Raw genomic sequence first — 288,358 nt, 5'->3', positions numbered from 1 at the left:
TTTGAACCGGGGCTTGTGTTTGGTCACAGCTATGGCCGATGGCAGGAGGCTGTTGGTCTGGCTGTGGGAGGATAAAATTGGAAATGAACTACCTGAATTCTGCTCTGCTTCTCCCCAGACTCCAATGCTTTGGGGGCAATGAATGCCTGCCCTGGGCCTGCCTATTGTAGCTAGTACAGGTGTCCTTGAGATAAAACAGGTCATGCAGAAGCTCTGCGCAGGTGAGGAGGCCAGGAGGCCAGGAAGACCACCTCCAAGGCCCCGTCCCGTCCCTCCCAACCCCTTTGATGCTGCTAAATCAAAATTTATGGCATGAGATGAAAGCAGTGCTTGGAGGAAAATTTGCAGCCTGAAATACTTACATTAGGAAAGAAGAAAGGCTGAAAATTAATGAGCTGAATATCCAAATTAAAATGTTAAAACGTCACAATGAATAAACACAAAGACATTAGGAAGCCAGCATTACCCTAATACCAAAGCCAGATAAAACATCACAAGAAAGTTAGGCTAATATCCCTCATGAATATAGACGCAAAAACCTTCAATACTAGCAAGCTGAATCCCACAGCATATTAAAAGGATCATACACAATGAACCAATGGGATTTATCCCAAGCATGCAAGGGTGATTCCACACAAGAAAATCAATCAGTGTAATACACCACATCAATAGAATAAAGGGGAATATATCGTATGATCATCTCAGTTGATGCAGAAAAGATCTTTGACAAAATCCAATACTTTTTCATGATGAAAGCACTCAGAAAAGTGGAAATAGAAGGGAACTTTGTTAACATGGTAAAGGGCATCTTTGAAAAGCTCACAGGTAACATTCAATGGTGAAGAGGTGACAGCTTTTCCCCTAAGATCAAGAACAAGACAGGGATACCTGCTTTCACCACTGCTATGCAACGTTCTGGGAGTTCTAGATAGAGCAATTAAACAAGGGGGAAAAAAAGCATCCAAATTGCAAAGCAAGAAGTAAGACTATATTTGCAGATCATACGATCCTGTATATAGAAAATTCCAAAGAATCCACGAAAAAGTAAGTCAATCTAATAAACTCGGGAAAGTAGCAGGGTACAAGATCAACACAAAAGACAATTGCATCTCTTTACACACACACCTGCAATAAATAATCTAAAAGGAAAATTAAGAAAGCAGTTCATTTACAATAGCATCTAAAAGAATAAAATACATAGGAATAAATTTAACCAAAGAGGTGAAAGACTTCTACACTGAAAAGAATAAAACATCTCTAAAAGAAGATAAAGATGACCTAAGTAAATAGACATCCTATGTTCATGGGGAAGAAGACATTATTGTTAAAATGTCAGTGTTACTCAAAGTGATTTACAGATTCAGAGCAATCCTGATCAAAATTCCAGTAGCCTTTTTTGCAGAAATGGAAAAGCCAATCCTCCAATTTATATTTAATTTCAAGGAGTCTCAAATAGTCAAAACAATCTTGAAAAAGAACAAAGTCAGAGGACTCCCAATTCCCAATTTCAAAACTTACTACAAAGCTGAAGGAATCAAAACAATATATAACAGACATATAGAACAATGGAATAGAATTGAGAGTCCAGAAAAAACCTCATACATCTATGGCAGATTGATTTTTGACAGAGTATCAAGTCTATTTGATGGGGGAAAGAATAGTCTCTTCAGCACTTGGTGCTGAGACAACTGGATATCCACATACAGAAGAAGGAAGTTGAACTGCTGCCTCACACTATATACGAAAATTAACTAAAAGTGGATCGTGACCTAAATGTGAGCTAATACCATAAAACTCTTGAGAGAAAACATAGAGGTAAATTTTCATGATGATGTTTTTTAGATATGACACCAAAATCATAAGTGACAAGAGAGAAATAAATTGAACTTCATCAAAATTAAAAATTATTGTTCATCAAAGGACATTATGAAGAAAATGAGAAGGCAGCCTACCAAATAGTAGAAGATATTTGCAAACCACGTCTGATAAGGATTAATATCCAGAATATATAAAGAACTTCTAAAACCCAACAACAAAAGGACAGACAACCCAGTTTTAAAATGGTCAAAGGACTTGAATAGACATTTCTTCAAAGCACAAATGGTCCATAATCACATAGTAAAGTGCTCAGCATCGTTAGTCATTAGGGAAATGCAAATAAAACCACAATAAGAAACCACTTCATCGTACCTACTAGGATGGCTATAATTTAAAAAATGGAAAATAACAAGTGTTGGTGAGGATGTGAAGATATCAGAACTCTCAGACGTTGCTGGTGGAAATGTAAAACGGTGCAGCTGCTATGGAAAACAGTTCGGTGATTCCTCAAAAAGCTAAACATGGAATTACAACATGAGCCAGCAATTTAACTTTTAGACATGTACCCAAAAGAAATGAAAGCAGGGACTCAAACAGATATTTGTACACCCTTGTTTATAGCAACACTGTTCACAGGCGTGAAACCACCCAAGCCAAAAGGTCGAAGCAACCCCAGTGTTCATCAATAGATGGATAGATAAAATGTGGTACATACATACAATGGAAGATTATTTAACCAGTAAAAATGAGGTTCTGACACGTGCTAAAACATGAATAAACCTCGGAAACATTATGCTAAGTGAAATAAGCCAGAAACCAAAGGACAAACATGTATGATTCCACGTATATGAAATATCTAGAATAAGCAAATTCACAGAGACAGAAAGTAGAATAGAGTTTACCAGGGGCTGGGGGCAGGGGAGTGGGGAGCTATTGTTTAATGGGCACGGAGTTGAGGCAGTGAAAAAGTTTTGGAAATAAATACTGGTGATGGCTGCACAATATTGTGAATGTACTTAATGCCACTGAATTGTACACTTAAAAATGGTTCAAACAAAATTTTGTTATATATATTTGATCACAGTAAAGAATTCAAAGAAAAAGAAATGAGGAAGAAAGAAATAATAAACAACAATAGCAGAATTCAGTGAAGTAGATAACAAAGATACAATACAGACAATAACGGAGGTCGGTTTTTTGAAAAATCTAACAAAATAAACAAACCTCTGGCAAGAGTAGTCAAGAAAACAAGAAATGACCAATAATATTAAGAATGAAAAAGGAAATGTAATTGGATCTAAAACAGGAAGAGCTGTTAAGAAAATATTATTATGTACCAACAATTTTGAAAACTTCAAGTGGACAAGGATATTGAAAATATAACAATAAAATGGATTAAAAATGAATAGCCTGAATTTTATAACTATTATATACCTCGAAAAGTAGCTTAAAATCATCCTACAAAGAAAACAACAGGCTCAGATGGTTTTCCAGGCAAGAGCTACCAAACGTTCAAGAACAGATCCTCTCAACCTTGTGCAAACTCTCCTAGAGCATAGAAAGATCTTCATTCTGTGAAGCCGGTAGCACATCCCTGATACCAAAGCAGAACAAGGACATTACAAGAAAGAAAAAATATAGCCATGTCCCTCATGAATCTATCAGAAAAATTAGAAAATTAGAATTTAAGTGTATAAAAAGTAGTTCACCTGGAGTATGCAAGGACAGTTTATTTATTTATTTATTTTTTAAATTTTTCAGCGACTGGCTGGTACATGGGGATCCAAACCCTTGACCTTGGTGTTCTAAGGCTGCACTCTAACCGTCTGAGCTAACGGGCCAGCCACAGACAGTTTAATAATGGAAAATCTGTACACATACTTTACTTCTTCATTAACTGATGTGGAAAAGGAACCTGAAAAGTTCAATGTTAAACCATTATAGAAACTCTTTTAAGACTAGAAAAGAATTTCCTTAACCTGGCAAAGAATATCTATTTAAAAAAAAGAAAAATATCTACTGTATTTATCATCCTAAATGGAGAAACACTAGATTTCCTTTAAAATCAAGAATGAAATAAAGATGTCTTTTATCACTTTTCAACATTGTACTGGAAGTCCTAGCCAATGAAATAAAAGAGGGGGAAAAAAGTAAGAGGGTAGGATTCAAAAGAAGGAAATAAAACTGTCATCAATATTTGCAGACGAGCATGAATGTTTACATAGAAAACCCAGAAGAATCTAGGGACAAAATACTAGAAATAATGAGAGAGCTTACCACATTGGCTGAATATAAAATTAATATTTAAAAGTCTATTGTGTTTTCATACGTGAGCAACAAGCAACTAGAAATTATAATGAAAAACAAGACAACATTTACAAAGGTATCAGAGACTATCAAGTGCCTAAGAATAAATATAATAAATGATATATAAAAATTCTCCATAGAGGAAATTATAAAACCACATGAAGGAACATTCAAGAAGACCTAAATAAGTGGAGCACTGCATGATGTTCACAGATAGGAAGACAGTGTCATAAAGTTGTCACTTCTCTGCAGATTGATCTATAGATTTGATGCAATTGAAATCAAAATCTAGAACTTCATATATTGATTCTAAAATTTATATGCTAATAGCAAAACAGCAAGAATAGTAAACATACTTCTGAATGAGGGGCATGTCTTACCAGTTATCAGAATTTCTAATAAAACAATTCTAATTTAGAAAACATGGTATTTAAAAAAAAAAAAAGAATAAGAAAGCATGGTACAAATGCAAAGATAAACAAATTGACCTGTGAATCAGAATGGAGAGCCCAGAAACAGATCCTTGTCTATATGGAACTTTGGAAAATGACAGAGGTGGTATGCCAGATCACTGTTAATGAAGGAAAAGGGGAAGCATTAAAGCCAGAAAAAAAAATATATCTATATCTGTAAGGAAAAAAGTGAATCCCTACTCCATGCCAGCTTAAAAATATATCAACTTCAGACAGATCAGGGATGTCAATGTAAAAAACAAAATTGTGAGACTCTTAATAAAGAATGAAGGTAAATATTTTTCAATTTTTTAGGTAGAGAAGGATTTCATAAATGAGAACCAGAAAGGAAAACTATTTAAAAATTGATACATTTAACTGTATTATGTTCAACAAAAGGCAAGTCAAAGAAAGTTAAAAAGTCAAGTTAAAGACTGAATGAAAATATTTGCAATATATATAACTGACAAAAGATTAAAGTCAAGATTTAAAAAGTTATAAGTAAACGCTGTCCAGTTAGCTCATTTTGTTAAGAGCATGGTACTGAAAACACCAAGGTCACAGGTTCAGATCTCTGAACCGGCCAGCCACCAAAAAAAAAAAAAAAAAAGAGTTATAAAGGAAGTTCCATGTCTAGTAACAGGGAAATATTAATGGCAGACTAGGTAATTCAAAACAACTGCCTTGTTGAGAATAATTAGAAAAGCTGAAAAAATAATTTTTAAAAAACATTGTTTTCTGAAAGTTGCAGAGAACTACCAAGGCAATGAGGAATTATGCTGTCAAGATCTAGTAGAAGGGAAAAGTCCTGAAGGGTGAGCCAAGCATTTGGGGCTACTTTTACTTTAGGGGGGTCTGCTAAGTGAGGACAGGCAGCTGAGAGGCTAAGAAACTAAGCAGAACTATTGATGTATTTATAGGAGCAGAGGGAAAGCTTGGAGTTCAGGACTCGCCAAAGGAGAGGTGCTTTGGTTAACCCCCAGGCTTTTTGTCAGGACCCTGAAGATCATACCACTGGACTAAGAGTAAAGAAAAAAGGACGAGCCCTGATTAGGACTAAGGCTCTATTTTGAGTCACCTCAATCCCTGACAAGGTAAAGGTGATCTGAAGTTACGAGTGCCCCTGGGAGCTTTCCAGAAGCAAAAGTAGATCCTCTATGAAGGAAGATGATATCACAGGCAGTTTTAAATTATCTCTAGAAATTTTACTATATAATGCCCAGAACTTAATAAAAAATAGCTAGACCTATCCGGAGACAGAGTAACTTGTCCAAACTGGAGAGAAATAATAGATAAAGAAACAGAGACACAGGACATCCAGATAATGGAGTTATTAGACATGGAATTCCAAACGGCTCTATCAATATGTTTAAAGAAATGGAAGATAAGACTGAAAATTCAACAAAGAGCTAAAAACTATTTTTTAGAAGATTCAAAGGGAAATTCTAGAATGGAAAACTAAAATTAATAACTCAATGGATGGATTTAAAGCTGAAGAAAAAATTGGTAGAGTGGAAAAAATCCAATCTGAAGCACGAACAGACAAAAGATGGAAAATACAGAAAAAAGCACGAGTCATTTGAGATAGAGGGCGAAAGTCTAACCTATGTCTGCTCCTAACAAATTACCTCGGACCTAGTGGCTTAAAACAACCAAAATTTGTCCTCTCACAGTTCTGGAGACCAGAAGTTGACCTGAGTTCACCGCAGGACCACACTCCCTCCAGAGGCCCCAGACGGGCATCTGCTCCCCGCCTCCTCTGCCTTCCGGGGGCAGCTGCTGTTTCTTTACTTACAGCTGCGTTACTGGAACCTTCTCTGTGTGTGTAATCCCCCTCTGCCTCTTTCTTAGAAGGACACTTGTGATTGGATTTAGGACCCACTTGGGTAATACAGGATCATATTCCTTAATGTAATCATATCTCCAAAGACCCTTTTTCCTTATGAGGTAGATCTACAGGTCCCAGCGATGACGATGTGATCTCTTTGGGCAGCCATTATTTAACCTATTTGAGTAAGCATTACTAAAGATCCTTAAGAGAGAAGAGAGAGAATGGGGCAAAAGCAATATTTGGAGAGACCATGGCTGAGAAACTTCCCAAACAAGATTTTTTTTTTTAAAGCCTGTTATTTTGATCCACCATTTCAAGAATCTCTGTGCACTCCAAGCAGGATAAGTAGAAAGGAAATCAAACATCCTGGTAAAACTGATGAAAACCAAAGATAAAGTCTTAAAAGCATCCAAAGAAAAACCATTAAAAAAATTTCGAAAAAGCAACAAGACTCACCACTGAGTTCTCAATGAAACAGTGGAAACCAGAAGACAATAAAATAATATCTTCAAAGTCCAAACACATATGTATGTACGTACACACATGCATATATACATACATGCCATGGCAAAAATGTCCTTCAAAATTATCGGTGACTTTTTAAAAATTAGAATGAATAAAGATTTTCAGACAATCGAAAAAAGAAAATCTTCTTCAACAAGTTTTTCACCAAATTAAAGGAAAAACTAAAAGGCAGAGATCTGGAAATGATCTTAGATGAAAGCAGGGGACATCTTGTCATACTGGGTAGCAAGGAAGTAAAGACTACTTGAATGGGCTGGCCTGTTTGCTGACTTGGGAGAACATGATATTGATAACACCAAGGTCCAGGGTTTGGATCCCCTTACCTGCTGGCTGCCAAAAACAAAAAACAAAAAACACAAATACTTGGACCATATCAAAACATCTCAGAAGCCAACTTGAAGAAGCTCCCACTGGTCAAAGGTGGGACTATTTGAGCTTTAATAAGGATAAAAATTCAATGGATGAAAATTCTCAAATATGGTTAAACTACAAGTTCATGATGATTTTGCAAAACAAAAAAACAAATTGGGTCACCTTTGGAGGACAATAGAAAACAAATTCTTTATCTTAAAAATTGGTAAAGGGGCTGGCTGGTTAGCTCAGCTGGTTAGAGTGCAGTCTTACAACACAGGCCAGCTGCCCCCCAAAGAAAAACAAAACCGAAAATTGGTGAAGGAAAAAAAATGCAAAAAATAGAATTGATGAAGGAGAAAAAAGTTAATATTTACCCTGCATGTTCTGCATGAACAGTATTACTGGGTATGATAGATGGGGAGGAATCTCTGAGGAAGTATTCCAGGGAATAAATGAGAAAGGAATGTTAAAATTGAGGTGCCACTATCTCAACCCCCCGAAGTATTGTGGCTGCCGCGTTGTCTGTTAATCCGCTGACCTCACAGCAAGAGCGGCAGCGCCGGTCCTGATGCCTCCTCAGGAGAAGACCAGCTCCACCTACAGCCCGACCAAAAGGATTGGAGCTGAATGCGATCAAGCCTCTGGATCTTTCTGCTGAAGCACAGAAAATACAGAGCACAAGAAGTGGGTGAGAGCGTGGGAGCTGAAAGGACAGATGCCAACGTCCAGTGCTAGGTTGAAGACTTCCAAGCTATGTGGTTTAGCTGGTGTATGGCGTGTGCGGGGCCTGGAGGCTGGAGCAGGAAGCGGGGTATTTGGATGCCTGTTCGGAGCACAGAGTGTGGGGGGAAGAGGCAGAGAACTGTGGCTGGAGCATATGGCTAAGCACTCCTCTCGGCCTTCACTGGGCCTGGGCAAGCGGTGCCATAATGGTGGTGCAGAGTCCATGGGGAAGTTGCCATAGGCGCTGGGCCAGTGTGGCCAGCTTCAGCAGGGTGACATCGTGGCAGATGGCACGCTGGTTCCACAGGGGTGCTCGGAAACCTGTGGGACCAGAGCGAGGGCTGGGCAGACCTGAGTGGAGGACATGGGACTAGTGAGGGGAGACTCGGAGCATCAGGGCCGGGTGTTGACAGGCGGGCAGGGATGGGGCGCGACAGACGGAATCTGGCAAGTGGGAAAACAGCCCTTGACATGTGATTAATTTCGATACCTCCCGTCCGCCTACAGTGAGCAAACCTGCTTTATAGTCAGGAGCGTGTTCAGAGCCAGGGTGTGCAGAGGCGCTGTGTCGCTTGGGAAGAAGAACAAGCTCGGAAGAGGGCTCCTGAGCACTGCAGGCCCGAGCCAGCGGGGCCGGGCTCTCCCCTGGGGGTCGCGGTCCCCCCTCACCCCAGAGCCCAGCGCTGGCCCTGCTGTGGCCACACAAGCCCACCTCCTCTGCCTGTGGCCTGACTTGACCTCGCGATCCTCAGCAGCTGGACGGCCTCCAGGTCACAGCCAAGGACAGACGGCCCGGCCAACGCCTGGAGAGGGAGGAGGTGACAGACGGTGCTCAGGCTCAGGGCCACTCCTCGGAGGGACACCTGAGAGTGTGCCCGGCAGGGTGGGCCCCAGCTCAGCCACTGATTCTCATGCTGACCTCAGGGCACCCCGTTCTCACCCTGGGCCTTGGTCTCCTGTACAGTGAAGGCGGAGGCTGCGCAGGGTTGTTCATGCTGGGGTCTGAGAGGCTTGAGGGTCTGAGGGAGTGGAGTGGGGTGGCTGCAGATTGGGGTGGCTGCAGATTGGGGTGTCTGCAGACTGGGGCGCTGCCTGCAGCTGGGGGATAGCAGGAGCCTGCAGTTTCTCTCAGACCCTTTTCTTTCTGGATGTGGCCCAGGGTTGGGGTTGGGAGAGGGCAAGGGTCGTTCCCTGACTCCTCAGAGGGCAGCGGTGACCACCCAGTCCTCGCTGATGAGGGAGTTTGTCAGAAGTGAAAGCTGATGCTGTCCTGGGGAGGAAGACGGGAGGGTCAGCAACTCCCACCTGGGTGTGCCCCCAGCCTGGCCAACACCCCATTGTGCCCCCCAGGTGCCCACAATCCCCCCCTCACCTGTAGGGACACCTGCCAGGGCCACGAGCCAGGGACAGTGTCCACCCCATTGATGATCCTGGACAGGCCACCACTCAGCACAGGGTGGATGGTGGGGACTCACAGTTGATAGTGTCTTGAGGGGCCAGGGGTGAAGACCTGGCACTTCAGTCCTCATGGCACCCTGGCATTGAAAACTTTGGCCACTGCAGGGCACTCAGCCCCTCCTGCCACCCAGGCAGCTGCCCTCAGGTACCTTGTGGTGGTGTCGACCTGTACCCCGAGGGGAGACGGGGGGAAATGAAGAAAGACACGATTTCTTTTATGGGATCAGGAGGACTTTTGCAGGCTGCTGACCTGCAAGGCATCTTAGTTTATTTTAGGTTCCTTTTCATAAGCCAGTGAAAATAACAAGTCGTATTGATTAAATCAATTCTATCTGCTACCAAGCTATTTATAGAACATTGTCAGCTGCCAGGGCGCTTGAAGATTCATAGCTAACTACTTATCAACAAAATAAGAACATGAGTTTCCATTTACAAAGCTTCTGGGGTCCTGGGTTCAATCAAAGGTCAGACCTCACAGGGAGGGGGAAGGGGAGAAGTAGGCAGAAGGGATGCCGCCCTGCTGGCTTCCCCAGAAAAGCAAGGACTTTGTCAGCTTACTTATTCAGTACCCCACATTGTGGAGGGACCTGAGGCTCAGGACACCTGGACTTGGGGCCAAGGACGAGGAAGCTGGGTCCAGGACACCCACGGTGGGCGGCTCCACTCACTGCTGTGAGCCCTGACGGAAGTGTCCATCACCCTCTGAGCTCAGGGTCCTGGGACATGGGGGCCAAGAGATCCTGCTCCTGAGGTCCTTGGTGCACTCGTGGCCTCTGAGTCTCTGGCTGACGTGGATTGAGGCACCTGGGAGGACACAAGCCCGACTGTGGCCAGTCCTGTGGGTGAAGGGCTGGGGGTGAGGGGTGGGGGGTGGGCAGGAGGGATGGATGGGGTGACACACGGGAGGCAGAACCACAGGCCTGGAGGCGGGTGTGGAGGGGGAGGTGCCCGGATGTCCCCGGCTTCTGGGGTGGGTGGCAGAGTGCATGGAGGAGACTGAGACAAGAAAGGGGACCAGAGTACGTCCACTTGCGCTTCAGGTTCCCATGGGACCTGCAGGGGGTGGAGGCCGGCCAAGGGGTGGGAGACGTGAGCCGAAGTGCCCAGGGTGGCTGAGAAGGAGCGGCCAGCAGGGTGGAGGAGGAGGAGGAGACGGAGGACGTGGCCAGCAGGCGCTGGGGTCCCACCAGCGTGTGGCAGGGCTTAGAGGCAGGAGGACACGGACCCCACCCCGTTGCCACCTCTGGGCATTTGGGTGGTGGATGGGCAATTTGACATGGGGCTCCCAGGCCTGACTGAGCCTCACATGGACCAAAGCTGCTGCCAAGGACAGGAGGCTGAGGAGGAGCCAGAGAAAGGTCATGGCACGTGGCCGGGGAGGCGGGCGGGGGGTCTGCCTGAGGGACCCCATTATGTTTACAGAGCCCACCGATCACAGCCTGCCTGGCCATACCCTCCCTATCACGAGTCCTGGAGAAGCAGCCTGAATGGGCTGACGCCGGGAAGAGCCCCGTGTGTGGGGCCAGCAGTGGACTCGCCCCCGGCCACCCACCCCTGGTGGCAGATCCCTGAGCACGCTGAGCAGGGCTGGATGGCGGGGCCCCTGCTGCCTGGGGTGGGAGCACGGGGTGAGGGTGGAGGCCAAGGTCAACCTGGGCCCTGCCCCCTTTGCATCCCATGTCATCTGCCTGTGCCTTCTTGGTCACTCTCTGGGGAGCTAGAGCCCAAGTGGTCAGGAAGGGGAGTAAGGAGGTGATGGAGTTTGGACGTGTTGTCCCCTCCAGAACTCATGTGGAAATTTGATCCCCAATGTGGCAGTGTTGGAAACTGATTGAGTCATGGGGGCGGATCCCTCATGAATGGATTAATGCTCTCCCTGGGGGAGGGGGAGTAATCAGTGAGTTCTCGCTCGATTGGTTACTGCGAGAGCTCCTTGTATGTAGGACCCTGGCACCTCTCCTCTGTCTCTCTTGCTTTCTCTCACCATGTGATCGGCTTGTCCCCACCAGCTGCCTGCCACTTTCCACCATGAGTAGAAGCAGCCTGAGGCCCGTGCCAGATGCAGCTGTCCCAGAATCGTAAGCCACATAAAACTCTTTTCCTTATAAATTACCCAGTTTCAGGTATTCTGTTATAGCAACACAAAACAGACTAACACAGGAGGGGGCCTCCAGAGGCAGCCACCCTCCACCGCCTAGACCGGCACTATCCAACCCATAGAAGGCCCAAGTTCAGGAGCAGAGTGAGGCCTTGGAGACCCCCAAACAGGAGACAGACAGCACTGACGTGTGTTCCACGGGTTTATTGAGGCTCTGTGGGGCGCAGGTGAGAGGGAGGCCAGGGTGGGGCCGTGGGCTCAGTTGGCCGCCAGGATCTGCTGCACCCAGGACACGAGCTCGGTGACGCGGGCGTAGACAGCTGGGGTGGAGGTGGAGCAGGAGCTGCTGCCCCAGGACACGATGCCCACCAGGTTCCAGGCTCCATCCTTCTGGCAGACAAGGGGGCCGCCAGAGTCGCCCTGCAGGAGAGAGAGAGAGAGGGCTTGGACCTGGCAGCCCAGGGGGCTTTGGCCCCGGGGACTGTGGCCATTGTTCCCAGAGCCCAGTTTGGGGCCTGAACCCAGGAGCTGCTCCGCACATGCTCACTGGATGGATTACGAACGACCTCAGCAGTTCCGTTTGTGGTTCGTGCCCCTGGAAGTCTGGACCCCCCTGGGTAGGGACCTGTAACAGGAGCTCAACAAGGCTGGTTCGACCAGCAGGAGGAAGAGCGAGGGTGGGGCTGGCCATTGGGCCACCGTGAGGGCGAAAGGGCGGCCTGAGCCCTGCTGGAGCCCTCTGGGCCACCACGTTCCACTGTTCAGGCTGAGCTCTGCATGGCACCCAGAGGTGCCACTGCTCAGACGTTGATATCTATGGAACACTGCACCGTGGTGGCTCTGGGGACCAGGCGGAGAGCGAGGTTATGTCGATGAGGGAGGAGAGGAGAGGGGAGCCCAGGCCACCAGGGCAGGCGTATGGCCCTCCCGGCCTGTGCAGGGGCTGGGCGCGGTCAGCCAGGTGGGCAGGGCAGCCTGAATGCCGTACACTGCAGGAGGAGACGCCATTGGCCCCGGCGCAGATCATCTTGCTGGTAACAGATGAGCCCCAGGACTTCTTGCACTGGGTGCTGGACACGATGGGCAGGGCCGCCTGCTGCAGCCTGTCAGGAGTGTTGCTGTCTGCAGGGACAGGAGGAGGCGGGTCAGGGCCCTGTGGCCCACCCTGCATGTAAAAGACCGGGGCCCGCCTGGACATGCCTGCGTGCCCCTGTGCCATCTGCCTCTCCACCATTGAGACCACTATGGAAACTTCCCCTGGATCCTTGGGGTCACAGCTGCTCTCAGATTACACACTAGGTGGTCGGGACTTTGCTTCAAGCAAAGGTGTTCAAATGGACCCTGCTCTGCCCAGCGCAGCCTTGGCCCTGGCACTGCCAGCCACTGCGTGGTGGGTGGCAGGGGCCATCTCTTCCTTTCCAGGGAAGGGGTCCAGTTCCTTCTGATGGACCTGCCTCTCTCAGCACCTCCCTGCTCCTCCCCCCTTGGTGGCTTCTGTCCTGTAAAAGGAGAGAACGAGGGATCCAGCCGGGGTGTGCTGGGCTTGGGTAGCAGAACTCAGGACACTGGAGGAAGAAAATCAGCCAGAGCGAGCAGCCGACAGGAGAGCTCCTGGGCCTCATCCGCAGGTCCCTGATCAGACCTGGGAATGTGACTCCCGGCCAAGACTCCTGGCGAGCTTGACACAGCCATGTGGCTCAAGTCTGGACAGAAGTCCAGGCTAGAAAGCCAGTGCTGCCCCTCACTGCAGGCCAGGGGCCCGTGCTGGCTTGTAATCAGAGTTCCTTCAGAAACCTCCTTTCTGAGGACATCATTGTCAGCCCTTGTTTTTATAATGTCTTGTGGATTTTTAAGGCAGGGACTTTAATTATACAAATGGAAAGATTTAAGACTGTGTTGAAATTTAGATCCAAAGAAAAAGCCATATGGGTCACATCCTGCACCTCCCGCTGCTTGGGGCAGCCCCAAGCCCAGCAACAGCGCCTGCCCCTGCCAGGCTGGGTCCTGCTCACTTTTGGGGTTGGTCAAGCCCCAGCCTGTGGTGACACACAGCTTCCCAGCGGGGAAGTCATCACTGGCGCTGGGCAGGCACACAGCGGACACTTTTTCGTTGAAGGTTGCGGACGTGGACAGCTTCACCAGGGTGATGTCGTTGTTGATGGAAACACTGTTGTAACTGGGGTTCTTGAAAACCTGTGAGTGAGACCAGAACCCCAGGTGAGCCCCGGGAGGAGCCGCGATGTGCAGGTTTCCGGACTCAAACTCCTTTCCTGGTGACCGGTTCAGGAAAAATAGACCCACGGGAGCCCAGAATGAGAATTCTCTTGCCAGCCCCACTCTGCTCCTGTCCCTCAAGCAGCCGAGGACTCTTCTCCCACGTGTCCCCCTCATCCCCAACCCCTCATCTGTCGTCTGAACCTCCTGGATCATCCGGCAGGGTCTGGGCATACCTGAGAGATCTTCAGGACCTGGGCATCCTTGTCGTTAGTAGCGCTCTTGTCAAAAACCCCAGCCACAACGCGGTCCGATGTCCTGGTCAAAGCATTCAGGGCTTGAGGGCTCGGCACGTCCCCTGCTCCCCTACCCTTCCCGACCAGAGCTGGAGGCAGAGCCCACAGCTGCCCGGCACTCACGTGACCCCGCAGTGGGCAGCGGTGACCACCCAGCGTTCACTGATGAGGGAGCCCCCGCAGAAGTGGAAGCCGGTCTTGTCCTGGGGAGGAAGATGGGAGGGTCAGCAGCTCCCACGTGGGTGGCACCCCCAGCCTGGCCAACACCCCCAGCGTGCCTCCCAGGTGCCCAGAATGCCCCTCTCACCTGCAGGGACACCTGCCAGGGCCAGGAGCCAGGGACAGCTTCCTCCCCATTGACGATCCTGGACAGGCCGCTCACCACGGGGGTAATGGCAGGGACCCCGCAGCCTGGGGGATGGGAGTGGGGTGAGGGGTGGCGGTCCAGGTTGACTCTGGGCCCCCTCACTCACGTCCCAGCGCCCCAGCCTCCTGTCATCGCCAACCCTCTCCCGAAGCCTCTGGGGTTCAGCCTGGCCCTGCCCCTCCCGCCCCAGCCCAGGAGTCCTGCAGGGACAGCTTGGTCTGCCCTGCTCTGGGCACTTGGACGCACAGGAGTCAGACTCAGGCCCCTCCTCAGCCCAGGTGAGCCAACCTGGTAGAAATGAGGTGGCGGCAGGGCCATAGCAAGGGCTGAGGGGCCCTGTCCTGCCTGGCTAATCCACTGTGCGTGTCTGTGCCCCGTCATTCTGTGCTCCTCGCACAGCTGTGGCCTCACCGGGGAGGCGTAACGATGCAGGACAAGCCAGCAGGGGACGCGCCCTCTCTGTTCCTGGCACACAGCAAGCGCTCAGTGAACAGGACTTTAAAAGGACAGGGTTCCAGGTCCAGAGAGGTCTGGGTTCGAAGAGGCCCAGCCACAAGTGCCACACGTTCACTCTCTGAGCCTGCGTGGGAGTCACTGACCATTCAGGGTATATTCTGTGCCCCGAGATGTGTCCTCCCTGTGCACTGCACAGGGTGCAAGCCCTCGAGGCAGCCCCAGGGACGTCCACCTCCTCCCCTGGGAACCTCAGACTGGCGGGTGGTGGGGAAGGGGAGCGGGGCTCCCCAGCTGCTAGGGTCTGAGGTGGCATCTGAGATGGCCACGGAGCCCGTGGTCTGGTCCAGTCGTCCCAGCGTCCCCACTGTGGCGGTGGGGTCGGGGAGGCTCGCAGGGGGGACAGTGACTGGTTGGGCTCCAGCCGCTGTGCGCAGCTGAACTGGGAGCAGGCCCTCGGGGTTGGGGGTGAAGGGAGACAGCCTTCCCACCTCCACCAGGCTGGCACTTACTGAGAGCAGTGCCCAAGAGGGCCCAGCAGGAGAGGAGCCAGAGGAAGGCCATGGTGCTGTGGTCAAGGTAACGGAGGTGTCGGGCACCTGCCTGGGGCTCCCTGTTATATCCCTGTGTGCCAGGCTGTTATCTGGAGACCTTGAGGTGATAATCCCTTCCCTGGGAGTGTACCTGAGAGGCAGGGCTGGCACAGGGGCCTGGGATGGCAGCAGCTGCGGCCACAGCCGAGCCTGGGGCTGGGGCCAAGGGGGAAGGTGAGGATGGAAAAAGTGGCCCTTTTTTTTTTTTTTTCCATTTTTAGTTCCTCGTCTTAATGAGGTGGCCTTTGACCCGCAGCCTTCCTCCTCCAGGCCCTGCCTTGTTAGGGGTCCTCCATGGCTTGAGTCCGGAAGCCCCAGATCTGAGCCCCAGCCTAGTGTCTCGTGGTCTGGAGAATCTCGGACAGATAATTTAGTTGATCTGTAAGTTGTTCAAAGACCTCTGGGGCAGTGTGGTCAAGGAGGGGAGAGGCTGGGGGACCAGGCTCGCACCCCGCAGTGCGGGACACAGGCTTGAGTGAGGGAACGGGTGGCCAGGGGCTGAGGACGCTCCACCTGTTCTCAGGGCCGGCCAAGAAGGCTCAGTGGAGGCTCAGTTCAATGTCTTTGGCCATCTCTTGGGCTGTGTGCAGAGCGGCTGACAGGGACAAGCCGCCCACTGCCCATTCACGCTGAGCTGGGCCCCTTCGCACAGGGGCCAGAGTGCATGGGCCCCTGGATGTGAGTGTGTGGCTTCCTGGGGTAACACTGGGCTTAGGGACAAGCCAGGGGACCCTGCTGTCACTCTGATGAGAGCCAGTGGAGGCAGGACCTCAAGGTTTAATGGGGGGCAAGGAAATGTGGTTCCTGGTTTGGGTGACAGGGTGTAACGTCGGGCCCTTTCCCAGCAATTGGGAAACTGGGGAGGAAGAAATCTGGGGTTGAGGTTGGCAGACTCCGGGCAAGAGCCCCCCCCCCAAATAAACAGGAAAATATCTCATGGCTGTTTGTAATTTCCATTGCACGAATGACGGTGACAGGTTTGTTTACGCCACAGGTTTTAGTCCCAGAATGCTGTGGAGCCTTGGGCAAGTTACTTATCCTCTCTGATCCTGCTTCTATGTATGTAAATGGGGATACTTATAGAATGGGTCCCACATGACAAAAGGACACAACCCCTCTTGAGAGCACTAGGACCAGGCCTAACACCTAGTCCGTGTCGGTCAGTCCTGTGCATTGCTTTTTCTTGAATTGGTTGCCTGGTCGTGCCCTTTGCTCATTCTAGAACATGACTAATGACCTAGAGGGGCGGCCACAACGTGTGGCTGGAGGTAGAGTGGCCCGGTGCGCGTGGCAGGGTCTCTGCGTGCAGCGCGTCCGTGACGGGTGTTGACACCTGCTCGTCTATCAAGCTCCGCCCACCAGCCCCTCCTGGAACAGACCGAGCTAAAGAAACACGCACATTCCTGTCCTTAGCAGGCGCACCGGGACGGGGCGGGGAGCTCAGGGAAAGGAGTCATAAGACATCAGTAAAACGCACGTCCCCACCAGCGACGGAGATGTCATGTTCATCATGGTTATCGATGCCACGGCCAGGAGGGCCTCACTCTGTAGGGACATGGAAGGGAACAACCTGAGTTAGCGGGAGTGGCCAAGCGCCCCTGTGGGGGAGGAGACGGCGTGCAGGCCGAGGGGACAGCCAGGGCAGGTGTCCGGGGTGGCAGGAAGCTCGGGAGGCCCGCGTGGCCCGAGGGGAGTGAGGGGCCGAGACACCGGAGGCAGGGCGGGGCGGTCCAGGGGGCGACGGAGAAGCGCCTGGTGACCCGGTGAAGACAGGACGCTGATGCCAGCTGGCAGCCACTGGGCACGTGGGGCAGGGGCGCGGCGGCCACACCCCGGCAGCCCCCGGCCTGACCCGTGCGGCCCGTGGCGATGGCCGTGGCGGGGGCCGTGGGAGCCGACAGATGCCCAGGCCCTGCCCCCTCCCACCGCGCCCTCCCGCGCAGGCGCCGACGCGAGGGAAGCGCCGCAGCTGCCGTGGGGGCGGGGCGGGCGGCGCGCAGGTGTCCCCTCTCCTACTGGGGGATCGGCTGTGGGTCCCCTCCCCCTGCAGCGCACCCTGCTGCCCCGGCCCAGATCCAGACCCCCAGGAGACAGAGGACGGAGCCCGAAGGGCTCCTGGACCAGCTCTGTCTGTAGTTTTTAAATGGACGTACACTTGACTTAGGGCAAGTGCACCCATCTACAGTGTGTATAGGTCGATGACTTTTGACGAATGCATATGCCCCTGTAACCAGGGCCCATCAAGATAGGTACAGAACATTTCCTTCACCCCAGACAGGTCCATGGTGCCCCTCGGCAGTCGATCTATCTCCAAAATCAACCACTGTTCTAGTTTCTTTCCTTATAGATTAGTTTTTGTTTTGTTTTGTTTTGTTTTTTCAATTAAAAATATTTTAGGGCTGGTCAGTTAGCTCAGTTGGTTAGAGCACGACGGTGTTATAACATCAAGGTCAAGAGTTTGGATCCCTGCACAGGCCAGCCACCAAAAAATAAACAAACACATTTAAATGTGGCAAAATACACATAGAATTTACCATCTTAACTGTACACACAGGTGTCCAGTTTGGTAATGTTAAGCACTTTCACAGTGTTGTGCATCCAGTCTCCAGAACTGTTTTCATCCTGCAAAGCAAACTCTACCCCCTCCCCATAGATTCGTTTCACCTGTTCTGGAATTTCATGCGAACAGAATCACACAGTGTGTACTCTTTCTCTGTGGCTTCGTTCACTCAGCATCAGATTTTTGAAGTTCATCCATGTTGTTGCATGTACCAGCAGTTTCTTGCTTTTAATCGCCAAATGGTGATTCCTTGTATGAATGCACTGCAGTTCTCCAGGTTTGAGCTATTCCGTTCTCTAGTTTTGAGCTATCAGGAATAGAGCTGCTATGAACATACGTACCTCACTGTAAGTGTGTGGCATCTAGTACTTGTAACGGGAAATGCCGAAGCAAGCCTAGGAGAAGTTATAACTCAAAGAAATGTATTCAGGAGACCTGTGTGGGCACAGGGAACGGCATGCTGGGGACAGGTCTCTCCCAGGCAGCTTGGGTTTGGAGGAAGAGCTTTGCTGGGGATAGGAAGCCCTGACCCACATCCCTGCTCAGCTACTTCTTGGGGTGTGGCCTTGGGTGAGCGTTGTGCCAGAGCTCCAGGTCCTGCCCCACATTGAGGCGTTAGAGCGACATTAGACTGTGGGACATTAGACTGTGGGTCCCTACAAGACTGGCACCTCTAACACTGTGACATCTTCTGAGAGGTCGTAACCCCTATGTCTACAGTCCAGTCTCCTTAGATAAAAGAACCACTCCCCTCAAGTTCTGCCATGAAGGGGGTCAAATCTCAACCCTCTTTTTTATTAAAAATGAAATATGTTGAAGTATAATTTACATACGACAAAATGTGCAGATCTTAAGTGCAATAAACACTGCAATCAAATTATACAAATCTATACAAATCTGGTCATTATTCAAACTCAACCTCTCCATGTTTCAAACCATGGATTACCACAGAACCATTTGAGGAAGATAAGCCCGATCGATGTCTTCAGTACCCTGGAGACCCCTTGCTGTAAGGTCCAGATGGCACCACATCCATATAGAAACAAGGGCAACACATGGAGAACTTCGCAAAGAAACCATTGAGAAAGGAGAGGGCAGCGTTTGGGGAAACCATAGGATAATGCAGTAAGTAGCTCAGGGTGATATGCTGTCAACAGAGGGGTGACAGACTGTGGCACTGGACCTGGGAAGGGTAGCACGTGTAGGAAGAGACCGCCCAGCAGGAGCTTGGCCTTTGTGGCAATAAACAAAGGCCACCCAAATGAGAACAAGCATTGGCTATTTATTCAGAGCTTGCTGTAGCAAGGGAGTCGGCCCCCATCACTGGCATTTGGCAGAGACTCAAAGACAGGCAATGGAGAGGCAAAGCTTCATAGTGGAAAAAGGGAAGGTGGCAGGTGTGTCCTGGCTGGTGGCGGGCTGCTATGACTGAAACTCACGTTGAAATGTAACTGCTATTTTAACAGTATTAAGAGGTGGAACTTCTAAGAGGTGATTAGGCCATAAGGGCTCTGCCCTCATGGGTGGGACTAATGCCCTTCTAAAAGGGCAAGTTCGGCCCCCTTTTGTCTTGCTTTGCTATTCCACCTTCCGTCAGGTGAAAGCCAAGCGAGGACATGGCATTCAAGGCACCGTCTTGGAATCAGAACCGCCAAACCTGCCAGCGCCTTGATCTTGACCTTCCAGCCTCCAGAACTATAAGAAAATTAATTTCTGTTCATTATAAACTACCCAGTCTGTGGTCTGTTCCAGCAGCACAAAACAGACTCGGACACAAGCTGACCACAAGTGGGGCATCTTATGTGATTGGTTCCAGGTGCATACTTGGCTTTCTCCCGTTGGTCCCAAGTTGGAAGCAGGGCAACAATTAGGGAAGTTGTCAATTATTAATCTAGTGTTGGCCATTTGGGGCTGATGGTTATTGTTTGGGTTACTATTATGGTTTGGCTTCCTGGGCTGCTTGCGGCACAGAGTGGGTCAGAGTTCTATTTTTAGTTATAATCTGGCCATTGTTCCTTCGTGTATCCAGTCTCTCACCTTCCATGCAAAGTTTCGTGGCAAAAGGTATGATACAGAGAGATGTAAAGAACTGAGGCTATTTTTCAATGGATCTACTCTGGGCGGCAATGAGGACTGGTGGCGGTGGGTTCTGAGGAGAACTGACATCCTCTTGTGAGGTGACCGCCCCAGGTGTCACTGGAGGCTTTTATGCAGAGGAAAGCTGGCTCCCTCAGACAGGGGCAAGGGAATGCCTGTGTCGGCAAGTGGGGTTCAGGGAGATTAGAGGGCTTGAAGTTCTTTAACCTTGCTGTGTCTGCCCAAAAGATTGCGTCCCATGTCTCTAGGTCCCCACGCCTTCCCCAACCGTTCCTTAGTTTAGAAACCTGGTGGGGCTGAGTAATGAGTTATTTAGCAGGTTCTGCAACTCTCCAGCCCTTACAATCAGGCTCCGGGCTTGTCCTCAGCCACACCTGTCCTGCGACTGCCTAGATGGGGGCCTTCTCCCACATGTACACAAGAAGGGGGGATGGCTGTAGGCAAGTCACAATGGCTGTCGCTCTTTGTAAAAAAAATTAACACCTGCTTCCAGGAGCTGCTGGCTCACTGTCCGGTTTGAATGGAGGAATGGGCTGGGGATCGGAAGGAACTGCTTGAGGTGAAAAACACAAAGTTTTCCAGTTGCCCTCAGCCCCACCAGGGCTCGGATCTTTGGAGACGGGAGGCTGCCCCGCTTTCCTGTAGCCTCCTGCCTGCTATGCTCAAGTCTACGAATTTAGCTTTCATTATGGACCTGAAGAGCCAGTGACTTCTGGCTGCTTCTGTTTTCTGCTCTGGAAAAATCCCTGAGGCAAGGAAATTACAAACAGCTGGCTACCTGCTTGGAAATGGTGTGGGGTCGGGGGTCGGGGGTCAGAGGTTGGGGGAGAGGGTGGGACTGCCCCAGCCTGGCACTTAAATATGAATACCTTATGCTCAAAGCCGGGGGGTGACACTCAGCCAGGACACCCCTGGGTGGACACACAGGCTGTTAAAATATCAGAAATCTTCAGTACCAGTTAGGAAACAGCCACAGGCCCAGACCCCTATGTCCCCTGAGGTTTGTCTGCCTTGGCCCTTCCTTGGTACTGCGGGACCTCCCTACAGTGGCATGGCCGGCCACTGTTCCCACCAGTCAGAGCTCTTGCTCAGGCAGGGGCTAAGCATTTTAACCCCCCCCCCACCCCCCTGCTGGAGAACACACAACTCTAAACAAAACAAAATTTACAAATTAAAGACAAACAAAAGTTCTAAATGACACTGTCCTGGCCCTGGAGGGGACACACTTGTCTTTCTCATTGTCCTGTGACAATGAAGACTGCCTTCTGTGTAATTTTGTGGTGTGGAATCAAACACTTATTTTATTTTATCTTTTAAAGTTTATTTTATTTATTGAATCAAAATCGATTATCCGTAATTTTGGGATTGAACATTGAGATATGTTGATCAAATCAATATTACTAGCATAGATATTGTTACAAATCGTAATTATTCTTTGTGCCCCTTGTCTAATCTCTCCCCATCCCCCATTTCCTCCCCCTCCCCCCTCTAATTACCCTAGATTTCTTCTCTCCTTCTGAAAGAGTAATGGTTACTCTGTTAACTTGTTGCCTAGATGATCTGTCCAATGCTGAGAGATGTGATCAGGTCCCCCAATATTATCATAGAACAGATGCTTCTTCTGTCACTCTGACATGGGCTTTGTGGAGAGAGACATCCTCTTCTTTTCTTTGTCTCTGCTGGTGACTCTTCTTGTGTCAATGCACTCCAGTGGCTGGCGGACCATCTGCGTGGTGGTTGTGGCGTCTAGCCGCTTTTGCAGCAGCCATGGTTATTGTGGTGGCTGTGGTGGGCCATCCACATGGAGGTGCTGTTTTGGGCATGCTCCTTGGTGCTGGTGGTGCGCCTGGTTGTGGGAGGGAATTCTGGTCCCTTCTCCATACCCCAGGTCCCTAGGTGGGCTCTGAGGTGTGGGCATGGTGTGCCTGGTTGTGGGAGAGAGGTCCAGTCTCCTTCTTCATGCCTCAGGTCCTCGGGCGGGCCCTGAGGTGCTAGCGTGGTGTGCCTGGAAGTGGGAGTGGGGTCCAGTCTGTGGATCCAAGCCTCTGGTTCCCAGGCAGGCCTCAAGGTGCTGGTGGTGTGCCTGGACCGGAACTAATTTTTTGTCCTTTGCTTCTAACACTGGGGAACTTCCTCTGGGAACCAGTACTGAGCTGTGTGGTTGTTTAAATTGCTACTTTGCTGCTGTTTCCCTAGGGAAGGGTTTTTGTGCAGCTCAGGGTTTAATGGTTGACCTTACTGGTACTTCTGGCTCTCCAGATACTTGGTGCACCTGTGTTGTGTAGAAACTCTGGTCTGGGCCTGACTCTTTCAGCAAACTGCACCCCATGCAATTCTGCATTCCTGACCAGTCTCCTCTGAGTGGTCCTGTGCTGATTGGGGGGCAGATCAGCTGTCCTTGCTATGTCCCAGTGTTCCCCTGGTGGGCTCGTCTCCCCCACCGCCCATGCTGCAAACACTTCCCATGTGATGGGCCCTGCGCCGGTCCCTTGCAATGACTCACTGGTCTCTGAACGGCTCCCTTTTTTCAGCTGTTCTGACTCCTCGCTCCTGTGTGGGTCCACGGGAACCCTATTAGTGGTCTTGCTGTCCGGGGACCACCAAGGCCCTCTTCTCTCCTGCTGCCTCCAAATAACTCCATCTGAAGGGCACAGCTGCGGCTTCTGCCAGCTCCTGCTCCATGCCCTCAGCAGCTCCAGCATTAAAGCGGCCATGGCCCGAAACGTTCAGAGCAGGTTTTTCTTTCTCTCATCATGGTTTCTCCCCCTTCATGAACTCCATAGGTCTCTCCTCCTCTTCCCCTGAGCTCCAGCGGCCCCAGCTTGGCTGATGTTACATTTTTATAGTCGTAAATTTGGTTGATTTGTGAGAGACAGTGACGCTGGGGACCATCTATTCCACCATCTTGACCAGAACTCTCCGAACACTTATTTTATAAGAGATTAAAGCTTTATACAATGACTAGTTCCTTGAATTGTGAATCATCACAGAAAGGGAATTCCATTTAGCATGGTGGCAGGCAGGAGTTGGGATGGCCTGTCAGGGGGTTGCCCTCCTGCTAGGCAATACTGGCCACAGTGGGTGGGGGATCCCTTCTCACCCACCCTCCCTCACCATGCCCAGAAACTGCGTAGCTGGGCTGATGATGAGGTGACCCCTGGATGATCCAGAATACAGTGCAGCCCTTCCTTTCAGGTGACACACCCTTTGCTGAGAGCCTGCAGCCTGTGTCGTGGTCCTGGGGACCCAGCACCACGGGAAATTCTGAGCGCCTCCCTGCAACAACCAGCTGGGCTTCTCTGGACCCTGTGGTGGTATTGCTCTTAATTAGGAGCTGAGAAGCCTCTCAGTTGCACTGGGAGTGACAGAGTCCCCTGCCCCTGCCTCCTGGCAAAGGCTGCACGTGCTGGGCTCTGTGGGGCTTGGGCCCCCACCTTGCCCTCAGTGCCCCAGAGATGCTGGGTGTTGCCAAGGCTTACGGGTGGTATTGGGACAGGGCAGTTGCCCTTTTCCCAGGGGCTGGGGTGTCCCAGGCTGACAGGCTGGCTGTGAGAGGGGCATGGCCCACATTTATCACCACAGGTCCCAGATAACAAAAGGGTGGCTCTCAGGTCTCCCCGGCTGGGGAGGGACAGAAGGGCTGTTCAGGGTTTGGGGGCTCCCAGGGGATGTAAAAAAAACCCCGTGGCAGGCAGGCCCCACACCTCCCTGACGCAGCACCATGGCCTTTCTTTGGCTCCTTTCCTGCGTTGCCCTCATGGGGGACACCTTTGGTGAGTGCTGGGGCCCGGGTGGGCAGCCAGGCCTGGGAGGAGCCTGGGGAAGAGGTCCTGGAGCCCTCAGTGGCCCCCAAAGGCAGGTCACATCAGAGGAGCTCTGTCCTGAGGTGGTAGCAGTGGGGCCTGGCCAAGAGGGAGATCTGAGCTCCCTTCTCTGCCCGCTTGGGCCTCACACCCAGCATAGCCATCTGAGGCTACTGGGAGCAGAGGGTCCTTCTGGGACTTTCTAAGCCTATGCATGTGCTCCAGTGGTGGAAAGACAATTCTAGGTGCTGCTGTGGTATGAGGTGTCAGAAGTGGCTCAGGTGGGGGTGCTGTGGACAGGGTAAGGGGTGGCTGCCCAAGACCCCTTATGCATCCTCTGGGGTTTTTATTTATTATGCTGGGCACTTGCTAACCATTTTGCTTTCTATTAAAAAAAAAAAAAAGAAATAGTAAAAAATATAGGAAAAATAAGAAATCCATGTATCTACCATCAGGAGTTAGCAAATCTCTTCTTAAAACATGAAATTCAGGTGAGGCTCCCGTTCTCTCCCTTCCCCTGCCTGGAATGTAATCCTTATTCTGAATTTGCATGCATCACTTCTATGCAGGTTTATACAAAGGCATTACATATTTATTTATTTTATTTTTATTTTTATTTTTTTCCCAATTTTAGTTAGTTTTAATTATTTTTTTTTTTAATTTTATTATGTCGATATACATTGTGCCTAATTATTGTTGCCCGTCACCAAAACCTCCCTCCCTCCTCCCTCCCCCCTCCCCCCCAACAATGTCCTTTCTGTTTGCTTGTCGTATCAACTTCAAGTAATTGTGGTTGTTATATCTTCTCCCCCCCCCCGGTTTTTTTTTTTGTGTGTGTGTGTGTGTGTGTGTGAATTATATATTAATTTTTAGCTCCCACCAATAAGTGAGAACATGTGGTATTTTTTTTTCTGTGCCTGATTTGTTTCACTTAATATAATTCTCTCAAGGTCCATTCATGTTGTTGCAAATGGCAGTATTTCATTCGTTTTTATAGCTGAGTAGTATTCCATTGTGTAGATGTACCACATTTTCTGTATCCACTCATCCGATGATGGACATTTGGGCTGGTTCCAACTCTTGACTATTGTAAAGAGTGCTGCGATGAACATTGGGGAACAGGTATACCTTCGACTTGATGATTTCCATTCCTCTGGGTATATTCCCAACAGTGGGATGGCTGGGTCGTATGGTAGATCTATCTGCAATTGTTTGAGGAACCTCCATACCATTTTCCGTAGAGGCTGCACCATTTTGCAGTCCCACCAACAATGTATGAGAGTTCCTTTTTCTCCGCAGCCTCGCCAGCATTTATCATTCAGAGTCTTTTGGATTTTAGCCATCCTAACTGGGGTGAGATGGTATCTCAGTATGGTTTTGATTTGCATTTCCCGGATGCTGAGTGATGTGGAGCATTTTTTCATATGTCTCTTGGCCATTTGTATATCTTCCTTAGAGAAATGCCTATTTAGCTCTTTTGCCCATTTTTTAATTGGGTTGCTTGTTTTTTCCTTGTAAAGTTGTTTGAGTTCCTTATATATTCTGGATATTAATCCTTTGTCAGATGTATATTTTGTAAATATTTTCTCCCACTCTGTTGGTTGTCTTTTAACCTGTTAATTGTTTCTTTTGCTGTGCAGAAGCTTTTTAGTTTGATATAATCCCATTTGTTTATTTTTCCTTTAGTTGCCCGTGCTTTTGGGGTCATATTCATGAAGTCTGTGCCCAGTCCTATTTCCTGAAGTGTTTCTCCTATGTTTTCTTTAAGAAGTTTTATTGTTTCAGGGTGTATATTTAAATCCTTAATCTAGTTGGATCTAGTTTTATTCTCCTGCATATGGATATCCAGTTATCCCAGCACCATTTGCTGAAGAGGCAGTCCCTTCCCCAGGGAATAGGCTTGGTGTCTTTGTCAAAGATCAGATGGCAGTACATGTGTGGGTTGATTTCTGGATTCTCTATTCTATTCCATTGGTCAGTGTGTCTGTTTCTATGCCAGTACCATACTGTTTTGGTTATTATAGCTTTGTAGTATAGCTTAAAGTCAGGTAGTGTTATGCCTCCAGCTTTATTTTTTTTGTTCAGTGTTGCTTTGGCTATGCGTGGTCTTTTATTATTCCATATAAATGTCTGGATAGTTTCTTCCATTTCTGAGAAAAATGTCTTTGGAATTTTGGTGGGGATTGCATTGAATTTGTATATCACTTTGGGTAGTATGGACATTTTCACTATGTTGATTCTTCCAATCCAAGAGCATAGGATATCTTTCCATCTTCTTGTATCCTGTCTAATTTCTCTCCGCAGTGGTTTGTAGTTCTCATTATAGAGATTTTTCACATCCTTGGTTAACTCAGTATTTTATTTTTTTGGTGGCTATTGTAAATGGGAAGGCTTTCTTGATTTCTCGTTCTGCATGTTCACTATTGGAGAAAAGAAATGCTACTGATTTTTGTGTGTTGATTTTGTATCCTGCTACTGTGCTGAAATCATTTATCAATTCCAACAGTTTTTTTGTAGAGGTTTTAGGCTGTTTGATATATAGGATCATGTCATCTGCAAACAGGGACAGTTTGACTTCACCAATCTGGATGCTCTTTATTTCCTTCTCTTCTCTGATTGATCTGGCTAATACTTCCAACACTATGTTGGATAGGAGTGGTGAGAGTGGGCATCCTTGTCTAGTTCCTGTTCTTAAAGGAAAAGCTTTCAGCTTTTCCCCATTCAGGATGATATTGGCAGTGGGTTTGTCATATATCGCTTTAATTATGTTGAGATACTTTCCCTCTATACCTAACTTATAGAGGGTCTTTGTCATGAATGAGTGCTGAACTTTATCAAATGCTTTTTCAGCATCTATAGATATGATCATATGGTCCTTGTGTTTGAGTTTATTAATATGGTGTATCACATTTATTGATTTGCGTATGTTGAACCAACCTTGCATCCCTGGGATGAATCCCACTTGATCGTGGTGAATAATTTTACATACGTGTTGCTGTATTCTGTTTGCTAGTATTTTAGTGAGGATTTTTGCATCTATATTCATCAAGGATATCGGCCTGTAGTTTTCTTTTTTGGTTATATCTTTACCTGGTTTTGGTATCAGGATGATGTCTGCTTCATAGAATGAGTTTGGGAGATTTGCGTCTGTTTCAATCTTTTGGAATAGTTTGTAAAGAATCGGTGTCAATTCCTCTTTGAATGTTTGGTAAAATTCTGCTGTGAATCCATCTGGTCCTGGGCTTTTCTTTGTTGGGAGCCTTCTGATAACAGCTTCAATCTCCTTTATTGTTATTGGACTGTTCAAATTTTCTACATCTTCATGGTTCTGTTTTGGGAGCTTGTGTGTGTCCAGAAATTTATCCATTTCCTCCAGTTTTTCAAATTTATTGGCGTATAGTTGTTTATAGTAGTCTTGAATGATTCCTTGTATTTCAGATGAATCAGTTGTAATATCGCCTTTTTCATTTCTAATTTTTGTTATTTGAATCTTCTCTCTTCTTCTTTTTGTTAGCCATGCTAACGGTTTGTCAATTTTATTTATCTTTTCAAAAAACCAACTTTTTGATTCAGTGAACTTTTGTATTGTTTTTTGGGTTTCAATTTCATTAAGTTCTGCTCTGATCTTAATGATTTCTTTCCGTCTGCTAACTTTAGGTTTGGATTGATCTTGTTTTTCTAGTTCTTTAAGGTGAAGTGTTAGGTTGTTCACTTGCCATCTTTCCATTCTTCTGAGGTGAGCATTTAATGCAATAAATTTCCCCCTTAATACTGCTTTTGCAGTATCCCACAGGTTTTGATATGATGTATCATTATTTTCAATAAATTTTTTGATTTCCTGCTTGATTTCTTCTTGGACCCATATGTCATTAAGTAGAATGCTATTTAATTTCCATGTGTTTGTATAGTTTCCAGAGTTTTGTTTGTTATTAATTTCTAGTTTTAATCCATTGTGGTCTGAGAAGATACACGGGATAATTCCAATTTTTTGAATTTATTGAGACTTGATTTGTGACCTAATATGTGATCTATCCTGGAGAATGATCCATGTGCTGATGAGAAGAATGAATATTCTGTAGATATCTGATGGAATGTTCTGTAGATATCTGCCAATTCCAATTGTTCTAGAGTATTGTTTAGATCTTGTGTTTCTCTGCTGATTCTTTGCCTAGATGATCTGTCTAATATTGACAGTGGGGTGTTCAGGTCCTCTGCTATTATGGTATTAGTGTCTATTTCCTTCTTTAGGTCTAATAGAGTTTGTTTTATAAATCTGGCTGCTCCAACATTGGGTGCGTACATATTTATGATTGTTATGTCTTCTTGATGGATCAGTCCTTTTATCATTAAGTAGTGTCCCTCATTGTCTCTTTTTATGGTTTTTAGTTTAAAGTCTATTTGGTCAGATATAAGAATAGCTACTCCAGCTCGTTTTTCTTTTCTGTTTGCATGGTAAATCTTTTTCCATCCTTTCACTCTTATTCTATGTGAATCTTTATGGGTGAGGTTTGTCTCTTGAAGGCAGCATATAGTTGGGTCCTCCTTTTTAATCCAGTCAGCCAGTCTGTGTCTTTTGATTGGGGAATTTAAGCCTTTTATATTAAGAGTTGTTATTGAAAGGTGTTGATTTATTCCTAGCATTTTATTGGTTGTTTGGTTGTCTTAGGTGTCTTTTGTTCCTTGCTTTCTGATTTACTGTTTGGTTTCTGTGTTTGTTGGTTCCTTAGGTTGTAGATAGCATTTTTGTTTGATTGTTTTCTCTTCATGAATGCCATTTTTATTATACTAGTGAGTTTTGATTTTTCTTGGGTTTTTACGGCAATGGTAGTTATTTTTCAGGAACCAAACCCAGTACTCCCTTGAGGATTTCTTGTAAGGGTGGTCATGTGGTAGTGAACTCCCGCAGTTTTTGTTTGTCTGAGAAATATACTATTTGCCCTTCATTTCAGAAGGATAGCCTTGCAGGGTAGAGTATTCTTGGCTGGCAATCTTTGTCTTTTAGTATTTTGAATATATCATCCCATTCCTTTCTAGCTTTTATGGTTTGTGATGAGAAGTCTGATGTTAGCCTGGTTGGGGCTCCCTTATAGGTGATTTGACGCTTCTCTCTTGCAGCTTTTAAGATTCTTTCTTTGTCTCTGAGTTTTGCCAATTTGACTATAACATGTCTTGGAGAAGGTCTTTTTGGGTTGAATACGTTTGGAGATTGTTGAGCTGCCTGGATCTGAAGATCTGTGATTTTTCATATACCTGGGAAGTTTTCTGCCACTATTTTGTTGAATATGTTTTCAATGGAATCTCCGTTTTCCTCCCCTTCTGGAATACCCATGACTCGGAAATTTGAGTGCTTAAGGTTGTCTAATATCTCTCTCAGATTTTCTTCCATGTCCTTGATTCTTTTTTCTTTCTTTTTGTCTGCTTGTGTTATTTCAAACAGCCCATCTTCAAGTTCAGAGGTTCTCTCTTCAACTTTGACAAGCCTGCTGGTTAAACTCTCCATTGTGTTTTTTATTTCGCTGAATAACTTCTTCAGTTCAGCAAGTTCTGCTACATTTTTTTTTCAGGACATCAATTTCCTTGTACATTTCCTCTTTCAGGTCCTGTATACTTTTCCTCATTTCATCATAACGTCTAGCTGAGTTTTCTTGTATCTCATTCAATTTCCTTAGAATTATCACTCGAAATTCCTTGTCAGTCATTTCAAGGGTTCTTGTTCTATAGGATCTAGAGTTTGAGATTTATTAACTTTTGGTGGTGTACTTTCTTGATTTTCTGTATCATTACATATTTATAAATCCTTAAACAATGTATACAATTGTTATTTGTTTATTTATTTATTTTGAAATTTACATAAACTGTCCTACTCTGTGTCTGTTGTTGGCTTTTCCCGCTCCCATAATGTTCTAGATTTATCCATCCAGCTCATTCACTAGAATCGCTATAATTTACTCCCTGTTGTGTGAATACACTATTTTTCTCCTAGTTTTTTTGCTATTACAAAAAATAAATTATTATTATGACTTCTGTTGGTGATGCCAATCCTCGGTGAACAGCTTCCCCATCTCCTGCTCCAGTGACAGGAGAGGCAGATGCTGGGTCTGTAGCCGTGACAAGGGCTCTGGAAGTGGCATGGCTGGTTGTGGGGTCTGTACCTGCTCAAATGTGAAGCCACATTGCCACACCCATACCCAGGTGCTGAGAATTTGTCCCAGATAAGGATCTACACATGAGCACACCTGCCTTTTCTCACTGTTCTGTTTTCTGCTCCCTCTCCACCTTTTATGGTGTGGAGTCAAGTCCCATTTTATTTAATAACTAAGCAACCAGAACTTTACACAATGAATAGTTCCTGAAATGGTAAAGAATCATATAAATAGGAAATTCACTGTGAGCACAGCAGTGTGGAATTTCCCATCAGCAAGGTGTCTGAGCTCCAGATTCCGCACTAACGCAGAGTTAGATTTTAATTCCACACCACCTGCCCCCAAGCTCTGCTCCCCACTGGACAGCTGAGGACGCAGGATCGGAGCGCTACCGCCACTGGTCTAAGGCAAAACAGCCGGGAAGGATGGGGGCCCAGGCAGTCTGATGGCCCGGCTAGCTTTCTGCTCCTTCAGGCAGGATGGGCCCTGGGTGGGGGCAGCCACGTCACTTTGCAGCCCTGGAAGGATGATTGCGGCCAAAAGGCTGTGTTTGGAGGACCCTTGAGCCTAGAGTTTGGGGGGTCAGGGGGAGTCTCCAGAGGAGATGGCACAGTTGGGTCCTAGGCTGGCCTGGGAGGACTGAGGAAGAAACTGGGAGCTCTGCAACACCAACACGTGAGGCCTACATAGGCTCTGGGCCTCCGTCCTTCCTCAGCCCACTCCCATCCTCCAGGCTGTGGGGTCCCCGCCATCCACCCTGTGCTGAGTGGCCTGTCCAGGATCGTCAATGGGGAGGAAGCTGTCCCTGGCTCCTGGCCCTGGCAGGTGTCCCTGCAGGTGAGAGGGGGATTCTGGACACCTGGGGGGCACGCTGGGGTGTTGGCCAGGCTGGGGGTGCCACCCACGTGGGAGCTGCTGACCCTCCCATCTTCCTCCCCAGGACAAGACCCGCTTCCACTTCTGCAGGGGCTCCCTCATCAGTGAACGCTGGGTGGTCACTGCTGCCCACTGCAGAGTCACGTGAGTGCCGGGCAGCTGTGGGCTCTGTCCCTAGCTCTAGTTGGGCAGAGGAGAGGGGAGCAGGGGACATGCCTAGCCCTCAAGCCCTAAATGCTTTGTCTAGGAGGTTTGACAGGGTTGTAGCTGGAGAGGTTGACCAGAACTCTAGGAGGAGGACACCCAGGTCCTGAAGATTGCAGAAGATCCAGGAGGCTGAGACGATGGATGAGACGTGGGAGAATGAGGGGGACAGGTGGGAGACATCTGCTCTGCTGTTTGAGGGAAGGAGTCGAGTAATGCTGGCCTCAGAATTCTCATTCTGGGCTCCTGTGGGTCTACTTACTCTGAATGGGCCACCAGGACAGGACTTTGTCTTGTGAAACACCTGGTCTCACTCACAGGTTTTCAAGAACCCCATTACAACAGTCTTACCATCAACAATGACATCACCCTGCTGAAGCTGTCCACGTCCACCCGCTTCTCCAACGAAGTACCTCCATGTGCCTGCCCAGCGCCTACTGGAAAGCTGTGTGTCACCACATGCTGGGGCTTCACCAACCCAGGAGGTACAGGATGTGACCCATATGGCTTTATTTTTCGGTCTAAATATCAACACAGTCTTAGATCTTTCCATTTCTTCATTTTAAGTCCCCTGCCTTAAAAATCTACAAGACACTATAAAAATAAGGGCTGACAATGATGTCCTCGGACAGGAGGTTTCTGAAGGAACTCTGATTACAAGCCAGCATGGCCCCGCTGGCCTGCAGTGAGGGGCAGCACCAGCTTTCCAACCTGGATTTCTCTCCAGACTTGAGCCGCGTGGCTGTGTCAAGCTTGCCAGGACTCTTGGCCAGGAATCACATTCCAATGTCTAGTCGGGGAACTGCAGATGAGACCCTGGAGCTCTCCTGCCGGCTGCTTGCTCTGGCTGATTTTCTTACTCCAGTGCCCCGAGTTCTGCTACCCAAGCCCAGCACACCATGGCTGGGCCCCTAGTTCCAACAGACACCAAGACTCTTGACAGGCTGCAGCAGGCGGCCCTGCCCATGGTGTCCAGCACCCAGTGCAAGAAGTCCTGGGGCTCGTCTGTTACCAGCAAGATGATCTGCGCCGGGGCCAATGGTGTCTCTCCTCCTGCAGTGTACGGCATTCAGGCTGCCCTGCCCACCTGGCTGACCGCGCCCAGCCCCTGCACAGGCTGGGAGGGCCACAAGCCCGCCCTGGAGGCCTGGGCTCCCCTCCACTCTCCTCCCTCATCAACTTAACCTCATTCCCCGCCTGGGCTCCCCTCTCCTCTCCTCCCTCATCGACTTAACCTCGTTCTCCGCCTGGTCCCCAGAGCCACCACGGTGCAGTGTTCCATAGATATCAATGTCTGAGCAGTGGCATCTCCGGATGCCATGCAGAGCTCAGCCTGAACAGTGGAACGTGGTGGCCCAGAGGGCTCCAGCAGGGCTCAGGCAGCCCTTCCGCCCTCATGGTGGCCCAATGGCCAGCCCAAACCTTGCTCTTCCTCCTGCTGGTCGAACCAGCCTTGTTGAGCTCCTGTTACAGGTCCCAACCCAGGCGGGGTCCAGACTTCCAGGGGCATGAACCACACACGGAACTGCTGAGGTCGTTCGTAATCCATCCAGTGAGCATGTGCGGAGCAGCGCCTGGGTTCAGGCCCCGGACTGGGATCTGGGAACAATGGCCACAGTCCCTGGGGCCAAGCCCCCTGGGCTGCCAGGTCCAAGCCCTCTCTCTCTCTCTCCTGCAGGGCGACTCTGGCAGCCCCCTCGTCTGCCAGAAGGATGGAGCCTGGACCATGGTGAGCATCGTGTCCTGGGGCAGCAGCTCCTGCTCCACCTCCACTCCAGCCGTCTACGCCCGCGTCACCGAGCTCGTGTCCTGGGTGCAGCAGATCCTGGCGGCCAACTGAGCCCACGGCCCCACCCTGGCCTCCCTCTCACCTGCGCCCCACAGAGCCTCAATAAACCCGTGGAACACACGTCAGTGCTGTCTGTCTCCTGTTTGGGGGTCTCCAAGGCCTCACTCTGCTCCTGAACTTGGGCCTTCTATGGGTTGGATTGTGCCGGTCTAGGCGGTGGAGGGTGGCTGCCTCTGGAGGTCCCCTCCTGTGTTAGTCTGTTTTGTGTTGCTATAACAGAATACCTGAAACTGGGTAATTTATAAGGAAAAGAGTTTTATTTGGCTTACGATTCTGGGACAGCTGCATCTGGCATGGGCCTCAGGCTGCTTCCACTCATGGTGGAAAGTGGCAGGCAGCTGGTGGGGACAAGCCGATCACATGGTGAGAGAAAGCAAGAGAGACAGAGGAGAGGTGCCAGGGTCCTACATACAAGGAGCTCTCGCAGTAACCAATCGAGCGAGAACTCACTGATTACTTCCCCTCCCCCAGGGAGAGCATTAATCCATTCATGAGGGATCCGCCCCCATGACTCAATCAGTTTCCAACACTGCCACATTGGGGATCAAATTTCCACATGAGTTCTGGAGGGGACAACACGTCCAAACTCCATCACCTCCTTACTCCCCTTCCTGACCACTTGGGCTCTAGCTCCCCAGAGAGTGACCAAGAAGGCACAGGCAGATGACATGGGATGCAAAGGGGGCAGGGCCCAGGTTGACCTTGGCCTCCACCCTCACCCCGTGCTCCCACCCCAGGCAGCAGGGGCCCCGCCATCCAGCCCTGCTCAGCGTGCTCAGGGATCTGCCACCAGGGGTGGGTGGCCGGGGGTGAGTCCACTGCTGGCCCCACACACGGGGCTCTTCCCGGCGTCAGCCCATTCAGGCTGCTTCTCCAGGACTCGTGATAGGGAGGGTATGGCCAGGCAGGCTGTGATCGGTGGGCTCTGTAAACATAATGGGGTCCCTCAGGCAGATCCCCCGCCTGCCTCCCCGGCCACGTGCCATGACTTTTCTCTGGCTCCTCCTCAGCCTCCTGCCCTTGGCAGCAGCTTTGGTCCATGTGAGGCTCAGTCAGGCCTGGGAGCCCCACGTCAAATTTCCCATCCACCACCCAAATGCCCAGAGGTGGCAACGGGGTGGGGTCCGTGTCCTCCTGCCTCTAAGCCCTGCCACACGCTGGTGGGACCCCAGCGCCTGCTGGCCACGTCCTCCGTCTCCTCCTCCTCCTCCACCCTGCTGGCCGCTCCTTCTCAGCCACCCTGGGCACTTCGGCTCACGTCTCCCACCCCTTGGCCGGCCTTGAGGACACCTCCAACCCCTGCAGGTCCCATGGGAACCTGAAGCACAAGTGGACATACTCTGGTCCCCTTTCTTGTCTCAGTCTCCTCCATGCACTCTGCCACCCACCCCAGAAGCCGGGGACATCCGGGCACCTCCCCCTCCACACCCGCCTCCAGGCCTGTGGTTCTGCCTCCCGCGTGTCACCCCATCCATCCCTCCTGCCCACCCCCCGCCCCTCACCCCCAGCGCTTCACCCACAGGACTGGCCACAGTCGGGCTTGTGTCCTCCCAGGTGCCCCAATCCACGCAGGCCATGGCCATGGTCACAGTCAGCTCAGGCCAAGCCGGGGCTGCCGGGGTGTGGCCGCCGCGCCCCTGCCCCACGTGCCCAGTGGCTGCCAGCGGGCATCAGCGCCCTGTCTTCACCGGGTCACCAGGCTCTTCTCCGTCGCCCCCTGGAGTGCCCCGCCCTGCCTCCGGTGTCTCGGCCCCTCACTCCCCTCGGGCCACGCGGGCCTCCCGAGCTTCCTGCCACCCCGGACACCTGCCCTGGCTGTCCCCTCGGCCTGCACGCCGTCTCCTCCCCCACAGGGGCGCTTGGCCACTCCCGCTAACTCAGGTTGTTCCCTTCCATGTCCCTACAGAGTGAGGCCCTCCTGGCCGTGGCATCGATAACCATGATGAACATGACATCTCCGTCGCTGGTGGGGACGTGCGTTTTACTGATGTCTTATGACTCCTTTCCCTGAGCTCCCCGCCCCGTCCCGGTGCGCCTGCTAAGGACAGGAATGTGCGTGTTTCTTTAGCTCGGTCTGTTCCAGGAGGGGCTGGTGGGCGGAGCTTGATAGACGAGCAGGTGTCAACACCCGTCACGGACGCGCTGCACGCAGAGACCCTGCCACGCGCACCGGGCCACTCTACCTCCAGCCACACGTTGTGGCCGCCCCTCTCGGTCATTAGTCATGTTCTAGAATGAGCAAAGGGCACGACCAGGCAACCAATTCAAGAAAAAGCAATGCACAGGACTGACCGACACGGACTAGGTGTTAGGCCTGGTCCTAGTGCTCTCAAGAGGGGTTGTGTCCTTTTGTCATGTGGGACCCATTCTATAAGTATCCCCATTTACATACATAGAAGCAGGATCAGAGAGGGTAAGTAACTTGCCCAAGGCTCCACAGCATTGTGGGACTAAAACCTGTGGCGTAAACAAACCTGTCACGGTCATTCGTGCAATGGAAATTACAAACAGCCATGAGATATTTTCCTGTTTATTTGGGGGGGGGGGGGGTTGCCCGGAGTCTGCCAACCTCAACCCCAGATTTCTTCCTCCCCAGTTTCCCAATTGCTGGGAAAGGGCCCGACGTTACACCCTGTCACCCAAACCAGGAACCACATTTCCTTGCCCCCCATTAAACCTTGAGGTCCTGCCTCCACTGGCTCTCGTCAGAGTGACAGCAGGGTCCCCTGGCTTGTCCCTAAGCCCAGTGTTGCCCCAGGAAGCCACACACTCACATCCAGGGGCCCATGCACTCTGGCCCCTGTGCGAAGGGGCCCAGCTCAGCGTGAATGGGCAGTGGGCGGCTTGTCCCTGTCAGCCGCTCTGCACACAGCCCAAGAGATGGCCAAAGACATTGAACTGAGCCTCCACTGAGCCTTCTTGGCCGGCCCTGAGAACAGGTGGAGCGTCCTCAGCCCCTGGCCACCCGTTCCCTCACTCAAGCCTGTGTCCCGCACTGCGGGGTGCGAGCCTGGTCCCCCAGCCTCTCCCCTCCTTGACCACACTGCCCCAGAGGTCTTTGAACAACTTACAGATCAACTAAATTATCTGTCCGAGGTTCTCCAGACCACGAGACACTAGGCTGGCGCTCAGATCTGGGGCTTCCGGACTCAAGCCATGGAGGACCCCTAACAAGGCAGGGCCTGGAGGAGGAAGGCTGCGGGTCAAAGGCCACCTCATTAAGATGAGGAACTAAAAATGGAAAAAAAAAAAAAAGGGCCACTTTTTCCATCCTCACCTTCCCCCTTGGCCCCAGCCCCAGGCTCGGCTGTGGCCGCAGCTGCTGCCATCCCAGGCCCCTGTGCCAGCCCTGCCTCTCAGGTACACTCCCAGGGAAGGGATTATCACCTCAAGGTCTCCAGATAACAGCCTGGCACACAGGGATATAACAGGGAGCCCCAGGCAGGTGCCCGACACCTCCGTTACCTTGACCACAGCACCATGGCCTTCCTCTGGCTCCTCTCCTGCTGGGCCCTCTTGGGCACTGCTCTCAGTAAGTGCCAGCCTGGTGGAGGTGGGAAGGCTGTCTCCCTTCACCCCCAACCCCGAGGGCCTGCTCCCAGTTCAGCTGCGCACAGCGGCTGGAGCCCAACCAGTCACTGTCCCCCCTGCGAGCCTCCCTGACCCCACCGCCACAGTGGGGACGCTGGGACGACTGGACCAGACCACGGGCTCCGTGGCCATCTCAGATGTCACCTCAGACCCTAGCAGCTGGGGAGCCCCGCTCCCCTTCCCCACCACCCGCCAGTCTGAGGTTCCCAGGGGAGGAGGTGGACGTCCCTGGGGCTGCCTCGAGGGCTTGCACCCTGTGCAGGGCACAGGGAGGACACATCTCGGGGCACAGAATATACCCTGAATGGTCAGTGACTCCCACGCAGGCTCAGAGAGTGAACGTGTGGCACTTGTGGCTGGGCCTCTTCGAACCCAGACCTCTCTGGACCTGGAACCCTGTCCTTTTAAAGTCCTGTTCACTGAGCGCTTGCTGTGTGCCAGGAACAGAGAGGGCGCGTCCCCTGCTGGCTTGTCCTGCATCGTTACGCCTCCCCGGTGAGGCCACAGCTGTGCGAGGAGCACAGAATGACGGGGCACAGACACGCACAGTGGATTAGCCAGGCAGGACAGGGCCCCTCAGCCCTTGCTATGGCCCTGCCGCCACCTCAGTTCCACCAGGTTGGCTCACCTGGGCTGAGGAGGGGCCTGAGTCTGACTCCTGTGCGTCCAAGTGCCCAGAGCAGGGCAGACCAAGCTGTCCCTGCAGGACTCCTGGGCTGGGGCGGGAGGGGCAGTGCCAGGCTGAACCCCAGAGGCTTCGGGAGAGGGTTGGCGATGACAGGAGGCTGGGGCGCTGGGACGTGAGTGAGGGGGCCCAGAGTCAACCTGGACCGCCACCCCTCACCCCACTCCCATCCCCCAGGCTGCGGGGTCCCTGCCATTACCCCCGTGGTGAGCGGCCTGTCCAGGATCGTCAATGGGGAGGAAGCTGTCCCTGGCTCCTGGCCCTGGCAGGTGTCCCTGCAGGTGAGAGGGGCATTCTGGGTACCTGGGAGGCACGCTGGGGGTGTTGGCCAGGCTGGGGGTGCCACCCACGTGGGAGCTGCTGACCCTCCCATCTTCCTCCCCAGGACAAGACCGGCTTCCACTTCTGCGGGGGCTCCCTCATCAGTGAACGCTGGGTGGTCACCGCTGCCCACTGCGGGGTCACGTGAGTGCCTGGCAGCTGTGGGCTCTGCCTCCAGCTCTGGTCGGGAAGGGTAGGGGAGCAGGGGACGTGCCGAGCCCTCAAGCCCTGAATGCTTTGTCCAGGACATCGGACCGCGTTGTGGCTGGGGTTTTTGACAAGAGCGCTACTAACGACAAGGATGCCCAGGTCCTGAAGATCTCTCAGGTATGCCCAGACCCTGCCGGATGATCCAGGAGGTTCAGACGACTGATGAGGGGTTGGGGATGAGGGGGACACGTGGGAGAAGAGTCCTCGGCTGCTTGAGGGACAGGAGCAGAGTGGGGCTGGCAAGAGAATTCTCATTCTGGGCTCCCGTGGGTCCATTTTTCCTGAACCGGTCACCAGGAAAGGAGTTTGAGTCCGGAAACCTGCACATCGCGGCTCCTCCCGGGGCTCACCTGGGGTTCTGGTCTCACTCACAGGTTTTCAAGAACCCCAGTTACAACAGTGTTTCCATCAACAACGACATCACCCTGGTGAAGCTGTCCACGTCCGCAACCTTCAACGAAAAAGTGTCCGCTGTGTGCCTGCCCAGCGCCAGTGATGACTTCCCCGCTGGGAAGCTGTGTGTCACCACAGGCTGGGGCTTGACCAACCCCAAAAGTGAGCAGGACCCAGCCTGGCAGGGGCAGGCGCTGTTGCTGGGCTTGGGGCTGCCCCGAGCAGCAGGAGGTGCAGGATGTGACCCATATGGCTTTTTCTTTGGATCTAAATTTCAACACAGTCTTAAATCTTTCCATTTGTATAATTAAAGTCCCTGCCTTAAAAATCCACAAGACATTATAAAAACAAGGGCTGACAATGATGTCCTCAGAAAGGAGGTTTCTGAAGGAACTCTGATTACAAGCCAGCATGGGCCCCTGGCCTGCAGTGAGGGGCAGCACTGGCTTTCTAGCCTGGACTTCTGTCCAGACTTGAGCCACATGGCTGTGTCAAGCTCACCAGGAGTCTTGGCCGGGAGTCACATTCCCAGGTCTGATCAGGGACCTGCGGATGAGGCCCAGGAGCTCTCCTGTCGGCTGCTCGCTCTGGCTGATTTTCTTCCTCCAGTGTCCCGAGTTCTGCTACCCAAGCCCAGCACACCCCGGCTGGATCCCTCCTTCTCTCCTTTTACAGGACAGAAGCCACCAAGGGGGGAGGAGCAGGGAGGTGCTGAGAGAGGCAGGTCCATCAGAAGGAACTGGACCCCTTCCCTGGAAAGGAAGAGATGGCCCCTGCCACCCACCACGCAGTGGCTGGCAGTGCCAGGGCCAAGGCTGCGCTGGGCAGAGCAGGGTCCATTTGAACACCTTTGCTTGAAGCAAAGTCCCGACCACTTAGTGTGTAATCTGAGAGCAGCTGTACCCCAAGGATCCAGGGGAAGTTTCCATAGTGGTCTCAATGGTGGAGAGGCAGATGGCACAGGGGCACGCAGGCGTGTCCAGGCGGGCCCCGGTCTTTTACATGCAAGGTGGGCTGGGTGGGCTGGGTGGGCCACAGGGCCCTGACCCGCCTCCTCCTGTCCCTGCAGACAGCAACACTCCTGACAGGCTGCAGCAGGCGGCCCTTCCCATCGTGTCCAGCACCCAGTGCAAGAAGTCCTGGGGCTCGTCTGTTACCAGCAAGATGATCTGCGCCGGGGCCAACGGCGTCTCCTCCTGCAGTGTACGGCATTCAGGCTGCCCTGCCCACCTGGCTGACCGCGCCCAGCCCCTGCACAGGCCAGGAGGGCCACACGCCCGCCCTGGTGGCCTGGGCTCCCCTCTCCCCTCCTCCCTCATCGACATAACCTCGCTCCCCGCCTGGTCCCCAGAGCCACCACGGTGCAGTGTTCCATAGATATCAACGTCTGAGCAGTGGCACCTCTGGGTTCCATGCAGAGCTCAGCCTGAACAGTGGAAGGTGGTGGCCCAGAGGGCTCCAGCAGGGCTCAGGCCGCCCTTTCGCCCTCACGGTGGCCCAATGGCCAGCCCCCCCCTCGCTCTTCCTCCTGCTGGTCGAACCAGCCTTGTTGAGCTCCTGTTACAGGTCCCTACCCAGGGGGGTCCAGACTTCCAGGGGCACGAACCACACACGGAACTGCTGAGGTCGTTCGTAATCCATCCAGTGAGCATGTGCGGAGCAGCTCCTGGGTTCAGGCCCCAAACTGGGCTCTGGGAACAATGGCCACAGTCCCCGGGGCCAAAGCCCCCTGGGCTGCCAGGTCCAAGCCCTCTCTCTCTCTCTCCTGCAGGGCGACTCTGGCGGCCCCCTTGTCTGCCAGAAGGATGGAGCCTGGAACCTGGTGGGCATCGTGTCCTGGGGCAGCAGCTCCTGCTCCACCTCCACCCCAGCTGTCTACGCCCGCGTCACCGAGCTCGTGTCCTGGGTGCAGCAGATCCTGGCAGCCAACTGAGCCCACGGCCCCACCCTGGCCTCCCTCTCACCTGCGCCCCACAGAGCCTCAATAAACCCGTGGAACACACGTCAGTGCTGTCTGTCTCCTGTTTGGGGGTCTCCAAGGCCTCACTCTGCTCCTGAACTTGGGCCTTCTATGGGTTGGATTGTGCCGGTCTAGGCGGTGGAGGGTGGCTGCCTCTGGAGGTCCCCTCCTGTGTTAGTCTGTTTTGTGTTGCTATAACAGAATACCTGAAACTGGGTAATTTATAAGGAAAAGAGTTTTATTTGGCTTACGATTCTGGGACAGCTGCATCTGGCATGGGCCTCAGGCTGCTTCCACTCATGGTGGAAAGTGGCAGGCAGCTGGTGGGGACAAGCCGATCACATGGTGAGAGAAAGCAAGAGAGACAGAGGAGAGGTGCCAGGGTCCTACATACAAGGAGCTCTCGCAGTAACCAATCGAGCGAGAACTCACTGATTACTTCCCCTCCCCCAGGGAGAGCATTAATCCATTCATGAGGGATCCGCCCCCATGACTCAATCAGTTTCCAACACTGCCACATTGGGGATCAAATTTCCACGAGTTTTGGAGGGGACAACACATCCAAACTCCATCACCTCCTTAGTCCCCTTCCTGACCACTTGGGCTCTAGCTCCCCAGAGAGTGACCAAGAAGGCACAGGCAGATGACATGGGATGCAAAGGGGGCAGGGCCCAGGTTGACCTTGGCCTCCACCCTCACCCCGTGCTCCCACCCCAGGCAGCAGGGGCCCCGCCATCCAGCCCTGCTCAGCGTGCTCAGGGATCTGCCACCAGGGGTGGGTGGCCGGGGGCGAGTCCACTGCTGGCCCCACACACGGGGCTCTTCCCGGCGTCAGCCCATTCAGGCTGCTTCTCCAGGACTCGTGATAGGGAGGGTATGGCCAGGCAGGCTGTGATCGGTGGGCTCTGTAAACATAATGGGGTCCCTCAGGCAGACCCCCCGCCCGCCTCCCCGGCCACGTGCCATGACCTTTCTCTGGCTCCTCCTCAGCCTCCTGTCCTTGGCAGCAGCTTTGGTCCATGTGAGGCTCAGTCAGGCCTGGGAGCCCCACGTCCAATTGCCCATCCACCACCCAAATGCCCAGAGGTGGCAACGGGGTGGGGTCCGTGTCCTCCTGCCTCTAAGCCCTGCCACACGCTGGTGGGACCCCAGCGCCTGCTGGCCACGTCCTCCGTCTCCTCCTCCTCCTCCACCCTGCTGGCCGCTCCTTCTCAGCCACCCTGGGCACTTCGGCTCACGTCTCCCACCCCTTGGCCGGCCTTGGGGACACCTCCACCCCCTGCAGGTCCCATAGGAACCTGAAGCGCAAGTGGACGTACTCTGGTCCCCTTTCTTGTCTCAGTCTCCTCCATGCACTCTGCCACCCACCCCAGAAGCCGGGGACATCCGGGCACCTCCCCCTCCACACCCGCCTCCAGGCCTGTGGTTCTGCCTCCCGCGTGTCACCCCATCCATCCCTCCTGCCCACCCCCCACCCCTCACCCCCAGCCCTTCACCCACAGGACTGGCCACAGTCGGGCTTGTGTCCTCCCAGGTGCCTCAATCCACGTCAGCCAGAGACTCAGAGGCCACGATAGCACCAAGGACCTCAGGAGCAGGATCTCTTGGCCCCCATGTCCCAGGACCCTGAGCTCAGAGGGTGATGGACACTTCCGTCAGGGCTCACAGCAGTGAGTGGAGCCGCCCACCGTGGGTGTCCTGGACCCAGCTTCCTCGTCCTTGGCCCCAAGTCCAGGTGTCCTGAGCCTCAGGTCCCTCCACAATGTGGGGTACTGAATAAGTAAGCTGACAAAGTCCTTGCTTTTCTGGGGAAGCCAGCAGGGCGGCATCCCTTCTGCCTACTTCTCCCCTTCCCCCTCCCTGTGAGGTCTGACCTTTGATTGAACCCAGGACCCCAGAAGCTTTGTAAATGGAAACTCATGTTCTTATTTTGTTGATAAGTAGTTAGCTATGAATCTTCAAGCGCCCTGGCAGCTGACAATGTTCTATAAATAGCTTGGTAGCAGATAGAATTGATTTAATCAATACGACTTGTTATTTTCACTGGCTTATGAAAAGGAACCTAAAATAAACTAAGATGCCTTGCAGGTCAGCAGCCTGCAAAAGTCCTCCTGATCCCATAAAAGAAATCGTGTCTTTCTTCATTTCCCCCCGTCTCCCCTCGGGGTACAGGTCGACACCACCACAAGGTACCTGAGGGCAGCTGCCTGGGTGGCAGGAGGGGCTGAGTGCCCTGCAGTGGCCAAAGTTTTCAATGCCAGGGTGCCACGAGGACTGAAGTGCCAGGTCTTCACCCCTGGCCCCTCAAGACACTATCAACTGTGAGTCCCCACCATCCACCCTGTGCTGAGTGGTGGCCTGTCCAGGATCATCAATGGGGTGGACACTGTCCCTGGCTCGTGGCCCTGGCAGGTGTCCCTACAGGTGAGGGGGGGATTGTGGGCACCTGGGGGGCACAATGGGGTGTTGGCCAGGCTGGGGGCACACCCAGGTGGGAGTTGCTGACCCTCCCGTCTTCCTCCCCAGGACAGCATCAGCTTTCACTTCTGACAAACTCCCTCATCAGCGAGGACTGGGTGGTCACCGCTGCCCTCTGAGGAGTCAGGGAACGACCCTCGCCCTCTCCCAACCCCAACCCTGGACCACATCCAGAAAGAAAAGGGTCTGAGAGAAACTGCAGGCTCCTGCTATCCCCCAGCTGCAGGCAGTGCCCCAATCTGCAGACACCCCAATCTGCAGCCACCCCACTCCACTCCCTCAGACCCTCAGGCCTCTCAGACCCCAGCGTGAACAACCCTGCGCAGCCTCCGCCTTCACTGTGCAGGAGACCAAGGCCCAGGGTGAGAACGGGGTGCCCTGAGGTCAGCATGAGAATCAGTGGCTGAGCTGGGGCCCACCCTGCCGGGCACACTCCCAGGTGTCCCTCCGAGGAGCGGCCCTGAGCCTGAGCACCGTCTGCCACCTCCTCCCTCTCCAGGCGGTGGCCGGGGCGTCTGTCCTTGGCTGTGACCTGGAGGCCGTCCAGCTGCTGAGGATCGCGAGGTCAAGTCAGGCCACAGGCAGAGGAGGTGGGTTTGTGTGGCCACAGCAGGGCCAGCGCTGGGCTCTGGGGTGAGGGGGGACCGCGACCCCCAGGGGAGAGCCTGGCCCCGCTGGCTCGGGCCTGCAGTGCTCAGGAGCCCTCTTCCAAGCTTGTTCTTCTTCCCAAGCGACACAGCGCCTCTGCACACCCTGGCTCTGCACACGCTCCTGACTATAAAGCAGGTTTGCTCACTGTAGGCGGACGGGAGGTATCGAAATTAATCACATGTCAAGGGCCGTTTTCCCGTTTGCCAGATTCCATCTGTCGCGCCCCATCCCTGCCCGCCTGTCAAAACCCGGCCCTGATGCTCAGAGTCTCCCCTCACTAGTCCCATGTCCTCCACTCAGGTCTGCCCAGCCCTCGCCCTGGTCCCACAGGTTTCCGAGCACCCCTGTGGAACCAGCGTGCCATCTGCCACGATGTCACCCTGCTGAAGCTGGCCACACTGGCCCAGTGCCAATGCCACCTTCTCCATGGACTCTGTTCCACCACATGATGGGGTAGACTCGGTACCATGGAGAGTGTCCCTGTGTTTGCCTTTTAGGAGCATGCGACTCATTTTGTTTCTTGGTCAAAATCCCAGGCACAGTTGTAAATTCCAACAGTCACAAATCTTTCCATGTCTTTAAAATCTTCTGAGGACTCGCTGTTTACCTCACTTGGTTAGAACACAGTGCTCACAACACCAAGGTAAAGGGTTTAGATCCCCATATAGGCTCGCCACCAAAACAAAACAAAAATCTACCAGAAATTTATATGCCCAGGACACTGAGTTCCTGCCCTGGGTCCAGAAGGTTCTGAAGGCTGAGTCCCCACCCCCCATCTGTGTAAAACTCAAAACCATGGAGAGCAAGTGTTTGCACCTTCACCTGTGACTCTCCACCAGGGGCTGGGTAAGGATCATGCAGCTGAAGGGTGGGAGAATGGATGCTGTCACGGGGGCCCCCTGTGGAGTTCAGAGCAAGAGGGCTGGCACATCACCCAGCCCTACCTCCTTTGTACAGACAGGGAAACTGAGGTCCAAGTTCACATACATAAGTAAAGCTGGGAGCAGTCCCAGGGGATCCACACCCCTGTAGCCCCCTGTCTGGGTCACAGGCTGCTGGGGGAAGTCCAGGGAGGGCACACACTGGCCAAGAGCAAGGGCCATCTCTGGGCTCCACCTCCCAACTTGGAGGCCAAGTGCACGTATAATTCAAATCACACACCCTGGTTCCACAGCTGAAATGACAAGCTCGTAAGAGTAAAGCTCTGGATGAAGTCTGTGAAAGCGAATTTATGCACAATCACTCGTCCCCCAGTTGTCCTCTCAGCCCGTGGGTTTTCTCCTTGGAGTATGGGGAGGACCCAGCAGGGCTCGTCCCCCTCTGGAGTTGCTCCTGGGCCCAAGTCTGCACACACCCCAGACACTTGCTGTGGGCATGTCGCTGGGGTTGCTGCTGTGGCCTCTCCACAGGACTATCCTAGGGGACCGTGGCTATTGCTCTCAAAGGACTACACTCAGGCAGAGCCTTCTTGGCCTCAAACCCTGCCTCTGACCACTGCTCTCCACCAGGCTCTGGCCAGCCCTCCCTGCCGTGCTCTAGCTCCCGAGGCCCTGAGGCCATTTACAGAGCTCACCCCCACCTTGAAGAAGACACCCCAGCCACATGCCCCTGGCCCAGCCCTGCTTCCTAGGGCCTTGGCTTCCTCCTGAAGGGACCCACTTTTTCTTCACCCTTCCCGGAGAGGCCACCCAGTCTTCAGCGCCTTACATCTGTCATTCCCACTCTGTGGCACATGAGGGCCAGGGCTACTCTTGCCTTCCCGCCCAGTGGCCCTCCTCTCATCTCACACACTTCAGGTGGCTGCTTTTCATTTTAAAAATTTTATTTAAATGTAGACTATTAGTCAAATGATTGGAAAATCAATAATGAAAAATAGGTTTTTAGGGTTTTCTCCTGGTGTAGAGAAGGAACACCACAGCTACATTTGCCCTGTCATGGGGACAGGGCACCTTCATGGGGCTGGGGTCAGCCCAAGAGGTCCCACAAGGCCGTGGGGGTTGAGGGCCCTATGTGGCCCCACCCCCAGTGTGGTGACCCTCCCTGGGCCCGCAGTGCACTCAGGGAAGACCACCAGCTGGCTCCTCGGTTTTGGCTCCTCTGAGGCAGCACTGTCCCACATCCTGCCCTGCCTGCCATAAATATGTACAAATCCCTGGACAGTCTGGGGCACCAGGCCCTAGGCAGAGCTGGGGCTTCCTGTCCCCATGCCTGCAGCATGTGGACTCTCAAGACAGACACCGGGGGCAGCTGGACCGTGGCCACCCCCTCCCCCTGCCTCCATTCTTCAGGTCATTTGCCCTCAGGCAGCTGCCAGCTGGCCTAGGACCCGGCGGAACTGCTGAGTGCTGTGGCCCAGTTCCTTGACCCTGTCCACCATGTCCTGGGCAGCAGAGGGCGATGGGTACTGCAGAGCAGCAGCCTTGGTGGTGGCCACGATGCCACGCAGGAGGTCACACAGCAGGTTGCTGTAGTGGGTCACTTGGCTGCGCACGTCTGCCGCCTTGGCCTGCCGTGACAGTGTGTCCCCAATGAACACCAGCTTGTGGGCGCTGAGGATGACGAACTTGCTGTGTGCCACAAAGATCTTGGGCGGCTGGTTGGTGGCCACAGCAGTGAAGAAGGCATCCACTGCGTTGGTCAGCGTCGTCAGGTTGGCCTCGCACTGCTCCAGGTAGAAGAGCAGCAGCTGCCGGTCTGAGGGCCCCAGGCTGCCCGTTCGCCCTGGGGTCAGGGACTGGGCCTGTGACCAGTTTGCCAGGTCATGGTCAATGGGCCGCGACACCTCCTGCTCCAGTCGCTCAAACTGCTTCAGCTGCGGAAGCAGGAACAAGGTTAGGCTCTTGGGCAACAGACTGGAAACCACAGCCAGAGAGCTGGGCGCACTGCCCCGGGCAAACTGGTAGAGCTTCTTCTAAGCAGGGATGATCACTGGAGAAGGCAGCAATCCCCTATCCTAGTGTGGGGACTATGTGTGGTCACTGGCCTTGGAGAGGTTCTCTAAATTACTTTCCCACCAATCTCAAAAGGTATGACTGCACTCATTTAATGTTTCTGAAATGACAAAATTATAGAGGTGGGGAACAGATCAGGGGATGCTAGGGGTGTCAAGGCCCTAGGGTAGGTACTGCACTATAGTTACCTAGGATATAGCACCGGGGGAAACTGGGTGAAGGGCACTTGGGAGCTCTCTGCACTATCTTTGCAACTTTCTGTGAATCTATAAATATTTTAAGATGAAAAGTTAAAAAATAATAAAAAAACCGAAACATTTTCTCCTTACTTCAAAAGTAACATACACATTGTAAAAAGATTCAAATATACCAAGAAGAAAAAAGGCAGACATCACCTGTGATCCCATGTCCCAGGAAATAACCTCTGTTAAAATTCTGGTAAATTACCTTCTAGAACTACACATTAAAGTATTTGTAGATGAAATGATACAATGTTTTCAGAATAATTCTGTGGTAGGGAAGGGGCCAGCTGAAACAGGATTAGTGGTGGCTGTGATAATAGTTGAGCTGGATGACAGGTACCTGGGGGACTATTTTCCTCAATTTTATAAATGTATTAAATTCTCCATAGTAAAAATTTTAAACAAAGGAAAAAGGAATATGGTGTTTGTAAAATATTCAGAAAGCACAACTTCATACATGCACAAAAATTGGTGAATATTCTTTAAGACAGTTTCTTTTAAATATGAACACTCCCATTTCCTTTGTAACTAAAAAAATGGAAACACACTATATGAGGGAGGGTATGCCAAAAATGTTTATGGAGGGCTGGCCGGTGGCTCACTTGGGAGAGTGTGTTACTGAAAACACCAAGGTCAAGGGTTTGAATCCCGTTACCGGCCAGCCACCACAAAAAACCAAAAACCACAAAAAAACAAAAACAAAAAACCACAAGTTCATGTAAGGATTCATATCACCTTTTAAATCTACTTTTCCACATGTTTTTTGTTTTTGCTTTTTTGGCAGCTCGCTGGTATGGGGATCCAAACCCTTGACCTTTGTGTTATGAGCACTGCACTCCAACTAACTGGCCAGCTCTCCACAAACTTTTTGACGTACCTTCATATATAATATTTTGCAGGCTACTTGTATCACCTAATGATGTCATTCCTTTCTTTCACATCAGTGAGTTATGCATAAAAGCATTTAGTAAAAGGAAACATTTCCACTGACAGCAGCCCTTGCATAAAGTTATCAGAAGGGGACGATGTGTCCTCACCAGTTGGTTCTGACCAGGGCACTGACTGGCTGTGACCAGCCGTGCCCAGAACTCAGGGATGGACAAGTTCTGTTCTACCCAAGCTGCCAGGTTTCAAGCCTTAACTAGCAAAACCAACATGAAGCCCCTTCCTAACACTTAAAACCCTTAGTTTTTCCCCCACAGGCAGCTACTTGGTGAAATTCTTCAACTCTTGGTTTTCTTGTCTAGTGAGAGAATACACTTTTTTTTTTTTAAACCTGTTGGGTCTTTTTATTTTTTGGTAATTCTTAATAGCTACATAATATTCTACACTAATACTAGTGTTCATTCTTTATTCAAACAACATTCTACTATTAGAAATTTAGGGGATTTTCAAATTTTTCGCTGATGTGGAAATGGAGCAAGAAATGTGCTTGTCTATGCTTATGTACTTGTATTTTTTTGTTTTTTTTTTTTGTCCTTTTCGTGACCGGCACTCGGCCAGTCCTATATAGGATCCGAACCCGCGGCGGGAGCGTCGCAGCGCTCCCAGCGCCGCACTCTACCAAGTGTGCCACGGGCTCGGCGCATGTACTTGTATTTTAATTGTATTTTACATCCCTGGCCTAGGAATTCTACATTTCAGAGTTCTTCGTACATATCCTTGTCCTTTAATCTAGCTTCTAGCAATCTAAGCAGTTGATCAGATTATGTGCAAAGATTTGTATTCATTACAACATCATTCACAAATGTAAAATTCTGGGAACAACCTAAATATCCAGTAATGGGATTGACTGGTTAAATAAATGCAGAAAGAGTACAGAGGATGGATAAAGCACATGTCCATTTCTTAAATCAATGGAGATTCCACATACTCAAATATATACATATAGTTTTTGTTTCTTAATTGTTAATTTATTCTTTTCCTGAGTATTTTCTGCATGTCAGGCACTTCCTAAGCATTTTACACTCTTTACATTGAATTCTCACATTATTCCTACGTCCCCTCTGTGGTGGGGGAGAGGCCTGTATGACCTGGGTCACAGGCTGGAGCAGCCTGTCCTCTGCCTTTCTCTTCCAAGCCCGGGGGTAGGTAGGGGAAGGTGGGGGAGGGATATGGGTTATTTTAACATTTTTTAAATCTTCATGATCAGAATAAAACACCCTTAGTAATTTTTTTTTTAAAATACCCCTTTCCTACCCTCAGGAAATGATTCAAACTATGAAGAAAACTCTAGGTCTGCATATCAACACAGCAGTATTACTTATAATAAGGAAAATCTGGTTCAATGTAAACTCAACAACAGACATTATGTGGCTTTTAAAAAGAATGTATGGAATGATTCTGTTTTGTAATAATGAATATGCCAACTATCCTGATTTGATCATCACATATTATAAACAAATACTGATAGTCAACTCTGTACCTCACAAATATGTATAATCAATTATGTTTCAATTAAAAAATAGAAAATAAAAAGAATGAATGAAGAATGTTTAATGCCAGGGAAAAGCGCTTGAGACAGAAGCAGAGTGTCACTGTTCACAAAGTACCACCTCGAGCGGGAGCCACCCAGAGGGAGGGAGCGGGGAGGGAACCAGCCCAGCTTCCCCGACTTCCTCTGGGAGTCAGTGTTGCTGTTTTCTGCTCTTTATACTTTTCTGTATGTTCTAAAATGTCTACATGATTACTCTGTTAACTTTCAAATAAACCAAACAAAAAGATGGAGACGGTCGTGAGGCTGAAAGTGACTGGCGGAGGGGTGGCCGGAGGGCTCAGTGCTGGAGCAGGGCTGAGGGCTGACTGGGTCTCACCTGCTGCAGCTCCAGCTGTCCCTTCCCCTGCCGCGTGATGTTGCCCTTTTCCAGCAGCTCCTTCTGGGTCTTCTCAAACTCTTCCTTCCCCTGGAGAGTAGAGACAAGGACTAGCTGAGGCGAGTCCCTCCTCTGAACCTGAAGCACCAGCAGGCCCTGTGGGGCACAGTGAGGGCTGAGCAGCCACCAGGTGGCGCTGCACATGTGCCCAGGCTAGCACTTGTGGCCTGCGGGAGGCGGACTCTGAAGGAAGCGACCTTCCGTGCCTCCTTTACCTCCTGCCAGCCCACAAAGGGGCTGGGCCCCAGGGAGGTCCCCACAGGGAGGACGCACACTCCACGTGGCCATGGCCACCCTCCTTGCCCTGATGCCCACACCAGAAATCAAATCCAAATCCCTCTCCTCAGCCTGCAAGGCCTAGCCACCTCACCTAGTCCCTGCCCACTGAGCCCATTGCTGGGACCTGCCAGCTCTCAGCCTGGAATGTTCCCCACTGGGATTTCTACTCAGCGGACACCCAGGTCTCTGCTCAAGCGTCCCAGCCTCACAGGCTCACCCCACCTTCCCATCGCCTTGTTCTACTTCCTCACGCCTCAAAGTATCTTTGTCTATGTTTTTATTTCTTCAGATTCTGTCTTCCCAAATAGATCGGAGCCACCTCTGCTGTGGTCACCAGAGAAGCCCAGCCCAAGGTGCTTGGGGAGCCATTCCTGGGGGGCACTGCAGGACCCAAGAACCTGGCCACGCTGGCCCACGTGGCCTGAGCTGGGGTGAGAAATGGGCTTTCGGGGGGGGGACTGCGGGGGGCAGATGGCCTGGAAAATCAAAGTGAGAGGAGGGCACAGGGACTCACCAGTGACTGAGTCCCTACTGGGGACTCCCTCTGATCACAAGAGCCCTGTGTGTGTGTTGGGGGGTGATCAGAGCTCCCGCGACAATGTTTGCAGAGTCAGAGCCCGGGGAGCCAGGGCAGGGCAGACACCCACCTGCAGGTGGACGTAGTCATAATCCTCCATCCAGCCCCCCTCGCTGTTCTCATACTGCCCGTCCGGTGAGTCCTGGGAGGTGAACTTGGGGGGTGAGGGCAGGGGCCGCGACTGAATGCTGCTGGCTTTGTCAGTGGGATTGGGGTGGAGGGAGCCACCCCCTTCAGGCCCTGGGGCAGGGGCCTTTGTCCGTCTGAAGAGCAGCGAGGCATTGCCATGCAAGAAGGAGGCCAGCTGCTTGGCATCCTCGGGCACGGCCCGTGAGCAAGCTACCAGGCGGTCCAAGTCTTCAAGGCTGGTCCCTGGGCCTCCCCGGCCACAGTCGAGGACCTGACCATGGGCCACCAGTGTCTGGTACACGTCCTCCATTTTCTGCAGTTGCCGGCTAAGCTTGGCATGTAGAGCACGGTCAGAAGTATGGGCAGCATTGCCTACGGCACTGCGGGCAAAGTCCAGCAGCTCATGGACAGCCCCCTGGACGGCAGCCACAGCAGCCCGCAAGTCCTGCGTGGACAGCTCCTGAGGCTCTGGGGTGCTGTGCCAACCCCCAGCCCCACCAGCACTGCCTGCCAGGTCCAGGAGGTGAGTGACAGTGGAGCTCACTCCTTGTTGCAGCCGAGCCAGGGACTCCACGGCCACCTCCAGCTCCAGGGGCTCCCGACCCAGCCCCGCTGCCTCCAGGGAGGATGCAGACTGGCTGCTGCGCGTGCTGCCCGTGCTCGAGGCCGAAAGACGCTTGGCATCGGCTGCAGCCTCTCGCTCGGCTGGTGGGGGCACAGCATACACACCGTCGTCGACCACACTGCTGTCAGCCACTTCAGCAGGAGGCACCAGTTCCCGGGGCACGTCATAGAGGGTGCCAGGGCCAGGCCGCCGCAAGCCAGGGGGCACGTCGTAGAGGTCGGGGGCAGGGGGCGGTACGTCATACACATCCTCAGCTGGCGCTGAGTCCGGAGGAGGTGCGGCATGGACCAGCGGGTGGCGGGCTGGGTCAAAGGGCTTGGCCTTGGCGAAGGCGGGAGGTACATCATAGGTCTCCTCCCGCAGCAGAGGGCCATCGGACACGTCCTTGCTCACTGACGGAGGAACATCATACACCTGGGGGGCCAAGTGGTGGTCAGGCTATCCACCCATCAGCCTACCCCACGAGCCAGGGGCAGTACCCAGCCACACACACAGACAGCCTGGTGCACACATTTGTCACGACTTTTATCCCAGCTCTAGAGCCAGACAACTCCACCCGTCTTTCCCTGTCTGCTCATCTGTAAAATGGGAGAATTCCCTCACAAGTTTGTTGTGAGGACTACACATGTTAATTCATGTAACCGCGTAACTAACTGCAAACACTAGTGAGAGGTTAGCTATCACACTGTCACTGCCACCACTTACCACCACCATCCACCACTGCCATTGCCACTGCCACCACCACAATCATCATCGCCACCACCATCATCATCACTACCATCCCCACCACCACCATCATCACTCATGGACTTTCTAGTCTGTAGCAGCACCTGGCTGAGCTGTATGTTTTATATTCGGGGTGACCATGCCCCGGGTTGAACAGAATAGTCTTAGTTTGTGACTGATATCGCTACATAATTATCAGTACCCCTTCCACTCACACAAGTGTCCCAGTTTGGATGACAAATTTTGTGGTCACCTTCCTGATATCCTCTTATGATATCAAGATATCTGCTAAGAAGGCCCTACAATGGCCATTTTACAGATGAAGCAGCTGAGGCTCAGAAAAGAATTTGGGTTCCACATCTGTCCAGGGTAAGTGAGGGGCAGAGCCAGGGTCTGGAGTTGGTCTTCATGCCCCAGCCCTACAGACATCGGTCCCCACCCAGTGCGTGCACCCAGTAACACCCACAACCACCCACACAGGTAAGGCCTCACTCTCTGAGGCCCCCACATTTGCTGAATGCTCACCGCATGGTGGGTGGATGGTGGCAGGCCCTTCTCCACGCTGGGGGGCACATCATACACATCCAACAACGGGTCTCGGCCACTGGGACCCTTGACAGCCATGGGGGGTGTGTCATATACCTGGGGGCAGAAAAATATAGTGATCCAGGTGCCAGGGCCACCTGGGTGGAATGGGAAGAGCAGAAACCCTGCAGCACCTGCCCCAGGACCCGGGGCTGTGGACACTGGGCCACCCAGGCCCTGGCTAGAGCTACGAAACACCAGCTCCGTGAGTGAGGGTCAAGCAGAGGCATAGACATGCCGTCCCTGCCCTGTCCCACCACACTTACCCCCAAACACCTACCTCCTGGCCATACTGGCTGGGAAGCAGTCCCCGAACAGGGGGCACATCGTAGATATCCTGGGGCCCTGGGGCCAGCAGGTGCCGCGGGATGTCGTACTCGTCCTGCTCCGGCTGGGAGGCCTCATAGACATAGCCCTGTCCCACTCGGGTGGGCACCACCACCTGGGGGGAAGACAGCTGATTTCACCACTGGAAGCCAGACTTCAGGATCCACCCACGGGTCCTCGGGGCGACCCCACTCACAGCGGCAGGACACTTCCCTCTGTGAGGTGGGCGTGGCACACAGAGGTCATGGGGAGGGGCTCCCCAAGGGTGGGCTCAGAGGCTCTGCTTCTCACCCCTTTGCATTCTCTGACCTTTCTTTCATGAAATGCAGTATTTGGGTTTTCATAAGACCCCCTAAATTTTGTTTACAGCTGTCCGGTTCTGGGCCAGAAAATGGGAGGTTTCTACAGCCGGATGACTAGAAGGTTCCACAGAGGAGTGTGCATGTGGCCTAACAAGGAGGGATGACAACAGGGTGAAGGCCGAGGCCCTGGCTCTGGAGGGCACTGCCAGTGGGCAAAGGGCCACCCTTGACTGGGGGGCCTGGCCCCACAGGACAAGGTGACGGACGAGACCTCCTGAGCCTAGTCTCTCAACACCTCCCAGCTGCTCCCCACTCAGAATGGCCTGTCCGGCAAGGTACCCCCCACCACAGGACCCAGCAGCCGCCTCCCACCCAGCAGCCGCCTCCCAGCTCTGAGGACAGATGTAGCTACAGGTACCAGGCTGGGCCCAGAGGACATCCCTGACAGGGCCTGGGGCCTCTGAGGAGGTGGGACCTGGCAGAACAGCAAGTAGCCCTCCCCTGTCCCTTGCAGCACATCTCAGGGAGACTCCTGAGGACAGGACCACCAAGGACTCTCAGACTTCAGGGCCAATCTCGGGCAGATGGATGGAGCTGGTTCGGAAGGTCTGGTACACAGCAGGGGCTACAAATGAAACCTAGACCCCCACTCCCCTCTGCACCTGCACCTCCAGAGCCAGGCAAGACCCCCCAAAAGGATACTCTTTAGTGGGGGGACACTGGTCCAGAGAAGGCCAGCCCCTTCCTTCCCCTAGTACTGGGTCCAGGGTCCTGGGCAGTGAGCTGAGACGGGCGCAGGTGTGGGGGGCCCTGCCCCAGGATGCTCACAGCTCCCCAGCCAAGACCACGCTGAACCCTCACACCAGCACCCAGGCTGGCAGCCTCCTTCCCTGCGGGCATCCCTGTCCTGTGGGGATGGGGAGGCCCAGCAGGACTCTTTAGCCCGGCTCAGGACACGCCACCCCCACATGCCTCCTTCACAGGCTCCTTCTTTGGCTCTCTCCACAGAAAGGCCTTTTGTTCCCTAATCAAAGGGGACATCTGGGACAAGGTTGACTCAGACCCTCCCCATGCACATCCCTGGGAGCAGCAGGGCCGAAGCAGGTTGCTCCCTTGGGCTCAACGCCCCCAGAACCCTGCCCCTCCACCAATACGCAGCCAGCTCTGCTCGCCTTGGGGACGCAGACTGAATGGGCACACGCTGGGCATCCCTGGAGCAGGAGGTACTCAGTTTCCCCCAGGAAGCACAGGCACTGGCATCCCTGGGCCTGGCAAAGCCCCCTGCTGATGCTCCCTGCCCACCCCCAGGCAGCACAGCAGAGCTGGGCGGTGACACCGGGGCCAGACTGGCCACAGGCCTCTGGCAGGAGGGCCGAGCAGGCTGTGCTGTGCTGGTGAGGCCCCTGTGGGGTGTTCCTGCCCCAGCCAAGCGTGTCTGGGAGCAGAGTCGTGGCTGCCTCTCCAGACTCTTCTCCCTCCTTGCGCCCCAGACTTGAGTCTCCTCCAGAGCTATTTTTAGACACTGGAACCTGCCAACAGCAGGGCAGGCGGGGCTGGCGGGGGCTGCAGAGACGTGGCAGGTTGGCTGGGCCTTGAGGCAAGGTCTGAGGCTTCTCCAGGCTGCACGGCCTCCCCCGAAGGCAGGTGGGGACCAAGCCCCAAGTTCACACAGGGCACCCCTCCCCAGGTGGCAAGTCAGCCAGGACCCAGCACAAGGAAGAGGGCTGAACACCTGGACCCTGGATCCCAAACAGCCAGCAGCAGCTGAGTTGGTGACAGAAGCAGCCACACTGGCCAGCAATGTTCTGTTAGAATATAGTAAGCTGGCCGCCAGTGGGGAAACGCTAATTAGGAAACAGCCTCTCCAGAGAGAGAGCTACTGAGCCCACTAATTACAGGCCACCCTGCTCCACACCTGAGCCCCCATTAGCAGAAACTGGAGGCCCCAAGGGTAGTCTGATTAGCCAGAGCCAGAGAGGAGGTGACAGAAACAGATGCTGACACACCACTCTTGGACACATACAACACGTCACACAATGCAGAGAAAGCACACAGCACAGGACACACTGCCAGACCCACATGCAGAAACCAGGCAGGGCAGGGATCCATCAGGGCCAGGGCTACTGTCCTTCCACCCCGCTTGTCCCCCATAATCAGATGTCTAGAGAACAGGTTCAGAAACATGCCCCAGTTTCCAGGTCAGTACTGAATGGGGATTAAACCACCAGAGAGCCCTGGCCTTGTAGGGGCTAAGGCAGGGCCCCATAGGGCAGGTGTCAGGTGGGAGAGTGGGGACAAGGTGGGCCTCCTCCCTGCCTCGAGGCTCTGCATTCTGCCCTGGGGGCCCTGACCACCTCCAGGCAGCACAGCTGCTGTTCTTGCCCTTCTGCAAAATGGACATCACCCCACTGACCTGGGCCAGCTCCCTGCTCTGGTGCCCCCCATTTTCTTTCCCCCCAAGGAGTCTTGTTTTCCAACTCCAGGAAATGGAGCACCACAGGAGCGCCATAGGGTCAGGCCAGGTCACCACGTGATCTCTCCTCCGGACCAGGACACACTTGAGAGTGCCTGACCCAGTCATGGGCCAGTGCTCAGTGGCCTGAGGGATCAGCATGGTAGCCGCCCCCCCCTTCAAAGCTCCAGGGAACTAGCACAGGGGAGGAGCCTGGGAGGAGATGAAACCTCCCAGGGTAAGGAGGGCAGGATCCAGGCAGAACAGGACTGAGCTCCTGCCATGTCCCCCATGCCTGACCTAGCACCACAGCTGTCGCCCCTGACCCAGTGTGCTCCCCCAAGAGGGACTTCGCACAGATGTGAAGGTCCCACCTGCACAAGAAGAGCCTCTGCCCTCAGCTTCCAAAAGCCCAGGCCTCCTCTCCCTAGCCTCACAGGTCACTGGCTTCCACACTGGCACCCAGGGGTTTGACCCCTACTATCCATCAGCCTTGCTATTCACCCTCTTGGCTTCCTGGGTGCCCAGGCCCCTCCCACCACCTGCAGTCCTAGCAAGAGCTCCTCAGCCCAGCAACCTTGACCCTGGAACCAGGAGTCTCAGTTTCCCAGAAATCTGAAGGGGAGGACCTGAGGCTTATGAAGGCAGGACCCTGAAATGCAGGCACAGATGTACACACGACCAGGTTTATCACCCTGCTGTTTGTAACAGACTCGAGCAATCAGAGACTGCCTAGTGCCCACCCCCAAGGGAGGGGGTGGCCATCACAGTCAGGCTTAGGGAGAAGTTTTAATAACCCAAGAAAATGCCTTTGATATCTAACGCTGAATTTACATCTTCAGAATGCAAAAGTATGTGTACAAATTTGTGAAAGATAGAGAGTATACTAGATGAAATATGCCAAAATTTCCTAGTGATTACTTCTTGATTGGCGAATTTCATCTCTAGATTTTTCCACATATTATGCATTTTCTATGGCAAACCACCACACGTTCATTATCATAGAACACGAGCAGATGCAATCAAGGCTGCCTAGGCCAGGAGCTATGAGGCTTCTCGGGGGAGGGTGACCAGGCCTGGACACTAAGTTCTCCCTCACAGGCCACCAGCCAGGCCAGGGCTTCCAGGACAAAGGCCTGGGCAGCTCACTAGTGGGCCCAGGCATAGAAGGGCCCAGCCAGGTGAGCCCTGGAAGCACTCTGAGAGCAGGCCTCTGGCCCAGGAAGGAAACAGAACAACAGCCAAAACACGGGCTCCTGCTGCCTGCCCCAGCTTCCCAGCTGCTCCAGGACAAGCTTCACTGCAAAGCAGAGGGGAGGGGACAGGGGGTACACTGGCCAGGTACTATTCCCTGCCGCCTCTCACAAGATAGCTCCAGCTGCAGGGCCCTGCTCCTCTCCCTAAAGCTGGCTGGATGAAACCCCACTCTGGGCTGTAGACCAGCATGTCATGCTTCTGCTACAGCCTGTCTCTGGCCAAATGGCTGAGGAAGCAGGTAGGGAAGGAAGCAGGCCAGTAACCCAGGGTCCCCTGGTGGCCAGGCTTGGGGGCCAGTATCCACGGAGTCCCACCTGCCAATGACCTCCAGCCAGGTCTCCTGGGTTCCAGGCCACCCTGTGACCAAGGGTGGGGTGACACTGCCTGTTAACTAAATGTCCAGCTGGCACCAGTGATGTACCCACCTCTGCCCTGAGCCAACTCTAAGGACACAGGCTCAGTTCTGTGGGCTTAGTATTCACTTGGCCACTCTCTCCAGACACAGGTGGCTCTGGGCTGGACATGGCAACAGCATGAAGCTGGGCCTGGTCCCCGGGAAGCTGACCCAGCAGAGCCTGGTCTCCTTCTCCTAAGGGCCGGCTGCTATGCCACTGCCAGGTGGCCTCCCCCACCAGAGCTTTCAGGTCCTCAGCCCTGCCGTGGTCTCCCGGAGGAGTGAAGAGCCAGCAGCTGGGCAGCGCTGATTGTCAGGGCTCTCCCAGGTGGTGTGGGCTGGGATTCTCAGGGTTCTTATGGGTCAGCTGTAAGGGAGAAGCAGGGAGAGTCGGGTGTGGCAACTCTCTCCTCAAAGTCCCAGGGACACCTCCTCTACTTCCAGGCCTAAGAAACTCCACTCCCATGCCCTTGAGTGGCTTTGGCACAGGAAGACACAGGCTAATCAAAGGTGAGGGAAAGCTGCTCCCGACTTGGCCCCAAGCAGCCAGTGGGGTTTTGTCTCCCTCCTCAGTCCTGCCTCCTTCCTGAAGGCGGATGGACTTGGGGTGACATGGGGCACGCAGGTAGGCCTGTGCAGAGCTGAGGGGGTTGGCCTCAGAGCCTGGAGGCCACAGGTCTTGCTCCAGGGCCCAGCATCCTGTTGGCAACAGGCCATGAGGGGTTGAACCCAAGCCTCTCTCAGGTGACCCCACCCTAGTAATCCCCTGGCAGCATCCTCCCATGTTCTAGGGGTCACAAACAGGTCGCTCTGCAGGCACCCACTAACCAACCAACATGCCCCAGAAGTAGAGAAGGGCTGACACACAGACCCACAGGACTCAGGGGAGCCCCTGAGCACGAGGTGGTTGGCCTCTCCCCACAGGGCCCAGTGACTGCTGAAGGTCCTCCAGGAGACCTCTGCCCCTTCTTCCTTAGGACAGAGTCCCCATTAGTGAGACATGTGGCCACCAGAAAAAGGCTCCATTTCACAGCTAGGTGCACCATGGGCTCAAGTTCTGGCCAGTGAGAGGTGAGAAGCATCGTATGGAGCCTCTAGAAAGAATAGTTAAAGAGAGGCTGCATCCTCCTTTGTCCACTCCTCCTTTCCCTGCTGGCCAGGAAGCAGATCTGATGGCTGAACTTAAGCAGCAACCGTCTTGCACCACAAGGTACAAGCCCACGCTGAGGACGGCAGAGCAGCAGGACAGAGGGGCGGTGGCTCCTGACAGTCTGGAGGGGCCATTCCAGTGCCAGCCTGCTCACCTCTACCCATGGCTTATGTGAGAGAGCAGCATCTCTGTTGTTCCACCCACCTTCACCTAGCTGATACGTTGCTCTCCATATTTCAAGTGCCACCCCAAATGTCACACCCTCCTTTCCCTGGGCTCCTACCCCTCTCTCAGCCCTCTCTGCTCTGCTGCATCTTCCACTCTGTGGTCAGAATGGTTTTGCTAAGACATAGATTTGGGCAGGTCACTCCCACTCAAAACCCTCCACCCTCAGCACAGCATCCAGCTACTCGGTGGGCCCAAGGTCCCTCGAGGGTCTGTCCCCAGCCTGCTGCTCTGGGCTTATCTGCCAAGTCCCACCTGCCCACACGGAATGCCCTTTCCCACACCTCCAGGCCTTTGACAGGCTGCATCCTCTGCAGTAACACCCTCCCACTCGAGTTGGCTTACTGAGGGCCGTGCCATCCTCCAGGGCCAGCTCAATGTCTCCCCTCTGGGCCTCCACAGCCTGCTCACGCCCATCCTCACCAAATGAATGAACAAATTCCTCAAATACTCACATCCCACCCTGACCCCAGACAAAATGTGAAGCCACTGCTGGAGCACCAGGGACCCTAAAAGTGGCTGGGCCCTGCCGTACCCAGAAACCAAGGCCTGGGCTAAACTATGGGTGCTAAGCAGCCATGCCAGGGTGACCTTACCTTTGCTGATGGCTTTGTCCCCTCCCAGCTCCGTGTGTCCATGGACGGGGGGACCTGGTAGATGTCATGTCCTATTCCAGCGGAAGGTGGCACCTGGTAAATGTCCTGGGCAGGACTTCCAGGTCCTGGGGGAACCTGGTAAAGGTCTGTGGCCGGGCTGGGAAATGGGTGATGGGGTGTCTGCTTCGAGAACGTGGACGTCTGCTTGGCCGGGGGTGACTGGAACTGAGGGCTGGGCCCAGGGGCTTGGTAGAGGCCTTGCTGAGCCTTGCTGGGAGTGGGCACCAGGTAGACGCTGTCGGGCTGTGGTGGGTATGCAGCAGGGAGCATGGGTGTATACTGGGAGGCCGGGGGCACCGCAGTGTGGAGGCCCTGTAGGAGGCTGGGCTGGGCTGGGGCGGTGGGTGGGCCAGGGCCAGGCCCTGCCAGCTTCTTGTCATACATGCCCACCAAGATCTTGAGGCGGTTCCCAGGCACGATGCCTTGGCGCCCGTGCAGTGAGCAGAGCCACCAGCCGTCCAGGCCCTGTGTGTCCCGCTCCAGCACCGTCATGATGTCGCCCTTGCGGAAGGAGAGCTCATCTGGGGACTCGGCTACATTGTCGTAGAGGGCTTTGGCCAGCACGTTCTGGGAAGAGAGGACACAAGGATGATGGTTAGGGCAGAAGGACTAACACGGGGTTGGGGAGGCCTCAGGTGACTTGCCCAGGCCCCACCCCCCTCCAGGACTGAAGAGGCAACTGGCTTTGTTACCAGGAAAGGAACTCAGTTGGGTTTGGCAAAATTGTGGTGCCTTTGCCTCCACTGTCCCTGCCTGTCCCCAGTAGAAATGCCCAGCTTATCCTGGCATTTCTTCAGCTGAGCCTGGATAGCACCTCAAAATCCTCTCTACCGCAGCCACCACCAACACTCCAGGGGCGGCACTCATGACGCTCCTAAAAACTACTTCTGAAGTCACACTACAGCCTGGACCAGTGCCAGAAACAGCAGTGGTAATGACAATAATGGCCATTGGGTTAAAAGAAATAACAAATGATTATCACATGAACAAGAAAATAATTTAACAAAAATCCCAGCTTCTTAGGATAAAAACACTGAAAAAAGATGAGAGGGAACTTCCTAACTTAAGTCCATTTACCAAAAATCTACCAAAATATCAATAATTAATGGAGAAACTTCAAACACCTTCCCTTAAGGCTGGGAAGAAAATGGGATGCATACTCTCTCTGCTCCAGCCCAGCTGGGGGGGAAGCGGGGAAGAAAGGGGAGAGAGAGGAGGGGGAGGGGGACAGAGAGGGAGGGGAAGGGGAGGGGAGGGGAGAGAGATGCATTCATGCACGGGCAAAACGGTCATCTTCACATAAAAAACACAAACTATAAAAACCGTTAACTGATGAGAAACATCACAGAGAAGACGGCACACAATAACAACAAAACCTAGAAGTTAACCAAGAATCAACCAAGCAATGAGATCTCTGAAGAGAAAATTCTGTCAAAGCACTCAAGGAAAAATTTGAATAAAGGGAAAAATGTACCGAGTTCATGGTAGGACAACTTAACACTGTTAAAAGTCCATTTGCCCAAGCTTACTTAGTAAATTCACTACAATTATAATAAAAATGCCAGCAGTATTTTTTTTTTTTTGAGTAATTTGGCCAAAGGAAAAAAAAGTCCTTCTAGAATTAAATGGAGGAACAGAGGTCCATGAATAAGAAGGTCAATTCTGAGAACAAAATGCAAAGGGGCACCCGTCTCCCAGCCATGAGGATATGCCACATCTCCCAGCAGGCACAGAAGCAGGCACAGGGACCAGAGCACAGGAAGGGCCCCACTGTGTGGGAACTTGGCAGGTGGGACAACAAAGCAATGGAGAAAGGATAAGACTACCTCACACACAGTCCTGGGAAAACTCACTCCTTGTAGTGAAGAATTCTTAATTCAATTTGGACACTTACCTCACATTATAAACAAAGGACAATTAAAGACCTAAATTCGAAAGGTCCAACTCTAGAGAGAATAAAAGAAAAAAACTGTGGGAGAATAGCTTCATGATGTTGAGGTGGAAAAAAATTATGAAACAAAACCCCAAAAGCAAAGACCATAAGGTAACAAAAACCAAAAACAAATGAAGGATTTGACTTTATCAATCAATGTGACAGATTTCTGTTGGATGAGGGTTGACACAGAGCTGACAGAAGGTGGCAAGTCACCAAATGACCAGAGAGAGAGAGTAATCTAGAATTGGGAGGAGCTCCTACAAATCAACAAGAAAATGACAAAGATACCAACAGAAAAATCCACAAAATATGAAGAGTTCCCCAAAGGGGAAATTGACAGGCTAAGCCCTACCTGAAGGATGCTCAGAGTTCCAGCAAGCAGACGCAATTAGAACACATCTAAGACCCCACTATGTGGTACATCAAGTGTCCTTGTATTTGGGGAAGTGGCCCCCTTGGGGTGGTGTTGGCAGTAGCATTCATAGTCCCCACCGACCTTAGCAGCACTGAGCATCACTATGGTTGCCCATCATTGCATAGGGCCACCTGCAGTGATGGGTGACCCATGGGTATGTCACCAGGTAAAAGTGGCAAATGTCAGCCACATCCTCCTGAGTTAGAGTGAAAAACAGGAGATCGACGACCCAGGACCTTTCTTGTAAATAAGTATCTACAAAACAACTCTCTATATATTTCAAACACACTTATCTAAGGACAGATTCCAGACACATTACATTTGCATGGGTGCTTCTGGGAGAGGGAGGAGGGGAATGAGACAAGCATCAGGAATAAGCAGTTGGGGAGAGGGGGAGAGGGCAAAATGAAAAGGGGCCTCATACAGACTGAAGACAGCCAAAGAGGGCAGCAGCACCCCCTTCCCTGGCTCTCGCCCTTTACTTGAGCTCTTGTTAATTTTCACAACCACCCCAGAAGTGGGCACTGCTATGATCCCTTCACAGTCAGCAAATCCTCCCCAGCAGGGACATGAGCTCCACATGGCCCCAGAGCCAAGCAGCCTGTGCAGAGGCTTGGAGGGGGCGGCCATGTAATTACAGCAGGAGGACCACAACATGGCAGACACAGTGAGGGGCAGGCCCAGATCCTCACTGGGGATACGAGAGCCAGGTGGGGAAGCCCCGCAGTTTTCCATCACTGCTCATGTAACCCTCACCCCCGCTGCCGCTGCTCCCCTTGTCCAGGTGCCAGGCTCAGGCTGGGTCCAGAGATACCACAGAGGGCCCCCAGCTGGAAGGCTACAGTCAGTTCCAGCAAAAGGCAGGAGCAAGGGAGGCTCCTGGGCGAGAAAAGGCCAGGCCTTCTATGGCCCTTCCTAGGGCAACAGAGGGCTGAACAGAGGGCTGTCTGTGCTCAGGAGGGGCCCCAGGGCCTCACACACAGAGAAGCCAGATCCAAGGGGACAGTGCCAGGCCAGTTGGGCTGGTGGCTCTCTCTGGGCTGCCTACAAGGTCCCATCTCTGAGTCTCCTGGGGTCTGAAGATGCACAGCCTGGTCTAGACCCTGACTGAGAAATGTGCATACACTAACACTGGTTGTGTGACCTTCCCCACTTTTGGCCTCCATCTCCAAGGAGTCAAATGGGAGCTGGAATTCCAGGCAGAAGAAGGGGCCACACCTCCTTGAGCAGAAACAGGAAGTGGGAGCCTGGGCCCTCAGGGCAGACAGACAGGAGTGGGAGTGACACATGGAAAGTGCCCCTCCATCTCCCTGGCCCCCCATCCTGAGCATTATGGAAGAGAATCAAGCATCAAACATCCAAAGAGGATGATGGAACCCTGGGGAGAGGTCAGGCAGATGGCAAGCACGAGGGCAGTGGGTGAGACCCTGCCACTCCTTTGCCCTGGAGTCATCAGCCGGAGCCTATTTCTCCGGAGAAGCTCAGAGCATCCAGCCCCAGAAAAGGCCAGTGGCCAGAGACTTGGGAGCCAAGAGGGGCAAGGCCCAAGGGAAGAGCCAGTCCAGGCAGGCAGCTCAAGGAAGGCAGAGCCCAAGTGGACTAATTTCAGTGCTAAGGTGCACACCACCAAGGGCAAAGGCCCTCGAATCACTATGGGTGCTGCAACATCATCCACTCCACTATTGTGACAGAACTAAAAATGCACTGAAGTGTAAATTATGCCTCAGTAAGAAGTCATTTGAAATTTAAAAGTGGGGAGAGGGTCAAAATAGCATTGGTAATGTTTGAGACAATGGGGATACTTTCTCTTCCTCGTTTTCAGAATTTTTTAATTTGTATTTAATGTGCATTTCGTACTTTGGGGTTGAAAAAATACACATCCTGAAAAAGAAAACAGTGGACTACCTCCTAGGCTCTGAGGCAGCAGCTGCAGCAGGCCCAGAGGCTAGAACCCTGGGGAGGAGCAGGCAGGGGTAGGGGCTGCCCTGCAGCCCACCGGGGCTCACAGCTCCCATCGCCATGCTGCCAGCAAGAAAAGTGAATTTTCCAAATATGGTCTGTAGCCTGCCTTGGGGAATCACATCCCGTCAAGGGGCGGGACGCCCGGCCCACCCTCCCCCAGTGACCCCAGAATGCAGAGCCACCCTGCCGAGTCCCCCCTGCCCCTGCTCTGGTGACCACAGGAAGTGCCAGCAGAGTGAGTCACAGGAAAATTCCCCTCCAGCCGAGTCAGAGGGGTGTGGGGGTGCAGACAGAAGAGATTGCTCCTAGAAGGTCCCTTACCTCTTAGGGCAACCCAAGGAAGACTGGCAGAGAGGCCCCACCAGGCAGGCCAGGAGGCTTGGAAGGGAGCAAAGCAGAAAAGCCTGAGGGCGCTGCTGAGGACAAGTTCTAGTGGGGGAGGGGACAGGAGAGAGGGTACCCCTGGCCCAGGTGAGCAACTGGGGCCTCTGGCCTCCTGGGGCAGCCATATGAGCTCACTGAGCTGGCAAAGGCAGCCAAGTGTGGCTGTAACTCAGTTTGGGGCAGCCAGCGGCAGCTGGAGCCAGTCTGGGAAGCATCTCGCAGTCTGAGCACGGAGCACTGGATGCCTGGCACCATGAGCACCTCCCACTGCGTCAGTTGGAATGCCCCCACCCAGAGCCCCCACAGCAGCCTCTCTACAGCCAGGCACTGCTGGTGCCCAATGAACAGCTCCAGTTGACCAAGCACCCGCCCTTTTGGGCCTGTCTTCCCAGCTGCTCCCCAAGGGCACGTTACTCCTGGAGTCACTAAGCAGCAGTTCAGACCCAGACCTCAGTCCAGCTCTCCCTCCCACTGCTGTGTGACCTTGGGCAAGTCCCTAAGCCTCTCTGAGCATCCAGATCCTCTCTGCTAAGATGTCAATCAACCCTGGCTTCACAGGACTGCTCTTTTGTTTTACGATTTTGTTTTGCTCTCAGCCAGGCACTAGGCCAGACTCCAAGAAGACAGCATAGGCCTAACTTAACAAGGCCCCTGTCTGCATGGAGCTTACATTACAGTGGGGAAGAAAGACACGAAACAAAAATGTGCTTTGATGGGGAAAAAGTGGGGTGCCAAAAATAATGTGGAGAAAGGCTTCTGTATATAGTGTCAGAGATGATCTACCCAAGGTGACATTTCAGGTGACTCATGCCAGGGAAAGAATGGAGGGGAGACAGGTCACGACCCTGGAGTGGCAGGTAGGCTGGTCATGCTGTAGGATTCCATGGGATGACACATGGATGGCTCAATAAATGTCACCTGAACAGTGGCTTCCCATGGCCAGATAAACCCACACCACCACACCATTCCTGCTCTGGACACACTCCCTGCTCCCCCAGAACACTGTCATGCCCCAACTTGGAGGATGGGCCAGTCTCCCTAAACCTACTTTCCCAGACTCCCGCACTGCTGGACTTGGGGCACGTGACCCAAGCTGGGCCAATCAGGTGCTCCCACCCCAAGCTCTCGAGGAACATAACTGTGAGTGGCCTCAGAGGTGGGCACAGCCAGGGAACTACAACCAGTCCAGGCAGACACCATAGGCTGTCTGTGCCCAAAGCACCTCAGAGACTGCTGCCTGACTTGCCCAGTCTCTGGCCTCCTCTCCTGCCTCCAGGAACTCTCCCACTGCATCCCACTCCTCCAGGACATGCACCAGAGGAACTCAGGTAGGCTCTCTGGGGCTGGCTTATCCCTTATGCCAGGACTGCATCCTTGACTACCCACTGCTCTCCTTTCCTGGCCCTGAGACCCTGCTGGGAAAACTCACAGGTTTCTGAGTGTGAGGCAGAGAAGGAGAACTCACAGCCTCATGCCAGCACCCCACAGCCAGGCCCATTCAGAACAACAACCTGGCTGCTGCACATGGAGCTGACAGGGCTGCCCCACAGGCCCTGCCTGGCTCTGAGAAAAGCCCTCATTGTGTCTCCAGGGCCTGTCTGGGCGCCAGACCCACCCAGCCCAGGCAGGTCCTCAGACACAGAGCAGCTGGGGCCTTGGCCACGGGTGGGCACACATCAGGGAGAACTGTAGCCTTCTGACCTGGATTCAGGTCTCTTCCCCAGCTTTGCCAGCTGCCTCGGGGATCCCTGGACATGCCTATGGTTATCCCCAAATTCTGACTCTGGGGGAGGAGTCAAGCTGGTGGCTGAGAGTAGTGAGGGGAGAAGACACTGCAAGGCTTCCTCACCAGGGAGCCTTCCCTGGTTGCCTAAAGGGAACCCTCGGGAGTTCCTTACAAGCGAGGCCAGCTTGGGCCAACTGTGGAGGACACTGCAGGTGTCATGGCAGACCAAAGGCCCCATCTACCAGGAGTGGCTCCACATCTGGCCTGCACTGATTCACCCAGCAAACATGTTCTCAGCACCCACAAGCCAGCCCAAGGTAGGAGCTGGGGACAAAGGGGCACTCAAGGAAATGGGCCATAGTGACATGATCGATAGGTTCATAATAACAAGAAAAGCCCATTTACTCCATGCCAGAGGCAGAAATCTTTTATGCACAGCAAGCATCTCATTTAACCTCAAAATGACCCCATGAGACACTATGATTACTTCCATCTTACAGATGGGAAACTGAGGCTCAGAACAGTACCTGACTTGCCCAGGGCCACAGAATCAGGATGCACCAGAGGCAGATCTACGGCTATGAGAAACAGCGGAGCTGATGGCTCCTTAGGTTCATGGAAGTCAGGAGTGGAAATTTCATAGGCCTTTTCCACCCCTTTGTCCCCACCCCCAACACGCACACACGTGCACCCACCCTAAGCACAGAGTCTCACACACAGCAGGCACTCGGGAAACACTAGCTCCCTTCATACCCAGAACCATCACAAACGTGGGCCAAGTTTATTTCTGGGGTATTCTGTTTTTTTGTCCCAAAGAGCCCCTAGTGGCCAATGGACACAGGCCCAATGAGTGTGTGCTCAACTGGCAGTCTGTACCCACAGCCTCTCCTCACGCATGTCCAGGGATCCACCTGCAGGGGCAAGCAGCCACAGGCCTGCTGGCTGGTTCCTGACCATCCCACCTTTCCCTGCCCGCCCGCCAGGCTCCAATGGCATCCAATGGAATAGCACCTCTTCCCTCATCTGAGCTGATGTCCCCTATGCTCCCATCCTGAGTGGAACTCTGAGACCAGCCACCTTAGCAGCATCCTCCTCTAATACTCCCATAGACAACTGAGTGGCCAGGGTCTGGGCTCAAGTCCTTGGTGCTCAGCTGGCAGAGAACAAGAGCATGGGTGTCGAGAGCCATCCAAAGGGGAGATGGCTCCCACCTTCCTGCCTCAGGAGCCCATGACACCTCAGAGAAAACAAAGCATGGGTAGTGTGCAGGTCCTCAGCCTCATGCTTAACAATCAGCAGCCAGAGGAAAGGTCTGCAGAATGAAGGAATAAAAAGCCACTTGTGGGGTGGCCATTGCCAGGGACTCCCCCGCACAAGTGCAGAGCCACAGCTTGGCCTTTGCTGCAGCAGCAATAGCAGATACCTTTGAGTCCAAGGCCAGCTATGGACCAGAAGCACCCCCCCCCGCCCCCACTCCTGCCATGGCATCCCAGGCACTGTCCCCTGGGAGGTTGGGCAGAGGAGAAGGGGCACGGGGAGGGCCCTCCTGCTATATAGAACATGGCATCTGCATCCCCCAACACACCATGGACCGTGGGGACAAGTTGGCAGATGCCAGGACTGCATCCTTGACTACCCACTGCTCCTTTCCTGGCCCTGAGACCCTGCTGGGAAAACTCACAGGTTTCTGAGTGTACTGGCTTCAATTCACTCTTGTGATTTGGTGTCTTGGCAGAGAGCTTAATGTGAGGTTGACCCTTTACTTCAGGGACAGCATCAGGACCAATATAGGGGTAAATCCCCAGCCCCAGGCTTTGTCATCATGGAGGGGTCCAGGGGCCAGTAGCAGAAGGGACAGTAGCAACTTCACTTCATGTCCTTAGTTTCTTCACCTTGACATCTAAAGTCCCCTGCAGCTCTGCTACTCTCCAGAACCAAATAACTTTCAGCAGCCCTTAATGCAACACCATCTGCCTGAGCAGGAACAGAAAGGGACACAATGTCACAAAAAGTGAGGTTCTCCAGCTTAAAAAAAAAAGTACCAAACCACTGATTTATGGGATACACCAGTGGAGCCGCTTAAGCCCTGCCCCCCCGCCACCCTCTGAACTCCTTCCACCCCAGGCCTGGACCCTTCACCCCACTCCTCACCTAGAGGTGGATGGGACTTAGGACAGCAAGACAAAGGTGGAGCCAGGGCCTCTCCCCAGTGCTCAGAGGCCAAAAAGGGCCTGACCAAGGGCAGAGTCTCACCCCCTTGGAGGGAGACCATCCTGTAGCCCCTTATTAGGGAGAGGCTTGGATCCCTATCACCCAACGCCACTCCCCACACTCAGGACTGACTTCAATACTGCCTCTTCCAAGAAGCCTCCCTGGGAGCACACCTCCCCTGCTGGTAGGTTCTGGCTGCCCCTGCTGGCTGTGGGCTCCTGTGGGCAGAAGAAGTTGTCCAGGCTCAAGAGAAAAGGGTGGTGGGACCTCCTAAAAGAACAATGGATGCTAGAAAGGGGCCACAAAGGCACAACCTTGGAGCCAGAAGGGTCCCACCAAGTTAGCAGTCTAGTAGAGCACAGCAGCCCCCCAAAGACTAGAGCTCCCCCAGTCCCAGACAGGAGATGGGCAAGGGGTACACATGGTGCAGCACACAGGGTCATGCTAGGATACTAGGCTCTAGATCCAGTTCGGTGAGGACAACAGACTGTCCCTCTCTGTGCCTCAGTCTCTCCATCTGTACCATTCATATAACTAGAGTGCAGTGCAGCTGTTTCAGCAGCTATTCCTGTGCAGATGGGATGCCCTAGTAACGCTGCCCTTACTTCAATCCTTTGCCCAAACCGGGGGAGATGGTACCAGCCCACAGCACTGACGCTCCTGCTCAGCACAAACAGTAATGGCCAGAAGCTGCATGCAATCCTCCTCCCCACAACCGAAGGTGACTTTCTTGGCAGAACCCGGAGGTGCCCCGCCCCACCTCCACCCAGCTCTCACTGGGCTCCTTCCTTGCCCAGGGCAAGCGGGCAGTGTGTGCTGGTGCCAGGAGGGTGAGCCAACAGCTCCTCCCCAGGGCTCCTTTCCCTATAAGATCCACCTGCGCCTAAGCCCTGGTCCTGCAGGCATCCTCCACACCTGCTCCTCTAGCTCTGCCAGCCTCAGCCTCCCACCATCCAGCTCTCCACTGGGGGAAAGGAAATGGGCACAGGAAGGAGTGTCTCACAGCCCAGGGTGAAGGGAAACATCTCTTCACTTGGTTGAAATCGGCAAGGAAGAGACTGACCCATGGTCATTCTGCAAAGATGACCAAAGCCACAGAAAACCCCAGGAGTGCCTCCCAGCCTAGACCCTTCCTCACGGTGGGGTGTGGGGAAAGAAAACCAAGTGTTCTCAAGACCAGTACGGGAGCTTTGTGGTTGGGAAAAGAAGTTGCCAACCCCAGTCAGATTCGCGACCCACACATCCCCCTAGGCCCTAACCTGCCCTCGCTCCCCGCCTGCCCACAGCCTTCAGCAAATCTTCGCTTCCCCAACTCCCTCAGCATGGTCCTGGGCTCATCCTGGCACAGCTGCGACAAGCTGGGAGCTCGGGCTGTCGGAGCAGGGGCTACCCCAACAGTGGACCCCAAAGTCCCCAAGTCCACGCCGCAGAACCGGAGCCCGGACCCCTCCTGCGACTCTCCGTGGGGTCGTGGTGCGGCCCTGGACTCCCGCCGCCAGGATCCAAATCCAACAGCCGTTTAGCAACCAGGGCAGGTAAAGGCCGAGGAGCACCCCTCCCGCTCCCGGAATCCAGCGCCGGCGGGCCGGGGTGAATCATTAACTTGCCGCGGACTGGCGCTCCGGACGCTCCGACTTCCCGGCCGACACCACGCACTTGCTCGCCCGGCCCTCGACCCCTAGCCTGGGCGCGGTGGGCAGCCTCCACTCCCAGACAGACAGATGGACCACCACTCCGCTTGGAAGCTCCCGGTCAAGACGTCAACGGACCTCAGACCCCTCCGTCGTAGCCGAGGAAACTGAGGCTCGGGGTCAGAGCACAGAGGCCAAGGTCATGCAGCAGGCGGCGGCCGGCAGGGGGAGAGCGGGCCTCCCGCCAGCAACTTTCCCGGATCCAGGAACTTTCCTGCCGGCAGCGGCCCCTGCTCCGAGCCCTTGCAACCGCCCCCGAGGCGCGCCGCTCTGGGAGCCTCCGCAGCCCTTCATCCCGGCTCCCGGGCCAGGGCCGGAGGCGGTCCCACGACCGCGGACCCCGGCCCGGCCGCGCCCCCGCGGAGCCTCCCGTGGCCGGAGGTTCCCAGGACCCGCAGGTCCGGCAGGAAATGCCACTCGCTTAACTCCTTCCCGCCCGGGTCCGCCCCGGCGCCGGCAGGGCCGTCGCCTCGAAGCCCGTACGCCGAGTCCAGCCGGGCGTCCCCGGGCGCGCCGACCCCGGCCGGCCGCCGGGAGCGGACGCCGGGCCGCGCCTGCCGCACTCACCAGGTACTTCATGGCGTCCGGCCGGCCGGGCCCCGGCTCCCCGCGGGGGCGCACACCGAGCTGCCCGGGCCGCGCGCTCTCGGCGCTCCGAGCGCGCCTCAGCCGCCCGGGTCTCGGTCCCGGCCCGGCCGCCTCAGCCACCGCCGCCGCCCAGAGCCGGTCCCACTTCGCCCCGCCCGGCCGCCGCCGCCCGGCCGCCCAGCCCGGCTCCCGGCATGCCCGGCCGCGCGCACCCATTGGCCGCGGCGGCTCCCCATGCAAATGAGCCGCCTGCCCAGGCGCCCGCCCAGTGGGACCGCCCCCCTCCGCGATGCCGGGCGTCAAGGCTACTGCACCAGATACCCCTTTTCCTGCAAAGGCACGTCCTGCCTTCCACCGCGGGCGAGTACGCGCCCCTCCTCGAAGGCCTATGCAAACGCCTCCTCTTCTGGGAAAACTCACCTCCTCCTCCTCTAGCGCACCGGGCAGCTGCAGCCCCCATCTCCCCAGACACCGGCCTCAAGTCGACTTCGCCTTCCCCACCCACCGACCCCCGGGCATTCCACGCGTGTCCATCGGGCCGTCTGACTCATCTGAATCTAAAAGCAAAGGGGATGGGGCGTGCCGAGAGGAAAATAATAATAAACACCGCAGCACCTACTGGAACAGGCCTACTATGTAGGGTCCCCAGGAAATGAAGACTCAAAGCATGGAGGTTGGTGAGCTCCCGTAACCTTTGAGGACTCCAGCTGGTCCCCTGTAGCCCAAGAGAAGCAGAGCCAAGGCTCATCCTGTCGTACTCCACATGTGACCCTGGCCCCAGCCGACCCAGGACAAGAGGCTTGCCATCTGTCTCCCTTCTCCACTGAATTGAATCCAGCCCCCCTGATGCACCCCCACCCCCACCCCAATAAACACACCATCTCAGTTCTGCCTTAGGAAACCTGCCCCACCCCCTTTTCTGAGTCAACTGTGTCCAGGCCTAAAACCTGTGCCCAGTACCCTCTTGAGTCCTGCTCCAACTCGTCTGTTTCAGCAACATGAAGTGGGTGTGTATGCTGGGAATGAGGCAGGAGGAAGAACCACCGCATGGAAACTTAGTGGACAGCCTCGGCTATCCTGAGTCCCCTCTTGTTAGGCTGCAGGTCAGTGACTGTCATCCCATGCAGCATAAGCTGGTGCCAAAGTCCCAGAGCACAGTTCAGGGATGCACAGTGGTCCGCAGTGAGATCGAGGATGGAACCTGCACCAGACAAGGCAGGATACTCAGTCAACAATCCTGGACTACTCGCTGGGCATGTGAATACCGTCAGGCAGCTCATGGTGCCAAGGAAGCAGTGAGGTAGACCCAGCTTCACCCAGCAGAGAAATCTCAGGCATGGCTTATAAAATCCACACAAGCCCAAAGTGGACCTCAGACAGGCATCTGACATGTGGGCTCAGCCCCTGGCCAGACGTGCCACCTTGGGCAGGCCCTTTCCCTCTCTGGACTCTTTTCTCATCTGTAAAATGAAGGGGCTGGGCTAAGGTGGCCCAAGCCTGGCTGTTCATAGGTGCTCTGGAGAACTTGTTAAAAAACAGATTCCTGGGTCCCACCCCTCCAGAACAACTGGACATCTGCATTTCCCCTAAGCTTCTGGCTTGGGAACCACTGGCCAGAATGCACAGCATGAGGGGTGGGTAAGAAGCAGTGGGAAAGGATGCAGTGTGAGCCAGAGTGCCCCAGAGGAACAGCACAACTAGCCAACACCATGTGCCCTTCCCAAGACTGACCCCCTTGTCACCCTGGGAACAGCCCCCTTCCCCACAGAAGAGGAGCCAGCTCTCAGGGAAGCACTGTCTGAAGCACCCCCTCCTGCTTGCTCCCCAGAGCTGTGCCCCAGCTCCTCCTACACCCTGACTCTGTCCAGCCACCAACTCCTCGGCCTGGCTGGCACCCCAGGCCCCCAGGGAGCAGGTCTGAACCAGACAGACCATGCACGAGTGTCTGTCTGTGCTGGGGACTGAAGGGAGTCCTCAGATTGTCCGTAGGTCTCTACTTCTGTAGGGAGGGGTGTACCCTGCTGGCAGGGCTCCAGGCAGGAGGTCTCTGCAGGGATGAGTGGGGACACAAAAGGCCTGGACCTCAAGAGGGTTGGCCCCTACTCTGTCCTAGCCGGCCAAGGTGGGGGGCGGGGGATGCGGAGAGGAGGAGGCTGGCTGGGACCTTGGGGAAAGGCAGACCCCCCTCTCTCTGTGGAGCTGGATTACAGTGGCACTGGGGGTGGGGCTCTGGTGTGGGCGGGGAGGCAGGGGAGGGGAACTGGTCTCAGGCACAGGCATTTCAAAAATTTGCTCCTTTTCCACTTAAACTCCCCCCGCCCTCCAGCCTGTGCCTCCCAGAATGGCATTTCCGCTTTGGAAACAAGGCCCCAGGGTCTACTCCCCACTGTGTTGGGGAAGGGGGAGTAGCTGTGGTGGGGAGGACGGGGGTGGGGGGGTGAGGTGAACCACTAGGTAAGCTCTGGCTGGAGTTTATAGGGTGCAGAACCTCACCCCACTCTCAATCCAGCCTCCTGCGCCCTCCAACTGCCAGTGAGCACTGACAAGGGTGCCGTCCCACGTAGCCAGCACTGCCTCTGTGCCCACCGTGCCTGGACTCCATGACCACGTGCTCATTTCCTGCCCACAGCAATCCTGCAAAACAGGCTTCACCATGAGCCCCATTTTACAGATAAGAGACTGATACCAAGTTTACCAGCCCTTGTCTCATCCCACACGTTCCCAGTCACAGAAGGGACTGAGCTGGCAGCCAGGCAAGGGATGGTGAGGCTGCTAGACCTCATCCCACCCTGACTACTCTGTGACAGGAAGGGAATGTAGAGACAGTGGCACTCCAGCCTCAGAAAGCAAAGACTTATGTCACAATCAGACTCCAAGAGGACAGGAGGCTGAGATCTAAGCACCCACCACGCCCCAGCTCAGCACTGGGGGCCCAGCACACCCCACCCGCTGAAGTTTAGTCCTGTTGGAGTGGAGGGGGTGCGGTATATATGTGCTGATTGGGATGGATCTCAGAGGTGGCCGTGGTGGGAAGGGCTGGACTGGGTGAGGAAACCTGAGGTTGCCCCAGTCTCAGGAATAGAGGTGGTCATGCACAAGTACACATGGATGAGGAGCTGGGACAGGGTGTTGCTGGGTGGAGGGAAACATCAGGAGTGCGGCGGGTGCCAGCAGGCACTGTCTGGACAGCTGTCAGTCATCCCAGGAGTGGCCTGGCACCTTCCTCCAGGCTGAAGATGAGCTCACAGGCTGAAGGGGATGTCACCAACACCCCATGACCTGGAATAGCTGTTGTGCAGGGAATATGGTGGGCCCAGCACATGGGAACAGTGGTTCTCATTTGTCCACTAAAGTGTCAAGGGAGGTGGGGGAGGTCCTGCTTATTCTGGATTCTAAGTGGCGAGAAAAGCCTGGGATAGCGCTCCTGTTCTCTGAGCTTTCTAAGGTCTTAGCCTTCAGTACAGACCCACTGCACAAAAGGACTATTCTTGCCTGATGCCCAACAATGTCCACTGCAGCATTTATATAACAGCAAGAACGGGGAGGGTGCATAATGTAAATGCCCAACTCTAGGGGGCTGGTAAGACAAACCACAGCCCCTCAGTGTAATATTGCGCAGCTGTTAAGATGGCCACTTTCAGGGCTGGCCAGTTAGCTCGTTTGTTAGAGCATGGTGTTACAACACCAAGGTAAAGGGTTCGAATCCCCTTACCAGCTAGCTGCCAAAAAAAAATAAAAAAGATAGCCACTTTCAAAGACCAAAATAATGCAGGAAAATGCTTATGACAAAGCGAAGTGAGAAGAGCAGGCTAAAAATGGCTCGCTTGATGTGGTGGCAAGAAGCCCCTTCCCCTCCTGAAGCCTTGGCTTTCCCAGCAGCATGAGAGAGTAGGCTGGACAGGTCAGCTGATGGCTCTGGGAGCAGCAGGAGAGGATTTCCTGAGGCTGGAGGTGAGTGCTACCAGCCTCAAGGACAGGAAGAAACGATGTCTCTGGAGGGCAACAGGGAGTTGACACCTTCCCCATGGGCCAGCCACTCACAGAGGCAAGTTCAAAACGTGGGCAAGTGTACAGGGACCCTTGCAAATGGCACAGAAAAGAGGTGAGCCCAGCTATCACACACCTGACATTAGTCTGTTCTTGTTACTGCCCTGGGGACCAGGATGGAACTACCACTACCCACAGGCTCAGAGAGGGGCCTCGCCCAGGTCACACAGCCAGGAAGTGGCAGAGCTCACAACCCCCCACCCAGCAACACAAGTGCGTCCCCACGGAAAAGCACCCCAGGCAGAGCAGGGTGTACACTCTGAGGGTGGGTGTTGGAGCTGTCAGCCATAAAGAGCTTTCCCGTCCTCCCTGCTCTCTGAGAGTATGGTGACCAATGGGGCAGTTCATCTGTCATTATAGTGGTGACTCTGACTGTGGGAAGGTGTGTGGCCCTACAGCTTGGAACCAAATCCCTTCTCAGCTGGTCATCTCCTCCCACATCCCCCTTGGACCAGTCTCCAGAGACGTGGATGCAAGGGCAGTCCCCAAGGTATCAGGTGGAGCCCCCAGGTGCACAGACACAGCCCAGGGGTGGGGTGGGGTGGGGTGGGGTGGGGTGGGTGGGAGCTGCTTGATGCAGACAGACTCAGCCTCCCTACACTCCAGATCCAGGCCTGGATCCCAGCAAACCCAGTGCCCGCCCGCCCCCAGTTGCTCCCGAACAGAACTGGAAGGGGCAGCACAACTCTGATGCTTTTCTAATTTGAAAACTAAAGACAGCAGAGGCACTTGCAGGGAGGTGCCTGCCTCAGCGAGGGGCTCTGCCCGCAACTAACCCAAGGCCAGGCGCTGGAGCCCTGCCCAGAGGCTCACTGCCCCACCCAAGGGCACTGACCGTGGTGGCCCAAGTCCCCCTTTCTCTTCTGCATCCTCTTCTCCCACCTCCCATCTCCCTCTGAGAACTACTCGCCCCCCCCCAGGCAGGGCCCTCCATGGATGCTGGCAGGTAGGTGGGGCTTGAACCACCAACCAGCTGTCCACATGTAATGAGGAGGTCGGGGCCGTGTACACTGTAACCTCCCGGTGGACTCTGGGATACCACTTGAGCATTCTCACCCCATGGCAGAGGCGGCTCTTGCATACTGCTCTAAGGAGGGATCAGGCTGGTGGAAGGAAGGTGCTCAGTCCTGGTGGAGAAGAGGGGGACAGGGCAAGCTTCTGTCCTCAGAAAGAAAGCCCAGCTGGCTGCCCAGCCTGGGTGAGGAGGGACAGGGTGTGGTCAAGAGGCCTCCCCAGCTGGCCATCTGCTCTCGACTCTCCCATGGCAACCAGCTCCAGCATATCAGGCAAGGGGCCGGGGAGGGGGACTTCACATGCCATCTGCTGCTGCCCATGGCCACTTTCAACAAACACAGGCGCCCACACCCACAGATATTCACAGAGGGGGAGAAGGGTGTTGCCTGGCCACTCGGGCAGGGTCACAGGAGTGCCTCTGGGAGGCCTGGGCTGGGAGTACAGGAAGAGTGGACAGAGAGAAGGTAGAGCTATGGCAGCTCCTGGGAAAGCAGTGCTTTCTCTCCCTCTTTGGGCAGTACCATAGAGCGGGACTGGGGTTGGCAATCCACCCGAGCCTGCTCCAGCCTACAGAGAAAGGCTCCATTTGCCCAGGAGATCCAGGCCCACGCCCTCACCCAGGTTTAGCCTACAAGGACAGCAGCAAGCCACATCAATGATTCCACCTGGCCATGGGGCCTTCAACCAGACACTGCACCTCTCAGAGCCTCAGTTTGTGCATCTGTTGGACGTCACCAACGCCAGCAACCCTGCCCATCCTCAGGGCTGTGGGCCCCAGTGTGCACTGCCAGCAGCACATCCGTGTCCTGTACCCTCACACACCCGGTCCCACCTTGTTAGGCTCCAGGCCCACACCATGTGCACAAGTACAACCCAGTAAGCCCACCCCCCAACCAAGCCCTCCCAGCTTTCCCACCTCCTGCACAGACATCCCCACCTCAGATGCCCTGAGCATCCCTCACTTTCCCCCAATCCTTATCTGTGATTCTGGGGCTAAATCTTCCCTTGAAGTTCTGTTGCCTCTATATCCACCAGCCAAGACTGGGAGGATGGGCAGGGGGTGGGGTGAGTGGCTGTGTATGGGGTCTATCTCTGCGTGTACTGTAATGTATTGCTTGTTCATTCATATCTCCTGACTAATACTGCCTTGAGACATTCCCTGTCCTCAGGGAACTTACACTCAGGGTATGTGGCAGCGGGGCGGGGACACAAACAGGTATTTGTGGTGATAAGGACAGAGAAGGAGAATAAAGGAGACAGCAGAGTGATCAGGAAGGGCTTACACAAGGTGCTGGGGGGTCTCTCTGAGGAGGTGGCATCTGAACGGGTGTGTGAATCTTTTGCTAAGGTTCGTTATATAGAAAAAAATAACAGTAAAGATTTGTAAAAATAGCACAGGCAAGCCAGGTCCTTCCCCCAGTGTGAAGAGCAGCAGAGAGACATCAGGGGCTAGGGACACAAGGAGCAGCTCTCAGACAATCCCCACCCCTCCCAGCCCCAGCTTCTTGAGTGGTGGGGCGTCCGCTGGGCTTGGGGGTCCCAGAATTGAAGCAGGGGCAACCAGGAGTGCCTGCCTGGCATGGTGTTTTGGCAGGTGGCCAGGGAGAAAGAGGAAGGAGCCCAGAAATCCACCTGGGCTGGGGAGGGAGGACAAATGCAGTCTGCTCTGGGGATAGGCCCCATCCCCTCCTACCTCCTGCTTTCCTTAAAGCCCTCCCAGCCAGGATCTCTGGAGTGGACAGGGGCCCTGGGAGAAATCCAGGTGACCCAAAAGCCTAAAACACTAAACCTCCCAGGTAACCTGGGGAAAGGAATTCAAACTCTTAAGATACCCAGGGAGAGCTGTGAACAGGGAGGACTGTGGTCATACCCACTTTCTGAGCATGTGACTTTGGTAGGTCCAGGATTGGGGGTACAGATAACTCTGGGCATGCTTCAAGGTATACATGATTGGAGATCAGGTTTTATAAAATACTGAAACAGGGTATATAACACCAGTGTTTGGGTACTTACAAATACATAGTCACAAAAACTAGAGACAGATCTCCATCAGCAAGAGAGTGGAGAGATACATTGTAGTATATTCATAAATGGAACACTACTCAGCAACAAAAAATAAACAAACTATTGATACATACCACATGGATGAAAATCTCAAAACCACTGGCCAGTAAGGTCACTTGGTTAGAGCTTAGTGTTGGTAACACCAAGATCAAGGGTTCAGATTCCTGGACCGGCCAGCCACCAAAAAAAAAAAAAAGAAAATCTCAAAACCGTTCTGCTGAATGAAAGAAGCCAGATCCAAAAGAGTACCTACTACACGTTTCCAGTTATGCAAAGTTCAAGAACAGGCACATCTAAGACGGGGGTGGAGGCACTCAACTGTGAAGGGGCTTTTCAGAATTTTCTGAGGTGATGGAGACATGCATGATCCTGATTTCACTGATGGTTACATGGGGGTCTATATTAGTCAAAACTCACCCAACTATACATTTAATATCTGTATAGGTGGACAGTTAGCTCAGTTGATTAGAGCTCTCTGCCTTGTAACACCAAGGTCAAGAGTTTGGATTCCCGTACCCACCAGTACACCCCCCCAAAACACCCCAACATTTAATATCTGAACATTTCACAACATGTAAAATCTACCTCAATAAAAGAGTCTCAACCGGTAAAAATAAAATAAAACAAAACACAGAAGAAAAAAGTATATGGCACTAGGAATACCAAAAACAGGAATTATAATCTTAAATCCACCATGTCACCCTTTTTGCCTTGGCTGTCAGAGAGCTTAAAGTTAAATAAATTAAGCCTACTCAGCCTAGGCTTTCTGGAATAATTTTTCCTCCTTCCCCATACATTACAGAGTTTTGGAGCTTTTGATGATCCTAAACTACTTGTGTCTCCCACTTACAATCTGCTTCAAATTCTTCTTGGAACTTGGCAGGGTTTAAGTAATAAATTAAAATTATTGAAAAGCCCCCTCAGCCTCTAATCCCCCTTAGAAAAGAGATTAACTTTAGAGCTGCAACTTGTGACCATCTCTCCTGCCAGAGCGGGCATCCTTTGTCACCTCTACCAAGGTCCCCAAGCTGTCCCCAGCTTTTTCTCTTTTTCTTGAAGAGAGGGCGACAATGCCCCAGCAAACAGTGACCAAGAATAAGCCTCAGAAACAATGGGGTTTGGCCAAGATGCAATAAAAGCAAGCCGTTACAAATAAAGCCAATTCAAAATCTGGGGAGGTGAAGGTGAGTGGAGAGGGAAGGAGGCAGGGAAGGGGGTACAGCCTCGGCCAGCAGTGTTAAGTGGGCAGGACTGCAAGTGCCACTCACAGCCCCGTGCTCACCCTCACAGCCTTGAGGCCACCTGCCTTACTTAAAGGCTTGTGCTCCCTTCCTGACGGTGCCGGTGCCGTGATCTATAAGGTAGGGGGTAGGGGCCGTCCTTACATCTAAGGGCCCTGCCTGCCCCTTGCTGAACCAGCTTGCTGCAGACCATATCCGAGGGCAGGTCTGTACCACCCCAGTGGCTTCCACTCCTGGGGGCACTCCTGGTGGCCCCACTAGAGGCCACTCTGTCGGTGGGGTGAGGACAAGGACCTGCCCATCCAAGGCTCAAAGGGCAGGGGAGAGGCCAGGGCTATCCCAGCACAAAGGCCTTGCAGGGAACCACGCTGACTCTAAAGAAAGAGCTAGTGGAGGCAAAGTGGGCAGGCCATGGAGAATCATGGGGGCAGGGGATTGATAAACTTGGCCCAGTTTACCCCTCTCACCAAGCTGGTTGTCCGGGAGTCAGGAGTGGGTCTTGGGACACTGCACCAGCCAACCATGGCAGGTTAAAGATAATAATCTCAACGACAGTAGCTGCCATGACTTCTTAGCTTCTGTTTTAGTCCGTTTTGTGTTGCTATAACAGAATACACGAAACTGGGTAATTTATAAAGAAGAGAGGTTTATTTGGCTTACGATTCTGGGACAGCTGCATCTGGCATGGGCCTCAGGCTGCTTCTACTCATGGTGGAAAGTGGCAGGCAGCCAGCAGGTACAAGCAGATCACATGGCGAGAGGGAGCAAGAGAGAGAGAGAGGTGCCAGGGTCCTTTAAACAATCAGTTCTTTCGCAGGAACTAGCAGAGCAAGAACTCACTCACTACCCCGCCTCCCCCACGGAGAGCATTAATCCATTCATGAGGGATCCGCCCCCATGACTCAATCAGTTTCCAACACTGCCACATTGGAGATCAAATTTCCACATGAGTTTTGGAGGGGACAACACATCCAAACTCCATCAGCCTCTTACTAACAGCTTTACACAACCCCCACGAAGTTCTCACAAAGCCCCAAGATCTCTGTGCTGTTAACATCCCCATCATACAGGTAAACAAACTGAGGTTCAGCGAGGTTCGGTAACTCGCACAAGGCATAGAGCCAGCACTGTTTGTTCTAGATCCCTTGCCTTTGATCCACCAAAACACTACCCACCCTGAAGCAGCCTGTCTGGGAACCCCTCTCAGGCCGCAGCAAGGCTCCCAGGAGGGTGGCAGCGACGCCACGGTGTGCACGGGGATGCAGCCACCTGTCTGTGGGGCTCCATGGTAGTCCTGGGCCATATCCTCAGCAGACAGCCAGGGGCAAGCTGCAGCAATGCAGCAGAGAGAGAGAGGAGCCAGGCAGCCCAGGTACTGCCCCAATGGAGCCCAGTCTGGCGAGGGAGCCTGGCAGCAACCAAATCACCCCACCAATAAATGAACAGTCACAAACGGGGCTGGGAGGGCTTCCCAGAGGTGGTGAGAAGGAATGACGCGGAGATCACTTCCTGCAGAGGTAGGGACAGGCAGGGCCAAGGCCCTGTGGCAGGAGAAGGCATGGCAGAGGCTTTGGAGACTCAGCTGAGGACTTTGGACTTGGACCTTGCCACTTCCCACTGGCTCCTCTAGAGCCCATTCTACCAGTTCTATCAGGCCCAGGCCAGCTGTGAGCCCCAGTAGCTCGTTGGCCAGCTCTTCCACTCAGAGCACCATCTGGCAGGCAGCCAGGCACTGAGGGGATCCAGGATCACAGGAGGTCAACCAGGTGCCAAACCCAGTTCACCGATTTCCATCAACCACTGCTGGAGCCAGACAGGGCTACGCTGACCCTGCTGCCCAGCCCTGAGCAAGTTGCCTGGCCTCTCTGAGTCCGAGCTACCTCATCTCCCAGGGGCATCAAAGGAGTTACACAAACTCACGCTAGGAAACCCACAGGCTGAGGGTCAGTCTCTCAGCAGCCTTGGCCTCTGTCAACGGCTCAACAGGCTGCAGCCCCCACAAATTAGAGAGGCCACGTAGGATGATGGTCACTTTATGGCTTTGGATCCTGCCAGACTTGGTTCCCACCCTGGCTCTTCCTCTCATTGGCCCTGCAATCCTGGCAGGACACACTTCCTCCCAGAGCCTGTGATGTCCTGAACCCAGATCCTGGCACACAGAACTGACTCCCTGAAAGTACCCCTCCCTCAATAAAGGAGCACAGGAGGGGCTGGAATGGCCACACCATTTCACAGACAGGAAACAAGAGGCAGAAACATACAAGAGGGTGAATTCTCTGCAAGCTAGAAGCCCGCCTCTCACCTGACAGTACCAGAGGGCATAGCATCTCGCCACTCCTAAACATGGATCCCATGCCAACACTGGCCAGTGGTCTGCGGTAAGTGGCACAGCCACTTTCCTTTCTAATGTGTCCCACCTGCGCAGGGGGAGGAGACAAGCCCAGGGTCTCCAGCAGGAGGGCAGGTGTCAGAGAACAAGCAGGAAGTGCATGTCCAGGCACCACCTAAGCTCTGCTCTTAGCTCTGAGCAGAGGGAGCCAGGGACACCCTGGTGCCTTCCCTTCCCTGGGCCACGAACCCCATGGGAGACAAATGCCGATCCCTGGTACATCCCCTTCTGGAACACTCAGGGAGTCACTCCCAGCTCAACCTGGCCTGTCCCTGCTCTGAAGCATCTTGTAATTTCTGTGGGCCAAAGTGCCTGCGTCAGCCCCATCCAAGAAAAGACTGACCAAATGAATGGGTGTGCTAAAAACCCAAATGTGTCCCTGAGTACCACATGGGCAGTGACCACTCTGGGTTCCAAGAACAGGGATTGAGCAGGCAGCTCAGTCTGGAAGCCCCCAGGGGGCCTCCCCAGCACAAGAAAGCAATTTTCTAAACATTTCACAGTTGCTCCAAAAATGAACCTATCCTCCTGGTCCCACCACCTCACACACTGCCCAAGGCCCTAGGAGAGAGCGCGGCAATCTGACAGCCCTGCCACGTAGGGGGCAGATGGTGAGACTCCCACCTACCCCCTGCAAAATTCCCATGGGCTGTGGTTATAATTGAGAAGGTGGGGGCCGAGCCTATGGCACACTCGGGAGAGTGTGGCGCTGGGAGCGCAGCGACGCTCCCGCCGTGGGTTCGGATCCTATATGGGAATGGCTGGTGCACTCACTGGCTGTAGTGCCGGTCACGAAACAGACAAAAATAAAAATAAAGAAAAGAAAATCATTGAAAAATTCAGTTTAAAAAAAAAAAAAAAAAAAAGAAGGTGGGAAGTGACTTGGAGCTGGCGATGGTGTGGACAGACCAAGCAGACCTCGGCTACAAGTCTCCATGAAGGTGCCTGTCTGTCCAAGTCCCACCCAGCCTGCCATCCCTGTCTTGTTACAGGTGGGGCCATTGAGGCGCAAGGCTGAGAAAAGCTGTCTGTAAGGCAAGGGGTCTGGGTGCCATCCCAGACTCTGTGTCCAGAGCTCTGTTCTGTGGACAACCAAACCAAATCAAATGGGGACCTCCCAAATAGAGGCCTATCCAGGCTCTGATTAGGCCAGAGTGTCATTCCTTGTGCACTACTGCCTTGGAAACCCTGGCCCTCCAGCAAGCTCAGGTGATCCACTTCATCCCTCAGACCAGTGCCCACAGGAACATGGCTGGTCTGTGCCCTTATGCCCTGGGCCAGAGAAGATCCAGAGCTTTGTAGGAAAGCAGAGCAGAAGACAAGCGCTTGGCAGGCATTTTCTGTCGTCTTTCTTTTTAAACATGAGGCAATTATGCTCTGAACCAGAACAGATGGGGGAGGGGGGGTTCACATCAGCACAGTCTGGAAGCCCTAATTTTTTCATCTGTAACTCTGCATTACCGCTTCTGCAGGCAGGCAGGAGCTAGGATCTTTAATTCCATAATAACAACGCTTTGCACTTACAAAGCAGCTCTCCTGCGGTAATCTCCACACACTCTATGGCGGTTAATTAAGAGGCTACTTGTCCTGCCAGGAAGCCCCAACTGTCTGCTTCCCAAAAGGATGGGGTTCCTCAGGTGAGAAGCAGTTCCAGAAACAAGGCCAGAGTGGACAGGGGCTCTGGCCACTTCTCTTCAGAGGGAAAAGCCCCTAACTCAGCAGAAAAACAATGGCTGGAGGCCACAGCTCTGCAGCATGCAGATGGTGCCCCTTCCAGGCAGGATGCAGAGTGTCTGCCTCCCAACTCAGTCTGTCCATCTGTAAAGTGGGCTGGGCCTGTGCCTGAGGCCTGGCCACTCAGGTAGCCAGGATCACTTGCCTCCCTCAAGAAGTGAGACCCTGATGCCCACAGATGCCAGGGCCCAGTGTGGAACCATGGCCTCGGGGCTGCCCAAGCCTACCTGCCTGGCCAGGAAAAGGGTGTTTGGCACAGGAGAAGCCCCCACAGCCAGGAAGGAGGAAGCTGCTAGTAACAGGTCCCTGAGGGTTCAGCTGCAGGAGCAGAATTTCCCAGGAAAGTGAACGCATCAGCCTTTCTTGGGTACCAAGCTGTCCAGGGGGAGCGGTGCGGACAGGCACAGACCCCGCCCCAGGCCTGACCATTCTGGTGGGGTTCCTGGAGCACAGCAAGGCAGCTATTCGAGGGGGTTTTCTGGGGGGACAGGACAGACCTTCCCAACCCCTCACTCGGCTTAGCAGTCCTGGAGGGGGGGTTCCTGCGGAGCATCAGAGACCTCTCCCCACTAGGCCTGCCCACCCTGGGGGACAGCACGAACTCCCTCCTGGCACAGCTGTCCCGGGGGTTTCTCAGGGGCCAAGAAAGACCCCTGTGGACTCTCCGTCCTGGGGGGCTCGCCGAGGGGACACAACGGACCCCAGCCCGACCAGGCTCTCCTGGAAGAGGATGGAAAGTCAGGGGCAGAGAGGCCGACTTGGGGGAGCCGCCCCCAACCTGTCCCCGCCGCCGGCCCCAGAAGGCCCAGGTGGGGCGACCCCCAGTCCGGGAGCCCCCGCAGCATCAGGCCCGCAGCGGGCGGCGCGAGCGAGGTCGCAGGCCGGGCCGGGCGCAGCAGACGGTCCCGGCCGGCGGTCGGTACTCACCGGCACGGACATCTTGGCCGCCGCTCCCGGGGCCGGCGGGCAGCGGCACCGGCAGGCTGGGGCCTCGGTCGGCCTGCGCGGCTCAGAGCCCCTGCCGCGGCGTCCCGGCGCTGTCGCGGCTCCCCGCGGGCTCCTGCGCGCTCCCGGAGGCCGGACGGTCCGGCGGCTCCAGCCCGCGCCGCGCATGCGCCGCCCGCGCCGCGCCGCCCCCTCCCGTCCCATGCGCCGGGGGCCGCATTAAAGGCAAGGACCCCGGACCCCGGCGTTTTTCTGTCGGCCCAACGCGGCGAGGAAGCGAAGTCTCCACATCTTGCCCATCAAGGGCCACCTACCGTCGTACCATGTCCTGTTCGCCCACCGGCTTCCCCCCACCCCCGACAATGCACGTCCATGGGTGCAGGGAGCCTGCCCTGTGGTCCTGGCCGGGTTCCCCGTCCCTGTGTCCGGACGCGGACGGGGGAGGGGCTCGGCTCGGCTGAAGGCGGTTGCAGGTCAGCCCAGCAGGGCTTCTAGAAGCCCTCTGCCCTCCCCCAGCTGAGAGGGAGCCCAGAGATCCTCGGTACCCCCATGAGGCACTGCCCAGGGCTTCTCTGCACCCAACCTCAGGGAAGGGGAGCTTCCGACTCCCCAGGAACAGCCGGGCCCATCCTTGGGTCACCTTGACAGCGAGATCTGGACTGGCTTTCAGGGAGAGTCCAGTCTCCTGTAACCCTCACCCGTTGGCCCACCCACAGTCATGCCATCCCTGTGCCACGGGCCAGCGCCTCAGATGCTGGCAGACGGACATTCGGGACCAGAGCCTTCCTTCCCCGGGTTAAACACCCCCAGTTTCTTCAGCTGTCCCACGTCTGTCATGGTGCCCAAACATGGTCCCTGCAAGCAATGGGCATATACATGCTGATCCTCATTCCCTGACCCCTGCCAGGTGGACTTTGCTGCCTCCATGTTCTATTTAATAGCCTGACGCCCTGCCATCCCTCAGCTACTAAGAGGCAGAACCAGGGGTCTGACCACTCTGTCCTGCTTCGCACCACATACAGCCTGTCCCTGCTGCGTGGTGTCCTTTCCTGGGCAAGGCTGGACCCAGGAAAATGGCTGCTGCTGCTTGGGGAGGGTGAGTAAGCACCTAGACCAAGCGGGGAGGGGGCAGGACAGTGTCCAGAGATCAGCTCTGCTGCCCGCCCAGGAGAGGAGAGACAGAGCCGGTTCCATCAGGCTGGTTGGCAACAGCCGTGGCTCATGGGGGGGCCTAGGGGGCAGACAGGGAACTCCAGCCCCTAGGAAATCTCTCTGTGGGTGCGCTGCCCCGGGGACAGGCTCTTTTGTCTGCCAGGTGTGCAGTACCAGGAGGCCCAAGATGATTGGGCAGAGGAAGAAGATACAGGCAGCAGCTGATTTTCCAGGGGCCCTAGGTTGGCTCTAGCTCCTCCGACCTCAAAATCTCCCATGAACAGGTCACCCATTAGGGTGTAGAGGGCTTTCAGCATTCTTCCCCAGAGGGTGGGACAGCCTTGGTCCTCCCCTCAGGACAGTCCTGAGGAAGATCCTTACAGTAGTCCCCTCAATGAGGGGAGTACAAGATGTGTCAGAAAGAGGGGAAATTGAGGCCTGTTATAGGGCTGAGGAGGTGGTCCTTCCCTGCTCCCACTGATTAGGGTTGCCCCCTTCACCGCTTCAGAGGTGAAGGGGGCACCTCAGCGTCCCCAATTGTGCACCTCAGCGTCCCCAGCCCAGTGCTCAGCAAGACATTGCTGGAGGGGGCAGGCAGGGCTGCAGCAAGGGGGTTGGGGGGGCTGGGCAGACAGCTGCCACCTCCTCAAAGGGCGCTCTGTGTGTGTCTGGCATGAAGCCCTGCCCGTGCCCACCCGCCCGCATCCAGCTGGCACGGGGGTTCCTGAGCTGGGAGCAGCAGCTCTGCCTGGCGCCTGGGCTCCCGGCCACACGCGCTGCTGTCTCAGAGCTCCTCCCCACCCCCCAGCCTTCCTCCTGGGTGTCCAGACTCTGCCTCCCTCCTTCTCTCCCACTCAGGCTGCTCTGTCCTATTGCCCATTGTTTCTGTCTCCCCCAACTCCAGGTGCCAGGCCAGAACAGAATGAGCAGCGGGGAAAGACCCCTTCCACACTTATGGGTATGGGAAATAGGAACAGAGTGCAGCGGGGACCAGCCCTCGAAGCTGTCTTGTACTTGCCTCCATCAGGCCCTGGGCAGCTGCTTACTCAGGGAGGGCATCACTAACTCATCCCTGAGCATGGGGAGAGGGGACCCCCTGGCCAGAATCCTCACTTATGCTGAGGCAGGGATCCAGGACCTTGGGTGTAGGTTTGGGGCCAGCCAGAGGAGCCCCATCGGGGCACTGAGTGCCATCCCCTGACACTACCAGGTGTCCGTAAAGGCTGCAAATGATCCCAGGATGACTCACTCAGTACTGCAGAGAACAGCCTCTAGGGTTCTCAAGATGGGCAGCTTACACCTGCAGCAACAGCTGGGCTGCCTGAGCAGGCACCAGTGCCCTGAGAGGGTTCTTGAGGGCTGACCAGGGCCATCACACCTGCAGGCTCTGGCTCACAGCCCCAGGGAGACAGGGGTCATTGTTGTTCCTGGCACTGGGAGGGAGGGGAATTTGGAAATGGCTGTAGAATAAATCTGGGCAGAGTAATGCTTCACATGTGGCTCTCAGGACACAAACCGGGCCTCTGTCCCCTGGGCTTTGCCACAGGTGGGGCTGAGGGCTGGGAGGTGGCTCCTTTTCCCCACTCCCTAGAGTAACTGGGAACTTCAAGGAGCCCCCAGCCCAAGAGAGTGCAGTGAGTCTTTGGATGCACTTCCCAGGCATGTGTAATAATCCTACACTAGCGTGGTACACTTGGCACCATTAACGAACCAATATTGATGCATCCTTGTTAAGCACAGATTATACTCTATTCAGATCTTCTTAGGTTTTCCCTACTGTCCTTTTCCTGTTCTGGGATCCCTTCCAGGAGCCCATGTTACATTTAGTTGTCTTGTCTCCTTAGGTTCCTCTGGGCTGTGACAGTTTCTCAGACTTCCCTTGTTTTTGATGACTTTGACAGTTTTGAAGTGTACTGGTCGGAGAGTTTTTAGAATGCCCCTCAGTTGGGATTTGTCTGATGTTTTTCTCATGATGAGCCTGAGGTTATGGGTTTCGGGGAAGAAAGCCACGGAGGTAAAGTGCTGTTCTCATCGCATCACGTCAAGGATTCGTGCCATCAACATGACTCATCACTGTTGGTGTTGACCTCGATCGCCTAGCTGAGCTAGTTAGTGTTTGTCAGGTTTCCCACTGTAAAGCTACTCTTTTCTCCCCGCTGCTTTCCACACCGTACTCCTGGAAGGAAGTCACTGTGCACGACCCATACTTAAGGAGTGGGGAGTTAATGCTCCGCCTCCTTGAGGGCAGAGCATCTACATAAATTATTCGGAATTCTTCTGTAAGGGAGATGTGCCTCTTCTCCCCCCAATTATTTAGTTAGTTAGTTAGTTTTGATTATTTATTTATTGAATCATTGATTTATATCAGTATATACTCATGGATATTTATTTTATACATTGGAATATAATCCAATACTGTTTTCTGTATTTTGTTGCTCAAATTGTTCCTGCTTTGGCCATTGGGAGCTCTGTCAGTTGGTGAATCAAATTTTTCAAGAGAATCTAGAGATCCAGACTGTTTTATGAAATCTCTGGATTTTGGAGTGTTGTCTGAGTTGGCCAAAGGAAATGCTTCTGCAGGACATCTCTAGGCAGCTCTGGGCTCTGGAGTCAGATTCCCTGGTTTGAATCCTACTCTGTTGCCTTCAGCTAAATGTCTTTGTGCATGTCTGTTTTTAACCTCCCTGGTGCTCAGTTTCCTCATCTGTAAAATGGGAGAATAATACTTCTCTGGGTGTTTGAGGGGATTTGGTTGAATGATGAGGGTAAAGTTTGGGGCACTGAACCTGGTACAGATTCCTTGCTTATTAAATGGCAGGGACAATCACAGCCACAGCTATGAGCCAGGCATGGTTAAACAGCTCCCCCAGGGCAAGAACTGAACTTGTTCTTAGGAGGCCTGGAGGGAGCCTTCAGGGATGAGGGTGGCCAAAGGCACCCAGACTTGGTTTTCAATATTACAGTAGAGCTACTACTGTGTAGTAACACCACATTGACAGGTGGGGGAGTACCCAGAGCCAGATGTCCTCTCTTACTTTCTCTAAAGTGTGAATGACTACCTCTCCCTGGGAAGGTAAGTGAGACTGGCACAGAAAGAGAGGCTCAGCTTAGTGAAATGTATGAGGAACCCACCGGTCAGCCAGGCTGGACCCTGGGGTTCAGTCCTGGCACCACCTTGCACTTACCCAAGACCTTAAGCAGGTCTGTATTCCAAAATCCTTGAGGGTAATTTCACAGTTTGATTAACAGTGGCCCTGGGTGTTGGGGCAGGCCATCTCCCTTGTCTGTCCCCCATGCATAGAACCTTGGGTACTCTCTGCCCGGGGGGGGGCACATTCCAAGGGAGGGGGGTCATGTTCAGGACATTAGGCTGCTGGGGTCAGACGGAGACCATTGTCTCTTAGGCAGTGGGGCTTTCAGGACCTGGGAAAGGGGATGTATTAGTTTCCTATTGCTGCTGTAACAAATTATCACAAAGTTAGAGGCTTAAACTATCACAAATTTATTATAGTTCTGGAGGTCAGGAGTCCAAAATGAGTTGTCAGGGCTGCATTCCTTTTGGAGGCTGTGGAGGAGAATCCCTTTCCTTGCCATTTCCAGTTTTACAAGGCCATCAGCTTTTCTTGGCTTGTGGCCCATGTCACTCCAACCTCTGCTTCTGTCATCACATTTCCTTCTCTGACTCTGACCCTCCTGCCTCTCCTTATAAGGACCCTTATGATTCCATTGGGTCCACCTGGATAATCCAGAAAATTCTCTGTATCGCAAAATCCTTAATTTAATCACATCTGCACCTTTTGCCTTGTAAAGTAACACAGTCATAGATTCCAGAGATTGGCACAATATGTGGCGGACATTATTCAGCCAACCACAGGGAGGCTCATGCCTTGCTGTCAGGGTTCTCTTTGGGGCTGGGACCAAGTCCCAGTTTTTCACCCAGGCCACACTCGAAGACTCATCTCTTGTCCTCTGTTTGCAGACCATGCCCTTGCCATGGCAGTGTGGGTAAGAGGACAGATAAATCCTTGGCAGCCTGAGTGGTACAGGGAGACCCCTGGTCCCCCACAACCGCTTCCCCACTGGGCAGCATGGGAATCCCTTCTGAACTTCCACCATGTCTGGGTTTGGCCAGCACAGGAATCCCTTCATTCAATTTAAGTGGCATCTCTCACTGTTCATGGGAATAGCTGCAAATGATGCATGGCTGCGGCATGCACACTGGCAAGATGAGGCCACAACCCCGCATGTGTACAGACCCTTTTGACCCAGAAATTCCAGGAATTTATCCTAAAAAATGCAGTCACAAGTGTCCAAAGACATGCATGCGAGGATTCTACTTGCAGCTTTCTTATAATCAGGTAAACTTGGAAACAACTTCCATGTTCAGAAAGGGGCACCCATTAAATCACGGAACACTCCTGCAGCAGAATCCCAGATGGCCACCGCAGACGATCATGAATGACATGGAAATATGCTTACAGTGTGCTGTGCAGTGAGGAAAAATAGGCTTCCAAATAATACCCACAGTTGAATCCTACTTTAATAAAAATTCCATATTTATATTTGTCATATATTTGCACAGGGAAAGGTATGGAAGGAGAGACACCAAAATATCAGATATGACTATCTTGGAGGTGGGAGTAGGATATTTTTGTCACCATTGTGTACTGTTTATGGAGGGCCTTTTGGATGCTTAGTACTGTGCTGGTTCATGAGTGAGGCCTTTTCTCAATCTTCATGGATTAGAATTTCCCAGACTAAAATTTTTGTGGGAGGTGTGGGGGGGTGCAGAATGGGTTTTGGTGTAACTAAAATTATTTTTTTTATTTTCTAATTTTTCTCAAATTCATTCATTACTTGTGCAATTTTTTCTTTATTACATTAAACACACTTTTTAAACTGGTAAAATAGACATAATATAAAACGTATCACTTTAACCATTTTTAAGTGTATGATTCAGGGGTGTTAAGTACATTCACAATGCAGTGCAACCATCGCCATTGTTCATTTTCAGAATGTTTTCATCACCTTAAACAAGAACTCTGTACTTATTAAACAGTAACCCCCCTCTCCCCGCAGCCCCTGGCAACCACCATTCCATTCTACTTTCTGTCTCTACCAATTTGCCTATTCTAAGTATCTGGTATAAGCACAATCATACATTATTTGTCCTTTTGTGTCTGGTTTATTTCACTTAGCATCATGTTTCCTAGTGTAATTTTTTTTTAATTTTATTTTTTTTGTCAGCTGATATAGGGATCTGAACCTTTGACCTTGGTGTTATAACACCATGCTCTAACCAACTGAGCTAGCTAATCAACAGGCCAGCCTGTAATTTTTTTAGGAACAATTTTTGAGGGAAACATGCAATTATCACGTTCTGGGAACTGCCAGCCACCCTGGGAAGCTCCCCATGGACCCTTTGGGGCCTGCTTCGAGGGTTCTTCCCAGGGGTAGACACGGAGGCAGGATGTGGAGCTGCCCCTCTCAATCCATGCAGCCCCTCACCCCCCACCAGACGAGAGGCAGAGAAGAAGGGACTTGCCGGGCCCCATCATGGGACAGCTGAACTGGGGCAGATCTCCAGGCTCCCACCTTGGCTCCGAGGGTACTGGCTGCTGGCCCCTGGTCCTCTAGGATGTTTGCAAGCACCCAGTGACCAGAGCCCCTTCCAGGAACTCACTCCCATCCTCTGTGACAGTGACAAGTGGAATTTCACTCTCCTCTGGAAACAATCCCCAGGGCATTGTGTTTCTGATTCCAGAGATGCAGCCGCCTGGCTGAATAGTATACATTCTCTAAATTATTAAAGAGCCCAAAACAGGGACTGCTACATTGGGGTCACCAGTGCGAGTCCCCAGAGCAGCAGTTTCATGTTCTCAGAGAGGCAGGAATGCCAGGCGCCCCCCTCAGCTGCTCTGTGATGTTGCCCAAGGCCAAGAGTCTGCCAGGGGGTGACAGTGGAGGGGGTGGTGACTGGGGAAATCTGCTGCTCCCTGGGAGTCAGACTGATCCTTGTGAAAACAGGAAAGACCTCACTGTAGGGAGTGAGGTCTGCACTTTGCAAGAACCCAGGCTCATTGTCACCTTTGACCTGCAGTGGCAGGGCAGGGTGGTGGGGCTGGCCTGGGTTCCAGTCCTACTGTGTGAACTTCACGTGGTATTTATACTCCCTAAGCATGTTTTCTCCCCATCTGTAAAATGGGGATTGATAAAGCAGTGGGGCATCTCAGCTGCAGAAGCACATCACTATTTCACCCTAGAGTTGTACAGGGCGGTGGCCTCCAGGTCACTTGGTGCTGGAAGGACCTGGACATAGAGCATAGCGAGCTGGTGTGGTAAACAGGAAGCACTCAGTTCAAGGCAGATGCTGTGGGCATCGCAGTTTGACACGGTCTCCCCATCCTCACGCCTGCTGGCCTGCATTTCTTGGCCCGGGGCTGGGCTTTCTGCTTCTGCTGCTCTCCTACAGCAGCAGACGGCCTGCCCCTCCCTGAGGATGCCCCTGTGTTTCCCTATGGGGCTGAGCAGAGAAGAGACTAACGAGGGTGCTGGAGGCAGTACAGAAAGAATGTCTGGCAGAAGGTTTTAGAAAGGGCTGCACATTTTCCAGATGCTAGACCACCTGAATGGGACAGAGTGATGCTCACTGAGAGCATCCTGCCCCACTGGGCAACATCCCCATGAACGCCAGTCTATGGCCCGGATACATTCTGATGGGGAGGTTCACCCCAACAGGGAAGCCGGAGTTACAAGCCCTTCCTTCCCAGCCTACCAAGGATTCGCAGAGGCTTCCTGGAAGAGGCAGCCCTGGAACAGGAACTTGAATGATGAGCGGGAGGTCGGGGGCATCTCTGGGAAGCAAAGCCAGAGTGGACTGTGGCTTCCCTCCCCACAGTCCAGCGGCCTGAGCCCCATCTGCACCTGGGGAGAAATAAAACAAGGTTTCAGGAAGCAGAGTCCAGTGGGGAGGGCTGGTTCAACCCTGGCTCTGCCATACTCCGAGGAACAACCTGGATAAGTCACCCCTCTCTGGAGCCTTGGTTTCCTCTCCTGTGTTCCCTTAGATTGAATGTCCCCCCCCAAAACTTGACCCCCACTGTGACTGTTAAGGGGTTGGGAAATCCTGTTATGGTAATTGAAAGATGGGGCCTTGGGGAGGTAATTAAATTGTAGGACCATGCAGTAGTGAATAGATTAAAAATGGTGGTGGAGGGCATGGTTTGGAGGGCTTTAAAAGGAGAGTGATTGAGGTTAGTGTCTCTCTCTGCTCTCTCTGTTCCACCATTTTTGCAATGTGTTACTCTGCCATCACTGTCGCCACCTGTGTTCCTTGAACTTTGGACTTCCTAGTCTCAGAAACTGTAAGCAATAAATTTCATTTTCTTTATAAATCATCCAGTTCCAAGTATCTTGTTATAAGCAACAGAAATGGACTAATACCTGTGCAGTGGGGTAGTTGTGCAGAGTGCTAAGAAGGCATGGGGGAGAGCTGGGTCCTGCTCCAGCTGTCTTGGGATCCACTTCTGTTTCCTTAGGATGATGTATCTTTTTCTCCCTCATTTAACTAATCTCTCCAGGTATTGTAAGGCATCAGGATCAGACTCCTTCTGGGTACCTGTATCCTGGTGGAAATTTGGGCATGGGGGGAAGGGAGTCTGGGGTGAGCAGACATTATTTTGAGAGTTAACAAATCCCCAAATTCCCAGATACTCAACCCCTTTCCAAGAACCCTAGCTTCCCAGTGGTCCACGGAGAAGTTGGATTTTTTTGTACCCGGTACCCAGTCCATCTGCAAATCCTGCTAATGCTACCTCAAAGTAGATCCAGAATCTGACTGCCCCTCACACCTCTATGGCTACACCCTAGTCCAAGCCACATCAGACCAAGCCAACAGCCTCCAAACCATCCTTCACTTTTGCCCCTAAAACCTCTTCTCTGCAAAGCCCCTGAATAATTAAAAAATACATACATATTAAGTCATGTCCCTCCTCCTGCTGAAACCCTCCAATGGCTTCTCCTTCCACTTAGAATAAAACCCAGACAGAATTCTACAAAACCCTACATCCGTGGTTCTCAATGCCAGGCTGCACATTAAATCACTAGGGGCTGGTAGTTACCTCAGTTGATTAGAGTGCCACCTTTTAACACCAAGGTTAAGCGTTCACATCCCTGCACAGCCAGCGGCACCCCGGCCAAGAAAAAAAAAAAAAAGAAAATCACTGGGGAGTTTCTGAAACACACGGACAGAGATGTTCTGATTGAATCAGTCTGCGGTGGAACTCAGCCATCAATATTTTAAAAAATAATAAGTTTCCCAGGGGGATGCTTCTCTGTGCAGCCAGGTTGAGAACCACAACCCTTCATGACTTATTCCCCACCTGCATTTCAGACCCAACCCGGGACCACTCGGGTACTGGGTTCAAGTTGACACCCTCCTGTCCAGGGCCTTTGCACGGCTCTTCTGCCCTCGACACTCCCCCAAAGTCTTTCCTGGCTCACCCCTACCTTCCTCTGAGGTCTGCTTAAGGTCACCTTCTCAGGCCTTTCCTGCTGAAGGCTCAGTGGACTACCTTGATCATACCCTATCCCCTTACCCTACTTTTCTTTTTGTCACAATGGAAATATTACCTCATTACAGGTCTGCTGTGAGGATTAAATGATATAATAGAGGTAAAACACTTAGAACAGATCTGGTTACCTGGGGAAAACATTGGTAAATGGGATCCATTCTTATTTGTGGTATTTATTGCTTCCTGATATTATATTGTTTATTTACTTGTTTACTCAATAACTCTCTTCCCCACTGGGCTACAAACTCCATGAGGGCAGAAACCATCCTGGCAAATATGAGGGGCTCAATGAATAACTTTTTATTTTATTTATTTATTTACTTATTTATTTGGGTGGCTGGCCAGTACGGGATCTGAACCTTTGACCTGGGTGTTATCAACACCTTGCGCTGGCCAACTGAGCTAATCAGCCAGCCCTCAATGTATAACTTTTAAAAATGAAAACAGGCTAGCCGGTTAGCTCACTTGGTTAGAGCATGGTAAAGCCATGGTCCCCGTCCTAGTCAGCCACTAAAAAATAAACAGAAATGAAAACAGCTCCTGCTAGTTTTATTCACATATCATGAGCATCTTCTCATGTCTTAAATGTTCTTTTAAAGCATATTTTCAAAGGCCGTAAAATAAGTGGTCATTTTACAGAATTTCTGCACCTGATTTAACCATTCTCTGAATGTGGGAGTTTCAGCTGTCTCCATTTTTGGCTAGTACAAATAACACTGAGATGAGTGGTCCCCATAAATGAATCTTTCTCCACAATTTGATGATTTTCTTTTATTTGCTTATTTATTTTTGGTTGCTGGCAGGTCTGGGGATCCGAATCCTCGACCTTGGTGTTACAAGGCCACACTCTAATCCACTGAGCTAACTGGCCGATTCCACAATTTGATTATTTTCTAAGGATAAATTCCTAGACATGGAATTACTGGATCAAAAGTATGAGATTTTTTCAAAGTAGCGATCCATTTAATAAATAACAAAAAGGCCCCAAATTCCTCAAAGTTTAAAACTAGAGTACAAGGGCCAGCCTGTGGCTCACTTGGGAGAGTGTGGTGCTGACAACACCAAGTCAAGGGTTAAGATCTCCTTACCGGTCATCTTTTTTTATAAAACAAAATAAAATAAAACTAGGGTACAACTCAGAAAAATAGGTGGCCACTTTTTTTTATTAGTATATTCATTTTTACAAATCACACTTATTCTTTATGCCCCATATCCAGTGCAGCAACTTTAATCTATCCAAATAGTCAGGTCTCTCCTTTTAGGAAGTTAAAACTCCTTTCTCAAGGAGAATATTTTTTTTTCTCTTTTTGGGATCCCATCACTTTGCAATAACATAGGGTTATATATAACACAGGGTATAAACTTTTTTTGAAGTGCTTTTTCTTAAACTTAAAAAAAAAAAGTTGTTTTTGGCAGCTGGTGGGTACAGGGATCCAAACCCTTGACACTGGTGTTATAACACCATGCTGTAACCAACTGAGCCAACTGGCCAGCCCTTAAAAGGACTTTAATATATGCTGCAAAATTGCTTTCCAGAAAATGTGTACAATTCACACTTCTGTGTCCTCCTCCCCACACACCCAGTATTATTATAGGAAAAAAAAACTTATGTGTTTTTTCCCAATGTGATCACTGGAAAATAGTATCTCATTGTTTTAATCTTCATTGTTTTGATTTTTAGTTAGATTGAATCTTTTAATATATCTATTGGCTGGATTTTAACTTCAGCTAAGCCTCATGGGTATGTAAATTTCAGGCCTTCAGTTTTACCTATAAAAACAAACTTTGTTCAGAAAATATTTGTTGAATGCCTAACATGTGCAAGACATCATAGAGGTTGTCTTAGGTTGGGGTTCCCAGAAAGAGAGCCTGAGATAAGGATTCTTGTGAAAGCACCTTCTGGAGGGAGCATTCTTGTGGCGAAGGGAGTGAGAAAGCCGCAGTGGACTGGGAAGGAGCTGCCTAGGGGCCTGGTGCCCTCAGCTGGAATCCAGCTCCATCCTGGTCCCCAGGGAACTGCAGAGTGTAAACTGCATCAAAGAACTGGTCCCACCTTGGGCAAGGGGGCTGGGCTATTAGATCCAGGGTGAGATTCACATGGACCACTGCCTGGGGTGGGTGTGGGGTGTAACCTCTCAGGACCAGGCAGAGTTCACTCTGCCAAGGGCAGTTTTCCAGAGAAGGGGCAGCTGTGAGTCAGCAGCCAACCCTCCCAGCAGCTGGGGATAGTGTACCTGCTAAAGGGAGTCTGGGCCCATTATCTCCTATATCCTGTTCACAGAGATAAGAGTCTACAGTTCACATTCTTTTGCCCTTAAGGAGCCAAATCCCTGTCAAGGGCTGGCTGGTTAGCTCACCTGGGAGAGCAAGGTGCTGATAACACCAAGGCAAGGGTTCGGATCCTTGTACCAGCTAGCTGCCAAAAACAAATCCCTGCTGACTTCACAAGCCCTTTAGGTGTACCTGGGGTATTTCTTCTGCCTCAGGTTGCTTGCAGAAAGGTCCTAGGTATAGGAAATAGGTGAGGATGGGATTCCAGACTTTTCCTATCGCCTTCCCCCTCCCCCGGGCCCCTAGCATCCCGCAGCAGGGCCCACTCAGTGTTCCCAGACATCCTGGGGAGGTGGCTCGGCCCAAACCCTTCCCTGCTTGGGAAGGAGCCGCAGAGAGAAAGGAAGGGGCTTCGCCAAGGCTCCTGGAGTTGGGGCTAAGACCCAGGTCTTCTGACTTCTCGTTCTTTCCCCTCCAGGGAGAAGGCCCATGACAAACCCTTCCTTTTGGGGGAAAGTGACTTTGGTGAGCAAAGGCAGGCTCACTTCTTTCCTCTTTGGGCCTCCAGACCCCATTGGTTACGGCTGTTGAATAACATAGGTCAGCCACAGTGAGGCAAGGGAACAGGATGCAGCAACCTCCCGGGCCAGCCAGCAGCCCGGAGGGGACAAAACGCCATGACCCAGCAATGGACAGAGACCAGGGCAGCTGCCTGAGGAGCTCTGAATGTCTCAGGTGCTGTTCTGTGACCAGTGTCTCAGGCAACTGAGCAGGATGTGAATTTTCAATGGTTTCCTCCCAGATAATCCCTTCACCCATCTACAGAGAAGGAGTCTTCGCCAGCCTCCAGTGGCCTAAGTCCAGCTCTGGGGTCCTGTGTAGCTGAGAGCAGAGACCAGTTCTCCATCTGCCAGCACAGAAACCCAGGCCAGCACCAGCTCTCACACCATGCCATCCTCCGGGCAGGAGCTCCGTCTCGTCCAAGGATGCAGGGAATGGAAAGGTTGCCACAAGCCCAGTCTCTGCTGCTTCATACTTGTCAAGAGGCACCCCTATTTTATAGAGCAAAAGTGAGCCTGCATGAAGCAGCCAAAATTACAAAACAAAGAGTTGTGACAGAATTGATGTCTGGGGCCTGAGCCGCAAACCTGGAATCCTTTGTGCAGGTCTGACTGCCCCAAGTCAAGGCAGACGTGGTAGAACCAGAGCACAGATAAAGGTGGGCAACTGAAATGAGGAAGGGGCCAGGCACATCATCGGCAGGAAGAGGAGCCTGCGTTTGGAAAGATAATGGCAGAGGGAAGTTGAGATCAGAGGCTGCCTGGTCGTGAACGGTGAACAAGGCAAACGTGGACCTGCTCACCAAACCCCACAACCACTTGGGAAACACGAGAGTGAAGTGAACCCCCACCTCTTAATTGACCACAATGCATTTGCCCTGAGAGGTGACAGGATAAAGGGAACCAGAAAATGTTCAGAGCAACTCACGGATGAATGTGCCACAAAACTGGGATTGTGATCAATCAAGGGTCATTGGGGCGTAGCCCGGCCCTGTCCAAATGCCTCCTTCACAGAGAGAGCCCTGGGCTGATATGGCAGAACGTTCTGGAACTCAGGGACAATTTAGTCCAGACTGCTCCTTGGACGGCCACCCTCCTTCTAGTTCAGTCAGCTCTTGCCCAAAGCACTGGGCTTGCTGCTTCAGAGACAGGCAGATAGGGCTTCCTTGCTGAATCTTTTCTTCTCTGAGAGTTTTCATAAGCGAAGAGGGGCACACCTGTCCTGCTGGAGTGAAAGAAACCTCTCTGAGAGGTAATTGGGCATTCTGTTTCAAGGCCTTGAAAATATGCACCTTCCCTGACACAAAAACTCTGCTTGTAGAAGTGATCTAGAAATAACCAGGGATGCAGATAAAGATCCGAGGGCAAGGGATCACAGCATTATTGATAATAGCAAAAGTGAGTAACCTAAATGGCCAATGGTAAAATAAACTATGATACAACCAGGTAATGGCATGCTATGTGGCCCTTAAAAATCACGTTTTCTTGGCCTGGCCAGTTAGCTTAATTGGTTAGAGTGCAGTGTTAAAACACCGAGGTCAAGCATTTAGATCCCTGTACGGGCCAGCTGCCAAAAACAACAACCAAAAAAACATGTTCTCAAAGAATGTTTGAGTATAGGGGGAAATGCTCAAAGTATAGCTTTAGGTTAAAAAAAAGAGACTACATGGCCAGCTGAAAAAAACAAAAAAAACAAAAAACAAGAACAAAACTGCATATACCAGTGTGGTCTGATAGAATTCTGTGATGATAGAAATGTTCTATACCTGCAGTATCCCATACAGTAGCCACTAAACACATGAAATCTTAAAGCACTTGAAATCTTTGGCTAGTGCAATTGAAGAACTGAATTTTAATTTATTTTGGCAGCTGAATGGTAAGGGGATTGGAACCCTTGACCTTGGTGTTACAAGGCCATGCTTTAACGAACTGAGCTAACTGCCCACCCTAAAAAATTTAAATTTATTTATTTTTTTTTTGTCTTTTTTGTGACCGGTACTCAGCCAGTGAGCGCACGGGCCATTCCTATATAGGATCCGAACCTGCGGCGGGAGCGTCGCTGTGCTCCCAGCGCCACACTCTCCCGAGTGCGCCAAGGGGTCGGCCCTAAAAATTTAAATTTAAATAGCCACACGTGGTTAGTAGCTTCTGTATTGAACTGCACAGGTACAGTATATTATGTTAAGCAAGGATATGAAAAACACATGAAAAAAAATAAGACTGAAAGTATCTCAAAGTGTATATAGTACTTTTCTCTGTTAGTAAGATTACGGGAAATTTAAATTTTCTTTAATTTTTCTGCTTTTAAATTTCCAGACGATGAACAGATTCCTTCTACAATCAGAGGAACAGTAAGGGGTATATCAGAAGGGGGTGAAGAGGGAAGAAAGCCTAGTGCTGGCAGAGCTCAGGTTGGCAAGTAGGCCCCAAGCTGGCTGAGCTGGTGGGAGCAGGGAGAATCCGCCTTGTCCAGGGCTTGTTTTGACAGGAGTGTTGTAGTCTGGTGGTTGGGTCTTCTCCAGGCTGCAGAGCAGCCTAGCTGACTCGCTTCAAACTCGACTTAGCTGGTGTGAGTGTGTCTGTGTGCACCTGGGTCTTACCATCTTTTGCCAACCTGGTAGCAAACTATTGCCTCTTCAGCTGTATTTTTTGGTACTTGAGTGGATTTTGTTTGAATTTCTCGCTTGCTTCCCAAGCCTGATTTCGACTGCTTCTCCAAGTTACCAACAACTTTAAGGAGACTTCAGCCATGCTCTTTCCTGGGGCTCCAAAGACTGAAAAGTAGGAGAAAGTTCTGCAGGTGAGTCTCAGCAGACAGCAGAGAGGGAACAAGCCCATGTTCTGCTTATTCATTATGGTTTTGCTGGTGCGGCAGGAGTTTAAGAATTTGAATTATTTGAAGTGGCAAGGATAAAGGACCATGTAATTTCCCTAAATACACAGCTGGAGGCATTTATATTTTTTTTACAGGTAAGGAGGCTATAAGTGGTTTTCAAAGGAGTGCCTAAGAGTCACCTGGCTGCTTGTTAGAAATGCAGATTCCTAGTGTTAAGTCTCAGGGATTATTTAATGCACCTCCTATTTTACAGAAGCAGAAATGGGGTCGGGGAGGCAGAGGGCCAAGCCATGTGCCCAAGGGCCCCAACTGGTCAGCAGGGCTGGGATTAGAGTCTGGGTGTCTAATGTGGGTGTCTTCCACTACATCACACTCCTGTCAAATTTGCCTGTGGCAGTTGTTTGGCCTTAAGGGCAGTTAGGCAAAGTGGAGTGTGTGGTTTCTCAGAACACCAGACAGTTCTCCAACACCAACTGGATGTCCACCAATTCAATTCAATTCAGACACTAACTACCCAGAATTAGGCCACACATCACAGATTAAGGGCTTGGTTTTACAAGATTACCCTCACTTCTGACACCAGCCACAAATGGGGTGCACAGTCTACCCACACTTCTGTCCAGCTGACTACAAATTTGGGGGTTCTCATGACCTCTTCTCCCTATCAGGTTTAATAATTTACAAGAACCACTGACAGAGTAGTCAGGAAAGTGCTATACTTACTATTAGTTTATTGTATAGGATACAAATGAACAGCCAGATGAAGGAGTCACAGGGTGAGGTGTGGAAGGGTGTTGAGTGTAGGAGCCTCCGTCTCTGTGGACTTGGGGATACAACACCCTCCTGGCATGTGGATGTATTCACCAACCTCCCCGAACCTTGTTGTTCAGGGGGTTTTATGGAGGTTTCATTACATAGGTATGATCGATTAATCATCAGCCATTGGTGATTGAATTCCATCTCTGGCCCCTCCCTTCCCTGGAGGTCAGAGAGGGGCTGCTAAAGTTCTTTTTTCAAAAAAATTTTTGGTGGCTGTCTGTACAGGGATCCAAACCCTTGACCTTGGTGTTATAACACCATGCTATAATCAATTGAGATACCCGGCCAGCCCAGGGCCTGAAAATTCTAACCACCAAATCACATGGTTGGTTTTTCTGGCAACCAGCCTCAATCCTGAAGCTATCTAAGGCTCCCCCATGATATGCCATGATCTTTCATTATAATACAAAAGACAGTAAATTCCGAGGATTTCAGGAGCTCTGTGACAGGAACACAAAAGCCAAATATTTATTTTTATTATCTCACATGAGGTATTTGCAATTCTTTGGGAAACATCACTTGCATTGTAAAGACAAAAGAAGCTTTTACAATGATGCTTATTCTCATAATTTCTAGCCCCTCTGTCTGCAGCTGGCTCAAGGGCACACACAGATACTGTTGGTACAGGAGGGCTGGGGGTGGGGGTGGTGATGATTGGAGGATGGGCAGGTTCCCCTCCCCATGTCTCAGGACCCCCAGCCTCAAATTCAAATATCAATAAAGGAGATCGATGGCAGAGCTGTAACAGAACTGTGAGCCCACTAGAGACAGCAGTGAAAAGGAGGCAATCTAATGGGGTATCTGGGACACAGAGGGTCCACCCTGCCCCAGACAGCATGCTCAGGCACCTAAAGAGCTCAAAAAATGTCTTCCATTTGTCAGCCAGGACACCTTAAGCTCCAGCAGGCCCATGTTATAATGCAAATGTGTTCAGTGGAAGAAGTAAGCCATGAAATCATTTAGAGGTCAGCAGGGCAGGTCAGAGGGTAGCTTCCTGTCCTTCCTGCAGAGGACCTGGGAGAGGAGGGCTTGGTCAAGTGAGGCTCTTCCATACCCTCAGAAGTTTTGGCCACACCTCCCATTGGGAGAGGGCCCCCACAGTAGCCTCAAGTCATAGCTGGGGCACATGGGCCTGGGAGAGCTCGGGATACTGGGCAGAGTTTGCAGATGGGCAGCTCCATAACTTCCACCAGAAAACCCAGACATGGACTCTAATCCATTTTGGTGTCTTTAAATTTCAAGCTCATTTATCCAGGTCAGGAACCATTTATTTTGCATCTAACAAGTTGAGGCCTGCCACAGCTACTTCCTAACATATGGCCTGTTCATGTCCTGTTTCTGTGCATTCATCTGTCAAGGCTGTGGGGTGAGGGGAAGCTGAGTTGGCAGGTTTTGCAACATTGGCTGGCAGGTGCAATCCGACCATGGGGCTGCACTGGGGGGGCATGAGGCGAGGCCCGGCCCTGCCCCCTCAGCCATCCTGAACATGCTTGTCAGAGAAAAGGGAGTAGGGGGCACCTGGCAGGTCACCTATGTGAGTCACTCATCTCCTGGGAAATGTTCCAGTAGCCACTTGGTGGCGCGGGGGGGAGGAGGGAGAATCACTCTGGAATGCCTGCTAGCCCAGAATGCTATGCAAAGAAAGCTCCCTGATGCCCAGCAAGCTCACCACCATGGCAACCCTTCCGTCCTTGAACTGCCTTTTCCTTGGATCTCTGGGAAGGAGACTGACTGAAGTGATGCAAGTTTACATGTTACTTCTCTTCTAAAACAACTTATCTTGGGCTAGCCAGTTAGCTCACTTGGTTAGAGCATGGTGCTGATAACACCGAGGTCAAGGATTCAGATTCCCTTACAGCCAGCTGCCAAAATAAAAATAGAACTTTATTCATTGGAGTTTCTTTTTTTTTAAAGATGACCAGTAAGGGGATCTTAACACTTGACTTGGTGTTGTCAGCACCACACTCACCCAGTGAGCAAACTGGCCATCCCTACATGGGATCCAAACCCGTGGCCTTGGCGTTATCAGCACCACACTCTCCCGAGTGAGCCACAGCCCGGCCCCCATTCATTGGAGTTTCTGCTTAGGTGACAAATAAGAATTTTTATTTGTTTCTGCCCTTGCTATAGAAACTCTTTCTTACACAAAATCAGCTTACTTTTCTGCCTTCATAAATGTTAACAGTGAGAAAAATTAAATTAACTCAATTTTTGATGATTGAAGATTTGCATTACCACGGAATCCTAATTCTAACCAGTAGTTCCTATTAAATAGATATTTGGACAAAGATGTACTACATGCGATGAGCTGAATGTATACAGAAAACAGAACATACTCTAGATATACGATTTAAAAAAAAATACTTTATGTGGGTTTTTGTTATTATTACAATTTCTTCTCCTAAAAGTAGATTACAAATGAACTCAGGCTAATGGGAAAAAAAAAAAAAAAAATAGAACAAAATAATTTATCTTGAAATATTTCAGATAAATAGAAGATAATGAATAATGTAAGAAATATCTGTGTCCCCACCTCCCAATTTAAGATATAAAACCACGCCTGTAAATGAAGCTTTGTTTTTCTTTCTCTGATCATATGGCCTTCCCTCCCTCATAAGAGGTGCCCACTATGCTGAGCTTAGTGTTTGTCACTATATATAGTATCTTTCACGTGTTTAAATTTTTTTATTGAAGTGAGATTCACAGAACATAACACTAACCATTTTGAAGTGTACGATTCAGTGTTTAGTACATTCACAAAGGTGGGCAACCCTCAGCTCTATATTTGCATGTTTTTAAACTTGTACAGCTAGGGCCCTACGTTAGGTCTCTGCAATTTACTTTTTGCGTCAATGCTGCTTTAAGAGGCTCATCTGTGTTGATGCATGTGGCCCTGGCTCGTTTTATTTTGTGGCCAGATCATAAGCCATTCTGTGACTATTTCACATTTGATCTATTCTCCCAGTTGGGGTGGGGGTTGTGAAGGAGTTCAGAACATGCCACCCCAAAATATGCCACTCTGGGCTATGGACTATTTTGTGTTAAAGACACTTGAAAAATAGCAGATGTAAGAAGGACATTCTGACTTTTCTTCTTTTTCTTAAAAGCCGGAGATGAAATTCCCATGGGAAGTGTGTCCTTCCCTATACCAGAAGGAAAGATGTTATCACCAAGGACAGGAAGTCAAGGCTGACACAAATCTATAAAAACAAACCTTGTTAAACTAACCCATATCTTCCTAGTCACTTCTCCGCCCTATTAACTAAACCAGTCCAAGCTCCTTTGCCTTGTCACATTTTCACAGCTTACTACTCTTTGCCCGGCTCGGTATATAAGGGTTCAACTCTGTGTCTTTGGGTCTTCATATTTCTTGTGAGGACACCTATGTACACGTAAAATGAAATAACTAGGGCTTTTCTCCTGTTAATCTGTCATGTGAGTTTAATTCTTAGGACCAGCAGGAGACCCTAGGAGGGTATAGAATTTTGTTCTCTTGTACAATGGTTTGCAGGTTTTTACAATTATCAATACTCCTGCCTCCTTGTGCATGTCCTGCTGCTACCACAGGATGTAAACCCAGTACAGCTGTTCTGTCATGGGCTGGTACAGCTCCAGAGTTATTAGACATGGCCAAAGTGTTCTTCAAAGGGATACTAATGTATACTCCCATAAGTTTGGCTTTCTTGGGGAACGAGGAACCAGGTGCACAATTTAATTATAGTAACAATACCTGTACAGTGTATTTCCTTTAATAAAAGGTTGTGAGGTTGGCAGAGCAAGATTATTAACCATTCTCAGCAGCCATTTGAAGACGAGGGATCTGAGACTCTGGGTGAGGGATTAGCTGGATCACAGAGGTAGGAAGGGTAGAGGCAGGATGTCCATCACAGTGTCTGACCCAATGGTGCTCTCCTCAGATTACATTAGTTTCTCACCCTCAGGATCCCTGGCATGGCCACCCTGTACCTTATAAGAGCATAGACTCAACAGTCTAGCCATCAGCTTTCTGAGATCACAAACGAAGCTTGCTGCAGACCATGGAGAGGAGATCTTGAGGGAGGGCCTCTGGTTTGGGCGCAGTGTACCAGGGAGGACTCTGCTGACTTCCACGTCCCAGTTTCCTTGTTGGGGTTAACTTCAACCTGCCTGTGCACAAAGGTTTCATCTGGTAGTATGTATTTTTGGATCTAAGTTACCCCAGGAGGGTATAAAAAAAAAGCAGCAGAAAAAAAAACTTTGCAGAAAAGGCTGAGGTGGGAACCCTGGGCCTACCTGGGAGTACAGAGAAGGAGGTGCAGTGGGAGCAGAACTTACCCCTCGACCCTCTGAGCCTTCAGCACACCCAGTGGCTGCAGTCACCTGAGCAGTCTGTCCTTCTTCCCCTTACTCCCTAAAACCAGCAGCATCCCAAAGCGGAGAGGGAACAGTCCCTATACCGCTCAGCACAGAAACTGAATCATGGAGCAGAGCTTGCCACCAGGCCCGTATGAACCAAGGCCAAAGGGCATCTGGGTGAGGGCTTCTCAGCAGCACATCTCTGCCACCACAGAGTGCGGCTCAGACACTGCCCCAGTGTGGGAGCTGAGGCCAGTGCGCCCACGTCCTTGGTGTGCTCTTATACACACTTTTGGCCCCAAAGTCTGTCAGCTGCCATTCTCTTCAACTGCAAGCAACTCCTCAACCTTTGGTTCTTCTGTCCCCTTGCACTCATGTCTTCCCTTTCCAACAGGAATCCTCCAACATGGCACTGGAATCCAGAATGGATGACAGGCTCAGTCTTATCTACTCCCAGCTTTTGCCCTCCAGTCATGCCATGTGAGTGTGACCACTGGCTGTTTCACTGGACGACCTCAGGCAAGTTTCCTTCTTTGAAAAGTGTGGAGAGGATCTAATGAGATAACATGTGAAGAAGCACCTGGCCCACGGGACAACCTGATCATTTGTTGATAAAGCTAAGAGCTTCTGATCCTTCCTCAGGAGCCCACCATTCTCATACCAATTCCTGTTTGTTTACATCTAGGTTTGGGTAGTTAAAAAAGTCATGAGTCTTATCCAACATGCCTGAGAGATTCCAGTTCTGCCTAAGGACTGATACCAAAAGGCAGAACACTACACCCTTGACAGCCTGTTCTAGGCCATTACCACCACGCCACGCCATACCACACCAACCACATCACACTGACAACACACCATGCCATGCTAACTATACCACATTACACACTACATCTTGCTACACCAACCACACCCCCGTTCTGCTGATGCCAGGAGGCAGCACAACACCTGGACAGCCTATCAGCTGGCCCTCCTGGTCCCTGCTTGGGCGCCAGAAGTACTGTCACTCCACTCTGCTCCTCGCCCTTCTGTGGTGTCAGACAACAGCTAATCTGCCATACGATACAGTTCTCATGAAGACAGGCATGTGGCCGAGTGTCCTCCAGGGCTCTCAGTCGTCCAGTTCTTCCTCATTAGCTCCAATAGTATGCAGCTCACTCAAGACTTGGTGCTTAATTTGGTCCCTTTATCCCCTAGAGACCTTCTGCAGAGTTCCTAATTAGAGCACTGCACTCCTCAGGAAATAGGTGAGCAGAGCACAGAAAGAGGCTTGTTTTATTTTTTGAACTTATACTGTTTTACGGCAGTTTTTTCAGTAATGAGAAGGTACCAGATACCCTGGAAATCTGACACACCCATCTGGGGACATGGAGAAGACAAAGGACTGATGGCAAGAGCAAGGCCAGGAAACTCAACTCCCAGGGAGTCTCTGGACTCCTCAGGACCAGTTAAGGTGTCCTTCAACATCTTTGTCAGTCATTCCCGCCACAGCAAGGGACAAGCACTGTACCAGAAAAGGGCTGCCAAACTGCCTCTTAGCACTGACTCATTCTCTCCACTTCCTGCAAACATTGTCGTTGATGATTCCCAAATCCTGGACAAAGGGGCATCATTTCCTTTGGGAGTTAGATCAGTTTTCACTAAATGTCGATGTGAAGAGCTACAGAAAATAATATTCACTGTTCTTAAAAACTGTGGGCTAGATAGTGTCTGCCATGGTTTCAACCAAGACTTTAATGGAAAAGGTAATCCTTGATCAAAGATGAACACACTTGAGGAAGCCCCACCACCCAGCCTGGCCTCAGTGGGCTTGCTGAGAAAGGCCAGGCATTGGTTGAGGCAGCTCAGTCCTTTGAGAGTGAGGTAGGAAGTGGTTGGGACAGGTAGCAATGCTGGCTGGGAAGGCAGGTCCCACCAAGGGCATGGATGCACTCAGGCAGGGGCACGGATGCACTCAGGCAGGAGCACAGATAACCAGGAGGAAGGCCCAATGGTGGCCCACACCTGCCCCAAGTACCCTGTGTATGCCCATCTATGCAGTCCTCTGCCTGGGTCACTAGCAGGCGCAGGGCACACACCCCATCCTGCAGACACAGCACTCAGCTCACTGTGGGTAATCAGGCAGGCCTGAGAAGACTTCCATTTCCTGGGGGCTGGTTTACACTTATGAGAAACAGCCACTCATTTAAAGAGACCTGCTGCCAATGCCCAAGGACTGTCTTACTGGTTAGTTCCTCAGACCCTCGAACTGGATGGATCCACAACAGCTAGGAGTGAGCATAAGGGGTGAGAGGAGGCACATCAGAGTCTGGGAAGATGAGATGACACAGAATCTGCAAAGCTTGGTTTCTAAGTTGTTAAAACAGACACAGGATCTAGGAGACAGAGAGGACCTCCTTCTTAGACCAGGGTCCTCTACTACATTCCCGGCCACCATCAGCCCTGCAGGGTAGGGAAGCGGGGTTCAGAAGGCTGCTGCTCTAAGACAGCTTGAAGCACTTCAAAGTCCTTCCTTATACCATGCTCAATTCTCCCTCTCTAGGACAATTTTTATAAATGTTTCATTATGAAAAATTCAAATCTATATAAAAGTAGAGGGGATAGCATAATGAACCTAATATACTCCTCAGCCAGCTTCAACAATTATCAACACATGGCCCATCTTGTTCCATCTCTAACCCTACCCACTCCTCTGGGACAATTTTAAAGAATAAATGGAGAAAAGCCTGTTGGTTTATGACAAAGACTGAGTGTGCCAGGCACACTGGCTGCTGACCTATCAGCTACGCCTAACTTCCTCCCTCCCTGTCCTCCATGACAGAGGCTGGAAATGCGAAACACTCACTTTCCCAGCCTCCCCTGCAGCTAGATAAGGTCCAATGACCCAGCTGTGGCCAGTGAAACATGAATGAAGGTCTGCTTTGAAGCTTAATTTTAAAAGTCTCATTGTAAGATGAGATGTGTGCACATACACGTGCACATGTATCAGCCAGAGGAAGTGCTTCAACAGTGAGATGAAGTGAGTTCAGTACAGGAGGCTTTTAAAGAGGTTCCATGCAGATCAAGAGGGAAACAGCTGAAGCCAAGGCAAATGACACAGCTTAGAATGTGAATGTGGGGCCGGCCCGTGGCTCACTCGGGAGAGTGTGGTGCTGATAACACCAAGGCCACGGGTTCGGATCCCATATAGGGATGGCCAGTTAGCTCATTTGGGAGAGCGTGGTCAAGGGTTAAGATCCCCTTACCGGTCATCTTTAAAAAAAAAAAAAAAAAAAAAAAGAATGTGAATGTGTGGGACAACAAAGCAGACATCTACAAGGTGGGAGGCAGGGCATCTGTAACAGGAATGGTGCAAATAGCTACATGTTCCCTGATAAGTGGCCAGATTTTGTCAAAAAGAGACTAACGGACTAGTCTCATGAATAGGTGAAGAGTCACCGGGTGGAGGTCAAATGTGTGCAGCAAACCTGCTGGGAAAAGATGTACCCAGTCAAGACACAGCAGAAGAAATCGACCTTTCTATAGAACTGTGACATTAATCTAATGCAGGAGACAGAGGCTTATGCAAGGGATGGATCCTGAATGAGACAGGCAGGACCAAGGCACACAGTTATGATTTTCACTGACATATCTGACTTTTCTCTCCATGCCTTGAAGCAAACCAAGAACAGCAAATCCACTTGGGCCATGAACCCAGCATGCTCTTGCAGCTTTTGTTTTAATATCTTAGGCTTTAGGCTAGCCACAAAAACCAAAAAACAAAGCAAAAAAACCCCTCAAAACCAAAAAACAAAACCTTAGGATTCAAAGGTGTGAACATTTGCTAAAAAGAACCCCCCTAACTTACTCTGAATTCAGCACCATTTATTCTATAAAATTCCAGATCTTTTTTTTTTTTCATAGATCTGAACCTGTGGCCTTGGTGTTATCAGTACTGCACTCTCTTGAGTAAGCCACGGGCCAGTCCTCCAGATCATTTTCAAACAGGGAGAGGAGCCAGAGCATGCACTGTTGATCCACTGGCTGCTAAGAGGAACTGTATGAAATGGAATGCTAGAGGCACTCAGAACTCCAGAGAAAAGTCAGGGGAATAGTCATCCATAGGGCAGTGATTAATGGATGATGCACCAGAGAGGGCCACCAGGCAGGACTTCATCTCGAATCTAGGCTGCTACCTCCTGCAGGTCTGGGTGTCCTACCCTGATCAAAATGCTGACTGGTCTTAGGTTAAAGGACTTTCCTCTTTTATTCCTGTGTCCCAGTGCAGGACCATAAATGAGATCTCACAGGCCACCTGTTCTGACACTGGCCTGAAATGCTCTATTACCACTTCTAGAATCCTTTCTCAGAGTGAATGTGAACAGACAATTCTGTTAAAGGAGCCTGTAAACTACCTTTCTAAGTAATAAGATCCATGATGCACAACCATCTAGTGCTGACAATCAGGTCCTGGTTGCCATGAACTCTGACCAAATACTAGAGGCCTGGATGGGGAGACCCGCCGTAAGTGAGAGCTCATACCTCTCAGGTCAGTCTCTAACCCATTTCAACCCTCTGAGGCACTGTTGTTACTCATACCATTTACAGACCAGAAAATGGAGGCTCACAAAAGTGACCTGTAGTCAAGGTCACACACATAGCTGGTAGAGGTCCAAGCAGAGAATGAATCCCAGTCTTTGGAATGCTACCTTCACCTAAACCTGTTCATTTCTTGGGCAACACACACACAGCGCCCCCATCCCCACACATACCTCAGGAGCAGGTTGTGGGGCTCAATGCTTTATTAACATAAATGGTCTCTACCCCCACTTCTCTCTTCACCAAAGGTTTGTTCGTTACTCTCTTGCTTGTTTCTCCGTAGGGAACATCTGACTCTAATCAGGAAGTCTGGAATTTAAATTTTCTCAAGGAATGTAAAAAAGAAAGAGTCCTTTAGAATATTCTTTGACAGACCAAAAATTAAAGAATTATTGAGGTGAGAACACATCTGAAGTTGACTTTTCTTCGGGAAGAGGAAAAATGCTGAAGAGAAAAAAATCCCTAATCAGTAATAATATGTCCTTATTTTCAGCCTTACATAGTATCAGCAGGAATCCCCTCCAGGAGACAGAAGAGGTCAGGAGAGAAGCCCGAGCAGAACTGAGAACAAACTGCCCAGGGACCTGGCATTCCACACATGCTAGTCAGTCTCCTTCCTTAGGTATCCGGGCCAAGGATGACAGGACCTTTGCCAGCCTGGACAGGCCAGGAACATGTCGGCCTGGCCTGGGCAGGACTCTGCAGCAGAATAAAGGGAAGGTTTGGGAACCCATCATCTCCACCAGCCTCTCATAGGACCAACTTTTATTTTACTTATTTATTTAAGGACAAACTTTTAAAAGTAAAATGAATGAAACCATGTGAAATCAAGATACACAGAACTTCGTTGTAGGAAAAGAGACCTTGCTGGGAAACAGTTGGTGAGAAACACTGAAAATACTTCACAGATGCACAAAAAGGTCACAATGTAAACAGGATTAAGCTGCTATTGACATTCCCCATAATGTCAAGGTTTCATTTTGCTCAGCCTGAGATCTCGTTCAATTTCAAACTGTCTGTGATCCACTCGGTCTAGAAATGCTTTCCGTTCAATGTACCTGGAAGAAGATGGAAAAAAAAGTCAGCAGAATCCAGTAGGAGAAAGTGTCTCCCCTGCACTGTACCCTCGCCCCTGGGTATAAACTGGGTTGCAGCAAATGCAAACAGGTAACATAGCTGATGCTCAGAGTGACTGCCCATGACTTTCAGTAACATCCAAACCACTCACATTTGATCTAAACAAGGATGTTTCTGCTTCAGACCTGAATGAAAATAAAATGCAAAGGAGACGGCAACAATTTATCAAAGGGAAGGTCTATTAGGGCTTGGTGGCAGGAAAATGTTGCAATTTTGTAACAAGACCTTAAGGGAGGAAGAAAGAACAGAGCTTAGCCAAGCACAGGTTCAAATCCTAGCTCTGTTACACATTAACTGGGCAATGTTGGTCAAGGACTGAACATCTGAGTCTCATTTTTCCTCAGAGACACATGATGATGCCATTATTTCCTAGCCTTAGAGAGAGGTATGCATCCTGCATATATACACTCCAACATGAAAAATGTGCATCTGCAAGGGGAATAAGATAATAAAACAATCCATAGGGCTGCAGTGAAGGTGACGTGAGCTGAAGTACATAAAACACACACTTTAGAGGCTATTTATTGCTTTTAGCTCTTTCCTTCCCCTCATCCTTCTCTCTTCTTCTTGGTGTCCTCCATCCAGTTGGGGGCCAGGTTGCTTCTGCTAAGATGACAGGAGAGGCCTTTCCCTAAATTCCTCTAAGGGAATGAGATTAAGGGCCTTTGTGGTCCACATATAGGGCCCCCTTAAAAGAGTGGCACTTTGCTCCCTAATCTGGAGGCAGGTTCAGCAAACAAGGTTTCCTTGGCCCTCCCTCCTTTGGCATGATGGCAAGGACGCACAGACGGAAGTAGGCAAGCTCACTTGCAGGGAGCGAGGCTGGCTACTTAATGAGATACAGCTGCATTTTAATGCACCTTCTGGCCATAAAGTGTGCTGCGATTTGCCTGGGGGTTGGAGATCTCTGCTGCTAATTAATCTACTGAGAGAGCAAAATTGCCATTGAAAATGGGAGACATAATTGAATCTCTGCTCTAATTTTTATTTTGTTGAGCTGTGGAAAATGTGCATCTGTCATTACAAGGTCGTTATGTTTATAGTGAGAATGTTACCAGGTTCAGGAACCTGTGTTTCTTTGCTCAGTTCAGGGCCTCGCTTTCCCTCCCAGCAGCACCCTGTGAAGTCCGGTCCATTCCACCTGCTTTCCAGCCAAGCCTGCGGCCACTAACCCTAGCCCTTACTGCAGAGTGCTGGTCAGAAAGGTACAGGCTCAGATGCCAGAGGGCTCTGAATTTGAATTTTGTCATTTCCTGGCTGTGTGACTCTGGGTAAGCCACATAACCTTGCCAATTGTTTCCTAATCTATTTTTTTTTTTTTTTTTAAAAGATGACCGGTAAGGGGATCTTAACCCTTGACTTGGTGTTGTCAGCACCACGCTCACCCAGTGAGCTAACCAGCCATCCCTATATGGGATCCGAACCCATGGCCTTGGTGCTATCAGCACCACACTCTACCGAGTGAGCCACGGGCCGGCCCCCTAATCTATTTTTTAAAAAAGGCTAAGTGTCTCTACTCTGAAGGGCTGTTGTGAGGATTAAATGAAATAGGTATACATAATGCCTGGCACAGAGCAGGTGCTCAATAAAATGGTAGCCAATGCTTTCACTATCAGTTTAGGAAGCCAGCTTCCTTCCACCAGAGTCCTGAGGGCTGTAGATGGTCCAAGTCTCCAGGCATGTTATCAGCAACTAGTAACCATCACCTGGTCTGGATCAGGAACTGCGCTGCTGTGTCAAAAGAATTGACGATGCCAGAATGGCTGGAAACACAATGACACAGCCTGTTCTTAGGTTTGATACATGCCCTCAGGGTCAGAGTTGTCAGATTTAGCAAGTAAAAATATAGGACGCCCAGATAAATTTGAACTTCAGATTCCCTGGTCAAGAAAGCAGGACCCCTTTTGCTAAAGAAAGAAAATGGGGGAGACTGGGGTGGGGAAGTGTAGACACAAACAGAACAAATTCAGTTCCCATCTACAACAGACCTGTGATTCTCAAGTGGGGGCTGGTAAACAAAATGGGCCAAGAGGCTTTTTCTCACTACAATCAATCATCCCTCTAGCCCAGCCTCACTGGCCCTGGGTGAGGCTCGCTACCATGGGAATCAGTGTTTTGACAACAATGTGCTCTGTCCCCTAGAAGTGCCAGCAGAAAAAGGGGTAAACCTCTGCATGAGATTGTGCTGTGCTGTGCTGTCATTCGCCCATGGGTGCATGAGGAATTTAGGGTGTGTTTCAGTAAAGATCTCCCAGCGCTTCTCTGGGAGATCAGGTGGAAGGAAGGAGGAGGAAGTATGCAGCTTCGAGCATTTGTGGTCTTTCTTCCTGACTTTCCTTTAAAGAAGAGGAAGTGATACTTAAATTACGATCTTCACTCAGCATGAATAAAGGCCTTGCAGGTTTCCAGAAGCTGTGCTGGGTCCAGCTGACCTTGAGACTATCAAGAGTGAAGCCCAGCTGGGCCCTAAACAGGCAGGTGCAGGCAGAGTTCAGGCTTGGGGAAGGCCTTCAGCAATGAGGAGAACATGTGCAGGATGCAATTGAATTCTCAAGGGCAACCCAGACAAAGGCCATCAAGACAGGTCTGGTGACTTTATTCCCCATTTGCAGCCATCTGCAGCTACTAACAGGATCCTTGTGCTGGCCTTGGTTTACTGCCAAGAGCTGACCATGAACAAAACTTCCACTGGGATTGGCTCCCCCACTGCCGAGACCGAAGAGATGCCGAGGATAAGAGTGGCTTTGACATTTACTGTTTGTGTGACTTTGGGTAAGATCTTTAATTTTCTGTGTCTTATTTTCTTCTTCTATGTAAAACAGGAATAGGGCTGGCCAGTTAGTTCAGTTGATTGGAGCATGGTGCTAACACCAATGTCTAGGGTTTGGATCCCTGTACCAGCCAGCCGCCAAACCCCCCACCTCCCACTGCTGCTCAAAACCCCACACAAAAACAGGAATAAAAATTACAATATCCCTCTGACAATACAATGAAACTCTGAGAAGTGTTTTGAAAACAATAAAACCAAAAACAGCTATGAGAGTTGTTATGGGGTATGGGTTCTTGCTTCCCTTTTCTGACCTAACTCTATCACTTCAGAGCCTCAGAACGCAGGACAACTGGAACAAAGATCAAAAGACCAGATGCTCCAAAAAGGGAAGAACTTGTTAGGAAGGCCACTTCCTCAAAGGTGACCTGAGTGTTCACCTATTTTCAACTGGGCCTCAGGAAATTTTCAGGTACTTTAAGTGGGTTGCAGTCCCAGAACAGACCCACCTGCTGACAAGTGCAATGGGAATCATGGCTCTTGCTCATTTTCCGTCTTGGTGCTTTTTTGGCCTGTGCACAGCTCTCCTGGGGACCAAGCCTGGGTCAGCCCAGCCCACAGGGAAGCCTGGGGGTGGGGGATATATCATCTCTTTCTACTACTATTGCCTTTTGTGGCCCGTTTAAGAGGCAGCAGGTCTTCACTTTCATTAATAAGATATGCTAATAGCATCAAGAACCTAAGGGATGTTCTAGTTTTTCCTTTCAGAACCAGGTTAGACGCAACAGGATCTGACATCTTTTGGATGTTCCAACCCAAATCACTTTTCTGCCACCAATTTTCTTGATATCCAGGCCAATGGAGGGGAGGGAGAAATTGAAGAAGAGGACAAAAGAAGGGTAGAAAATGCCACCAAGGAATATCAGTACCTAGTGTCTGGGAATTCACTCGTCAAACGGTCAGAGAGCGCTTTGAGGGTGGGAAGGCCTAATGGTGTGCTGACCTCCAAAAGCTCCATCATGTGGTCATCCCGTGGCTGACCACCTGTGAGGCCTCTTGTATACATAACTGAGGACATTCCAGGGCTGCATAATGATTACACTGTTCTGAGCAAACCCAGCATCTGGTTTCCCAAGAAAGCATTCAGTGCAGCACAAACATGGGATGGAAAGTGGGTAAACTTCAGTTCTCAGCACCACAAAGAAACAGACAAACGAAGCACCCCAAGGCTTGAGTAAAGCTCCGGGATCAATACAGTGAGACAGCAACTTTTCTAGCCTGAGAAATGCAATTGAAAGAAGCAATCTGCCCCATAATGCATAGGACTGCCTACCTGCCTCTGGAAGAGGATCTAACTTACAAATGTTTCAAGGGTCAGAATGAAAGGAAGGTGATTTTAATTAACTTTCTTTTCCACTGCTTTCTTCCCATATCACCTCACGGGTGTGCTGGTTCTGAAAGAGTGACTCTTGGGGGTCTTGGAGATAGATTCTTTGGAGAAAGAAAATTATTTTCTCTGGTCCCTTCTTCATGCCTCTCCAAATCACAAAAACACCTGGTTTCCAATCAAGGTGCTCCATGACCTTCAATTTGATTAGACAGATAGCAGCAGCCAAGCCCAAGCCTATATTTCTCTTCCTCTGATCCTGGTGGCTCCCAACATGGCACTATGACAAAGCTGTGCTGCTGCTGCTGCCCACCACCAGGAAACCTGTGTGTGGTCACAGGGCTGAAGGGAAGCTGTGCTCAATGCCCCAGTGCAGTCTGGGACTCAGAGGGAAAGCAGCAACTCTTTGCTGGACAGATGACTATCTCTGGTACAGGCATTTCAACCAAATTTGCTGACTGAAAATGATGACTGGATGGAGACAACATTCTGACATATTATATCCTTCTTTTCAGGGTGGTTAATTCTAATCCTACTAAGCTACCAAATAAAAGCCATGGCTATCTGCTAGCTAGTGGGATGGGCATTTAGGCAGTGCAATGGTGCAGCACCTGCTCTGGGCTGGGGTTGTTCTAGGTGCTGGTGACACAGCAGGAACAAAACTCTGCCCTTGGGGGCTTACCACCGATTAACAAAACACAACAACACGCATCATTTGATAAGAGCAATGGAGAAAATCAAATAGGGTGATGTGATTGAGGGTTTGGGCTACTCTTGAGAGTGCCATCTGAGCTGAGCCCTGGATAACTAACCAGGGCCTCCTGGGGGAGCAGCACTGCAGAGGGGCAGTGATGCCAGACTGCAGGGAGCAGGGAGAGAACAGGACAGAGGTAGGCAGGGGATGGCTCGCGGAGGGCCTGCCTGGCCAGGGTGAGGAGTTTAACACTAATGTGAAGTGCTACTGGAGGGCTTTCAGCAGGGAAGAGAGAAAAAATGGTCTGTATATTTAAACAGCCATTTCAGCAGCTGGGTGGAGAATGGATGAAGGGGTACAGAGGTAGAAGCAAGGAGCAGAGGAGATGTCTGTGGCTTGTACTGGGTAGGTGGTAGTGGGGCTGGACAAAGCGATAGGCTGAAATATTTTGTGACAGAACTACCAGTTAGACATGTGGAATGTGAGTGGATAGAGGAAATCAAGGACGATGCCTAGGTTTTTCTTTTAACAATGGGTGGACATTGATGGTGCCATTTTCTGAGAAGTCTGAGGAGGGAGTCCATTTATAGAGAGAGAGCAAGTATTTGCTTTTGGATGGTAAGTTTGATGTGTGTCTTGGACACCCAAATAGAGAAACCAACTAAACAGCTGATGTGTAAATATGTTTTTTTTCTTCTTCCTTTTTGGTGGCTGGCTGGTATGGGGACCTGAACTCATGTCCTTGGTGTTACAAGGCTGTGCTCTAACCAATTGAGCTAACTGGCTAGCCCAGATGTGTAAATCTGGAGCTCAGTGGAATGGTCAGGGCTGGAGCTAGCTTTTTTTTGAGTCATCAGCAGAAAATAGTAGTTAAGACTTGGAGGAAGAAGAGATGGCTGCCTAGGGCCCAGCCCTTGGGACTTCTCAAGTTTAAAAGCCCAAAGAAGAAAGAGGCCAGACAGGGAGGCTGGGAGGAGAAACTCTACTTCCCACTACTGTGGGAAATATTCCTGAAGGGTTGGCAGGAATATATCAGAAAGGGATTATTATTATTATTTTTGGCGGCTGGCTGGTACAGGGATCCGAACCCTTGACCTTGATGTATTACACCGCACTCAACTGAAGTAACTGGCCAGCCTCCAGAAAGGGATTTAAAGGAATAAAGCATCTAGCTTTCCAGCAAGGCTTGAGACTTGGTGTGGCCAGTAATGGCAGGTGGGAGAAAGAAATGTGAGGTAAGGAGTCGGGAAAAGGGAGGGGACTCCTATTGATAAACATGCCAGGTATTTCCCCTACTTTTTAATTCCCACATAACCTTGAGAGTTATATTAGAATTGTACTTTAGAAATGAAGAAAGTCAGGAAGCAGAAGGCTGCCAGCCTCAAGGAGGCCCCTACATAACTCTTACCTCTACACCTGTAGCCCAGTAAGAGCTTGCCCAGAACTTGAGGTCTCATTTCTTTCCTTTCCTTTCAAGCTTTTGTTTCCTCAACTTTAAAGTTCAGTTGTGCCTATTTTTGAATTTGATCTTTTGCAACATGCTTCTTTCACAAAATGACCTAATGTACACATTGGTTTTGCCTGTTTTTGACTTAAAATAAACAATGGAATCATATCATGAACTCCTTTGTGATTATGTTATTGCAATTTATCCCTGTTCATTCCCATTGGTGAATAGTATCTCACAGTGTGAACATACCACACTTCATTTATTTGAAAGAAACATAATTGATTATACATCTCTGTGGGGTACTGTGTTGAATATCAATACCTGTATCACACTTTATTTATCCATTATGCTGTTGATAGACATTTAAGTTGTTTCTAAGTTTCTGGGCATTATTTATATTCTCACATGTGTCTTTTGGAGAACATTAACTGAATTTCTGTTGGGAATAAGGCTAGGAGTAGAATTGCCAAGCCATAGGGAATGACTGTATGGAGCTTCAGTACATAATGCCAAATGGTACAATGCAATTTAAATTGTTTTATCTTCCAGATAAATTGGACTTTTTATCATTATGAGGAGACCTCCTTCTTTATTTCTGGTAACATTTTTGCCTTAAAGTCTATTTTGTCTAATATTAATATGGCTACATCAGCTTTCTTTTGTTTTTGTTTTTGTTTTTTGGTACCAGGAGTGGGGTGGGGTATGAACAGCTTTCTTTTGGTTAGTGTTTACATGATACATCTTCTCTCCCATCTCTTTATTTTCAAAATATCTGCATCCCATTGCTTTAGATTTATCTCTTAAATGCAAATAGTTTTTGGGCTTTTTGTTTTTATTTGATGTGTCAATCTCTTGTCTTTTAACTGGAGCATTTAGTTATATTTACATTTAATAAAAGAACTAATAAATTTAGTCTTAAAGCTACCATCTTATTTTATGCTTTCTATTTGTCCTGCCTGTTCTGTTTTTTTAAACTCTCTTTTTATGTGTTCTTTTGGTTAATTAAAAAAAAAAAAAAGAAATTCCATTTTCCTCCCTCCATTACTTCAGAAATTATACAGTTTGTTATAGAAATTTCAATATGCACACTTAATCAACACCTCTATCCTCCTTCTGAATACAAGACCTTTCGAAAACCAAACTCCATTTACTCTCTTCCAATTTTCATTTTATTTTATTTTTTTGGCAGTAGACTGGTTATGGTGATCTGAAACCTTGACTCCAGTGTTATAACACTGTACTCTAACCACCTGAACTAACCAGCCAGCCCCTAACTTTTATGTTTTTATTGTCAGGTATTTTAATAGTATCCTGCTTTAAGAAAAAAAATCAAAACACAACTTATGAGACATAATTATTATTATTAAATGAGTCGATGATCATTTAAATTTACTACATATTTGCCCCTTTGCTCTTTGATGTTTATTAGACCTTCTATCTGGAATCATTTTTCTTTTGCTAGAATATATTCGTTAAATTTCTTTGGGTGAGGCTCTCTCTAAGCTTTTATTATTCTGAAAAGGTTGGTACTTGCTCTCATACATGAAGGCTCTCTCTCTCTCTCTCTCTCTCTCTACATATACATATATGTATAGCCAGATAGATATCTGCACACACATGTAAAATAGAATTCTAGGTTGGGAGTTGTTCACTTTTGGCATTGACTATATCATTTCATTGTCTATCCCTTTTCTCTGGCTGCTTTTATGATTTTTCTCTTTGTTTTTCTGGCTGTCCAGTTAGCTTAGTTGGTTAGAGTGTGGTGCTGATAACACCAAGGTCCAGGGTTCCATTCCTGCACAGGCTGGCCACAAAAAGACAAAAAAAAGATTTTTTTCTTTGTCTTTGGTTTTCTGAAGTTTCACTCTGATATGTCTAAGTGTGGATTTCTATTTTATTTATCATGGGATTCTCTGGGTTTTTAAAAATCTCTAAGGAGATGTCTTTCATTTTTTTCCACTCTGTCTTTCAAGTTGCTAAACCTCCCTTCCATTTTTTTTGTCTTTTTGTCTCTTTGATCCATATTTCTTCTATTGTCCAGTTTAAGGATTCTCTTCTTAGTTGGTCTAATCTACTGTTAAATCCATCCATTTGATTTTTAATTATGGTTATTATGTTTTTCATTTCTAGACATTTTCTGAGTATCTTTCAAATCTGCACTTTTTATAGTTTCCTCTTCCTACAAATATTTTCAAGTTTGTTGTTTACTTCTTTAAACATAGTAGGCATAACTTTTAAAATCTGATATGTGCATTGTCTACATTCTTTGCAGATCTGACCTTGTGTCTAGTGTTCTCAAATTGCCTTGTTTCTTTGTGTGAGTTTTTTTTTTTGTAGTTGGCTGGTAAAGGAATTGAACTCTGAAACTTGGTGTTATCAGCACTATGCTGTAACCAACTGAGCTAACTGGCCAGCAGTCTTTATGTGAATATTTTAAGATAGTAAAATCACCTTTAAAAAAATAAAGCTGGAGGCATAACACTACCTGACTTTAAGCTATACTACAAAGCGATAATAACCAAAACAGTATGGTACTGGCATAAAAACAGACACACTGACCAATGGAATAGAGAATCCAGAAATCAACCCACACACTTACTGCCATCTGATCTTTGACAAAGGCACCAAGCCTATTCACTGGGGAAGGGACTGCCTCTTCAGCAAATGGTGCTGGGAGAACTGGATATCCATATGCAGGAGAATGAAACTAGATCCATACCTCTCACCGTATACTAAAATCAACTCAAAATGGATTAAGGATTTAAATATACACCCTGAAACAATAAAACTTCTTAAAGAAAACATAGGAGAAACACTTCAGGAAATAGGACTGGGCACAGACTTCATGAATACGACCCCAAAAGCATGGGCAACCAAAGGAAAAATAAACAAATGGGATTATATCAAACTAAAGAGCTTCTGCACAGCAAAAGAAACAATTAACAGAGTTAAAAGACAACCAACAGAGTGGGAGAAAATATTTGCAAAATATACATCTGACAAAGGATTAATATCCAGAATATATAAGGAACTCAAACAACTTTACAAGAAGAAAACAAGCAACCCAATTAAAAAATGGGCAAAAGAGCTAAGTAGGCATTTCTCTAAGGAAGATATACAAATGGCCAAGAGACATATGAAAAAATGCTCAACATCACTCAGCATCCGGGAAATGCAAATCAAAACCACACTGAGATACCATCTAACCCCAGTTAGGATGGCTAAAATCCAAAAGACTCTGAACGATAAATGCTGGCGAGGTTGCGGAGAAAAAGGAACTCTCATACATTGTTGGTGGGACTGCAAAATGGTGCAGCCTCTATGGAAAATGGTATGGAGGTTCCTCAAACAATTGCAGATAGATCTACCATACGACCCTGCTATCCCACTGTTGGGAATATACCCAGAGGAATGGAAATCATCAAGTCGAAGGTATACCTGTTCCCCAATGTTCATCGCAGCACTCTTTACAATAGCCAAGAGTTGGAACCAGCCCAAATGTCCATCATCAGATGAGTGGATACGGAAAATGTGGTACATCTACACAATGGAATACTACTCAGCTATAAAAACGAATGAAATACTGCCATTTGCAATAACATGGATGGACCTCGAGAGAATTATATTAAGTGAAACAAGTCAGGCACAGAAAGAGAAATACCACATGTTCTCACTTATTTGTGGGAGCTAAAAATTAATATATAAATTCACACACACACACAAAACCGGGGGGGGGGGGAAGAAGATATAACAACCACAATTACTTGAAGTTGATATGACAAGCAAACAGAAAGGACATTGTTGGGGGGGAGGGGGGGAGGGAGAAGGGAGGGAGGTTTTGGTGATGGGGAGCAATAATCAGCCAAAATGTATATCGACAAAATAAAATTAAAAAAAAAAAAAAAAAAATCAAACAATAATAACCTAATACTGATTAATCTGACTTCGAATTCAATCAGATCCTAATAAGAGGAAAGACATGATAGCACTTACTGAACTGGAATTACTATCAAAACACAAAAAGCGTGACATAATCTTTTAACCTCAATCCAATCTTATTTTAATCAGAACTGCTTAACAGTAATATTTTATCACCATTCATGATCTAAATTTTGATATATGAGGTCAATTTAAATATGATACATGTGAAAAGTTCACGGTCTTATAATAAATATGGCAGTGCCCAATCATTACTCATAGGTATTGAGATGTTATCCAATATGACCTTTGACCCTTCTTAGTTTCAGCAGAGATGACTTGTATTCCAGGGGAATACTCCTTGGGATGTTCCACATATTCCCTTAGAGTAATCTGTCACCAATGATGCCTTTCATCTTGTTAGCAATTGTATAAGAGAGGCCACGGCCTGCCCTCTCTGCCCAAAGAGCCCCTCTGGTTTGGTTCTTGTATCTTCCTCTTGCGAAACTATGGCACTGGACACACTTCTCACCAGAAATCTCTTGGCCCTTCTCAGCCTAACCTACTTGAAAGTTGGTTCTCTAGTTGTGTGTGTGCTGGAAGGCGCACCCAGCAACTGGTTGTCCGGCTCTTGCCTCTAGAATTTTTATCCTGTGCTCTAGTAATTCTCAAACCTGGCTGTTTGTCAGAATCACCTGAGGAGTGATTTAAAGATACAGGTATCTGTGACCTACCTGTTCTACATTCTTGATTTGGCAGCTCTGTACAAGGGTGGACTTGTTACCTGAACTTTGGAAAATTTCTCCAGGGTATTCTCATGCTTAGCCTAGGTGTGACCAAGAGCTATAGTCTCTTCCCTGGACTAGGGGTTAGGCTCCTTTAATCTGACTGCACGGAACTAAGAAAGTGGGTGAGTGTGGGGGTGGGCACTGAAGAAAGCAAGTGAGAAGGACCAAGGCAGAGCACAGAAATCATCAGATCTGTACTGAAAAAGCACAATGAGATCTGGGGAATCACCTAGCCAGTGGGGAAAAAGCCTCAGAAAAGGAGGGAAAAGCAGAGCATAAAAGTGGCATGCTATGAATTGTTCCCTAACCCAGTCATGTGACTTCTGCTTGTGCTTCATCCTGGGCCTTCTCCAGATGGCTGTGCCTCCTCCTCCTCTGTCCTGTGGTATTCCAGCTTAGATAGACTGACATAGAAGTCTGGTAGTTAAACAAGCTCACAAAGTCATAAAACATACCAGTCACTTCCAGGTTCATTCAAATAATCCTGAGGCCTAATTTAGAAATATGATCCCCCAAATAAATCCCTTATCTGTTTGTATTATAATTTAGCTAATTAATAACCTGAATGACTTTTACTTGATGCAAGCCTTCATGTGATAGGTGTTTTGTAAAGTGCTTTATGTATATTACATATATACAAGTAATATATATATCACATACGAAGGCATTTCAAAAAGTTTGTGGAAAAATAGAATTAAAAGATAATACAAATCTTTCCATGAACTTTTTGAAATACTCTTGTATATGATCTCATGGTGAGAGTGGTATCATTATCCCAAAGGAGCAGAGTTTCAGAGCACTCGGTGTGCTGATGGAGGAGCCTTACTGGTGAGGGGCAGGGTCAATGAGCACCCAGAGCTCTCTGATGGTCCATTCAACTCTTCCTCTCATTGTCAGGGGAGGGAAATGTTGACCTTGAGCCATGGAGCCACTTCTGTGGTAACTTTGTTCCTCAGCTCCTTCAGAGGTCTCTAAGTACTTTCTGAGCACTGCTTCTTCCTTGATATTTTGTTTAATCACCAGGAAGACAAATATGAAAAGGAAGGGATCCTTTTCACAATTGAGTACATAGTTTATCGACATCCTCTTTGTATTCCAAAGTGAAAAGGAAGGGGTGCAAGTGATGGCCTGGGATGCTGTCTGAGGGCATGGTGCATCACACAGGCTGCAGCCAAGGGTGAAGCCCCACCCTGGACCACAATGACATGGACAAAAAAAAAATCCCACGATAAGGCAACAATATCTAGCCACTCTGTTGGCTCTGCTTTTGAAACATTTGAGCTAGTCTGGCTTCTCAGAAGACCAAATGATTCAGATTAGGCCAAGGCTGCTACCATGAGCCAGATCCGACCACGTGAGTAAACTAGGCAGCCTGCAGTTCAATGGAGCTGTAATTCAGCAAACTCACTTGGCAGAAGTGACTGGCCCCAAGGGAAATGCTGTCACAGGCCCCTCCTTCCCTTCACCCCCAGCAGGTTTCTCACTGATGGGACCCGCCCCAAGTGAGAACAGAGCTTCACTGATAAACCAAAGTACTCTCATTTGTCATTTCACTGTGAAAAGCTCTTGCTTGCTGAAATTGGGCAGTTTGTCTGCAATAAACCATTTCAGAGTTCTGAGGATTGTCAAACGAATAGAATCTACTCTTTCTTACCCCTCCTTCCCTCGATTATGGATGGCGAGTTCTTCACCAATACCCTCTTCTTCCTTGAAGCTCTCCCAGTCCAATTTGGACTTCTCTAGGGTGCTCATTTTCTGCTTCTTGGCTCCAATTTTCCCCAAAAGGCTGCTCATGCCACTTGATCTTTTTAACCTAAGGAAAGAGAAAACATGAAACATGTAGCATGTAAAAACTCTCATCTCTTGATTAAAAGTTTTCCTGATGGGCATGGGTTTCCCTGGATTAGAGCCATTGATCTAAATGGAAGCCATGTTCGTATCTAGTGTATTTCCTTCCTGATGTGGAGAATACTGTATATAGACCAGAAATCTAATATGCTTTTTCATTTTTTTTTTTTTTTTTTTTTTTTCCGTGACCGGCACTCAACCAGTGAGTGCACCAGTCATTCCTATATAGGATCCGAACCCGCGGCGGGAGCGTCACCGCGCTCCTAGCGCAGCACGCTACCGAGTGCGCCACGGGTTCGGCCCTGCTTTTTCATTTTTTTTTGGCAGCTGGCCGGTAAGGGGATCTGAACCCTTGACCTCGGTGTTACAAGGTCTAACCAACTGAGATAACTGGCCAGCCCTGTACTTTTCCTGCTTAACACCTCTGACTGTGGTACTGAACTGCAGACAGGAAATCCTACCTCCTTCAGACCACTATGTGGCAAGTCTCTGCTTGCAAGGAGGGGGAAAAGCAGTGGGGCTCGGGTACGGCTTTGGAATCACATGCCTATCTTCCAGCTCTAACTATGTGACTCTAGGCTAGTTATGTAACTGCATGTACCTCAGTTTCCTAACTACAAAGTGAGTGCTTATTCATGGGCTGTGGTGTATCTTGCATGTAAAGGGCTAAAACAGCACCTGGCACAGTGTCAAGGTGCAATTAGTGTTTGCTACTCTGAGTCACTCATCACTTAGGCTCTAAAGCTCCAGAGGGTTGGGTTTTTTTTTGGTGGCTGGCCACCCAAGGGGTTCTTCTAAGAAAAACTGAACCAATTCCCAACACTGATGAGCAAGAAGTCACAGCACCTTAAAAGGGCTCTTAAATCAGTTTCCTTTCAACTTCTGTGAGGCAGGGCCCTGGTTTTTCCCAGGAGGTGGAGAACATTCCTCATTCTGAAAACAGGGAATGTATATAGCCTGTGCTCTACTTGTTGGTGATGCTATATCATAGACTGTGTGAGAAACCCCATATGCTCAAATTCAAGTCTTGGCAGTCAAATGTTTCCAGTCAATGTTACATGTATGAGATGTGTAGTAGATTGAATTATGTACCTTCCAAACTCACTGAAGCTTGAATTGCATCCCCCAAGTTTTATGGATTAGAAACTTAGCTCCCACTGTGACTGTTAAGAGAGTGGGAAATCTTATTATGGTAATTGAAGGGTGAAGCCTTAAAGAGGTGATTGGATTGTAGGACCCTGGAGTAGTGAATGGATTAAAAATGGTGGTCAGGGGCATGGTTCTGAGGGCTTTAAAAGAAGAGGAGAGTCTGTCTTTCGCTCTCTTTGCTCTCTCTGCTTCCACCATATTGCAATGTGAGACCACTGGGTAACTGTCGTCACCACGAGATGGACTTTGGACTTCCCAGCCTCAGAAACTGTAAGCAATAAATTTCATTTTCTTTGTAAATTACCCAGTTCCAAGTATTTTGTTAAAGCAACATAAATCGACTAATACAGAAAATTGGTACCAGAGAAGTGGGGTGTTGCTTGTAAAAGATACTTGAAAATGTGGAAGCAGCTTTGGAACTGGATGTTAGGCAATGGTTGGAGGAGTTTGGAGGATTCAGAAGAAGACAATAAGATGAAGGAAAGTTTGGAATGTCTTAGAGACTGGTTACATAGTGGCGAGCAGAATGCTGATAGAAATATGGACTGTAAAGACCATTCTAAGGAGGTCTCAGATAGAAATAAGAAAGTTTTTCAGAAACTTGGGCAAAGATCTACCTTGCTGTGAACTGGCAAGGAGTTTGGCTGCATTCGGTCCATGCCTTAGTACTTTGTGGAAGTTGGAACTTGGGGGCTGTGAACCAGAGTACTTGCTGGAAGAAATTTCTAAGCAGCAAAGCATTAAGGAAGCTGCATGGCTACTTGCAACAGTCTATTCTGAGTTATGGCAGAAAAGAAATGATGTAAAGCCAGAATTTAAAAGGAAAGCACAGCATAAAAATTTAGAAAATTTGCAGCCTGGCTATGTGGGAGAGAAGCAGAGAGCATGCAATGGTGCAGCCCAGAGACCCTTACCTAAGAAGATTAGTGCAAAAGAACATGATTATCAAGAGAAGGAGAAAAAGGCCCTGTAGGCATTGCAGAAACCTCTAGGCCCAAAGACCTAGAGAGACAAAATGGTCTTGGGGAACAGGCTTGAGGAGCCCTCCACGGGCTCACAGCTCAGGGCCACCTTGGGAAGTTGCTTCTAGCATCAGCACCTCAGATGCTTTCACTGCTCCGGCTGGGGCTAAATTGGCCCTAGGTGTAGCTAGATGTGTAGGTTTGAAAATACAAGCCGGAAGCATTGGTGGCATCCGTGTGATGTTAGGTCTACGGGCTTGCAGAATGCCACAGCTGGGGAGGCTTGGGAGCCTCCACCCAGATTTCAAAGGATGTATGGAAAAGTCTGGGGTCCCAGGAAGAGATCTGTCACAGGGGTGGAGTCACTGAATACAACCTTTGCTGAAGCAATGCCGAGTGGAAATGTGGGGTCAGAGTTTCAGCAGAGAAACCCCATCAGTGCCATGTCTAGTGGAGCTGTGAGAGTGGGACCAGCATGGAGACCCCAGACCTGTGGAGCTACCAGTGTGCAATGCCAGCCTGCGAGAGCTAAAGCATCACCCGAGACCAGGAAAGCCATAGGAGCAGAGCTGCCTGAGGACTTGGGGACCCAACACCCATACCAGCATGCAAAGGGCATTGACCATGGAATCAAGGAACATGATTCACCAGCTTTGAGATTTAATGCCTGTCCTGCTGTGTTTCGGACTTGTCTGGGACCTGTTTCTCCTTTCTTTTGGTCTATTTCTCCCTTTTGGGATGGGAATATGTATCCTACATTTGTCCCACCATTGTATCTTGCAAGTAGATAACTTGTATTGATTTCACAGATGGGACTGTGAACTTTGGACTTTTGAGTTGAAACAAGTTAAGACTTTGGGGATGAAATGAATGTATTTGCATGTGAAAAGACATGAGTTTTGGGGGGCTGGGGTGAATGTAGTGGATTGAATTATGTACCCCCCAAACTCACCGAAGCTTGAATTGTGTCCCCCAAGTTTTATGGATTAGAAACTTAGCCTCCACTGTGACTGTTAAGAGGGTGGGAAATCCTATTATAATAATTGAAAGGTGGAGCATTTAAGAGGTGATTGGATTGTAGGACCATGCAGTAGTGAATGGATTAAAAATGGTGGTCAGGGGTGTGGTTCTGAGGGCTTTGAAAGAAGAGGAGAGTCTGTCTTTTGTTCTCTTTGCTCTCTCTGCTTCCACCATCTTGCTATGTGAGACCACTGGGTCACTGATGCCACCGCCAGATGGACTTTGGACTTCCCAGGTTCAGAAACTGTAAGCAATAAATTTCATTTTCTTTATAAATTATCAGGTTCCAAGTATTTTGTTATAAGCAACATAAACTGACTAATACAAGATGAAAGAAGAAAAACAGGATGCATCTAGTTTGTAAGAAGGTGGTATGAGGGGAAAGAACTATGGAAGGAACATGGCTTTCAGTCTCTATGAAACTAAACAAATTATCTAACAGCAAGTAGGAAACTGGAAGTTATTTTCTGCCTCAGATATATATGAGAGAGTTAAACATTTAAAAACTGTAAGCTAGTATCATAAAGCCTACTGAATAATACCTTTCATTTGCCTAGAATGCTTATTCTGAGTGTTTTCATAGCCATTTTCTCATCTGATTCTCACTACAGCCTGTCACAAGGACCAACGAGTGTCAGAGTTGCAAGGGGATCATCTCTGAGATGATCTAGTATCACCCTAATCCATTCTGAAACCCTGCCTCCCTGTTGCATAGCCTTGGTGAAGTACGATTCACTATCTGCCCTGGAGTGAGCCAAAAGGCCAGCGTCCACACTTAACACAAGACTCATGGGGCCAAACAATTATCCTAAACATTTTCATTCTATTAAAGTTGGTCAAGAGGATGTTAGCTTCCCTGTCATGGTCACACCCCAATACATGCTGAGCTTAAGATCAACTCAGAGTAGGCCAGGCAGGCTTCATCATCTTCACTTTGAGTTGGACAAATAAACAAAGTTCAAAGAGGTTAAATGATACAACAAAAGTCAAACCAACAGAAAATGCAGATCCAGGACAAAGTGAGTCTCTTCCGACTCTCAGTGTCTCGTTTCTAAGATGAGAAGTTATTTGAGAGACTTTCTGACAGCTATTTTACTTCCCAGTTGGCTTAAGATCAATTCATATCTTCTAAATATTCTTTTCCAGATAATTCAATCCCTTCAACTATCTATCAACATATGCACACACACACACACACACACACACACACATACAAACACTATTTTTCCAGGAGTGGAGCATGAGTGTGGATATGGAAACTTAATATATCTCAAATCTTTTCACTTCTCACCTTTCTCACTGCTATTGCCCTAGTTCCCATTATTATATTCTCTCAGATGGGTAATTCAACAGCCTCTTAACTAGTCTCCCTGACTTCTGTTTTGTCCTGTCCCTCACTCAACAGCCCTATCCTAGCATCTATTGACATGCTATCATTACAGTGAATTTTTCTTTCCTTTTTTTCTTTTAACTTAGAATTTTGTACTTTTGAAAATTGAAACATAATTGATTATACTTTCGCAGGGTACAGAGTTGACTATCGGTATTTGTGTACAATATGTGATGATCAAATCAGGATAGTTGGCATATTTGTCATCATAAAAGTGAATTTTCTAAAACACAAAGCTTATCCTGTCTTTCTGCTTAAAAGTCTCTTCCCTGAACCCTACTGCTTTTTTTTTTTTTTTTAAAGATGACCGGTAAGGGGATCTTAACCCTTGGCTTGGTGTTGTCACACCACGCTCAGACAGTGAGCTAACCGGCCATCCCTATATAGGATCCAAACCCATGGCCTTGGTGTTATCAGCACCGCACTCTCCTGAGTGAGCCACAGGCCAGCCCTTGAACCCTACTGCTCTTACAATAAAGTGTAAACTCCTTAATTTGCCAAGTTCTTCCTGACCTCTGGCCACACCTACTCTTGTAAGCTCTGCTCCAACCACATAGCCCTAAACTTGCAGTGCACCTCTATCTGCCTCCCTCCCATTTATCAAGTCTAGTCTCAGTTTAGAAACTACTTCCTTTAGGAAGCTTTCCCTGAGCCCTCCCCAATCTCTGGATTAGGTATCCCTGATGCTGTTTCCATGGCACCCTGGCTCTTTTCTTGTGGTAGCACTGACCCTTTCCATAGTAGAGGCTTGGGACTCTCGTTTCAGCTGCAGCTACACTGGACAGTTCTGGGCAAGCTTAGACTCAACGTCAATGGCATCCCACCATAAACATACACCTCCAAGTTTTCTATTTCTGGCTGCAAGGCCTCCTCTGACCCTGCCTGCATGTCACAAGCACTGCCTGAACATGTGGTGGAGTTCAGACCATTAGGGCTACCCTCACACGAGATAGGAGCTGGTGTCCAAATGGCCAAGCCTCCCATCCTCATAGGAAATTATGAGGGGTGCTCTGAATGCTTCTCAGAAGTTCTGGTGGCATTACGCCCTGTGGCCTTGAAAATGTACTCTTGGCTTTTCCTACTTCCTCGTCTCACTCTTCCCAGTCCTCATGCCTGCTTCCTAGGATCACTTCCCAAATAAACTACCTGCACTCAAAATCCTTGTCTTGGGTTCTGCATTGAGGAGAACCTAAGATGTTTAGGAGAAAAATAATTTTCCTTGTGTATTCTGTATCTCTGTGCAAATATTTAAATCTCTGTGTCTCCAAACCTCTCTATACCATGTGGACATAGTTCTGCAAACACTGGGCACTAAAGTCAACAATGTCACCTCGATTGCAGAACCAATTAGTGGAAGAGAATCAGATCTTTGTAGAATAAAAGGTGTTCAGAGCACTTCTAAATTAGGTTTCTAAGGGGGATAATTTCCACTTTTACTCTCCCTATTTTATTTTATTTAGTTTTGGTGGCTGGCCAGTATGGGTATCTGAACCCTTGGCCTTGGTGTTATGACACCGTGCTCTAACCAACTAAGCCAACCAGCCAGCCCCTCACCATTTTATTTGGGCAGCAGCAGAGGCTGTGTACACCATCTTATCCCCTCAGCCTACAGCCCTGATGGTATTACCAGGTTATACCATCTTTCGGACAAATCATTTTGAAAGTCCATGAGAAAATGATTTTTTACGCATAGCAGTGAGGAGATTCCCCCAAAAGGAAAAAAGCCACAATCCTCCTTTGCCTTGTTCACCATTAAACATCAGCAAGATATCACCTGTGCTATTATGCTTTTGGAGAAAGTTTCCAGATCTGCTTTCACTGGGTCATTAACACGGTTTATAATATCCTAATTTGATAGTCGCTAAAGCAAAATAACTTGCCTTTTATTTGAGACTAAATCAAAGTGAATGACATGGATAGCAGCAGCCAAAACACAAAGGAGGCCCCTTGTAACCAAGAGACCGGCAGCTTCTTAGAACCTGGAACGTGGGGTCCTTGAGGCTTCTGAGCACTCTCACTCACTCTCTCATCTTGACATGGGCTCTTAGGGGCATAATCCTGGCATCACTGCACCACAGCTTTCAGGACGTTGACTTGCCAAGACCTTGCCCCATCTCTGCCATTAAGGTTCATCAATCAGGGGGCCGGTCTGTGGCTCACTTGGGAGAGTGTGGTGCTGATAGCACCAAGGCCATGGATTCGAATCCCTATATAGGGATGGCTGGTTAGCTCACTTGGGAGAGCGTGGTGCTGACAACACCAAGTCAAGGGTTAAGATGCCCATACCAGTCATCTTTAAAAAAAAAGGTTCATCAATCAGGCTTTTAGGAAGATGAGGCAGGTCAGAATCTGCTTCTGCACTGGCCAGTTGGCTCACCTGGTTAAAGCATGGTATTGATATACACTAAGGTCAAGGGTTCGGATCCCCTCACCCCCCCCCCCACCAAAAAAAGAAAAAATAGAGAATCAGAGAATCAGCTTCTGGGCAGGGGCTGCTGACCTTATGCTGTGAATGAACACTGCAGAGTGCACCATAGCTGTATGTCTCCTCTTCTGAGAACTGAGGCTAGCCAGAAGGGAGTAAATCACCACTGGTTTCCTACAGGCATTTGTAGCTAGGTATACTGAAAAAGTGTGGAGGAGGGGGAAGTCAGAATTTCCCTGGACACTACTCTGTTGCCACCAGGAACCAAAGCAGTTAAAGGTAGCAGATCAACAGAACACTGATTTCTCTTTTTTCTGGATCCTAAACCATAAGGACAAGGTAGTACTGGAAAGTCTGCTTAGACAGACTACCCCCAAGACATAGTACTTCATTCAACAGAATCCTTATCCACCTGTTGCAAGACAAGTTCAAAGAAATGTACCACGCACTTGCTCACTCAGATTATACTCAGAATATTATACTGAGACATGTCCAGAATATTATTGCCAAGATGTTTCCAATGTCACAATGACATTTCAATCACCTCCTCCTGAATATCACACTACTTTATTGACTTACTACCATAAATTTGATGTAAAGAGTAATCCTGTCCAAGGAGTGTGACCTTTGCTCTTTTACCAGCCAGCTTCCGTGCCCTAAGAGAATATGGCTGAATGCTGTTCATACTGATAGAAGAGACTCTTTCCAAGCTTTTCTTTCTTGAGTTATTTTGTCCAGTTATCCACCAATCAGCAATTATCTTCATCTCTCTTCCCACCGTACCTAGCCCAGTAACATCCTAGCACCAGGCACCAACCAAAAAATATTCAGAAGCTTACAAAAGTAAAAATGACAGTGAATGCAAAATGACAAGTCATCTTTTTCTTTTCTGAGTTTGTAGTTTACAATGATAATGTGCTAGATCTTATTCTGCTTCTCTTTAACCCAACAAATGTAATTTTACAAATTTCACTATATTCAACTTTTTTTGGTGGCTGGCCGGGATCACAAATTTCATTGTAACTAATTGATAAACTCCGTCCTGTTGAGTCTGTCATAAAGACATCACAGTAACTTGTTTACTTTGTTCCATGCTCATTAGCATGGACTTGGATTCACCAACAGATTTGTTTTGTAGTGAGAGCACTGTTCTGTCTGACCACCCTCAGTGATGCCCTGGATCCTGCTGTTTGTTTATAAGAACTGGAAAGGAGCTGGGAAAATAAATTCCTAAGTGGAAAGGTTGACAGTGCTCACCAGCTGGTTGTGAAGGAAGATGGGAAGATGATATTTAAAATCAGCCCCAGGCACTCAGCCGTCCCACAGAATAGATTTTTAGGTTTGGAAAGGAATTTACAGTCATTCATTCCTTCATTGTATTCATTCAACAGAGATAATTAAGAACTTACTGTATACCAGACACTGTGCTTGGAACTACAGACACAAATATATCAGGCATAATCTTTGGCTTCAAGGAGAAAATCTACTGTAGGAGGGATCAACTTACAGGCAAAAAGGTAACCACATACAAGGAGGGCACAAGAGAATAGTTGAGGAGCTGTTTAATCTGACCTTCTTATTTTATTACTCCCCCCCCTTATTTTATTACTTTTTTGTTGTTGTTGTTGTTTTTTACTGGCTGGCTGGCATAGGGATTGAACCCTGGACCTTGGTGTTATTGGCACCATGCTCTTCAACCTCCTTACTTCATAGATGAGTTAACCAAATTCCAAAAAGGTTAAGAAACCTGCGCAAGTTCATGGTGGGAGACTCGAGTCTCGTACCCACTGCTTTTGACACCTAGACTACAATCTTTTCCACTTTGCTTGATGCCAGAATTGAGGGGATACATGACTTTGGAGATCCTTCTACACTCCAATTTCTATCATTGCGAATATATATATTTTTTTTGGGGGGGGGTTACTTTTTTTTTTTCCCCGTAGTCCTAGAGCTCTCATGGCCCATACACAGGGCCCATGTCTTACTCATTCTTGACTTACCGACAGTATACAACTTGCCCATGGTACATGATAACTACATCCATAATGAACTAAATCCCTGTGACTTGACAATGGATAATTTTTTTCTCATAACAAAAAGATTCAACACTACACTTGAACTGACAGACCAGAAAAGTTAGTTCCAAAGCAAGGATCGGGTTAATACATGTGTATGAAAGCACTATTGACCTTTATTCAGAACTTCAACATACAGAGCCTGGCTCAAGTCTATATCTTCAGTCTCATAACTTGCATACCACTAAAATGAAAATTATTTGGAACAAAGATTCTTTGGCAGAGATAAGCAGTTCCCTTAGTACTTGCCATCTGCTTACTAGGCAGGAGTGTACCTTTCTGTAGCTCACACATAAACAATTATCCAGAGCCATAAATGGGTCTGGAACTGGCATGGTACTCTCTGAGAACCAGGAAGAAAGCTTACGATGACTACTTCTCATTGAGTGCTGTCTGCCTGGAACCACTGCTCTTTCAGATCTTCTCTGGATTTAGCTAAAATCCATAAGAATGAAAAGTAAAACCCAAATTCCTGAGCCAATTTCACTACCCACCTGTGTAAATCTCTAAGTAATCTCCCCCAAACCCAAAATCAGACCACTCAAGGAAATGGACTGGAAGCCAGTGGTACATTAGGGAGATAGTTTAAATCCATTCACTTCCCAAGACTGTATTGGCTCTATGGGACATCAGGTTCAGCGGGATGTAGAAAGCCAGAAGTAAGGGCCGGCCCATGGCTCACTCGGGAGAGTGCGGTGCTGACAGCACCAAGGCCATGGATTCGGATCCCTATATAGGGATGGCTGGTTAGCTCACTGGCTGAGCATGGTGCTGACAACACCAAGCCAAGGGTTAAGATCCCATTACCGGTCATCTTTATAAAAAAAAAAAAAAAAAAAAGGAAAGAAAAAAGAAATCCAAAAGTAAAACAAGAAGTTCCAAGTGACCTTAAACATCTTTGGCTTGAAAAATTGTCAGTGCTCTCTATTACTGAAGTTGATACAGTATCAGCAAAAAAAAGTAGCATCTATCAGTAAAAGGTGAAAAGAAAAGCTGGCAAATAGCAACAGCTTCACAGTTTTTATACAAATAGAAAATGATTTGCTACTCAGTTCTATTGCTCTTATGTCAATCCAAGAATAAAGGGCATTTGTTTCTCTGATTTGGTTTCAGCTGCTCTATATCTTTATAACATGTTTATGAAACATACATGATTGCTCTGGTGGCAAAAGTCCTGCATTCTAATCTCTGCTGAAACAATATATCACAGAAAGCCATTTCCAACTTTGCCTTCCTCATGTTAAGCGCCGAGGTCTGTTTTGCACTGCTCTGGCCTCTCAGCTGACCCTGTCAAGGAGGACAAAGCAATTCTAGCTGACTTTGGTTTTATTTAAACGAAGAGCTCTTCCTATATGAGACAATATCATACATTTATAGTCAATAAGACATAAACTGTTTTCTCAAAAGCAGTAGAGGTACTCTAGCTACACAATATCCTGGTCTGTACTGTGATCAAGCGCATTCATTTTAAGACAGTGAAGTGAGGTTAGAGGCTCTCAAAGGACATTAAAATGGACTTTTTCTCTGGGACAAGCTAATTGACCTGCTGGGCAGTCTCATTATTAGCATCATACTCCAAGAGAAAGTTAACATCCCTCCTCTCTGTGAAGAATAGTCTACTGTTCTGCTGAAACCAGCCAACTCAGGGGGTTTGAGTCCCTTGACAGAAATTTTAATGTGTTGTTCGTGTTTATTTAATCTGTCAGCTTCAGACCTTTCAGAGAGGGTCTAAGTTTGATAAGTGTTAGGTCCTTTTCCATACCCTTCCTTGGTGCACACAAAGCATCTGCAATGCTTGGTTCACATATATAATGCAGAGAGAAATGTTACGTGAAGATGCAATAGAACTTGTATTACCAGTTAGGCATGTAGTTTTAAGCTATCTGAAGTGTTCATTCCACTCATGTGTTGGACGGATGTTATATGATAGAACATGCCTCAGTTCTTCAGAAAACAAAATCACCTCAAGCTGTATTCTCTTTTTGCACATATACCCTTGAATTACACAAAATAAATTCCAGAGAACACCTCAAATTGAAAGTCTGAGTTGCTGACCCTAACCAAAGCAAATGAGATGCAAGTAAGTCAAATGATTGAATGTTCATCATTATATTTGTCTATTTGGATAGGAAGAAAGAAACTGAATAACTACTTGCAATGGGAACAAGATAAACTACTTAATGGAATATAAAAAGAAATAAAGTTCTAATACTTGCTACAACATGGATGAACCATGAAAACATTATGCTAAGTAAAAGAAGCCAGTAACAAAGGACCACATACTGCATGATTCCATTTATATGAAATTTCAGAATAAGCAAACCTATATAGAGAGTAGATTGAGGGTTGCCAGGGTCAAGGGGGAATGGGAGGGATTGGGGGGCTGAGAGCTAATGACAGCTAAGGGGTGCAGAGTTTTTTTTTTTTGGAGTAACAAATATGTTCCAAAATTGTGGTGATAGATGCACAACTCTGTGAATATACTAAAACCCATCTAATTGTAAACTTTAAATGGGTGCATTGTATGGTATGGTAATTATATCTCAATAAAGCTGTTTTGAAAAAAGATAAATGACTACTTTTTCTCTAGGCACGAACATGTGTGTGTGTGTGTGTGTGTGTGTGTGTGTGTATGCCTAGTTTACCTTTTATCATTCAGGAAAAATAAAATAAAATAAAGGAAATGACTTTTAAAGCAAAAATGTGTTTCCCAGATTCACAAGGGCATCACAGAATTGTGCCATCATGTGGCCAATGTAAAGGAAGGCTTCCTATCATTAATTATCATTATAATCAATTATAATAATGATAATCAATGATAAGAAATGGACACCAGTGTCAATCACCTTCTTGGCTGTTCCTTATTTTTTTTTTTGTTTTCACCTTAAGGAGATAACTTGGAAGGGCTATGGAAAATCAGTTATTCAGTACCAGAACTCCAATATTATCTAGTGAGAAATTTTCCCCAACTTTCTGATTTGAAAAATGTCAAAACGACAGAACAGTTGAAAACACAGAACCACCATTATGTGAATACTCTTTACTTAGCATCTCCAATTACTAACATTTTACCATAAATGCTTCTTCTTTCTATATATATAAATTTACTTTTTGGGGGAGCGTGGAACCATTTTTAAGTAAATTGCAGACATCATGTCACTCTGGCTCTAAATACTTTAACATGTGTCTCCTAAAGGACACTCTCCTACATAAACACAACGCCGTATATTACACCCAAGAAATCTAACATTGATATATGATACAATACAATGTGAAGCCCACATTCACATTCAAATTTCCTTCAATGCAGCCTCTCCCATCAGGTACCATGTTTATTATTTTTAGTCTCCTTTAATGTTTTAATCTAGCACAGTCTCCTGCCTTTTGTTTGATTTTTGGCCTTTGATATCTCTGTTCATTTTTAGGAGTCCAATTTGGTTGTCTTATAGAATATTGCTCATTGGATTTATGTGTTTCCTATGAACACATTCAAGTTAAACATTTTTGCCAAGTATGCTACATAGATGACGCTGGGTACTTCTTACTGCACCACCATCAGGGGACACATAGTGTCAGATCAGCCCATAGGGGCTGTAGTGGATTGAATTATGTCCCCCCAAAACCCTCTGAAGCTTGAACTGTGTTCCCCAATTTTTATGTATTAGAAACAGCCCCACTGTCACTGTTAAGAGGGTGGGAAATCCTATTATGGTAATTGAAAGGTGGAACCTTGAAGAGGTGATTGGATTGTAGGACCATGCCATAGTGAATGATTAAAAATGGTGGTCTAGGGTGTGGTTCTGAGGGCTTTAAAAGAAGAGCGTCTTTCTCTCTCTCTGCTCTCTCTGCTTCTACCATCTTACAATGTGAGACCCCTGGGTCACTGTCGCCCCCACCAGATGGACTTTGTGCTTCCCAGCCTCAGAAACTGTAAGCAATAAATTTCATTTTCTTTATAAATCACCCAGTTCCATGTATTCTGTTATAAGCAACACAAGTGGACTAATACACTGGCGATGTTAAGTATGGTCCCTTGGATAAGGTGGTGTATGTAGAGCTAGGGCTAGGGCTCACAGACCCCTTAAGCCCGTTGCACAGACTGGGTCACAAACCCTCCACATGCAGGTCTATGAGCTAGGTAATAGGAAAAGGTCCTGGGAGCCGTGGGTAAAAAATTAATAGGCTTTACTCAGAGCTAGGAGCAGCCATCCTAGTGATTTCTCAGAGTGTTTTGAGAAGCACCGTGATCACAGCTGTTAGTCCTTTATACTTAGGTCCATAACCCAGGACACCTGGGTCCCCATAAGCAATTACATCAAGTAGTAACCAAGGAACACCTGAGGATATTTACAGCAAATGCCCGGCAAGATTCTGACCATCTGAGGGGCCCTGACCATTTTCCTATATTTTCCCAACAGGTGGTGATTGCCATCACCCCTCCGTAATTAATTTGTAATTAATGTGTAATATGTGGGAAAATACCTCAGGAAGTTCAGGAAGTTCTGACTGCTTCTTATTATTCCTGGTGCCTTACTATATAATGCCCTGGCCATGTCTAAGGACAGTCTGGGGTGAATAAATAATAGTAAAGGATCTTATTTGAAGAACAAATATTCAGAAAATCCTCAAAGGATAATAAAGCTCTAGCTGTAAGAAAGTCTTAAAAAGTGACAGAGCAAAAAACTAGAGAAAAGGCAAAGGGTTATGGGATCATCAGCAGAGTCCTAGATTGGATAGGACAGTGGCAAGGACAGAAGCTTTTCTGGCTGACACAGAAGCACTCACCTACTGCATGAACACCCTTTCTCAAGTGCCTGGTGCCTGGTATCAGGGTTAATGACATGAAGTCAGTGGCAAAGAAAAACCCTTTTGACTCACCCCCAGATCTCTGGGAAATGATATTTCTGAATTTCCCTCCCTCTTTGTCCCTCTCAAATGTGGTTTCAAATTCCCTGGGAAAGAGATAATGCTGCAGCCCTTCCTGACTCTGCTCCAGCAATTTCCTTCCTTGAACCACTCCCATGGTGGTGAACTCATGGCAAAGCAGGGAAGGGCACTCCACCATTTTACAGCAGTCAGGGAGTGAACACTTTGCCCCTGAGGTGCAAATTGCTGTCGCTTTAATTTGTATGATCAGACACAGCTGTAATTTATTGACCAAAGCAAACAGACTATTTACATGTGTGAGACAGAATCTTAAAGGAATGATTAAATACAGCTTCTAACAAAGCCCCTAATGACATTTTTCTTTATGCAGGACCCTGGGAGCTCAACAGAGGAAGGCACAGCTTATTTTCCAGATGCTGATTCCACATGGGCTCCAAACCAATCATGACAGAGGCCAAGAAGAGCTGAGGCAGATGCAGGATCTGGCATTTAAAAGTCAATGATCTCTCTCAAGGAGAACTTTGCCTCACTTTCTGCTGTTACTATGCCAAGCCAGTGCCGTTCTGTGCTGGTCCAAGGGCCAGAGCTGCAGCCTGCCACCCCCTGCAATTGCTCCCATCAGGACAACATGGTTGGGCAAACAGCATATGTCTCCAACTAGTCAACGTGAGCAGTAAAGCTCTGAGCACAGACGATCAATGTGCCTCAAGGGTGGGTTGTTTGGCTAATTGCTGATCAGGGAGTTGGCATGCTTTCTTAAATCTCAGTGTTCTTTTTCAGCTCTCTTTTTCCTCCCAGGCAGGTCTCTGTCTCCTCACAAAAAGAATCTGAGGATGTCAACATAAAATAAATTAAAAATTTTGGGGCACCACCCAGGTTGAGATCAGGTTAAAGTTTCAGGATATAGGGGTGTCCTCAGTCAGACCAGAAATAATTCTTTTAGTCTTACCATCATAGAGACTTCATTTAAAATGGGTCATGCCTGCCCATTTCTAGAAATGGGTAGATGCATTATCCCCATGGCTTTAAGTGAAACTCATATGAGCTGGCTAGCACACAGTTTGCAAAATTATTCCCTCTCTTTCCCAAACTTCTCACTGCTACTAAATAAACATGCTAAATTCCAAACGAGAAGGATATGGACGTTGGATACAGCTGTGATCCTGACACTTCAAAGTTATGTTGGAGGGGAACATGCTTTACGGTCCTTTCATTAGATGAGGCTAAAGTGGTAAGGAAGGTCATTTTTCAGGTGCTCCAGCTGGGGCCCTGACTCCCAAATCTGTTTCTTGGTGGCATTTGCAACACCACTTCCTCACTCTGTTGCCAGGGTATTACCTCTGGCCTCCTAGACGCCACAATCCTGCTAATCTCAATGGGCAACTTAATGAGGCTCAGACATCAGCGTGCCCTTCCCCGTCCAGGGGCAGCTTCCATCTCGCCTCAAAAAACCAGGACACACCATTAGCAGAACTGACAGCTTTTCCCTTGTTATGACAGCCCTCACAACTCAAGATTTATAGAGTCCTTGGGAAGCAATAATTGGCACAAAGGTGATCACAAGAAGGGGGTTATTTAAGCATGAGCCCAAGATGTCACTTTGCTAAGACAATGCAGTGGATTTTGACAAAGAAATATTTGTTCCTATGTAGTTTGGTACCAAAAGCAGAAAACTTTCTTTTTACTGCACGCAGGAAATGGTTTTCATAGATGTTAACCACAGCTGAGCTGTCTGTAAACCACAACATTGTTTCTCTTTAATAAATGGAAGATTTTTACCCACTGCATCACTGACCACCAAAAAGAATTCCCATCTCTAAGTCTCTTTCCTTAACCTGCAAGCCAGGGGTTGCTAAAGCAGCTTTTTCATCAGAAATGTAGACTATTGTCCAAAGTTCCCGTCATGTATCCCTACTGCTGAGTGATGGACGAATCCTTGAACAAATTCAGCTTCTTTGCATTCTGGGACCCCCCTCAGAGCATATGCTTTTGTGACCATGACCCACAATGGGTCACAACGCAAAATGTATGACTGTGGGTTATGGCTAAAAAGTTTGAAAATGGTTCTTTAGCAATTGCTTGTTGGCAGATGAAGGAAGGTCTGCTGAAACAAAGCTGACTGATCCTGCCAGTCACAGACTCTTTGAGGGAATATTAAAAAAAAAAAAAAAAAAAAAAAATCCAAGTAATCAACTAAAGAATGGCAGACAATTCAGTTCTTTGATTTGTCCTTATACATTATCCATTTTCTTTAGGAAACTTGGCATCCCTCTTCCTGCTGTGGGAGTGGGGCCTCTGACCCTTGGCTCCTCACCCTGAAGCCAGCAGAGCAGCCTTTGAGTCTGTGACAAACACCCTCTCCTGGGGACCACTGGTTTTGTGATGCCCATCTCATCACCACGAGGCTCAGCTGGTAACTCTGCAAAGACTGAGTGAGAGGGTTCATCATTCTCACTGCCCAGAAGAAGCAAGGAGGCTTAGAGCTAGGAGACACTGACAGTCTTATCTGAATGATACCTAAAAGCAGGGGCACCCATGCAAAAAAAAAAAAACAAAAACAGAACAAAATCCAAAACATGACCTTAGCCACACTAAGGAAGAATTTTTTTCTAAGTATGAAGATAATGGAAACAATAACCCAAATATAAGCTACTAAATTTATTTGTATTCTGAAAGAATGCTGGAAAATCCGATGACCAATCATTTGTTATTCTCAGCCAATTTTTTTAAGAGACATACTGAAATATAATTCACACACTAAAGAATTCACCCATTAAAGTGTACAATTCAATGGTTTTTAGTATATTCATTATCACAGTCTAATTTTAGAACATTGTCACCCCTGCCAACAAAACCCCTCACATCCACTAACAGTCACTCCCTACTCCCCCCAGCTTTAGGCAATTACTAATCTACTTTCTGCCTGTATAGATTTGCCCCTTTCTCAGCTCATACTTTTAAACTGTAAGTTCAAGACTGTACCTAAGCATTCAGAAACAACGTATCTCAGTATCTATTACAGCCTCCTGTACATTTAAACTTTAAACTTCCCTAATTTGTTCTTTATGTTGATGGTGGTATATAAATTTCATAAGAGCTAGGAGAATCAGAAATCTAGAGTTTATACAAGAATACTGGAATATCTGAGTAATGTTTATACAGCAAAGTCCTAGATATCACCAATACTATTTTTTTTTTTTTAATTTTTATTTTGTCGATACACCAATACTATTTTGGCTCTGTGTCTTTAAAGCACTCAGGTACAGCAGCTTTGCAGTCAGTGCAGAAAACTACCCTGGCCACTCAATCATTATTGATTTATTTATTTTTACTCTGAGCAAGTTAATTTCTCTGAGTCTCACATAACCAATTAGTAAAATCAGGATAATACTGATGATTAAATGAGATTCATCTACTCAGCCTTTATCTATTGAGTGCCTTCAGTATGCCAGATCCTTCCTGGCCACTAGAGACAGAGACACAGATTTGTTACCCTCATTTAATTCATTTGCAAAAGACAGATATGCAAACAAGCAATTATATGACAAGAAAACTGCTACACAAGAAGAGCAGTAGAGCAAAAGTATGAGATGGAGAAGGCTTCAGAGAGGGAGGGGGAAGTGTCTGAGATTTGAAGGATGAGAAGGAATTTGCCAGGGGAACCAGCTGAGATGGAGAAGTTCAGAAAGAGGCAATAGCATATGTGATGTGTATGAATGCACTTAGCACAATGCCTGGTGCGCAGCAGATAACAAATGCTTCCAGTCCGCACTCTTATCCTCTTATATCCTTGAAAAGATGCCCCCTAGAATCCAGAAAGAAATTTTAAAAATTGCTGCTGCTAGTTAAAATTAGTAGATCTGGGATTTAGGAGCTGATTGTTCTTTTTCTTTCTTTTTTTTTGTCGTTTTTTCGTGACCGGCACTCAGCCAGTGAGTGCACCGGTCAGTCCTATATAGGATCCGAACCCGCGGCGGAAGCGTCGCCGCGCTCCGAGCGCAGCACTCTACCAAGTGCGCCACGGGCTGGGCCCTGATTGTTCTTTTTCTGAGGCTAAGTCATCTCTGGCTGCAAAATATATTTTAAATTTCAGCTTCATTTCCCCCCACAAACCTTTGATTTTGAGAAATTTCAAAACAAGAAAAGCTGAGCTCCTTTAATCTAGAACAGTCTCCCTGCCTGTAGAATGGCCTGCAATTTGGACTGGTCTGATTGTTAATTCACCTTCTTTGAAGGCATCTGGGAGTCTTCCAGCACAAAATCCTTGGACTTTTCCCCATGTACATGTACTCTCTGGGTGACTTCATCCAGTCCCAAGGCTTAAACACTATTTATAGGCCTATGACCTCCAAATGTCTTATCTTCAGCCCAGACCTCTCTCCCTAATTTCAGCCTTATATACCCAACTGCCCACTGGACATTGCCACTTGGATGCCCATTAGACCTGCTCCACCTGCAGCCTTTTGCATCTTAGCTGAAGGCAACATCTGGTCCAGTGCTTACCTCTCAGACCTCCTTTCCTACTACTGCCCCCTCATTCATTCCATCTCACACATGTGCCCACCTTACAGGCCTTGCCTCAACCCACTCCTTCTGTCCAGACCACTCTCTTCCCAGATATCATCTTGGTTAACTTCCTGATCTCCCTCAAGTCTTTGCTCAAATCTCAACATCTTGATGAGGCTTACCCTGACCACCCTATTTAATACTGCAAACTTCACCCTCACTCCACACTCCTGATCCTCTTACTCTCCTCAGATTTTTTCGCCATCACATTTAGCATTTCCCAACACAACCTATAATTTATTTATTATGTTTATTGTTTACTGTCTATCTCCCTGCCGGAATGGAAACTCCGCAAGGGCTAGAACCAATGTCTGTTTTGTTCACTGATGTAATCCAAGCACCTGGCACACTGTCTGGTACCTGGTAGGCACTCAATAAATATTTTTTAAAAGAATATGGATCTTGGAAAACCATATCAACCTCCTATATTATAAATAAATTCCAGTAAGTGGTGCCTATTAAAGTAACAACAGTGCATTGGCTCGTCTCTTAATTGCTGTCCATTCTTAGCTAGGTTTTCTATTTTGTTTTGTTTTTGGCAGCTTGCTGGTCCAGGGATGCGAACCTTTGACCTTCGTGTTATCAGCACCATGCTCTAACCAATTGAACTAACCGGTCAGTCCCCTTTGCTAGGTTTTCCACAGGGGAACTAAGTACAGTACTTCAGAGCAAGCACCGAAAAAGCATTAGTTCACTGTAACAAATAATAGGCATTCTTTTTTCTTTTTTAAAGATGACCGGAAAGGGGATCTTAACCCTTGACTTGATGTTGTCAGCACCATGCTCACCCAGTGAGCTAAACAGGCCATCCCTATATGGCATCCGAGCCGGGGGCCTTGGTGTTATCAGCACCACACTCTCCCATGTGAGTCATGGGCCAGCCCGATGACAGGCATTCTTGAATGGCTGTCAGTAGCCTGGAATTTCTCCTAGGCTGGCCTTGGCACCATCCCATGGGAGCCTGCAGAATACTCACAATCTTGTCATAAACTGTAATCTGGGGTACAGAGGTTAGGATATCTCAATCGATACACAAATAAGGCACAGAATTAAGGGGAATGCTGAACAAATTTTTTCTTTGCCCTTTTTTTTTGGTCCATGATAACAGAATTTTTATTTATTTATTTATTTCACTGAAAATGATCTTTATATTATAGTGTCTAGAGGTGGAAATGTAGAATGCATTGGGATTCCCTTAGGAAAAGCAGGTCTGGCTAGGAGCCCAGAAGATAGATGGTTAACAGAATTTTTTAAAAAGTAAAATACAAAGTGATATTTGGATTTGTTTTATGTGAAAATGGAGCTCTGTAACAACCAGGTCAGGAGACCTACTGAAAGACTTTTCTGTGTGTGGCAAATAAGACTTTTCCCTTTTCATTGGCTACATCGCAGTGGTTTTGGGGGGCTAGTTTTAAAGTCATATACACTACGACATAATGAGTCAGGAACAATGCCTGAGTCCAGTCTGGAAGTTAAAAATCAACACTGGATGGATGTAATTGGAGCAATTAGCTCACTCAGTACTTAGCCAACTGAACAACTTCATGTCAGAATCTGCCAGAAAGAATTATTCAGGTGTACAGATTTGCTACAGGCAATAAGCAGAGCTGCAGAAAAGACGTTCAATGGACTCTGTGCTGGTGTGCATGGTGGACCAGGTAAGGTGGCTAATAGCAGCTAGCAAAAGATGTGAAAAGGAATTGCTGATTCTCACTGCTAGGGATCTTGGTACCTGGTGAGAACCTCAGGGATAAAAAGAAGGTCCTAAAAACTTCAAAGAGAGAGGTGGGGAAAATGGGGTCATATACAAAGATTCAAGACTTCCAAATGGCTTCAGACATCTCAATGGCAACACTGGAAGCTTGAACACTGACATTAGAGCAAAGGAAAATCATTTACTATTTATTACATTATACCCAGCAAAACCACTAACAAAACATGAAGGTAGAAAAAGTCATTTCCAGACATGGAAAGTTTCAAAAATTTGCCTACCATCCACCTTTTCCTTAGGAAGTTACTGGAGGAGGAGCTCTATCAAAATGGAGGGATTAGAAGGAAGAAGTCATGGGATCCAATAAACAGGAGAGCTCTACAAAAAGAGAGTAAAGGCAGTCCCAGAACAACAGCTGTACAGAAAGGCAAGAGAACAAAGAGCCCAGACTTGAGTAGGAGGAAGAAAGGCTCCAGAAGGGATTTGGGGATGGGGGAGTGGAGGGATGATTATAGAATGTAACAGAATACAGAATACAGCAGAAAACAGTATTTTTTTCAAAGGGATTTTACAGCTTTGCTGGAAAGTTTGGAAAAAAATTTGTGCTGGGGACATAGAAACCAAATATACACATATATAAACATGAAGGGAACCAACCAATCAAATATACATGTATATACATGAAAAGAGATATGGTAGTCTACACCCTTGCTCAGTAGTGAACAATACTAACACAGCGATAATAAGGTCAACACCAAATTATAATATAATTAAGGTGGAAGATTTTTTTTTTTTTGGGTGGCTGGCCGGTATGGGGATCCAAACTCTTGACCTTGGTGTAAGCTGGAAGAATGGAAACAGAATTGGGATGTTGAGGGGCAGGGAATGGTATGAGAGTTTTAAATCCTCCTCTTCTAAAACAGGAGCTGGTGGTGCTTCTTAAAAACTAGAGTGAAGAGGAAATCAATAAATAATGTCTAAAATTGATAAATCAAAAAAATCAGTATACTAAACACATTATTTTAAAATATGAACGAAAATACCAGAATAGCTAAAAAGAGTTTAAAGCTCTGGAAAGCATGACCGAGGACTGGGTCAGGCAACTGCCCAGTACATTTTGACTCCTGAAACTGTGCACCTGTATGACTTTGATTTTTTTAAAAAAATCACTGATAACCAATTTGGGTTAATAAATCTTAATGTTCCTTTTACCAAAAAAAGATGAGAAGAGGATTTTTCTGAGGAGCCTTCAATCTGGCCATGTTAATCTCTTGATCTTCCTCATTTCAAATGTGTCCTGTTTTATCTCGGCTGTGTTGTCATTTAACATGTTTCTTACTGTTTATTCTCAATAAGAATTTTCCACATGTGCAATGCTTTCTATGACTTTAAAGTACTTGAATGAAGCTGTATTTGATAATGTACTGTGTATAGGTCATTTGCTCATTTGCTTTAATTAATTCATTTACTCAATTCAAAATGTCTTACATTCCTACTCTGTGCTAGTGCCAGGGATACAAACAGTAAGTATGGTTCCTGTTCTTGGGGAGCTATGGCCCTTAACAGTGCCTGATAAACACCAAGAAGTCCTCATCTGCTTCCCCCTCAAACACCTGTTATAATATTTGTTAGTGTTTCTCGGTGCTAAGAACCACCTGCTCTGGAATCCCGTGAGGTTACTGAAAATGTAAACTCTAGGGCCCCTTGCCTGACCCCCTTAATCAGAATCTTTGGGAGAAGGCCCCAGGATCTGCATTTCACTAGAGGCATACTAAGGTTTGAGAGTCACTGTTTTAGAGAAAGTGCCTGGTGTCTCCCACTGAAATACATTGCCACATAAGTAATTATCCAATTATGGCTTAGAGATAAACTGAATGGACTGTCTGAGAATTTGGGCAAGGCTGTGGACTCAATTTAGGTCAATAGGGCCTATCTAGTCATTAAGCCAGCATGAGGCTAGTTTTCAAAAACAATGATGATTGTATGGATTTAGGATAGAGGCCAGGATGGCGTGGTCTGTCTTCTCTTTGGTTTTGAACTCCTCATTAGCCAAAATCCCTCAACCTACTGCTTTCTCCATTGGAAAAGCTGATGAAGTGATCTGTCCCCAGTGAGTGTACTGCTGAAATGATGAAAGAAATGAATTGCTAGAATATTCTTCCAGTACCTACTTTGCAGAAGGATATTTATTTCTCAATAGATTCTGTATGCTGTTAACTAGAGTAAGAAGAGCATAAGATTGTTTATAACTCTCGTAAGATGAGAATGCTCATTTTACTAATAATCAAGGTCCACTGTCCATCACCAAGTACAGTGCGTCCAAGTAGCACAATTTTGCTATTATTCTGAAGGCTGTCTCTCAGGCAGACAGGCCAGTCCTTATGATGACAAAACAAAGCAAATTCCAGTTATTAAAAATAACACAAAGTAGGCCTATTCACCAGGGCTACTTCAATGGCAATGTATCTTACTCCACAGCTGTTGGGAAAAATAGGAAAATGTCAGGGCCCCTCGATGTTCAGAATCTTGCTGAGCATTTGCTGTAAATATCCTCAGGTGTTCCTTGTTACTACTTAATGTAAGTCATATATGGGCACCCAGGTGTCCAGGGTTGTGGACTTAAGTACAAAAGACTAACAGCTCTGATCCACAGTGCTTCTCAGAACTCTCAGAGAAGCCACTAGGATAGTTGCTCCTAGATCTGAATAAAACCCATTCATTTTTCTAGACCTATGGCTCCCAGAACCTTTTTTTTCCTATTACCTAGCTCACAGACCTGTGTGTGGAGGGTTTGTAACCCAATCTGTGCAACAGACTCAAGGAGTCTGTAAGCCCTAGCTTTACAATTGGTGTAGTCGGCAGGATATTTGAGCAGGTACAGGAGCCAAAAGCCCCTTGGAGATGGAGAAAATGTGGCTACTCCTGAATATGTTGTGCCCTCTGGCCACTGGTTGCTGCTTGCTATACTACAAGTCAGCATAGACCAGGCCCTCCATGAAGCAGTGAGGCCTTGGAGAGCCCCTTGGGAGGGGGAGGAAATACGGCTATCCTTGAGCATATGGTGCCTGGTGGCTACTTTTCTGTTTACTGGAGTCTGGCTACTGCTCACTATGATACAAACTGATAGAGATTAAAAGAAGAAAGCAGAGAGGTTGGAAGCATGGATAATCTGTCTGGAGAATGACGTGCTGTGACTGGCCACTCCTGCCTCTCACACCTGGAAGAACGACAAACCCAGGGGTGAGTTGGAGGAGACTTTGCACCTCCAAGCATGACCTGTTGTGCGCCAGAAACTGAAACATGAGCAGCCTATAGGACCAGGTGGACAACTGGCGGGCGATCCACAAGTAACTGAATTCACTACCTATGTCCCATATACACAGGGTGAATTAGTTGATTTAGGGAGACAGTTCTGGCAGAAACAGGGGGAGCCCTTAGCTGCTTGGCTGATGCGGTTATGGGACCTAAGGGTGGATAGTGTGATGTGCTCTGGTGAGGAGATGGAAAAATTGGCCTCTATTACCATGCACCCATCCCTGAGGCAGCAGATGCAGAATAGCCACAGATATGCACAAGGGCCAGATAATTACTCCTTAATGGAATGGGTGAGTGCAGCTGCCCACTGTGTGGGAAAATGCTGGAGAACTGCCGAAGACTGTGAGTAAATGGCAAACATATACTGACTTGGTTCAAATAATTCGGGAGCTGGGGATGAGGCAGTCCATGTTTAATGTGAACACCCGTGGCCCGGATGGTGAAAATTTTACAGGCAGCAAGAGAGACACAGTGCTGCAGAATGCCCCATCAACATCCTTTGGGTCACTAATGGCCATACTGGCCCCATATGTTGGTCATCCTATACATGAAGTAACGACCATGATAGCCAGCTTGGGTGAAGTAGAGAATAGCAGACAAGCAAAAGAGGTCCAGAAGGTAGCTAAGACCCAACCCCTAAGAAATGATCAGGATCTTATCCTGAGGGGACCAAGCAAGACTAGCCATAAGCAGATGTGGCTTGACTTGCTTGCAGCAGGGGTTGATAGCAAGAAAACTGACCAGCAGCCAAATGCAGTCCTGTTTGTCTTGTGACAGCAATTACGCCTTGAACAGCGTTTCACTAAAAGTCCACAGACAGGTAGCAAAGTGCACTCGGTGGACTTAAAGGATTTTTTGATTGCTTCTGAGGAGGCGGATGAAATGTTCCAGTTTGATTAGGGAGCAGGCCAAGGTGCTCGTCTTTTGAGGGCAGGTGAGGACCAGAGGCCTCATGTTGAATTGGCAATACACTGGTCAAGGACTAATGTGCAGCGTGTTTTGGCATTGGTAGATACAGGTGCAGAATGTATCCTGATATATGGCAATCCAGATAAGTTTCCAGGGGCCATAGTTCATGTAGATGGATATGGAGGACGTATTACTGAGGTCAAAGCTATGTCACTGCCATTAAGCACTGGACGATTGTCCCCTCGTGTGTATACTGTATATATATCTCCAGTAGCTGAGTACATCTTGGGTATGGATATACTTTATGGCTTGCACCTGCAAACAAGTTGGAGAATTTCGGCTACGAATACAGACAATAAAGCCTGTGTCATGAGGCTATGCTAAACACGACCCCCAGGTGTTACCCCAGCCAAGACGTGTGGCTAATGTAAAGCAGTATTGCCTACCAGGAGGACATGCAGAGATAGGTGCCACTATATTGGAATTAGAAAAAGTTGGCATTATTTGTCCAGTTCATAGTCCTTTTAATGCTCTGGTATGGCCAGTGAAAAAACCTGATGGCACCTGGAGAATGACTGTAGATTATCGAGAACGGAACAAAGTAGTGCCTCCTTTGCATGCAGCCATGCCTTTGGTTCACGACTTGATGGATCAGGTGAAGACTCAGCTGGGAACTTATCATTATGTATTGGACCTTGCAAATGCTTTCTTCTCTATTCCAATCTCGGCTGATAGCCAAGATCAGTTTGCCTTCACGTGGGAAGGGAGACAGTGGACCTTTCAAGTATTGCCCCAAGGTATCTGCACAGCCCAACCATTTGTCATGGTTTAGTGGCTGGGGACCTAGCCAAGTGGACGAATCCCAGCACGGTTACGATGTTTCACTGCATTGATGATGTGTTGTTAACCTCTGATTCTCTTACAGATTTAATCCAGGCAGCTCCAATGCTGCTAAGCCATTTGGAACAATGTGGGTGGGCTGTGAACACAGCCAAGGTGCAAGGACCTGGGCTGTCGGTCAAATTCTTAGGAGTGGTCTGGTCGGGTAAGACAAGGGTCATCCCAGAAGCTACTGTAGACAAGATATAGACATACCCTCGACCCACAACTGTAGCTCAGCTACAGACATATTTGGGACTTCTGGGGTATTGGAGAGCTTTTGTACCCCATATGGCTCAAATGGCATGCCCACTATATGCATTAACAAAGAAAGGAGCCCTCTGTGGATTGGACTGAGGAAGTAGAACAGGCTTACCGGGCTACAAAAAGGGCAATACAGCAAGTACAGGCTTTACAAGTGGCTGATCCCACTAAACCTTTTGAGTTAGATGTAAATATCACCCAAGAGGGGTTAGGATGGGGTCTGTAGCAGAGACAAGACCGATTCTGAACATCTGTAGGATTCTGGTCTCAGCTCTGGAAGGGTGCTGAAGTATGCTATTCTCTAACAGAAAAACAGCTAGCAGCTGTATTTTCTGCCTTGATGGTCACTGAAGCAATCACAGGAACTGCCAAAGTCCTAGTAAGGACAACATATCCCATACTAGGTTGGCTGCGCACGTGGGCAACCAACCCTAAAACAGGTGTAGCTCAGACTCCCACTCTGTCTAAATGGGGAGCATATATTAAACAAAGAAGCACTTGTCAACAAGTCCTCTGTCCAAAGAGTTGCAAGCTGTGCTAGTCCCAGTAGAGGTTGTGGAGGAAACTTTGACACAACCCTTACCCATGGAGGTGGAGGCTACACCTTTCCATGAGGGACAGGGACCTATCACAGAACAAGCTTGATGTACAGATGGCTCTAGCATGAGACCCTCAGCATCATGGACAGCTGTTGCTGTCCAGCCCTTAACAGATACTATGCGGTATGAAAATGGCAGAGGGCAAAGCAGTCAATGGGCAGAATTGAGAGCTGTTTGGATGGTAATAAAAAATGAGCCTTGGGCCGGCCCGTGGCTCACTCGGGAGAGTGCAGTGCTGATAACATCAAGGCCCCGGGTTCGGATCCCATATACGGATGGCCGGTTCGCTCACTGGCTGAGTGTGGTGCTGACAACACCAAGTCAAGGGTTAAGATCCCCTTACCGGTCATCTTTAAAAAAAAAAAAAAAAAAAATGAGCCTGGGCCATTAACCATCTGTACTGTCATGACAGTTGGGCTGTGTACAAAGGTTTAACCCTTTGGATTTCTACTTGGAAATATCAATGGTGGATGGTAGGCCACTGACCCCTGTGGGGACAAGCCATATGGCAAGAGTAATGGGAATTGGGGCATGAGAAAGTAATCCTTTTTCATGTCACAGGACATCTCCCCCTAGCCAGTCCAGGAAATGATGAAGCTGATGCCTTGGCTAAGGTAAGATGGCTAGAGAGAGCCCTAGCTACTGATGTAGCCCAGTGGTTACACTGACAAATGCAGCATGCTGACAGCAAAACCATGTGGATGGCGGCTCAAAGATGGGCCTTGCCTATAAAATGGGAAGATGTAGTAAATGTCTGTCATGCTTGTCCAGTATGTGCTCAAGAGAGTCCACACCCCCAGTGGGTACCCCATATAGACAGGCAAATAACTTGAGGAAGGGTGCCCGACTTGATGGCAGGTGGATTTGTCGAACCACTGCCAAGGTCAGAGAATTTCATATACATCTTCACTGCTGTTGATACAGCTACTGATCTTCTGTTTGTATGGCCTTGTAAGGCCCCAGACCAGGTAAACACTGTGAAGGCACTGAATAGCCTTACAGCCATGTATGGCTGGCCTTTAGTCATAGAGAGTGACAATGGAACCCATTTTATGGGACACGAGATTCAGAAGTGGGCTTCCCAGTTGTCTATTCAGTGGAAGTTACATATGCCATATCATCCCCAGGCAGCAGGGATGATTGAGCAATACAATGGTCTTTTAAAAAAGGGGCTAAGGCTATCTGCCCAACCCCCATTCCTGAAGGGGTGGACATGGCAGTTATGGCCAACAGTCAGGATTCTAAATGAGAGACCCTGCAAGGGTGGGCCATCTCCAGTGGAAGCTCCGTTGCATAGGGCTGCAGTACCTATACAACTGCAAGTCACTACTAGAGATGAGCTTTTGAAGCCAGGATATGGCAAGAATAGAAATATTCTCTTACCAGCCCCAACCTGTTTACAACAGGGACAGACAGTACAGTGGGAATGGCCTTGGAAAATAGAAGCCCCCCATATACGCTGGGTAGGCCTAATAGGGCGTTGGGAGAAAGGATTAGGAGACTTGCAAATTTCACCTTGGGTGACAAGTACTTGGCCTCCTTGAGTAAAGGTAACACAGCCTGGAACAGATAAGCGCTCTATTCCAAAGGGCACATTTGGGGCTGACCCCGTGGCTCAGTCAGGAGAGTGCGGCGCTGGGATGAGGCCGCGGGTCCGGAGTGCGGTGCAGGAGACACCAAGCCAAGGGTTATGATCCCCTTACCGGACGGGGACGGACACACACACACACACACACACACACACACACACACACACACACACACACACACACACACACACACACACACACACACACACACACACACACACACACACACACACACACACACACACACACACACACACACACACACACACACACACACACACACACACACACACACACACACACACACACACACACACACACACACACACACACACACACACACACACACACACACACACACACACACGCGCGGCACATTTGTATTATCATTATGGCCAATTATGAGTTCCCCTATACCGTTACATGTAGAACCTACAGATCCAACAGTACTAGCAGATAATGTATGGTATCATAAACCAGGTAACATACCTATTCCTGCAACCATCCTTTCCCAAGATGGCAAACTAGCATGTATCTTACCAGAGGGGTGAGAATTCCTCCTATCGGTACTAATAACCTTTCTGTCTTTTTGCCCATAGTGTTCTGGCTGCGGGCACCAGAGTCAAGTGGATACAGACATAACGTTCGTGTGACTGATGTGTTGGCTTATTGAATATACACTGAACTTCATACCAATGTTGACTACTAACTGGACATGTGCGGCTAATAACTGAAAGAACAAAAACTACAGGACAAGCCTTAAGGCATACTGGACAGACGATAGGTTGTATGAATGTAAGGGTCCCTTATCCTTGCTAAGGGAACATCGTGGAAGATTCTGAACGCGTAGATTGTACAGTGAGGGACCCTGAAGGGGTGGATTGTTGGGAAAAATACGAAAATGTCAGGGCCCCTCAGATGTTCAGAACCTTGCCGAGCATTTACTGTAAATATCCTCAGGTGTTCCTTGTTACTACTTAATGTAAGTTGTGTATGGGCACCCAGGCGTCCAGGATTGTGGACTTAAGTATAGAAGACGAACAGCTCTGATCCACAGTGCTTCTCAGAACTCTGAGAAGCCACTAGGATAGTTGCTCCTAGATCTGAATAAAACCCATTCAATTTTCTAGACCTACGGCTCCCAGGACCTTTTTTTTCTATTACCTAGTTCACAGACCTGCGTGTGGAGGGTTTGTAACCCAATCTGTGCAACAGACTCAAGGAGTCTGTAAGCCCTAGCTTTACAACAGCTATTCAAGATGGTCCTCCTCTGCAACAGAAACTCTCCACCTGCTGTGTGGAGGCATCAAGCATTAATGGCCAGGAACTTAGAAGGAAAAATCAAAGCAGCAGCACTGCCTGCCTCTGCACCTGCCTTGTTCCAGTGGGGGCCAAACACAGTCATCTGCCGCTATCCTTAGGATTCATGCATTGACAGCAGGGGAGAAGGATGAGCAGCCACTGGCTCAATCACTTCCACCTTTCCCAGGCTCATTCCCTCTGCTACCTTTTTTGGGGCATTGAAGCTTGAATACACTGAAAAACATAGATTAAAAGTGCTATTTATGTTCCATCAATTTAGCAAATGCACACCCCTGTGTAACTCATACCCATAATCAAAATATAGAACATTTCCATCATTCTGGAAAGTTTTCTTCCTAGTCAATTCCCCATTCTCCCAGCAATGACTATACTGACTTTTATCACCATAGATTAGTTCTGCCTTGTTTTGAACTTTATATAGATGGAATAACACACTATTTATTCTTTTGTGTCTGGTTTCTTTAATGCAGCACAATGTTTTCGAGGGTCATCCATGTTGTGTGTATCCGTGGTTTGTCCCTTGTCATCACCACACTGCTTATCCATTCTCCTATCGATGGACACCTGTGATGTTTCCAGCTTTACACTATCATGAATAAAACATGCTTATATAAGGATTTTTTAGAAAATAGATATGTTTTAATTTCTTTCAGATGAAAATCTAGAAGTAGAATTGCTGGGTCATAGAATAAGTCTATGTTTAACTTTACAAAAAAGTGCCAAGCAGTTCTACAAAGTTATGAACTCTCATAATTTATACTCCCACCAGCAACGTCCTAGAGTTCTAGCTGCTCCATACCCTCCTCAATATGTGGTGTTATCAGTCTATTCCATTTTAGCCTTTTAAGGGGATATGAATTGAGATTTACTTTGATTTTAATTTGCATTTCTGTGGTGTCTAATGATGATGAACACTTTTTTCATGTGCTTATTTGTATATATTCCTTTGTGAAATATCTGCCATCTTTTTTTGCCATCTAGAAAGTTGGGCTGTCTTTTTATTGTTGAGTCACAGTTCTTTATGAATATAAAAATATATATCAGATGTATATTTTACAAATATATTCTCTCTGCCTGTGACTTGCCTATTCATTTTCTTAATGATATCTTTTGATGAACAGGAGGGTTATTTGCATGGCTATAAAAAAGGAAAAAAGTAGTAACATTACAGATTTAAAGAAACAAAGTGATCAGCATTTCTTCCTTAAACAATTTGCTTTTAGAAGCCAATTCTGTATCTTGATGAATACAGAACCATTATACTTATCCCACTGCTTAAGCACAAGCTAAATTTTAAAATGACAAAAATCTATGATGGCTGCCCCTTCATATATATGCTGTGCTGGGAAGCCAAAGTAAAACAGGAAATGGCTAAGAGGGGACATACCAGTCAAATGAGAATTAGGAAGGGAAGTCCTGAAATGCCACTGAGATTGTCATCAAACCAGAAAGCTGAGTTTTTCGTTGTTTTTCTTTTTTTTTTTTAAATAGGGAGAGGGAAGTAAAAAGATGAAGAAAGTCTTTAAAACCTTTTACACTGCATTGCGGTTATTAATATAGTCCATTCCTTTTTTTGCTCTCTCCACAAGCTAATTCAAAAACAAGGAAGGAAGTTATGGTGGTTAGAGCAAGGAGTTAAGATGCCAAGACTTCTGGGCTACACTCCTAATGCATTTGCTGTGTGGCCTGCCCCATCCTGGATAAATCACTCCGTTACATTTTCTACTTCAGTGACTGAGACACAGACCAATTTAACTCTGTGAGAGGCTGTGAGCTTTATTAATCACTAATGTTCCGCAAGAGCTGCTGTAGAACAGAGGAACTGAAATATGAGTTACCCCACGGTCATCTGCAAAGGGCAATCTTTACCAGCTCCACTACCTCCAACGTATTCATGACTGGCCTCCTCCTTGTAGCACCTTACTCACTGCAGCTGTGCAAAGGTTTGCTTTTTTTTCCCCCTCCTGTAATTAATTCCAACAAAACCCTTAAAAATATCAGAAGCAGGTGAAAAGGACCAAGAGAATGGATGGTAATGAGAATAAAACTGTTGCAGTGGTCCTACCTGTCCAGACAATCCTGCCAGGCCGAAATGCTCTAGAGACCTGCACTTCCCTGGGATGTAAGCCACAGGAACAGACTGCTGGCTGGCCAGCTGACCTTGCATGCTGCTGCTGCCACAGAGCAGAAGCCATCAGCTGGCAGCAGTGCGGAAGGTGGAGGAGGCTCCATCATAATAACGGAGGGAGGAAGGGAGAAAAGGTCACTTAAGGCACAATAAGTCTCTTGCCTGCTCTTACTATTCATGCTAAACTCTGTCAAAATAAGGCTAAAAAAGAAACAAAAGGTTGAACACTCACAGCACAATCTAAACCTCCCAAATTGAAAAGTCTGGAGACAAAGAAAAACATATTTAGCAGGCCAACACATGACGAAGGTGTGCATGTGGAGGCTGAGAAATGGCTCAGGTAACCTAAAATTAGTTGCCCAGTGGGTTACAGTCCATGGACCCAATTCTTTTTCTGAGGTAACCACTATTACCAGTTTCTTATATGTCCATCCAGAAAGATTTTCTGTATATACAATCATTGACAGTTCATAGGATACCTCACCTTCAGTAGCCAATTTCCTATCTGATCTATAAGCATTTGTGACATATCTCCATATACTTAGTTTTTATTTGAGTCTGGAAATAGAGCTCTGCAAGTAAGAGTAAAAAATAACAACGGCTAGGCTCAACACAAAAAATAGATGACTAGCTCCAAAATGATCACAGAATTTGAAAGGAGACAATAATTAGAAGGGGACAAAAATCATGTAAGTGAAATTAACATAAGCTTCCACCAAATAAAAAGAAAATGGAAACTGTCCTTCTGCCCTCTTCTTCCTCCTTTTTCCCACCCCCATCAGAGTCAGTATCACTTGGGATTCTGGCTGTCACTGAGCAAACACTGAGCACTTTTTCTGAACCAGATGCTGTTCTAGGAGCTGGGAAAACAGCAGAGAACGAGACACTCTCTACTTTCAAGAAGATAGATAGCTGCGGTGCAGACAGGCAACACAGAGACCAGTGCAGAGATGCCAGGTCCTGGTAGGTGCAGGAAGTAAGAGGAAGAGTTGGGAGCTGCTGCATCTAGAGTGCTTGGGGAGGCCTCTTTGACAAGGGACAGTTGAGTTCAGAGCTCAGATATAAGAAGTAGGGAGCAATGTGAAAATGTGAAAATCAGAGAGAACATTCTAAGTAGCAAGAACAGGTGGTGATCCTGAGCTCAGTTTGGTCAAAGACAGTAAAGAGAGTTTGGCTTGAGCAGGTTCATGAGAAGGCCCTCTGTCTCTTTCTGCCAGAGCTATTTCACACACATAAAATGTGTATTTGTACATACCTCCCCCTTCTAAAACATCAATGGTTGTATGCCTCCTACACTATTTTGCTCCTAGCTTGTTTCAGTTATCTATGATTTCAGAAGTCAGATTTCAGACATCATTCCCAATCAGCACATAAAGCACATCCTCATTCCTTTTAAGCTGCATGTTATTCTATTGTATGGAAGAAACATCGCTTATCAAACAGTTGCTACTGATGGGCTGCCAATGGCAATCTCATGTCAATACACACATGGATGATCGCACCCTTGTCAAAGCAGTGTTATCAAACTTTAGGATTTCTGTCAATGGTGAAAAATGGCATCTCCTTGTTTCCTAAATTTGTCTTTTTATTAGCAAAGCTTAGCATCTATTCTAATGTGTAAGAGCCATTCATATTTCCTTTCTTGTGAGCTTTTGGTTCCTTGCCCTTTAAAACTGGTCAGTTGATATGTTTCTTTTTGGTTCTGTAGGAGGATCTTAGGGAATTTGCACCTTGTCTGGATCTGAGTTGCAAGCAGTTTCTCCTAGTTTATTGTCCTTATTTATGGTGGTCTTTGCCATGCAGAATTTTTTTTGTTTTTGTTTTTATGAGTGTTCTCTTTGAAGGCTTTGAAGGATATTGTCTTAGTTAAAATGAACTTCCCCCGTAAGGTGGGAAATAGTAAGAAGTTTGTCCGCTGATTGGAATGATCCAGCTGAAAGGGAGAGATGATGGTATGAGAGAACGAGGGAATAACGGCAGGAGCAAAGTTATTGAGAGAAGGAGCAAGGCACCCAGTGCACAGATTGAGCAGTGGACCACAAAGAGCACCAGAGACAGGTCTCCGATTATAACAGGAGGCAGGCAGGATCCACATGTACAGGTGTTGAAAGGATGGTGGAGCCACTGCTTCCAAACTTTCTTCTTTTCTTAGCCAAACACGGGCCTACTTTGAAGTAAAGGTCATCAGTCCTTCCAATCCTTTTCTCTTATTGCTACCACCTACTCACTCCCTCTTCTGTCAGAGGGACTGACAACTTAAGCACTTGGGAAATGTTTGCTCTTGTCTTCTCTCTCTGTTTCAGATGACATCAGTATCCACAGATGTCAACTTGGTCTCTCAATTTTTCAACCTTTTCAGAGCCAATTAACTTTTTCTTTAACCCAACTCAGCCACCCATTCACATGGACATTCTCACATACTCAACACACTGCCACAACTTTTATTTTAAAGGTTCCATTCTCTACTCATTTTCTCTTACCCTTCTTGGCTTAGATACTTTTGTACTCCCACTAATCTCAATGGCAAATCCAAGAAAGAGGAAAGAAGAGAATTTGGAAGCAGTGATGGGGTACAAGGGAGACATTGATTTCACCTCCAGATCTTGGGGAATGTGAAGCATGGGAGGAAAAACAGCCTCTGCCTAAGGTTGCTGCAGTGTTTCCAGGGGACCACTGGGCCTGGTTTCAGAGAAGGCCAGAAGGTGAAGCGCTCATTCTTAAAGGAAGCCGACACTGAAGGAGACCACTGGATTCCAAAGTGTACCCCGGATGAGAAGATACGGAGGGATGGGAGAGGGGTCCATTGAGAGAATGTCAGAGTAGGGATAAGCATCTTAAAGATGAGCATAATCTGGAGGCCTGGACTTCTGGTGACAATCACGAAGGATGTCAGAGCACACCATGGTTGAGGATCTCTGGGTGGCTACTTTCACCTGTGCCTAGAGATATCATTGCTGTCAGGAGTTCACAGCTGCTCAAGTTCTGGATGGTTACTGACCTAACACACTTTCTGTTTTTTGGGTTTTTTTGTTCATCAATGCTTCTTTTGTTGCCCTTTTCATTCTTCTGGACAATATCCCTCTGGTAATTCTATAAAGTAGGGATCATGAGTGAGAAACTGAATTCTTGCATACCTGAAAAATGTATTTGCTTTTTAATACCTTCCCTGGGTACGGACTCTTAGGTTTGACATTTTCTCAGAGCTATGAATATGTTGCTTCATGGTCTTCTTGCATCCAGTGTTGCCAGAAGTCTCTGATGCCAACCTGATTCTTGCTCCTTTATAGGCTGGATTATCTTCTGTTTCTGGAAGCCTTTAGCTTTTTCCTTATCCTTGGTTTTCTGAAACTTACATTTTATGTGTAAAATGTGAGTCTTCTTAAATTCACGAATTCATGGTGGGCATTCAGTGGACCCTTTCATTCTAAGGATTCTTGCTTTTCTTCTGTTCTGGAAAATTTTATTCCATTGCTTCATTGGGTATTTGCTCCCCCCTCCATTCTCTGTATGTTCTCCTAGAACTCATATTGGATGAACACTGGAACTCGTGAAATGAGCCTTCTTATTGTATTTACTTTTCTGTACCCCTTCTATCCCTTTTCCTCATTTTATATTCTAGAAAATTCTTTGGCTTTTTCCTCCTGCTCACTGTTTTAAGCTGTATCCACTCTGCTATTCAGCCTCTTTAATGAGAATCTAGCTAAACAACCATGTTTTATTTCCAAGACTTACAGAATAAAATTCAGAATCTATTCTTATTTCATGAATGCAGTATTCCCTTTTTATCCCTTTCAGGATATAAATACACTTTCCTTTAAATCTCCTTTATAGTCTATTTACTTGGATCCTCCACTGTTAGCTTTTCAACTTCTTGAGTGTGGTCTTTCTGTTTTATGACGCTGGTTTTCTTCTATGTGTGATGACCCCAGTGATGTGCTTGCTCATGTGATGTTTTAGCTCTCCTGTGTGTAAATGCTACACCTATCCATCACAGCCAATCTCCACTGGTTACAGGGGAGGGCCAGGACATTCAGGGATTTTTGGACTCTGACTTTAACCTTTAATCTGATTCCATCTGCCCTGTCCTTCAGGAATTCCTCAGATTTCTAAACTACTCAGGACACGTCTCTCTTCTAGCATTGTTAAAGACACATATCTTTCTGGTATTCTAAGGGATTTGGGGCGCATGTGTGGTGGCATTTGTCATCTTGAGCCATCTTAGTAAGGACCATTTAGCACTGACCAGTTAGAATGTTCTAGATATGAACTATGAATACTAAGTACCTGAGAGATGCATGGCTTGTAGTGGAAGACAAAGGATTCCTTAGAAAATCTCCAAATGAGGCTGGCCAGTTAGCTCACTTGGTAGGTGGTGCTGATGAGAAATCTCCAAATGTCATATGGAGAAGGTGTCTTGAGATGATCCATTTTCTTTGCTTGCTTACCAAACAAAGCCTCTTATTACTTCTTATGATTTTCTAGGTACTGGTTTTGGGATGCCGCAATAGGACAAACTCCTCTAGTTACTGAAATAGTAATTGTAAATTAATAAACAAGCATTTGGGTTTTCTAAAAGAAATGTAACACCACCCTTATAAGTATGACTGTCATGAATCAATTTATGAGTATCTAACGGACTGCTTAAAAATCACATTTCTAGAACTGCAAAGCTGAGAAATGACCCTTGTCGAGGTATCAACAACAACCCTTGGGCCCCCTTCATATTATGGAACATCACAAACAATTACTTAAGAGAAAAATGATTTGGGAGAAGCAATAATTAATTTTTGGTTACTCAAATATAACCTGATTTAAAGGAGACTGTTCTTTCTGTAGTGACCTAAAGACAGGATCTGCCTCCTTTAATAAGATGCTTGGTTAATAACATTTACTTAGAGAAGTAAAAATTTCTCCCCACCACCACACTAAAATGTTTAAATAAAACTCAAATCACTTATGGTGCTCTATTCAAAGCAGTTTCTTGTCAGAGTAATGGGTGGAGAAATCCTTCAATAAAATGTCATTGCCTTGGGGTAAAGGGAACATAACAAAAAACGTTTTACTAAGGTTCTACAGTAAGAGGAATTTTGTTTTTGATAAAATTTCTCTGCAAGTGAAGTTAAGATTCAAATTTTAAAAATTTAAGAAACAGAAGCCTCTTGGTGGACTTTCCACTTCTCTGCCACACAGGTTCTTCTCTCACATTGTTTCTCGTTTGCAGAGTAAGAAAGAGTTAACTCATAAATTAGAGGAATGTTGGTTCGGCTCTACAGAAAGCTTTTAAGGATAGGGTCAGTGCAAGGACCAGATTCTTCATTAACTCCTTAACAAGACAGGTCACTGTGGCCTCAGGGTTCATTTATCAGCAGGAAAACCTCAGCTGATAATGGCTGGTTATTTCCTGCACATCTCAAAATTCAGAGCTGAGAAGTAGACTCCATTGTGAGTCTGTTTCCTGACTTAGAAGGAAAGAAAATATTTTCTTGATGACTATTCTTTTCTTAGGCCGGTGTTACATTTGGCCCAAACGCATAATGGGTAAGCACAGCGCTTCTACTCCCACAGCACTTTCTAATGCTTTTTCGTTCTTGAGTTAATTATGTTCTAATGATGCTATGTGAACCTCATTGGGTTTTACTGACAAGGCACCAGTTTTTAAATGAATTTTTATGTAAATGTTAATAGCTGTAAATTCGATGTTTCACCAGTTAATTGCCTCCGAGTCCACCTGCACCATATACCACCAGCTACAATTCTCCTTGACAGCTGCTGTTCTGGACTGGGACCTACTGTTCTAAGTCCAATGTGGGATTTAAAACTATTAATAACCCTATGGAAACCCAACTAGTTTTGCCATAATGTTCAGAAAGGCTTTCTTTTGTAATGCTGTGCCTGGCATCTACCTTAAGGAGGAAAACTATGAAGGACTGGGCAATCATCATGCTGTCAAAAGAAGACTGGTAGTTTCTCTCCAAATTAAGAGACTGGCTGATTAGCAGAGAGCTTAAAGCAAAACTCCAAGGTAAACCTCTCAGATCCTGTGTACTTAGCATCGCTCGGGCAATTACGCCTCAGGAAGGCTTTTTTGGGCTTTCCATAAATGGCAGAAGGTTTCAGCAGGGTACAGAAAAAAAAAAAAGGAAGAAACAAGAACACCTGACCCAGCAATGCTGAAGCACTTTCCACAGCTCCAGCCACAGCATTTCTAGAGGCGGCCAAGCTATCTTGTTGTCTTTCTCCTTCTTGCTTTTACATTTCCCACTATTTCTAAGACTCCCCCCTTTTTTAAAAATAAAAGATGACTGGTAAGGGGATCTTAACCCTTGACTTGGTGTTGTCAGCACCACGCTCTTTCAAGTGAGCTAACCGGCCATCCCTATATAGGGATCTGAACCTGTGGCCTTGGTGTTATCAGCACCACACTCTCCCAAGTGAGCCACAGGCCGGCCCTCTATGACTCCCTTTCTGTGCTCAGTTTATTTGCTCCTCTCAAGCAGCCAGGTAAGGAGGCAGTGTGGTTCCATGGAAAATAACCCTGGCTGGAGAAATCAAAAGACCTAGGTCTTTTGACTGTGCTCTGGTCCTTAGCCTTTCTTGAGCTTCATTTCCCTTCAAAAGAAGCAGGGCCCTGTGTTCTCTTTCACTCCTAGAACTCCAGTGGCATTTTACTTATTTCTAATATTTGTATAGTACATGCATTCCAACTGAAGCACTTCAAAGGTGCACGTCACATGCCAGAACATCACAGGTCACACCATGGATGTTTTCAATTGTCAGCACACTGCCAGGACCAATTCATGACATCTGCTAAGCTAGGGGTTTTGCAACCCTCTGCTAACATCAGAATTTACTTTTTATCTTAAGATGTAGATAACAGTGGTCATTTTAATTATTATTTTTGGGAAAAATCCGGGATGTGTTGTTTTGAAAATCTACTACTCACTATAGTCACAAATCCTTGTTGGTACTTCTATTTTCACTGGTATCCTTCCCCATTTGCCAGGAAGAAAAAGTCAGAATAGCAACTTATGTGTCCCAAATTCTGCTATGTCTCAGCTTCATAACAGCTTTGGCAAAAGAAGATTGTTTTCATTACCAGCTGAGTCATTAACGGAGAGACTCCAAGTTTGTTTAACTGAAACAAGAGGGGTAGGTAGTAAGGAGGTCACTGCTGGCTCATCAGTTCCCATTCCCAGTGGCAGCCAAAGGCAGACTTAACAGTTCTGCCTGGCTCCCAAACATCCGCACACATGCCACCATCTGCACACCAGAACAGAAGAGGCATCCTTTCTTGAGGCTCTTACTTGAAAGAAGAGATATAATATTTTCAGGTTAGGTGGCTGGGTTAAAAGTCAGGAACGTTCAATCTTGCTTTTGAGATAAACTACAGGGCAGAGATTCTCAACTATGGGTGATTTTGCTCTCAGGAAACATTTGGTACATGTGGAGAAATTTTTGGTTGTCACTAGTTGAGAAGGGAGAGAGGTCTGATGGGCATCTAGTGGGTAGAGGGTAGGGTTACCGCTAAACATCCTGCAATGCACAGGACAAAGAACTATCCAGCCCAAATGCCAGTAGTGCCAAGGTTGAGAAGCCCTGCCCTAGGTGAAATGGTACCCTATCTATCCAATAGGGGTAACTCTGTAGACCTGCTGCAATAAGGGCAGCAGTCTCCCTTCTGGGTCTTCCAAGTACTCTGAGCTCCTTGGAAGAAACAACTGGATTTAAGGTGAGAACCATTAGTGAATATACCCTGTAAATACCAACTTCTGATTATTCTTGGGGAAGACAGAGACTTGATTGGTGCACAGAAAAACAGAAAAAGTCCCTGGGCTAAACTGAAAGATTCTTAGGGGAGCAGGGCAAGTGGCGGACTAGAGGTGTCCAATGCACAATCCTCCCACAGAAGGGGACCTGAGAAAGAAAAGGACAGCTAACTACATGGGAGAGCATTGGTGGGAGAGCATGGGAGAGCACTGGTGGGAGAGCAGGGGGAGCCTGGTGAGGACCCTGTGGAGCATGAAAACCAAGGTGGGTAGTGTAGAGGAGAAAGAGGCACATGGCTTATGCCACATCTCCCAAACTAGGATCAGCCAGGAGGAATTCTCCCTTGCTGCAGAAAGAGTCCGCTCTGCCGTAAGTACTTCCCAGAGGTAAATTTCCTTCTGTTCCTGCCCCAGCCCACCCCCACTACCACTGTAATTGCCTGGTCTAGTCCCAGAGCTGTGAACTCTTCCCTGTACAGGAGTTTATCCTGCACAGAGCACCCCATCATGGAGCCCACACTGCCTGCCTTCTAGCCGCCTGCATGGCCCCACCTGCCCACCTGGGCCCAGCTGTCTAGCTGCCTGGGTGGCCCCACCCACTTGCATGGGCCTAACCATCTAGCTGTCCTTGCAGCCCCAACTGCCCAGCTGCCTGTATGGCCCCACCCACCCATGTAGGCCCTGTCCTCTGGCTACCTGTGCATCCTTACCCACCCACATGGGCCCAGCCACACATGTAGTCCCAGCCACAGACATACCTGCCAGCATCCTCTGGAAAAACTTGAGTCTACCTAGAACTACTGAGTCTAAACAGAACAAATGAGTCTACCCAGAACTACAGAATCTATTGAGTCTTCCCAGAACCAAAATGAAAACACCCCACCCAATAGGCAATATATAACAAATCTATGGGAGGGAGTCTTTCTTCTGAAAAGCCACCCCACAGTAACAAAAGAAGCAACCACCAGATGACTAGGCATCAACATAGGAATACTACAAACATGGGGGAAAAAAAAAAAGAAAAAGAAAATATGATCCCACCAAAGGAACACTGTAATTCTCAAATACCACACCCCATACAACAGGAAACCCTTATGTCTGAAAGAGAAATCCAAGTAACAATCTTTAAGAAACTCAGTGAGATACAAGAAGACTTAGGTAGACAACACAATGAATGAGAAAGTCAACATAGGACATGAAGGAGGAAATTCACAAAGAGATAAATACCTTAAGAAAGAATGCAGCAGAACTCCTGGAACTGAAAGACTCATTCAATGAAATAAAAACTACATTTGAAAGCATAAGCAGCAGGCTAGAACAAGCAAAAGAAAGAATTTCTGATCTTGAAGACAGTCTTTTCAAAATAACCAAAGCAGACAAAAAAAAAAAAAAAAAAAAAGTTAGGAAGAAAAAAGAATTTTAAAACATGAGAAAAATCTAAGAGATCTAGCAGACCACCTTAAGTGCACAAACATCTGAATCGTGGGTATTCCTGAAGGGGAGAAGAAGAAAGGAAAAGGCACTGAAAATGTACTCAATGAAATAATAGCAGAAAACTTTCCAGGTATTGGTACGGATACAGACTTCTAGAGGCTCAAAGATCCCCAGAGAGATTCAATTCTCTGCAAGGCATATTGTAATCAAACTGTTAAAAGTCAAAGACAAAGAGAGAATCCTAAAAACAGCAAGAAAAAAGGGTTATCCCCTATAAGGGAGTCCCCATCGGATTAAATGCAGAGTTCTCAGCAGAAACCCAACATGCCAGAGAGAATGGAATAATATATTCAAAGTACTAAAAGACAAAAATTGCCAGCAAAGAATATTATACTTGGCAAGGCCATCCTTCAGAAATGAAGGGAAAATAGTGTATTTCCCAGACAAACAAAAGCTGTGGGACTTCACCACCATATGACCAGCTCTACAAGAAATCCGTAAGGGTGTCCTGCACCTGGAACCCAAAAATGATAATCACAACCATGAGTACATGAGAAAGAACAAACACCACTGGTAAAGGTGATATGCAAATGAAAAAGAGGAAGAAACTATACAGTACCACCTCAGAAAACCAACAAACACTGAAGACAAACAATAAAAGGAAAAGAAAGGAACAAAAGATATTTAAATCAACCAGAAGAAAAGCAATTAAATGTCAGGAGTAAGACAATATTTTTCAATAACAACCCTAAATGTAAATGGATTAAATTCCCCACTTAAAAGACAAGGACTAGCTGAATGGATTAAGAAACTAGACCCAACTATACTCTCTCTACAAAAGACTCACCTCACCTGTAAAGACACATAGAGACTAACAGAGAAGGGATGGAAAAAGATGTAACACACAAATGGAAACGACAACAAAAAAAGCAGCAGTAGCTATTCTTATACCAGGTAAAACAGACTTTAAACTAAACATCATAAAAAGAGACAAAGAAAGCCATTATATAATGATAAAGGGATCTATCCAGCAAGAAGACATAACAATCATAAATATATATGTACCCAACATCAGACCATCCAGATATGTAAAGCAAATACCACCTGACCTAAAGAAAGAGATAGACCTAAATATGATAATAGTTGGGGACCTGAACACCCCTCTGTCAACACTGGACAGATCATCTAGGCAACAAATCAACACAGAAACACAGGATTTAAACCATACTTTAGACGAACTGGACTTGGCAGATATCCACAGAACATTTCATACAACAATCACAGAATATACATTTTTCTCATCAGCACATGGAACACTGCCCTTGAAACTATACAAACACATGGAAATTAAACAACATGCTTCTGAATGACCTATGGTTCCAAGAAGAAATTAAACAGGAAATCAAAAAATTTCTTGACTAGTGAAAATAAAGACACATCATACCAAAACCTGTGGGATACTGCAAAAGCAGTACTGAGAGGGAAGTTTATTTCAAAAAACTCTTACATCAAAAGTACAGAAAGATTTCCAAGAAACAAGCTAACACTATTCCTCAAAGAACTAGAAAAACAAGAACAATCCAATCCCAAAATTAGTAGACAGAAAGAAATAATTAAGATCAGAGCGGAACTAAATGAAATAGAAACCCCAAAATGATATGAAACAAAAAGTTGGTTTTCTGAGAAGATAAACAAAATAGACAAACCATTAGCTAGGCTAACTAAAAAAAAAGAAGAGAGGAGACCCAAATAACAAAAGTCAAAAGTGAAAAAGGAGAGATTACAACCAATACCAAAGAAATACAAAGAATTATTAGAGAGCATCATAAACAAGTATACGCCAACAAATTTGAAAACCTGGAGGAAATGGATAAAATTTTGGAGACATGCAGACTATCCAGACTGAACCAAGAAGACAAAGTAAACCTGAATAGACGAATAACAGGCAACCAGATTGAAGCAGTAATCAGCAGTCTTTCAACAAAGAAAAGCCCAGGACTGGATGCTTTACTGCTGAATTCTACCAAACCTTTAAAGAAGAATTAATATCAATTCTTCTCAAACTATTACAAAAAATTGAAACAAGCCATTCTCCCAAATTCATTCTATGAGGCCAGTATCACCCTGATACCAAAACCAGACAAAGATACAACAACAACAAAAAAGAAAACTATAGGCCAATATCTCTGATGAACATAGAAGAAAAAGTCCTTAACAAAGTACTAGCAAGCAGAATACAGAAACACATCAAAAAAAGTATACACCATGATCAAACAGGATTCATTCCAGGGATGTAAGGATGGTTCAATATATGCAAGTTAATAAATGTGACACATCACATCAGCAAAATCAAGGACAAAAACCATATGATTATCTCAACAGATGCAGAAAAAGCATTTGACAAAATTCAACATCCTTCATGCTAAAGTCTCTTAGCAAATTAAGTATAGAAGGAAAGTATCTTAACACAATAAAAGCCATATATGACAAACTCACCACCAATATCATCCTGAATGGGAAAAAGCTTAGAAGCTTTCCCCTTAAGAATGGGAACAAGACATTTATTTAACACATTTAACATATTCAACAAGACATATTTAACACATTTTGGAAGTACTAGCCAGAGCAATCAGGCAAAAGAAAGAAATCAACAGCAACCAGATTGGAAAAGATGAAGTTAAAAATGTCCCTGTTTGCAGATGACATGATCCTATACATAGAAAAACCTAAAGAATCTACAAAAAATTCTTAGAGCTGATAAACGATTTCAGTAAAGTTGCAGGACATAAAATCAACACACAAAACCTCAATAGCATTTTTATACTCTAACAATGAATTAGCAGAAAAAGAAATTAAGAAAACTAGCCCATTTACAATAGTCACCAAAAAATAAAATACCTAGGAATAAATTTAACCAAAGACGTGAAAAATCTCTAAAACAAGAACTACAAATCACTGCTGAAAGAAATTAAAGGGGCTCAAAAAGATGAAAAGATATTCCATGCTCTTGGATTGGAAGAATTAACAATGTGAAAAAGTCCAAACTACCCAAAGTGATCTACAGATTCAATGTAATCCCCATCAAAATACCAATGACATTTTTCCAGAAATAGAAAAAAACAATCCTAACACTCACATGGAACAACAAAGACCCTGAATAGCCAAAGCAATCTTATGCAGAAAAAATAAAGGTGGAGGCATAACACTACCTGACTTCAAATTATACTACAAAGCTATAGTAACCAAAACAGTATGGTTCTGGAATTAAAACAGACACTCAGACCAATGGAACAGAATAGAGAACACAGAAATCAATGCACATACTTACAGCCAACTGATCTTTGACAAGGCAACAAGAACACACACTGGAGAAAAAACTATCTCTACAACAAATGGTGCTGGGAAAGCTGAACATCCATATATACAGGAATGAAACTAGACCGGTACCTCTTGCCAAATACCAAAATCAACTCAAAATGGATTAAAGACTTAAATATAAGACTTGAAAACTATAAAACCCCTATAAGAAAATATACAGAAAACACTTCAGGAAGTAGAGCTGGTCATATGAATATGATCCCCAAAGCACAGGCAACAAAAGGAAAAATAAACAAATGGGATCATATCAAACTAAAAAGCTTCTTCACAGCAAAAGAAACAATTAACAGAGTGAAAAGACAACCTACAGAGTGGGAGAAAATATATGCAAACTATGTATCCAACAAAGGATTAATATCCAGAATATACAAGGATTTCAAACAACAGTAAAAAAACCAAATAACTCAATTAAAAAACAGACCAAGGAGTTGAACAGACATTTCTCAAAGGAAGATATACAAATGGCCAACAGACACATGAAAAGATGCTCAATATCACTTAGCATCAGGGAAATGCAAATCAAAACTATATCATCTCTCCCCAGTTAGAGTGGCTATTATCAAAAAGATGAAGAATAACAAATGCTGGCAAAGAGGTGGAGAAAGGGGAACACTCCTACACTGTTGGTGGGACCGTAAATTGGTGCAGCCATTACAGAAAACAGTATGGAGTTTCCTCACACAACTTCAGATAGAACTGCCATATGATCTGGCAATTCTAGTGCTGGGTATATACCCAAAGGAATAGAAATCATCACGTTCAAGAGATACCTGCACTGCCATATTTATTGCAGCTCTATTTACAATAGCCAACAGTTGGCACCTACCTAAACGTCCATCGTCACATGACTGGATAAGGAAAATGTGGTACATTTACACAATGGAATACTACTCTGCCATAAAAAGAATGAATCCTGCCATTTGCAGCAACGTGGAAGAACTTACAGAAAATTATGTTAAGTGAAATAAGCCAGACACAGAAAGAGAAATACTGCATGTCCTCACTCATAAGTGGCAGCTAAAAAAATAAACAAATAAAAAAGAAAGAAAGATACAGTAATCACAATAACACATTAAACTTTCAAAGGGATAGAACAGAACTCAGGTTACCAGAGGTGGGAAATGGAGAGGGCAGGTGTGTAAGAGATGAATCAATAAAGGGCCATGAAAAATGATAACACTGTATAATATTCAATATACTAATTATCCTGATTTGAGCATCACATATTGCCCATAGGTACTGATATGCAACTCTGTACCCCACAGACACGTACAATCAATCATGTTTCAATAAAAAAAAAAGAGTCTGCTATATAGCACTAAATATTTTTAAATACCACTTAGCAAAAACCACTTCACATTTTACCTGGTTAGAAAACAAAATGCTGGTAGCACTAGACAGCCAGGTTTCTTGGCACATACATGTTCTCTCTTGTTTAACAGAAGTTACTTTGTTGAGGATTCCACCTCTGAACAGCCCTCGAGGGGTCTGTGAACAACCTGGCTATGGTTCCCTCACACTAAATATGTTGACTCCATTTTTCTCCAGCAGAAAAAGGCACTGCTCTACATCATGTAGATGAAGAACAAATGCTAATGGAACTGTTCTGAGACGGAAAGGAATTTTAGAGAAAATACATGTATATGACAAAATAGCTAGGGCAATTCCCACAATCGTTTGGGGATAAAAGGCCCCAGAGCACTTGGGGAAGCCTGGTAGAGAGTTCAGGACTTCATCACTAGCTCAATTATTTGAAAGCTTCCAAACAGAAACTAAGCAATCAGCTTTGGAATTATCTTGGCTAGTAAACTAAGTAAAAGTCTCAAAGGCAGCCTGATGAAATAAAAATGGTCAAAATCCTAACACTGACTAACCCTAATCTCTCCTGCCATAGCACTGTAAATCAGGTAATCAATGCAAGACCAGTTCATACAAGGTTGATTTCCTAAGGAGGTAAAGAAAAGAGAATAATTCAGTGGATGATTGACCAGCTCATCCAAGGTTGATTTCCTAAGGAGGCAAAGAAAAGAGAATAATTCAGTGGATGATTTGATAGTTGATTAGACTAGGCAATAGATGAACATGAAACATTTAATGTGAAATTTTTAAAAAGGCATTTGTTTAATTATGACATTTCAAGAATCTCTAGTAGGAAACAGTGTCCCTTTATCCCCAAATTAAAGCAGCATGAACAATTTTACAGCTCTAATTTAGTGCAATTATAGTATGACAACAGGCTGTAATAAACCATAGTTACTTAAAACCCAATGGATGAATACCTTGGCTGGTGCATGGAACCTTCAGCAGTAGTGCACAAATTTTGAAGCTACTGAAAGCTTGCCATGTCAGCATACACAAGGCTTTGGGGCGCATGCATTGTTTTTCACTGCTACACAGAAACATAAAAGAATCAGAGGGACGCACAACCTGTGAATGTACTAAATGCTAATGAATAATACACCTTAAAATGGTTAATTTTGGGGGCTGGTGGGGGGACTCAGTTGGTTAGAGCATGGTGCTGAGAACACCAAGGTCCAGGGTTTGATTCCTGTACTGGCCAGCTGTCCAAAAAAAAAAAAAAAAAACCCCAAAAACATTTCTGGAAAATAAAATGGTTAATTTTATGTTATATGTATTTTACCACAATAAGAAAACAAAGGAATCAAGAGTCAAACCACTTTAACTGCTTTAGAAAACAAAATCATGGTAAGTATACCCATTAGAAAATTATCTATAAAATAATGGCACAATTCATGAATGAAAACCCATGTCATAAGCTCATTTAGATGCTTTATAGAAGGGTATTCACATGAGCAGAAAAGGAAAAAAAACAAAAACAAAAACAAAAGAAGAAGAAAAGGTGAATAAAAGACTACTCAAAATAAATCTTTAGAAAGGGAATAACGATCCTTAAGAAGAGCCCAGAAGCAACACCATTAGAAAGAACATCCCGAAAAGCTGTGAGAGAGTCTGGTCAAAGGAGGTCTCATTCGTTTGTTTTCCTATCGCGATCGGTTTGAGGTAAAACAATGTGGAAGCTGGATTACAAGGGATGTAACTGAGTGAACTTTAAAATCATGAAAAACCTTGATCTTTTCAAGGCACATGTTATTTGGTCCCAAATGGGTGTGCAACTGCTGCAAGACCTGGTCATGTAATCAGTGACTAAACTGAAGCTGCACCAGGGAATAATCAAGGTCTTATAGAGATGAAGTCTGAAGGCTTGCAGGTCTCTACCCAAGAAGAAATCTTAATGTTTGTTAAGTGAAAATAATAGAATTGGATGGCAGTGTGAGCAACATGGAGCAATGGCTCAAATGTAAATGTTCAGTGCCATATCACATCTCCTAAGAGGTCTTCTGTAAGATACTGAGTGCTTACTAGTACACATCTAGTGTTACCAATAGAAATGTGGTAAGACTGTATCTTGGTTTCTGACATAAAAGCTGCACATGTATGTAAATGAACTAGCCCAAGGATCAGGACTGTCAATTTGCCAAAGTTCTCTAGGGGTAAACTCATTACTGCACTTAGTATCAAATGGACAGACATGGTGAAGGCAGCAAGTAATAAACTAAGCTTTTAGGTAATCTACACTGAACATCCTTTGGCTTTCTAAGACAGCTTTAAAAACTTCCACTCAAAAAACAAAGTCAATACTCCCTGCAAGGGATTGGTATGCCACCCAAACTCTGGAAATAACCCTGTCCCATTTTCTCCTCTGAGGCAGTATTTTGCTACCAAATAAAGACCTGGAAATCCAGTCAATTGACAGGACTTCCTCACTCCACTCCTAAAAAAGGATTTAGCTTTCCTTGGAAGACAGAGATAGTCTCATCTATCGTTCCATGTGACAGCAAGTAGTTGGTGGCACCATGTATGCATTCTGGGAGCTCAAGTTCAGTAACAAGAGTCAACATTTCTTTATTAATACCAATAGAAAACTAATCCAAAGTGAACTTAAAAACTGAAAAACATGGAAATAAAAAAAATCAATATAAAGGGAAAATAGAAACTTTACAGTGGTAGAGTCCACCCTAACCAAATGATCAAAAGATAACATCATCAGTATTATGTTGATTAATGTGTGATAAGAAAGGAATGTCACCTCTGTTAGTCTTCCCAAATATCTATAACTCCAGGCTAATCATGAGAAATCATGAGGCAAACCCAAATGGAAAGACAGTCTACAAAATACCTGACCAGTACTCTTCAAAAGTGTCAAAATCATGAAAAATAAAGACAGAAAATGTCACAGAGTGAAGGCGACGTAAGGAGATATGATAACTAACTGCAAGGTGGAATGCTAGTTTGGATCCTGGAACACAAAGGACAAATAAAGTCAATTGTTCAGTTAATAGTATTGCATCAATGTTAATTTCTTAGTTTTGATAAGTGTACCAGGGTTACATAACATGTTAGCATTAGAGGAAGTTGGGTGAAAGGCTTATGGGAACTACCTATATCATCTTTATAATTCTGTAAATCTAAAATTATTTCAAAATAAAAATTAAAATTCAAACTTCATTTATTTATTTTTTTAGTGGCTGGCTGGTACAGGAATAAAACTGTGGAACTTGGTGTTATCAGCACCATGCTCTAACCATCTGAGCTAACCAGTCAGCCCCCAAATCAAACTACTGCAGTAATAATTTACTGCAAGGTCTTTTTTTTTTTTATTATTGAGATATAATTTGCATATCATAAAATGCACTCTTTTAAAGTGCGCATATCAGTAGTAATTAGTATAGTCACAAAGTTGTGTACTCATCACTACCATCTAATTCCAGAACATTTCCATCGCCCTTCCCTCCCAACCCATACCCATTAGCAGTCACTCCCTATTCCCTATTCTCTCCAGCCCTTGGCAACCATTAATTTATTTTCTGTCTCTACAGAAATTCTGGATGTTTCACATACATAGAATCATATAATATGAAGCCTTTTATGCCTGGCTTCTTTCACTTAGCATAAAGTTCTCAAGGTTCATTTATGCTGTAGCATTAATCAGTACCTTATCATTTTCATGACCAAATAATATTATATTGTGTGAATTTTATACTACATTTTATTCTTCTATTCATCAGTTGATAAACATTTGGGTTGTTTCCATGCCCTGTCTATTATAAATACTGCTGCTGTAAACATTTATTTGCGTGGACAAGAAACATCCAGTTGTCACAGTACCATTTGTTGAAATGGATATACCTTCCTCATTTAATTGCCTTGGCATCCTTGTCAAAAATCAATTGACTGAAAGAAGGAAGGAAAGAAAGACAACAGTGGTGTGCTGTACTTGCAGAGGGAGAGAACATACCTAGGGATACAAAGTGGAGTGGGGAAAGAAAGATACGGAGGGAGGTCAGGGATAATTGGGGGAATAATTGAGTGGGGACACAGGATATAATTACAATTTGTGGTAGTAGGCATGCTGCCAGTACAGATCTGGCCATCACACCTTAGGCACGAGTGGTGACAATTTGCATTGTACCCCACGAATATTCATAACTAATAAAAAAAAATCAATTTACCATATAAATATGAGGGTGTATTTCAGAGCTCTCAATTCACTTCTACTATCTATGTGTCTGCCCTTATATAAGTACTACACTGTTTTGATTACAGTAGCTTTGTAGTAAGTTTTGAAGTCAGAAGGTGTGTGTCCTCTAACTCTGCTCTTTTTCAAAACTGTTTTGACTATTCTGGGTCCCTTGAGTTTCTATATGATTTTTAGAATCAGCTTATCAACTTCTACAAAGAAACCAGCTGGGATTCTGATAGGGATTGTACTGAATCTGTAGATCAATTTTGGGAGAACTGCCATCTTAACAATATTAAGTCTTCTAATCCATAAACATTGGAAGTCTTTCCATTCATTTACATCTTCCTTAATTTCTTGCAACAATATTTTGTAGATTTCATCATACAAGTCTTGCATGGCTTTTGTTAAATTTATTCCTAAGTATTTCATTGTTTTTGAGACATTTATAAATGGAATTGTCTCCTTAACCCCATTTTTGGATTGCTCACTATTAGTTCATAGAAATATAACTGATTTTTGTATATTAATCTTGTAATCTGCAACCTTGCTGAATTAATTTTTTTAGTTAACAGTTTTTTAGTAAATTACTTAGGATTTTCCATATACAAGATCATGTCATCTCTGAATAGAGATAGTTTAACTTCTTACTCTTCAATTTGGTTGCCCCTTATTTCATTTTCTTGTCTAACTGCCCTGGCTATAACCTCTAATACAAAGTTGGATAGAAATGCTATGAGTGGACATCCTTGTCTTGTCTATCTTAGGGGGAAAGCATCCAGTCTTTTATGATTAAGTATGACGTTACCTGTGGATTTTACATAGATGCCCTTTATCAGGCTGAGGAAGTTCCCTTCTATTCCAAGTTTGTTGAGTGTACTTCGTTCCTTTTTATGGCTGAGTAAGATTCCACTGTGTGGATATATAACATTAGTTTGTCCATTTATCAGTTAATAGCCATTGGGTTGTTTCTACCTTTTGGCTACTATGAATAATGCTGCTATGAACATTTGTGTGTAAGTTTTTGGGTGGACATAAGTTTTCATTTTTTATACCCAGGAGTGGAATTGTTGGGTCATATAATAACTCTGTGTTCAACTTTTTGAGAAACTGCCAAATTCTTCTCCGAAGTGACTACACTATTTTACAGCCCACCAGTAAGTATGAGGGTTTCAATTTCTCTGCACCCTCATCAACACTTGCTGTTTCTTTTTTGATTATAGCCATTCCAGTGGGTGTGAAATGGGATCTCACTGTAGTTTGATTTGCATTTCCCTAATGAATAATTATATACTGTAAGCTCTCTTTAAATATTATTGTTATTTTAAAATTATTGTAGACATTTAATTGGCCACAATTTAAGTAGAGGATAGCCTTAAATCACACTGAAATCCTTGCCGGAAACCATAAAAATACATAGGCACAAGACTACTCATTGCAGGACTCTGTAATAACAAAAAACTAGAAACAAACTAAGTATTACTGTCAAGTGACCTCCAGAATATATTATTAAGCGAAAAAAAGCAGATGGAGAAAACTGTATATGGCATACTACTGTTAATCTTAATTAAAGGGAGATAAATAAAATAAAATTTAAATGAAAACAAAAGCAATCCCTAAAAATAAATGAAGTGAATCTACTATATATCCATTTGGTGACATTACTACAAAAAGAAAACTTTTCTTTTTTTTTTTTTTAAGATGACTGGTAAGGGGATCCTAACCCTTGACTTGGTGTTGTCAGCACCACGCTCTCCCCACTGAGCTAACTGGCCATCCCTATATAGGGATCTGAACCCGTTGCCTTGGTGTTATCAGCACCGCACTCTCCCAAGTGAGCCATGGGCCAGCCCTAAGAAAACTATTCTAAGTGCCTCTAGAACTTGGAGGTTTTTTTTCCACATTTAAAAATTTTACAATTAAAAATCCAATAAAGATTAATACAATGCCCATTGCAAAAACAAAACAAAATGAAAAAAAACCCACTTTAGAAAGTAGAAAATAAAAAGCAAAAAGTTTCTACAGAACACAGAAATTTGACTACACATTTCTAGTGAAATATACCCTAAGGACAAAAAGAACTGCAAAAACAAAACAAAAAACCTCAACTTAAACCATTTGTACTAATCACACTAGGTGCTGGTATTGGCCCTGTCTTTCTGAGACTGTGTGTTGGTGTGTGTGTATTGTGAAATACAGTAAATGAGTATTTATGTGATATTCCATCATTCCTATTTTTTTTTTTCTCAGCTTATTAAGATAAAAGCTTCAGATTTAAGATAACCTGACAGTTCTAAACTGGATTTGCAAATAGCAGTATTGCTTTTGGAGTAAGGAAATAAAAATAAAACAAAGCAAAACATAATTCTTTGTTCTATGTATTGAAAAGTCCTCAAAACAAAGCCCAACTAAATAGCAAACAGCAGCCCTTATCCCTAGTGTCTTGAAGTAATTTTTCCCATTAAAAGTAACCAGTGCTCTTAGGTTAGATGACTAATATCAGATCTGGGGTAGGAAATATACAAAATAAGCATGGACTATTTTGTCAGGTCAGATAACATAGAAACTATCAAAGATTATTAAGATCACTGTCAAAAGGATTTGTGAACTTATTTGAAGTAGTATTTATTGGCCAATGGGGAACCAATTTGAGAATGAATAAGGATAATGACTGCAATGGACTGATTAAAATATCAAACGTTTCAATTCTTGAGTTCATAATAAAAAATACTAATAGGTTACTTTGGAGGATGTTAGTGAACCAACTCATTTTGAAAATAAAAGAAACGAATGTATCTTTCCTAAATGAATTGGGAAAATAAAAGGGTATGAAAGGGTAAATAAAGGAAATAATTAATCTTTCCTATGTGAATTGGGAATCAAACAGAGGAGATGAGAAGTTTATATCTTTAGAAGTACTGCAGCTAATAAAAGAAGAAAGAATGACAGAATCACACTGCCACCCTTTTGCAACCATGAATGAATCTAGTATCATCAATAAATGCTAACACCACAAAAAAAAGAAAACCAAACATCATGTGTCTCCTAATAGAACATCACTCTGATAGTCTTGATAATAAAAATTCTACTTATGTAATTAGAATCTGATCAAGTTTTTAGATCTAATTACCAATTTATAGGAAAGAAGAGAGAGGAATATGTTAAAACCTGCCAATAGAATGTATTCAGCAAAACCCAAGATGTAGGAAACTCTCCACAGGACAAACAACCTAGTTTATTCAACAAATACATTTCATTAAAAAAATAATAATAATAAGAGATAGAATGGAAATCTAAACATTAAAAGGGACTAAGACAAAAAAAAAAAAAAGGAAAAAAAGGGACTGAGAGATATATCAACTAGTTGCCACGTCTAGACCTTACTGGATCCAAAAAAACTGAAAACAAATAACTGAACACATGAGACAAACTGCATATATGAACACTGACTAAATATTTCGTAATATTATGAAAACAAATTTTTTCAGGCGTGATAACAGTACGTGGCTGTGTTTAAAAAGAAGAGATACTTATGGAAATATTTATGGGTAAATTCCTCAGAATTATGCATTGAAATATTTGTGGATATAATTATATATATATCTGAGATTTGCTTCAAATCTCGGGGGCTAGATAGGAGTATGGGTGAAATAAGATTAGGCATTAATGGTTAATTACTGAAGCTCAGTAAATAAAGAAAAAGAAATAGATGAAACATGATATTAAAGAAATAATGATGAAAAAAATTCCTTAGCAGAGTTTTCAATCCTCCCTGCCTTTTTTTCAGTTTTAAAGCTTTTTATTATTTTACTAGATCTCTGTTCTATGCTTCTTTCTGTGAACAGAAGAGACTATTTGTAATTGAAGTAGCATGCTTATATGTTCTGCTGTAATTAATTACTTTTTATGTTTAAAGGAAGAATTTCCACAGAAACTAAAAATCCATTCTAAAGATTTTTTTTAAATGTGTTTAATTTCATGTTATACAAGGAAATAGAGTTTGGAAGAGTAATTCATGCTATTTCAGATCTTTATATTACTTACAAATTTTAAGAGCTAATCAACTGTTAAGTATACATTTGAGAGTAAAGAGATCTGTTAGCTAATCTGAAATCACTTGAAATATATGTATACTTTATAATATGGACATTCTAAGATGTTGAAGGGGAGGGGGAAAGAAGTGTTGGGGCTACCCCATGGCTGGCTCAGCTGGTAGCCTGTTTACGTCACAGAAGAATCTTAACTATACCAACCACATCTGCAACAAAACAGGTATGTTTCCCTGATATCAATACTATAAAAAGTTTTTTTTTTAACCTTATGTAACATAATAAAAGGTTACCAGAAAAATAAGCTTGCTTACTTTAACATACTAAATGGTTTTCATTGGAGGAATATATATATATACATATATAAGAAAAGGTAAGGGCTGGTAGCTCAGCTGGTTAGAGTTCAGTGTTATAACACCAAGGTCAAGGGTTTGGATCCCACTTGCTGGGCACCCAAAAAAAACAAAAACAGAAAATCAAAAAAACACACAAACCAAAAGGTAAATTTGAACCATGACCTTCATGTAACTCCCGTTTCTCAAAGAATATTCAAAGTCCACACAGAATGAAAGCTCTTCATTTAGAAAACAGACAGGGCAAATGCCCAAAGAGAAAATTATCACCTATACGTGGGAATGCCAAATACTTCGCAACATGTCAACGGTCCCTCCTTGTACAATATGATGGCCATGATTGGTGTTATTAGATGTCAGGAAACCTATTTGCCACCCTCATTTACATCTTTGCTTCTTGGCTTCCATCTCCTTGGAAAAGCATCATGACAGTGGAAGGAGCTCAGGCTTTGAAGTCAGAAAAATCCTGTTCATCTGGGTTCTCTGCCTCTTACTGCTTTGGGCAAATTAACTAACCTATCTAAACATATTTATCTGTAAAATGGGGATAAAACTGTTCCATAGGACTAGAGATGATGCACATCAACAAGCCATGATAGGCACTCACTAAATAACTATCCGATATTATCAATCTCTCTTGAGACTTGTTGAAAGAATAGAGTGCCAAGCCATTACCGCCACTACCTGAAGGGCAGCAGAACGTCTAACAGAGCTGAGGAAAGGAGATACTGGCCCATGAAGAAATACTGTAAAGGATCTTAAATGTCCATAAGGTCCACTCTTACGTGAGGAGTACTATGCAAAGCCCTGCAGTGAATTGAGGTGATGTGAGAACAAGCATCCAGGGATGTGCAAAAGCCGAATGATTTTTTTTTTTTTTTTGGTAGCTGGGCTGTACAGGGATCGAATCTTGGGCCTTGGTGTTATCAGCACCACGTTCTAACCAACTGAGCTAACCAGCCAGTCCCCCAAATGATTCTTTAAGTGGGCTAGAAATGATTGCTTTGACAAACAATTAAGAATAATTTGTTTTAGAGTTAGTTGTAGGAATGTTTCTCTTCTCCACTAGGATTTGAGTCCTTTGAGGATAGTAACCTTTTTCATTCTTCTCTGTATCCCTAACACAATAATTTGTAAAAAGTATTCTTCACTGCCAGGCAGTTAAAAAGAAACAAAGCCAGTTTCACTTAAGAATGAAATAGTAGTTTGTTGAGTGCCTACCACATCCCCTGCATGTTCTCTCATGAGGCAGGCACTGTACTGGCCCATTTGTGGAAGAGGAAGTTGAGTAAGGTCACACAGCAGGATATGGCAGGTCAGGGGGTGGGATGTGAAGCCCTAGCTTGCCTGACTCCAGGCTTGAAATCATATGAGCATGAAGCTAACAGTCTTAGAGGTTTTGAAAAGTCCAAGACATCTCCAGGGGAGGTGTCCTTATGATAGTATAAAAACGTCCAGTGGCATCATTAGTCTCTCAGTTCTGACAAATGCACTGTGGTTACATAAGATGTTGGGTGAAGGGTACATGGCACTTTCGGTTTTATCTTTTCAACTCTTACATAAATCTAAAATTCACTTATTTTCTCAAATGTGGTAAGGAAAAGTGCTGTTTTAAAAGTTGCTGCCTGTTTTAGGGCATTGTTAGTTTAGTGTATGTGCAGAGTTCACTTCCCAAATCTTGTCTCAAGTATCTTCTGTTTTCATCATGGGTTCCCTTGTAATCAACTGTAGGTTATTTAAAATAAATACCTACAATTTAATGGAAAAAAAAGTTGCTGCCTAAATGCAATGGGGTATACAGGACTAGATCCCGGGGTAGCAAAAAGACACTTGCGGGAAAACTGGGGAAATTAGAATTAAGTGTGGTATTTAGTTAATAGTATTGTCCTATTGTTAATCACTTAATTTTGACATATGTACCATGGTCATGTAAGATGTTAACATGTGGAGAAGCTGGGAAAAAAGCATATAGGAACTCCTTATCATTTCAGCAAATTTTATGAAATAATAATCTATTCAAATTACTTAATATAAAATTATTCCGAAATAAAAACTATAAAAAAGAATGAAGCAGTCAAAATATTAAGTGAAATATTTATATACATTTTTAATATAATTTTATTTATAGTGAAATAAATACAATTTTATATAAAATGGGGTAATTAACGTATTCAATCTTGATTTCTTAAGTACATATCTTCCACATTACAAAAGTTTAAGATATTCCATTTTAAGACATTCCATACTTGCAACTAAACTTTAAGAAACTACTACTATTCACATTTTAGTGTATCATGGAAGGATATCTGAAATTATCGAAATAGCTATTAAAATACTCCATTTTCCTACTATAGTAGTCCCCCCTCACACATGGGGGATATGTTCCAAGACCCCCAGGGGATACCTGCAACCATGAATGGTACCTAACCAGACTGCCATCAATTGGAACACATTTCTGTTCATGTGTTCCACCCACAAGTTTAATGCCATTTCCATCTTAACTAGACACTTATCACTCACTGTGGCCATAACATTTGTAGTGTGAGGTGTGACAGCAAAACTAGTACAAATTCCTTTTTCCTTCTCCACACTTTCACAGGTAGAAGACTCATTCTTACTGCAGATTTCAGCAGCTTCAGCAATTTTTTTCTTTCCTTATTAAGTCAAGAACTTTCACTTTTTCACTTAATGCAAACACTTTATAGTTTCTATTTGGCATATCCAGATTGCTATCATCACTACTCTTGTGCTTTGGGGCCATTATTAGGTAAATAACTGGTAACTTGAACACAAGCACTGCAATACCTCCATAGGAGATATGATAACCAAGCCTACTAAGTGACTAAAGGGTGGGTTGTGTAGGACATGCAGGACATGCAGTGTGGACATGCAGGACAAAGAGATGATTCACGTCCTGGGCAGAATGGACTGAAGTTTCACCATGTTACTCAGAACAGTGTGCAATTTAAAACTTATGAGTTGTTTATTTCTGAAATTTCCATTTAATATTTTCAGACAACAGTTGATCGTGGGTAACTGAAACTGTGGAAAGTGAAACCGCAAATGACAAGGGGACTACTGTACATAACTGTGTGAGGCTGGATTTTCTTCATATAATTCAACCAAAACAACCTATCAAAATAGGCTGAACAGACTGGCTGGTTAGCTCAGGTGGTTAGAGTGCAGCCTTATAACACCAAGGTCATGCGTTCAGATCCCTGTACTGGGTACTGGCCAGATGCTCCCTCCCCCCACCCAAAAATAGGCTGAATGAAGAAACAGATCTGAGACTCCAGCTATCTTCCCTTCTATGAAGCCAGAGATTTACAAAATCATAATGCTACCCTTCTCGTTTAATAAAAATAATAGTTACTTATGAACTGGCTGGTTAGTTCAGGTGGTTAGAGCGTGGTCTTATACCACCATGGTCAAGGGTTTGGATCTCCATACTGGCCAGCAACCAAAAAAAAAAAAAAAAAAAAAAATATATATATATATACACACACACACACACACACACACACACACACACACACACTTATTTGTATTATGTTAATATGTAATAAGTAAAAATAGTTACTTGAAAATACATTGTTAAATATTTTAAATTTTTCTCCATTTTAATTTCTTATACTATATATAAAAAGTTATAATCCACTCAATAATTTTGAAGAGAACAACAAGCTCAAGAACTGCTGATTTAGAGTGATGTGCACACAAGCTTCTTTTCTTCAGTAGGAAAAAAAACCCAGATTCTTATTAACAGGGAATAATTCACACCACTGGTTTCAAAAGAGCAAAGCTCTACAGAGGCGAATATGCTGTGAACTGAATTAAGTGTTGAATTTTTAGTCTGTGCACTGATTTCTCCTCACTCCCTAAGACTCAAAGAGGAAAAAAATAAGACAAAACAACAAAACCACCAAAAACTTATGACTTGGATTTTCCCAGTCAATAAATAAATCTTTCCTGAGACCCCAATGCAGTTATGACCTGTAAGCAGTTGTCCTGACTATGATCACCTACACTACTAATTGCTAATGCTCACCTCCTATCTTTTTCCAGGGATAACAGCCCTAAGCAAATTTGGACACATACTCAGGACCATTAAAAATAATTGGTTTTGAATTCAGAACCAAAGGATTTTAACCTCTGGCTCAGTAGGGATATGCTCTGCTGTCTACTTGACCACATCTGATTTCTGAGTGCCAGTGTTTCATAACTACCATCTACAGCTTTTAATGTGCTGTTTATTGTGCTATCAAACGTCACATTTGCATTGCTAATAGATACTCTCCAAAAAAGCTGAAAATAATCTGGTGAGAGAGAGCAGTTTTCTACTTGGCTGAATCATGTATACTTTTTAACTTCTTTTATTTATTTATTTATTTTTTTTTTATACTTTTTTTTTTTTTTTTTTTTTAAAGATGACCGGTAAGGGGATCTTAACCCTTGACTTGGTGTTGTCAGCACCACGCTCAGCCAGTGAGCAAACCGGCCATCCGTATATGGGATCCGAACCCGGGGCCTTGGTGTTATTAGCACCGCACTCTCCCGAGTGAGCCACGGGCCGGCCCAATATACTTTTTAACTTCTAATAGAGCTTAGAATACCTGTTTTGTGACTTACCCACACATACCTCTTACCACATCAATTAAAAGATGGCTGGAAGGAGACTGTTTCAGAAAGTAAACACAAGCGTCCTTATATTACAATATACCCTTATTTCAGATTTGTGGACTGTGGGATGGAAGGCAGAGAAGAGTTGAAGGTGTCTCAGGAAGGGGTAATGCATCTAATTAAGTCTCGAACCCTGAATGGGTGTGGAGTCAGATGGCTGGGTAGTGAATAAAGTTCTTTGGGGCCTAACTTCGTGGGACAGATTCTAAATCCTGGCATTAGATGAATAAAAGAAGCCGTAGAGGAAACAGCTGAAATTTTTTTCTGGTACTGGCAGATAAAGTGGAAATCAATTTTCTTTTAAGATCAATTTACACATGTAGAATCATACACACCTATTAACTGTATCAGTAGCACAAATTACGTTGTGTATAAATGGAGTCCGTGTAACCCTTATCAGTTACCAAGGTGTCACCATGGCCTCAAGGCTACTGAATTATCCTGTCCATTAAGATTTAAATAAAACTGGTTCAATCTACCAGTCCATATATAGGGAAACATGTATCCCATCCACTCTCTCTGGGTAGTCTTAAGGTTTTTCCTTTATTAGCCACTTCTAGCTTCAATTTTTTTGGTTCTGATGAATTCCTAATCTCTGCTCTGTCTCATCTTTACTGCACACTGTCTATAGACACATCATTCTATGTGTCGAGGCCCCAGGATGGACACCAACTCAATTCTTCCACCAATGCAAAGCTGTAGGCCATATCAAACTTTTACAGAAGGTTATTAAATTGGAGTATGTATGTGTGTGTATGGGGGGTGGAGTGCATGGAGGAGGGGAGAACTCTTAACCCAGTATAGTAAACAACTTAGAGTAGAATAGAGAATTAGCTATCACTCTTTTTTGGGAGTCCCTGGGAACTCCTCATTAGCTATCTCTTCCCCCGAAAGTCCTAGCATGGCCAAGAACTCTCTAAAATCGTGTGTCAGGGCCGGCCTGTGGCTCACTCGGGAGAGTGCGGTGCTGATAACACCAAGGCCACGGGTTCGGATCCTACATAGGGATGGCCGGTTGGCTCACTGGCCGAGTGTGGTGCTGACAACACCAAGCTAAGGGTTGAGATCCCCTTACCGGTCATCTTTAAAAAAAAATAATAAATAAATAAAATAAAATAAAATCGTGTGTCAAATTTAAGTATATGCACATATATACACACACACACACATATATAATTTTTCTAGGAGGTAGTCCATAATTTTCATCCGATATTCAAAGGCTTCACTCAAGATCCAGGAAAGGTTAAGATGTACTTTGTATTTAGATAAACATGTAATGGTAGAAAAAATTTTACCTAGGAAGAACCCAGGTCAGAAATGGCATTTCCAGGGCCGAGCCCGTGGCGCACTCGGTAGAGTGCTGCGCTGGGAGCGCGGTGACGCTCCTGCCGCGGGTTCGGATCCTATATAGGAATGACCGGTGCACTCACTGGCTGAGTGCCGGTCACGAAAAAAACGACAAAAAAAAAAAAAAAAAAAAAAAAAAGAAATGGCATTTCCAAATGGCTTCTCACAGATTAACCTTTGAAAGCCCTTATTGTGGAGCTTTCCCTGACTGCCCTAGGGCTGGCTAGATGTTTTCATCTCTAGCTTTCACAAAAACCAAGTGCACACCTTTCTCCACCATTATAACACTACCTGTAATGACTGTCTCTTCACCAAATAATCTAATTAATAATGGGGGAATGCAAATTAAAACTCTAGGACATACCACTTCACACCTATGAGACTGGCAACACTGATGTCTGCCAATATCAAGGATTGGAGCAACAGGAACTCTCACCTGCTGCTAGACCAGTTCAAGCACTTTGAAAAACAAATCGAAGTAATCTTAGCTTAACATTTAAACATATTCTAGACCCAGCAAATTCATTCTCAGAGTAGTTTTCCAAACTGCTGGTTGTAACCCAATGGGTCACAGCTAGTATTTTAATGAAACAGAATGAAATAGAGTATTTGTTACATTTTTATCTCATTACACATAAGTATTGCATTTTACTATATTATACATTAAGTATAGTAAAATTTTTGTTTCGTTTATGTGTGTAGATTAGTATATGTGCGCATACTGGAGTTACAATGAATATGTATTTGTTACTATGGGATCACATAAAAATGCTTCACAAAAACAGTGATCTAGAGAAACCCTACACATATGCACAAGGAAACAAGTATGAGAATGTTTACAGCAATATTTTTCCAACAGCAAGAAACTAGAAATATAGGAAAACACAAAAATTGTGACATATTTGTACAATGGTATATAATAAAGCAGTGAATATGAATGAACTAAAGCTATGAGGGGTCTTCGAAAGTTCATGGAAAGGTGTATATTATCTTTTAATTCCATTTTCCACGAACTTTTTGAAGTACCCTCATACTGCATCAACATGGATCTCAAATATAACCTTAAGTGAAAAAAGTCACAGAAAAATACATACTGTAAAACAGCATTCATTTCAAGTACAAAAACAAGCAAACAAAAAAAAGTGGTAAAAAACTATAAAGAAAAGTAAGAGAATAATAAAAACAAAAATTAAGATGGTGCTTGCTTATCTCTTTGGGGGATGCAATACAGAAGGCCACACAGAGAAGCCTGGATGAGTAGTGAGTGAACAGGTGTTTTATTTTTATTTCTTATATATATTTTGTATGTAGGAAATACCTTGTAATGAAAAGGAAAACAAAGCTCCGTCACTAAAATCAGTTTAATAGCAACAGCTGTACTTTTGCTGGTTACCACCATGCATGATGAACTCCCTTGAACCCACATTTTGGTCTCTGATATTACTCTCCACAAAAAGGAACCAGAACTCCTAGGATGCAAGACAACTCTATGTCCTGGGGTAAGAAAACAATCAAGACTTTTCTGATACTTTCTAGCATGGCCAGAATGCAAGAATACTTTTAAGACTGTCAAGAGTCTAGATTTCTAGATTCCTAGATTTCTATTAAAGTTTTTAAAAGAAAAAGCCACATTGAATTTTAATTTATGTTTAATATTTAAACAAGTTAAATAACAGACTGTTAAACAAATCACAAAAATGTTACAGGTAAGATATTAAAAAGATGCACATAAGACTTCTTCTTAAAAAAGCAATAGTAAGAATAGCAGTTGATGGCCACACGGTCTCCAGAAATATTATCCAACTTCATGAATGTTAAGATGCATTTTTGTCTGTCCTTTCAAACATACCATCCATTCCTCAATTTTCTTCCTATAAATCCATTCATTAATTAGACAAATATTTATTGAATATCTATTTTTAACATAAAGTATTCTAGGTGCTGCTGATTTAGAGGTAAGAAAACAAAGCAGACTGGGTTCACACTGTCCTAGGGCTTACAACCTCATTATATAAACATGGCCCCATACGCATTTAAAAAACCTGACCACTGCCCAGTAATGCAAACTTTGCTAGGTGAAATTCTGGGTTTAAGCCACAGACTCAGGTCTCTATAAATGCCTCCCAGATACTAACATCAGAATCATACTGCTATCGTTACAGAGTTTGCTGCTGTCAGAGAAGTGGTCCAGCAGGAACTGTAAATCTCATTTGAAAACAGAATGTTAGGTCAGATATTACAAAAACTTAGGAAGGGATAACCATTTGAAAAGCTCAGAGAAAGAAAAAAATTTGTTTTTTACAATGCACAATAGAACTGCCAAGGCACCTATACCCTCCATAAATATACTATAGAAAATAACTCTGAACACATGAATGTGTTCTCAACTTGTCTGGTTTCTTTTTGAATTTCTTAATATCTGTTTCCTTTTTGGTTCCCCTGGTTTCCTTGTATTTGTTTTCAGAACTTTTGTTTTTTCTTTGCTCTCTTCCTCCTCCTATTCTGCAGTGTGCAGCTATGGCATGGGCTGGAAGTGGAGACTAAGAAAAACAAGCAAAAGAGCCTATTTTGACCAATAATTCCCATACCTACAGGAAGTCATTCATACAAGATGAAGAAACTTGGAAAAACCCAAGAATTCAATAAAGTTATTTACTCCTTGAGGTGCTTTTGCCACCATCCTACACTTGCTAGTTCCTACAGTGTATGATGTACACAAATTAGGTAAATTTAGTCAGATGGGACAATCCTGGGTCAGTATTATTTCCTATTTCCACTTGTCTGTCCTACAGACTTCAAGGTAAGGCTAAAATACCCTCCATAGTAAAAAAACAAGTCTCCATATAGACCAATGGTTTTGCCTATCTATGGTGGAGCATCCTAGTTTGGTAGAGAGGCAAGGCCAGGCTGCATCTCTAGGAGTATTGACATCACCACTGCTGAAACACTAGCAGAGTGAAATTTAAAATACAGCACACTCTTCTTTTGAAGAGTCAACCTCCTATCTTCCAAGCAAGGCAAACCTATGTTCTACATTTCCCTAGACAGTCTGAACTTTTTTACTCCTAAATGTATAATTACATTTGCCTTACTTTTTATACCATTTTAAGACCCTTCTGATCAATAAATCCACAAATAAAAAAATACTGACACAGCAAGTGTGCTGATTTTTGGTTTGGAAAATATGCTCACCATAGCTCAAGAAAACATGTAGCACCATAATGAAGCCAATCTCAACTGACAACACAAGCTGTGAGCTGAGGTAACTTCTGGAAGATGACCCTTTGTTCTTCATTCCTTCCCTTAAGCAAATCTCAATCAGGGTTCTGTTTCACAGGAGGGAAAATAATTGCTTTACTGTGAAGTTGTACTTCACTGTGGCCCTCCTACTTATGATTGCAAACCTTCTGCCCCACAGGGTTGTTTTATATAGAACAAGCACTAATTCTTTTTAAAAACAATGATATTACATGGAACCAGAGGTGAGGGCAGGAGGCCTCTGAATGAACTTCAATAGCTACAGCAAGAGCTGTGGCTTAGGTTTTGTTACTATGGCAATGGCAGATCTTGTGGCAATGGAGTATCATGTAGCTTATAAGCAAACTGCTGACTCCAAAATCCAGCCACTTTCCTTCTGATGACATAGTGGTGTGTGAGCCAAATCTCCACAAAGAAACAGATGTAAGCATTTGGCCAACTTCATTCAGGCACAAGGAAGTGTTTGGTATAACGCTCTTTATTCTGGCACTGGAGCCAGGTTTGACAAATCAATGAGGTCTTTTAAAAAAATACTTATTTTCTTTGTCTAGAGAAAAATATAACAAACCAAAGAATGAGAAAGGAATCTTTAAAATAGTAAAAAGATTTCATGTATGAAAGTCCAAGCACAAAAGAACCACTTTGTGGTCCCCTCTCGTGACACTCTCCTCCTAAATGGCTTACTAATACTTACTGCTCATTTGAACAAATGCAGGAAGCATTTTACTCACACACACACAAAAAAGGTGTTTGGGCAAGACCTCTGTCTTCTGGCAACTATTCAGGTCTGCTCAGCACTGACAAACAGGAAATTGATGTGAGTTCCCCAAAGATCCTCGTTCATTCATTCAATAAATATTTACTAACAAACTATTATGAACCAAGTACTGAATTGAGAGTAGTGAACAAACAGATTTGATTCATACCCTCAGGGAGCTAACAGTCCAGTGGGGGAGAAAAGAGGTGAAAAAAATATATATATACACACAAAAAACATACAATTACAAATTGAGGTTAAGTGCTATAAAATAAAAGAATAAGGGGATACAAAAGTTAATGACAGTGGAAACCCAATTTAGATTAGAGAGATGTCTCTTGAGGTTCTTCTCCCCTCTAAATATTTGTCTAAAATAAAATAATTAAAAAAAACAAAACGAAACAAACAAAAAAAGTAAATATTTCTGCCAAAAGCACTTTCTGCCAGAAGGAAGAGCTTTATTTAATAATCTGCCTTTTAAAAAATGGTAATTAATGCACAAGGCAATATATTCAAAAGATATTTGAAACTTCTACTCTTTGTCATCTTTCAGCTACCAAATTCCCCTTCCCCTGAGACAAATACTATTAATAGTGGCTTGAGCAACCTTCTAGAGATATATTAAACCTGCAGTTCTCAAAGTGTGATTCAGGGATCCCTGAGAGACCCGAGACATTTTTAGGGAGTTGAAAAGGTTAAAACTATTTTCGCAACAATACTAAGACATTATCTGCCTTTTTCTCTCACAAATGTACGATAGAATTTTTGTTTGTTTGTTATTTTGTGGCTGGCTGGTACAGGAATCTGAACCCTCAGCCTTGGTATTATCAGCAATACACTCTAACCAACTGAGCTAACCAACCAGGCCTACAGTAGAGTTTTCCAGAGGCTATGACAGGTGTCAGTATTATCCCTGACAGCCAAGGAAACATGTGAAGCAGATGGGAGAGTTGGCTATCTTCTGTTAAGACGCATATTAAAGAGATTTGTAAAAATGTAAAACAATACCCCTCTTCTCACTAAATTCTTTTTTAGTTTTGGAAAATGTACTTATTCACAAAAATATGGTATATATGTTATAATGCAATGAGTTTACCACTGTTATTTGAAAAAAGTTAATAAATGTTTTAAATTTCTCAGTTTTAATTTCTAATACAGTAAATATCAATATGTATCAAAAGTTCTTTGGAGTCCTCAATAATTTACATGAATGGTTTGGAAAATATGCTCACTATAGCTCAGGAAAACATGTAGCACCATAATGTAAAGGGGTCCTAAGACGAAACAGTTTGAGAATCATTAATCTAAGCATTTATAAATATATGTCAATTGTTCATTTTTAAACCTGCTAAATACTAATCATCTACTGCATTATTTTGGTGGATGCTTTTGAGTGTGTTTTAAATAGATGGGTGCTGAGAAGAAATCCAAGTTACTTATTTGTGGCTATAATGTGTTGAGGATTATTTGGCCATCAACACAATACAAATTCACCATGGTGACTGACTAGCTGTCTTCCCACATCATCTTAAATATTTGGTATATTAATATGCAGTTACTCTAAGCCCATAAAGAGCTTACAAATCAGAAAGTAATTATAACTTACATGTGACATCTGAAGTTAAATGGCAAGGTTACATACATATCTGTGTTGAGAATAAAGAGAGAAGCTATTATTAAATGGAATAACACGGTAATGGAGTAGCTTTTTTGGACAACCCTCCCCTAGACAGATAACAATTATAAACTCTGGCCAACACATAAAAAATTCTGGCCTATCTGAAGGCAGTGGACAGCAACCAAAACCAGGCAAAAATTGGAGTGCAATCAATCCTTGGAAGAAGGACTGACTGTGTGAGATCTGAGTTAGTTCCCATGGTACAGAGGGCTCGAACTGAAGCAGAAAATTGCTTTCCCCGGATTTGAGGAAAAAACCTTACAGAGTACTAAGTTTGGCTGTTGGAGCAGCTGGAAAGTGAGGGGGGAAGTCTCAACTCAATAACGAGATACACAACCCATAAACCATCAAAGAAGATATACAAATGGCTATTAAGCACATGAAAAGATGCTCAACATCATTAGTCATAAGGGAAATACAAATTAAATACAATGAGGTACCGTTACACACCTGATAGACCAAAAAGACTGACACTACTAGGTGCTGGTAAAGAAGTGGACAAATGGGAACCCTCATAAATTGCTGGTAAGAATGTAAAACTGTGCAACCACTATGGAAGACAACTGAAAACTTCTTAAAAATTTTTTAAACAACAATTTACCATACCATCCAGTAATTTCACTCTTAGGGAATAACCCTAGAGAAATGAAAACATATAAACATGCAAAGACTTGTACATAAATATTCATAGCAGCATTATTCATGATAGCCAAAAAGTGGAAACAACTCAAATGTCTATCAACTGATGAGTGGATAAATATAATGTGATACATCCTTACAACGGGATATTATTTGGCAATAAAAAGGTATGAATTATTGACTTATACTACAACCATGGGTGAACCTCAAAAACATTATAGTAAGTAAAAGAAGCCTGACATTAAAAGACTATATAGTATGATACTGATTATATGAAATTTCCAGAAAAGGCAAATCTAAAGAGACAGAAAGCAGATAGTGGTGGCCTGGAGCTAAAGAAGGGAGCAAGAATTGACTGCAAATAGGCAGAAGGAACCTTTATGGATGCTGGAAATGTTCTAAAACTGAATCACTCATGATGAAGGTTACAACTCTAAAAAATTTGTTTGTAAGCTACTTGGTTAGAGCATGGTGCTGATAACACCAAGGTCAAGAGCTTGGATCCCTGAACTGGTCAGTCACCAAACAAAAAAACAAAACAAAACAAAAAAAATCATTGAACTGTATTCTTACACTGGAAGAATTTTATGGTATGATAAACTATCCCTTAATTAAGCAAGGGATAGTTTAAAAAAACAAAAACATGGGTAAGGAAAAAGGGGCAGGATGTGGGAAGTAAAACAAGAAAAGACTTATCAGTCAAATGTAATATGGGGACCTTGTTAACAGCCTGATTTAAGCAAACTAGCTGTAAAAAAAATTTACGATACAATTAAGGAAACAAAAACTGAATGAATACCTGATATCAAGGAGTTATTGTTATTTTTTTTAGATGTAATAATAGTAACTGCTTTTAAAAGATTACTTACTTTTTATATATACAGATTGAAATATTTACAGCTAAAATGACATGATGTTAAAGTTTTGCTTTAAAATTCAGTGGTGGTTTTGGTAGTGGAGTGGATGGGGCTATACGATGGGACATGTGTTGATAAGTGTTGCAGCTGGGTGATGTGTATATGGGGATTAATTATACTATTCTCTCTACAGCTTGAAATTTTCCATAATAATAAAATAATTCTAGAAAACTAAAGCAATGCTTAAAATATATCTAATGAATAAATGAATGATGTTTGCATTGCAAATAAACAAACAAATAAATAAATAAAGGGGGGGAGATTTGATGGCCAGTTAACTCAGTTGGTTAGAGCTTGGTGTTACAAGACCAAGGTCAAGGGTTCAGATCCCCTTACAGACCAGCCGCCAAACAAACAAAAAATAAAAGGGGGATAATATCTATCTCACAGATTTATCTTGAATATTCAATCTGATAATACATATAAAAGACTTAAATTTAAAGATGATTAGCAAGATGTTAATAATTGTTGAAGTTTGGTGATGGGTACAGGGATTCATTATACCTCCCTCTTTACTTTTGTGTATATGTTTGAAATTTTACATAATAAAAAGATTTTTAAAAGGAGTCTGAGGACTATACATATTATTGCTGGTATCAGCACTTTCATTTTTCAATAATTTAAACAAAGTAAGGGTAAAATGCAATAAAATATTTCAATATTTGCACAAACATGTCTTGCTTTATAAGGACCAAGACACTTATGTGGCCAATCAGCTAATGTATCATATTCAAGGTTTGATTAAAAACAGGCAAGCAGATCAGAAATGTGAGTGTAATAATATATAAATATGAGTTGCTCAAAAGTTAAAAGTAAATACAGTCCTCCTTTCCTCAGAACAGTTTCTGAAGGTAAAATGAGACTGATTTCATTAGGCATAGGAGAAATTTTTTTAAATTCAGGAATAATAATAATAATAAAATTAGCTTAAAGTACATATTGCTATGTAGAGTTCTAGCTAGATGCAGGCTTCTGCTTTAATTACTATACACATTTAGACTCATGGCTTTGCAGTGGATAGCCTATTTAATCTGTAATAATCTAAACACAGACTGTTGCTAAAGACATATGAGGGTAGTTCAAAGTGTTTATGGAAAAATAAAAGATAACACAAATCTTTCCATGAACTTTTTGAAGTACCCTCATACATCACTACACTTGTTTCTTCTGACGAAATTGGAAAAGCAATATTGCAAATCTCTCCACACAAAGGATTAAAAGTGAGGAAAAGAAAGGTATGAAGGCCAGTCTATTTTCTAATGCTCAGAGTCTAAAGACAGGGTAAGGAATCAGACCAGAGTTTACAAATTGGCCTGCTTTTGTTTGACCTACACATTGTTTTTAAAAAATAGAAAAAAATGTCACAAACTCACACACAATCTAGATTTCTAATATCTCTTGAAAAACTATGAAATCTGAAGTTTCCATGTGGCAACAACTAACTTGTAGATATTGGAAAGTTTGGGACCCCCTATCCCAGACTGATATAAAGACAGACACAATGTTCCCTGTCCTTGTGCCAATCAGGTAGAATTAATTCAATCATAATTAATGTGCTGGGGTGTGTAGGGTATGTGTGTGTGTGTGAGGTTACTCTTAAAATTTTTTTATCTCCTTGGTTTTATTTTTTACATATTAAAATACAAATTATTTATAGATGCCATATTAGGTATTTATAACAGTATGCCTTAAAATATCAAAATCATATATTAATTAACTACAATTTATAGGAAATGTAGACGATAGAGAAACAAGAGATTGTGGTAACTCTATATGAGAAACAGCCTGGTTTCCTCACCAAGTAAACTACAAGGAAAAATAAAAACATGAGAAAGGGGGAAGCTGAACGTTAAAAGAGTATACAGAAATTTATCAACCAACAGCAATGTCTAGACATTATTTTAACATTAATCAAAATTTTAAAATTATAACACATAAACAAGAAAAGACTTGACATGTATAAGACAAATGAATATTTAAGGACGAGAAAGGTTATGATATTATATGATTATTAATTTTTAATTATGACTATGTTATTGTATTTTTTAAGTTCTTAACTTTTACTTTTTTATTATTTTTTAAATTTAATTTAATTCAATTTTACTTCTCAAAATACATTGTACTTGATTTTCATGCCCCGTTACCCATTCCTCTCCACCTCCTCCCCTCCCCACCCACATTGTACCTGTGTACTTGACTTAAATAGTTTAAGGAATTTTTGTGGTTATTCTGTCTTCTTCCCCCCACCCTTTATTTGTTTGTGTGCTTATTTATTTATTAATTTTTAGCCCCCACAAACAAATGAGAACAAGTGATATTTCTCTTTCTGTGCCTGACTTGTTTCACTTAATATAATTTTCTCTAAGTCCATCCATGTTGTTGCAAATGGTAATATTTTGTTCTTTTTTATAGCAGAGTAGTATTCCGTTGGGTAGATGTACCAAGTTTCCTTATCCACTCATCAGATGATTAACATTTGGGCTGGTTCCAGCTCTTGGCTATTGTAAATAGTGCTGCAATAAACATTGGAGTACAGGTATCCCTTCGGCATGATGATTTCCATTCCTCTGGGTATATTCCCAGCAGTGGAATTGCTGGGTCATAGGGTAGATCTATATGTAATTGTTTGAGGAAACTTCATATCATTTTCCATAAAGGCGGCACCATTTTGTAGCCCCACCAACAGTGGATGAGAGTTCCTTTTTCTCCGCAACCTTTCCAGCACTTATCGTTCTCAGTCTTTTGGATGTTAGCTATCCTAACTGGAGTGAGATGGTATCTCAGTGTGGTTTTGATTTGCATTTCCTGGATGTTGAGTGATATTGTGCATTTTCTCATGTATCTGTTGGCCATTCATATATCTTCCTTTAAGAAATGCCTGTTCAGCTCCTTTGCCCATTTTTTAATTGGGTTATTTTTTTGTTGTAAAGTTGTTTGAGTTCCTTGTATATTCTGGATATTAATCCTTTGTCAGATGTATATTTGGCAAATATTTTCTCCCACTCGGTTGTTTTTTACTCTGTTGATTGTTTCTTTTGCTGTGCAGAAGCTTTTTAGTTTGATATAATCCCATTTGTTTATTTTACCTTTAGTTGCCTGTACTTTTTGGGTCCTATTCATGAATTCTGTACCCATTCCTACTTCCTGGAGTGTTTCCCCTATGTTTTCTTTAAGGAGTTTTATTGTTTCAGGATGTATATTTAATTCTTTAATCCATTTTGAGTTGATTTTGGTATATGGTGAAAGATATGGGTCTAGTTTCATTCTCCTACATATGAGTATCCAGTTTTCCCTGTACCACTTGTTGAAAGGCACTCTCTTCCCCAGTATGTAGCTTTGCTGCCTTTGTTTTTATCTCTTTGTAATGCTATGTATTTCTGGCAGTTAAATATAGTTCATCTTATTTTTTTACTGCTTCATGTATTATTTGCACCTTAAATATAAAAGTTATGCCAAATAGTTCATTTATATTCCTTAAAAGCCTTTAATTGGCACCCAGTCCATAACAAACAGTCCATAGATCTTACTAAACAAAATTAAAGATCCATTTACAGAAATCAGCTCATCAGCAAAAACATCTGTCCAGTACAAAATTCAAGATGGGACCTACCTTACTTTGTTAGTTTAGTCCTATATCAAATACGTCCCATATGAGCCTATACTGTGCCAAGTGCAGAAAAAGACCAATATCAGAATAATAAACAGTCAAACTACTAAATGTTTACATGGGCTTCACTGTAGTGCCACATAGGGTTTCTCAACCAAGGCACTATTGACATTTCAAAGGGGTCAATTCTTTGTTGTGGGAAACTGTCCTTTATACTTTAGGATGTTAGCAGAACCCAAACTCTTACTCCTACACACTAGTAGCATGCCCTGCCCTGCCCTGCCCCAATCACAGCAAACCCAAATATCTCCTAGGATGTGCTACAAAGTAAAACATTTTAAGTAATGTCAGTAGACTAATACATAACTTCATACTTAACGATCTCTCTATGTGAAATGATCAAACACAGGCAAATATCTTAAGTAAAACAAAGTGTAGACATTAATAAAAGTGATGTCAAATCAAATTTTAAAACTTTAAGATTTCTATAAACTCAAATTTTTTAAAACTAATAGCTCCATTTTTAAGTTCTATGATTAAGCTTCTACTGTAGATGGGAATTTCTTATTCTGTTAACTCAGGTTCTTTTACAAATACAGACATATATTTTAAAAACATTATATTATATATTTAAAAACATTAATAAAGCCAAACATTTACAGGAAGAACTTCATTTCTGAGTCTTCCCTTTCAGGTGTTTTGTTATTTACTAGGATGAGCAAACGAAAGAAAAGTGAGTAAAATTTGAGTCAGGGAGTATTCTCCTCGAACTCAAAGATTTCATTTAATAGGAAGAGGGTGAAAATATTGATTGAATTTATACAGGTTTTTAATATTGTTTCATTTAGTTGTTAACTCTGCTCCCTATTTCTCTAGATCATTTTATAATTTCCTTGTCATAATATGAACTAGTAATTGAAGATCAACCTTGTTATTTAAGAAGGGGAAAGAGGTCCCTGTACAGGCCAGCCACCAAAAAAAAAAAAAAAAAAAAAGCAAAGAAAAAGGAAGAGGAAAAAGAGAAATAAACTAATTTTTTATTAGCTCTCTGTGCCAGGAATTGTAATAAAACACTTTATTTCATTTAATTTTCAAAACAGCACTAGGAAGTAGGAATTATGATCCCTACTTTACAGTAGAAAGAGTGAACCAAATCTAGGATTTGAAGAGAGAGGTCTGTCCAAGTCAAAAGCATATATAATTACACTGTACCTACACACAAAGATGCAGTCAGCAAGATTCATGATAACATTCTCTTTCTTCTACAGTAAAACAGAAGAGGCCCAAAATAATAACTATAAGAAGAGATTTTCAATCTGAACAGTTTCAAAAAGAGCTAAGAATCAACAAATAATCAAAAACAAAAACTCAATACAATTTAGTGGTAACAAAATTCAGAGGTTTTCATATCTATTCATGAATAACTCAACATTGGACAGCAGGAACAAACCCACAATTTCAAGACTCCAGCCAACAGTGTTGACCGGCCTCAATAAAATGTCAACTTGTTGCCAAAGGTTCCAGGTCAGAGGAACTTTCCAGATCTCTAAGGAAGCAATACACAGTTGCCTACAAAATGGTTCCAGAATCCAATCAGAACGGAAATTAAAAACAAAAAACAGATCAAGGTATGGGCATCAAACATCTTCTTCATGAAAGAATCAAAGGAAAGTCTAAGCAAGGTGCTCTAGCTGTGTCTCAATACAGAGTTTAAGGTCTGGAAGTCAGTCTACTTTCTCAGCTGCTTGCAAAGTTCATTCAACTTTTCCTTCCAGGTTTTGTTTCACAGAATAAAAATAAAACCATCATCTTTTGACAACAGAGAGTATTAACTTTTTCTCCTAGCATCTCTGTCACTCACATATTTAAAAGTACACACACACACACACACACACACACACACACACACACACACACACACACACACTCTCTCTCTCTCTCTCTCTCTCTCTCTCTCTCACTCACTCTCTGTCTCTCTCAAATGCCTGTTTGAATCCTAAATAAACCATAACACATGTGTCAGGGAGGGGACAATAAAAGCCACAGAAAGGAACATTTTAGTTCCAACATTCTACAAGCAAACTGCTAACTGAAAAGGGAAATTAACTTTACCAACTGTGAGAAAGAAAAAAGTTCATGACCTTGTTTTAAAAAGTTCCCAGGCATGGCATCAGATCATAGACTTAATTCCTAGTTTAGGAACTGAAAACAACTCTGGCCTGGAGATAAAATGATGACGATTTGCTTGACACACCTCTGCTGGAGCAGCTGCTCCCATCTGTCCACTTTCCCTCCTTCCTCTAAAAGCTACTTCAAGGTCTGGGTTTATCCTGTTACATGCGCTAATTGAACAGAAGGCACATTTCCCAGCCCACATTTATGAAAATAACATGATGACCCATTTTAACACTTTCACAAACAAATGTTAAACTGGCCAAAGTATACTTAATAATAATCTCATCTCATTCTTGCTAACACTTACAGATTTGTTCTCTTATAGTACTTTCCTCCCACAAAATGACTGGCCTTACACCACATTTTATAAATATTAGGAAGGTTGTTTACTCTAAAAAAAGAAAATAATTGCAAAAGAAGAGGGAAGATTTTCAAAAGAATTTTCACATGGTGGCCATTATAAATACCCATAAGGTAAGACAGAGAATACACCAGGTTCTTTTTCTTTGTGACCCCCATCCTGCCTAATCTCACTGTGTAACTGATCATGAACAAAAAAGAGGAACAGTTTGAATTCTAGCAGGAACAATACAATATATTCAAAGAGTCTGCTTCCCTATAAGACTTTATTCTGACTACAGATATTGTAGTGGACTGAATTGTGTCCCTCCAAAACTCCCTGAAGCTTGAATTGTGTCCCCCAAGTTTTATGTATTAGAAACTTAGCCCCCACTGTGACTATTAAGAGGGTGGGAGATACTATTACAGTAACTGAAAGGTGGAGCCTTGAAGAGGTGATTGGATTGTAGGACCATGAGGTAGTGAATGGATTAAAAATGGTGGTCAGGGGTGTGGGTGTGAGGGCTTTAAAAGAAGAGGAGAGTCTGCCTTTTGCTCTCTCTGCTCTCTCTGCTTCTGCCATCTTGTAATGTGTGACCCCTGGGTCACTGTCACCACCACCAGATGGACTTTGGACTTCCCAGCCTCAGAAACTGTAAGCAACAAATTTTGTTTTTCTTTATAAATTATCCAGTTCCATGTATTCTGTCATAAGCAATCTAAGCGGACTTATACAGATATGAAGCCATTTTGTCCTCTACAAGGGAAGCCTTGACTTCCTCTCTGCAATTCATTCATCCCAGCTGTAATAACTATTTCTATTTGAGAAGAAAACTCTTAGTATAATCACCTCTCCAAACATGGAGCAGTCTCTACAAACACACAGCTTATCAGAGAGAAAACAGTAAATAACCTAAATGCCCCTACAGGGAAATAATTCTGCAAATTATAGAACATTCAAAATAGAACACTATGCATCCATCAACAAGAAACAAATAAATCTGATTTACATGCAGTAACATTAAGTACATTAGTGTATACATTTTTTTATTTTTAAGCAAAAAAGACAAATTTCAGGAAAATAGGCTCAGATAACTCATTTATGTAAATAAAAACAAAAATACTTCTATATGTTTAAAGAAAAAAAAGGAATCCCATAACAGACACACATCCATATACACAGATTACTAAATGCTTAGGGAAAGGTCTACAGGAGTGTCCAATAGAAATATAATGGGAACCACATATATAATTTAATATTAAATAATATAAAAAGAAACAAGTGAAATTATTTTTAATCCTTTATTTAACCCAATATATACAAAATGTTACTATTTCAACAATGCAATTGATATAAAAATTGAGATAGTTTCCTTATTTTTTCTTACTAATTCTCCAAAATTTAATGTATATTTTACACTTACAGCACATCTTAATTCAGGCTAGCCATATTTCCATTTCTCAATAGCCACATATGGCTAGTGACTACTATATTGGACAGTGGAGGCCTAAAAAAAGAAACATTGAGCTATTAACTTCCATTTTGTCTTCTATATCTTTCCATGTTTTTGAAGTTTTTAAACAGACAGGTATTACTTTTATGATAGTTTTAAAAAATCTAAGAATTGTCCATATATGAAAATTAATTCAAGATGGATCAAAAATCTAAACATAAAAGCCAGAAATATGAGGTTTCTAAAAAAAAAAGAAACATAGGAGATATCTTCTTAACTTTAGCATAGGTAGATTTCTTAGGACACAAAAAGTACTAACCATAATGGGAGTTCAAAAAAAAAAGGCAAACTGAACTTCACCAAAATTAAAAATTTCTGCTCATCTAAACACACACACACATACACACACACAGAATAGGCATAACGCAGACTGGGAAAAATTCACAGTACTTATATCTGACAAAATACTCATATTCAAATATATAAAGAACTCCTATAAATCAACAACAGAATGATAAACAACCAATAAAAATTGGGTAAGACTGGAAGAGATATCTTAATAAGAAGATGTATAAATGGCCAAATAAGCACATGATGTCATTATTATTAGAGTTTTCAGAGCAATGCAAACTAAAACCACAGAAGATACCATTTCACACTTACTAAAATAAAAAAGACTGACAACACCAAATGTGGGCAAGGATACAGACCAAACGGAAACCTCATACATTGCTGGCAGGAAAATAAAATGGTACAACTACCCTGATGAACTCTTTGGCAGTTTGTTATAATATTAAACACACATCTACCCTATTACCTAGTATTTCATTCCTAGGTATTCACTTACACAAGAGAAATAAAAACACATGTCTTTAAAAAGATTTGGAACAACCCATGTGTCCATCAACAGGATGGATGTATAAACTGTGGTATATTCATACAACGGAAATAAAAAGGAATGAACTAATGATACACACAGCAACATGGATGTGTCTCAAAAACATTATGTTGAGTGAAAGATGCCAGGCACAAAAAGTTAAACAATGTATGATTTGATTTTCGTGAAGCTCTGGGATAGGCAAAACTAATCATTAGTTGCCTGGGGCAGAGGGTGCAGGGCAGAACCAACTGGAAAGGGGCACAAGGGAACTTTCTGAGGTGATGCAATCACACTATATCTTAGTTTGGGTGGTAGCTACATGGATGTTTTCAATTGTCAAAACTCATTGAACTGAACACTTAAAGCTCAGTTCTAATAACTAACCTACATCCTGTAGTAAACGTCAAATGCTATGGGAACCAAAAAGCAGTACTTTATGGGTGCTATTTGATACATAATGATTAGATGAATACTGAGAAAATAATGAAGCTTGGAGTATGGAGAATTTTCATTAAGATACTCTCCATCATGCTTGTGCCACTATATCAATGTGAGTCCACAGAAATCTCTTAAATTTATTTTGCTATAGTTTGTCATTTATAAATGAGACAAAAGAATATTAACTGCAACTAAGATGATATCCTTATCTCTCTGAAATCTTGCTTTATTCATAACTCATCCCTTTCTTGACTATTCCCAATGAATGTTCATATAACGAGGTTTCCAGCTGATGTAACAAAAGGGGGAAAAGAAAGGAAGAAAAAAGGTGGCAAAGAAGAGAAGACACTAAGTACACTAAGTATGAGAGAAGATATAGAAAAGACCTCTCGTGTCCAAGTATAATCTAGTCAATTTAGTTCCAAAGAGGTGAAAACATGAAGCCACTAAATATGGTCATAACTGAAAGTCAGGGAAATAACTCAAAGAGGCCAATGGCTTACTTCCCCACCTCCCCAGGTTCACTCAGTTCTATTTTTTTCTCACAGGCAGTAAAAGCCGTAAGAAAACCCCCAAAAGCAACAAACAGGTAGTCACCCCAAATTGCCTTAGCAGTAAGTAAGACATCATGCCAAGTGGCAGAAAGTTTTGCTCGCGTCCCAGTAACGTCCCCTACATCTATTACATCTATTCCACCAAGCAACTTTGCTAATGGCCACCAGCCACACCCTGAACATTTCAGCAATGAAGCACATTATACATCAAAATCATTCAGATACGTTTTAACTGGGCACCTATGCTAAGTGGGGGAAAACAACCAAAAGTGTTTCCTGTTATCCATAAGGCAACCCAAAGTTAAGTGCAGGAAAGGCTGAGGGAATACCATGTGCTTCCTGACTAGGAAAAAAGGTTTCTATGCACATAGCAGGGTTTCTGCACACTTGACAAGGATGTGTGTTGTGATATGTACTGCTGTGGAAACAACACTTCTACAAGAGGACAAGTCAATCCGAAATAAAGGAAATAGCAGGAATTGCAAAATAGGTCTTGTCGAATGAGTAAGAAATTTCTCACATGTCTATGCTTGAACTATGGCATGATTAAGCTGAAATAAAATGTCATTCCAGTCATATAATAGACATTAGTCTGTTTCCGGGGTCAGTTACTTGCTTGAACACAAGCTGTGGAATCACCCTGCTTTTAAGACTAAGACTGGTAAGAGAATATACATAACCAAAATCCTAAGAATTAAATCTGCACAGATCAAAGTTTGCCCATGACTTTTAAAAATGATGATCATTAATAAAAACTATTCATTTACTCATTCATTCAAATGCTTATAAATTATGTACCATACTAGGCTGGACACACACAGAAAAGACAACATCTATGCCCTCAAGCTCACAGTATAGTGGCAGAGAATAACATGTAAGGGCTGGCCTGTGGCTCACTTGGGAGAGTGTGGTGCTGATAACACTAAGGCCACAAGTTTGGGTCCCTATATGGGGATGGCTGGTTAACTCACTTGGAAAAGTGTGGTGCTGATACCACCAAGTCAAGGGTTAAGATCCCCTTACCAGTCATCTTTAAAAAAAAAAAAAAAAAGAATAACATGTAAGCCAATGATTAGAGTATAGGAGAATACCTGGTATAATAAAAGCTATTAAACAAATGCAGTTGGAAAGGGGTATTAATTAGTTAGGGTTTTCAGATGCAAGACAGACACTGACTGGATGATTTAGACAGATAAGAAATTTATTTAAAAGACACTGGAGTTTTTTAAAAAAAAAGATATTGAGCTTTGCAAGTGTGCATAGAACATACAAAAAGATAGGCCACATCCTGGCCTCCAAAACTAATGTCAACAAAGAATTGAAATCATAAAGTGTTCCTCAAAAATAATGTAATCAAACTAGAAAGCAACAACAGAAAGACAACAGAAAAACCTTCAAACACTTGAAACTGAAAAAATTCAGTACTAAGTAATTCATGGATCAAAGAGAAAGTCTCAAGGAAAATAAAATCATAATGAATCAAATGAAAATGAGAATACATGTATAAAAATTTGTGGGACAAAGCTAAATCAATACAGGAGGAAAATTTATAGTACTAAATACATATACTGTAAAGAGAAAATATGTCAAATCCATACTCTCAGCTCCCACTTCAAGACCTGGTAAAAAGAAGAGCAATATACAGATGTGCAAAGCAAGAAGTAAGGAAATAATAATGAGCAGAAGTCAATGCAATTAAAAACAGAAAAACAAAAGAAAAAAAAACAATGAAAATAGAGGTGGTTCTTTGAAAAGATCAATAAATCGTCAAACCTCTAGGAAGACTGACAAAAAAAGCCACAAACTACCAATATTGGGAATGAAACTGGATATCACAAGAGACATCCAAAAAATAAGAGACCTAGGGTCCAGGGTTCCATCCCTGTACCAGATAGCCACCATTTAAAAAAAAAAGAGAGAGAGAATGCTATGAAGAACTCTACTCACATAAACATAACAACTTAGATAAAATGGGCCAATTCCTCAAAAAAACATAAAGTTCCACAACACACCCAATATGAAGTAGATAAACTGAATAGCCCTATAACTATTAAGGAAACAGAATTTGTCCCCAAATTCTGACTTCCAAAAAGGAAACCTCCTAAGATTTCCCAAAAAAGAAATCTCTGGATTAGTGGTTGCCAGAGGTTAGGAAGGAGTAGGGGGCAGGAGGAGAGTGGGTATAGCTGTAGAAGGACAGCATGAGGGATCCTAGTAGAGATGGAAATGTTCTGTATCTTGACTGTATAAATGTCAATATTCTAGTTGTGATATGTAAGATGGCACCATAGAGGAAAACTGGGTCAAGGGTACAAGGAATTTCTCTGTATTATTTTATAGGATTGCATGTGAGTCTACAATCTCTCAAAATAAAAGATCTGCTTTTTTAAAAAAGGTAGTGGGTTACTCACAGAATCCAGGAGGACTTAAGAAACAAGTTCAGAGGCCAAATGCCCCAAGTTACACTGCAGACTTAGGCCGGCAAAGACACTGCTGCCATGGCGGCCATGTACATGCTGCAGCCAGCACCCCCAAGGGAGCCCAACTGTGTTCTCAGTGTTTCTTGCCTCTGCCTCACTAGTCCTGTACTCAAAGTCCTGGGCAGATGTCTGACTCATGGAGCCAAGGTTTGTGACTGAACAGTAGTTGCAAGGGAGCTGGGAAATCAAGGGTTTTGAATTTTCAGCATCTTGCCTCCCACCAAGGATGGCACTTATGAGGTTTCTTGAAGATTTCTAAGGGACCAGATGCTAGACAGACAAAACGAAGGTCTACAATAACACAGGGTAGAGATTTTCAAAACAAATATACATTAAGATGTAGCAGAAATAAGTTACAAATAGACTGATAGGGACGTGAGGGAATTTCATAGAAGAAAATTCATGATGTTTTAGAGATACTATAAAAAATATTCCTAGATATTTTGTTTTTGAACAGTACAGAGAAAACCAATAGAGGGAACAATGTAAATATCTCAAAAGAGAGAAGAAAGTCATCAGATATTTAAGATATAAAGTGTTTTAATGATAAAAAATAGGTCTTGGGTAGAAGCAGCTCCTCATATCTGCTAAGTCATCAAATGTATTTTTAAAAAGGGTACAGAGTATTCCTTCCTATGTTCAGAACAGTCAGAAATAAATACATTTCCTTTAAATCACTTCATATTCATCAAATGTAATGAGTAACTCTGTACTTGCTGCTAGGAAACATGAAAAAAAGCAATATAGAGTATCTGCCCTTAGAAAGCTCATAATGAACTTCATTTCTGGCAAGATGGATGTTTAAGATAACCTAAACATTTTCCAGATAAAGACATAGAAATGCTACATAAAACATTCCAAAAATTATTTTAAATGTATAGCTAAACTCACAAGGAAGAAAGGGAAACTTTGGGTGCTCGGATCAAAGAAGGAACTGAAAACCACAGTAGTAGCATATGAGCTGATATAGTGGTGACAGGGGATGGGGAGGTGGAGGTAGGCAGTTTCAATAACTTCCGGGCCTGGGTTCTGTTAACCACATGATGACAGGACCAGTCTTGGCCTTATAGAAGATAGAGAATTAGAATTAAGACCCTGACTAAAGTGGAAACTCTATGCATCCTCAATAAAAGGATGAACTAGGAAAAAAATTCACCTAACAGCCCAGGGAGCAAACAAGAAAGTTTATATTTGCTTGGGCTGTATGGAAAAAAGGTCTCTCCTAATAAGTGGAACCCTGAGCCTACAACTAACATGGATTTAGGGTTCAAAATTATAATTTCAATTATAATACCTGAATGTTCCAGGAACACCAAACCAAGAAATTAACATGAAAATTAGCCCAAGACAGAGCCCAAGACAGGCACTTAGAAGAAGCAAATTCATCCCCACTTTTGAGAAATACAACTTAACGCCAGGCCGTATAAGATCACCCCACAGACAGAACCTTGCTAAAGAGTAAAAAAAAATACTAAACATAAAAGGATATAATCCACCACAGGAGAGCCAACAAATAAAGAGGAACTTTAGAACCCAAGAATTTCTGATAAAAGAACTACCAGACAAATACTATAAAGGAAGTATACTTAAAATGATTACAAATATAAAAGAAAACTTTAAAACCATAAGAATGAGATCCTATGGAAAAAGAAAAGGCATATTCAAAAACAAAACAAATAGAATTTCTAAAAATGAAAAACTTTAGTCACTGAAATTAAATGCAACAGACAGGTTAAAATAGATTAGACACAGCTGAAGAAAAAGTAAAGAACTGGAATACGGGAAATAACCAGAATGCAACTCTGAGAAACAATGAAATGGAAAATATCAAAGAGAAGTTAAATGATACAGAGGACAGAATGAGATCTGATATATGCCTAGCAAGAGTTCCAGAAGGAAATAATAGAATGCCAAAGAAGCAACATTTAAAAGTCGTAATGCCTGAGAACTTGCCACAACTGATAAAAGCCATACATCTCAGATTTAAGAAACAAAACTAAATCCATGACATCTACATTGTTTTGAAACTGCAGAAATCAAGAGACAAAGAGATCTTAAAAGAGCTCTTACTCTTTGCAGGGCATGACTAAGAAAGACTAAAATAGCTATACTTCATGGTCAAATATTTGAAGGGCCATAAATGGAACAGGAGTATAAAGAGAGAGGGTACCAGGGAAGACTGTGGGAGAACAGTGCTTGGACTTGAAGAATGGGCAGGATTCCCACAGATAGGGAGATAAGGGCAACTGGGGGAAGTGGGAGAATAACTTCAACAAAGCTGAGGGAGAAGATATAGGTCAAAGGGAAAAGTGTCTTTTCAAATAGAGTAACTTAGAAAAAAGTGAGGTTGGCTAGAGATAACGTATAGAATTCCCTAATATCAAGCTAAAGAATTTAAACTTAGTAGTAGGCAACAAGGATAAAATTTTTGACCAAGTGACATGATCTAAGCTAAATCTCTGCCAAATTATCTCGGCAGTGGCACATAGGGTGAATATAGGAAGAGGTACTATAGGCTTTAAGTAAACCTAGGAAATGATTACAACAGTCCAAGCCTTTCAAAAGACTTTAGAAAATATTCCAATTACTCAGAGAGATGCTTCAGAAAGACCCAGAAAAAAGGCAATAGGAGTGGAAATAAAATTGTGTGTGTGTGGGGGGGGGGGGGATATGAATGAATACTTAGAGACATCTTGAAGGTAGAATTAAAAGGACTTATTACTGTATTGAGCAGTTGCAGGGGGTGGGCGGTAGCAGAGAAAAGAAAGGGAAGAACTAAAGATGACACTGAAGTTGGGGCCCAAGTGATTGAGAGAATAGTGGTGGCACATTTCCCCTCCCCCAGAAACAGGCAGCTTAGCCCAGCAGAAAAGGAATTAAAAAGCAGCCTTAGATTTTATTCCCAGGTCTCTCTCTTTGCCAAGCTATTTAACTTCACAGGCTCGGTTTCTTCAGTTCTGTAATATGGGAATACAGATTTAGAGAAAATGAATTGAATATTGAACCAGTTGTGAAGTCAAGGGGATTTAGAATAAATTTCCACCAAGCAGCGAGAAATCTGGGTCTGGAGCTCAGGAGAAAGGCAGTACTGGACAGACAGAGCAGACAATCACCAACAGAGAAGAGATGGTTAAAACTGTAGGTGTGGGCCGACCCCGTGGCTCACGCAGGAGAGTGCGGCACTGGGAGCGCAGCGGTGCTGTGCGTGCCGAGGCCACGGGTTCGGATCCTGTATAGGGATGGCTGGTGCGCTCACTGGCTGAGCGCGGTGCGGATGACACCAAGTCAAGGGTTACGATCCCCTTACCAGTCACAAAAAAAAAAAAATTGTAGGTGCACATTATATTATCAGATGTATAAAGAGAAGAGGCCTGTGAATCTTGGGAAAAATTCCAAACAAATACAGAATAGGTGGCAGTAGAAAGCTCAGAGGCATACCAGTCTCATCAGGAAGGGGTGTGTCCTGAGATAATGTATCATAATTAGATGATATACTATATTGTTAGAGAGGAGTTGTTTTCCATTTTCCATTGCCAACTAATTTCCCCCCTGATTGGTAAAATGTAAGGAAAATAGCCTTTGTCACAGACCTTCCCTACTGAATCTCAGAAACACCAAACTTATACTTTTGCTATGATGTTAACAAAAGTCCTACTTCAAAGAGTTCTTTTGAAAAATGTTTATTTTATAAAGACAGATACTTCATAATCGAAGCCTTCATGTAGCTGAAATTCTGCCTCGCTTAGGCTTGCATGGTACCATAAAACACATAGGTGACTCAAGTTAGCACAATAGGAAAGCTGGCTTCACCACATCAAGACTAAGAAACTGTGGTCCAGACTGGCCCAACGTAGACCAAATTGGAATGACTTTTTGAAATGGTATCAAAAACTTAGATTTAGTTAACCCACAGCACAATGCAGAAACATGACTGGAAAATAGAAACAGTGCTTGTGGTTACAGTTTTAAAAGAACCTTTTCCTCAAATCTTTGCTTTGAAGCTAATTACATTAGATAAGAGACCAAGATCAAGAACGTTTTGTACACAGTAGTCTTTGGATCATTCTAATACTCACTTCTGGTCCAAACAAGTCATGTCACACTCTATCTGATTGTTCTCTATCTGAGAACTCTTCTACTCCTTTTGTTTCCATCTCCTATAACACATCTCATGAGCAGCTAAAGGATCTCAGTTTAAAGCCAATGCAAAGCTCAGGTTTTCCCTGCTCATCCTCAAATTAGCAACTATGGAAATTGTACCACACTTCATATTTAAGGAAAGGCTAATAATCAAAAGCCATGAGTTTTTTACGGTCTTACGCATCCAGAATTACTAGGTCTAAAAATGAAGGCTTGTTTAGAATCTTCCATTTTCTCAATAATATGGAAATAATAGCTTATTTTTATTTATTTACTTTAATTGACACATTGTAATTGTACATGATTATGGGGTACAATCTGATGTTTTGGTACATATATACATTGTATAATGATCAGGTCAGGGTAATTAATGTAACCATCACCTCATGCATTTATCATTTCTTTGTGGTGAAAACATTCAAAAGTCTCCAATAGCTTAGTTTTAAAAGCTTATAAAATTATTTCCGCTTAAATTGATCATAGGTTCACTTGGGTAACATGGTTTTGGCAAGAATCCAGAGCTAAGGAACTGAACATAGCAAGTGCCGGACTTCAGACCAGACTGATTTTCAATCCCTGACCAAAATAATTAGAACACAGCTGCTCAGCCTCTCCTGTAAGAAAAATTCCCCAATCCAAATAAAATTATTTTTCTAATATGAATCTTTCTGTGTAATCATAAACATCCATGAAATGGTGTTAAGATTCCTTTATCAGAACCTTGATCAGAACATAAGAATCACCAACTGCTTAGGATGAATGACATTCTGCATTGATGTTAAAACAACTGGGAACAGTAATTTCCAACACAAAGTACCTAATAGAGAAGCAGCACACAGTATTTTCAAAGGATCCATAACATACAGTCCCTAAATTGGCTCACAATTTCTCTAAGTGTTTATAAAATTAAGATTTTTTTTTACTGGTACTTTAAAGTGGTTGAGAATTTTAATAATTTGAGAACTTTGATAATTTTAATTAACTCTGATCTATAAGTAAGATCCAAACCTTACTTTATTTGTTCTGTAACATTTGAAAAATGCATAAAAAGGTAGCATTAGTTTAATTCTTGGAAGATGTAGTTAATGTAATGATTGTGGAGAAAACCCTGACTAATACTGGTAATGGTGTGTGGAAACAGGCCCTCTCGCATAATTATGGCGAGATTTCAAACTGGTATTACCTATTTGGTAGCATCTATTAGAATTTAAAATGCACATATCCAATGACCCGGAAATCCCACTTCTAAGACTCTGTTCTCCAGAAATAACAGCATGGGAACATAAAAAACATATGGGCAAGGATTATTACAGAATTACTTATAACTGTAAAATTTGGAAAACAATGTTTGTCAATAAGAGAATGGTTATTCAAATTATGGAATATTCACAAAATGGAGTACCATGCAAGCATGAAAAAATACAGATGTTTATATTGAACCTGGAAAGAAGCCCAAGATAGACCAATAAGTAAAAATACAAGTTGCAGATCAATACAAGCACAGTGAGTCCATTTTCATTTTAACTTTATATATAAATGCAATATATTAATATATAACCAGTTAACTATTAGCCTCTGGGGCTAGGAATAAAGTGTCAGGAAGGGAGAAAGGAACTTTCACTGCCTTTTTTCTAAAAAAAATTTAAGTTGTGGGACTACAGGTCATTTTTTACTTTCTTATTTATAATTTTTTAAAAACCCAAAACAACTAAAAAGATTTTGCATCTCAAGGAAAAAAATGAGATGAAAAATCATCGTTTACTTTCTAAGCACAATGGTAGAGTTGAAAAAAAATAAATTCTAATAAAAGAAAAAGATGGAAACTGAATAGTACATAGAAATCTCATGCCAAGATACTAATCTAATTAGACAAAGAAAAATGTACAGCACTCATACTATACCCAGTCTTAGGAATGTTTCAAGTTCTTGGGATCTTGCCAAAGACAAGCTATCTTTTCAGAGGGAATTCTGCCCTCTAGTGTATACTAAAAGTAGCTAAAGTCCATGAGAATTATATCAATAAATTACTGTTTTATAGTTAACCAAAATATTTTTACTTCATTCTTAGAGCATCATAATTCTCTCCTTAAGTGAAGGTCTTCATATCCTGCTCCTAAATCAATTTCTATTATCAGACTGAATAAACTTCGTGACTGTCATAACTTCAAGTACCTATTCTTCCCTACATACCCAAGAAACACCTAAAGCATTTAACTGACTCATTTTCCATAGCAAGAGAAATCTAGCACAACCCAGGGTATAGAAGTAAAACAAAATTAAGTTTTAAAAGTTTATGATACAGATAGACACATGGCTCTTAAAATCAGATTTTTGAAACTTTTTGGCACTATAATTTAAGGCTAAGAGCAAAGGAAAAAGGCTGTTGTGCATAATAAATAAAATTCATCTCATAGGATTTTCCAAGAACACTAGAATTTGTTCAACTCTGGGCAACCTTGAAAACCACCAGGGACATATTTCCTAGGTTCACAGTATATGCTGTAGGTATTCAATCCAAACTGACAGATGTTACCCCATCCTGGTGACCACAAATGAAAAAAATTCTTACTTTGAAAGCTTTTCTGTGTTTGGAATCTCATTTACATGTTCACATTGGCAGGGACTTCAGTTCCCGATCCAAATGTCAACCATCCCCCCAACCCCACCAAAAGAATATCACTAGTATCTTTATTCATATTCTCTCAGTTACTAGCTCGTCCTGAAACAATATCTCCAAATCAAGAATGTGAATGAAATCACCTTTAATAGATTCAAAATATTCCAACTATTTATGAGGAAATCTTTAAAGATTTTCCTTATTTAACTGCAAATCTATTTACTGCAACACCTATAGAGGCATATTTAAAAAATAAGTTAAGAATAAGTTAAAACCAAATGGAGCAGGGTATCAGCAGCCACTGAAGAATATGAAGGAGAAAGTCAGGTACAGGGTGTTTTTGCCCCAACACAAAGCACATCATCCTGGAGCTGACAAGTAAAATCAATCATTTCCATTATGACCCCTAGTTCATGAAACTTTCTCTTAAAAACTCTAGCTAGTCCTATCCTGGAACAAATGGCTGCCAGAAGAAATGCACTTAACACAACTTGGGCAAGGATATCTCCTACCTGACTCCCCTGGCAACACCCTCATATAAGCTGCCTACAATGCGTGATTCAGACCTCAGTAGGAATTGATTACCATAAGGAAACAGCAATAGCCATCATTTCCCAATTGACTGATCACACCTTGTCTATAGCCTCACTGTTGACTGCTGACAGACATCAATGTACAAAGAAACCTGGAACTCATTCTTTAAAAAACGTGCTAGCCCCTTCAATTTCGTGAGATAGGAAAGAGTAGCCCCTTCAATTTCATGAGATAGGAAACAGTATAAAAATCTCCGATAGCCATGGTTAAGGGAAAAAGGCTTACAAAGGAAATGGGATGGAATAGTCCTCTTACTTCCTTCAAAAATAACAAAATAAGAAATAGCTTTCAAAGAATTCCTCATTAGTTATAAAGTTGAAGAGAGATTCTTTTAATAAAAAAGGCCAATCAGGAGGGTAAGAAAGAGCAGTTGTATGGCACAGTGGCTGAGAACCCAGGCTTTCGTCTTAAATTGATCTAAACTGAAATCCTGGCTCCACCAATCAATCAGTTACATAACCTAACAAGTTGATGATGCCTCTCTCAGCCTTGGTGTCCAGCTCTGTGAAACAGGCACAAAGTTAGTGCCTACCTCTTAAAGTGTTTACGTCGATTAAAGAAATAATATACGTAAAACACTTAGACTATACCTTAAATTTGGTTAACTAGTCAGTAAATAGGAGCTATTTGTTCTTTTTAAAAGGGCAAGGAAATATTTAACCTACAGTCTGAGAAAACAGTATGTCTGATACTTAATCTAGACAACAAATTGCTTCCAAAAGGAAATTGAAATGGTCATTAAAGTGAAACATGTCACCCTACATCGGGAGAAACCCCTGCCCACAGGAACCAAACAGGTAACATAAATGACTGAAACCACTGAATTGGGACCAGGAAAAGGCAAACCCCATCTATTCCGATCCAGCCCACTGCTGCTGTAGGGAAAGAGGGACAGTGGCAGAACTTCTCATTTCTCAAGAAAAGCCAGTAATCCAGATTTTTATGTCAACTTTCCTGATTTTTAAGTACTGGCCAAATAAACACACCTAAGAAAAGATTTGGTCCACGAACTTCAAGGTTGTGATGCCTACCTTGGAGTGGAATCTCAAACCAGAAACAGAAGATAAGCTCAGTGGTTATGTAACTGAGGAACTCCAGCGCCCTGAAACTGTGTCTCAAAAGGGATACATCGACATTTTAGAAAGGAAAATTATTTTATGTACAAACTATCCTAAGCAATGCAGGATATTTAGCATCCCCGAACCCTACCACTAAGTACCAGTGGCCTCCTTGAGTCGTTATGACAATCAAAAAATCTCACCACACATTTCTGAAATTTCCTACTGGCAGCACCATATTTGCTAAGAACAACAAAGTTAAATTCAAAAGTTAGTGGGAAGGTCAAGAACATCGATTTAAAAAGAGTAATAAAATAAGGACTGGCCAGTTCTGAATCAACTAAACTAAAATCCCAAATTGTCATCAAACAAGAAATCTCACTGAGTAGAAGCTTAAAGCTGGTGTGGAAACAAATCAAAAGGTTTAATTCCCTCTCCTTACTTCTAGAATTAATTATGACAGAAGGAAACTGCCTTGTTCTTTTCTCTAGCCATAGCTTTTACAGTGTTACTGAACATTATAGTTTTCCATCAGTCTCTTTTCCCTACAGCAGGAGCTTACACATAGAATTGTACATGCCCCAAAGAAATCATGGTGGAAGAAATCTAGGCAATCAAGGCACCCACCCTTTCTTTAGTAACACTCCTGAATTTTTCCCTTAACAGCACATTCTCCTCTATAAGAATGGGTCCAAGTTACCACATAACCCAGCAATTCCACTCCCAGGAATATACCCAAGAAAAATAAAAACACATGTCCACACAAAAATGGACATCATTGTTCATAAGAACATTATTCATAATAGCCAAAGAGTGGAAACAACCCTAGGCCCATTAATTAATTAATGAGTAAACAAAATGTGGTATATTCACACAGTGGAATATGACTTACTGCATCATATGAATAAAAAGGCCATAAAAAGAATGAAGTATTGGCACATGCTACAACATGGATGAAACTTGAAATCATTACGTTAAATCAAAGAAGCCAGACACAAAAGGCCAAATATTGTATGATTCCATTTACATGAAATGTCCAAATACGTAAATCTAGACACAGAAAAGTAGATCAGTGGTTGACTGGGTTTGCTGGGGTGGGTAGAGGTGGGGATGGAGATGAAAGAGTAACTGCTAACATGTTTGGTTTTTCTGGGGTGATGAAAATGATTGTGGTTGTAGGTGGCCACAAGAAGTGCCCTAGGCTCCCGAGCTGGGGCAGTGGGGGGGCAAAGGCTTCAGCCACACCCCTCTGACATCTGCACCCAGCCCAGCAATGACCAAGCCACTGCTGGAAGCCCCCTGGCCTCCCATGCAGGAATGAGGGGGTTGCCACAGGCCTCAAACCCACTCCTCCTCCTTCCTCCTTCTCCCACCCTATTTCCTTCCCCTTTCGTCTCTCCCCTTTCCCCCCAGCTGCTCTGCAATATCATAGAATGTAAAAATAAATAATAATATTAATAAATAAATAAACTTAATAAAAATAATGATTGTGGTTGCTTAGCTCTGTGAATGCACAACTCTGGGAGAATGCTAAAAACCAATGAACTGTATAATTTAAATTAGTGAATTATATCTTAATAAAGCTGTTAAAAAAAAAAGAACACATTCAATTATAAATAATTAAATTGATAAAACACCATTTGTTCTCCTAAAGAAAATCATTGTTAGAGTCCAAAAATTATCACAGGTCATGTCTGCTAGAATATCCACTTTCTTCTAATTATCTTAGTTATTACAGTAATTACCAATAAGCTCTCACTCATGGTATTTACTCTTTTGAAACAAGCCCAATTTCCTCTTCCTGGAATGGCCATTCTCCTCCTCACTTAATGGACCACACCATGTAGATCTATTCACCAGGCATATGGGCACATGCCAACTGACCAGGCACTTTACAAAAGGATCAAACCAGGAGATAAAGTCAGATTTCAAAGGTAGCTTATCTTTGTGTTTGCTGTTTGATATAAATATATATGCTGTGAACAATTCTGGGGACCTTTCTTCCTGCTTAGTAAGAATACTTGAAATATAATTAGATCCAGCTTTGAAATGCTCCCCCAAACATGAAGGCAATCCTTTAAAAGTAAAAGGTCTTAAAAAAAAAAAAAAAATCAACACAGGTCAATGATCTGATCGTTTGATCATCCTAACAAGAGGTTCTGATCAAAACTGGAAACATTTCTTCCAATATTGTGGCTATGCCTGATTTTGTTACTTTAAGTGAAATGTTCAATTCAAAAGATAATATATTGAAAATTTTGAGACCTTAAAAGCTAAAATAAGCAAAGTTCATATTAACTCATTTCTGAAGGGGCTGGGAGAGATCAGATTTTTAACTGCTCAGACAGGAGAACTCTGTTGCACAAATTAAAAGTTCCTAGGGACTGGTCAAATATGCTGACTACTGGCAAACCACAGTAATGGTCAGGCATTACTGTTTTCTCACAGCACTATGAGGAATTCTGTCTGTTCTATCTTTGAAGCAAACATTGCTAAACTGACATGATCCATGATGTTGTTTGAGATTCAACAATAAAGCCCTTTTTTTTTTTTTTCTTTTTGCTCTGTAGACTAAGACAAGGCAAAACTATATGGGAAAATGATATCTTTCACCCTTTTCACCCTTATATTTTATTGCTTTAGGTCATTCCCAATCTATAAGGAGGCAGCTAAATCGTGGGCCCTTAATTAAACAAGTCAGTGCCTATGGCTAGGATTATAAATTTTGATGAGACTAATAGTAGCCCACTGCTGGAATGAGGTAAGTAATAAATGTTGAATTGAAAGTAAGCAGAAAATGTGGGACTGAAGGCTGGCCAGTCAGATACCAGCAATCACTGGTAGAAGCTACATGCAAGTAGCTAACTGATAGTGAGGACTGGAGAGTGGGGGAAGAGGTGGATCAAGAGCTTGGAATGACAAGACCATGAGAATTTAGACACACTAAGCTAAGCATTGTGCTTTCTACTTCCAAATGTAGAATACTTTTTGTAGTCTGATTCCTGCCACTAATTAAAATTGTGTTTACTCCATTCCCAAAACATAAACTTTGGCCTTTTATAGCTGAAGCAGTGTGCTATTTTAAACATGTGGAGGAAATACATTTTCAGTTACAAACATTTGCTTCTCTGAATCTGTGCTTATTTCTGAATCTGTGCTTATCTTAGCAAAAAATGTGGGACAGGATGTTTTACTCTCCTGCTCTGGTTTTCCTGTATTGCTTAAATCTGTTTAGAAAGAAGGAAAATAAATAAAGTGTTTCTGTTGGACAATTTCTATAAACTAACGCAGCTCCCAAAATGAGAAAAGTCTGTGGAAAAAATATTTTACTCCTTTAAGATAATTCTCTTTTAATATATTGGATTATTCCCGTAATTCTTCCTTTGAAAAGACTTTCCATACCCTGTTGTGTAGAGTCTGCAACAGATGCTAATATCTGCAGAGATATAATGTGTCCACTCAGACGTGCTAGATCAGCTGAATTCCTCTTGGCTCTGTCTTTTCCCAAGCACAGTTATAACTGTAAAAGCTTTTTGAGATGCATTTCAGAAAAATGAGCATACCAACCTTGAAGGTCATTCTGGATTTATTCAGAAATTCAGGGTACACTATCATAACTAAATGTGTCCCTTTTTTCATGTACAACTTGTACAACTTTTACTCAGGACCTCAGCAGACATATCCTTGTAATCTGTTATGTTTCATTACAGCTTTCAAAGAAACTAATTTTGGTCAAATTTCACTTTATCCCCTCTATAAAGGAGTTAGCAGTTCATTAATCTACTGAAAAATATTTCACTAGAATAGGTCTTGGGAATAATTCCCAGTTGGCTGCTCCAGATTCTTTCTTTACCCTTCTCCATGCTGCCCTCTACCCCAGAAGCTGCACTGTATCGGCAACCTGATGGACACTCTTTCCTTAACCAAACTTTAGTCAGACATCTCTGAGCACTCTTCTCCATGCTGACTCCTGTCATTGCTGGGCCTGCATAGCTGAGTTTTAGCAAGAATCCTGCTAAGTCAGTTTAGAATCTCTTCCCTTGATATCTGCTCACCCTAGCCTGCTTTCAGCAAGAATCCTGTTAAGTCTGTTCAGCAAGAATCCCTCTACCCTTATGACTCCTCTTAGTAATTTTCCTCCACTGACAGCACCCACCCCCACAATTCTGCTATAAATCCCCAGCTGTGTTTGCTGTATTTGGAATTGAGCCCTCTTTCTTCCCTAGAGACAGTACTGACACCTACTGCAATAGTTTTAGTCTTCCTTACTGTTTTAACAAGTGTGGGAACAATTTTTTCTTCCACAAACCTCAGTAAGCAGTGAGTGCTCTGACAAAAGACTGGAGGAAGGGAAGAAATCTGGATATTTATTCCCTTGGCTGCCCCCTGGGGCAGTCCATCCCTCAACTGAAGGTCTCAGCGCCTGTCAGGTGGCCCATTCCACAAAACCCTCTCTGTCTTCCAGTGCCATCAGCTTTCCCCCTCCAGTCCCTCCAGGCCGAGGGGTGATAATGGAGTCTCATTATTACTAGCCCCAGGGACACCTTGCTATTCCTATCCCTGTGGTTTTCTATCACTTTGTGAGTTATTAAACTCTCCTCAAAGTATCCTAATTTGAGGAGGCCATCTGTTTCCTGCTGGGTCTCCTGAATACAGATATCATCTCAGCAGATTTCTTATTCTAGAAAGGCATTAGCTCTTTCTAAGAAAGGCAGGCATGGATATAGAAAGCAGTGAGATTCTCACACAACTGACTTAGTGACTTAAACAAGCTGACTTTGTTAAGCTGCCACCTCTCTCTCCTTCCTCTAGTTATTTCACAATTATAGTAACAGAAAATATTTTCTAAAACATACAGTTTCCAACAGAATCTCTAACCATCAATGGGGATTATTTTAAGAAGAAATATCCAAGGCAGCTAAAAGTAAAAACTATGCTAGTTTAAACTAACTATGCTAGAAACCTGAGATAGAAGAACTTCTTTGTCTTTATTTCTATCTGGTACTTAATATACAGAGGTAAATTCCAAAGTAAAGATTTGAACAAACCCAAGAAACACTTTAATAATACCAGATACAAACCTGGTAACTAATGTAATAGCCTGCTGAAGGCTAATTTCACGACCCCGTGGCTCACTCGGGAGAGTGCGGCACTGGGAGTGCCAAGGCTGCGGGTTCGGATCCTATATAGGGATGGCCGGTGTGCTCACTGGCTGAGCGCAGTGCAGGCGACACCAAGCCAAGGGTTACGATCCCCTTACCGGTCACAAAAAAAAAAAAAAAAAAAATGAAGGCTAATTTCATAGGTAGTCTAGAGCAGTATTTGTCAAATTCAGGTCATAGTAGATTGTGAAATCAATTCAGTGAGTCATAACATTTTAAAAAATGACACATACTATACACAGTGAAGTAAAATAAAAAATCAGAGTGCAAAAAATCATTTCACAGAATTTTCATCTCACCTTTTTTTTTTTTTTTGTCATTTTTTTGTGACCGGCACTCAGCCAGTGAGTGCACTGGTCATTCCTATACAGGATCCGAACCCGCGGCGGGAGCGTCGCCGCGCTCCCAGTGCAGCACTCTACCGAGTGCGCCACGGGCTCGGCCCTCATCTCACTTTTTTATATACCTATTTTTATGGGTATATAGGGTATAATATAAAATGCATTCCTTGTAGTCGAGAAGTATGAAAGCTATTGGTCTGAAGAGAACAACTTTCAAACAATACAATGAATATAAGGCTAGAAACATGTTGTTTCAGCCTTTAGCTTCACATTTTTTTAATTTCAACCCTCACAAAAAATAGTTTGTCACCCAGTGTAAGCACATCCATAAGTAAAATAAAAATTTTATGAAACAGTATTTACTCTTACTACATGTGATGTACTTTGATATTTTCTTTTAAATGATGATTGCAAACTACAGCTGGTAAAGAGTGCCAGGCCAGGAGAATTCTGTTCACATTATCATGAAGCTCTGTCCCTTCTGCAGCCACCTTCATCTGATTTTATATCATTTCCACCACGGTAGCAGCAGTCAAATCTTTTTCTTTCTTAGGTTTCTGTGTAACTACTACATGACTCCTGCCACCACCTGTTATCTCTAATGGAGAGGAATATTTTGAGTAAGCAGCAGATAGAGTATGTGGCAAATGCACTATAGCCCCATCCACATCTCTTCACATTCATGCCAAAAGTAGCATCTTACTGCAAGCACCTGCAGCTCATGGCCAAGGACTGAGGACAAGAAACAAGTGGATGGAGCTCTGAGCCAATGTCAGATAAGAGCTGGAGGATGAACATCCCAGCCTCCTCACTCCTTGCTGTGTTCTTCACAATCTTCCCAAGTTCCCCAGGAGGACTGAGGGTCAGCCACCACCAGCAATCTGCTTTACTGACTTCTTCCACCTTTCTATTGGGACTTCCTGGAATCAACTCTCACATAAATGATTTACACTCAAACCTTTGTCTCAGGGTCTGCTTCTGGCTAAACGTAACTTAAGAGAGCACATCAGTGTAAGACAGTGTTGTCTGAAGTCAGGGCTGCAAAGATGAGAAAGGTCTGCCCTAGAAAAGCTTTTGAAAAGTCACCGCTTTTTAAAAAAATGTGAAACAAACAAAACTTTACTGCTCATAGCAACAACAGGTACATTCAAGGAGGGAAGGAAGCAGTGAACATCTCTGACTAAAGGGTCAGAGAAGCCAGTTTAGGAGACTTGCTCTGCCCCAAACACCTTAGGGACATTAAGAATACAGAACTCCCCACAGGAGTCAGCTTGGTGGTCAGGGCTAGCCATGGGAGGCGGTCTATGTTCACTTTCCTGTGTGCTACAACCTTAGGCTTCTCTCATTTACTGTGACGCTTTACTTCTTACATATAAATTAAGAAGAAAGGAATTTTTACTTCTTCCAAAGAGAAAGAATTCCAGTCTTCAGCTAAAAATAACTCAAGTAATATGGAAAATATGAAGGGGGAAAACTATTAAGCTACTGACGTGTTAAAAGAACTATTTGTAAATCACCTTTGACCTTTTTATGGTCCTTTGAGGTTATGGGGGTTGGGAGTGACTACTCATCTCCATTAGAAGTTCTGATGAACTGCTGATATTTTCATTCAGTTATTATTTTTAAATGTAAAATTTACATGTTCAGCTCTGTGGTCAACACTGTAAATCAGGACTTCTTTCAGGCAGGAATCAAACAAGAAAGCTGTGGCTAATTTTCCTTTGCATCTTCTATTTTGCTAAATATTTCAGCAAAGGCATAGCAGCAGCATAATTCCCTCTCTCGGGAAAGGCGTTAGAAGACTTGCAGTTAAAGCAGGTCCTTGTACAGAAAACAGCTTCTCCAATGTGCCAACTACTCAGACTGAGACTCGAATACTCACCCTGACCCAGCAGGGAGTGACGGCAGAGCTGAAGGGACATTAGCCTGTGGTCTTTCTTTCTCATTTTGCTTGAAGAAGGATTTGGCTTCTTTAGATGTAGCATCCACTTCCTTAGTCACTCTGTGCCAAGGAAAGAGATATCAAGTTTATAAGAGGAAGACAGAGAGAGAGAAGCAAAATCTAAGGAAAGGGAATAAATGACAGCTAGGAAAATATCCACTGGGCTTTCAATAAATTCTGGCTGCTGAGCTTTATGATTAAAGTTTACTACAACAATTCTAAATAAAAACATTTTCTCTGACTAAAACTAACAAATGAAACAACAATGTATGTAAATTTTATCTCCCTAAAAAGTCCCCTCTATGACTTCTGTCAGCATGAAACACACTCCAGCAGTCACTACTAAATCTCAGTCTGACGTGGGTTACTGATGTGAAGGCTGGAAAAGGCCCTCATGATGTACCTCACACAGTGATTAGTATTCAGACTTAAAGGTCCAGTGAAAGTTGAGATGGGGAGATGGAATATTGGGGAGAAAAACATTGTTATTATTTCAAGGAGAAAAGCAACAGTATAAACAATTGAAAATACTCTGCGGAAGGCTCTACACCTAAAACAACCCAAAGATGAAACAAAATCCCTGAGAACTGGCTATATTAACACTAATGCAGAAAGAGAAGAAAGCAACATGACCGACTGGGAAAACTGCCCTCTATAAAACTGAGTCCTAAAGGATCAAAAAGGATATTTATGGTGCCCGAAGTTTCAGATGAAGAGAACAGACGAAATGCCTAATCCCTGCCTAGGCTTGCCAGATCAACAAAAACTTCTGAAGAATATTGTTTAAATTCCAATTTATCAATGGGAGGGTCCAAGATTATGGTCATTACATAATGAATGTTGAATATGGTCAGAAAAAGATTGGCCAAGAATAATGACAGATTATCCCATAAATTCCATCTTTGAAGAAATATCTCTATTTATCTATCTTCTGGCCCTCCTTCTAGGACAAATTTTCTTATTTACAGTCATCTCACTCCTGCACTTAGTACTGTGTCACATATACAAGTGGCACAGAATAAGAGTCTAGGAGTTTTTGAATTAAAAATCTTCACTGGGAACAACTGACGAATTCATCTTAAAGAGTGACTTTTTTTTTTTTTTTTTCCAATCCTGTTACTCCCTTGATCAAGTTCTTGTGATGGCCCAGTATTACTCAGAGGATCAAATATAAACTGCTGAACCTCACATTCAAGGCCTTCCAAAATCTGGTCCTACTCTAAATCAGGCTCAATTTGTGTGTCTCTCTACTTTCCCAAATGATCCTCTTAGTAACATGAGTCAACAGTAAAAAATACGAGAAAGAATTTTATGATAGATTAGATTATGGTTCAGCAAATATTCCCTCCTTCCCTATTAAAGTAACAAAGACACTTCCCTACCCCACTGATGCTGAGCTTGGATATAAGACCTGCTTCAATAGCCAATGAGATATTGGCTGATTTGACAGGAATAGAAGCTTTAAATGTTTGTGCTATTTCACTTGTCCCTTGAATTCTTCCCTTGAGCCAGAAGAATATGCCTCAACTAGCCGCTGGTTCAAGATAGCAGTAAGACACATGCCACAGACCTGAACCCAACAAGAAGCTTGCAGTCAAACTTAGTTCAACAGAACCCCAGATATCTAGAGGCACATGAGCAACAAATAAATGCTTGTTGCTATAAACCACTGAGTTTTGGGATGGTTTGCTACACAGCATTACAGTAGCAACAGCTGACTTACACATTTACATTTCATGAGTGAGAAAACTGAAATCTAAGGAGTTAAGTACTTATTCAAGACTATCCAGAGATTAAGTGGCAATGCTAGAGAGAACCCTGTTGCAGACAGTGTTTTCTAAAAATGGTTACCACAAATTTCCCATCTCACATGCTCTTCCAGAACCATGATACTACCCTAGTGAGAGGGGAAGTCTAAGCTACCACCCCTTGAAACTAAGTGGGCTTTTGTGGCTGCTTCAACTCCTAGAGTTCTACCGAAGTGGCACTACATAACTTCTGGGCTAGATGATAAAAGGTGATACAGCTTCTACCTGGCTCTCTCTTCTGGGAATGTACCTTTGAAACTCCAAGTTACCGCACAAGAAGTCTAGCTACTCTGAAGCCACTATGCTCTAGAGACTATATGGGAAGACACATAGAGACAGATGCCTGAGAAGCCTGTTCCAGCTCCCAGTTGTTTGAGTCTTCCTAGCCCTGGTGCCAGGCATGGGAATAAAAAAACTTTTGATATGGCTTCAGACCCAGCCACTGTCTGACTACAACTGCACAGGAGACCCCGAGCAAAAATTGCCTAGGTGAGCCCAGCTGCCCCTGGAACTATGAGAAATTTTAATAAAACAATTGTTTAAGCCACTAAATTTTGGGGGGATTTCCTATACTACTATATAGATAACCCTAATATGCCCACATCCAAATCTCAGGCTTAATTCAGAGTCCCAGAGTACTAGACTAGAATGAGTTCCTTTAAATCTCCTTTGCCTTAGTAGAATCCGGGGTAGGCCTGAGATCGCTAGTGAAGAGCAAATAGAAACTTCCACTTACACATGGTGGTCTGAACACATGCTTTATCTTCCACTCTCTACCAAAACCCTACTGAATAGTGGAAAATGAGTTTTAAAAGGTAAAACTATCCAAGGATAATGAGAAGAGGTATAACAACAACAACAACAAAAAAATGACAATCAAATTTTTTCAAAGTAGAAAGCAAATTGACATGTAGTAATTGGCTTTGGTTTTTGCTTTCTCTGGTCTCCTAAACCTGTAGCCATGTGTGATGGCCAAGAAGAAGCAAGCCAATCTGTACTACAGCACCCCAGAAAGGCTCATTAAATTGAGATACTGGGAGCCTTTGAAGGTAGAAGAAAGGAGTGATGTTGAAACCAGTTGAAAGTTTGCATCAGGAGCCACTGGGCTCCAGATCCCATTCTGCACCTCATACCATAGGCTACTCTTCTCCGCCCAACCTAGCAGAACTCATTACTCTTTGGAGAAATGAAACCCACAGAGGTTTCAGACTCACAAAAGGCAGGGCTGAAGTCCTATTCTGAAAACAGAAAAATTAAATGAAAATCTGTTTATTCACTCTCTCCTTGCCACAACAACCTTGAAGGCTATGTGCTCCAGATGGCTGAGTTACAAGATGAAGTGCTACCCAACCTATATGGCACTTTGTACCACTAAGAAATAGGTACTGTATTATGCTATTAAGTTGCTGAGTTTGAGGCCAGCCCGTGGCTCACTCGGTAGAGTGCGGTGCTGATAACACCAAGGCCACGGGTTCGGATCCTATATAGGGATGGCCGGTTTGCTCACTGGCTGAGCGTGGTGCTGACAACACCAAGCCAAGGGTTGAGATCCCCTTACCGGTCATCTTTTAAAGAAAAAAAAAAAAAAAAAAAAAAAAAAAGTTGCTGAGTTTGTGTTACCCCAGCACAGCCTTGAGTAGCCAATCACATCAATAAAATTAATATGAGTTTCAGAAAAAGAGAAAATAGTGGGAAGTTATCAACAATAAAAGAAAATTTCCTAGAAATGAAGGATGGGTTTCCACAAAAAGAGCCACAGACCATTTGACACAGTGAATTTAAAAAGATCCATATAGAGGCACACTACTTTGCAATTTCAGAATTTTGGTGACAGAAAAAGATGAAGATCAAGTGGCCCAAATTACAGGGAAAGGAAAAGCAGCCTTTATGGAACACACGTTTGGTTTTGTGTTTTATTTGTTTTACCACAGGACTTATAAGATTTTTATAGCAGCCACCTAAGACAATTCAGTAAACATTTTCTGAAATGCAACCTAGATCCAGGCACTGTGTTAGATGTTGGACACGTAAAAAAAAAATGACATGGACTCTGCAGGCAGGACAGCCAGCACAATAGTATGTCATGACAATACATGATATATATACTAAGTGCCATAAAGGAAACACAGAAAAATGATAATTTATGGGAGTATCTCTTAATTTCTTACAGCTGAAGTCCTATCCGTATTCCCTAGGAAACATATTGTGTAAACTGCTATATTTTCCTCAGGGATTTTGGTAACTGACACAAAGTAACACCAGCAGATTACTCTTCATTGATAGTATGCCTATTATTTCACTTTTAACAAGCAATAAGAAATTCAGCTATTAAAATAACTTGAAGTAGGAAAATTGTTATAGTCCACCTCTCATACACAAGACAGAACCCTGACAGGAAAAGGCTTATTATTAGCAATAGTTAATTCAAGTGTTCTCAGCAGAAATTCCATTTTAACTTCATTTTCACTTACTCAGAACTTCCTGAAAAGTCTTTATTCGGGCAGAAACTTTCCATGACCAGCCTTTTCCAAAAGGTGAATCATTTAGGAAAGTCTGAGCTAACTGGCTCAGCAGGTTATGTGATAAGGAAAGATAAAAAAATACCATTTTCCCCCATACCCCAAGGTTAATAAGCTATACATTTTTCAAGTGGGGGGAAAAGAAAGCAAAATAAAATGGCAAAAATCCAAAATTTAACCATTAAAACACAGTTCGAAAAACTAAAAGACTTTGTGCTAACACTACCTTATGCTTATACTTACAAATTCTTCCCAGTCATCACTAGCTCTTTCTCACATTTCTTAAAGATGTAGTAATGTTCTCAACTTGATACAAAGACAAAAGAAAAACAGGATAATGACATCAAGAGATAAAAAATATGCTCAAAACCTACACAACAAATTTGTATCTGGTTGTCAATTAAAATTCAGATCTCCTAAATTCCCTTATGAGTGTTTCTCATAATACTTAAATCTAACTACAAATAATTAAAAAAAAATCTTGCCAACATACTAACATGCCAACTATGGGAAGGGCAGCTGGCCAGTACGAGAACTGAACCCTGGACCCGGGTGTTACCAGCACCACACTCTAACCAACTGAGCTAAGCAGCCAGCCCCTATGCCAACTCTTAACAGGGTTTTTGTTTTCAGGGAGAAGGAGTTCACGAACTTTCACGTGAAATGCTATATATTTCTGTAATGTATGATTTTTTTAAGTGATAAGCATTTGAAATATAAAATACATGTGTGTGAGAGTATGGAATTTATGAAAAAAGGGCTTCCATACTCATTTCTTTGTTTTGTTTTTGACAGAGACATGGTGCTGCCCTCTTCTGACAAAGGATGGAAACAGCAGAATCCTTTTTTTTTTTCGTGGCTGGCTGGTACTGGGATCCAAACACTGCAACACTGGTGTTATAAGGTTGTGTTCTAACCAACTGAGCTAACCAGCCAGGCCCTAGAATCCTTGTATACCCATCCAGTGTTTAAAATTACCATCCATTTGCTTTCGAAAATGAGATAGAAAATTTGTGGCAGACAGCTATATTAATATTTCTAAATCCACAAAATTTAATTTGATCAAATATTTAATGATTTTTTTCAGAGCAAGAGTTATTCACCAACTTTTCATATTCTCTATATGGGACCACTGGTAAAGTTATAAATAAATCTTCCTTAGATATTTTACATGACACATGGGAAATAATCCAAGCCAAGAAAGACTTAACTTCTAATCATTTTTAAACCTATATTACTAATGGTACATTAATAAAATTTCTATATTATTTTTATAAGCTTTCCAAACCGGTGAACGTTTACCATCAGTGTTCTGCTACCCTCTATTGGACAATTCAATAGTTTCCAGTACAATTCCTGGCAGCAAAATACCTTATTAATTCACATCATCAATACTTATTTAATGGATCCCCCAAATAATTAATTACCAAGGAAAAGAGAGCCTTACAATGGAAAATTCTGAGAAATATTGCTTTAAATGGTCTAACTTACTGCCACCAATATTGGGTTTCCCGATGGATGAGAAGCATCATCAATTAGCATTTTTGTCTAACATGATTAATCTGAAATAATCACGAGGAAATGATGCAGAAATCCAAACTGAGGGACATTCTGCAATATGAATGGCCTGGACTGTCTAAAAAAACAATGCCATGAAATACCAAAAAGACTTGAAAACAGTTCTAATTTCAACAAGGTTAAAAAGAACAAATGCTGCAAAAGAAAAAAAAAAAGACCAGATGTATTTAATCTTGGATTAGATCTTGGACTGAATGAGAAATATAGCTACAAAGAACATTACTGGGGTCACAGGGGAAAAATGTGAATAGAATCATATATATAGTGCTACTCAAAGTGTGGGATGCAATTGTTTTGCATCCCTGTTATTAGTCCTGGATGAAATCAGTACAGAAATTGGGAATACTTAGAAACTTGACAATGTCACAATATTCAAGACATGATCAGTAGACTCACTGCATTAAATAGAGAATAGATAAATTCAGTTATTGTCAAACTTACAAGGTGAGTCGCGTATGATATGAACTGTCTATTGTCTATCAGTCATGCACAACAAGACCACATTACAATGTGTGAGATATTTTAGGGTTATTTTGTCAAATAAAAGGCCAAAATATAATAAAATGTAAGCATTTATTTTTATGTGTTATTTTTTACAATCTTTGAATTGTTAATCAAGTGTGATTTTTAAAATTTATATTTTAAAATTAGTAACTAAATTAAGAAAGCAAAATTGGTGTTATCTCTTTTTAATCCTAATTTATTAATGACAAAACAGGTCTCGCTTGAGTTTCTATAAAGGAAACACACACCTTTTCTGAATGCTACAGTAGTAGTAAACTACATGATGTTAATGGAAGTGATTCCAAAAAAATGAAGACCAACAAAGGTCATACTGGTTTTATTTTATGATCCTCCAAATATTAAATTTGGTTTCAGATCATGCAGCGCTAAAACCATAGTGAGTTCTTTGCAGAGATGTTTTGGCTAATGAAGCAACAAATCCATCAAAACTTCAGTGGCATTTACACACAAAACATAAATAAATAAGTTCAAAATCAAAAGAAATCTTTGAAAGAAAGAATACTGAACTAAAAAGCCAATAGAAGCAGATGCAAAATTCTACATATTACATTAGAATGTTGCAGACTTCTGAGAAAGGAGGTTGCTAAAGATTATATAGCTTTTGACAAAGAAGCCCTTTTGATTGCTAAAACTAAAACATATACCATTGCCAAGATATCAGTAAAAGACTGCATTAGTGATGTTTGCTTGGAAATGTTGGTAAATCTGCGGCAAAGAAGGTGGTTCAAGTACAACTTTCCAATCATACCACAGATTAAAGTATTCAGAATCTGGCTTATGATATTGAAAACTATTATATGGTTAGCAAAGTATTTTTCAATGCAACTTGAAAAATGTGATATTGCTAACATGAAAATTCTCTTATTACATGTGTGTTTTAAACATGAGAGTGATATAAAGGATTCTGTATGGTAAAATTATAACCACAATGTCAACAGAAGTGGTTTGGAGTATCAGTGTTTGCAAAGTATGTTCCAGTGGTGTAGGTACATGACAGGAAAACATTTTGAATTAAGGGGCTTGTGCTAGAACATAAATTAACACATTGTTTCCTTCTTCAAGAAAATTCTTGGTACCAAAGGAAAACAGAAACAAAAAACCAAAAAACCCTATACACAGTCCCATAGTAAAAACAGTGAATTATGTAAGGCTATTCAATTATGTAAGTCATTCAATTTTTAAATTCCTCTCTTTATATGTGATAAACTGAATGATGATCATAAACGAGCATATGTTATACTGCAGGCTGAGACACAGCGCTTATGAAAAGGAAAAATTCTGTTGAGAATGATGAACTATGGAATAAACATAGTGTTTCTAAAAGAAAAAAATAATCAGATGGTCCCCAATTTTAAAGACCTCAATTAGATAGCAAAACTTGCTTATTTGTCTACTACCTTTGGTATTTTTAATAATCTTACTACTTCCATGCAAGAAAGTGATTCAAGATGTTTTTCAGTAGCAAATAAATTATAAAGGTAAAAATGAGAGTTAGAAGCCTGGAAAAGGAGTTTCTACATATTAACACATTTCATAGAAAGTTCTGAATTGTATTTTCTATCAAAAGAATATCCATGCATAGGAAATTCATGCCACTGATGAAGCACTAAAGAGGAACTTTGAAAATACAGCATCACTAGTTTCATTTTGGATAAAAGTAAAAATATAATCCTAAACTTAATGAAACTGCTGTAAAATTTATATCTCCGATCCCGTGAAAATATCTCTGTGAAATGAGTTTCATCATGAGTGTTATTTAGAAAAAGATAACCAACACAGAAAAAATTTACATATACATTATCCCCCAGGAATAGTATTATCATCAATCTGGCTTAGATAAATCAACAAAAAATAAGCTCTTTTGTCACAATAAAAACTTTAAATACCAATGTAAACAGCATTCATTCAAAATGTGTATCTGATGTTTAATACTAAGAAATATTTTACTCTTAGCTTTTTTTTTTTGTTTCAATTGCAGAAAAACAAAAAGGTATAATTGATTCCCTGTATCAATCACCTATACACCTATACTCACACTTTCAATGTGCGAGTATATACAGCCTGTATAGTCACGTAATTCTTTTCTTTTCCTATCTTCAGTTGAATTTATTGAAATGTAATTTTAAGTCTGTTAAATCTTATTAAAAATTTGGGCTTGTATTTCGCATATATCTTAAAATTTATTTTTCTAGTAATTCATTTTATTGAATTTTACAAAAGCTTTGCAATGAAATGAAAACTTTAAATCAGGGTCCTTCAACATAGATAGTAATCTGCTCTAATGTTAAATTTACTGGATGTGCAAGTTATATTGTGCTACAAAGGAGAATGCCCTTGTTCTTAGGAGACGTGCTAAACTATTTAAGAATGAACTGTCACAATGTCTACAAGTAATTCTCAAATTCTCAAAACAAAAGAAAAATACAAATATAGATGGTAAGAGAGAAGCAAACAGTAGCCAGTGGTGAATCTCGACAGGTACATGGCTGTTTGTTGTAATACTATTCTTGTAGTATTTCTGTAAGTGTGAAATTTTTCAGAAGAAAATGTTGGGTAGAAATTTTTTTTTAAAAAAAAGTTTTGCTCCACACCATTTATAAAACTGATAATGTTAAATTCTTTTTCCAAAGTGTATTTTCACTGGATGAAACAACTGTTGGAAAACAGACATTATTTTTAAAATAACAGTTTTAAAGGAGATTATATTCTCAGAGAGCTCCCAGGTCTAATTAATTACTGTCAAGGAAAATAAATGTGACCACCCATAAAATTATTGATTAGCAAGCACTTCATCTGTTTTCATTCAGCTCTAAATTATAGATCTGCTGTTTTCACATAATAAAATTTAAATAAATGGGGGACAGGAAATTCCAAGCATGTGGTTCTTACCTTGAACAGCCAGGAAGCTAAACTGGTCAAGGCATTAAGCCCTTACTATATTTCTAAATAATAGTAAATAAACCTCATGAATCAATTACAACATAATATTAAGGTAAGGAAATAATACTGCAACCAAATTTCTCTCCTAGTACTTTTAATTCTTATCTAATTTCAGAGGCTTCACTGGGGCTTGTATTTCACAGTCAGGGAAAGTAATATAAGGAGAAATGATTTAACCGAAGTCACAAAGCATGGTAATGGTAGAACCAAATATTTGACGCTTACATCTCCTTGCTTCCAGCTGATCACTTAATAAAACTGAAAACTATATTACCGTATGTGAGAGGACCTTTCTCACGTTCCCTGACAATTTATGAAGCCAGTTTCCTTGGAGGTCAAACATAAGTCTTCCAAAATATTATGATAGGCTGGAATGAGGATAGGTGGCTAACACTATTTAGAAAAATGCTCACTTTCAAAAATACTAGTTTCAAAGTTTGTGAAGGTCTTCTTACCTCACTTCTTCACCAGCAAAATCAAACACCTTGGTGATTTTAATTTTTTCTGTTTCTTTAGGTTTCTCTAGCTCTTCTGCTTTGACCAACAATTTACTTGAACTTGTCTCTTCAGTCTCCTCTCCTCTCTATGAAAAAAGCAAGAAATGTAATCAATTTCAGCAAAGGACGAAATCTAAAAGAACCATCAAAACATGCTGTTTGTGGGCTGGCCAGTTAGCTCACTTGGTTAGAGTATGGTGCTGATACCAAGGTCCGGGGTTCAATCATTCTACCAGCTAGCCACCAAACAAACAAAATGCTATTTATGGCTGGTCTTAAATGTTTCTTCTCTAACCAAAAACCTATTGGAAATTTAAAATTAGAGTATTTCTGGAGAGGTATTCACTTCCTTTATCTCTCAACTTGCCTTAACTTGTGTACTCAGGGGCACTTTTGATTTTGGTCCCACGTCATTGAGGAAGCTGGCCCAGAGTTCATCCTCCTTCTTTTTCCTTGCATCCTCTGACCCATTGCCTTTTTCCTGCTCTGCAGATTCATCTTCCTCCTCGCTGCTAATTCCTTCAGATTCCGACTTGACATCCTCCTCTTCCTCTTCTACTGACAGGCCACCTTGTTTCCTCTTCCTAATCACCAACAGTCACAAGAAAAAGGAAAGACAAGACAGACAATGCAAAATTTTTTCAGTTACCCCTTTCTCAATTCCAAACATAATCTTGCAAACCTGAGAAAATTTTTAAATCTGGGACTACTGACTAAAACGTTGGGAGGAGTAGGAGAAATAAGCTGAAATTTTGTAGAAGAAAAACAGAATTGAGCATTTCCCCAATCACTTAGAATAGAAATATAGTGTTCTACCTCTAAGTCAAGATCAAGTATTTTCACCAAGAAAACAGCCAAAATCAGCTCACAGAATTAATCTGCCCAGAGTGTTCTTGGAATATATATATGCCAGATATTTTTGACTTTTTAAAACCACTCCATTCAGAAAACAAGTTCTATTGAGAAGAGCCTCAAATTTACTTGCACAATTTCTTCCAAGAGTTCTCAGGGAAACAAAATATCAGTATTTCTTCCTACTTCTTGAAGAAATGGAAGCTGGAATACAGAAAAATTCAAGGAGAAAAGAACTGGACCCAAGACTTATACGAGTAAATTGTTTTTTAGACTACTTTGACTTCAGGTAAATCATCTAGTATCTAAAATTCTTTTTTTCCTTTTCATAAACTATAATCTGGTTTTTGCTTCAATGCCCAGGAAGACAGAAACACCAATAAAAGTGAGATAAAAGACTTCTATGGAAGATTCCCTTACCTGAGTTAAATAATCTGTCAGATTTTCATAATTTCTGGTGGAAGTGTAATTCAGTATCAGGCCTATGGAAGGCAATCTGCTAATATCTATTTTTTTAAAAACTTAACTACATATAATCTTAGATCAAATAATTCTACTTCAATAAATTTCACTTACAAATATACAGATATGTATACAAAGACATATGAGGGTATTTTTAAAAGTTAGTAGAAAAACAGCATTAAAAGATAATGGCCAGTTAGCTCAGTTGGTCAGAGAGCAGCCTTATAACTCCAAGATTGCACATTTAGATCCCCGTACTGGCCTGCTCCAAAAAAAAAAGATCATAGTAATCTTTCCATGAACTTTTTGAGGTACCCTCATATACAGTCGGCCCTCTGTATCTGTGGGTTCCACATCTGTGTATTCAAACAACTGCAGATCAAAAATATTTGGGAAAAAAAAATGCATCTGTACTGAAAATGTACAGACTTTTTCCCCTTGTCATTATTCCCTAAACAATATAGTATAATAATTATTTATACTGTATTTACATTGTATTAGGTATTATAAGTAATCTAGAGATGATTTAGAGTATATGGGAAGATGTGCTTAAGTTATATGCAAATACTACTCCCATTTTATATCAGGAACTTGAGTATCCCTAGACTTTGGTATACACAGGAGGTCCTGAAACCAATCCCCCATGGATACTGAGGGATGACTGTGCAAAGAATATTTGCTGAAGTCTTATCTGTTGCAATAAAGACTAGGTACATTCCTCAACAGGGAATGTTTAAATAAAGTCGGGCTTATTCATATAATACTACATAGTCACTGAAAAGAATGAAGTATATCTAAATGTACTGCCATCGTACCATCTCCAGGATGTGAAATAAGGAAAGTGAGAAACAATATGCAGAGTATGCTATTATTTATATTTTTTCTTTTTTAAAAAAGAGGGCAGAAAATATATACATACATTGCTTGTACATGCACATACTATCTCTACTGGTAACATAGTTCTTCAGAGGCAAAGCAACAAGGGCTAGAAACAGGATGCACATTTTTGTAGTAACTGAGTTTTTTGTTTTAACCATGTATACATATTACCTATTAAAATTCTGTTTAATTAAAGCTCAAAAATTTTCAGAGTTTGCCAGAGACCAAGAATTTAATCTAGAATATCAGCAAATGATTTCTTCAAAGAGAAAAGGGTTAGAAACCCTTTAGTAAAGAAATCCATCATCAGACCAATCTCAGCAGTCAGGATGGTTGTGACAACAGCCCCTGACATCTACAGGCCTTGAGGGCAGCATCACCTGGCTGGAATGCTCTGAGCCTTTCTTTTTTTCCCTTTGGTTTTCTGTGTCTGCTCTTCACCATCCACTTCATCTTCCTTCACTAATTCATTTACATCATCTTCACTATACTCTCCACCTGAAATCACATAATAGGGTGGTCAGACAGACAGGAATAAAAGTTTTCACATTAAGATGAAACATTTTCATTAAGAATAAAGTCTAGTACTTTCCCTTATTCTTCACCTAACTAAAACATCATTTCCTTAGGGAACTCTTCCCTGCCCCTGAAGATTAGGCTAAATTTTCCTAACCTAGGCTTCCACTGTAATCCATATTTCCCCTCCATAATTCATCCCTCTTGTATTTAATATTTGCAATTTCTGCTATGCTCTACATTCCATGAGGACATAGACCCTGTTCGTCCATGCTGAATGAACAAATGAATGAATGAAAATTCCAATTCTACTAATGTACCTCTCAAAGAAGAAACTGATGCTCCCACCTCATCCTAGATATCTGTCAAAAGTAATCAAAAGATACCTTGTCTTGTCAATAAGAGGTTAGGAAGAAACCTAAAGACTGTCTGTTAAACACAGCAGAAAGAACAAACGCATCTATGTCCCACATCTTCAGACACTGACCATCTGGGGTCCCCAACAAAAGAGTGTTGCCTGGATGCCCAATCTTACCACGCTCTGTGGGCACCAGTCAATAAACCAACCCTGCCCACACAAAGACTCAACTAGCTTTTTTCTCTTTTACTTCATATAAACTTTCATGAGAAAAATACATACCAAAAAGAACACAAATCAATGTACACTTCAATGAAATGATATGCAGTGAACATGCTTGCATAACCAGGACCCAGCTGGAGAAACAGAACATTATCAGCATCTCAGAAGGCCCCCCTCCCCCACTTTGTGGCTCTTAGCCACCAGCCACTGTTTCTACTGCAAAGGCAACCACTATCCTGACTTTTAACACCGCAGATTAGTTTTGCCTATTTTTGAATAGACAAAAAAAAAAAAGCCTGCAATATGTACTCTTTTGTGTCTGGCTTCTTTCACTCAATATTATACTCATGAGGTCAGCCATGTTGTTGCATGTAGCTATAGTTTATTCATTCTCTTTCCTAAATAGTATTTCACTGTATAACTATACTGTAATTTATTAGTCCATTCTAAAGGTGATAGACATTTAGGTTTTTCCAGTTTGGGGACATTACAAACAGTGCTGGTTTTTTTGTTTGTTTGTTTTTTTGTCTTTTTTGTGACCGGCACTCAGCCAGTGAGTGCACCATTCCTATATAGGCCATTCCTATATAGGATCCGAAACCGCAGCGGGAGCGTCGCTGCGCTCCCAGAGCCACACTCTCCCGAGTGCGCCACGGGCTCAGCCCAACAGTGCTGTTTTGATATTCCTGTACATCCAATCAGCTTTTAAATACTTTACTAGTACTGGCCAGTTAGGTCAGCTGGTTAGAGCATGGTGTTGATAACACCACGGTCCAGGGTTCAATCCCTGCACTGGCCAGCTGCCAAAAACAAAACAAAACATAATTCTAGTTCTTATACTAGCTCAATGGAGGATACCACATGAGTATTCATTTGATTAGTATTCTTTAAACTATACATGTGACACTCTTCTTTGCACATATTTCACATTTTTACAAATATAAGAAAAGCAAAGTACAAAATACTGTACAAACATGCCATTATCGTGTAAATAACGTTGACAATCTTATGCAGCAACCAGCACACTCATGTATCTTTAATTTGTTAGATACTGCCAAATTCTAACTAATACCTTATGGAGGAGAATTTGGCAATATCTAACAAAATTACAAACGCATCTGCCTTCAACCCAGCAATCCTACTTCTAGAATTCTATCCTAGAATATGTAATAGGTTATTCACTCCAGTGTAGTCTGTAATAACAATGACTGGAAACAGCCCAAGCTGTCCAGTAATGAGTGACCGGTTGAATAGACTATGGTACATATAAATAATGGAATACTACACAGCCATTGAAAAGGAGTATGTAGGACTTTTATCTAGTTACCTCCAGAATATACTACTAAGTTAAAGAGAAAAGGGGTATGGGAGTGCAAAAGAACAGTGTATAAAATACACAAGCTTTTGATTAAGAAAAAGAAAGAAATAAGAATACGTTTTATATACATATTTGTTTATATGTGCAAAAAGCAACACTGATAGGATAAACAAGAAACTAATGAAAATAACTCCCTATAAAAGGTCAGGGTAAAACAGGGTACTCTTTGTTCATCTATATATAGAACTTTCCTTAAAACCCTTAAATTAAAAAGTTTGAAAAATAAACATAAGTGTATACCAAAATGATAATATAACCATACAAGAAATGATTTAGTCCAAGATTTTAAAAACATAATATTTTGACTGTACATCTTTAGCAAGAAACATCCTAAAGACAAAAAGTTCTACTCCTTGTAGTAACATTAGTGTTCGTATTTTGAAACTGTTTCCTTGATATTCTAGGTTAAAGCAAAAAGGAAAAAAAAAGAAAAGAAAATATAGGTTAAAGCAAATAAGATTAAGTTAATCATGTTAGGAATCCAGATTGTCAGAGTAAGAGAAATGATACACAATTATAAAATCAAAAAAATTAAGTGAAAACACAAATGTTAAAAATGAATTAAAAATATCAACATAAACATTAACCCTTTTCAAGATAAATATTTCTACTTCTGTCCACTGAAATGGCACAGAAACAGTGTTAATCTAATAGTAACGAACATCTCTAAAGTTCAAATTGTATTCTTTAATATGACTTACCACAAAAATGGTTCCCTGAAAACAACTTAGCTAATTTTGAGTCTGAGGCAAGCAAAGCATAAGGTGAAACCAGGACATTTAGCTGTACCAGAAAGCCAGGAAGTTGTTTAAGAACAATAGATCACATTAAAAAGATACAGGATCCAGCTTGAAAGAGCTCCTAGTGGCAAAAGCAGTGACACTTAAGCACATTCCTTTTAAAGGAATATCTGTTAAGAGACTAAAACATACTGAATCAATAAAAATCTGTTAGCCCTTTATGATATTTTTAAAAAGACAAAAAAGATAATTTGTACCATTTTAGGCTACTATTAAAATTACTCTCTACATTGAAAATTTGAATTAAGGGAAAAGAATTAAACATTTATCCTGCCCCAACTGATGAGGGAAAGCTATACTTTACAGAAGAACACCAACTAATAAATGTAGAACTATGGAACACTTCTCAAACTCTAATGATAGCACTAATTTAGGAAAAGGTTAGCAAGTAATGTTAAAAAGCAATTTAACTTTTAACCATTAAGTATACTGCCACACAGAATACTTTCAGTTCAAAAGGAAAAAATATTACGCAACAGAGGGGTCAGACTGTCATCATCCTGTTCTAGTAGTCACAACTATGGGAATCAACCAGGTATTATGTGTCTTCTGATGTTATGCAATATGAAACACACAAGTCATCTATAATGTATTCTAGCCAAAAATATTTTATTTGAACCCATCAAGCATTTAGATCTAACTTCCAATTTATAGAAAATTCAAGGAACAAAAGAACAACTTAAAACAACTGCATGAGGAACAAGACAAATCTAGAAGGTAGGTCATGCTGCAAGACAGATGGCATGATGTCTTCACCAAATCAATGTCATTATGAAAAGGGGAGTGTGCTAGATTAAAACAGATTTAAGAGATGGAACAACTAAATGACACGTGTATTCTTGAACTCATTTGTGATTTATACAAACAAGCTATAGTCATTTTTGGTCAACTGGGAAAATTTGAATATGATCTGTACATTAGATAAGATGGAAATTTACTGAAATGGATAGGCAGAGATTGATTACTGAATAGAGCAGGTTGCAAAATAACATGAAAAAGAATGATTCCAGGCTGGGGAAAAAATACGAATATCAATACCTGGGTGTAGAAAAAGATAAGAGTGAGTATTCACTAAGGGATTGACCTTGAAAATCTCCAGGTAGTTGGAATGTAATGACTCTATTTTTATGCTTAATGGTCTGCATTTTCTAATTTTCTACAAAACTCATGTGCTGCTTTTGTAATAATATAAGGTTATTTTCAACATAAAAATGGGCAAATGTTGCAAACAGTGCAGACAAGGAGATGCACGTGGCTCTGGATCTAAAACATGTAAAAAGATGCTCAATATCCTTGGTAAGAGAGAAAAGAATTTTAATTACATGAAACACTCAAGATCAAATACCATGCTGTTACTATGAGAAAAAAAAAAGACAATAAGAAGCAGAATAATGTTCCCAAAGACAATGAAGCACAAAAGGGACAAATGTTGTCTGAAGACTCAGAACTTCCAATCATCTTTTCAGTGTCCCATGCTTAAATATGAGACAAACAACTAAGAATCACCAAAAACCTGAGAAAGACTTTAAAGTCCAAAACAAACATATAAGGTAAATAAAAATCACCCTGGAAGGAACAGACTATGTTTTCCCAAGTTTATGGGGCTAGCAACATCTGATACTAAAATCGCACAAGGAAATTACAAGAAGACTACACATCAGTATCCATCATACACATAGATGCAAAAATCCTCAACAAAATATTAACTAATCAAATTCAGCAATGTATAAAAATAATACATCATGGCCAAGTAAGCTTTATCCCAGAAATAAAAATCTGTTCAAAATTTAAAAATTGGCTTCCAAAGGTAATGAGTTATCTCAATTCACTGTACAGTCAGTTATAGATCAAGCTCCTTGTTCTACTCTTTCCACCTTTCTCCCTACTGCAGTCAATAATTTTTAAAAATTACAAATAAAAATTTTTTAAATAAATAACAAAATCTTAAAATCAGTGATTGCATTCACCATATCAACAGACAAAAAAGAAAACCACAAATAATTAAATCAATAGAAAGAGAAAAAGCATTTGACAAAATTCACCTCTCTGCAAATTAGAAATTTAGGGAATTCCTTTAACCTGATAAAAGCATCTGTGAGGGACAATATATGTGGAATGCCAAGGTTTACATCTCAGCTCAGCTACTGTCTAGCTAGGCGGCTTTGGGTATTTTCTTAGACTCTCTGTGCCTCAGTTTTTTGGTGTGTATAATGGGGAGCACACGCATAGTGTTATTATGTGATTAAGTTAGTAATGAGTTACTCACTGTTAAAGTGCTTTAAAGACACACAGAAGGTATCTGTGAAAATACTATAGTTAATCTGGTACTAAACAGTGAAACTTTAATTTTTTTCCCACTTCAGATTGGGAACAAAGCAAGGATATCCCCCTCACCACTCCTATTCAACATCATACTGTAAATATCAAGTACAATAAGGCAAGAGGGAAAAAAAGGTATACAAGTTGGGAAGGAAGAAATAAAACTGTCCATTCACCTTTTTTTTTTTTGCTGGCCAGTACAGGGATTGAACCCCAGACTTCGGTGTTATCAACATCACATTTCAATCAACTGAGATAACTGGCCAGCCCTATTCACATTTGACATGACTGTCTATATGGAAAAATCCCACGGAATCTACAAAAATCTCTAGAACTGATAAATGAGTTTAGCAAGGTTTTAGACCACAAGGTTACTATGCAAAAAACAATTGTATTTTACAGTCATCCATTGCTGAAAGATGGGGATACATTCTGAGAAATGCATCGTTAGGCAATTTTGTCAGGTCGTGCAAATACAGACTGTTCTTCAACAAACTTAGATGATACAGCCTACCACACTCCTCCAGCTCCATTATAATCTTATGGGACCATCATTGTGTATGTGGTACTTCACTGACTGAAACTTCTTTATGTGGAGCATGGCTGTATTTCCATATACTAGCAATGAACAATTTGAAATTGAAACTTAAAAGACCTAAATAGACGGAGATATACTGTATTCAATGTTTGGGAAAGAAGACTGTTAAGTTATCAATTCAACCCAAACTGATCTGTAGATTCAATGCAATTCCAAGCAAAGTCCAAGCAGGATATTTTTGGAGAGAATGACAAGGTGATTCCAAAATATACCTGGAAAGGCAAAGGAAGAAGAGCAGTCAAAACAATTTTGAAAAAGAACAAAGTTGGAGTACTGTCTCTACCTGATTTCAACACTTAAAACTGCAAATCAGTAATCAAAACAGTATGGAGCAGAATAGAGGTCCAGAAATAAATCTATACAAATACGGCCAATTAATATTTAACAAAGGTGCAAAGGCAATTCAATGAAGAAAGGACAGTCTTTTCAGCAAATACTGATGAAATAATTGGACATCCATATGCAAAAAAAAAGAATCTCAAATCTATAATTCATACATCATACAAAAATTAACTGAAAATGATAAAATAAATGATATACACGTAAAACTATAAAACTTAAAAGAAAGCATAGGAAAATGTCTTTGCAGTCTTGGGTCAGGCAGAGTTCTTAGATATGATACCAAAAGCACAATAAATAACATAAAAATTTGACAAACTGGATTTCATCAAAGTTAAAAAATTTTGCTTCGCAAACAACACTGTTAGGAGAACAAAAAGACAAGCCACAAAGTGAGACAAAATACTGCAAAGCAGATATCTGACAAAGGACAGTATCCAGAATACATAAAGAACTCCAAAACTGAACAGTAAGAAAAGAAGCCAATTTTTAAAAATAGGCAAAAGATTTGAACGGATACATCACCAAAGAAGATATAAAGATGGCAAGCAGACACATGAAAAGACAGTCAACATTACTAGTCTTTATCGAAATGTAAATTAAACGAGGAAATTAGCTAAAATAAAATTTTAAAAGACTGACAATTTCAAGTACTGTTGAGAATGAAAAGCAATTGAAACTCTGATGTGTTGCCAATAGGAATAACACTATGGAAAAGTTTGGCAGTTTCTTGTAAAGGCAATCGTACACCTACCATAAAAGCCAGCAGTCCCACTCCTAGGTATTTACCCAAGTGAAATGAAAACCCGTGTTCACACAGAAAGTTGTATGTAAATATTTACAAACAGCTTTATTTGTAATCACCACAAATTGAAAACAACCCAGTGTCCTTCAACTAGGGAATAAACTATGGTACATTCCATACAACGGACTACCGCATAATATAAAGGACAAATTATTAATATGCACAACATGGGTGAATCTCAAATGTATCATGCTAAGTGAAAGAAGCCAGACATAAAAAGCTACATACTGTTATGATTTCATTTATATTACATTCTGAAAAAGGCAAAACTATACATATAGAAAACAGACCAGTGGTCGTCAGTGGCTGGGACTGGGGGTGAAGGAGAGTTGTTTGACTACAAAGAGTAGAACAGGGAATTTTAGGGTTTTTTGGGTGGGGAGTAGGGATTAGAAACTGTTCATTTTGGTGGCAGTTACACAACTCTAAAATTTGCCAAAAATCATAGAACAGTACACCAAAAAGAGTAAATTTTACTGTATGTAAGTTAAAAATAAAAAAGTTTAAAGTATTATTAATATCCTTAAATTGATAAGATACTGCACTTATGAAACAAGGATATGTTATAAAAAAAGAATATTAAAAGAACAAAAAAGTTATTTAAAATTAAAAATATGAAAGGAAGAAAAAACCTTAACAGCAGGATAGGAAGATAAAATACTGGAAATTTCCCATAAAATGGGGAAAAAGTCAAAGGGATAGAAAAAAAGGTGAGGATAAAAATTAGAGGACCAGTCCAGAAGGTCTAACACAAGTTTTAACATAAAGATTCCAGAAAAATAAAACAGAGAAAATGGAGAAAATAAATTGGCAAAAAAATTTTTGAGGGGAAAAAAAGTTCCCAGAAGGCCAAGCACAATGGCTGAAAACAGACTCATATTAAGGTATAATACTATGGTGATGTATCAGAAAATGGGAACAATTCTATCAGCTTCCAAGGACAAACAGATCTTATACAATGAGCAGAAATCACTAATAAAGCAATTCTTAATAGCAATACTGGAATCTAGAAAGTAATGGAACAACACCTTCAAAATTCTGATAGGGGCTGGTTGGTTAGCTCAATTGGTTACAGTGTGGTGTTACAACACCAAGGTCAAGGGTTCTGAATCCAAGGGCCAGCCCCTAGCTGACTTGGGAGAGTGTGGTGCTGATAACACCAAGGCCACGGGTTCGGATCCCTATATAGGGATGGCCGGTTAGCTCACTTGGGAGAGTGTGGTGCTGCCAACACCAAGTTAAGGGTTAAGATCCTCTTACCGGTCATCTTTTAGAAAAAAAAAAAAAAAGGGTTCTGAGTCCATACTGGTCAACCCCCTCCCCCGCACCGGCCAAAATCTGACAGAAAATTATTTCCAATCTAGAATTCTATATCAAACAATCAATCAAGTTACTTTTAGACAGTCGAGGTCTCGAAGAAATGTCCCTACCATGCACCCTTCCTCAAGAAGTTATTAGTGAATTTATTCTCATTTGGGAGGCACACACCAAGAAAGAAGACAACATGGGATCCAAGAAACAGGGAATCCAATACAGAAGGGACATAAAAAGAACACTCAGAGTGTTGATAGTGATGGAAGATCCTAGGTTTAAGACTGGAACAGTATTATAAGTATTATTATAAGGTAAAGGGTTCCCCTCCTTGTAACACACACACACACACACACACACACACACACACACACACACACACACACACACACACACACACACACACACACACACACACACACACCCCAATAGTAAGAAAGGGCAACCCCCCCCACACACACACACACTGCAATAGTAAAAAGGGCAACCAAGCCAAACTGGAGCATATCAGAAGGCAAAGATGGACTTTCAGAAGATGAAAGTGAAAACCTAATGAATCAAAGTATTTTGGGAAATGGTTTACATAATTCTGAAAGTTAGTCAAATTAGTAGTAAGTACATAGACACCTAGGCAACAACAAAAATGGCAATTAACTCCAGAGAAAACAAGTAGAGCTGGAAAAGCAATCACTGTATACCACATGGTTCAGCAGTGAACACAGTGTTCACAGTCATTAGAAAAAACAAACACTGAAGACTGATCTAAACAAAACTGGACACAGGTATACTGGCAGGCTGGGGAGCTGGAGAGGGCCTGAAGGTGGAAGGGTGTGTGTGTGTGTGGGGGGGATGAGGTCAGGGACCTACCATGCGTGGGGTTCAGTTAACAGACAACAGAAATACAAAATTGAGAAAGTGGAAAGCAGTTTCCTCTGGAGAGGACTGAATAGGGATGGGAGCTGCTAGTTTTCAAAACAAGCCTTTAAAAAATACTTGACTATGTTACGTATGTGCATGCATAACTTTGACTAAAATGAAAATTAGTTTTCAAATGATCACTTTGGCTGTTGTCTTAACACCAACGTTAGTGGAAGAGAATGGAGACCAGTTAGGAAGCTATGGAAAATCCTGCAAAGGATAATGATAGCTCAGAATGAAATGGTAGCAGTGAGACTGGTGAATAAGTGCTCAGAAAGTTATTTTCCATGTAGACACAACAGAACTTATTGATTGGATGGGCTGACAGACAGAATTAGGACGACTCCTGGGTTTGGGGGGGGGGGTTTCTTTTTTCTTTTTTTGGTTTTGATTTCCACCTGAGCGATTGTGTGGGAGAGATAGGTAAGTCTGGGGAAGGAGCAGGGTGGGGAAGGGACAGGTTTAGATGGTTAGATTTATTTTGGCCCCATTCTGTTAGAGACACCCATCCAAAAAAAAAAAGTTCTGAGGGGAGAGCAATGGGGCAGAGACAAAATGCATCAAGTGAACTTTGTAACAACCACATCCCTTGTGGAGAGGGAAAGTGGCTAGATTTATCTTGGACGTGGGGGTAGCTAACAACTCCCTCGGGCCCAAAGGTCTGCAGACAACCTCCAACACTCAGACCGCCTTCCAGAAGACTTCAAAAGCAGCAGTGTCGTTCGGGGACGCACCGACAGCGTCCCCAGACAGTGCGCTATTCACGTGCCGGTTCCCGCGCTTCGAGAGGGGGCGCTGGCCGAAGCCCGCCCACGGGGAACGGCTGCACGGAATGTCCCCGCGCACACGTCTCGAGCCAGGGCAGTCAAGGGTGCGGGGCTTGAGGGCGGTGACGCTCAAGACCCGGCGCCACGCGGGCCACCCGGGCCACTGGGCCAACGCCCGCGGGGGCCAGACGCGCCTCACGTAAGGCGTGGGGCGGGGCAATCCGCCTCTCGCCTGAGGCGGAATCGCTCACCCGACGGCACGTAGTCCTCGTCCTCCTCCGAGGTGGAGAAGTCTTCGGAGTCGAATTCCTCCATGTCGCTGCCGCTCGGGGCCGGCCAACCCACAAGACCACAGCTACCTCCAACAGCAAAGCTCTAGGGAGAAACCATAGAGGTGCGACGACAGCTAGGGCGCCCCCCCGTCACCGTGTGCACATGCGCAGAGAGTGCTACGTGGTCGGAAACACGATACTTCCGGCCGGTGCCTCTGGGCTGACACTCAGCAACCCTTTCAGGAGCACAGATCTCTCCCTGAAGCGTTGCATGCTGGAACTTGTAGTCTTCGGCCCTACCGCACTGCCTTGATTTAGTAGTTATGCTTAACTAAAATTACGTAACTATACGATTCATACCGGAGGATCAAAAAGAAGAAAAAAAAATTACGTAACTACGGAAGTTCAGTTGACCCTCATTATTCGTGGATTCGTATTTTCAAATTGTTTTACTCGCTCAAATGTAACCCTAAAGTCAATAATCAGAGGGCTTTGTGGGGTTATTCCTGGGCATGCGCCGAGGAAAAATTGGAGGCGGAGGTGCAAGTTTTCAGCCGAGGCTGAAGGAGGCAGAGGCTCCACCTTCTTGTTTTAGCTCGCTTGCTGTAAAAAGAGTATTTAGTTCCACGGGGTTTTGCATTTTTGTGCTTTTTGTTGGTGATTTTGCTGTTTCAAATGGCCCCCAAGCGTAGTGCTGAAGTGCTGTCTGCTGTTCCCAAGCGCAAGAAGACCGTGATGTGTCTCATGGAGAAAATACGCGTGTTAGATAAGCTCCGTTCGGGCATGAGTTACAGTGCTGTTGGCCGGGAGTTCAACGTTAACGAGTCAACAATCCGGTACATCAAGAAAAAGGAAAAGGAAATTCGTCGATCTGTACGTGAGGCTGCTCCGGAAAGTGTTAAAGTGACATCTACAGTGCGCGATGAAGCTATGGAAAAGATGGAAAAGCGGCTCAATTTGTGGATTCATGAGATGACGACCGATAGAAGAAGCATAGTGGACAGCATTGTTGTGAGACTGAAAGCCAAAGAAATTTATGGTCACGTTACCCAGGGTCAGAGAAATGTTAAACCCTTCTCAGCGAGTGCTGGCTGGCTTGCACGTTTCAAAAGGCGATATGGTGTGGAAAATAAACTTGCAGGTGAGACTGCGAGTTCTGCAGATCAGGAGGTTGCGGAAGAGTTTAAAAAGTACTTGCTAAGTGTCATACAGGAAAAGGGTTATGTGGAAGAGCAGGTTTTTAATGCTGATGAGACTGGCTTATTTTACAAGGATGTTGGCAAACGAACCTATATAACGCAAATGGCCTCCAAAGCCCCTGGGTTTAAATCATTCCATGACTATGCAATCTTGCTGTTGTGTGCCAATGCCAAGGGCGACTTTAAATGCAAACCCCTAATGGTGTACAGAGCCCAAAATCCTCAAGCTCTTAAAAAGAAAAACGTAAACTATATGCCAGTCCATTGGAGGTGGAACAAAAAAGCGTGGATGATGTCCGATTGGTTCCACAACTGCTTCATCCCAGAAGCTGAACAGTATCTCCAGGGAAGAAACCTTGCCTTCAAGGTTTTATTAATTTTGGATGATGCCCCAGTCCATTGCCGTGAAGAACTTGAAAATGCACACCCCAATGTAGAAGTTGTTTTTATGCCCCCAAACACTACATCTCTCATCCAACCTCTCCATCAGGGCATAATAAAAGCTTTCAAGGCACACTACACGAGGGAGCTTTACACCAAGGCTTGGGAGGCTCTTAAGGCCAACAAGGAAATCACCATGATGGACTACTGGAAGTCAGTCACTATACGCAACGTTATGGATTATGTTGACACAGCCTGGGACAGCATCAAGCAGGCTACTATCAATAACTGTTGGAAAAATGTTTGGCCAGACTGTGTGGAAAATTTCGAAGGCTTTGAAGGTGTGACAGAAAACATAAAGAACAGTGTAAGAAACATACTGCACATCGCACGTCAAATAAGTGGAGAAGGCTTTGAGGACATGAAGGAAGAAGATGTGGAGGAAATTTTGGCGGAGAAGACAGTAGAACCCACCAATGAAGAGTTGGACGAAATGGCAAAACAGGGTGTTGGAGTCAGTGATGACGAGGACGGCAATGCAAGTCAGCCTAAGACTCCAAGAATTGTCCCTCTCACAGCAGCCAAAATATCAGAGTGGAACTCAGCCTTGGAAAAAATTTTTAATGACATGGAAGAGTGTGATCCTATGCTTGATCGCAGTCTCAAATTTAAGCACCTCACCTCCACTGCATTTGCCCCTTATGCTGAAATTCTTAAAGATTTGAGGCAGAAAGCCAAGCAGACAAGGCTGTTGCAATTTTTCAAGCCAGATTGGGAGGGAGATTTGTCGACTCCATCAACAAGTGGCGAGCCAAACTCCTAAGATAGAACTGCCACATATGGACATGCCACCCTCTTCCTCTTCTGCAGTATAAATTCCACCAACCTCTCCCTTGGTTTTCGTGGAACAAGCCAAGGTCGAAAGGTTTAAACACACTGTGCACTACTCCATCACATCTTGCAGCTCCATCAACAGTAAGATTTTAGTTAATGTTTTTGTGAAACTTTAAATGCTTAATCCTTAATTTTTTCAGGACTTCATTTGTATTACTATACAGTGTACAGTATGTGTTCACAGTACTGTACATGTTTAATGTGAGAACTGTACAGTATGTCTTATTGTTTATTATATTGATACTATATGTTTATTGTATGTGTGTTTATGACTGAGTGAAAAAGTAGTATAGTCTCCAAAATGCTGTAATTGAAATTGTTTTGTTATAAAGAAAAACTGAGTATAATTATTTGTAACAAATATATATTAAATAAGGTGTTTTTGAAGAGAAACACACATAAAACAAGGTTATGTATTGATCAGCTGATGAAAGTGTTGTGAACAGAGGCTTGCAGGAACCTAATCCTGTATTTCCCCCAGGAGCTAATTCAGTGTTTGCAACTTCACAGACATAACTATTATGAATAAAAAGAATCGACTTTATTCCTTCTTTTTTTGCAGCTGGCCGGTAAGGGGATCCAAACCCTTGACCTTGGTGTTACCGCGCTCTAACCAAGTGAGCTAACCGACCAGCCCCAGCTGTATTCTAGAATGTAGACATCTTCCACAAGAATCTTTCCTTCAAGTTGATCCATGTGGACGTGCAACCATATATGATCTTTACCACTTTTTCATATTAAAACATTTTAATTATAATCCAATTTTGGGAGGCAGTAATCAGAATCACATGGAGATGAGAAATCGACAAGTACCATGCTATTTGTTTGTATTATGTACAGTTGTATTTTTTCATCAGAAAATTGCTCCTCAATGATACTCTGGACGTGATTGGGTCTATGTGACCCAGTCCTAGTTATCTGAACCTAGGAATATATGAGACCGTCTGTGATTAAAAGGACATTGTAGTGGCTCTATAACAGCAAACTTTTAGAAACAGCCTTATTGAGATATAATTCACACACCTTAAAATTTGCGTGTTTAAAGTGCACAATTCAGGGCCGAGCCCGTGGCGCACTTGGTAGAGTGCTGCGCTGGCAGCGCGGCGACGCTCCCGCCGCGGGTTCGGATCCTATATAGGACTGGCTGAGTGCCGGTCACGAAAAAAACGACCAAAAAAAAAATAATAATAAAATAAAATAAAGTGCACAATTCAGTAGTTTTTAGTATATTCACAGACTTTTGCAATCACCCAATCAATTTGAGAAGGTTTTCATTGCCCCCAAAAGAAACCCCGTACCCATTAGTAGTCAACCCTTCTTTCTCCCCAATCACCAGCCTCTAGAGATTTGCTTGTTCTGGACATTTCATGTAAATGGAATCATACAATACGTGGTCTTTGTGACTGGCATCTTTCATTTAGCATGACATTTTCAAAGTTTGTTTCTTTTAGGTATATCCTAGAAGTGGGATTGCTCAATCATAGTAATTCTGTTTTACCTTTCGAGGAACTACCAAACTGTTTTCCAAAGCAGTTGCACCATTTTATATTCTCACCAGCAGTGTGTGAGGGTTCCAATTTCTTCACATCCTTGCCAACACTTTTTCTGATTATAGCCATCCCAGTGGGTGTGAAGTGGTATTTCATTGTAGTTTTTGATTTGTGCTTCCTGGATGACTAATGTTAAGCATCTTTTTATGTCCTTATTGGCCACTGCACATATTCTTTGGAGAAATGTCTTTTCAGATCCTTTGCCCATTTTAAAGTTATCTTTTTATTCTTGATTTATAAGTTCTTTATATATTCTGGATACCAGTCCCTTATAAAGTATGACGAAAATATTTCCTCCTATTTTATGAGGTGTCTGCACTTTCTTGACAGCATCCTTTGAAGCATAAAAGTTTTTAATTTTTATAAAGTTAAATTTATCTATTTTTGTCTCTTGTCCCTTGTGCTTTTGGGGTTGTACATCTAAGTAAGCTTTGCCTAAGCCGAGATCATGAAATTTACTCGTTTTCTTCTAGGAGTTTTATAGTTTTATTTCTTACATTTAGGTCTGTGGTCCACTTAAGCAGACTTTTCTTATGGAAGAGTGGTAACACACATGAAATTTGGACACAGTATTTAGTTTACCATTCTTGGCCTGTTTCCTTGGGCAGTGTAATCAGACCCTGCAGTGACAAACTGCACTGTAGCCTTTTGCACCATCACTGGGAGTGAGTCTGGGGAAAAGGAAGGACATATTCATGTTCAAGTTCTGCAGTAGACTCTCCCTTCCAGCATCCCTGTGTTTCTCCTGGGACGCTATGCAATTGTTCAGATTCACAACTAAAGGTTCCAACCACTTTAAGGGTAACCACAGTGGGAACTATTTTCTATTGGGTCAAATAAGAGATTAAAAAACGTGGTGGTTAGCAGGCCAAATGCAGCTCAAAAACATGTATTGATTGACCTAAAAATATTTTACATAAATTTAAATTAGTTGCCAGCACTTGAAAATTGAGATTTCAAATAATCGAGATTTCCAGCTTCCCTTGAAAAACTGGAAAATTTGGCAACAAACGTTGTGTCACAAAGCAGAAATAGGCTGGAGCCAAGCAACAGCTGGCCTGTTTAGACAGGGCTCTCCCGTTGGCCACAGTACGAATCCCTCCAACTCCCTATAAGATTCCTGGTTCACTCTTACTCTCTTGTCTTGGCCATAATTTAGAGGGTCCTCCGTACCAAATTCAGCACCTTTAGCCCCCTCATCTTCCACAGTCCCTTTCCATTGTCTAATCTTGGGTTATCACCTTTTTGGAAACTAAAAGTTCCTCCCCTATTGGGTCCCAAATACAATCTTGGGAGCTTCTGGCCAAACTCTGCACACCTTCTTCTAGGCTGCTAGAAACGTTCTGTCCGTTGATCTTAGTCACATAAGCGTATATAGACGTAAAAATTTGTCAAGCTATAAATTTAAGATTTGTGCACTTTATGTTAAAGCTCAAAAAAAAAAGAAAATGAATGAATGAAGGGGCAGTCTCCTGCCAGACACTGTATGTGTCTGCAATGCATAGAACTGCAACAGTCATCTTGTGACCATGAGGTAAACTACCCAAACTGGACAATCCAATTTGCTGAAAATGGAAGCATAGAAAGAGATTTATATCACTGAAGGTATTAAATTAACCAAACTTAGAGCTTCCCTTCATTGGATTTACTATTGGAACAATAAATTTTTCACACACTTTATCAGTATTCAGCCATTTTAGTGTAGAATCATGCTAAAGATTTTCGATGGCAATATATTCCCCACAAAGTGGAGTTAATAAGAGTCACGTTCACATGTCAGTACAGTTTAATCACATCTTTAAACAAGAATTTTACCATAAAGTAGTAGGAAGTTGAACATAAAAGCTGTACAGCTAAACATATACATTAAATAATTAGTTATCAAGAAAACCAAAAACTGAAGTCAGACAACTTTATTACAAAAGATTAAACTCATTGGCCACTGGAAAAAAATACAATCCCAAATCATAGAATTGAAAGTTATTCTTTATTGATAAACATTTACACTAGAATTAGAAATGTCAGTAGAAAAATAATTTTAAATAATTTTCTATTGTACAAAGATTTGATCATTCTGACTGTAGCAGTTAGTGAAATAATCTAGTACAAAAAGTTAAGCTGATTTTAGTCACAATCAGCCTTAGAGTGCACAAAAAAGAAATGCAGGTACACAAAACTTTCTGCGTGTAGATTGCTAATGGCACCAGGGCTTCACATTCCAGGAAATGGTTCTAGGGAAGGTTGGTGTGTACTGTAGTGCAATATGAACTTAATTCAAACCAGAGTAGTCAGAAAAGCCAACATACAATTTAAAAAGTTAAAAAACGTAAGGAAGGATGTAAAGGTAATTATTTGCATAAACTTTTTCTCACTAGTTTAAATATTTCCTAAGTAGTAATATTTTGCTGCAAAAAAATATAATAGCACAGAGAGACATCTCTTGGAATATTCATTATGCTTTTGTAGATGAACTTAAGTTTTCATGAAATGCTTTCATCCCAAAACCCCATACTAAAGAATCAAGAAATCAGCTTTTATGGTTGGGGGTTGCCTTCCTCACCCACACTAAAAAAAAAAAAAAAAAAAAAAAATAGTGAAAGCCCAGTTGGGGGAGGTTGAGGTAAAATAAAATGTTCAACATAAATACCAATATTCCATCTGAGTAAACACCCCAAAATAGTTGTGTATTTGAGGCATTAAAAAAAAAAAAAGAAAACCTAAGTGGAATAGACATTTTTTTATCATTCCAGTAGTTTCTCCCTGAAAACATTTTAAGCTACACAGCTCAATTTATGAGGGTACCTCAGAAAGCTCATGGAAAGATTTGTTTTGTCTTCAATTGTATTTTTCCACAAACTTTTTGAAGTACCCTTGTATATAAAGTCTATATATCTTTATTCACCAGAGAATGCTTCACATGTTGGGAGGGATGAAACATTCAATAATGTGAAGATATATTTCATATCTGCAGTTTTTAAAAAGAGTAGATAATCAAAATATATCAAACAAGAAACAGATGGAAACAAAGACAATTTTCAAAATACCTTGATTTTTGTGTCTTGGCTCTAAAGAAAAATAAGATAACATTTTAATCATAGACCAATATAATTAGTTCAAAAATTAGTATTCTGAGGGAAAGGCCCACTAACTACTGACCCACATGTTTAGTTTATGAAATTATATCCAAAAGAATGTTAGTCAGGTGAGAACTCTTAATAAGAGGCATCCTTCAATAGCGATGATCAAAATCGCCCCCACCCTTTTTTTTGCATCTGTCCGGTACAGGGATCCAAACCCCCAAATTTCTTAAACTGAAGGGACACTTTCCAAAATCATAGCTCCTTGAACTGAAAACTGGAATCTTTAAAAATCTGCTTGGAAGAGTGCATTCACACAAGGAGAGTCACCAGCACAGTCAAAGAAAAGAAGAGGATGTCTCTTTCGACAAAGCCCATTTCAGAGTGACAGAAGCAGCATCTGCTCTATGATAATATTGGGGGACCCGATCACATCTCTCAGCATTGGACAGATCATCTAGGAAACAAATTAACAGAGTAACCATGATTCCTTCAGAAGGAGAGAAGAAATCTAGGGTTATTAGAGAGGGGAGGGGGAGGGAATGGGGGAAGGGGAGAGATTGGACAAGGGGCATAAAGAATAATTACGATTGCTAGTAATATTGATTTGATCAACATATCTCAATGTTCAAACCCCAAAATATGTATAATCGATTTTGATTCAATAAATAAAATTAATTAAAAAAAAAATTTGCTTGGAAGAAAGATTTGAGCTTCTTGTTGGGGAATTTGTAAGGACATTCGAATTCTACTTGTAATTTTCCACCTAGCCTGATTATATGTCACTATAATTTGATAAGTGGTCTAATTAATCAAAAGAAAATATCCAATTAATTTTTGTGATTTCTTTGTAATTTTTTTTTATGACTTTCTCCCTCACAAATTAGTCCTCCTAGTTATTTTTAATCAGTAGCCAGAGTGCATACTGCTTTAAATGGAATAGATATGTTCATGTGCATATGACCTCATGAGTTCTTAGCCTTAATCTCACAATGAAAACTTTGCTTTAAAAGTGTGAGATTTAATTACCAGAAACTATTTTGAAAACAGATAACAATAACAACATTGATTGTATTCTATACAGTACAGTTTAGGTGGTAATGATCAAGTTTGATACTTAATTTTTACAATCCTTTCTCTTTTAAAGGTCACAGTTTTCAGGCCTTTTAATGAAAAAGAAAAGCAATTGACTAAAGATTAAAATAGCTAAAATTGAGTTTTAAAAAATTCTTAATATTTAATTCTCTTTAAGGGTATAAATTCTCTTGAATAAAAATGTGAAGGGCAGAGCCGGCCCCATGGCTCACTCTGGAGAGTGCAGCGCTGGTAGCGCCAAGGCTGCGGGTTTGGATCCTATATAGGGATGGCCGGTGCACTCACTGGTTGAGCGTGGTTCGGACCACACCAGGCTGAGGGTTGCGATCCCCTTACTGGTCAAAAAAAAAAAAAAAAAAAATGTGAAGGGCAGAGTTGGGGCATATTTGAAAATTAAACTCTAGGCACTTTCTGGGAGTTGACACCCAATACTGTAAAAGTGGGCTGAAACACATTAAGACTAAGAAATCAATAACAACTAACTCTAGTTTCTAGTTTCAGATTCACTTCTGTAATTTCTGAACAGTAATTAATAAATCAAAGTCACTAAGAAAAACTATAACAGAATGTTTAAAGTATCTTATTTGTGCCTCAGTGTCCAAAGAGTATCCTAACCAATCTGGCTTAAAATTTCCAACTCAAGCTATTTAATAGGGTACGTATGTTTCAAATTAAACTAAATAAAATTAATAGAATTAAAAGTGATAGGAAAAGGTGATACAGAAATTATTTTTAGAAGCCTCAATGAGCTAGCTTATTTTCCTAAAATGTACAAAACAACAAATTCACATCTCTTAAAATATGTTAAATAATCAGAGGTCAGGATATCCATATAATGTCACATTAGTCAGTAGTTATCTACTTTCTCTTTGGCAGTGGAACCAAAGCTACTAGTTGAGTTACATAAGATTTTTTCCTCTTAAAGTTCACCATATTTGTTCTCAAAGCTATACTCAACCAAAACCTACTTGGCATTTACTATCATGAAGATGTGGAAAAAGAATGTGCCAAATTTTAATCAAAATAGATCAACTAAGACTTTAGTACAGCATACTTTGCTCATTTGAAATAAATCAATATTTGCCATAGTTTCTTTGTAATACACACCATTGCCTTTTCTCACAGAATCTTGTAAATTTCAGTACAAGCTATGCCAACCCAGAGGCACGGCTCACCTGGCTTGGGTAAAGGTACACATGTAAAACTGCTTAAATTAAATATCTACAAGAAAGCAAGCCAAGAAACTTGTTTTGTTTTGGTTGAGAATGATAGGAGTCCACAAAGATCTTCAGATCCTAGAGCTTCACACTGAAGAAAGGGGCTGATATATTGTCTTCCACATTCTTGTGCATCCAAGTGGCTTCCAATTGAAGAACTAAGAAAACACTACACTCCATAAGGTGTTCTTTTTGAGGATTCGAAAAAACTTAAGTTTGACATCACAGCATAAGGGTGTATGCTATAGAGTAGCTAAAACGCGTAAAAAGGAGACCACCAGTACACAAAATGTCTGTCCAGTGCCCAGGGTGAGGGCTTCAAATGGTATCATTTCCTTCCCTGCTGCTCGGTAAACTCCAGCAATTGCTGCACCTGATGAAAAATTCAAGGGTGTTTAAAAAAAAAAAAGAAAGAAACAAAAGTTAACAAAATCATGAAAATACAGCTCTTAAAATTCTACTGTAAGTAGAATGTTCCAGATTTTCACATAAAAGTTTAAACATTTTAGAAATGTTTCATTGTTCCTGTTCTTTCTGCTGACTACTCTAGGTTTTAAGTAGTGTGACGTGTGCTTTTAGATGCAGACTCCTTAAAACTGAGTCTCCTAGATTTATTGAATAAAATTATCTGGAGGTAATAATCAAAATCATGAAGATAAGGGCCGGCTCGTGGCTCGCCTGGGAGAGTGTGGTGCTGATTACACCAAGGCCACAGGTTTGGATCCCTGTAGAGGGATGGCTGGTTAGCTCACTTGGGAGAGTGTGGTGCTGACAACACTAAGTCAAGGGTTAAGATCCCCTTACCGGTCATCTTTAAAAAAAAAAAAAAATCATGAAGATAGCAATTCCCACATGACCTAATTATGAACTCAAAAATATCTCCTTATTCCCCTGCCAATTAGCCCCATGCCTAGCATTTAAAAGGTACCTAATAAATTCTTGGCAATAAATGACAAAGAATGGTTTGAGTTAGACTAAACAAGAAATGTGTTAGGCCACAGGGATACCCTTCTCCACCTTCTATTATACTCAGAGTTCTTCTCAAGAAATGAATAGAGGAGAGAGTAGAGTGGGAAAAGGAAGAGAGGAGGCCTGACTCCAAGCCATAAAGTTCTTATTAATTCAAAGGCTATGAGGAGAAAGTGATACTCAGGGATTCCTTTCTGTTTCCCATTTCATTAATTGTTTTTATTATGCTAGACACTATACCTTCCTAGAAATTGAAGAAGAAAAACGAAAATATCTGTATCTACCCAGAAATCCATCTGAGTTGCTACAGAGACTTGGCATTGTACCAAGAAAGTCAAAATTTCATGTGTTCGAAAAAATCCAGATTTCCCAGATCGCCCCCCACCCCCCTACAAGAAAGGCTCCAAACCAAATTCTCCTTTGTCACAATGTATTCATTCATCAAAGTATTTATTTATAGAATACTTTTCTGTTTGATAAGGTATGATAACCTATTCTCAAGGTACTCAGAATCTAGCTGAGGACAAAAGACAGAAACAGATTTTCAATAATGTAAGACAGGGCCAGCCCGTGGCTCACTTGGGAGAGTGTGGTGCTGATAACACCAAGGCCGTGGGTTCGGATCCCTATATAGGGATGGCCGGTTGGCTCACTTGGGAGAGCGTGATGCTGACAACACCAGGTCAAGGGTTAAGATCCCCTTACCGGTCATCTTTAAAAAAAAAAAAATAATAATAATAATAATGTAAGATAATACACAGTCTCTCAATCAAATGTCTGCACATTTTATAAATGTGACATAAAGGTAAATTAACATGTTTTAACAAGAAGAAGGAACAGTATTAACCAAAGGTTGGTTGCCTTAAACATTTGTGACTTTAAACTGCCCACTTCTAGTGGTGATGCATACATTCTGTTGTTACTAACAGCAGAAAGGCACATGTTTCAGAGGGCCTCTCTGTAATTTAGCTCCCCAGAAAGAGTGGGTTGGATAAAAAGCAGCTTAAGAAACTTGAACTGGGCCCTAAAGTGAGATTTGATGATGAAAGGAAGAAAGGAAAAAGCATACAAGAGGCAGCAGCAAAATGGGTAGGGAATAGACTCTATTAACTAGAGCCTTAAAGATGGAAATCAACACAGCATTTATTGCACAATTACTATGTGTCAGGTATTATGTTAAGTACTTCATATACACATTATCTCATTTAATCATCACACAAGGGTATGAGGTAGGTAATATTATCCCTATTTTACTAATGAGAAAACTGAAACAGGTCCTAGGGGCCAGTAATCCAGTATGGAAACTGGAGCAGAGGGTCTCTAAATCAGCAATAGGTGATAAAGTTAGAACACAGAGAAACTAGGCCACTTTGTCTCAAAAAACCCCCAAAACCCTCAAGTTAAAGAGAGAGAAGATTTCTGCGTAAAGCTCAGGATTTAAAGTCACAGTGAAGGGCTGGCCAGGTAGCTCAGTTGGTTAAAGTGCAGTGTTAATAACACCAAAGTTAAGGGTTCGGATCCCCATACTGGCCAGCTGCCAAAAAAAAAAAAAAAAAAAAAAAATCACAGTGAACAAAATGAAGTTACAAATTAGTAGAAATATTACATTTCTGTATTTTAAGAATATATGTTTACATGTACACCCAAAAAAAAAAAAGCATACACACCAAAATGCAAACTATGATTATTACTTAGGGATAGAATAATGGAGAATTTTAAATTTTGCTTACTTATAATTTTTAATTTATATTAAAAATTATTTAAACTTATCATTCTCATCCCTATAATTGTGTCCTGTAACATGAGCAAATGCTAAAAAACAAAACAAAACAAAGGGTTTAAAAATAATTTATAATATCAATGTTGCTTATCAAAAAGTCCTGAGGGGGAAAATAACCAGAACACAAATCAGAAACTTTTCTAACAAGAATCTTGTCATTAGAATTATTCTTCCATTATTAAAGCCAAATAATGGGGTGTTAGGGGTAAGAAAAAAACAACATATTAAGAAACAGGACCTGTGGTTAAAAGTCACTCTTTCTTCATCCCACTCTGATGTTTCTAAAATGTGTCCTGAAATTAACTGACTAGTCAGATTAAACGTTTTTGACTGGTATTTTAATGTCTAACATACTTGTCAAGATTCCAGCAGTAATTGGTCCCACGATGCCCATCAACAGGATGCTTACAGACATGAACCTACCATATTTGTGATGTCTGAGGGTGAAGAGGGCCAGTAATCCGGCAGGGGCATGAAAGAAGAGAGAAGACACCAGTGCCCACAGGAACACACCATACCACATCTCTATGAGGGAAAACAAAAGAACAGTTGCAAAGCATTGGCTTTCCCAGTGCAATCGCTGCAAAGGGGTTCTCATCATACCTAATTATTTCATTTTCAAAATCACGTAGTTGCAGTGCAGGTTCATCAGTCAAATATCCAAATATTGATTGATGGTTTGAGAGGGGTCCCCAACTACCACCCATCAGCCACTTGTTTTTGTACATACTTATTTGAACCCATGTTCATTCATTTAAGCATTGTCTATGACTGCTCTCCAGCTACAAGAGCAAAGCTGATAACAGTGACAGAGACCACATGGCCTGTAAAGCCTAAAATATTTACTATGTGGCCCTTTACAGAAAAAGTTGGCCAAACCTGACAAGCTACCTCTACCTCCCACTGAATAAAAGGTTCACCTAGATTTGGAAATTGACCTAAATTTACCTCCCATAAACACAGCATAAGTACCAATTGATAGAGTACTATGCAATCAATGCCTGTTAAGCTTTCCTGACTTTTTGATTATTGTTTCTTAAAATGGAAAGCTATACAATTGTATTCATTCAACTTATTTTTATCTATTTTGTTTCTTTTTTGGTGGCTGGCCAGTACAGGGATCTGTACTCTTTGACCTTGGTGTTATAACACCATGCTCTAACCAATTGAGCCAACTGGCCAGCCTCAACTTATTTTTAATTCTACTAGGATATCAAAGCTCTTAAGATGTGAAATAAACACCAGGAAATAGAAATATTTGGCTTGAAGACAAATGGCAGGTAAGTGACAGGGCAGGTTAGAAGAGCAGGTCCCTACGGAAAACCTTTAATCACTCTTAAGATGACTGTAATTCAGGCAACATTAAAATATTGGATCACCAACTACCGATAAATAACTATGCATGAGGAATTTTGGAAAATACAAAAAAGAGAACAATACTATTCTGCCTGGAAGTGACTTTATACTTTGGTAAACAGCAGACATAGCATTTTCTCCCAGTGAACCCAAGACAAGGCTTTAGTATCAAGACAGCTCTCTAGCTAGCCATGTACATGTACATGTTGGAATATGCATGCAGAACAAAGATGACACATAAGATAAAACCCCTTGTCCATCCATGGCTAGAGGCAGGTAAGTAGCAGGCAGTTTTAGAGTTCACCAAACAGCTTAATTCAGGAGGGATTCTTGACCACCACACCACTGGCATTTGGACTAGATAACTTTTTGTCGTGGGGGCTGCCCTGTGCATTCTAGGATGTGGAGCAGCAACTTTGGTCAGTAACACTCCTTCCCCAATGTGACAAACAAAAATAATTCCAAACACTGCCAGATGTCCCCACTGGGACAAAACTACCCTGAATAAAAACCACTGGCTTGACTGAAGCAGGTTAATAAGAGCACTGGCAGTTAAAGCTACAAAGATAGATGGGGTCACATTATGGGGGGCTTTGAACACCACACTGAGGCCTTTAATATGAAAAAGCTCTGGAAGTGCGGTTAAAGGTTTTCAGCAGTAAAGGGTAGTCAGGACATTATTCCACAGGCCCCACCTGATGCTTGCAGTCAGAATACAAACTAGAAAACCACCTTTTTGAAGAGTAATTTGGAAGTCAAATGTGCATACCCTTTGCTGCAGCGATTTTACTTCCAGCAACACACCCTACAGGAATACACATGTAGGCAAGGCTGGAAGTAACAGAGGATCCCCAGCAGCATGTCTATAATAGCAAAAACTGAAGACCAAGTGCACGGCTGTCACTGTAGGACTTGTAAAACATGTTCTGTGCACCCACATAATGCAAAATTACATAGTCACATAACAACATGACATAGATCTGTATATACTGATGGGGTAAGATGCCCACACGTTGTGAAGTGAAAAAAAAAGGCAAGTTGTAAACAGTAGGTAGAATAAGATCTTGTTTCTGTAAAAACAAAGTAAAATAAACAGATGGAATGTGTAAATGCTTCTATGTACTCAGAGAAGTCGGAACATGTTTGTTTATTTAGTAAATATTTACTATGCACACAGATGCTGTTCTAAGTGCTTTACAAATACTAACTCATTTAATCCTCAAAACAACTGTGAGGCACATATTATTTATTTATTTATTTTTTATTTTTTAAAATTTTTTTAAAAAAGATGACCGGTAAGGGGATCTTAACCCTTGACTTGGTGTTGTCAGCACCATGCTCACCCAATGAGCTAACCGGCCATCCCTATAAGGGATCCGAACCTGGGGCCTTGGTGTTATCAGCACTGCACTTTCCCGAGTGAGCCACAGGCCGGCCCTATTATTATTTACTGAAGCGTAATTGATTGTACCTATTTGTTGGGTACAGAGTGGAATATCAATACCTGTGTCCAATGTATGATGATCCAATCAGGATAAGTAGAATATTCTTCATTACAAAATGTAATCATTCCTCATGTTCATTAACCAATTTTTCTCTAATCCCTCTCCCTCTCCCACTTTCCCATGTCTAGTAACCACAGTTCTGTTCTCTCCTTCTGAAAGTTCAACATATTATTGTAATTGTTGCTTGTTTGTTTGTTTCATTTATTTATTTAGCTCCCACTTATGAGTGAGGACATGCAGTATTTCTCTGTCTGTGCCTGGCTTGTTTCACTTAACATATTCTTCCCCATGCTCATCCATGCTGCTGCGAATAGCAGAATTTCATTCTTTTTTGTGCTGAGTAGTATTCCATTGTGTTTATATATACATTTTCTTTTTCCAGTCATTCACTGATGGGCATTTAGGTTGGTTCCATATCTTGGCTACTGTAAACAGAGCTGCAATAAACGTGGGAGGAAGCACATATTATTAATATTCCTGTTCATGGAAGAGAAACAAAAGCAGAGGGATGTTAAGAAACTTGCCTGAGCCTATACTGTCAAGGCAAAGCCCCTGACAACCGTGTCTTCATCTTCTATGCCACCTCTTGGTATATACCAACTTATAAAAAGTTGTTATTTCTGGGGAGTGGGGTTGATGACAATTCACTTTTTACTTTGTTGGGAAAACAAAGCTTTTGTTTTAAAAGAACAGTTCAGGAAGACTGATTGGATTAAGAGAAACAATTAAAGAGAGACCAGTTAGGGATGTCAATCTGTTTGGGGGGCAGGGAGTGGGCAGGAAGGACCAGCTATATTTGCATTGTAAATATACTGTTGTGTGTGTGGTTTTTCTCCAGATCAATTAAAGCAACAGTTTATTAAAGCGTTTTTATTCAAACCTTTTGCTGGAATGGACCAGTTACCCTCTGTTAACTACAGAGGGGACTCACTTCCTTTGGGCTTTTTGATACTTTTACATCTAGAGATCTTCCTATTTCTCTAAGATCTTTCACCTAGCCTTAGCTTTTTCTTACAGTCTAGTCTCCTCTCCTTCTCAGCACGAGTGTGACTCCACCTTGTTCCCAAAGCCTGCCTTGCTCTGAAGCATCCAACTGTAGAGACTCTTCACCAATGCCTCTGTTTTATGGGCCTGAAAAAAATTATCCATCCCTGAGAACGTCTTCTGCTGAGATGCCCCATGCAGAGACTGTCTCTCCTCTTTCTTCCTCCATGGATCTGTTTATTCAGAACAGCCCCGATCCTTCCACCAGCTCTGAAGTAAAATTACCCACTTCTGTAGAGAAGAGCATAGTAAAAAAGGAAGATAAGGTGAAGAAACAGAAGACCAGAACCGTGTTCTCTCCCACCCAGTTTTGTGTACTCAATGATAGATTCCAGAGACAGAAATACGTCAGTCTGTAGCAGATGCAAGAACTTTCCAACATCCTGCACCTTAGCTACAAACAGGCTAAGACCTGGTTGCAGAATCAGAGAATGAAACGTAAGAGGTGGCAGAAAAACAACTGGCCAAAGAAGAGCAACAGTGTGGCTTAGAAGGGCTCAGCATCTACAGCATACCTGGTCCTCTACTCTTCCTATTATCAGGGATGCCTGGTGAACACATCTGAAAACCTTCCAATGTGGAGCAACCAGCCCTGGATCAAGCAAACCTGGAATAGCCAGTCTTGGAGCAACCATTCCTGGAACAGTCAGACCTGGTGCGCCCAAGCCTGGAACAATCCATTTCATAACCATGGAGAAGAATCTCTGCAGCCCTGCATGCAGTTCCAGTAAAACTATGCCAGTGATTTGGAAGCCTTCCTTGGAAACTGCTGGGGAAAGCCATAATGTAATATGGCAAACCACTAAGTATTTTAGTAACACACAAACCATGGATTTATTTTTAAATTACTACATGATCATGCAGCCTGAAGATGTGAAGATAGGTATATCATTCAATTTCAGTCTACGCAGTGGCTGAATTCCATCCTTCCTTCCTTCCTCACAGGATTTTCCTTATTTTAGAGCTATGTACCTCTGTCTTGATATCCTGGTTCTTGTGCCTGTTGTGTCAGTTTGGGGTGTGAAGTATGACTGGAGTCTAATCAAAGAGGTTTCAATAACCTTGACTGCTATGGACAATATGATAAAAGATGACTGGCTGTAGATAGGTAGATATAATACTAGATTGGATATCTTTAGGATCTAGAACCTAACCTATATAGTAGAAAGTAAAAAGTACAAAGATGTGTGATATGAAGGATTATTCCTATTTTCTGGGATTGGGAGGCTTTACTTAAAAAACTCAGTTGTTCAGATGAAGGGTTAAACTATAACATGCTTCATTGATTTCCTCCACCCACTTTGTCTCTGTTTTACTACAATCCCTAATTTGTTCCTTACTCCAATATTTGTAGAAAGATGTTTTGGATTTTGCTGCTTCATGATAATATCAGTCACAATTTGGCTGCTTAATAAAATATCCATTTTACCTTAAAAAACAAAACCAAGGCCACAGGTTCAGATCCCTATATAGGGATGGCCGGTTAGCTCACTTGGGAGAGCGTGGTGCTGACAACACCAAGTCAAGGGTTAAGATCCCCTTAAAGGTCATCATTTTAAAAAAACAAATAGATAAAATAAAAGTGTTTTTTTTCAGTACATAGGCTTCTTATTCTTGTTGGGGGTGTAGCGGTAGGTTTGAGGGGTTAATGGATATTGAGCGTGAGGCAAATCCCCCTAAGCCACCCTTAGCAATGTCACTAATGACTGCTCAAATTCTTTGCTCATTTTGTGTCAAATAAAGCTTCAATTAATACCATATTCTGAATATACCTAAATTAGGGTGCCTAGGTCTTGTTTTGGATGAATGGTTTTTAATGAAAGCATCAGGGATGCCCCATCTAGAGCTCAATGCTTATTAAAAATAACAGACGACTGAGGGTGTTTTGGCACTTTTGATCTGGTGAAAAACTATCAGATAACTACAAAAGGTTTCAAATAATTTGCAAGATTTCTTTCTGCCAAACAAGATGTATGTTCAGAATAATGTTATAATACTGTTAAAACTGTTCTATTTTGTTTGATGGTGTTTGGCAAATTCTGTTAAAAACAAATTCAAATCATGTCATATGGAGTATAAAGTGATTAAATACTAATGCCCCAAGCTTAAAAAATTAAATATATATTTATATATAAATATAAGCTAACTTATACATAAAACTATAATAATATACCTAAACTAATATACACAAATATGCACACTACTGCCCTTCCTCTACCAAAGAAATAAACCACCTTTCCAGCCAATGGTGTCTATCAGAAATTGAGGGCAGGATTCTTAATCCGCAGGGTTTCAGTACCCCACCTCTTTGGGAACAAAGCTATATATCCTACTGCAGCTTCTTCTCCAGCTGGCCTAATGGCTGGGAACTACTCTTACATTCTATTGCCCAGGAGATCTGCCCTCTCTTGTTGGCAGCAGCTCCAGAGGTTGCAGTGTCTGCATCTATATACTTGCTCCTCTGTAATAAGAGCTCTGCTGCCCACAAATCCCTCCTGCCTGGGCAGCCACTGTTGCATGCTGGCTAAGGCCCTCTGTACACCACCCACTCCCAGCTCATCCCTAAACCACAGCACAGCACCATGCAATTCTTTTCCAAAGCAAAAACCCCAGAGTTCTCACCAACCACTCCCCAAATCACTCTGAGGCTCTTACCACCCTAACACCTACTCTGCAGAAAGTTCTGTGATGATACCAGGAATGCCACTGCCCAGCAGTGGACAAAGGGGATGAAAACCCGCCTCCAAGAACTTAGAGCAGTCACCACCTGACTGCTGGCTGCCACCACTGACCTAAAACCACACTGACCTAAGACTACCCCCTGGGCTGGCCCCTGCTATTGCAGGGTTTCTGCTGGAGCTCCCCAAGTTTTAGAGACAAGCACTGCTTTCCGCAAGTCAAGGCACTGCTGGAGCTTGGCTTCCTACTGGCTGCCACAGAACCATCAGGGTGGTGAGCTGGGATGCCAGGCCTTGATCTGCCAGAGACACACTAACTTAGAAACTTCCAGAAAAGTGGGTCTGGACAGGTGTGCCACCCAACCGCTTTGGCTGACTTGTGTGCCCCCAAATTCATATGTTAAATCCAACAGGACTGTGGCCTTATAAGGGAAAGACATCTCAATCTCTTGATCTCTCTCTCTGCCATGTGAAGACACAGCGAGGAGGCAGCCAGGAAGAGGGCCTACCTAGAACCTGACCATGCTGGCACTCTGATCTCACTTCCAGCCTCCAGAACTGAGAAAATAATGTCTGTTTAAGGCTTCTAGTCTGGCATTTTGTTATGGCAGCCCAAGCTAAAACACCAACACTCACCTGTTCCCACTTCCCCAGGAGCACAGCACCTACCCAAGGAGGCCTGCTAGGCTACAAACCCACATCTCAATTTTCCTAAAAGCTTAAAGGCCAGTTTGTAAACGACCTGGCATAGCAGATCAGCACCTCCCTGAGATTCTGAGAAGGGGAAGCACACTGCACCCCCCTACAACCCTGAGCCACATCCATTAGCTACTCCAGTGCCAACATATTTTATGTAGCATCACTAAAGTCACTTCAAGTAGTAAAAAAAGGCTTTGTTATATTAGGTGAGTAGTACAGTTTATAAAAACACTTTTCAGATGGATGGGATTATTACAGGACTCTAATAGCAAAAGCATACCTAGATCTATAAAATGCTTTTTAAAAACCTAAGTGATTTCCCTTTAATCTACTGCACCTTAAGTTGCCATCTATTTTATAGCTATTTATCGATTGCCATGTGGTACTTTTCATTTCCCTGGCTCAACACACTGTCAAAAATCTTTGTCTATATATCTTACAGTATTTCCTTGTTCACTGCTTAAAATCAAGTGCATTATCTTCAGTTTTTTTTTTACCTTGGCAGCTAAAGGCACATCACTTTCCTATGGTGAAATGTAAATCAGATAATTAATATGTAATAAAAGATTATAAGGGGAAATGAGATTAAGCACTGTGGTAGAATGGGCCCCCAAAGACGTCCGCATTCTCATTCTCAAAACCTGTGAATACGTTACCTTTCATGGCAAAAGGGACTTTGCAGATGTGATTAAATTAAGGATCTTGCAATGGGAGATTGTCCTGGATTTTCCAGATGGGCCTAACGTAATCACAAGGGTCCTTGTAAGAGGGAGGCAGGAGGGTCAGAGATTTGAAGATGTCATCCTGCTGGCTTTGAAGAAAGGGAAGGGACCACAAGCCAAGGAATGTGGGAGTCCTCTAGAAGCTGGAAAGGACAAGAAAACAAATTCTTCCTAGAGCCTTTTGAAAGAACACAACCCTCCTGACACCTTGGTTTTAGCCCACTGAGACCAATTTTGGACTTCTGACCGTCAGAACTGTAAGATGGTAAAATCTGTGTTGTTTTAAGCTGCTAAATTTGTAGTAATTAACTACAGTAGCAACTGCAAACTAAGAGATACACTAAAGATTTATTCATTCATCAGTCAAATATTTATTGACTATATGCCAAGCATATCAGTGAAAAACAAAAAAAGACAAAGATCCTTGCCCTCAAGAGCTTGAATCTTTAAGAATATATTTCCAGGCTGGCCAGTTAGCTCAGTTGGCTAGAGCACAGCCTTATAACCCTGAGATCACAGGTTTGGATCCCCATACTGGCCAGCCACCAAAAAAAAAAAAAAAAAAAAAACCCCAATATATTTACAGATAGACATTTCCGTGATAGAGAAAAACCACAAAGAGAACAAAATCCTTTAGGTGATTCTGCATTAACAAAAGGGGTTTATAATGGCTAGCTCCAGGGCCAGCCTCATTCGGGAGAGTGTGGTGCTGATAACACCAAGGCCACGGGTTCGGATCCTATGTAGGGATGGCCGGCTAGCTCACTGGCTGAGCGTGGTGCTGACAACACCAAGCCAAGGGTTAAGATCCCCTTACTGGTCATCTTTTTAAAAAATAAAAATAAAATAAAATAATGGCCAGCTCCCTGGCCCTCTAACCACCACTGCTGAGTCACCTGATTTCCATGCAAGGACTCAAGACTAACCTGGCCCCAATCAGCAGGAATGAAATGAACATATGTATGCCATGTGGGCAGTGTGACACTTAGAACTCAGCCATCCTTTTGGCCCCACTCTTACATTACATTCCAGGTCAAACAACTGGGTGAACACGGCCAGTTCCTCTGAAGTTGGGGTTCTAAGTAGACCACATCTGTCCTTCTGGGGTTGGAGTCCTACAAGGTCCTGCAACTCCATGCTGGAGCTGGACTACCTTGATGCTAATTGCTCATCAGCCTGCATCTCTCCACACTGTCCACTGGGAGACTCTTCTCTTGCCAAATCCCACCTACCTGCCAAGAGACCCATCTGTCCCCTCCACTCCTCCCTAACAACAATGGCTTGCCCATCGAGACTACTAACTGTAGTCTGCCACCTCTCTCCTGATACTGCTGCCTGCCTCATCCTGGTTTTTGAGTGTGCCCCCTGGCCTGCCTCACTCCAGTGATCTCTTGGTCTTAGCATGGCCAGACCTTGTCTGTCCTGATCTGGCCTTTCATCTATTCTCTACACAAACCCAGTTAAGTCAGTGCTATTGGGTATGAAGCTTCTGGTTGGGGTGATGAAAATATTCTCAAAATTGATTTCGGTAATGGCTGTGCAACTCTGTAAATATTCTAAAAACCACTGGATTGTACACTTAACAAAACAGTCTGACCATTCCTCCTCTGTTCAAAACCCTCCAATACAGCCCTCCAGGATCCAACATCATCTCCACCTCTCCCCCTTGCCCACATATTCATCCAGGCACAATAGCTTCCTTAATGTTTCTTGAACAAGCTCCCATTCCAGGACCTCTGACTGTGCTGCTTCCTCGCACTCTTCCCCCAATAGCTGTGTAGCTTGTTCCTCACTTCCTTCAGACTTCTGCTCCAATGTCCTCATCATTAAGGGCCTCCTGATCACCTTAAGTAAAACCGTAGTCCATCCGACACACATGCCCTGCCACTTACTGTGCCCTTCACCCTGTACCACCAGCTGTTCCATTCCATACTTTTTTGTTTGTTTGCTCTCTCTCTCCCCATTAGAATGAAAGCTCCATGTGGGAAGGGCTCTGTTTTGTTCACTATAGCATCTTTACTTGGTGCCTAGAAAACAACAGGCACACAACAGACACTGAGTAAATATTTGTTGAGTGAATAAATAAATGACTGGTCCCAGCGTGACCCATTCTTGATTCCAGCAATGGCACAATAAAAACATTACTGAGTTTTAGTTTAATTATCACAAGATACACTTTGACATTGATTTAGTGAAATCTGTCCCTTCAGAAAATGAATGTCATTCCAGATACAAGAAAAAGATATGCCTTTCTTGGTATTCAGATTTGTTAAAAATGACAACAACAACAAAAGAAATTTTGAACAATTTGGAATAAGGAGGTTTAGGCAGAAATCTAAATGGCCAAATCACAAATGCAGGTAAAAAAAAAAAAAAAAAATCAATTCAAAGCTTCCTGGTAGAGATAAATATTTCAGAATATTTTAGAGCAATGATTTTGCCATGAGTTAGCATAAATTACAAGTAACCTTTTCTGTGGGGCCAAAATAGAAACCATGCCAGATTTAGGACAATGAGTGGAATTCACATTAAGCAGGCTTTGTTGCCTCAAACAGGATCGTTATACTATCATTTTAGCTAAAGATGAGACACAGCAGGGAGGTTATGTGTTTACCACCAAATTCTGATCAACTTGAGGTAAAGGGCTATGTCTCATACATGTTTATACCCCCAGCCCAGAGCCTGCACTTGGCCAAATATATACTTGCTGAATGAATTATCCCTGGTGATCAACACCCCTGAGGTACATAGTACATACTGAAGTTTACTATTTTCAGAACAATTTTTGAAAGCAAAACAGTTCCCACAACTACAGATCTCTACTATCACATTAAAACTATCATCCCAGATCCATTTACCTCAATCTTTTCTTAAAGAAAGAAAACAAAAAGCCAGACAGACTGGACAGAATATCCAGTTCCAAAGGATCACCCCACGTATTTCTCATAATTATGAAAGAATTAAGTTACCCTTACAGTGGAGTGATCTGATAGATATCATCTTCACCAAATCATCGAACTTAGCATTATCAATAAAGGTGCAGATTGACATTAAATGTCTCCTGATGCAATGCACTGACAAGTGGACATCACCACTTGTGTAGGTAGTATTTTGACCAAAAATGTTTACTCTGAATCTAATCATGAAGAAAATCAGATGAACCTAGATTGTGGGATATCGTACGAAACAATTAGCCTGGACTCTTCAAAAACGTCAGTCCAAGAAATTAAAACAAAGATGGAAGAACTGTTCTAAATTCAATGAGACTAAAGAGATATGACAAATAAATGCAATGTGTGATCCTTGATTAAATCCTGGAATTAAAATTTTTTAAAAAATTCACTTGGAAAAAAGAAAAGAAAAAAAAAATTTTTTTTAAAGGAAAAAAGCGGGGGCTGGCCTGTGGCTCACTCGGGAGAGTGCGGTGCTGATAACACCAAGGCCATGGGTTCGGATCCCATATAGGGATGGCCGGTTTGCTCACTGGGTGAGCGTGGTGCTGACAACACCAAGTCAAGGGTTAAGATCCCCTTACCGGTCATCTTTAAAATAAATAAATAAATAAATAAAATAAAAAGGAAAAAAGCTATTTGGACAATTGGGGAAATTTAAATAAGGCCTGTCCATTAGATAACATTATTCTACCAATGTTAAATTCCTTGGGTGTGATATGGTTTTGTGGCTGTGACAACAAATGTCCTTGTTTTAGAAAATACATGCTTATATATTAGGTATCAAGTGCCAAGACTTCTGCAACTTCCTTTCAAATGGCTCAGCAGAAAGCTAAAATGTGATATGAATGTATATGTACATATATACATGTGTATGTATATATATTTAGAGAGAGAAAGCCAAAGAATCAAAATATTATTGAATCTAACTAAAGGGCATATGGGTAATTATTGTACAGAGTGCCCTCCCTATCGGTAGGTTCCACATCCATAGATTCAACTCACAGAACAAAAATATCCCCCCCAAAAATTGCATCTGTACTGAACATGTACACTTTTTTTGGTCATTATTCCCTAAACAACACAGTATAACAACGATTTACATAGCACTTACATTGCATTAGGTATTATAAGTAATCTAGAGATGATTTAAAGTACACAGGAGGATGTGCATAGGCTGGATGAAAATACTACACCATTTTACCTCAGGGACTTATGCATCCTCGGATTTGGTATCGGGGAGGTCTTGGATCCAATCCCCCACGGACACTGAGAGACAACTGTACTGTTCTTTCAGTTTTTCAGTAGGTTTGAAAATTTTCAAAATAAAGAGTTGGAGGAAGAAATAAGGAAACAAAGACATACTAATACAGTCCCAGTAGTGACTCCAGAGTGCATGAACATTTCATTTTTCAGACAGGATCTCCAGAATATCATGTATTTTTTATCACTGTCAAATTTTATCCTAGTACCTTTTGAAACAACTTGAGCTGCCAGATTCTCGTTTTAGGCATGACTGCAAGCTAACATCTGCATTTGTCCCCAACACAGGTTAGGGTTAGGGTTATTTCACAAACCTGTCTGGGAGAATCCCTAGGCAAGTAATACTCAGCAAGTCTCAGGTGTCCACTGAATGGCGCCTGGCAGTCGCTGGCCAGCGGATGAGAAATCACAAGTGCCTTGTTTAGGACTGCAGTCAGTAATCCCATCCTCCTTCCCTCTGCACTGTCTCAGGGATCTTATCTGGTACTAAGTCAAGATACCAGTCAACTTTGCGGGACAGCCCCAAACTCTCCCTTCAATCACCATTGGCCTCAAGTTGCCTTTAAGTGTCCAACACAAATAACTGTGCCCTCTCCTCAAAGCCTTTACTAATCTTCCCAGGGGAAGTAATTTCTCCTCCTCTCAACTCTGTGACACTGATAGCTTAACCTTGTATTATAACTTTGAAAAACCCTTCTACCAGGCCCAGCAGAAGTTCCAGTGGGGCGTGAGTGGGAGACACGGCAACAGGTCTCAGAAAGTGATTCCTAGAAAGAGAAGCTGGTGGAGAGGGTGAATTTGGACCGAGGTGCCAGCGATCAGCAGACGAGCTCCCAGGGCAGAGGGGTTGGGCCACAGGCTAGAAACAAAGGGAGTGTGAGTTGTGACTGCCCCCCAGCCAGGCCGGGACGACCCGAGCCGGGTTCCCTCAGACGGGATGCCAGGCGCCATCTCGCGCCCCAAACAAAGCGGACACGACCGCCTCCCGGGCTCTGTCCGGTGCGAGTCCGAACCCAGGGCGTTCAGAAACTCCAAAGGGCAATGTCGGCTCCGGGGACGGGGGAAGGCCCAGCTCCCTCCAGTCACCGGGTCGTCCTGCGACCGCTCCCTCCGATATCGCTCACAGCGCGGGTTCGGGGTGACCCAGCCCGAAGAGCCGGCGAGGAAGTGACGGGGAAAAGGGGCTCTCGGACGAGGAAGAAGGCATCTCCCTCCAGGAGGAGAACAGCCCCAGCCCGACCGATCGCCGGGATGGAGGGGACCCCTCCTGGACTCAGGGGCGAGGCGCGCCCTCGAGCCCGGCGACGGCGCGGCGCGCAGTGCGCAGGCGCGGGGCGGGACCGTACCTGGGAAGGAACAGAGAGAAGTGGAGTTGGGGCACAGGGTCCCGTTGCCCACCCGCGGCACCAGCTTCAGGCTGAGGATCTGCTGCAGGAGCCCGGCCGACTCCCCGCTGCTTCCGCTCCCCTCGCGCTCCATCTCGCCGCCATTAACCGCAGAGAGACGAGGGGAGAGTGCCCGAAGAGGCTTGCTCCCCGCAGCGCCACTGCCTCACCGTCAGCGTCACCGTCAGCCGGCGAGGACCCTCTTCCTCTCTCCCAGTGGCTCTGCCAAGTGACAGTTCTTCCGCCCAATCACAGGGCCCCGCAGATGGAAGGGGCGGGGCGAGAGTTGTCCACGCCCCCGACGTTCCGAACGACTCACAAAGACCCAGCCCCCACGGGCTTCGCCCCCTACTGGACAAGTCCTTCTTCCAGTAGCGCTTGCTCTGCTCGGCCTTTCTCTGCAGCGTCACCTGTGAGAAAGCAGGGGAATTGCATACGCTCCCACCAGATTATAGAAATGTAGATTTTTAAAAAATTTTATTTTTTATTAGTATATTCATTGTTACGAATCATACTTATTCTTTATTCCCCTTATCCAATACCCCCTTCCCCTCCTACCTCTAATAACCATAGATTTGTTCTCTCCATCTGATAAGCTGTTTCTCTGTTGGTTTGCTGCCTACTCTCTGTCCAGCACTGAGACAGTCCTCCCCTATTATCGCAAATCAAATGCGACTTCTGTTACTCTGGAGTGTGCTTTGTGGAGAGAAAGGACCTCTTTTTTTTTTTTTTTTTTCTTTTTCTTTTGGGTCTCTGCTGGTGCCTCTCCTTGTGTCAATGCAGTTGAGAGTCTGGCATGCCATCTGCATAGTGGCTGTGACTGTTACTATAGAGACTAGCTGCCTTTGCAGCAGACATGGCAATTGTGGTGGCTATGGAGGGCTACCCGTATGGAAATGGTGTTTTGGTGTGCTCTTTACCTGGTTGTGGCTGGGTTCAGCTTCCACTGGCTCCAAGCCTTGGGACCCAGTGGGGTCCCAGGGCGGTGGCAGCAGTTTGGGTAGTTGCGGCTGGGTTTGGCTTCCCCAGAAATGTAGATTTAAAATGGATCTGGCAAAGTGATGATCACAAAACAGATCTGTAACTTTGTTCTAGCTAGGACTGGACCCCAATATTTATAAAACCTTCATGAGCAGAACAAGAAAGTTTTCTATTTAAAACTGACAGTAGAAAGATCCCCTTCAAAGGCTGGTGTGGGACCAGGTTGGGAAGGATACTAGGATACTATGTATATATAGTCTCTGTATAGTGCTACTTAGTTTTAAATGAAATAAAAATTTTAAAAACCTTCCAGTTTAATACAGCAAAGTGGACCATACATTTTTGTCTCACCTATTAAAATGAAAGAAAAGAAATTGTAGAAAGGAATAAGCTAATGTCTTGATCTGTTTGTGCTGCTATGACAAAATACCTAAGACTGGGTAATTTATAAAGAAAATTTATTTTCTCTTAGTTCTGGAGGCTGGGAAGTCCAAGATCAAAGTGCCGGCAGGTTTGCTGTCTTGGTGAGGGCCCTTTCCTCATAGATGGCACCATCTAGGTGTCCTCACATGGCAGAAGAGAGTGATCCCACTCTCTCAAGCCATTTTATAAGGGTCCTAATCCCATCCATGAGGGCTCTGACCTCCTGGTTTAATCACCTCCTAAAGACCCCCACCTCTTAATACTATCACCTCTTAATACTAACACATGAATTTGGGGGGACATATTTAGACCATAGTAGCTAATAACAAGTTCTGGAAGGGAAGTTACCAAAGGTAAGTGATTTCAACAAAGTCCCAGGAGATGGAGAGGCTTTTGATGGATAATAAGTATCTATGGAACATTTTACTATGTGTCACCAAGCCAAATGCTAGCTATGCATTATTTTACTAAACCAAACAACTCAGTGAAATTATTATTTTTAATTCCCATTTCACAGGTGAAATTGATATGTAAAAGAAATAAAATAATTTGGCTAATGTCACAAAATTAAGAGGTGGTCAAGAGGAGATTTGAACCTAGGTTTTGTTCCCAGAGCCTACATTATTAACCTTTGCACCATGTTTTGAAGAAGAAAGCCATAATGCAGAAGGAAGCCACAAAGGAGGAAGAACCCTCCAGAGGGCTGGTGAAATGGGTAAGAAGGAAGGCTGGACACAAAGGGATTCACTGAGAGTCGACCTATGGACCACCAGCACTACCAATTCCGCCTCTCCCCTCTATCCTCTACCCCACCCACAAGGAGAATAATCTGACCAAATATTCCAGCTGACCCTGGAAGAAACAGAAAATTTAGAAAATGGAAGATGAATAATTTTTCTTAATTTGCATATTCAAAGTCTCAAGAAGATGTGGTATTCATTGGACCAAAACTTGATACTATGAAAAATGGACAGAAAACCAGAAAGATTTCTTAGGAATTAAAAATATGACTTCCAAATTTTACAATGTCATAGACAAATTAGAAAATAAAGTTGAGGAAATCAACTTTAGGAGAAAATACAAGATGGAAGAAAAGAGGAGAGCAAAGATAAAAGGAAGGATCAAACTGTCTAACTAATAGGAGTTTCAGGAAAAAATAACATAAAAGATAGAGCAATAAAGAAATTTTTAAAATATAGATGATACAGAATTGAAGAGAAAGAAGTGCTCAAGTGCCTAAGAGAATGAATAAGGGGAAAGATACATAATACATCCTTGTGAAATTTCATAACCAAGAATAGACACACTTTAAAATGGTGAATTTTATGATATATGAGTATATTTCAATTTTAAAATATTGAAAAAAATGCTAAATGAAACAAGTCAGACACAACCAACTACATATTTTATTATCCCATTTATATGAAACGTGCAGAAAAGGCAGATCTTTAGAGACAGAAAAGAGATTAGCAGTTGCCTGGGGCTGGTGAGGGGAATGAAAAGTAACTGAAAGTTGGCATGAGGGATCTCTTTGGGATGACAGAAATGTTTTAAAACTGGATTGTGGTAACAGTCGCACAACTCTGAAAATATATTAAAAATAATTGAATCGCAGGGATGGCCGGTTAGCTCAGTTGATTAGAGCACGTTGTTACACCACCAAGGTCCAGGATTCAGATCCCTGTACCAACCAGCCACCACACACACACACACACACACACACACACACACACACACACACACACACACACAAATTACCAAAACAATTGAATTGTACACTTAAAACAAATGAAATTTATGATATATAAATCACACCTTTTAGGGGCCGGCCCGTGGCTCACTTGGGAGAGTGTGGTGCTGATAACACCAAGGCCACGGTTCGGATCCTATATAGGGATGGCCGGTTGCTCACGGGCTGAGCGTGGTGCTGACAACAACAAGTCAAGGGTTAAGATCCCCTTACTGGTCATTTTTAAAAACAAATAATAATAAATAAATAAAAATAAATAGAAAATAAATCATACCTTTTAAACAAGGTTTAAAAAATGACCAATAGCCTACTAAAATTTGTTTAGTTTAGTTGGAGTATCTGAAATGTCATCTTAAACATTAACTGTAACAGTTCTCTTGGCTTTCCACTCTTTTAAATATAACCTTCAAATCTGTTTCATTCTTCAACTTAGGGAAAAAAAGAAACAATACTTTAAAGATGGCTCAGGGATTTAGTAAGTCGTTGAAGCTGAAACTTTTTGTCATGTGAGTTGAAATTAAGAGATCGTGATTTAACAATATTTTCCAGTGCCTGTAGACTTCTTGTCAGCACTTCAGATGCTGTAGAATGTTTCGGGCATGTGACGGAGTGATTAGTGCTGACAGCCTTTTTCCATAATTGTGCTGTATCCAAGGCTGGCCCTGGAAGTAAATGGTGCTGCTCAGCCAAGTAAAGAAGAGAGAGAGAGAGAGAGAGTACAAATAAGAAATTTCTTAAAACACTTCCAGAGAGAAACTATAGCTCACCTACAAAGAAATAAGAATCAAATGGCTGGCAGCCCAGTGAACGAGGTTGGCTGGCAATACTGTCAATATATGGAGGGAAAGTAATTTTTTGAAAGCTTAGCTTAATTTAAATTAAAAATATATTGTGTGTAAAATATATATTATTTTCCTTTTAATTCAAGAACATTAGCAAGATTGTTTACTAGAGTTCCTCTTGAAGCCTTTGTTTTGGAAGCTGGAAGCTCTCTAATGCCAGTTACCTAACACTGCAATTGGGATTTTGCATTAATCAAGAAACTTACCTAAAATAAGAATAGTACATATTTTAAAAAGGTCATAAAATAATGACCTTTATCAATGCTGCTTTTTTGGTACATGTTCCAGACTAGCATCGTCTATTAGAAGTGAAAGAAACTGAATATTTTAGGGTTATATAGCCATCAATCATGTATCACATTAGGAAACATTATGTTGAATTCAGAATTCTATCCCGAGTCAAATTATGAATTGAGAGTTAAAGAAAAAGATACTGAGACTTGCAGAACTCAGAAAATGTATGTTTCAGGCTAGCCCATGGCTGACTTGGGAGAGTGTGGTGCTGATAACACCAAGGCCATGGGTTTGGATCCCTGTACAGGGATGGCTGGTTAGCTCACTTGGGAGAGTGTGGTTCTGACGACAATAAGTCAAGGGTTAAGATCCCCCATCTTTAAAAAAAAAAAAAAAAATGTATGTTTCATGTACCTTTTCTAAAGAAGCTGACTATGTACTCCAGCAAAGTTAGAAAGTGATGACCGAGAAAGATGTGCTATACAAGAATGGGTGCGGGTGGTGGCTGCTTAGCTCAGTTGGTTAGAGCATTGTACTGATAACATCAAGGTCCAGGGATCAATCCCCGTACCACCAAAAGAAAAAAAGAAAGACACCTGGGGTTCTAGACAGGAGCCGCAGGCAGCCCCCACCGTCAGGCAGAAGGCAGGAGCACACCAAAAACACCACTTCAGGTGGTGTGCCACTGCCTCCACAAGGCTGGCTTGCTGCCACAGTAGCAGCCACAGCCACCATGCAGGCGGCCCCGCCACCCACTTGACTGGAATTATATCAAACTTTTAAAAGCTTCTGCACAGCAAAAGAAACAGTTACCAGAGCAAAAAGACAACCTACAGAATGGGAGAAAATATTTGCAAACTATGCATCAGCAAGGGATTAATATCCAGAATATGTAAGGAACTCAAACAACTTAGTAAAAAAACAAGTAACCCAACTAAAAAATGGGCAAAGGAGCTGAATAGGCATTTCTCAAAGGAAGAGAAATAAATGGCCAATAGACACATGAAAAAATGCTCGAAATCTCTAAGCATCAGGGAAATGCAAATCAAGACCACATTGAGACATCATCTCATGCCAGTAAGACTGGCCATTAACAAGAAGAGAATAACAAATGCTGGCAAGGATGTGGAGGAAGGAGAACCCTCCTACTGTTGGTGGGACTGTAAACTAGTGAAGCTATTGTGGAAAATAGTATGGAGGTTCCTCAAACAACCACAGATAGAACTGCCATAAGATCCAGCAATCCCACTGCTGGGAATATACCCAGAGGAGTGGAAATCATCATGTCAAAGGGATAGCTGCACTCCCATGTTTATTGCATCTCTGTTTACATTAGCTAAGAGTGGAACCAACCTAAATGTCCATCGTCAGATGACTGGCTAAAGAAAATGTGGTCTATATACAGAATGGAATATTACTCTACCATAAAAATGAATGAAATTCTGCCATTTGTGGCAACATGGGTGAACTTAGAGAAAATTATGTTAAGCGAAATAAGCCAGGCACAGAAAAATAACACATGTCCTCACTCATAAGCAGGAGCCGAAAAAAATAAATAACAGTCACAATAATTTGTTGAACTTTTAAAAGGAGAGAACAGAACTAAGGTCACCAGAGGTGGGAAAGGAGGAAGAGGAGAGGGGTTAGCAAGAAATTGGTAAAGGGCCACAAAAAATGATTACATGTATCATGATAAGGATCAGTATTGCTCACAGGTATTGATATTCAAAACTGTACCCCACAGATATGTACAATCAATTACGTTTTAATTAAAAATTAATTAATTAATTTAAAAAGAAAGAAAAAAATAGTGAAATTAACAAGGAATGTTAGACTGACTTCTGTGCAATAGTCCAAACATCCACCATCTAAATTAGAACAGAAAGAAGAGTGCCCTCAGGAATAATAATAAAATTGCTTTCAAGCTATAGACAAAATGGTTAAAAAGTTCAAAATTTTAATGACAGCATGAAGAAGGTACCTATTTCTTCTTCTAATGAGAAAAAATGAAAGACAATACAAACTCTAGGAAACAACACAAACCTGTAAGAAAATCATGAAACAAATATAAACCAAACAAAAACTAGGTGTATTTTTTTAGAAACCCACCCCCCCACCTCATTTATTTCACTTATAGTGAAATACAAAACTATAAAACTTTTGGAAGACAATATAAATATCTATATGGTCTCAGGATAATGAAAGAGTTCATAAAGTAGATACAAAAAGCACAGCATAAATGAAAGGATTGATAAATTTAACTACCTTAAATTAAGAACTTGTGTTTTTTAAGAGTTACCATAAAGAAAGTAACAAATGTCAATGGTTTGGATCCTTGTACCGGCCAGTTGCAAAAAAAAAAAAAAAACCCCAAAAACAAAAAAAAAGTAAAAAGACTGGGAGCAGATATTTTTGATACATATAACTGACAGAGGGGTAGCATCGATATATATAAAGCAGTTCTAAAAATCAATAAGAAAATGACGGAAGACTTGCATAGGTATTTTATCATAGGGAAAATACAAATTTTATTTCCAACAAAAATAGGAAAAGATGCTTAATCTCATTATTAATCAGTGAAACACAAATGAAATCACAATAAGTTATCATTTGTTAACCACCAAATAGCCAGAAATTATAAAGTCTGAGAATGCCAGTTATTAGTGAGGTTGTAGAGTAACTGAAACTCTGGAGGCATAAATTGATATAATTCTTTTCAAATAATATTGAATGAAGATGCTCGTAATCCAGCAGTTTCACTCCCAGGTGAATATCCTATAACATTTGTACTAGGAGGCATGTACAAGATTATTCCTGGTAGCACTGTAACAGCAAGTAACTGGAAACAGGCCAGGTGTCTCTTAAGAGACGAATGGATAAATAAAATTGTGTTATAATTTTCCATAAAATACTATAAAGTAGTGAAAATAAATGACCTAAAACTGAACAGCACATGATGAATTCCAGGAAGATAAAGTTGAGAGGGAAATCTAAGCTGCAGAAGACCACAGAGTGATTCCATTTAAATCAAGTTCAAAAACTAGCAAAACTAACAGTATACTAATTCAGGATATTAACATATGCAGTAAAATTATAACAAAATGTTTATTTAACTGGGTACTTGCTCTATCATTGTTTTTGATACCTGATGTATTACTTGCATATGACAGTATATTTATATCTACATTTATTTATTTAACAAAGGAAGGCAATAGAGCAAGAATGGACTTGGACACCCTCCATTTCACTCCAAGTAAAAGCCAAAGTCCTCACCAAGGCCTCCAAGACCCTACATGATCCGATCCCCTCCCTCTTATCTTCTGACCTTATCTCCTAGCACTCTTCCTTAGGCCCAACACACCAAACCCTCGCTGTTCTTCCAAAGCCAGGTACTTCACTCCTTAGGACTTCTATAGTAGCTGTTTCCTCCTCCAGGACTCACTACCTATAGTTGCCCTTAATTAATTTCCTTAACTCCTTTAAGACTTTGTCCAAATGTCACTTTCTTAGCGACACCTACCTTAATCACCCCATTAAAAATTACAATTCCCGTTCCTACACACATGCATTCGTAATCTCCATGATCTTTCCCTACATTTGTCCTTAGCACTTTCTAATATTATATATAATTTAGCTATTTATTAAGTTCATGGGTGGTCTCCCCACCATCAGAATGCAAGTTCCAGAAGGGCAAAGGTTTTTGTCCTTTTTCTGTCTCGTTCACTGGTTGGTGCTCAATCTATAATGTGTGTTGAGTCAATGAGTGGAGTTCCTGAAGACTGGGATCAGAATAATACAAGAATTGCAGGGCAGGCCAGGTTCTCTGGTCTTACCTCCAAGGGAGAAAATATTCAATTGGCTGGAAGGACTTGCCACCTTGGGAAAATGTGTAGTTGGCCAATTCCTTCCATTTCAGCAGTACTCCCGAGGCTACCAAGGCTTTTGCTCTAGTGTTTCAGGATCATGGTCTGAATAGAGTCTTTACAGAATATGGAGTTGCTGTGTGAGGAGATATTTATATTGTAAAAGAATTTGCTGGGAGAAAGTGGTGCTTAAATCCAAATCAATTAACATGTGAAAGTAGGGGGGATAACCCATAACCCAAGGTTATGACCTTGGACCTGAAGAAATGGTGCAGCTGATCCATTGGTGGGAGTTGGCATATGGGTGAGGAACAGATTCTAGCCCGTGCTGGATCTAGTGTGTGATGAACTAGATCTTTCAGTAGAGGGTGTTGGGACAACTGACTACCTGAAAAAATAAAGATAGCTAACCCCACCTCACACTGGTCAGGGATATTAATTCCTTGTGACTATAGATCCAAATGTAAAACACTAAACTACTAAAGTATTGGAAGCAAACATGAAGATCATTTTCATAATTTGGAGGAAGACAGAGTCTTTTGAACAAGACACAGAATCCAGAGGCCATTAGGAAAGGACTCACACTTAACAACATAAAAATTAGGGTAAAACTTTTTGGAGTTTTATTGTGATGAATTGATTTCACAGATGTGTATATGTATATATCCTAACAAATCAAATATTACACTTGAAATATGTGTAGGTATTATATGTCAATGATATCTCAATAAAGCTGTTCATTTTTCTAAAGAAGATTTAGAGGGAAAACAGCATAAAATAGGTTTAAAAAAAATGACAGAGTAGGAGAAACTATTTGCAATGAAAATAACAAAGCAAAATCAAGAGAGGGACCAGTAACTCAACAGAAAAATGGGCAAAGGCCTTGAACAAAGAAAAAGGAATATAGTTGATTAATAGACATGAAAAGATGCTCAACTGCCCCAGGAATTAAAGAAATGCAAAATGAAACAACACCAAAATAGTATTTTCTTTTCTTTTCTTTTTTTTAACGATGACCAGTAAGGGGATCTTAACCCTTGACTTGGTGTTGTCAGTACCACACTCTCCCAAGTGAGCCACGGGCTGGCCCCAAAATAATATTTTCAACCATCAGGTAGGCAAAAATGAAATGATTGATTTAACCTTGTGATGGTAGCAGGTGGGGAAGTGACAGGAGTGAGTGACAAAGGCATCCTGAAGGCAAAGTCTGAAGATGGCAGTGAGCTGGGCCTAAGGGGACACAGGGTCTGTGTCAAGCATGAGCAGTTGACACAGTGCTGATGTGGAAAATATCACATTTTCTTGATTGCAAAATTACAGCAAAAATAAGGCACACCATATCACAACACCTTCAATAGTTGGTGGGTTCTATCACCTGTTCCAGGCAACTTTTACCTTGTATACCCAGGAGCCCCTCCTGTGCTTTGATTGTCTCCTCCTGAACTCCCACACCCACACCAGAGACAGAAAGCATGCTTGACCCTGACTGAGGGTGATTGCTTGTCCTGGACACATCTTAACTGCATCTCATGGCCTATAGCCCCATCAGCAGGGAGGCACAGTCTGGGCTCTGGTGGAAATGTGGAAGCTATAGGCTGCTAGGAGCACTCCATTCTCAACTGTATTCATTAGCTAGTGCTGTGTAACAAACCACCCCAAAACTCAAATGATTTAAAAGCAATAAGCATTTTTATTGCTCCTAAAGTTTAGAATTTGGCTAGATGGTCCTTTGGGTCTTGGCTGGTCTCACTCAATTAGAGTGGTCTCACTTTATTTCCCCACCTCTGAATTTGGGCTGGCCACATGACTGGCTTTGGCCAGTAAGTTGTAGAAGTGGCAGGTGCTGATCAGCTGGTGGGCTGGTGTGGGGCTGGCTGGTCTAGGATGGCCTTGATTGGGACAACTGGACTCTCCTTCACATGGTCTCTTGTCATCCAGCAGGCTAGCCTGGGCTTGTTTTCACGACAGAGGCAGGGGTCTGAAGAAAAGGAGAAGTATGCCAGTTCTCTTGAGGTTGAAGGAAACCAGAACATGTCATCCAAAAATATGCCTCTTTGACATAAAAATTATTTTGAGCTGAAGCAGAAAATGCAGGAAACACCTTCTCTGCCCTCCCCCTTTTCTGCCTAAAGGCAGGATATAAATTCTCCTGTCTACTGGAGACAACTCTAAACTCTTATCAGCCCAGAGCTAGCACCAGATGAATCCGCAAGCAAATCTGACTCCATTAGTTTCCTCTTATATATTTACCTTCCTAGTTTCCTGCCCTTGGAAGCCTAAAACCATTTTCCTTTGTTCTATCATTTCTGTACAAATTTATTGTTCTTTTTAAGATGCTATATAAGCCAGGGTTCTAAGCCTCCACTTTAAGTTACTTTTTATTGAAGCTTCTCCTGTATTATGTGTGCTGTACACATTAATAAACTGTTTTTCTCTTGTTAATCTCTTTGTTAAAGAGCCTGTCTTAGTCCATTTTGTGCTACTATAACAGAATACCACAGACTGGGTAATTTATAATGAACAGAAATTTTTTGGCTCACAGTTCTAGAGGCTGGGAAGTCCAAGATCAAAAGGACAGTATCCGTAAGGGCCTTCTTACTGTGTCATATACATGGCAGAAGGCATCACGTGGCAGAAGGGCAAAGAGAGGGTTAGAGAGACAGAGAGAGAGAGAGAGAGCGAGAGAGAGAGAGAGAGAGCGAGAGAGAGAGAGAGAGAGAGAGAGAGAGAGAAAAGAAGCCTGATCCCATCCTTTCATAAGGCACATACTCCCACAGTAATGGCATAATCCATTCACAAGGGAAGAGCCCTCGTGGCCTAGTCACCTCTCATTAGGCCACACCTCCCAACCCTGTTGCATGGAGGATCAAGTTTCCAAAACATGAACTTTGGGGGACACATTCAAACCATTGCAGAGCCCCAGCTGAAAACCTGTGATGAGTAAAGGTAAAGTTTTGCCTCCCCACAAGGCCTGTGCTCAGAACTGGTGCACTGGCACTAGTGCCACAGTATACTGGCCAAAGCAAGTCGCAGGACCAGCCTAGATTTGGAGATGGGAAAACAGACTCCAGCTCTTGATGGCAGAGGTCATATAGCAGAGTGTGGATACAGAGACCCATTATTGTGGCCTCTAATACAACCATCCCCACAACAACCCGGAGGGCTCTCAGGGATAAAACTTTCCTGTTATGACTGCACTCTCAAAGAGTGACTAGGCATATGTGATCAGCAACACAAATGTCCACCTCTTCTGATTCCCCAGCCTTGGCTTTATTGTCTTTATTCAGCTTGAAACCTGATCTGGGTTCACCCCAAGGCTTGCCTGGAGCCCGATGTATCAGGAGATTTGTTCAGGGGCTTGCCCGGGGTGCCTCATGTGCAAGGAGACCTGGGCTCACCCAAGGGCTTGTCCAGAGTGCCCAATATGATGCAGAGCAACCCATGCATACCTGGGGTGCCTGATGTGCACAGAGGGCATGGCTCACCCTGAGGCTCACCTGGAGTGCCCTGTGTGCAGGGAGCAAATCCAGAAGCCAGTCATCCCTGTCCTGGCACTTCGGGAATCAGGGGAGAATAGATGAGTCATATAGCAAAGTACGTGGATATAGAGAAGCCATTAATTGTGGCCATCAATACAATCTTTGACCTGAGCAAGGGCAAATTAAACTTGTGGGATGCCAACATCAGGCTGACCTCTGAACCCCCTATTAAAGTCTTTCTGGACTCCACCAGGGATCAGTTGCTCCCTGTTCTTAGCCTCTGGCATCATGAACCTCTTGCTCACCCTTCTTTGCCTGAACATACCACATTGACAGTGACTATCTGTCCTAGGCTGACTCTTCCACTCAACAGTGGATTCCTTCCAGGCAGGGCCTGCAGTTTGCTTTTGTCCCCAGTGGCCAGCTCAGGGCAGGGTGTGAGGTGGTGGAGGACATGTAGGGAAAGGGGCCAGCAGCAGGGGCCCAATGCCTCCCAACTGCCCATCCCACCTCTCAACGTTCTGGTTCTTGAGATGTTTGTAGCCAAATGCCAAGACATCTCCCTGACACCCAGAGACCTACATCATCACCAGGGAAAATGATCTGGCCCTCCAGTTCTGTGGTGAGATACTTTGCTGCAGTCCACTTTCATCTCCAGTGCAGTTTACTTGTGAGCATCACAAGCACTGAAGTCAAAGATGTGTTTGAATCCTTGCCCATTTGTTAAGCTATGTGGCCCAAGTCTTTCTCTTATGGCCTAAGTTTTTGTGTCTCCTCCTCACCCCCCAAACTCACATGCTTAAATCCTCACCCCCAAGGTGATGGTATTAGGAGGTGGGGCCTTTGGGAGGTGATTAGATCATGAGGGTAGAGACCTCATGAATGGGATTAGTGTCCTTATGAAAAACAAAAAAACCCAGAAAGCTGCCCCATAACTTCTACGAGGCGAGGACATAGCCAGAAGGCACTGTCTATGAGAAAATGGGTCCTCACCAGACACCACTGGTGCCTTGACCTTGGACTTCCCAGCCTCCAGAACTGTGAGAAATAAAGTTCTGTTGTTTTTAAGTTACCCAGTCTAAGGTATTTTGTTACAGTGGCCTTAGTGGACTAAGACACTTTCTAAGCTGTAGAGTACCTATTAATAAAGTTAGGGTTTTAAACGCTTTCCCCATGTTATTGTCAGCAGGGACAGATCCAGATTTTATGTGGCCTGAGGCTTCTAAAGCTTGAAGGATCCTCCAATGAGCTTCAGCTTGAAGACCAATATACTTATGCTTCCTCCAAGTAAAGCAGAAAATGCCAGATCCCCCTTGCCCAGTCTTCTTTGCAGGTAGGATGTGGGTCCACGATCCATGTCCCACCAAACTAAGGCCTGAGATCAGAAGCAAGTGATCACCAGAATCCCTCCTGGCAACTGATGGCAACAGTGAGGGCAACTCCCTCATTTCCAGAGGTAACAGGCTCAGAAGTTCTAGTGGCAACTGTCATAGTCCCCAGACCAGCTCTGTGCCCCCGTGTGACTTGGATTGTTCTGTGTGAATTCAAATCTACTTCCTTGTCCATCCCAGAGGTTCTGTGAGCTTATTTTTCTTTTAAACATGTACTGAGCACTTATTGGCTCTGATTTTCTGAGCTCAGGACTAAGCACTCTACACATCCAGCATCCTTTAATAAGCCCCTTTGTTGCCGAAGCTAGGTTTTGTGGCTTGCAGCTTGGAATCTACCCTGTTCTTCTCCAGGACCTGGCTTGGGAGGACCAAGGGAAGACAGAACCAACTCAGAGACTTTTTCTCTCCAAGCTGTTGCTAATCCCGATTAGTTCCTTCACCCTCTGACCTGCCCCACCTGCCTTCCAGCACAGATCCTCTCCAGTCTCTTGCTCTGCAACACGCTACACCTAGCTTGCTGCCCAGGTCTCCCCAGCCCTCTCTCCCCCAGCCTTTCCGCCTCACTGCCTTCTTCCATGCTTATCCAGAATGCTCTCCAGATTCAGCAGTCTGGACTCAGAATTTACCACTTCCTGTATCCCCCAGCAGTGTCCCTGGCCATAACTCTCCTTGCTCTTCTCTAGAGCAAATAATATGGAAAAATATGTTCCTTCTTCACCCAGGAGACAGGCCTCCACAACCATAATCCACCCTCTTCTCCCCAGTGCAGCCCCAAAACAAAATCCCCCTCTTTCCTTCAACATCCTTCTCACTATGTGACATTGGACCAGTCTTTTTCACTTCTGACTTTTGCTTGTCAAACTTTACAGGCTATAAACTCTAATCTGTATCACACAGGTTAATTGTTATGTTTATTTCTGTAGCTAGGATCTTTTCCATCAGGTCAAACCAAAGGTTCACCTTATCTGGGCAGGGTGATGGGGGCTGGTGGGCTCCTGGGAACCAGGGCAGAGAGAGACTAGTGGGAGACAACAAGACAAAAGGCATCTTCTCTGATTTCTCACTGAAGATACAGGTGAATATAAAATGTGGTCGTCCCCGGGGCATGGGGGGAGTGGAGTTCAGGCTATGTGTGTGTGTGCCAGGCTAGGACACTCTTCTCAGCTCCTGCATGACACTTTCTAAGGGAAAAGAGAGTTGAGGAGAAAGAATGTGCTGGAGTAAGAGCCAAGTCAGGTGAACTGTTTTTTATTTTTTGGCAACTGTCTGGTACAGGGATCTGAACCCATGGCCTTAGTGTCACAAGGCTGTGCTCTAACCAACTGATGCACTGTTAAAAGAGAGACTTTATACAACCAGTTACAGATTTCTTTGTTCCTTCTCCACTCCCAGTGCTTCACTCGACCAGCCTAAAGAAAATAAATAAATAAATAAATAATAAAAGAAAGACTTTAGACAAATTTAGCAGAATTTATTTGAGCAAAGGAACAATTCATGAATTGGGCAGCACCCTGAATCAGTGAAGGTTCAGATAGCTCCACCCAGCAACTTAGACAGGCAGTATTTATAGACAGAAAAAGGAAATGACATACAGAAATAGCTTGACTGGTTACAGCTCAGCCATACCTTATTTGGACATGTCTGAGCACTTTATAGCCTGTGACTATGTGAAAGCTCAGCTGCTATGATCTGCAGAAACTCATCTACTTATAACAAGAATATACTCTCCTTAAGCTGCAGTTTGTTTACATACTAAATTAGGTTACAGTTTGCTGGGTAGGTGGCAGCTTTAGGCCAAACTTAATGTAATTTAACAGAACTTACTCCCTGTGCCCAGAGAAAGTGGGGGCAAGATATTCACCTTCCATGAAGAGTGAGTCTTCAGCTCAAAACGATCCTTTAAAAAAAGAGAGAGAGAAAGAGAGAAAAGAAGAAAAAAAAGTAAAAAAGAAACAAGTGACTCTGATGAGAACCTGGCTCCTAAAGAGGACTCAAAGGAAAACCAAAAATGGGTGGTGGTGGGGGGGGGGAAACATGGAGTGTGGGGACTCAGTCTTTTCCTGCTTCAGAGACAGACCCTGCACTGCTGGCCCCTAGTAGCAGTTTGTTGCCCTGTGCGCCCAGCCCCTCTCCATCATACGCTGGCCTCCTGGCCCTGGCGACCACCACAAGTGAGGACTTCCTCTAAGGACCGGGGTGCGTGGAGGTGGACGACGCCCAGCTGAAACTGCTCGGGCCTCGCGGCAGCACCAAGTCCAAGCCGAAGTCATGCTGCTCGTCCTCCGAGAACACAGGCCGGTAGCCCAGCAGCTGCAGAGCCCCGGCGCACAGCTCCTGCACACGGCGGATCTTGGGGAAGGGCAGCGCCTGGCGCCAGGCCTGCGAGACATTGAGCGCGTTCCTGGACGTGGTTTTGAAGGCCTCGCGGGGGGAGCCGAGCCCCGACCCGTGCGTGATGTTGTGGATCCAGCTCTCGAGCTGTGGCGTGAGGCTCAGGCCGGTGAAGCTGTAGAGTGCGCGGATCTGAGCCAGCGGCTCCCGCGCCAGGTCCTCGAAGCGCACCAGGCGGTAGCGGCCGCGCAGGAAGGGTGGTGGCTTCTGCGTGGCGGCCTCGGCGATGCGCACGTGGCTGCGACACACCTCGCGCACCACGCGCAGACCCGGGTCGGCCTCCACCCACGTGCCGTTGGTGCCCAGCACGATGCCGTTGTCGCGCGCCAGGTCCTTGGCCGTCTGCTCGCGCGAGCGCAGCACGGCCCGCGGGTCGCGCACCAGGTGCACAATGCGCAGGTTGAGCGCGGGGTCGCTGAGCAGAGGGTAGAGCACCTGCAGGTTGAAGAAGCGCACCTCCTTGAGCACCACGTGGCTGTAGGAGCGGCAGGCCTCCTGGGCCAGGCTGAAGGGCCGCCGAGCGCACAGCGGCTTACACACGGTCTCGCTGCTGATGGCGTCGCGCCGGAAGGCGCTGCAGGCCGGGGGCGAGCACAGCGCGCGGCTCACCGCCCACTGGAAGAGGTCCGACAGGTTGCGACGCCAGGGCAGGTAGGCATCGAACACATCCATGTCGCACAGGAAGACGGAGCGCACCAGGTCGCGCACGGCCATGTGCAGCACTGGGGCGCTGCTCTTGGACAGGGTGGTCCACACGTGCCACGCGGGCTCCATCAGATAGAAGACGTCAGGGTGCTGGCTGAAGAGCTGGCCCACGAAGGACGAGCCTGAACGCCACGAGGACAGCACCAGCACGTGCACGTGCTCCTCGCGGCCCGACTGGGACGGTGGCCCTGGCCGGGAGACCAGGAAGAGCAGGAGGCAGGTCTGCAGCAGCAGGAGTGCGGTCACTGCCGTGCCGGAGACGCGTGGCAGCCACATACCGCCGGCTGGGGGCCTGCGGGAGGAGGGTGCAGCAGTTAGGGACTGTGGCCCTCACGCCCAGCCCCTGCCCCAGCTACTACCCAGTGCCCGACCACCCGACTGGAAGGGGCCTCCCCAGACCACGATGGTCTCAGTCGGGCACTGTCCCAGGAATGTAAAGTTAAAACATAAGCCATGATCTAGTCTATGCTGAGAGCAAGTCCAGTTGCGAATACTGTGGGAAGTCAATCAATCTTATCTATCTTTCTGTGTACTTATTGTTTATCTATCTATCTGGAGAGGGATATATTTTTAAAAGCAGAATTCCTGCCCTTTGCTTGAGAATTCCTCTTAGGGAGACACTTTTAGGTTGTTTAGCTAAACAGCTTGATGGGTCATTTGGCTGATGTCAGAGCACCTCCCTAAAGATGAATCCTGGCTCTGCCACTTCCTAGCCTGTGATCTTGGACCAAACACTTAATCAAAAATCTCTCTGTGACTCAAACTCCCATCTTTAAAAAGGGGATAGGGGCCGGCCGGTTAGCTCAGTTGGTGAGAGCCTGGTGCTGATAACATCAAGGACCAGGGCTCAATCCCTGTATGGGTCAGCCAGTAAACAAATAAAATAAAAAGGGGACAATACTGGTACCTGGTTCACAGGATTTTGGAAGATTATTGGATGGAGCATGGAAAGAAGGAGCGTGTAGTAACCCCAATAACTGAGGATGTGGACTTTCTACATAGTGTTCATCTGCACTATATGATTTTTTTTCTCAGTAAGCAGATACAATTTTGATTATTAAAAATAAACAAACAAATAAAATAGACCAAGAACATTGACTGTTGCCATCACCCATGAGGAGTGAAGTGCTGGAGGCAGCATGGACTCCAGAGCGAGGGTGTCCTCCTGCAGCCCTGTGTGTTTGCAGAAGAGACCAGTTAAAGGGGAGGTAGAATGGAGCCAGGGAGGCAGAGAGGTGAGAGTGGCCTGCTGCCTGCCACTTTCCCTGCAGAGGGTACTCACTGCTGTCCAGGGCTGCTGGGAGAGCTGCCCACGCTGATCACAAATCCATGGGAGATGCCTGGAGGTTCCACAGAGCCTGGGAAAGCACGAGGGAGACTGGTTAGAGTCTCACTGGGGAAGATAGCCTCGCACAGAGAAAGCTCCCTATGGGTGGGAGTGGCGCTGCCCTGCCCCTGGCCTGAGCTGGGCATTTTTCTAATGGATGTGAACTGACAGGTGCTCCTGCTGGAAAGAGGAAAGAGCTGGATTTAAGTCCCAGCACTGCCACTTAGGGCACAGGAGACCTGGGTCAAGCGACCTGATTTCTTCTAGGCTCAATTTCCTCCTCTGTAAAATAGGGATTGCAACATCTAACCTCTTAGGGTTGTTGTGAGGAATGCTGCTGTAAACACCTGTGAGAAGAGGGCTTCGTAAAGTATCATACATTTATCTCATGTTACTGCTGCTGTTATAGTGTTGAGCTATGTCCGGAGGGGAGGAAGCCCCTCCCCAAGGGAAGTCATCTACAGTTTGAAGCCCATCATCTTCCAGGCCCACCTCTAGCCCCCAATCATCCCTGCACCCTTTAGATCTTAAGACTGTTATACTTGTTCCACAGCGTGGCAGGAACACTGAGCCTAGCTCTGACACTCCAAAGTCCTAGAGTTTCCTCCTCTTTGCACCTGTTGCTCCTGCAATGATCTCAGGGCTGTATGACTTTGGAAGGGAGAGGCCTGAAAAATTCCTCCCGCTTTTGTGAAAGCATTTCCTTCCCATCTAATCTCCTCCCCATCCATGTCACCACTGTGAGAAACCAGGGTTTAAATTGTGGATAGACCCCATCTCTGCTCCTTCTCCTTACCCTTTGCAGGAGTGGGCAGAGAATGCTCAACAGCTCACCTGCTCTGCACCTGTTATCAGTGCTCCTTGAGTGCTGGCTGATGAATGGTGAGCTCCCCTGAGAACAGCACACAGGAGAGGAAGGGAACTCATATTTGCTGACATAAGTTACCACAAGTGCTAGATGCTTTATGTCCACTCCATGATTTAACTCAATGGCCCCTCAATGCTTGCGGAGATAGCAGGGAAGCTGGGGCCCCAGCCCAGGACTCCTGTTTCTAAGCTCCTGGCACTTCTGATCACAGGCTAGTGGCCTCTCCCACCCCTGATTGCTCCCTGCAGAGTGCAGGATCCTGCTGCTTTGGCCCCAAAACACTTGCCCTCGTCAGCCCAGCCTTCCCCTGGGTAGGGAGGATCTTGAACCCAGGCCAACGTGTTTGTTACCTGTGTTCCAGAAAAGCCAGAGGTCCTCTGAAGTGACTCACACACCACCTGATCACACACTAACTGCTGTCTGATTCTATTATGGGGACTGAAGGACCAGGAAGTAGATTGAAACATCCTCTGCCACTCAGAGTATCCAGAGAAGTCCAGATCCTAGCTGGGAGTTTTCTTTCTTTTTCTTTTTTTTTTAAAGATGACTGGTAAGGGGATCTTAACCCTTGACTTGGTGTTGTCAGCACCACCCTCTCCCAAGTGAGCTAACCAGCCATCCCTATATAGGGATCCGAACCCGTGGCCTTGGTGTTATCAGCACCACACTCTCCCAAGTGAGCCACGGGCCGGCCCTCTAGCTGGGAGTTTTCTGATGAGGAGCCTTGTGTTCAGCACATTGGCCAATTGCCCAAGAGTTCAGAGTAAGAAGAACATGTCAGGTGGGCACTGTGACATATCAGTCTACTTTTATCTCCATGATTGAATTTATCCTCCCAGCGTCCCTAGAGATTATCATCCCTGTCTGTTTTAATTGAGGCAGTGAGGCTCAGAGACATCAACACCCAGCTTGTAATGGCCAGGGCAGGGGTTGAAATCCAAATGCTAGACCCCCAGTGTAGGCCTCTGTGGTGGCCTAAGCCTTTGTCCAGTGAAGCCTCCCATCCTGGAAGGTCTGTTTCCTCCCCTATGAATTCTTTCCTTTTTTGATTCCTTTTTTGGGATATGTATTTATTATATGTTTAATATTTGGAAAAGGTAATACATAGAGACGGCAAAAAAATTCTAAAAGTACAGATAAGGACATTGCAGACTCACGTTTTGTGAAATTAGAAGAGGGGCCCCATCCTCCAGGCAGACACAGCCCCACACCAGAGCGTAAGGGCCAACCAATCAGGCAAAAGGAAGTGACAATCCCTGTCCCCTATGTCTTTCCCAAGCACTGCTCAGAGGAAACCCTACATCTGATTTCCACCAAATCTCTGATGACAATGGTGATGATAATGATGATGAAAATAATCATATATTTCAGGGGAGGTAGGTCAGAGTAAAGTACAAGAGGCCGTAGAAGGAATAGAAAGTTCCCCTCCTGCCTTACTACCTAAGAGCGCCATACAGAGTGGTCTTTCTCAAGTCACTGAAACTTTTGTTTATTATAAAATCTTTTTTTAAAACTTATTTTTGTCAAAATAATACATATAACTTGAATAAGCATAAAATACCCCTTGAAGTTTACACAAGAAAGTGATAACGTTAGTTTTCTTTGGAGAGGAATGAAATAGCTGAGGAATAGATATTTCATGATAAACCCTTTTTTTGCACCTTCAGAATTTTTTTTTTTTTTTTTTTTTTGGCGGCTGGCTGGTCTCGGGAACCCTGTACCTTGGTGCCATGAGCACCATGCTCTACCAATCGAGCTAACCGTCCTGCCTGCACATTTTGAATTTTGACCCATATGAATACATTACCTATTTTAAAATAACTAAAAATACTTTTAAATGTGTATAGTTTAAAAAGTCAAATAGTTATCACGTCATTTTCTTGCTCTACCATACTACTTCCCAGAGGCAACTGCTTTCAAATTTGTTAGCTGTTTCTTCTGCAAATTAATTACCTTCCTACTTAAAAGACAGAGAGAGAGAGAGCTCTAATTGTTACTGTTATAATTTATGGTATTTTTATAGTCACTTAATACAATGAAAGATAAGAATTTATCTTCTCTACACACACACACACACACACACACACACACACACACACACACACACACACACACACACAGAGGTACATTCACACTTCTCTTAGCCTCCTAATATAATTTTTGGTGAAATCAATATTGAAAATTTATATTATATGACTTTCATAAAACAGCTCACAATTGAAGGTGCTGGCCAGTTAGCTCGGTGGGTTAGAGTGTGGTGTTATAACACCAAAGCCAAAGGCTCAGATCCCCAAACCAGCCAGCTGCCAAAAAAACCCAAAAAATAAAAACCAAAAAAAACATATTTGGCTGGCTGGTTAGCTCAGTTGGTTAGAGTGCAGTGTTATAACACCACACCATGGTCAAGGGTGTGGATCCCCAGACAGGACAGCCACCAGAAAAAAAAAAAAAAAAAAAAGATGAAAAATAGAGAAAAGACAAGAAAGGAAGAGGTTCAATCCCAGAAGTCCAATGCCCAAAGTCCCGATCCTGGTGGAGCTGACAATCTAGTTGGGAATTTACAGATACATCCTTGTGATGGTTGATGGACCAGATGGTGGTCCCCCCATGAATTGCCCAGACATCCAGCCACAGGAGGGCCATGCTAGTCCTGGCACACATACTTGTCTCCTGGATTCTGGCAAAGTCCCCCAGCTGGACTCCCCCCAGTCCATCTTGCACAGCGCCACCAGAGCTGCCTGAACCACACATCTGATCATGCCATTCTTCTACTTGGCAACTTCTAGCTTTCCAACCACACTTCCCATGATTCCCATCCAGCATCCAATACTTCAAATGACCAGGAGTCATCACTGTTTGTCAAACAAGCTGCATGCTCCCCTACTCCTCTGCTGTGAGCACCCAGTCCTGACTCTGTTCTCAGATATGCAGCATGGGGCTTGGTACTACATAGGTGTGGACATGGTTGTTTGTGTCTGCTCAGTTCCTATTCCCCCTTCTAATAACAGCCTCTAGACTGTTCCCTGGGGAGCCCTCCTCACCCACTGAAAGTGCATGTCATTTGGGTAGGGCTGGTCCCCTAGTTCCTAAGGGTCATGTGTCCCAAGACTGGCTCATCTATATATTTCACACACTTATCCCCTTGCCACCCATATCTGCCACCCCACACAGAACTATTGGCTTAGGAATGGGACATCTGGCCAACTCCAATCCTAGAATTTTTGTAGGTTCAAAGGGAAGAGAGAAACTGCCTGGATATAGAGCCAACACAGAAGAAATCCTAGCAGAGAAAGAAAGGCAAAGAGTTTATGAGCAAGCTGACAGCACCATCTAAACATCTGGATCCAGCTGTGCAAGATTTCCCATGGACTTCTCAGTTGAGGAGGTATTCCGTTTTTGCTTAAGCCAGCATGAGTTGAGTTTTTGTCACCTATAACCAAGAGTCCAGATGACACAGTGGATACCCTTGATGGGGAGAGGTAGGATAGAAGTGGAAGGGTACGTGGGCAGAGCTTCTGGGGAGCTGGTCATGCTTGATGAGGGTGCTGATTACATGAATGTGTTTGTGAAAATTCATCAAGCTATACTCTTGTGTTATTTTTCCTGGTGGCTGGCCAGTACAGGGATTGAACCCTGGACCTTGGTGTTATCAGCACCATGCTCTAACCAACTGGTGTGCTCTTTTCTGATGTATGTTATACTTCAATAAAAAGTTAAGAATCCTGACTGAATAAGACAGTGTCATATCACAGAATGTCCCAAAGACCAAATGAGCAGATGACATTAATAAATATTTGCTGAATTGAAATTAGATACCCTGTGATTCAAATCTAAAGGGAGTAACTCCCCACTTACCCCACCTTTTTTTCTCTTGAGTATCTTGAAGTTATAGTACCTTCTAAACATCCCTTACCATTTCCTGGCCTGAGAGATACAGGAAGGAGCTATTGTTCTGCCTAATTTGCAGATGAAAAAACTGACATACAGGGCAAGGGATGGTTTGCCACAGCAGGGGTCAAGCTAGAGCCCAGAAAGCCTGGCTCTCTGGGCAGCACTCACTTCTAGCCAAGCTCTGCCCACCCTCAACTCAGCAGCTCCTCCTGTCACCAGCCTGTCCCAGACCTGGCACAGAATCTAAGAGAACAAACTATAATACTAGATACAAATCCCAGGCTCAAATTTTTCTCGGCTTGGTGTCAGCTGTAGTCCGTACTTGTTCAAGAATCGCAGAGGCTGGAAAAAATGGATTCCAGATGAGGAGTCAGTGAACTCTAGGGCAAAACAGCTCAAATGAAGCCCAGGACATTCATTAGAGACAAGGCTGAAATGGAGGGAAAGAAAGAGAAGAAAAGAAGAGGAGGAGAAGAGAAAAGGAAAATGAGAGAAAAAGGG

At 44.4% G+C, this 288,358-nt stretch overlaps 8 protein-coding genes and 2 pseudogenes across 11 annotated transcripts; 5 read left to right on the top strand and 5 right to left on the bottom strand.

Annotated features, from left to right (window-relative positions):
- Positions 1–11,824: 11,824 nt before the first annotated feature.
- LOC134389109 (chymotrypsinogen A-like) lies at positions 11,825–15,460 on the bottom strand. The gene is made up of 7 exons (XM_063112571.1): positions 15,409–15,460; positions 14,384–14,487; positions 14,200–14,279; positions 14,017–14,098; positions 13,579–13,759; positions 12,555–12,688; positions 11,825–11,986 (listed from the first exon to the last, which is right to left on the bottom strand). The coding sequence occupies exons 1-7, from the start codon at positions 15,458–15,460 to the stop codon at positions 11,825–11,827; spliced, it is 795 nt and encodes a 264-aa protein (XP_062968641.1).
- An 8,407-nt stretch (positions 15,461–23,867) lies between these two features.
- On the top strand, positions 23,868–33,012 carry LOC134389157 (chymotrypsinogen B2-like; annotated as a pseudogene).
- Positions 33,013–34,005: 993 nt separating this feature from the next.
- LOC134387712 (uncharacterized) lies at positions 34,006–35,934 on the top strand. Its single transcript, XM_063110103.1, has 5 exons — positions 34,006–34,062; positions 34,167–34,326; positions 34,415–34,851; positions 34,928–34,995; positions 35,832–35,934. Exons 1-5 carry the CDS (start codon positions 34,006–34,008, stop codon positions 35,932–35,934), a joined length of 825 nt encoding a protein of 274 aa, XP_062966173.1.
- Positions 35,935–36,501: 567 nt separating this feature from the next.
- On the top strand, positions 36,502–40,154 carry LOC134389137 (chymotrypsinogen A-like). The gene is made up of 7 exons (XM_063112615.1): positions 36,502–36,553; positions 37,475–37,578; positions 37,683–37,762; positions 37,864–37,945; positions 38,203–38,383; positions 39,291–39,424; positions 39,993–40,154. The coding sequence occupies exons 1-7, from the start codon at positions 36,502–36,504 to the stop codon at positions 40,152–40,154; spliced, it is 795 nt and encodes a 264-aa protein (XP_062968685.1).
- A 4,960-nt stretch (positions 40,155–45,114) lies between these two features.
- BCAR1 (BCAR1 scaffold protein, Cas family member) lies at positions 45,115–83,505 on the bottom strand. 2 transcript variants are annotated; one of them, XM_063109647.1, is made up of 7 exons: positions 83,390–83,505; positions 59,001–59,627; positions 52,578–52,739; positions 52,238–52,354; positions 50,303–51,400; positions 49,317–49,406; positions 45,115–46,122 (listed from the first exon to the last, which is right to left on the bottom strand). In XM_063109647.1, exons 1-7 carry the CDS (start codon positions 83,399–83,401, stop codon positions 45,610–45,612), a joined length of 2,619 nt encoding a protein of 872 aa, XP_062965717.1. In that variant the 5' UTR covers positions 83,402–83,505; the 3' UTR covers positions 45,115–45,609. The 2 variants fall into 2 exon arrangements, with proteins under 2 accessions (XP_062965717.1, XP_062965716.1); XM_063109646.1 differs by lacking the exon at positions 83,390–83,505 and adding an exon at positions 69,953–70,077.
- A 25,173-nt stretch (positions 83,506–108,678) lies between these two features.
- CFDP1 (craniofacial development protein 1) lies at positions 108,679–240,105 on the bottom strand. The gene is made up of 7 exons (XM_063112181.1): positions 239,927–240,105; positions 229,725–229,842; positions 227,519–227,735; positions 227,110–227,237; positions 217,225–217,344; positions 122,324–122,482; positions 108,679–109,586 (listed from the first exon to the last, which is right to left on the bottom strand). Exons 1-7 carry the CDS (start codon positions 239,988–239,990, stop codon positions 109,496–109,498), a joined length of 897 nt encoding a protein of 298 aa, XP_062968251.1. The 5' UTR covers positions 239,991–240,105; the 3' UTR covers positions 108,679–109,495.
- A 517-nt stretch (positions 240,106–240,622) lies between these two features.
- Positions 240,623–242,350, top strand: LOC134387711 (tigger transposable element-derived protein 1). The gene has a single exon (XM_063110102.1). It carries the CDS (start codon positions 240,623–240,625, stop codon positions 242,348–242,350), a length of 1,728 nt encoding a protein of 575 aa, XP_062966172.1.
- Positions 242,351–245,921: 3,571 nt separating this feature from the next.
- Positions 245,922–265,913, bottom strand: TMEM170A (transmembrane protein 170A). 3 transcript variants are annotated; one of them, XR_010024670.1, is made up of 4 exons: positions 265,674–265,913; positions 252,464–252,634; positions 249,319–249,733; positions 245,922–247,505 (listed from the first exon to the last, which is right to left on the bottom strand). XR_010024670.1 is itself a non-coding variant. In XM_063112310.1 (3 exons), the coding sequence occupies exons 1-3, from the start codon at positions 265,804–265,806 to the stop codon at positions 249,603–249,605; spliced, it is 435 nt and encodes a 144-aa protein (XP_062968380.1). In that variant the 5' UTR covers positions 265,807–265,913; the 3' UTR covers positions 248,902–249,602. The 3 variants fall into 3 exon arrangements, 2 of the variants coding, with proteins under 2 accessions (XP_062968380.1, XP_062968381.1); XM_063112310.1 differs by lacking the exon at positions 245,922–247,505 and having other exon boundaries at positions 248,902–249,733; XM_063112311.1 differs by lacking the exon at positions 245,922–247,505 and having other exon boundaries at positions 248,902–249,733; positions 252,533–252,634.
- On the top strand, positions 253,728–256,932 carry LOC134389562 (homeobox protein NANOG-like; annotated as a pseudogene).
- Positions 265,914–280,859: 14,946 nt separating the features above from the next.
- On the bottom strand, positions 280,860–283,108 carry LOC134387710 (carbohydrate sulfotransferase 6). Its single transcript, XM_063110101.1, has 2 exons — positions 283,054–283,108; positions 280,860–282,063 (listed from the first exon to the last, which is right to left on the bottom strand). Exon 2 carries the CDS (start codon positions 282,045–282,047, stop codon positions 280,860–280,862), a length of 1,188 nt encoding a protein of 395 aa, XP_062966171.1. The 5' UTR covers positions 282,048–282,063; positions 283,054–283,108.
- Between the last annotated feature and the right edge of the window lie 5,250 nt (positions 283,109–288,358).

The sequence above is a fragment of the Cynocephalus volans genome, chromosome 10 (genome assembly GCF_027409185.1).
Source record: "Cynocephalus volans isolate mCynVol1 chromosome 10, mCynVol1.pri, whole genome shotgun sequence".
Lineage (NCBI taxonomy): Eukaryota > Metazoa > Chordata > Mammalia > Dermoptera > Cynocephalidae > Cynocephalus > Cynocephalus volans.
Note: the sequence above shows the minus strand (reverse complement) of the source record. Positions and strands in the feature narration are given on the sequence as shown.

Excerpts from the sequence above, each read along its gene's own strand:
- LOC134389109 (XM_063112571.1), bottom strand. The coding sequence starts at position 15,460 with ATGGCCTTCCTCTGGCTCCTCTCCTGCTGGGCCCTCTTGGGCACTGCT. Across the intron at positions 13,760-14,016 it reads AGGTCCTGAAGATCTCTCAG|GTTTTCAAGAACCCCAGTTA; the intron begins GTATGCCCAGAC and ends TCTCACTCACAG. Across the intron at positions 12,689-13,578 it reads GGGCTTGACCAACCCCAAAA|ACAGCAACACTCCTGACAGG; the intron begins GTGAGCAGGACC and ends CTGTCCCTGCAG.
- LOC134387712 (XM_063110103.1), top strand. The coding sequence starts at position 34,006 with ATGACTTTTCTCTGGCTCCTCCTCAGCCTCCTGCCCTTGGCAGCAGCT. Across the intron at positions 34,852-34,927 it reads CCTGGCTGTCCCCTCGGCCT|AGTGAGGCCCTCCTGGCCGT; the intron begins GCACGCCGTCTC and ends ATGTCCCTACAG. Across the intron at positions 34,996-35,831 it reads TCTCCGTCGCTGGTGGGGAC|GGGCCCAGCTCAGCGTGAAT; the intron begins GTGCGTTTTACT and ends CCCTGTGCGAAG.
- LOC134389137 (XM_063112615.1), top strand. The coding sequence starts at position 36,502 with ATGGCCTTCCTCTGGCTCCTCTCCTGCTGGGCCCTCTTGGGCACTGCT. Across the intron at positions 36,554-37,474 it reads CCTCTTGGGCACTGCTCTCA|GCTGCGGGGTCCCTGCCATT; the intron begins GTAAGTGCCAGC and ends CCCATCCCCCAG. Across the intron at positions 38,384-39,290 it reads GGGCTTGACCAACCCCAAAA|ACAGCAACACTCCTGACAGG; the intron begins GTGAGCAGGACC and ends CTGTCCCTGCAG.
- BCAR1 (XM_063109647.1), bottom strand. Across the intron at positions 52,740-59,000 it reads GGACAAAGCCATCAGCAAAG|GTGGTGGTGCCCACCCGAGT; the intron begins GTAAGGTCACCC and ends TCTTCCCCCCAG. Across the intron at positions 46,123-49,316 it reads GACAGCTGGAGCTGCAGCAG|CTGAAGCAGTTTGAGCGACT; the intron begins GTGAGACCCAGT and ends CTGCTTCCGCAG.
- CFDP1 (XM_063112181.1), bottom strand. The coding sequence starts at position 239,990 with ATGGAGGAATTCGACTCCGAAGACTTCTCCACCTCGGAGGAGGACGAG. Across the intron at positions 217,345-227,109 it reads TTTGCTGGTGAAGAAGTGAG|AGTGACTAAGGAAGTGGATG; the intron begins GTAAGAAGACCT and ends TCCTTGGCACAG. Across the intron at positions 109,587-122,323 it reads CATAATCGAGGGAAGGAGGG|GTACATTGAACGGAAAGCAT; the intron begins GTAAGAAAGAGT and ends ATCTTCTTCCAG.
- LOC134387711 (XM_063110102.1), top strand. The coding sequence starts at position 240,623 with ATGGCCCCCAAGCGTAGTGCTGAAGTGCTGTCTGCTGTTCCCAAGCGC.
- TMEM170A (XM_063112310.1), bottom strand. The coding sequence starts at position 265,806 with ATGGAGCGCGAGGGGAGCGGAAGCAGCGGGGAGTCGGCCGGGCTCCTG. Across the intron at positions 252,635-265,673 it reads TTCTCTCTGTTCCTTCCCAG|AGATGTGGTATGGTGTGTTC; the intron begins GTACGGTCCCGC and ends TTTCCCTCATAG. Across the intron at positions 249,734-252,463 it reads TACTGCTGGAATCTTGACAA|GTGCAGCAATTGCTGGAGTT; the intron begins GTATGTTAGACA and ends ATTTTTCATCAG.
- LOC134387710 (XM_063110101.1), bottom strand. The coding sequence starts at position 282,047 with ATGTGGCTGCCACGCGTCTCCGGCACGGCAGTGACCGCACTCCTGCTG.